At 37.8% G+C, this 217,500-nt stretch overlaps 14 protein-coding genes and 1 long non-coding RNA gene across 19 annotated transcripts in view; 7 read left to right on the top strand and 8 right to left on the bottom strand.

Moving 5' to 3' along the window:
• The window catches only part of wdfy1 (WD repeat and FYVE domain containing 1), a 22,248-nt gene extending 12,712 nt beyond the window's left edge, over positions 1 to 9,536 (bottom strand). Inside the window, exons 1-7 of the mRNA XM_058413682.1 lie at positions 9,224 to 9,536; positions 8,533 to 8,600; positions 7,042 to 7,115; positions 6,859 to 6,913; positions 3,407 to 3,557; positions 3,110 to 3,222; positions 2,691 to 2,817 (exon numbers count right to left, since the gene is read on the bottom strand). Coding sequence (XP_058269665.1) covers positions 2,691 to 2,817; positions 3,110 to 3,222; positions 3,407 to 3,557; positions 6,859 to 6,913; positions 7,042 to 7,115; positions 8,533 to 8,600; positions 9,224 to 9,360 — 725 coding nt within the window. The 5' untranslated portion in view covers positions 9,361 to 9,536. The remainder of the gene's footprint in view (positions 1 to 2,690; positions 2,818 to 3,109; positions 3,223 to 3,406; positions 3,558 to 6,858; positions 6,914 to 7,041; positions 7,116 to 8,532; positions 8,601 to 9,223) is intronic.
• Positions 9,537 to 12,279: 2,743 nt separating this feature from the next.
• sars2 (seryl-tRNA synthetase 2, mitochondrial) lies at positions 12,280 to 22,949 on the top strand. 2 transcript variants are annotated; one of them, XM_058413941.1, is made up of 16 exons: positions 12,280 to 12,702; positions 12,796 to 12,891; positions 13,420 to 13,449; positions 13,735 to 13,875; positions 14,595 to 14,649; positions 14,822 to 14,885; positions 15,216 to 15,321; positions 15,842 to 15,889; positions 16,765 to 16,873; positions 17,055 to 17,100; positions 17,250 to 17,337; positions 17,535 to 17,647; positions 18,278 to 18,371; positions 18,714 to 18,806; positions 19,923 to 19,988; positions 21,853 to 22,945. In XM_058413941.1, exons 1-16 carry the CDS (start codon positions 12,427 to 12,429, stop codon positions 21,988 to 21,990), a joined length of 1,563 nt encoding a protein of 520 aa, XP_058269924.1. In that variant the 5' UTR covers positions 12,280 to 12,426; the 3' UTR covers positions 21,991 to 22,945. The 2 variants fall into 2 exon arrangements, with proteins under 2 accessions (XP_058269924.1, XP_058269926.1); XM_058413943.1 differs by having other exon boundaries at positions 12,380 to 12,649; positions 21,853 to 22,949.
• Positions 22,950 to 36,781: 13,832 nt separating this feature from the next.
• med29 (mediator complex subunit 29) lies at positions 36,782 to 41,254 on the bottom strand. Of its 2 annotated transcripts, XM_058413664.1 has the most exons (5): positions 40,954 to 41,254; positions 40,776 to 40,834; positions 40,334 to 40,366; positions 39,449 to 39,533; positions 36,782 to 39,201 (listed from the first exon to the last, which is right to left on the bottom strand). In XM_058413664.1, the coding sequence occupies exons 1-5, from the start codon at positions 41,113 to 41,115 to the stop codon at positions 38,974 to 38,976; spliced, it is 567 nt and encodes a 188-aa protein (XP_058269647.1). In that variant the 5' UTR covers positions 41,116 to 41,254; the 3' UTR covers positions 36,782 to 38,973. The 2 variants fall into 2 exon arrangements, with proteins under 2 accessions (XP_058269647.1, XP_058269648.1); XM_058413665.1 differs by lacking the exon at positions 40,334 to 40,366 and having other exon boundaries at positions 40,954 to 41,252.
• Positions 41,255 to 42,412: 1,158 nt separating this feature from the next.
• On the top strand, positions 42,413 to 47,139 carry rrp8 (ribosomal RNA processing 8). Its single transcript, XM_058413663.1, has 8 exons — positions 42,413 to 42,582; positions 42,715 to 42,822; positions 43,010 to 43,286; positions 43,362 to 44,136; positions 44,796 to 44,925; positions 45,903 to 46,009; positions 46,298 to 46,394; positions 47,000 to 47,139. Exons 2-8 carry the CDS (start codon positions 42,736 to 42,738, stop codon positions 47,111 to 47,113), a joined length of 1,587 nt encoding a protein of 528 aa, XP_058269646.1. The 5' UTR covers positions 42,413 to 42,582; positions 42,715 to 42,735; the 3' UTR covers positions 47,114 to 47,139.
• Positions 47,140 to 47,280: 141 nt separating this feature from the next.
• LOC131367953 (dynein heavy chain domain-containing protein 1) lies at positions 47,281 to 74,909 on the bottom strand. Its single transcript, XM_058413662.1, has 43 exons — positions 74,854 to 74,909; positions 74,218 to 74,666; positions 73,946 to 74,119; positions 73,252 to 73,455; positions 72,896 to 73,006; positions 72,644 to 72,800; positions 71,212 to 71,463; positions 70,291 to 70,434; positions 70,053 to 70,173; positions 69,631 to 69,863; positions 68,550 to 68,793; positions 68,000 to 68,157; positions 67,793 to 67,912; positions 67,437 to 67,713; positions 67,217 to 67,344; positions 66,937 to 67,135; positions 66,717 to 66,808; positions 66,372 to 66,603; positions 66,118 to 66,243; positions 65,921 to 66,018; positions 62,649 to 65,823; positions 61,370 to 61,463; positions 61,091 to 61,283; positions 59,788 to 60,052; positions 58,130 to 59,687; positions 57,713 to 57,921; positions 57,357 to 57,549; positions 57,140 to 57,242; positions 56,788 to 56,937; positions 56,500 to 56,691; positions 55,956 to 56,387; positions 54,171 to 54,588; positions 53,979 to 54,098; positions 53,693 to 53,869; positions 53,394 to 53,572; positions 52,291 to 53,304; positions 51,312 to 51,489; positions 50,850 to 50,975; positions 49,777 to 49,984; positions 49,600 to 49,691; positions 48,831 to 48,980; positions 48,119 to 48,708; positions 47,281 to 47,852 (listed from the first exon to the last, which is right to left on the bottom strand). Exons 2-43 carry the CDS (start codon positions 74,574 to 74,576, stop codon positions 47,460 to 47,462), a joined length of 13,638 nt encoding a protein of 4,545 aa, XP_058269645.1. The 5' UTR covers positions 74,577 to 74,666; positions 74,854 to 74,909; the 3' UTR covers positions 47,281 to 47,459.
• A 1,282-nt stretch (positions 74,910 to 76,191) lies between these two features.
• LOC131367742 (PE-PGRS family protein PE_PGRS3-like) lies at positions 76,192 to 79,570 on the top strand. The gene is made up of 2 exons (XM_058413217.1): positions 76,192 to 76,263; positions 79,037 to 79,570. The coding sequence occupies exons 1-2, from the start codon at positions 76,192 to 76,194 to the stop codon at positions 79,568 to 79,570; spliced, it is 606 nt and encodes a 201-aa protein (XP_058269200.1).
• A 4,059-nt stretch (positions 79,571 to 83,629) lies between these two features.
• On the bottom strand, positions 83,630 to 93,106 carry si:ch211-149e23.4 (uncharacterized). The gene is made up of 13 exons (XM_058412943.1): positions 92,870 to 93,106; positions 91,077 to 91,391; positions 89,898 to 90,206; positions 89,085 to 89,366; positions 88,840 to 88,990; positions 88,435 to 88,604; positions 87,395 to 87,694; positions 86,820 to 87,107; positions 86,005 to 86,167; positions 85,602 to 85,762; positions 85,362 to 85,437; positions 84,924 to 84,957; positions 83,630 to 84,833 (listed from the first exon to the last, which is right to left on the bottom strand). The coding sequence occupies exons 1-13, from the start codon at positions 92,934 to 92,936 to the stop codon at positions 84,699 to 84,701; spliced, it is 2,451 nt and encodes an 816-aa protein (XP_058268926.1). The 5' UTR covers positions 92,937 to 93,106; the 3' UTR covers positions 83,630 to 84,698.
• Positions 93,107 to 106,356: 13,250 nt separating this feature from the next.
• Positions 106,357 to 128,046, bottom strand: nectin3a (nectin cell adhesion molecule 3a). The gene is made up of 6 exons (XM_058413007.1): positions 127,913 to 128,046; positions 115,428 to 115,775; positions 112,909 to 113,208; positions 111,870 to 111,987; positions 111,577 to 111,728; positions 106,357 to 110,541 (listed from the first exon to the last, which is right to left on the bottom strand). Exons 1-6 carry the CDS (start codon positions 128,001 to 128,003, stop codon positions 109,982 to 109,984), a joined length of 1,569 nt encoding a protein of 522 aa, XP_058268990.1. The 5' UTR covers positions 128,004 to 128,046; the 3' UTR covers positions 106,357 to 109,981.
• Positions 128,047 to 134,097: 6,051 nt separating this feature from the next.
• Positions 134,098 to 136,317, bottom strand: diabloa (diablo, IAP-binding mitochondrial protein a). Of its 2 annotated transcripts, none has more exons than XM_058414189.1 (6): positions 136,182 to 136,317; positions 135,712 to 135,841; positions 135,406 to 135,531; positions 135,083 to 135,193; positions 134,810 to 134,906; positions 134,098 to 134,719 (listed from the first exon to the last, which is right to left on the bottom strand). In XM_058414189.1, the coding sequence occupies exons 1-6, from the start codon at positions 136,307 to 136,309 to the stop codon at positions 134,514 to 134,516; spliced, it is 798 nt and encodes a 265-aa protein (XP_058270172.1). In that variant the 5' UTR covers positions 136,310 to 136,317; the 3' UTR covers positions 134,098 to 134,513. The 2 variants fall into 2 exon arrangements, with proteins under 2 accessions (XP_058270172.1, XP_058270173.1); XM_058414190.1 differs by having other exon boundaries at positions 135,406 to 135,528.
• Positions 136,318 to 136,457: 140 nt separating this feature from the next.
• LOC131368210 (uncharacterized) lies at positions 136,458 to 141,287 on the top strand. Its single transcript, XR_009207016.1, has 3 exons — positions 136,458 to 136,680; positions 137,335 to 137,407; positions 139,597 to 141,287. It is a non-coding gene; the product is annotated as an uncharacterized LOC131368210 (long non-coding RNA).
• Positions 141,288 to 143,571: 2,284 nt separating this feature from the next.
• LOC131367741 (odorant receptor 131-2-like) lies at positions 143,572 to 144,818 on the bottom strand. The gene has a single exon (XM_058413216.1). The coding sequence runs from the start codon at positions 144,547 to 144,549 to the stop codon at positions 143,572 to 143,574; it is 978 nt and encodes a 325-aa protein (XP_058269199.1). The 5' UTR covers positions 144,550 to 144,818.
• An 8,112-nt stretch (positions 144,819 to 152,930) lies between these two features.
• On the top strand, positions 152,931 to 156,723 carry or95a1 (odorant receptor, family 95, subfamily A, member 1). The gene is made up of 2 exons (XM_058414188.1): positions 152,931 to 155,654; positions 155,759 to 156,723. Exons 1-2 carry the CDS (start codon positions 155,560 to 155,562, stop codon positions 156,720 to 156,722), a joined length of 1,059 nt encoding a protein of 352 aa, XP_058270171.1. The 5' UTR covers positions 152,931 to 155,559; the 3' UTR covers position 156,723.
• Positions 156,724 to 161,970: 5,247 nt separating this feature from the next.
• On the top strand, positions 161,971 to 172,623 carry p4ha3 (prolyl 4-hydroxylase, alpha polypeptide III). The gene is made up of 13 exons (XM_058414186.1): positions 161,971 to 162,150; positions 162,421 to 162,575; positions 163,326 to 163,549; positions 165,854 to 165,997; positions 166,118 to 166,169; positions 166,387 to 166,550; positions 167,197 to 167,373; positions 169,559 to 169,623; positions 169,902 to 170,061; positions 170,190 to 170,252; positions 170,451 to 170,519; positions 170,750 to 170,846; positions 171,486 to 172,623. The coding sequence occupies exons 1-13, from the start codon at positions 161,972 to 161,974 to the stop codon at positions 171,554 to 171,556; spliced, it is 1,620 nt and encodes a 539-aa protein (XP_058270169.1). The 5' UTR covers position 161,971; the 3' UTR covers positions 171,557 to 172,623.
• A 1,549-nt stretch (positions 172,624 to 174,172) lies between these two features.
• On the top strand, positions 174,173 to 196,148 carry c2cd3 (C2 domain containing 3 centriole elongation regulator). Of its 2 annotated transcripts, none has more exons than XM_058414414.1 (33): positions 174,173 to 174,343; positions 175,020 to 175,289; positions 175,775 to 175,932; positions 176,574 to 176,776; positions 176,881 to 177,032; positions 177,146 to 177,275; positions 178,324 to 178,452; positions 178,935 to 179,082; positions 179,364 to 179,434; positions 179,587 to 179,790; positions 179,886 to 179,995; positions 180,091 to 180,209; positions 180,302 to 180,433; positions 180,768 to 181,238; positions 181,339 to 181,490; positions 181,726 to 181,969; positions 182,406 to 182,589; positions 182,804 to 182,987; positions 184,082 to 184,254; positions 185,660 to 185,795; positions 185,979 to 186,232; positions 186,504 to 186,584; positions 186,673 to 187,296; positions 190,032 to 190,361; positions 190,539 to 190,674; positions 191,044 to 191,108; positions 191,216 to 191,421; positions 191,640 to 191,770; positions 192,657 to 192,794; positions 192,916 to 193,100; positions 193,188 to 193,926; positions 194,420 to 194,528; positions 195,909 to 196,148. In XM_058414414.1, exons 1-33 carry the CDS (start codon positions 174,292 to 174,294, stop codon positions 196,032 to 196,034), a joined length of 6,546 nt encoding a protein of 2,181 aa, XP_058270397.1. In that variant the 5' UTR covers positions 174,173 to 174,291; the 3' UTR covers positions 196,035 to 196,148. The 2 variants fall into 2 exon arrangements, with proteins under 2 accessions (XP_058270397.1, XP_058270396.1); XM_058414413.1 differs by having other exon boundaries at positions 186,673 to 187,317.
• Positions 196,149 to 209,152: 13,004 nt separating this feature from the next.
• ywhag2 (3-monooxygenase/tryptophan 5-monooxygenase activation protein, gamma polypeptide 2) overlaps positions 209,153 to 217,500 on the bottom strand; it is a 16,955-nt gene continuing 8,607 nt past the window's right edge. Inside the window, exon 2 of the mRNA XM_058414491.1 lies at positions 209,153 to 211,269. Within this exon, the coding sequence (XP_058270474.1) occupies positions 210,613 to 211,269 (657 nt within the window). The 3' untranslated portion in view covers positions 209,153 to 210,612. The remainder of the gene's footprint in view (positions 211,270 to 217,500) is intronic.

Here is a 217,500-nt window from a genome sequence, read left to right as displayed (position 1 = left end):
GACTGTGGATCTCCTCAATCAATTTGGGGCAAGGCACAAATCAGTGCAAGGATATAAAACAATCTGCAAGGCTTTGAGTGTTCCCAGGACAACTGTGGGCTCAATAATTCTGAATTGGAAGTAGCTTAGTACAACAAAACTGCATATAGGAAAGACAGGCCATGGTCAGAAGGTGGAAGAAAGAACAGTCACTATAAAAGAGCACCAAAATTCCTAAGCAGAGTTAACCCGCAGACCTTTGGAGAGTTGGAAGACAGAAGCCACTGTTGAGTAAATAACAATCGATTCAAAATTCAAATTCCCAATGCAATAAAGTGTGAAACAAGTAAAGGTGTCTTGACATTTTTGGATCCACTGTTAGTGTGAGACACAATGCTAGTTTGTAGTGTACTGTTCCTGTGGTTCTTTAGTTGTAGACCTACAGTCTTAAAAAGGACAAGCTCCATCAATTATTTTCATCTTTTAAAATAGCAATGCAGGGTTTTAAATACCGTAGTATTTTTATTACCCCCAAATTAGAACACAAAATGAACACAAAATTAGATCTAAAACTATTTAAAAACCTCCTATTTGGTACATTTTGTATCTGGTGAACATGGGAACAGTGATTTTCAAGCACAACATCTTTTTCTAATTTTGGTTTTATGTGGCAAAGAAGATGCCTGTGGGGATTACTTTGGTCATCAACTCAGGTACGTTCCTTCAAAATATGGATATCTCAGGGTTCTACATTACTTCCAGTTGAGAAACTTGCCTACGATATATATCAAAAGCCTAATGATTTTCGGTTGATATGGGCACCCCTCTGGGTTTATGTTAAAAACCTCTCCCGATGCTCTACTCTTCATACATGTGATATTGCTCTTTGCCATGTGTTTTTCACTTCTTTTTTTTGTCTATTCAGTTTTAATGGCTGCTGTTCATTTACCTCTGTTAAGGCTGTATCTGTTTGTCTTTGGACAATGAAAAAAACAATTTTATAAAATAAACTACACACTTTTTTAAAACTTAAAGTTTTACTAATAGTTTACTAAAAATAATTCTTTAAGCTGTTACTGTCACTGCAGTAGAAGTAGACCACTGTGCTAGACACGATGGGTAAATAGAGAAAGTTTTTATAGGGAAACCAAAGGCACTCTTCTGTCTCCATGCAGTCATGCTGAAGGTTTCTACCATGCTTAAATACACTATATTGTCAAACGTTTTGGGACACCCCTCCAAAATGAGTGAATTCAGGTGCTCCAGTCACTTCCATGGCCACAAGTGTATAAAATCCAGCACCTAAGCATGCAGACTGCTTCTACAAACATCTGTGAAAGGATGGGTCACTCTCAGTGCTCAGTGAATTCAAGCATGGTACCGTGATAGGTGTCCACATGTGCAATAAGTCCATTTGTGAAATTTCCTCACTACTAAATATTCCACCGTCAACTGTTAGTGGTATTATAACAAAGTGGAAGCAATTGGGAACAGCAGCAACTCAGCCATGAAGTGATAGGCCACGTAAAATCACAGAGTGGAGTCAGCGCATGCTGAGGTGCACAGTGCACAGAAGTCGCCAAGTTTCTGCAGAGTCAATAGCTACAGACCTCCAAAATTCGTGTGGCCTTCAGATTAGCTCAAGAACAGTGCATAGAGAGCCTCATGGAATGGGTTCTCATGGCTGAGCAGCTGCATCCGAACCTTACATCACCAAGTGCAATGCAAAGCGTTGACTGCAGTGGTGTAAAGCACGCCGCTACTGGACTCTAGAGCAGTGGAGACGCATGTTCTCTGGAGTGACCAATCACACTTCTCTGTCTGGCAATACAATAGACAAGTCTGGATTTGGTGGCCAGAAGAACGGTACTTGCCCGACTGTTTTTCAGGGGTTGGACTCGGCCCCTTAGTTCCAATGAAAGGAACTCTTAATGCTTCAGCATACTAAGACACTGGACAATTTCATGCTCACAACTTTGTGGCAACAGTTTGGGGATGACCCCTTCCTGTTCCAACATGACTGCACACCAGTGCAGGTCCATAAAGCAAGGTCCATAAAGACATGGATGAGTGAGTTTGGTTTGGAGGAACTTGACTGGCCTGACCTCAACCCCATAGGTTGAATTAGAGTGGAGACTGCGAGCCAGGCTTTCAACATCAGTGCCTGACCTCACAAATGTGTTTCTAGTGGAACTCCATATTAAAACCTACAGATTAGGAATGGGATGTAATGTGGGGTAGATGTCCCAAAACTTTTGGCAGTATAGTGTATTTGATACATTGGATGTGAGATATTAGAAAATACGTACACTTAAAGTTGTGTACACTTTTTAAATGAGTTCATTTAAATGTGTCTTAACTGAATGAGACATTTCAAAATACAAAGCCTGTTTTCACAGTTATCACAATATTTCTAATATTAAAAAAAATAAAACAGAAGAAAATAAAAATATAGTAAAATAAATGGAAAAAATGAAAACAAAATATAATAGAACATTGAGAGTTCTGAGTTATGACTTCATTTGTAAATTAAGACACCTAGGTTGAATGTAATGGAAATCCATCCAAAAGGGGCCAGAAAAGGTCAACAAAATTTTAAAAATTGGTCTGAAAGAGTTAATAAAATAAAGCAAAATAAAATAAAATTCAATAATAGGGTTAGCCGGACCATTTAAGACAGCAGTGTAGTGAGTTTGTGTGCATGTACTCACTGATGTCCCTGTAGTAGTAGCGTGCGTCCCTTTCTCCCACCGATATCCCACATGATTATACTGTGATCTGATGCACCAGAGAACAGCCATCTTTTCACTGGGTCCCACCACAGAGCTCCTATGCTTCCTAAAAACAATTTTTTTGGATCTGTTCAGACCTCATATTTACTACATGAGCTTCTGATGATCCAGTCACAAGTGAACAACTGACAGTGTTTCCCACACCTAGACTTTACTTGGGTCGGCCATACAGGTACATTAATGACCAGCAAAGTGTATCTGCCACCCATTTTTGCATTTTTTTTTGTTTATTTTTGTATTAATTCAAGAGAACTACATAATTGACTGATTAACTAGTTCTACCCCTCACTGTACTGTTGCACCTGCTACGTATATACATATGTTAACATGCACTTTACCTTCATGTCCTTTTAAAGTAGTTATGGTGGAATATGTCTGTCTTTCCAATTTTAGCAAGGTGATTTGTCCTGAATAGTCACCAACAAATGCATGCTGGGTATCATCATCATACCTAGGCATGCAGTCAAGGAAGCTCACAGGAGAATTTACATACAAGGCAAATAGAGATCACATGCGCACACACACAGAAAAGATGACATCTCAGATTTAGATACACAAAGGAAGCAAGAGATAAAAGATATTCATGATCTCTTGAGGATCAAAGATATCATGTTAATGCACTGGCTGAAGGATACTGAAGACATGAGGCCCACGAGCTGAAGTAGTGGCATCCGAGCATGGAGCTGCTCTGGGTGCACATCCAGCTGACACTCTTGTCATAACCTGTACTCACAACCCACTGACTCAGCAAGGAGAACACTATGTCTGACACGCGACCCTGATGAGCTGAAACACAATGGAAAACAAGAATACATCATAATGGAATTGAAAAGCTTTTGTTTAAAGACATTTTTGTTTAAAGAGCTTACTTTAAATTCTCTAAAATCTGAAAATCTTTACAGTTAATACTAGCACAGTCTTAATTGTAAGTTTAAAAAGGTTTAGCATCCAAATAAACCTGCCATTAATAAAGAACTCATTAAGAGTCCCAGTTAGGATCTGAGAGCAAACAGTTAATAAATTCCACAAAGACTTAGAAGCTTTTCAAAATCATTTAGTTTGATCAGTGCCAGTAATACTGGCTGCATTTACACTTGGCATTAAAATGCGATCACTGTAATCTGATCAAGCAGATCAGCTCAATAGCCAATCAGGACATGGTGGTTTCTTTTAAAAACCATTTCAGTCATGGAAGATTTTACAAATCTTAAGTAAGTAAGAAGGATGAAGATGTTTCAAATATTACTAAAGTAGATAGCTGGCATAATGAAAACAGTAAAAAGAAACCTATGGGTCCAGGATCGTTGCCAGCTGAGGTGGGAAAAAAGCATGTACTTTACAGAGAATGGTTCTGCAAATTTTGGGTGCGGAAGCAAACTTTTCATTATATTTGCGATCTACTCTGCCCTCGAATGCATCACAAAACCACACGTGCAGTGATTCCCATGGAGAAACGGGTTGCTCTGTATTGGTGGTATATGGCTGGTGTGTGTTGATATGTGAGGCAGTATGTGAAAATCTACTGGATGTTGCTGTGATGAATATTGGAGTCCGGATCAAAAATGTAATTAATATCATTTGCAATATACTTTAAGGTAAAAAATACTTTTACCAAAATGACATGGAAATATTTTTACATACAATTATATTACTTTATAGCTTATCTTGGCTGGCTGGCTACAAAGATCATGTTGGTTAAGGAGCCAGTTAAAGCCAGAGGAGAACAAGGTTAGATTTGAGCAGACAGGAATGCAATGTTAACTCAAATAAGCACTTTTCCCAACTGACAAGCAGATGAGGACCTGAGAATGTACAACACACCAAACATTGAGTTGGATGGGCTATAACAGTAGAATACCACATCAGGTTCTATTCCTTTCAGATTGGAAACAAGGGTACTGTGGGCACAGGCTCACTGAATCTGGACAATACACCTACCAGTCCAATGTGATTTAGCAACATTTTAAGAAAAAAGAAAAAACACTTAAAACAACCTGGTTGCATACGTGTGCATACCCTTTTATAATGGAGCAGGCAAAGTAATTATCATACTCCTGTCTAGCAGCAGTTTTGACAGTCTGGTGGAAATTTCACCAAATCGCAAACACTCCTCTTGCACCATCTAAATACACCCCCATATGGAATAACCCAGACCTACAGTTAATAAGAAGCCGCTTAACTTACACACATGGGCATCACACAACTTCAAGACATCTTTCATAGTAATAAGCTGGCTTAATTTTCATACTTGTTCCAGAAATACGGCTAAAATCATCTGTCCAACCAAAAATCAACACTCAGACCATTAATCTAGACCTTCCACCTTTAATCTCAGAGTTCATTAATATATTGTCCTCAAAAAAATGACTCTCCAAAATACACAGAATAATATTAAAGTCAGACAACACATTAAGTTTGCCCACATGCTAAAAGCTAAATAGGGCTAAAATCAGACCAATCTATTGTTCCTGATGCCGATTTCTGAACACAAATCTGCAAAAATATCTATTCAATGAACAAAAATGCCAACTTGCAACTCACATAGTATATGGTACTTCACAGATTTCACCTAACTGGACAGAAATTGTTAAAAATGGGATTCACTTCAGAAACACATTCACATTGCACTCAAAATAACCCAGACACATATGTTCATGCCCTTTGGTATTGAACGCCAATTAAAACTTTCTGGGAAAATGTCATTGATTCACTATTCATCATTCTGAGATGTCACATCCCAATTTCTCCATTGCTTTGTTTACTAGCCGATATATCCATATTCAATTTATACAATATAAACAGTCAGTTACTCCTTTTGGCGCTAGCTATCACCAAAAAACTATCCTCATGAACTGGAAATCAAGAAATTCCATACATATTGCATCCTGGTCCCCAGTAGGCTGTAACATTCAGGTCCATATCTGGTGTATTGGAATTGAAATATAACTGGGTGGATGTGAGGTGGGACTAGGGACTAGTGACTTGTGGGACATGCCTCGTTGTTTTAATTAATTTAATATTAACTTAAATACATACACATCTATCAAAATGCTTAACTATATGAGTAGGTTTAAAAGAAACAAAACAAAAATCCACATACATAGGGCAAGTGTGCCATGTGGGTGGGCTGGACCTGGGCTGCTCTACACTTGCTCTCACTTTTTAATGCATCACAAACTAGTTGAGACATATACACATCTACATATTAAAAAACAAAAGCAAATAAATAAATAACAAAATAATAAATAAGACATGTAAGGTAAGCCTGGCATGTAGGTAGTGGCCATGGGTGGTTGGTGTTTTGGGAGATGGGGGGTGGTTTTAGGCTCTGTTGCCCTGCAGCATCTTTCCCTGACTCTCCCGTTGTGGCATGACACGCTTGGAGGATTAAGTTACGGTATGTTGTAGCCATGGATGGATCAGAGGCAACCCTAATAAATATTAAATATTTATAAATTTTTAATTTAATACTATGATTAATAATATTATTATTAGTACTAGCCCTCTATCTCTTTCCCAATGTTAATGTAATGCTTATTATTATTGTTATATGTTTATACATTATCTGTTAGATACTATTTGATTTGTATGCTTCCTCCCCCACCCTTAGATACAGTTACACATACACACACACATACATATAAAGGAGCTATCAGAATGAACTTGTAATGTTGGCTATGGTTTGTTTTTTGAAGGGACTCTCTATTTGGCACATGTAAATATTGTCTCACTCATTCAGATGCACTTTCATGCTGCAAATCTCCCATTCTACCACATTAACAACTCTTGGTCAAGATCATGAAACCACTTTTAGATGACTTATTTTGTGGCCTTTTGCTTTCACTGCCACTGCCATGCTGGAAGAAGCAAATAAAAGATGGCCAAATTATGGCCATGAAGGGATGCACAGTCACCATCAAAACTCAAATAAACTGTGGTATGCAAGCAATAAATGATTAGGATTAATGGGCTTGAAGTGTGCCAAGATAACTTTCCCCACACGATTAGTATACTACAAAAAACTACTTCCAAGTCATTTGGTATAAGAGCATCTGCTAAGTGCTTTAGATGTTAATGTAAATGTTACCTGGATAGGTTTTCACATGGTTCATCTTGTTGAAGTCTTCAGAAATAAGAAATTCCTGCATGCCAAAAATGTATAGTCAGATTACAGAACTGAAAAGACAATATATACACAATAAACACTACATCACAAAGGATAATATCCCTATCTCAAGTGACCAGTAAAAGGGACCAAAGACTAATTTACCACAATAGATCCATTGTCCTGTCCTACGAAAATCCGCCTGCTTTCTTGGTGGTATGCCACGCATGAACATGGAGCTGGGGGGAGGCAATAGACGCAAATGGACATGAGATGTGGAAAATATTAATAGAAGTCTGATACTAATACAAGTGCTTCATCCTGTTGCATATTATTTTGAATTGTTAAGCAGACAGAAACGGTGTCCTAAGCAGCCGACTAAATCTTTAGTCAAGCAAGAAAAAACAAAAAGCAGAGAGCCATAAAATGAGGCATTTAAAATACAGTTTAATGAGGCATCACAGGTCCTGACCAGGAGCAAGTGAAGGGAAAGCCTTGAATAAATATTGATTGTTTTTATTTATATGACTGCTTTTATTAAACATTCTGTAGCTTTGTAAACACAATGCATATAATGACTCTGTTAGTGTCATGAATACAGTCACAGTCTTTCATTTCCAGATATTTATAACTAGAGGTGTTAAACATCTATTAAACAGCACCTGTTGTTATAACCCAGCCATTTTTCAAAAATATTGTCAAAACTGTGTTTCTTGTTACCATGGTGTGATTAACTGAATGATTGATTGAGTAAACAATTAATAGCGCTACTCTTGAAAATTCACTGTTTGTTTCAACTGTTAAGACCGCATTTGTTGTTAAAAAAAGACAAACTAACAAGAAGACCAAACAGCTGACTGTGAGAAAAGCAAGCCATTTTGAAGCTGATAATGAATGAAAACTGTTCATTGACAACCACTGGGCATAGCTAATACAACCATTTGGAAATGTCCTGAACAAGAAAGAAACCACTGGTGCACTAATATACCAGATAAAAAAATAGGTAAATCAAGGAAAACAATAGGAGATGATTATAGAAACACTATGAGAGCTGTAAGGGAAAATTCCCAAAATAAAAAAGTCAGTGACAGCACCAGTAACCTCCCCAAGGCAAGGTTGAAGGTATCACAATCCACCAATCAAATAAACCATACAACAAGACACAAACAACTCATCAGTGGTAAAAATCATGATAGTGCAGGAAGAAAGGATCTACTCATGATCCAGAACATACAAGCTCATTGGTCAAGCCCAGCAAAGTTAGTGCCATGGCTTGGGCTTGCATGGCTACTTCTGGATCTTCACTAATCTTTATTAACGATGTAACTCATGAACATGGCAGTAGAATGAATTCAGAAGTCTATCGAAACACTCTGTTTGTGAATTTGCAGAGAAATGCATCCAATCTAATTGGGAAGAACTTCATCATGCTGTCAGACAATGAAACACACTGTCAACACAAAAAAAGAATAAAATACCCAAAATATAAAATTATATAGTCTTCAGTATATAGCAAAAAACAATAGACTTGGCCTTGCATTTGCAAATTATTCCTTGGAAATGCTTACAGACCTGCTTGGAAGAATGCTTTAAATCATGGTTTCATTTCATACCAAGGGGAGTATAAGAAAATATTCATGAATGCTATGAACTCACAGGACACAGTATGGTAAATGCTGGGCCAGTACTGTCCACTGTCTCTCTTCAGCCATACTCGAATAGACCTGAAACAAAAAAAAAAAAAGGGGGGGGGTTCAAAACCACAAAGCATTAATGACACAAAAAGGAAGATAAAAATTGAAAACACTTAAATAGTGTTTGCAAATTAATAGTGCTTAATTACTGAGGAAGTGATGTTGCAAGTTTAGTTGAGCAACACTGCGCTGTTAACTATGACAAGAGTTTGCTCCTAAGCTTGTAAATGTAATGACCAAGAGTTTGTTGTGTGGCAATTTAATCTTCTATGTCCCTTTTTGCCCCTGAACTCCAGGGCTTACAATGCAAGTATAATTTCAAATGACTACATGAAATGTTTAAAGCAGACTCAGTTTACATAATTTTATTCTTCCAAATCAGTAGTGTCTGAACACGACGAATTGTAAAGAAGCTAACAGTAAATAAACTTATTTGCTGTAACATTTACTAATGTTTAGTTCGATTAAATAAACTACTACTACTACTACTACTACTAATAATTGTTATCATTATTATAATTAGTTGTAGTATTTCAGCACCGCTTTAAAGAACACGAATGTAACTAGAACCGCGGTTAAGCAACTAGCTTGCTAGCTTCACTGGCTAATCGACTGACACCACTAATGTTAGAGGAGCTGCAGCCCGATTCTACCTGTCCTCGCTGACCGTGATGACTCCGTCCTCCTTCGGTATTAAAATCGCGGCAGTCACTGAATCTTGGTGCCCTTCGATTTTGTTCAAGAGTATAGGCCTGGAGCTCTGTGGCCTTGAATGAATCTCGGCCGCCATAGCTGTTTTCTTTTTAGATTTCCTCTCCCCAAGTAGCCAGGTCTCGCGTCAGCTGATGGCTAAAAATACTGCTTAAAAAGTACCGTAAATCCCAGAAGCATGTTTATTCTCCGCGTGACAAATTCTGCTCAGCTAGTCAGTAGTGATCATCTGAAGCACAATTACTGAACAAAACAGTACCAATTAAAAATGTATTAATTTCTAGCCATAAACTAGTCATTGAGTGTTAAACGATAGCCTAACTTATTATCTGCGTCTATAACATTTCAACCTTCACTAAACTCCTTCTTCATTGATGATTGGGTTACTGGCCTGGTAGATATGTGAAGAGAACTACTCCCCAAATCCTTTATTATCGTCTAATAATTCCTATTCTAGAAATATTCCCTAATTCTGAGAAATTATATACACATTATTCAGTATTGTGAATACTGAATACAGTATTGTCTTACCTCCAGTTTACTCCAGTTTGAATGGCTGTCCAATATCAAAAACTCCCAAAACCCCATTAAGGCAAATCAATACTTTATTGTTGAATACCAAACCTGTTATGAATTTACCCAGATGATGATGGTTTAGGAATGTCTTCTTCTATCAGTACTTGGAGAGACCCGACACACACACACACACACACACACACACACACACAAACAAAGTCGAATCTGCGAAAACAAGAATTTAACATTTAACAGTAGACAAATACAACTTCTTTGAAGTTCACACATTATGAATTTACAAAGCATACAATAATGGTATTTTTGAATGAGAGGACTATTATAATCTAACAAGAACTTTAAATATGTACCTAAAATATATCTTTTGAACTTCACCAGAATCCCCACCTCTGATAGGACATTCTGGTATGTTTAATTCAGAAATGTATTCTACTGCAGTGGTCCTCTACATGAGCTCCTAATTTGGATTGTGGTTATCACTGATACCTGTCCTAATACCTATAGAGAAATGAACTCTGAATAACAGGTCAGGTAGATTTTTTATGGATATGGCATTTAATCCAGTCTATCTTACAAAAATATTGTGACTGTCATATCTGTATGCATATATACATCACAGTATAGTATGCATACTTAGCTTTACATGTGTCCAATAAATTTAAAACTAATAATAATAATAATTGAAAAAGGTTAATGTAACTGCTTTATGTTAGTCATGGTAGATCAGAAGGGGCTACATCTAAAACTAATGGCAGGATGTGACTGCCATTAAATATGCCATTTAATACCACTGTATAAATAGAGATGATAATAGTGGATAGAGGCCAGTAATTAATGAAAAAAACACTTCAGTAGTAGTTATGTAACACAATGTGTGTACAGTTTGTTAGCTAGTGTTATACTAGTGCTATGGTGGAAAAGATAGCTGGCAGATTACTTTTAACCCTGTAGACTTGATAAGACTGCTTCGAATATAAAATGTATTAAAGAAAATGAAATGTCAGCCAGCTCGCACACTTCTTATAGTTTAATTTAATTTTTAAAAATGGACAATCCTGTTCAAAGAATGTAAAAATCTCCTGAAGACTTCTGCTTACATAAACCCATTTACACACAGTGAAGACAATTAGATGCCATAAAATGTGTACCACCACATCAAACTTTAAATAAAAGAATACATGAATAGATAGACAGATTAAACACATTCATTTATTTATTTGTAATATAAACACCATAAAGATTTAGCACAATATTGTATTGGGGAAAAACAATTCTAACAGTGTGAAAAAAGTTCTAAGAACATAGGATATAATGATAGGCCGCTCTCACGGAAATATTCTTAAATATTTTATTCCTATAGTGAGTAATAAATACCACTTCTGTCTTTCAGGCTGTGCCATGATCGTTTAATGCGATGCAAAATAACGTGCACTTCTGTTCGTCAGTCATTAACCTGATGGTTCATTTAGTGCACCCAACTGTCTATGCAACTTTAATGGAGATTTGCGAGCGTCTCTACACGCCAGTGAACTATGTTGTGAACGCACTTCCGCATTGCTCTGATAGTTTACATAGCCACGTGTGTTTTGTTTTGGTTCACGTCCTGTCTCCACCCTCGTCTTGTCATTGGGTGTTACCCTCACGTGCCTGTATTGGTTTTGTATTGTTTACCGTTCCTAATAAAATGCTGGTCTTGTTCCTAATAAACTGCTTATAGTGTTTTTATTAAACTGCCTAGCTGCACTTGTATCCTCTCCTCCTCCGCCTTCCTTATGTTACAGTGCTGTTATGTGTCCCACAAGGTCACATTATAATATTTGATTTTGTCACATGTATGTAAAAACATCATACTCAAATTTACTTTATCCTATTAGGAAAATTACAATGACAATTACACACATAACAAACATAACATTCTTGGTGTTAGAAACACACTCATTACTCATTATGTTCCATGTTAAATGATAACAGAATAACAATGATCGGACAGTTACAGGCATGTTAGATATAAGGTAGGGCATTAAAATCGCATAAGTTTTCCAAACCATAGTGTTAAGCACCATTGCAGAATTGTTGTGCGTTCGTTGTGAAGTTCCTTCGGTTGTGCAGGAGCACGTGTTACCGCTAAGCGCCTAATAGCCGCGCCTCTAGTATTTACGCGCGGCCGAGCTTTTAGGAAGAGAAACTGAAGTAAATTAATATAAATCATAAATTTAATGTCTTTTCTCCATCATCATGTAATCTGGTTTCTCCAACTTCCTAATATTTTGTTTTATCCCATAACCTTAAAACAGCACACGGACACAACCCTTTAAATGCGGTATAATTCATACAGCTAGCTTTGTGTCATATAGTGCCATAAAAAAGTAGTATGGACGTCTGTGAATTTGATTGCTTTGAAATGTCAACAGGTTTACTGAATTAATTTGAATTTTGTAATCAGTTTTGTACATATTCTCTGAACATTTAGACGAGCTTCTCATAGGTGGGTGCCACACATCAGGTTAGTTTCTGTCTGTGTCGAATACGATGTAGGGAATTAAAGGCTTTTGCACACTATGTAGTGTCCAAAGTCGTTTAGGATTCTGCCATTTTGGAACTGTGCACTAAAATGGCGTCCTCCATAGGAACTGTCACACGATTTCGCTCGCTTGTCTTCTTCACATCAACAGTGAAACAATATGTGTGTAACACACCGGGACGGTTTTTCAGCTCGTGTCCCTCTGGCCGTGTACAGAGCAAGAGTAGCATCTTCGAGCACGTTAAGGAGGGCTACAGTGATAAACCCGAGCTGGACATGCGGAGAATCTGTGAACACACCGATCAAGTCATTAGTGAGTTGGAGAACAGAAAAGGAGATTTAGGGGCATTCGATGTCCGAGCTATTGTAAGGATCAGTTTAATGTCATGTGTGTTTTTTTTTTTTTTTTACAGTGCATTATAACAGAGTTAAACTATAAGCTTTTCTTGTGTCTATTAGATATCAGCGTGGAAGCAGCTGCAGGAGGTGCAGAAAGAGATAAACGAGTTGGAGGAACAGAAGAAAATTATCAGTGACAAAGTCCGGGCTCTTGTGGTCAGTTTTCGTAGCTTTTTGCCATTCTGTATTTTATTTTTAAACGAACATAATCCTGAAAACCTGCAGTGTGACCTTTCAGTTATTGTGCCCCACATCAGATCATGACTTTGCTTTTGCTGATATGTACATGCTAGTACAGAGAAACACAACAATTAGTGAAGAGTTGAACATTACTTGTTTTATGATCACACAGGCATGCACTGTATTATTGTTCAAATGAAAATGACAGGCATTGAGTTTATAGGCTCAATAGATTCCAGTTTGTTTTGCTTATAATCCTGCATAATGTTCAGCATTGTGTGCCAAAATGTGAAATGGCCATTTTATAAGACTTAATACAGTCTGGCCAATGCTTTTTTTTTTTTTTTTTTTTTTTTTTACCTTTCTGTAAAGTTTATTGAAGGTTCATCTCTTGTTCTTGACTCGCATATATGCAGTAGGAAAAAAAGGCAAATTAAGCCATGCAGATCATATCGAGTGTCCGTCTACATGTGGAATTTGATGAAATCTTTTTTTTTGTTACAGGAGCAGCATGATAAAAAAGTCCTGTCCGGTGTAAGTTTATAAGTGTCTTTGACGCCATATGCATCATTAACTGTAATATGATATCTGACCTTTCAGTCAGAGCTGTCTTTTTTATTTTAATTAATATAATGAAATAGCTAATATTATTAGGTGTTTTAAACACAACATAAACATATAGAAGGTGCATAGTAAATGTTCCAGGATCATTTATGAACCAGTTTATATTATATTTGGGCCTCTTAGTGATTTTAATGCTTAAGGAGAGAGGAGAGGGAGTTTGTTTGATTTACTGTTTCTCTGTTTTATTCCTTCCAGCATATGGCATACAAGTCTTTGAGAGAAGAAGGCCGAAAGATCAGAGTGAGGTTGAGTCAGCTGTATTCACGACAGAGTGATGTAGAGGAAGAGTATTATTGTCTAGCTCTGAGGCTTCCCAACCGAACGCACCAAGATGTAGTAAGGGGTTCAGTTCCTCTGATGACTAAAAGAGTTAAAATTGTATGATATTGAGTGCACAGTATGTACTTATGACTGCACATATTCACATTAAATGACATTGTTGCTCCATACAAGTATAAATATTACAACAACACTGGCAGGGAAACTGTGCACATTTGTTTAAGAAACTTATTGGTTTTTAGTAGTGTCTTCAAACAAGATTAAAAATTTTAGGTATGCTTATTCCAAAGTCAAGTGTGTCAGAACAAATCAGTGATTTAGACCATTAGTACATTCAGTAATTGTTTTAATATATTCATACTGCATATGTGTGTCAGCACATTGACGTTTGTTTGTGTTACTTTTGTTGTACCCCTGTGTCATTCATTTTAGTTGAAGAACTAGCAGAAGTGCAAAGGAACAGAAATATTAGCATTTTTATTCGCCAAACTCAGTGAACTATGTACATCAGGATAAAGGATGAAATAGTAGAGTCATAACTTAAATGCAGTTGTTTGAATGCAAGTCTGGGTAACCTTTCAAATAATAGCATACAACATTCATCTTTTTAGTTAGAACAATATTTGAAGAACTAATGTTTAAATTAAACTAAATTTATTATAACTGCAACTCCTTAAAATTCTAAAATAAAACTTTTTATTAAGAAGATACCAACTATTTATACAGTGATTTTTTTTTTCAAATCTTTTTAATAAGTTCATCTTTTTTTCCCCCAGCCCATTGGAGATGAGAGCCAGGCGAAGGTGGTTGAAATGGTTGGACATAAAGCTGGTATATAAATCAACAGCAATTTTATATATCCTATATTAAGCAGGTTCATTTGAGTGTGCCTGCCTTCATATGAGAGGATAATTAGTGTTTTTATTGACCACCTCACTTGCCTTTTAAAGCTTTATTTTTTGTTACAAATAAGTCTTATGCTATGGCATTTTATTTACCATAGAGTTTGAATTCAAAGCGAAAGGCCACCTTGAAATTGGTGAAAATCTGGATATCATAAGACAACGGTAATGGTAACTTTAACCATCTCTCTTTATCCATCTTTGTGATCCTACAGCAGCAGCATAAAAAATTATGCATATACAGTTCAAGATCTTCAGTTAGAGACAACACTACTTTCTAAGAATTATTTTTTCTTAATGTTTCTCTATACATTTACTGAGATACTATATATTATATGAGATGACATCATGATTAGAAAGTTTTTCTACGTAGAAAATAACACATGTATCACTATCACGTGTGCCTATTGCCTTTATACTTGCTAGTATGAACACGGTTAATTCTGGTTAGGCTTTTTCATCTTTCCTTCTTTACTGTGTTTTTCCCTCTTTCAGACGTCTTGCACATGTGTCGGGTCACAGGTCGTACTATCTGAGGGGAGCAGGAGCCCAGCTTCAGATTGCATTACAGAACTTTGCTCTCAACCTCCTTCAGAAAAGGGTCAGTGTGGCCTAGGATAAGGTGTATGCTTAGACTGTTAAGAAAATTAGCCCTTCCAAACCTGAAATTTAGTTCATAGGTTTATGCAAACATTTACACACAACTTCACTAAAACATTCAAGGCCCATATGGGTACAAAGTGCATGTTAACACAAAATGTATTTTATATATATGGTAATTTATACACTCACTGTGCACTTTGAGCTGCTGGCACTTTATTGGCTGATTGGATAATTACATGAAGGAGTGGGTGTACAACTGTTTCCAATAAAGTGCTTGGTGTAAATGTATACATGTACAAAGGAATTTGGCAATTTCTTTGGCATTCATGTTAGGTCTCTCCTTTTTTACCTTGTGTGCCACCCTCACCAAAGACTGGTATAGATTGTATAGTTTCTTTTAATTGCTATTTACATGTCTAGTATGCAGAACCAGCTGTGTAGTATGTAGAATCAGCACAAGTAGTATTTTTGCTTTATTTATGCTGAACCTTAGGAGAAATACTTTGTGTATCTTTCAGGGGTTTATCCCAATGGTTGTTCCAGACATGCTGAAAGGAGTCGTGTTTGTAAGTAGTTCATCATCTCTTTCATAAGTACCAGAGCAATTGATTATTTTTTCTATTTTAATTCTATTTTTATTTATTTTTAAATGTTGACACAGTTTGTACTGTCTTTCAATTCTCTTTACAAGACATTTTTTAAAATTTGAACCTGTACCCTCCACTAAAGAAGTTAAGTGCAAAATAATAATTTTATTTGCCTCTAAACAATTTTACATTATCATTCAATATTACTCAATCAATATTACTATTATATTACATTACCAGATCTACTTTTAAGTTTATGGCTCTGGGTTGTTGACCAGAAGGTCATGGTTCAATCCCTAGCACTACCAAGCTGTCACTGTTGGGCCCTTGAGCAAGGCCCTTAACCCTCTCTTTTCCAGAGATGCTGTATCATGGCTGGCCCTGTCCTCTCACCCCAACTTCCTAACAAGCTGGGATATGTGAGGAAAATCATTTGCCAGTAATGTATATGAGAGAAATAAATAAAGACTGCTTCTTCTACTTCTTCTACAGCTCAAAGTGAAGATGATCAACAGTGAAAAATGTTGACCACCTAGACATAGGTGGCTTTCTTGTTCAAAAGGATTATGAAAAAGCACTACATTTACTGTTGACTGTGTGTTACTGCAGAATCACTTAAAATTCTATTAAAAATGTGGCATACAGATTTTCACAAATCTGCCAGAAAGCAGCTACCAACTGCAAAGCTGATGGTATGATCTGCTATTATTGGTGAAATAAGAAATTTTTCTGTCTTTTTTACATGATGATTGCGCAAGCTTAGAACTGACGCACACAATAACTGATGATTCACATTCATCTGTACTTTGCTACTACAAGGCTCAGTGACCCTTTTGGTGCATGTCTCTACTCAGGAAGGTTGTGGGATGCAGCCTTACGCTCACAGTTCCCAGGTTTACTCTCTAGACCCGAGTCGCTTCCCCAACCTTAACCTTGCTGGGACAGGGGAAGTCGGAGTTGCAGGTAAAAAACTGAAAAGTATTTTGTTTAGAAATATTGCATAGATAATCATTTTTATCTTGTGAAATCTGTAGACCTCTGTAGACTTCTGAACTCCATTTTCAGTCCTACTTGAAAGAACAACGATATGAAGTTTTTTTTTTTAAAAAGACAGTAATTTATGGTTTCCTGATACATGTTTAAGGTTACTTTATGGACCATGCTGTGAATTTGAAAGACCTGCCAGTAAGGTAAGTTTTTCCTCTGTCCTGATACCCTGCTATTCATATATTCATAACATGGTACTGTAAAATGCTGTTCAGAATGTGTTGAATGATACATATTTGGTTTAAAATAGTTTTCTTTGCATGTGTTATTGTGTTTATTTATTATTTTAAAGGACGGTGTGTTGTAGCACATGTTACAGAGCAGAAACTGATACAGGAAGAGAAGCCTGGGGACTATACAGGGTTCATCACTTTAATAAGGTAAAATAGGGTTGAGTGACAGTAATTATATTTAAAAATGTACTGAACAGAAATGAGGAAACCATGTTCATTACATAGCTGCTTAATGGATGTTTGCTTATGTTGATATACATGCTATTTTTTGTTTCTTCTTACATTGCTGATGTATGTTCATGAAAAACTAGAAAACAGTCGGTTCATTTTATTTCATCTTTCAGGTGGAGATGTTTGGTGTAACAGCAGATGAAACTGGTCAGGAGAGTTCTCAGCTGTTAGATGAATTTGTTTTGTTGCAGAAGGAGATTTTCTCTTCACTCAACCTCCATTTCAGGTTCTAAAGTAATTTAGTATGTATAGGCAAATTCATGTTGCAACAATTATTCATAAAGATTTCTTTTGATTCATTTTGTCATTTCTTTCACTCTAGTTAATGTTTATCAGAATCCTGGATTACTAAAAATATAGTATTTTATCTTTACTATTATTTCGAAAACTTTTTTTCACGATCGTGTCATAACTGAAGTTGTCTGAGATCACATAGCAGTATAAAATAATAGTCGTGATTTCAAGATAATGCCACAGTAAATATATACAACTCAAGGCCTTTCTAGTATTTCATAGGTAAGAGATCATACACAGAATGTGTCTGTTCAAAGCAGGGCTATGTGTATGATGGTGGCAAAACATTTTGTATTGGTAAACTACATTTATAAAGAACAAACAAACCAGGACAAAATTAAAGAAAATTGTATTGATCTGGGAGTTTGAGTTTCGGTATTCAAATAATATAAAACTTGCATTGCTGTCGTATTGTCTAATGTCTACAATTTCTAAAAAGCAAGCTATGAACAGATACTGTCGTACTGAAAACTGTCATATTTTGGAGTTATTTAGAAGTTATTTCTTAATTTCATTATTTTTTAATGTGTTTTATATAAAAGTTTTTTTTATTTGTTCAAAGAGTTTTGGATATGCCCACTCAGGAGCTCGGGGCACCAGCCTTCAGGAAGTATGACATTGAAGCGTGGATGCCAGGCCGTGAAAGTTACGGTGAGGTAAGACGATACTAACACTCCGAACTGATCCTACAAATTCATCTCTGGATCTCATTTGAATTTGCATTTCAAAAGATTACCTTTAGTTATTCAAAAATGATAAACAAATCTAATTCAGCGTCTTATCCAAAAATTACAAATTAGAGTATACACATAAAATAAAAGAACATGTAGACCAAGTCACTGCATGTCTACGGATGATATTTACACTTATTTATGGTCATTATTTATATACTTATTTATGTGCATTTGGAACATGGTAGGGCAAAAATGTCTTATTTTGTCTTAATGTTTTCTAAGATTATGAATTGTTTCAATCTTTGTTTCTTACCTCTTCATTAGATCTCCAGTGCATCAAACTGCACTGACTACCAGAGCCGGCGTCTGAACATTCTGTATGAGAGAAGTGATGGCAGTTTTAAGTATGCTCACACAGTGAGTGATCTCTATTACTGTCCCTGCTAAGAATGTAACTAAAGGCAAAAAGTAATGTATTTTTGTGCTGCCACTGTGTTATTGAAAATGCTTACAGTATATTTATAGTGTTGTTAGAAAGATAACAGTCCCCTCGCAAAGAATTGAAACAGCAAGGTCAATTCTTTTGTATACAGTGTACAGATTCGTTTTTATTTTTCAAGCGATCACAAATTTTGGAACATTGACGGCAGTTCTTCTTGTTACACAAGTGCTCCCTTTGATAGTTTGATCGTGTAACAATTAATAGTTCAAGCCCTGAGTTTTGTTTTTGAATATTTCATTTGTTGTTAAAAAAAGATAAATCTATATGAAGAGCAAAGATTGTAGGAAGAGCAAGATATTCTTCAGGGTCATTGCACAAGCAATTGCCATAGCCAGTAGAAAAAACCTGGGGCCACCATTACATGAACCACACGTCGAAAGGGTCAGCCAAGGAAAACAGCAGGTGATGACAGAAACATTGATAGCTATAGTAAGAGCTGTGAAATAAAGACAAAACAGCAGGACTTCACAAAGAAATAGAGATGAGCTGAGATTTGGGGACCAAAGTGATGGAAAAGACAGTGTGGAGAAAGGACGAATCTGCTCATGATTCAAAACACACAAGCTCTTTGCTCAAGTTTGGTTGAGGTAGTGTGACATCATCTTTATTGATAATGTAATTCATGATGGTAGCAGCTGAATGAATTCTAAAGTTTACAAAGACATTCTGCCAAGCTATAGAGAAATGCCAATCAGTGCAAGCAAGGCAAATGCACCCAAATGTTTAGTGTTTAATTAGCTTTAGGACTTTCTGTTCGTATTCTAAAAATTGGGTGCTCTGCCAGCAAGTTCTGTTGCTTAACATATCAAGCTGTAGATATCAGGAAATTAAAGTTGAAGTTCTGATCTATATTCTTTTTTTTTCTTAAACCCAAATGTCTTCAAAAGAAGTGGACTTGTAAACGCCCAATACCTTTGGAGGGAATTGTATTATTTTTTAGAAAGGTGCCTTGTTGAAATAGAAGGAAATGCATAAAGTGCCGTAGAGAATCCCCAGAATAATAACCAGCAAAATGTATGTTTTGATTCTAGGTGAATGCTACAGCGTGTGCTATTCCACGCACTATTATTGCAATTTTGGAAACGCATCAAACAAAGGTGAGGATGTTGATATGATTTAATATATACACTATTCACAAAAAGTTAAGGATATTTGGCTTTTGGGTGAAATTTATGGAAAATGTAAAAGGTTCACGCTACAGTGATATTATATCATGAAAGTAGGGCATTTAAGTAGAAGCATGCAATGGTGATTTCCTCATCTCAAACAATTTATTGAAACAAAAGCCAACAACAGTGGAGGGTATACCACAACAAAAAATCTCAATGTCTCAATAATTTGTCATGTGCCCTTGACCATCAATTACAGCTTGACAACGACGTCTCATGCTGTTCACAAGTCGATTTATTGTCTGCTGAGGCATGGCATTCCACTCTTCCTGAAGGTTGGCCCTCAGGTCATTGAGGTTCTGGGGTGCAGGGTTACGAGCCTCTACACGGCGACTCGGCTGATCCCATAGGTTTTCTATGGGATTCAGGTCTGGAGAAAGTGCAGGTCACTCCATTTGAGGTACCCCGGCCTCCAGCAGCCGTTCCCTAATGATGCGACCTCGATGACCTGGAGCATTGTCGTCCATGAAGATGAAATTAGGCCTGTGTTGTTCATGCAGGGGCACAATGACTGGACTAATGATGTTATTCAGGTAGGATTGGCTTGTCACTGTACCATTCACAAGATGTAGGGCAGTTCTGTATTGAGTTAGACACACCTGCCCAGACTGTAACACCACCACAACAGTGGCTGATGCATAGCACTCTCCTTGACGTCTCCAACATCGTTGGCGGCCATCATTTCTGCTCAATGTGAATCGACTTTCATCAGAGAACAGCACTGAGGCCCACTGGTCCCTCGTCCAGTGTAAATGCTCCCTGGCCTGGTGGTGTGGTCAGGTACCCTTGCAGGTCGTCTAGCACGCAGACCGCGCTGATGTAAACGGTTTCGAATGGTCTGACGTGACACTTGGGTGCCTCTCACCTCCCTTAAATGTGCCTGGAGTTGAGTGGCATTCATCATCCGGTTCTGCAGGGCACTGTTCACAATGAAGCGGTCATCAATGTGGGATGTGGCCAAAGGACGTCCACTTCTATGCCTTTCTGTGACTCTTCCAGTCTCTCTGTATCTCTGTCCCAACCTGCTGATGACACTCTGTGACACTCTAAGCTCAGTGGCCACTTCCCTCTGAGAACATCCTGTTTGAAGCCTCACAATGGTGAGGTACTGTTGATCAGTGGTTAGGTGTGGTCTTGGTCTCATGATGTCAAAATGTGAACAGCATGATGAAGAGGACTGTTTAAATACCAATTCTAACTGAACCAGAAAATTTATTGGTGGATTCATGGATCAAACACCAGTTGTGAATTTTGCCATTAAGCACCTTGTTAGAGAACAGCAATTTATCCAAAAAGTACTGAAACACTGAACAGTTGGACATGTGCATTCAAAAGTGTAGAGAAGGTCAAATTAAGTTCACCTGTAAAGGTTATAGTGCATTTTAGGTGCATCCTGAAATTTCACCCGAAAGCTGAATATCCTTTTTGTGAGTAGTGTATATATACACACAAGCAAAGTGAGGTGAGGGCCTTTTTTTCCTTCTTCTTCCCTTTTGGTTCATTGCTTAGTCACATTTAATCACAATAAAATAATGATGATACTATCTTTGGGTGAATTAATGTGGTTATTACCAGGCATTAACTTGAATATATATAATGTATAAAATAAATATTTATTAAAAATATGAAACTTTGCTTATAAAATCATAATTATTTCATTAATTCACATCTGGAAAACTGTTAAGCTGGTTATAGTTAAGTACAAAGATTCAATTGAGATTTTCTTCTTCTACTTATTATTATTATTATTATTATTATTATTATTATTATTATCATCTGTTTTCTGTTTTAGGAAGGAACTGTACGTGTTCCAGAAGTTTTGCAGCCTTACCTTGGCTTAGAGGTGATTGAAAAGCCTTCATACACTCCCCTGAAGTACATCGGACCAAATCAGCCAAACCGTACACCTCATTCAATTGTTAAAAGCTAATTTTACAGTATTGTGTGTGTACACAGTTTCTTCTATATTTTTCAAAAATCTACAGTTGGGGAATTTTGATCCAGGAAGTGACCGCTTCATTTTTTTTAAATACCAGATTTTACAGTTTAACCAGAAAAGAGCTGATCTGGGTCAATTGTGCCCTGAGTCTGCTGGAGCCCTGTTTGTTTATGATTCAGATAATGTGCTGTTTGTTTGTCTCCAGTTTCCACTTTTTAGTTTCTGCTGACTATAACATGCTTTTGCAGGCCTTTTACATGTGTGAAAAACATGAAGACTGTTGCATTGCAGTTCTTTTTGTTTGTATTGGGGACTCCTATTTCTATTCCTACTCCTATTTGACCTATTAGGCATGTGATATTGTAAACTGAGCATTCCACCATGTCCAGTGTAAGGAGTAGGTGAACTGTCAATCGCAAAAACGTTATTAAACAGCACATGATGTTGACACATAGCTGACATTATTTTCTGTTAATCTGCATAGTGTTGAGCATGATGGTACCAGTCAAAAAGAAAATAGAGTTCCATCACAGTGAAGAGTCAGAGTGCTGCTGAGTGGGTGATGCTTATTTCAGTCAGTTTTACTTTGGCGTAATGGACTAAAAAAGTCACCAAAACTACAACTACAACCCCTTCCCAAACTACAAAAACCACAATGCAGTGCACTTCAACAATAACTCTTTACTCTAATAACCAATGCATTCTCCAATGTTTTTCTGGAGTTCCTATGCAAAGTATGTAATGGTTGGCTGGTTTTCGTAGTACAATGGGAAATAATTGTACAATAAATGTCAATATACAACAAATGTTGCATACTGTGTCAGTGTAATATTGTATATAAGTGATAATATCTTTGTCACACAAGCCAAGTGTCTTTATTTCACATGAACCTCAGATCATTACTGACACTTAAGCATTTTTTTTCCCTCCCAAAATAGGAATGTTTACTCCTACCTGTACATTTGTCATATTTCCAGTACTTCTATTGTGAAAATATTCCAGAAAATACCATTGTTCCACATATTAAATGCTATTTACTAAGTGATACAGAATGATGATCATATTACAGCCAGTCACTTGACAAGAAAGCTGAACTTCTTTATTTCAAGAGTGACAAAAAGAGGCTAGGAATGACCGTTTATAGCTTCTATAACATAAGCAATAACTTGTCTTGGTGATCTCATTATGTTAAATTTAGTATTAAAAGTTATTGTAATGACAGTTGCTGTTGTTTAAGTGGAGTACCACACTGTGATGCACTGTTGTAGGAAATTACAGCACTGCATGTGTGCAATGGGTCTGTTTACACAGGACGCACTAAAAATGCAGGTAATATATCTATCTAGCACTCTAGGTGCTTCACTGTTAATTTAATAAATCTCTCTCATAAATCTAATGAAAATTAAGTCTCAAATAGAAATATAAAATTAACAATTAATTAATTAATTATATTATTATTATTATTATTATTATTATTATTATTATTATATTAATATTGTAATTAATAATAATCACCTTTTCTGAAGGTTTAATTCTGAATAGTTTGACTTCTTGTTATGAAAAACATTTGTTGTTTACAGTTTCCCTGTAGAATTCCACTCCCCTCAGCTAAATGCACACACAGTTCTGCTACATCATGCTGTCTATATTTGTGATTTCTGCCCCACAGATATTCTTTAATCACTGATGAGCTTTTTAATGCTTAAAAGAGTGTTACTGCTGAAACATCTTTCTGAAGAGAGGGAAAGGGAACATAGCATTATCTCTAGAGCATTTTCTGAAGCAGCGATCCAAAGTACTACTGTTGCAGAACGAGCAGAATATAAAATATTAAGGACACAGTCATTGATCTTCATGATCTCTATAACCGAGGCATGGATGTTGGTGAGAGATAAGCTGATTTGAGCATTTCAGAAACTGCTGATATTCTGGGACAATCAACAACATAAAAAATCCTGTGTGTGAAGAGTCTGCAAGCTGAAACATTGTCGATGACAGATCAGAGGAGAATAGCTTGACTGGTTTGAGCTGACAGGAAGTAGTAACTTAAATGCCCTTTAAGGAGCAGAAAATCATGTCAGAATGCAAAGCACATCAAACCTTAAAGTGGATGATTTACATCAGCAGAAGGAACCACTCCTGTCAGCCAAGAACACAATCTACCTAATACCCCCATCTCTCTAACTTTCTTTCTCTCAGTCTCTATCAAGCTACACATGCTACTCCTCATCAGATCAGTGATACTGACGCCTTCTGCTCCCTGGACCTTCTTGTTCCTTCCAGAAGCCCTAGTTCTGTTTGAGGTTCTCATCACTTCTAAATCACTTGCTGATGCTGAGGATGGTCCCACATGGGAAGCCTTAAGATACATGAGATTACTGTGGATGGTACCACATAGGGACCAGTGAACAAAAGTGTTGTCCATCAGTGAACAGTAACTTCAACAACATAGACTTCATGTTAAAACTAGAATGAATTTCCAGGTTACTTGTTGGTTACTGGTTACTTCCTGGTTCCTGGTTACTTAAGTTACACTTTGACCATATAGTACAGTTATAAAAGGGAAATTATTTATAATTTTATTATGTGTTTTCACCTAGTTGAGGATGGTGTCATGGACTGCTGGACAGTTCCATGCCAGAATACCAGAGGGCAGTCTGGCAGGGTTTCTTTATGTTCCCATGTGCTCCTGTTTATGTTGTGTTTGCACATGTGCTTGCCCCACCTGATCCTTCCTCCCTTTTCCTGCCTCTGCACACCTGTTCCTTATGTTTCAATTATTACCTTCCCCATTTATACCTGCTGTCTTGTGTTTTTGTTTTGCTGAGTCCTTGTCTTTTGTTGCCTGGTTTTGCCTCCTGGTTCTGCAGTTTGTTTGTTTGTTTGTTTTTTTTGTACTTGGTCACCTAGTTTTCTCTTGTGTTCTCAGGTGTTTATAGTTTTGTTATTTTATTAATAAATCCCATGTTTTTCATCTTGTCCCTACATTTGGGTCTGGATTTTGTACCTATGGAGGCACCCACTCCTGACAGATGGTTCCTCTAAAGATTTCTTCCTAATATTGTCTCAGAGAGTTTTTCTTTGCCACCATCATCTCTGGCTTGCTCATTAAAGATAGATTTAAAAATTTAAAATGTATATCCTGACTTTATATATTTCTGTAAAGCAACTTTGTGACAATGTCCACTGTTAAATGTACTATACAAATACTGAATTGACGATAAGAGGATTGCATTAAAGGATGTAAATTGAGATTGAGTTACTATGTCCATCCTGGCAACTTGAATCATTCTAACCACTCTTTCAACAAAGCATTTCCACCCACAGAATGGTTTCTCACTCGATGTGTCTTGATTTTTGCACCAACTCTAAAGACTATTGTGTGTGAAATCCCAAGAGATCAGCTGTTTATGAAATAATAAGACTAGCCTTCATTCTGAAAATTTATTTGAAAATTATCCGAAGCTCTTATAATGTATCAGCATGATATTTTTATTTATTGCACTACAGCAACATGATTGGCTGATTGGACAACTGCCCACCACTTCATCACAGAACTCCAAAACATTTTAGCCAGTCAAACAGAGGTCAGTGATGGTAAGTCTAGAGGTCAATGGAAAATGAGAATGTAGCTGAGGTTAAGGTGACTTGTGCCAGCCCCACCTCCATCCTGATATATTTTATAGCTTCTGGTGAAAATATAAAAGTATGATGAAAACAATGAAATACTATGTGAAACAGACAAGAATTCTCAGTTTGTGTGCTCTGCTTAGGGCTTTATTGCTAAAGAAAAAGTATAAAATAATCTGCCTTCTAAGAAAAGCCTTCAGTGACTCCCAAAGAAAGGAAGGAGAAGTAGATTCATTCTGAAGAAAGATAAACTCATTGATAGAATTTGAGATGAATTCACAAAATTTGTTATCTACCAACAAAGGGAGTTAAATCTCCAAGGGGGTGTAGATCTCTATATGTGGACAGTTGAATATCCAAAAATAACTGCATGAGCCAATATCAAAATATATGAACAATCAACAGATTATTCAAGTATGAGAAACAGAGGAGTTCAAGCTATTATTTATGAAAAAAAACACCTAATTTATTCTTGACTATGACTGATGGAGAAAAATCATTTTTTTTATTAAGATTTTTTTATTAGAGGGGTTACAAACTCTCAAGGATCAACAGTAAGAAAAAGCTTTTTAACATAGTTGACTGAGACATTGTGAACTAGACCGGTCCAGCACTGGGTCAAATACACAATCTAAAATAACTATGACTCAACTGTCTGAAGCACATTATTCCAGAAGTTTTGGCCTTTGTCTCTGTGTTCTTTGGGAAACTTCAGTCTTGCCCTCATATTTTTTAGACAGCAAATGTTTCCTTACTTCAACAATTAAGAGAAAACCAAGCTAAATGTCTGAGGTGTGAATAAGACAAGCCTCCTTCAAAATGTTCTGGAACAAACTTCTAATCATTTGCACCTGATATGATTCACCTGTAAATCATTTTATCCATTTTAAGTACAAATAAATGTTGGCATGTCCTTACTTTTTCCTCACAAGAAATTTTTTAAAATTACATTTTACAGATCATTTAAAAAAAGACTTTTCTTTGGTTTTATTTGTTTAGTTATATTACTTGAATCTTTCAATATTGTTAAGATGAAGATCAAATACATATATGTTTAGCTATGTGAAAAAAAAACAGGCTTTCATGTGGTGTCCTAATTTTTTCACATGACTATATATAAGATTGCCCACACCATGTATATTCTATCTATCTATCTATCTATCTATCTATCTATCTATCTATCTATCTATCTATCTATCTATCTATCTATCTATCTAACTTAGACAAGAATGAAGAAATTTTGCCTTTAAAAACCTGGCAGAAATTTAGTTTGGTTTATGCAAACATTTACACACAACTTCACTAAAACATTCAAGGCCCATATGGGTACAAAGTGCATGTTAACACAAAATGTATTTTATATATATGGTAATTTATACACTCACTGTGCACTTTGAGCTGCTGGCACTTTATTGGCTGATTGGATAATTACATGAAGGAGTGGGTGTACAACTGTTTCCAATAAAGTGCTTGGTGTAAATGTATACATGTACAAAGGAATTTGGCAATTTCTTTGGCATTCATGTTAGGTCTCTCCTTTTTTACCTTGTGTGCCACCCTCACCAAAGACTGGTATAGATTGTATAGTTTCTTTCAAGGTAAATATATGCCACAACTATTACTGCGAAACAAAACTTTAACAGATTGCTTTCACTTCTCCAACATTTACATACATACTGGACAAAAGCATTACCCAATGTTCAGCTTTTTACATAGTTTTTAGCCACTTCTGCAGAAACAAAGTCTTGTTCCACTCCTTTATAGCTGATCCGGAAATGAACCGGGAAAAAAGACCATAACAAGGCTACACAGCCTCCTGACTATGCTGAAGGTCACCAAACCCATCTGATAACAGTCGATTATCTCTTGAACACCATAGAGCATCTGCACAGTCACTGTTGTAATGGAACCTGGTAATAATGGAATGTGGTTGCTCATCACTATCCTTATGCTATTGCATCACCTCACACTTATTTTCCAGAAAGGCAAACTTAGCTGTCCTTGCCTTGGCTTGTTCTTCAGCTCCACAATATCATTGGTACAAACTGAGAGTGATTTTTACTCACTGTACAACTCAGCATACAAATCAGCTTCGTCCTTTACTAATTGTATTTTCACTGATTGTAGGTCATCTTCTAATTGTGGTCAAATCACCTCCCAATGCTGGATGGAGTTCAGTTTTAAAAAACTCTGCAGTGTCCTGTCTTGCAGCAACTCAATATTCAGGGACTCCTCATCAAAGACCTGCCATACTTTGTTCACTGAGGTGGACCAGTGGAGTGTTGATGAAGCGCTCAACTCCCGGGGTGCTATCTGTGAAGCAGGCCACAGCTGTTATGTGAATTGCTGTAGCATGGGTTTTGGGGCATTTACTGGCCACAAAAGAACAAATAACAAATGGCAAATTAGCTGAAAATAGTGGTCCAAACTGCACTAAAGATAACAATTAAAACATGAAATCTGTGGGAGTCTCTAATCATAACTATTACTCCATTGGTTGCTTAAGGACCTGAGTGATGTACAAGACTAATAAAATGGAATAATTGAATCCCAGCTTATCACAGAACTCCAGGTCTTAACTAGCCAGTCAGACAGAGACAAGACATAGTTAAGTCTAGAGGTGACTGGAAGCTAAAAATCTAGCTGAGGGTGAGGTGACTTGAGCCAGCTCCCTCTCCATCCTCATCATACACTGATCAGGTATAACATTGTGAGCAGTGACAGCTGAAGTGAATAAGACTGATGATCTCCTCATCATGGCACTTGTTAGTGGGTGGGATATATTAGGCAGCAAGTGAACGTTTTGTCCTCAAATTTGACGTGTTAGAAGCAGGAAAAATGGACAAGTGTAAGGATTTGAGTGAGTTTGACCAAAAGGGCCTAATTGTGATGGCTAGACCACTGGATCAGAGCATCTCCAAAACTGCAGCTCCTGGTCTGTGTATGGGGCTGCATAGCCACAGACCAGTCAGGGTGACCATGCTGACCCCTGTGCGGCAACAATGGGCATGTGAGCAATAGAACTGGAACACAGAGTTGGAGGTGTTGACTTGGCCTCCAAATTCCACAGATCTCAATCCAATCGAGCATCTGTGGGATGTGCTGGACAAAGAAGTCTGATCCATGGAGGCCCCACCTCACAACTTACAGGACTTAAATATATAGATAATGCTAGTGATGGTGGTAAGAATCCTGTGGATACCTGTGCAAATCACGCAGAGACTTTGAAGTCATAAAGTGACTTTATATATTGGTCAGTTACCTGTATGTGTTCAATATTGTACTCTATTCAGAAGCAATAAGACTGTTATTACCCAGAAACATAGATAGCTATTGGCTGTTTCAGCTTTAGTAAGGTTGCAATTTAATAGTAGACAAATGTATAAACAGTTACAAAGTTTATAATAAGAAACATGTGTTCCCAGTCCATTGTACTTGAATTTATGTTTTTGTATGGATAGAGTTGTTGACACATTTTATTTGATAGTGGCAGATATGGAGATGTTTCATGATGCCATTGAACAGATAGCAGTACCCAATTTTCAGTGCAGTGGAAAAATGTAGTAATATATCTCACGGTCCTTAGTAGTCATGATTTAGTGGGCAGCTTGAGCACTCACTGAGAGGCCAGGTTTAGCGTGTGGGCATAGCATGTAAGAATTTACCCAGTTCAGCATGTTGGATGAGTTATCAGCAACTAAAACTAAATCTTTCTTAGTGATCTGCCGTTCCTCTGCTACATTCTTTAACAGCTCAGCCATATGTGCACACGTGTGGCTCTTGTGTAGAGAACATGACTCTAGCTGCCACTTAGTGATGATAAAATGCAGTTATGTTGACAAGATTTTATGGCAACAGATGTTCACGCATTTCTTCAATTATTTTTGGATGGGGATCTTGAAGTAAAATATTTTAAAGTTGGGACATTGTATCTCGGCTCCAAAGTCCAAAAGGATAGTGTGAAAGGATGGATAGCTTTGACATTACTCAGGATGAGTACTGTCTTCAAGTATGACTATCAAAATGGCAACTGGAACCTAAGAGTCTCAGATATGTCAGTGTCTTAAACGTGAAAAGCAGAGTAAAGAATAAAGAGATTTTTCTGTGAATCATTTTCTGCATCTATCCAGTACCTTAAAATGATCACCTGCTCAGAAGGCATAGCAAAGTCAGGTGGCTAAAGAAGATCAACAGCTTTGGCTAAAAATCTGTGTTCATCTGAAGAAACAAATTCATATACATCAGGGATGGCTTGAGGATGAGTAAATGAGAGAATTTAGTTTTTTGGGTGAACTATCCCTTTAGGAATATCAATAAACTGACTTTAAAGGGATACTCAACCTATGATTAAATAAATTCTCTCATCATTCTCACCCTCATGCTTTCTAAGATAATGTTCATTTTAACACAAATGGTGATTTTTTAGAGAAGTCTATATAATATATAACTAGCCCATTTGATGAATCAATGTTGTCTGAAGCATAACAATAGGAACATATGAAAAACTATAATATTTTTTAAACTGCTTCCTCATGTATCATACATGCATTTGTTTGGTGTAACATGAGCACATTTTAAATTTTTGTGAAATGTGTACCATCGCTTCTCGCACCAGTTTCACAACAGGCTTGCATCATGCTTCACAACATTCTGATGTTTAATGTAAACAAATGCATGTATAATGGTTGGTCAAAGTGATAGTATCATAGTTTTAAAAAGGTTCAAATATTTCACACACTTTCTTTGCTTCAGGAGACATGGATTTATCAACTGGGGTCATATGGATTACTGTTGTGTTTGTTTTGCATGGTTTTTGAAGCGTCCACTCATCCAATTATTTTATATAACAATTGCAGTATAATCTATTCAGAAACTGAAATCATCAAGGAGGATAGAAGACCAAAAATACAAGTGTTCCCTCTGAGGTAACATCTTCGGTCTATCAAAAATAGAGATTAATTAATTAACTTTTTTAAATATACAATAAAGTTATTGACAAATAATAAAATTCAGTCAGCTTTAGAATATTGGAGAGGAATCAAGCTAACCCAAAATTTTGCATGGACTTCCTCAAATTGTATGTAAATATGTAATTCAAAATAATTCAGGTACAAGATATAAAATTGTATATGCAGTGTTTTAAGTGTTTAACCTGTTGCAAGAGTCTTTGGCCATTCCCTTTATTGGGTTTTAAGATCTCCATGACACATGGAATGTGGAGTTCCAGAGACTAAGAAAGCCTGCTGTAGATTTTTCTTACTGCAAACAAAGAAATACATAATACAAAACATGCAAGGGACAACAAAGCTCAAGCCAAATACTGTGACAATGGCACTTACTTACAAGGTACTATACATAGTGTGTTTGTCCTATCAGTCAAATAATGTATAAGCCCCTAAAAGTTTTCACATATCAGCAAACTGGGGTCAGAGCACAGCCATGATACAATGCCTCTGGAGCAGAGAGCGTTGAGGGCCTTGCTCAGGGGCCCAACAGCAGTAGCTTGGCAGTGCTGGGGCTCAAACCCTCGACCTTCCAATCAGTGACCCAGAGCCTTAACTGCTTCAGCCACCACTTCCCTCTACAGCCTGCAATCTAATTAACAACATGCAGGAAACAGCATGGTCACTTATCCATGTACTTGGACATTAACACACAAATGCACAAATCCTCTTTGTTGTGGTTCATATGCTGCCCCTCTGTCTTACTTTCCTATCTCAAACTGTGACTTTTTGCACTGGTCCACTGATGTCCACTTAATGTTTCCACATGCACTGACTGTAGCATTGATAACACTATGTACAATTTTTTTTTACTTTTTTCTTGTTCCTGGGAAATAATTGTTATTTCCCCATTCTTTGTAACCCAAATAAAGAGAAAAAAAACCCATTTGAAAGTTTGGGTTAGTTTTGGGCAGTTTTTTTTAGTAAAATGGGCTAATTTTGAGGTTTCTCTTAAAAGCTCAAACCCAAACTTCAAGGGGCTTAATGGCTATTTTTTAAATCATTTTCCATCAAGAATAATTGGGACATGTCATTCACTACCCAGGAACAAAAATTGTGTTACATAGTGTAATTTAATTGTTTGCACTGGTTCACTTTTTATACGTTATAATACTGCACTATTACTTACACAGTGTACTTACACATTTATCTATTATTTCTACACAGTTCAAAGAAAAATTCTTACATTTTTCTTTATATTTTTATGTTTATATTTTTTAATGTTGTGCACCAATACACCAAGGCAATTCCTTGCACATGTAAAACCCACAGTACTTGGCAATAAAGCTGATTCTGGATCTCCTCCACAATTTCCTTCTGTGAGAGTGATCCTGTCAGTCTGGTCCATCATTTTCTGTCCCAAAGTTAAATCAGATTACTTTTTTTCAGATTAAGTTTTTTTTGCTAGCCTCAAAGGTTTCTTAAGATTTTAGAGGATGATTCAACTTTCTGGGCTTTTTTGTTACCATTAAATGACACTTATGGCAAATGAATTTTGGACAATTGCAACATGAATGCATTGAATGACTTAAATGTGTGGACACATTATTTGTGTAGGTATGGTAGATGATCTTCTAGGGCAAAAAATGTTTTAGTCTAATATTTGAGTAAACCATCACCAAGAAAGCCCAGCAGCGCCTCTACTTCCTGAGGAGGCTGAGGCTGAATCTGTCTCCCCTCTATCACAGACATTTACACTACACGCTGCATCCGCAAAGCCAACAGCATTGTGGATGACCCCACACACCCCACACACACTCTTACACACCCCACACACCCATCACACACACTCTTCACCCTCCTGCCATCTGGAAAGAGGTATCGGAGCATTCTGGCCCTCACAACCAGACTGTGTAACAGTTCCTTTCCTCAAGCCATCAGGCTCCTCAACACCCAGGACTGAATTGTAATGTAAAAAACTCTCTCTCTCTCTCTCTCTCCTGTGTGGACACACACACACAAACTTATATTGTTCACTATTTATTGCACTACCTCAAACCCTGTTATTATTTCATTACGCTGCTATGTTTATATTTATGTTTATGCCTATTTCTATTTGCACTACCTCAACCGCTGCTACTCTGTACATCATTTCTTTTTATTCCATTTCATTTTTTACATTTCACTACATGTTCTTTTTCGGCACTAAGTGTCTTGTTTTTGTGTTGTCTTTTTGTACCTACTGTTTTTGCAGTGTATTGTCTTTGCACTGTTTGCACCTAGTTGCACGCTTTGCACTTTGCACTATGTGGCTAGGACAAAAACATTGGTCTTAGCTCTGTTTTTTCTTTATGTTGTATGTTTCTGTAGCACCAGGGTTCTGGAGAAACATTGTTTCATTTCACTATGTACTGAGTCAGCTATGTGGTTGAAATGACAATAAAGCTTCTTGAATCTTGAAATTTGAAATGGCCTCTTTTGACAATAATAACACTGCTAAACATGCCCACTGCATATTTATTCCCACTTCATTTAACATGCAAGAAGAAATAACAGCTCAACATTAAAAAGGTATTAGCACAGGTAACTCAAAACTGACATTTAATCAAGTTAGAAAGTTTTAGACTTCATTAAGGTCTCTAATTAAAAACTAATTGAGATTTCAAGCAAAGTCTTCTTAATTTAACATTAAGCAGTGATGGGTAGTAAGTGACCTTCATCACAATTTTAAATTGAGTTAGGGAATAGGTCCCATAAACTCACTCATTTTGTTTTGTCATAAACTTTATAGTGAGAAAATCATATAACTTACTAATTGATGCTAAACTGAAATTTAAACGAACTTATGTGTCAAATTAAGAACTATCCCTAATTTATTCAAATAAATGAAGTAAATGCTTTATGTACAAGATGAATTTAAAACTTCAGATCAACTTAAAAGATTTCATTTTTATAAATTAAATTTCAGAAATAATATACAGTAAAAATGTGTCTGAAGATTCTCAGTCCAGGTGTGGTTATCTGGAAGTTGAGTCATGTCAGTTGGACTTATTTCTAGTTAGATTAAAATGTTTCACTACCCATCCTAGCAGCTTCTTCAGAATGAGGGAAGTTGGCAGGATTCTACAAATTTGTATCCTCAAGGATCCTCCTGTCCCTGGATAGCCTCGTTAAGGGAACAAGGAGAAGGTGATAGGTGTAAGGTGTAAGGTGAAGGTGATCAGGATGTAGCGACCCCAGAGAAGGAGAGTCGGGAGAGAGTGTATTGAAGTATTAGGAGTAATGATCAGAGAATGAGAGAGTGGTCCTTAAGTGTGGCTTCCCTGGTGGACCTGTGAAGATTAGATTAGATTCAACTTTATTGTCACTGCACATGTGGGTACAAGGCAACGAAATACAGTTAGCATCTAACCAGAAGTGCATTTCGCAGTGCAAATAATTAGCATATATAATAAGTATATAACAATAAATAATTTGCATATATAAGCAATATACAAAAATATGTAAATAATTTGCATATATAACAGTATACAGAGGGAGGTAAATGAGCAAATGATTGTAGTGGTGCAATAAAGAAGGTATTGTATACCATAATTAAATATGTAAACAGTATACAGAGGAGTTATGTACAATGAGTGCAATGATTTAGATGTCTTGACCTTGAAAAATAGGAAACAATACACTGTCTCCCTACTCATCTTCTCGCATGTCCTGATCCCATCCCACCCTGTTCCACGCCATTTTCATATAATAAAAGAACTAAAAGTGAATGTAATTTTAGAAATAAAATGTGTATTTATCTGATACATTTTTATTCAATACCACAATAAACCACACAAATTGACCACTTTCATCTGTTCCACTTAGTATTTCATTGTTTTCAAGCCATTTCTGTATTTCCTTGCTTTTTGTCCATCAGTAGATACATATCAGGATGGAGAGGGGGCTGGCTCAAGTCATCTTACCCTCACAGGTAGACTTAGCTATGGCTGGTCTCTGTTTGATTAACTACAATGAATTGGAGTTGTGGGATTAGATTGGATTTCATCACTCTGGTCCTTGTGATGTCATTTTGCTACTATTAGTCTATACTGCGCTCAGAGTCTCTGCATCTGTGTACAGAAATCTAAATATACAGTAGCTTTCTGATTAGCATTTAGAGCAGATCTGCTCCTACAGTCAGGAATATATTATCTTCATATCATAATATAATAATGAAGGGCTTCTTCTGACATTCACCTGGTCACACATTATTTAGCTTTAGATGTTGAATATTTTATTCTTTACTTAGATTTATTTTAAAATTAGACATGGATTATTGTTTGTGTTAAAAAAAAACTATTATGCCCCCTAGTTTTTCACAAAGGAGAGCACACAAATGTGGTGTCATTTTGCTAATGAGTCTAGACTTGTCTATAATAAATCTACATTTGAGAGTAGCCAAACATGCATTAATTCTATAGAGCACAATAAAATGTACATATTACATTTTAAAAATAAAAAAAGAGAGAAAATAGGGCAAATGAATAAACAAGCATATAGATAGATATAAATATCAACATTTATATGGAAGTGTTTTCCTTTAAACAAAATAAGATTACATGCAGACCCATCAAATATAAATTTTGCTTTTGCATACTGTAAGAAAAATAAAACGATGAGGGCGTCGAAGATCTTAATGTAGAAGTTTATTGCAGCATCACAGTGACAAAATACATGAAGTACTTTGGGTTCATCGGAGTCAAAAAGAACGCAGGACAAATCTTGCTCAAACCTTTTATACAGTGTTTTCCGTGTGTAATTTAAATGAGTTTCACTTTAAATGTAAATTAGTGTAAGAACTGAGTATTCCCCAAATGGCTGGATGATAATGTCGTCTAGCCGGATGTCCTTCAATGGTCATCACGGCCACGTCCACCTTGGCTAGGTATTGTTCTAAGTGTTATCACCCAAATGGTCGAGCAATATTAAATGGTAATCACGGTCACGTGTCAGCCGGGGTTTGATTGTGCTTCCGACACAAGCAGGGGCGTCGCTAGGGCTATTCATTCGGGGCTCGAGCCCCGGATGATTTTAATCTAGCCCCGAATGTTTTATCCCGAATTTTGCCCCCGGAGTGTAGAGGAATTAATGAAATGTTGATTATTTTAGTTGAGCACTGTTGCCGTTTACTGTACACGATTTTGAGTGACATCTCACTCCCCACACACACCAAAATACCGCGAGTGTGCGCGCTGGAATATGCGCTAGAACCGCTCTACACCTATCGGTCTGCGCAGCGCCGCTTTCACACCACGTGACTAAAATACTTTACAGCCATTGAACGGGAGAGCAATAAAAATGTCAGAACACACCATTTTAGTATTCAGATGATAGTCCCACTTTTAATTTTTAATGTTAACACAGTTGATAAAAGTAGGCTAACAAATGTATGTCACAAAGGAGGCCCACTGTCTCTGATTCTGAAAACCCCTGATATATAGGACCCTTTGGAATATTATTCCATACCCAAGATGTACAAAAGCCTTAAATTCTATAAGTATAAAGATAGATCTAAAGAAAATATAAACTGTTAAAGCACTAAGACTTTACAGTCTGAACTTCATGACTTTCTATTATTCCACTAATGCAGTATTTAAGTTAAAATAGTGTTCGCTCTCATCTCGCAGCACCTGCAGCAGACTCCCGCAAACATCCGTCCACCCATCACGCGTGTTGCTCGCCCACGGTGCTCCACGAACTGATAACCCTTCCGGCATTACTCACAACGTTACACCTTCACACAGCCACAGACCACCACGCTGTATACAGAGCACTCCTTACTGGAAACGCTGGCGCATCTCTCCTCCCCTCCTCTCCTCCTCCTCCTCCTCCCCTCCTCCTCCGCCTCCTCCCCCTCCCTCCCCTCCCCTCTCCTCCTCCTCCGCCTCTCCTCCTCCCCCCCCCCTCCCCTCCCCTCCCCTCCCCTCTCCTCCTCCTCCGCCTCTCCTCCTCCTCCCCTCCCCCCCCCCCCCCTCCCCTCCACACAGCATTGGTGTCATTCTGCTTGTCTGTGTTCACTACATGAGTTTCCAATTCAAGCAATATTATATTAAACTGAAATGGTAACTACACTAACTACAGTCTACATATTAGCCAGTGTGCTGCGACATGTAGTTCTACATCAAACTGTGGCTTCTTTGGGAACTTTTTCTTTGACAGACCAAAAATAAACACCATGTGAACATATTTTATTGGAAATGTTAGTTCCCAATATTCATTCATTGTTTTAGAACTCTTGTGTAAAAGTAATATCCCACCCCCAATTGTGTTGTTGTATTGAATATCATGGCTGGGATTACCAGCAACCTTATGACTACAGTATCATTGCTTAAATAGACACCTGACTATCACAGCCCTATGTGCTTGTCCAGTGTCCCATTCCAAATCTATGGGCATTAATATGGATTTACACCAGATGTTGGAGCACTGCTGTAGGAATGTCTGCCACAAAATTCTCTTAAATTGTTCAGTGGGGTTAAGGTCAGGGCTTGACACTTGATTTGCACACCTATTTCACAACATCCTTTATGCAGCTTGCTTTATGCACAGGAACATTGGCATGCTGGAACAGGTTTGGGCCTCATAGTTCTAATGAAGGGAAACCTTGCTGCTACAGCCAATAAAGGTATAATATATACAATTGGGTGCTTCCAGCTTTGTAGCAACATTTTGGGGAAGAATCACATATGGGTATGATGGTCAGGTGTCCACTTACTTCAATAACAGCCACCCCTATTTTACAAACCACCAGCTGCCAGTGCCTTCTGAGTATTTGTAGACACAAGGCCAAATAAATTGAGCTGTAAACCACATTCTTGCAGCATTTTCCTTGATAGCAACATGTATCAGTCATTACATTAACAAAAGGAAACATATTTGCACCTTATAATGCACCGGTTCACTTATCCCCTAATTGCATACATCTCATATATATATATATATATATATATATATATATATATATATATATACATACTACTCACAAAAAGTTAAGGATATTTGGGTTTTGGGTGAAATTTATGGAAAATGTAAAAAGTTCACACTACAGTGATATTATATCATGAAAGTAGGGCATTTAAGTAGAAGCATGCAATGGTGATTTCCTCATCTCAAACAAGTTATTGAAACAAAAGCCAACAACAGTGGAGGGTATACCACAACAAAAAATCTCAATGTCTCAATAATTTGTCATGTGCCCTTGACCATCAATTACAGCTTGACAACGACGTCTCATGCTGTTCACGAGTCGATTTATTGTCTGCTGAGGCATGGCATTCCTGATGCCTGTGCCTGGTGGTGTGGTCAGGTACCCTTGCAGGTTTCGAATGGTCTGACGTGACACTTAGGTGCCTCTCACCCCCTTAAATGTGCCTGGAGTTGAGTGGCATTCATTCATCCGGTTCTGCAGGGCACTGTTCACAATGAAGCGGTCATCAACGTGGGATGTGGCCACTTCTATGCCTTTCTGTGACTCTTCCAGTCTCTCTGTATCTCTGTCCCAACCTGCTGATGACACTCTGTGACACTCTAAGCTCAGTGGCCACTTCCCTCTGAGAACATCCTGTTTGAAGCCTCACAATGGTGAGGTTCTGTTGATCAATTGTTAGGTGTGGTCTTGATGTGAAAATGTGAACAGCATGATGAAGAGGACTGTTTAAATACCAATTCTAACTGAACCAGAAAATTTATTGGTGGATTCATGGATCAAACACCAGTTGTGAATTTTGCCATTAAGCACCTTGTTAGAGAACAGCAAGTTCTGCAAAAAGTACTGAAACACTGAACAGTTGGACATGTGCATTCAAAAGTGTAGAGAAGGTCAAATTAAGTTCACCTGTAAAGGTTATAGTGCATTTTAGGTGCATCCTGAAATTTCACCCGAAAGCTGAATATCCTTAACTTTTTGTGAGTAGTGTATATGTGTGTGTGTGTATACAGTATACAATAATAATATACAACATCCTTAAACATAATAAGCATAAAAATTAAATAAGCATACATTTCACTTTGACTATTAATTACTGTAACTGTTGTTCAGAGTATGAATGACCAGGGTGAATATATTGCTGTCAATTCAGTGTTCATTTTAATCTTATTTTTATACCTGTTAGGATATGTATTATAAATTCCACAATTTCTAAGCCCAGAAATACAAACAAAAGCCAGGGTATTGATCAATGCACAGAGCATCACCATTTAATAAAGCAATCAACAAGTATGTGCATTTTTAATATCAAACTGTATACTTCTGTAAACCAAAATTGTATTTTGTGTTATTATTATTTACAAACCCCATCTAAAAACATTGTCCTTCTCAGGACAATCTGACAACGTGAAAATTCACAGCACATGAGCACTGTTAAAGGATGCCTTGCTGCTGACTCTTTCCTGCTATTTTCTTGGAGCATTCCAGCAAAGCATTATGGATGTCTTTAGCACAAGATATCTGAGATTTGATCATACTGAGATACTGAGAGTAAGACAGGGACTCTGTTTGCACTGTGTCAGGTTTGGTTGCTGTAGGCACCAGGTTTGGAGAGTGTTTGGCACTGTCAATGCTCTGAGAGAGGCACTCATGAGCCAGGCGCTAAAAGACACAAAGGATAAGTCTGCTGAACTTCAGTGTACAATGAGAACACTCATTTCTTTTGCATTTTTACAATAATCTACTTTTATATTTGACATTCTGACAGTTTCTCACTGTAGACTGATCGTGATCGTTAATATACTTTACATTGCATGAAATTCTTATGAATGCAGTTTTGAGAATAATACTTTAAAACAGCTGTTTTATAAAGAAGACTCTATATTATAAACTCATTTATATTGCTTACCAAACAGAGTTCCAGTTGATCACAGAGGGCGTAAAACTCTTCTAAACTCTTGTCAAATCGCTGAACCGTGGAATCATTACTCTTTCTAAAATGGAAAAGAGGCGATAACTAAATAACTAATATAAGGCACACAGCTTGGCTTTAATACAGATGTGTTACATTAATGCAGAAAAGGGAGAAAATTAAGGCATGTATGAGAAACAGTAGCATTTTAATATTACGATGGAAATGGGTTTAAAAGAAAACAATCTTAACTGATCATTTCTTTATCATCTGATTACTCCCACACTGCCAAAGCAGTGGTAACTGTGTAAAAACGTCTCCACCTTTTAGAAGTCTTATAAAATTCGGGGGGAAAAAATGATGCTTACTGTATTCTAATGCATACTAAGTGCATACAGGGAGAGAAAACAAAGCTGCACAGGCAGTAACCTGGTCTCAGGATCGAACCAGGGAACTTGGGGGTCTGAGGTGTCAATGCGCGCCCCCCATGACACCGTGACACCACCTTATGTCACATTGTTAGCAGATAACATAATAAAGCTAGATTTATTTTAACTTTTCATAGTGGCAATTTATTATGTGATATTTATCAGCCTTGGCTGGGGTTAAATCTAGAAATCAGAAGCTACAGAAGAAACATTTTAAATAACTAAGGATGGGTGAGGAAACTCTAATGCAAAGTGAAGCCCGCCTTCTGTGGCTGAGAAAAACTTCATAAGAGCAAGCAATGACAGAAAGACGAAATATGATGAGCTGGGTTTCACTTGTGCCATAAGAAGTTAACAGACTGTCACAAATGATGAGTTGAAGAAATGAACATCAACACAACAACCACTGATGGACTTTTAAGACTTCACAAACTCACTGTCCTCAACCACTTACCTTGGAGAGAGTGGCTTTTCTGCCCTCACTGCACTAAAATGAAGTACAGACAGACTTCATGTTCAGAACAGCTTTTCAATAAAACCTGGAGACATCAACCTCCAACCTCTTTATTCATCACTATGTTCACACCCTGACCGCAAATTCCTGACATTTATATTTGTCAATAATGAAGACAATATTTTTCATTTTTCAACTTTAAATGGGTACAAATACAAGGGGGTGCAAAGGGATCTGAAAACTTTGGGAAGTAGTTCATGACTGAAAAAAATCTGAACCGACCTAGACTGAACTAGACCGACATAAACATTACCCAGTTATCTGAATTATATCCCAAAGACGTCCAGCAGGTGTGGACTAGAACATGCAGTACTCCACTTCGGGAACAATATGTATTAAATGTACATTGTTTATATTAAAGTTAAAACCGATTCATACTTACATTCCGTTATCAATTGCAGTATTGTGTGAAAAATTTTGCGAAGCGATTGCCATTACATTCTGAAACAAAGGTTCAAAGGGAAATCAGTCGAAAGAGATTAATGTGCTTTTATACAAATCTCTGTTTTAAAAGAAAAGTGCTCTAACGAATGTAGTTTAGATAACAAACAAAAGCAGACCTGTAAACTCTCTTTTAATTGCGGAATCAGCATTTTAAACCTGTGAACTGGGTCGAAATCCTGCTGCTGGTTGAGCTGCTGCTGCTGCTGCTGCTGTGGAGGAGGAGGAGGCTGCTGAAGGACCGCCTGGGGGTTTGCTGCAGGAGGCTGTGGTTGAGACATTACTGTAAAGAAAAACACTTCAGTCTTCACAGATATTCACTTTACAGATCTTTTCATCGTCTTTTCCTCTCGTTATTGTTGTTGGTCTTCTTCCTCTTCCTCTTCCTCTTCTTCTTCGAGTTAGGCCCGCTGGTACACCATTACTCAGTAGTACTCCCTACTGGACGATTGTACAATGACGTGTAATTTAACAGGACTTGAACATAAACCTAATATTTTAGGTCATCTCTACATTTTCATTTTAGTCATTTAACCTCTACACATTAATGTCCCATGTTACTAGCCTTCTACATCACTCTGGTCCTTGTCATGTCGCTTTGATTTGATTAGTATTTACTCTAATCAGAATCTCTACATCTATAGAAATAGCTTTCTGATTAGTATTTGGAGAATATCTGCTCTTACTATCAGGAACACATTATACACTCTTCATATCATGGTGTCATAAAGAAGGGCTTCCTTCTGTAGCTTTAGGTGCTGACTATCTTATTGTTTACTTAGATGTAGCTTAGCTTCAAAGTAGCTATGAAGTATTGTTTGTGTTAAAAACTATTATGCCCCCTCTCTCTCTTTTTTTTTACTGAGTAAAGCACACAAATTAACATCGTCCATCTGTTCCACTTACTATTTCATTCTTTTCAAACTATTTCTCCCTTTTTTTAAACAAATCGCTTATTTTGTCATTCACTTGGTCAAACATTATGTAGCTTTAATGTGATATCTATATAGCTTTTTATATATACAATACTTATTAATTCATGTACTTATTGTACATGTATACAATAATTTTATGAACAATTTTATAATTTAATAAACAATTTTATGCATCTTTATGTTCTTTATATTATTTTATATATATATATATATATATATATATATATATATATATATATATATATATATATATATATATATAATTTTATAAATAATATTGTTATTTTATATATATATATATAAATATATATATATATATATATATATATATATATATATATATATATATATATATATATATAAAATAACATAAAGAACATAAAGATGCATAAAATAACATAAAGAACGGGGAGAATTCCAGTTAACACAAGATAATTGGCTGTTCTAACTGATTCTACTCCTGACATGTAATACTCCTCCTAGTACTTATAAAGAAGATATAAATAAATAATGTCGTTAAGTCTTAAAGCATAATGCGCATGCGTGGACCAAATCCGGCAGGGGACGGATCGGGTAAAAACAGTAGCACACTAGTTCTCTAAATGGTGCACAGCTCTGAAGCTGGAGAAAATAACCCCTGACCCGGATATATACAGTCTCCACGTGTTGTGTCTGTGAAAGCAGGTTGAATGTTGGAGTCTTAGCGACTGACATGGTTGCTATTATGAGTGAATAATTAACAGGAATATTTTATTTTATTCTGTTTAAAGATCAGCTCATTATACCCAAGATTTTCACTGCCAGTAAATTTAGGTAAGACAGTAGGTGATTATGTGTCTAGCTGTAGCATGTACCGCAGTCAGTAGCTATGTTGGCTATCTACAAAAGTGCAGTGTTGGATTAATGTTATTCTCGGAGTCGCTGAATTATTGTATTTGTGTCCAGGGTGCTGGTGTTATCACTAACATGTTTGCAGAGGAAGAATGGACCGATAGCGTGGCCGTTAATGACCAGGTCCACTCTGTAGTGAAGGCTGAGCCTCTTTCGGGGAAGGTAGTTTTCTCGCATGTTAAACATTACAAGTGTTTTATTCCTATTTCTATTGTGCCACAAAATTTTGTAGCTGAAGCTCTTTAGACCTTGTCCATAAAGTTTTTGCTTGACTGTGGTGTGTCTTACCATTATTGTCTCTTAATAAACATATCTATAATTATTTGTCTTTATTTCACCCGCTAAATAGCACAAGTCCATCAGCAGGCATTGTCTGAAGCGAACTCTCCAGACCTTAGGTTCAGCCCCAGACTGGGAGTTTATAAAACCATCTGTTGGTAGTGATGAGGACACTGAAGAAGTGCCTGTACACCTTTCAAAGAAAAAGAAGCAAAGGTGCAAAAAACAGAAGAAAACCTCTGGTGCAGGAATTGAAGGAGACATGGGCAAGGAAACAGATGTACTGCAGAAACCTGCGAAGAAGCAACAAGTGAAGCCTAAAATGGACACGGCCAACACCGAAAGAAGTAGAATCCCAGCAGATTAGACATTGTCCATTTTGTCTTGTTATCTTTTAATTACAATTATCTCATATTTTGCAGATTCTAAAAATTTGCACAAAGCAGTAGAAGATTCTGATGATAAAAGATTGAGCCGGCAACAGTGGAAGAATAAAATGAAGAACAGGAAACGGTGCAAGAATAAATTCCTTCTCAATTCAGCTGCAGTCGCAGATCTTAAATTGGAGGAAGATGTGAGGGAGGCACAGGTCTTCACAACGACAGAGAAAATGCAGGAGGAGGAGGATGATGATGATGATGATTCGTCACTTTGGAGAATGGCATCAGTGGAGAAGAATGATAATGCATCCTTGAATACGAACACACACAAAAAAGCCCAGGCTGTTACAAAAAAAGTAAAGAAAGACACCCATCAATTAACGCCTTCAAAACCAGTTAGTGATGGGTTGAAAACAAATGCACATAATCAGTCTGAAAAACAAAGACCTATTAAAGTGGATAAAAAGTCTTGGCTCCAGGCTAATAAATTGCGCAGTTTGCTAAACGTCCATTCCACTGAAAGTGATGAGAAACTAAGTGATCCAAATCTCGAACAGGAAAAAGAACTGTTGGAAAAAGACGATGAAGGTCAAATGGACCGCTCCAGTGCTTTAAGGTCCCGGATGGAGAAGCGGTTAGAATCGGCCCGATTCCGCTACATTAATGAGCTGCTTTACACGACAACAAGTGGTGAGGCCAAACGTATGTTTAAGCAGGACCCTGATGCCATCAGGATTTATCATAGAGGCTACACTGAACAAGTGAAGCACTGGCCTGCAAATCCAGTGGATTCCATCATTTCTTATATTCGGCAAAGGTGAGAGAATTGCAGTTGTTCTCTGGGGCAATTGAAACATGGTCTTTGACTTTTTTTTCTTTCCTTTTTCTTAGTGGTGAAAATCACAACCCACCAATAACACAGTTCTAATGTTTTTAGTTATTAGCTCATTTGATTGGTCACTTGAATGATTTTCACTTTACATTCATTCAAAAGAGGCTTTGAAATGCCTTACCTTTATGGCATTTGGCAGATGCCCTGATCCAGAGCAACTTTATCTATTTTGTACTACTGAGCAGTTAAGGGTCTTGCTCAGGGACCCAACAGTGCCAGCTTGGTGGTCCTGGGATTTTAACTAGCAACCTTCTGATCAGCAGTCCGACACCTTAACCACTGAGATGTCCAACATCTTATCCATTCAGATGTCAGTTTGAATCTAATGACACATTTTTCCGTTTTGGGGGAAGTTCAAGGAAGTTTTTGAGTTTATAGAATTTTGTTAATGTGTGTCCTGATAATGCTTATTTTACTATATTATTTTTCTTAATTGTGAAACACTGGTTAACACTGTTGTGTATATATACAGTTGTACTCTTGGAGAATGTTTGCATTGTGTTACTACTTTTAACCCATAACACTTGTGCCTACTGAACAAAGTGCTTAAACACCTGATAATCCTTTTTGTTTGTAATTGTCAGATCGTCATCTTTGGTGATAGCAGACTTTGGATGTGGAGACTGTAAGATTGCACAGAGTGTGAAGAACAAAGTGCACTGCTTTGATTTGGCTCCTGTTTGTGACCTCGTCACTGCCTGTGATATGGCTAATGTAAGTTTTTCAATCAGACACTATTATGTCACATCAGGCTTTCAGATGCTGACTTTCCTTTGTCACTGTCATCTATTTAACATTATATTGGCATTATAACAGTCACTGGCTTATAGGATGTATTCAAAAACATAAAGCAATGGATTTACCACCACTTTATAAAAACCTTTCTAGTAGTTAAAGGGTTGCATAGATTAGTTCAATGATGCATTCACTTGTAATATTTATCCAAGTAATTAAAGTTTAGTATTTGACAATAATATATAGTCTGGGCATAGCAATCATTTGTGATTTATGTAATGCATCAGTTTGTAAGGTGTAGGATTAAATGTCTGCGTATTGTTGATGAATTAAATGAATGTGGCTACCTCACTTTCCTGGTAGCCTTTCAGTAAATTTACTTGAAGAACTAAATCATCCTTAGATTTGAACCAGTACGTAGTAAAACGTGTCATTTATTAAAATAAAAATATCTTTTGTGAATCTATTTTGGAGAAGAAACTCCCTAATCTCTGCAGCCATTGTATTTGGAATATGTCCTTGTCAGGTTTGAATATTATGGCTGATTGTTGTATACAGTGCTGTGCAGTCTGGAATTTAAATTATAATTCTATGTAAAAGACAAATCATTTTAAGACATTTTCATTCTGAAATTTTACTGTTAATCTAAGGGAGACAAAGAACCGGTCTCAGCATGGTCATAATGGGCTTAATTGTTTTCAGAGATCAACGATCAAACTATTTAGAGCTATAAATCTCAGAAAGCCATATATTAGACTTTGTAGACAATGTGACAGGACTTGGCTGCCAACTTTGCATAAGTGTATTGTGCTGTCTCATATTATGCAGAAAAGGTATTCCTCTATCACTACCTAATTCAGTGTTTTGTTCATTGTGGTATTTGATTGAATTGGGTTCCAGAGGATGTTATAATTTATCTGATCACGTGCTTATGTTTATTCTTTCTATCTGTACAGGTGCCACTTGGTGACTCCACAGTGGATATTGCAGTCTTTTGTCTCTCACTTATGGGGACCAACCTTGCAGACTTTTTGGCTGAGGCAAACAGAGTTCTGGTGATGGGGTAATTTGTGCTTTGATGCCTTTTACAGTTAAAAAACTTCCCTGGCTTCCATTTCTGTAGTTATTAATGCTGACACTGGCACATTATTCAGAATCACCCAGAAACAACTACAAATATAAAATGAGATGTGATGAGATGTACCTTTATTAATCCACTGTGGGGGAGATGTAAGAAAGTTTTGGTTTGAATCAGGTCATCAAGTGCGGGTGCCTCTATGTACTTTGTAGTGCTTTCCCTGGAACAAAGTAACTTTATTAATTAATTTTATTAATTTTTTATTTGTTATAGAGGCGTCCTCAAAATTGCAGAAGTCGCCAGCAGGTTTGATAATCTACGCCAGTTCATTGGAGCCTTATCTAATCTGGGCTTTAAGGTAGTCAGTAAGGTAAGATGAAGATAAACATGCACATTCCAAAACATGTATATATTAATGGCAGTGAAATATACAGTATGTCCAAACAGTTAGTTACATAATGGTGATGCTTTTTGTGGAGGTTTTATAAATATACATTCCATTTAAAATGCTAATGTTTAATAAACAGCAGACTAGACAATATATTTTCCTTTAATGCACACAGGATTTAGGAATGGCCAAGTTCTGGATTACTAATTTAGTCCAACATAGCTAATTTAGTTTTAATTAAATAGGAACTAAATCCCAACTTTTTAATTTTTAAAAATATCTTTAAAAAAAACTAACATTTTGTAAGCTAGTAAAAGCAATACATCTAATTTAAAGACTCACATAACGATAAAAACATACAAAGAAATGTATAAAAAATACAATAAACTGTTATAAACTGAGCTCAATGACTTACTGAGTATGAAGAGTTTAAGTATTTGTATATCTACAACCAATGCTGTCTAAACATCTGAAATTGCCCTGTTTGTACACTTGTATGTAAAAAAGATGTTACTTTTTTTTTTTTTTTTAATAAATCTTTATTTGTATCTTTGCGAAATATATCATATGTTATTTTCTGTATCTAGGACACTGACAACAGCCACTTCTACTCCTTTGAGTTTCTGAAGACACACAATGTTCCAAAAGATGTAAAGAAAATAAGGCTTGAACTCAAGCCTTGTTTGTACAAGAAACGGTAGATGCGTTGATAACAACATTGCAAGGAGGTAAAACCAAAAGGCAGGAGTAACAGTGTGTAGCACATTGTGCTAACGTTTAAAATCAAGACTACAAATTGTATGTGTAACATTACCCCTGAATTAGTGAGTTTTATAAATTTTTATCATTTGTATGCATTTACTGTATCATTTTTAAGTTATATAAATATAACTAGTTAGATAAATGTAACTGCAAAGTTTAACTACTCTAATTTCATATTTAATTATCTTTAAATGTGATTCAAAAAATCATTAAACCTTTTGATTTAAAAAAATACTCAGTTGTTGTGAAGTCTTTTACATGCATGTCAGTATTTATAATCGTTACCTAAATGTTTTTTTCTTGGAGTGCACTGACTAATCTAACTCGTCTAATCTTACAGAGTACTGGATCTAATTTTGTCATAAGTGGAACATAAGTGACAATGTTGTCCACTGAGAGGCTCCAGTCTTCATCTTTACTCTGACTGTCCAGATATAGAGGACAGTTGTAGAAAGGCATTGTGTAGGAATTAGAAGGTGAACTGTGAGATAAATAGCTGATATTGAAGTTCTTTACTTGAGCTCTGACCCCGAGAAGAGGAAAAGGACAAGGCTTAGGTGATCGAGTGTCCTGCACAGCTCCAAGTTGCATATCCCACCATGCTCCATGTAGCTCCAATCCGGATAGACAGATCCCATTTGAGAGCTTAAATGCTGGAGATGCTGCAGCACCTAGGACCTGAAGATGTAGACAAGCTTTATGGTGGATGTAATGCTCAGTTTGACCTATTTATACTAAAAGAAAGCACGGTTATCCATAACAATTCTTTTGCACATATTTTCCAAATTCTATTTTAGAAAAGTGAGCAGATGATCTAGTCATGTGACACAAGTGTTCATTGTAAAATTGTGAGGACTTATGAAAAACTTGTGACAAAATATCTATTTTTATAACTAGTGCTCAAAACTGGTCTTGATTAGTACTATTTTAAGATCTTAATATACCTGAAAATGCAGTGTAACTTGGCTGATATCACACTGTTTGATGTGGACAGTCTCTCTGATCAAAGCAGCCAGAAAGCCTCGGGGGTTTGCAAAGGCAGATAAACAATAGACAGGAGGGGAACCACTGCATTCTTCCATCTGATACATTTGAAGCAGGTTTGCTCGAGTCTCCAACTCTGAAATAATAGATGATGTGATGTTTGTAGAAGCAGAAACGTCTTGCAGTGATGACACAGTGTCTGTAAGATTCTCCCATTCTGTCTGGAGGAAAGCATGCATGGGGCTCAGTGAGACTTTTCCCTCACCCACACCTCCTCTCTTCTTTGTCCATTCAAAATTGGTCTGTAAATTCTGCAATCTTTCTTGAGCCATTTTGTAGTCTGCAAGCTCTGGAAGATGCTTGAACATGCCATCATAATTTCTGACAGCTGCAAAACTATCTTCAGACTGAAGAAGTAGGATTCTGAGTGTCTGACTTCTTATATTCACTATATCATTTGTCATCTCTGAACTGAATCCTAGAAGCAGGGTATCATTGTTATTTAGTGTGGTTTCAATGCAGTGCTGTACAGCTTTCAGAATATCCTCATCTGAAAATGAAGAAAGAGAAAGTAAGTTAAGGGTTCAATGTCGTTGTCTCGGACGCAAATTAGGTTATTTCCATTTTTGCAGGATGTTATAAAATAGTTTCTGCTTTAAGGTGATTACATACCAAAATGTCCTTTCATGCTGATCATTTCTGAAAGAATGTGAGGACCGCTACCCGATGTAGATGGTAGGGGTTGTAGACAAACTCTGCACACTGCTTCCACAGCCTCCAAATCGGCTGAATCTGACACGTGACCACCATATATCAAGTATGCTGTAGACAAATTAGCATTGTCAACCAAGGTAGGATATTTATACAGATGAGTAACAAATGAAAGAAAAACCTGAAGGGTCTTAATATATTTGGCCACACTGTCAGAAAAAAGGGTACGGCGGAGGTATAATTTTGTTCGTAGGGGGGTACCTTTTAAGGTACACAGTAGGTCCTTAGGGTACAGTTATGTTCCCAAAACGAATTATTATATCGGTACAGCTAGGGGTACAAAATTGTACCCTTCAGGGTACCACCCCAATGACGGCCACTGGTACCTTAAAAGGTAGAGTTTTGTACCTTTCTTTCTGAGAGTGAAGACTAAAATCTCACATATGTATTCATCTGGTTTGAGATCTAGTGACTGACACATACGATTTACATCATTTTCATAGCCATCAAAATACTCATTGATCTCTTATTGTCTGTGGATGAGAATATTCTCGTCCTAAAAGAGATCTTTCCCATCAAAATGGAAATGTTTCATCACAAGATAAAGGCAATTAGTCAGAATAATTTTGTGTAGAAAAATCCACTGTATTTTTCCATAAGAATTTGTTGATCAACTGTAACCGTATTGAATCACTAATTTAAATAGTTTGTGAAGTAAAAGCAGTAATACCAGCGACATATTCCAGTGCTTCAACAGGGTCATGGCACAGTTTTGCAAGGTGGGCATGTGCATCAGTCAGAGCAAGAAAGTCCTCATAAGACCTAGGGGGAAGCACAGAACTAAATTTTCACCAAGCCTATTTTTTGTCATACATTTATTGACATTTTATAGCATTATGAACTTCACCATTTATAAAAGCTCCCATGTCCCAGATGCTTCACTTTTTGTCTCTGCATTAAAACAGAATGAAGGACAGCAGCTCGAAGGAGAGGATCCACCTTATTCATAGCAGGATGTACTGTGGAGGTAACTTGTCTAAAAGAGGAGCACAGCTCATCCTTCAGGTCCCAATGAGAGTCAAACACCAAATGCATGGCACACATCCTAATGAAAGCTGTAGTGGAAGTCAATGTATAAACAGAACAACAAAATTTGGTCACTTGCTGCCACTGACCGTTTGATTAAAATGCAACATCTGGATCTAGGTAATTGTGGTCTAATTTCACTTAGAATAAAGTGGGTTGGAAAATCAGTTTAGTAAATAAATAACACATTGACACAATCGTCTTGGGTGTGTTCCTTTATTTATTTATTTACCTGTCCACACTTTTCCTTTAATTTAATGTGGTAAAAATTTAGAAAGTGATTAAATAGAGCATCAGATCATCAGTCTGCACACAATAATGCAAATCAAACACCCAAATCTCTCATTTAGATCATCATGCAGACCTGTGGTGATGTTAGGTGGGAAGGCTATCAATAGCTCAACAATTAAACTATTAGGGTTGATTATGTACCTAAGTCTCATTGATATTAAAATAATCTTTAAAAAGTTGTTCTGGATAACAATATTTGTTAAATGCTGTAAAGGTAAATAATATTGGGACAAATAATTACACACATTCCCTCAAATACACACAATATGGCTATGGACACATGATCATAACACCTATTTGTGTTTCTTCTCTAAATTGTTGCCACAAAGTCAGAAGCACTCAATTGTATTGGATGTCTTTGTTGAAATATTTGTGCCATTGTTTTTCTGCGTTCTTTCTGTTTTTGGAGCGTGACCGTTCTACCTTTTCAACCCTTTTAATGATATCAGGTTGAACATTTCCATTCGTGCTAAGAAATTAAAAATAAAAAATTTAGAGGTGTATTTAATCCATACAGAGTCTGTGATTTCTTAAATTATGTAATCATAACATACTACAAAGAACAAGAAGGCATTCAATGGAAAGTAATCAAATATACCACACCTGGAATAGAAAGTGGAGCATTGCCTTTTGTTATAAGCCACAGTCGAAAGTGAGGATGTACTTGATTTCCTGCACCTTCTCCAATTTGATTAAGCCCCATATCTGCCTCCATATTCGTCAAGTGCCCTCAGGTTTACAAAAGGAAAATAGTAAGGCATAAGTTTAAGAACACTGAAGTAAAATCTGCTGTTGGCACCACACAGGTTTTTGTTTCAGGTCAAAAACAATAAAAGGTCATGAATGTTTATCATAAACTACAGTTCTCAAGCTTCTTTTAATCCAACAAAATCCAGTCCAACTACTTGAATAGTTTATGTGCTGAATCTAACTTGTAATATGTCAGGTTAAGTAGAATTAATTTTAACCATTTTTAAGCAGAGAAAAAAATGTTAGATTAACCTTTTTTTAATTTACAGCATCTTCAAAGCTGTAACCCTCTTCAAAGCTAAGAATTGCATTTACCTTTTCCTGTGCAGGATAGTAACTGTCTTAGCTGAGTAATTACTTTGGGATCCCAATGATCAAGCAGGTGACAGTTATTCAAAACCAGCCAAAAGCCGGTCTGAACAGCTGTAATAAGTGATGAGAGAAGATAATCTCTTTGGCATTTAGACCCAAATGAAAGTACAACCACCTTCACCTATTGAGAATCATGACAAAGTTATCAAACATCACACAGTCTCAAAACAAACATTTTCCATGAAATTTAGAAGGTTAAATGCAGTTAAGGAATTACAAAAATAGGTGTACATACAGGGGGTGGACAAAATAACAGAAGCCTGTAAAAATACAGTATCTTAATATCATGGACCTAATAATGAGAAGGCTACCATAAATGGTTTGGCATGGTTCTGGAGATCTATTTCACAGTCTGTGCTCCAGCACTTCCCATAAACATACAAAGATGATTCAATCTGCCAATTAAGAAAGCATTTGCATTCACTAGGACATTCTTCAAAACAGTGCAGAATAATGTTAGCAAAATAGATCTTTCTTTAATATAGAAACATCCTTAGAAAAGAATGTTTCCAACCAATGGTGTACTTTCTCCTGTAAAATGCCTCATGATACATGAGATGGCTACACAGATCATTTTGGATTGCCTGCTATAATTAACAGTTGGCCTCAGATATTGTGTTTTGTCCTGTGGCTTCCTACAAATATAAAATCTAAATGTAGGTAAATTCCACACAAGAAAACTGGGGAAAGCTGTTCAACAGATCAGATTACATTTGCCGCATTGCTTAGTGGTTTAGGGTTTTGTGTTCTTATAAAGGTCATAAAGGTGCTCATTTAAATTTCTGCTTATTTTTTTGGCTGTATTTTAATATATACTGAGATGACTTTACAGAGGTCTGTTTTAGTCAATGAGAAATCATGGTGTTATGGTGTTTCTGTTATCTTTTCACTCCTTGTATTATAATAAATTTAAACATCTCACCCCTTTCATCTCTGCTTGGTGCAAAGCTGAGTGTTTAATCCAGTGCAGAGGATGGATACCTCCTGACCCATTTTCTATTTGACTTGGCATAGTTACAATTACAGGACCTTTATTTCTGGACAAAAGACTTGAGAGTGCCTCTGGAGAACTGGTATGAGGACCACCTGCTACAGCTGATTGTATATTCTGTCCTTGGTGACAAGCAGCGAGATCATCCATCACTGCTGCAAGCCATTGTGGGCAGAATGTCTTCCAAAGAATAGCACGCTGCAATGTTGTCAGCTGGGAATGTGACTGGCAAGGAGCAGGTCCGACCACTGTGGCTGAAGGAAAGTGAAAATACTCTTGCCATTGTCTGGAGGAATTCCTCAAAGAGGAGATCAAGCCATGGAAGGGTGAGATTTTTTCTAGGAGACCTAAAACAGCTTTTGTATGGGTTGGTATCCAGCTTGGAAGCACAGCAGCAGATTGTTCAGGTGATGAAGCATATTCTCCTGATTCTATGTTACTGAGTCCTCTGAGAAAGACCACACGTTCAATCTCAGAGCTACCCTCAGTGTGCATGAAGAAGGCAACAGAAAAAAACAACCTCAGTAATTCAGCATGGTTCTGGAATAAATAGGGTCTATAGTGAGCAAATAAGTGGGACACTATCCTCTGTGAAATCTCTGACATGACAACACTCTTCTCCATCTCTGCACTGCATGGAACATCTAGCCAACCCTTTTGGGCTAAAGTTTCCCGCAAAGCAATCAAGAAGTTGCACAGGGGAAAAAAGTAAAAGGGATAGAGGCGCCCAACATCCTGGAGTGCCCTATAAAGGGCTGTTGCCAGTGCTGATATGCAGTGAAATTCATTCATTACTGCCTTGTGACCATCCATTTTATTGGCCAGTTCTTCAATCTCTGCTTGATGTCTCAGTGTGGATCTCTTACACTGTTGCACATATGGAAGGAACTCAGGATCCTGCAGTAGTGGCGTGGAAGACTGCAGGATGTAATCTACCAAAGAGACCTAAAATATTGGACAAGCACATAATAAATAACCAGAATTCTACATTTGACCATTCTTAAACTTAAAATTATTACTCTTTATTACTTTACCTCTTCTACATGAAGTTTATCCTGAAGCACTTGTTTATTTTGCTGCAACTGGCAATGCTTCAACCAAAGTTCTGAACACTTAGACTGTATTAAGTCACTCAAAATAATACCCTGGACTTCTGATGTGCTTAGAGATAGGTCTATAACTTTCACCTTTGCCAGTATTAAGGGATGAATCTCTAACAGAAAAAAAGGCAGAAAACGAAAGTAGAAGTTAATGACACAATTACGTAAACACTGTTTCAATGCAGTTTTGTTTTGTTAAAATCATTTCATTTAAAAATGCAACAATTTCCTACCTTCCAACAGAACTTTTGCTGGAAGAGAGGTGCTAAGGAACAGACAAAATTCCGGGTGCAGGGCTTTGACTGGATGGAATGCATCAAAAATGTGATTTCCACCTGGCCGATCTAATATACTGAGGAACTCTTCCCTTGGCACAGCATGCTCAATTTCAGTAACCAAAACTTTCAGACCTGTTTAAGTGCAGCAATATTGTTAGTTGTATCATATTTTAGTGTAAATTGGTGCTAAATCAAACTATTCTGAATGGACTGAAAAGCAGGTAATGGATAAACTGCCAACCTTTTTTTGCACCATGACTGATTTTGTGAATAAATTCTGGGTCATGTGCAGAAACAATGAGCTCAAACTCTTCATCTTTTTCAGATCGTCCAGCATTTATTGGGAACTGGTCTGAATGTTCTAAAAAGTGAAATCACAACTTAATATGTAACAAAAAAAACCAAACAAATAAATAAATAAAGAGCTACTCACCTATCAGCCCTGTAAGGAAACTCTGTTCTTTATGTTGCTGTGTGTCTGTAAGCAAACCCCATTTGTGAGCCCACAGGGCTCTATGTCCCCACAACAACAGTTTTAAGACATGATTGGGAAGTACTGCTTGAATGAGATGTTGATCCCTCCCAAGAGCTTGTGTCAGAGCCCTGTGAAGCTCCGTGGCCACAGGAATGTTTGCAAACTGGACATTCTCAGTAGAAAGAAACTGTGCTTCATCAAACAAAGATGTTCTTACATCCTCTGGACTAATGGTAATCTTGCCTGTGAGACACATTTTGTGCCACTTTTTTAGCAGATCCAGTCGAATATCAGGCCCAAACGGACCCAAATAGGTTATTACAGCAGCTAGTAACAATGCATCACCTGGAATGGTGTGCTCATTCATTTCAGTTTCCTACAGAAATCAAACAGATTAATATATTGAGTAATTGACTTATAATACTGTTCAACATTATTGGAATTTAGCTGTTCCAATATTTCCTATGTTCTGTTGAAGGCCAAATTTGTTGTTTTGTTATGCACCGACATTTAGCTCTAAAGATAAAAGTCAAAAGATAAAAAAATAAGACAAAAGACCAGAATTTCCTCATATTTAGATCTATGTTTTTAACAACTTACAACATGGCACACTGGGTGGCAGGCTCCACAATCTTTAGCTAATTAAGAGCAAAAATATTTAGAACAATTAATTTGCATAAATAAGACTTAATATTTGGTTGCAATAATTGCATCAATTCGGCATCCCACTGAGATCACCAAGCTGTTACATTTTTATTTTCTGTTGCTTTTCCAGGCTTGTTGAAGCTTCTCACAGTTGTTGTTTCTTCAGGAGATGAAATCCATGTTCTATTGGATTAAGGTGCTATGTTGTGTTTGTGTGTTTTGGGTCATTGTCTTGCTGCATGATGTTCCTCCCAATTACACCGGACATCATCAGTAAAGAATAGTGGGCAAGTTCCAGGAGCATGCATGCAAGCCTACGTCAGGACACTACCTCTAACATGCTTTACAGAGCATGTGTGTTTTGGATCACGTGCAGATCCTTTCTTTCTCCACACTCTGCAAATTCCAATCTGGCCTTTTGATTCTTACCACTGATTGGTTTGTATATTGTGTTAGTGCCTCAATAAGTCTTCTTTGAATGGTGGATTGTGATACCCTCACCCCTGCCCTGTAGAAGTTGCTGGTGATGTCACTAACTGTTGATGTCCTTGACTGCTGATGCTTTTTCTTGGCTGACCTGTTCAGTGTCTCTTACACAGTACACGCAGTGGTTTTTTTCTTTTTCAGAATATTCCAAATTGTTGTGTTGGCTACACCCAATACTCTATAATTCTACCCAATAATTCTAAGCTTCAAAATGACTTATATATGTTCTTATATATGTTGGTTTATCCTTTTAAGCAACAAATGCAATCTTCTTGTGAAACCCAGGGCTCAAACTAACACTAATTATTCAGAGCAAGTCTTTAAGAGTCGATCAGTCAATTAAACAGGGCATACCTGGGCTTACCAAGGCAGAACTAGGAACACATGTTCTAAAATTTCTGATCACTTAAAAATGGGTGGGTTCAAACAAAAGATGCCAAGTTCTAAAATGTTTAATACATCTTCATATAAATATCAAGAAATAAAAACTGATTTATCATTTATAAAAACTGATTTATTAACCAAAAATAATTGGCCTCACTTTCCTAGTGGAATGTATTTTATAAATGACATAAAAAAAAAACACAAGTGAGGTTTACTAAATTTACTTACCTTTTTAGCCATGTTCCATTTCTTAATGTAATCGCTTATTTGTTTAATAGTGACAGCAGCCTCTTTCTCCTCGATTTCTAACTTATGGAGCTGGGCTGAAAGCTCCTTTAAATTGTTTCTGACAAACTGGTATTGCTTCTCAACAACATCTAGTCTGTCTTGTGCAGCATCTTCCTGCAGCCGTGCAACCTGCAGCCGTGCACGGATTTCAGCCATGCAATGGTTTAAATGGATCTTGTGAGCTTCCTTTGGAGCCAAACAGTGTTTAACACAGGCATACTGGTACACAGCACGCACCCAGCTGCACAAAGATTCACAAGCCTGGCTCACACCACAGACTAAGCCTGTCTGGAAGTGTGGTGCTTGTACAATTTGTCCCAAATCTGCAAACAACTCATTGCTTAACTTTGAGTGGTCAAAAAATTGTAGTTCCTGATGAAGCAAGAAGGTACAAGAGAAATTAGTTTTTTAAAAATGAAAATTAAGTATTTTTTCTGGACACTTTACTAGTAAATAACTAATAACAATGTAAGCAATTTACAACCTGTAAGAAATTAGGCTGCCCCAATAATTGCTTGCCACTCTCCCAGTTGCATGGGCAATTGAACAACCTGCATATAGCATTCATTAATATGACCACTCCATCGGGAGGATGTCTGTAGTGTCTGACTTCATCCAGGTCAGACTGGTTTAAAGAAAGCATAGCCTTAAGGGCTGCCTCATACAGTGGTGTCACCTAAAAGAAATGCAAGTTAGTAGCCCTCAAAAAATAGCAAATAAACACAAGCAAACAACTGGAAAAGATTCCATAGATAAAAAATGCTAGCCTAACCTCTTTGAGGGCATCTTGAGCTTGCTGTTCAGCTAGATCTAACTGTTCTTGTAGATAAGTGAGACAGTTCTCTTCCAATAAACAGTGCTGATGAGTCTGTTCACAGACTGCACGCTCAGTGTCAATAGCCATCTGCAACTGGCTTAGCTCCTGCAACAAAAATTACAGTTGTACTCCCCAGGTTTATCTGTACAAGCCAACAGTAATATCAGTTACAACATCAATAAAGGGTAAATGCCCTTACACTCAACAGATTTCGGACGTAGGTATTCTAATACCTATAAGTATTTCATCATATTCAGTATAATTCATTTTATTTAAAAATTATATCAAATAATAGAGATGGTATTACCTTTTGTGCCTCCTGAAATTTAACTTTAAGCCTGAAAGCTTCCTGTCTGTAATCCTGGGCTGTGTCAGTCAGATCCTTCAAATGGCCCAGAACTTTTGTCAGCCTATGGGGTAAGACAGAGAAGAAAGTATGCCTATTTCATATTTCAAAGATGTTAGTTATGTTTCAGAAAATTACATGATGGAGAAATATTTGTATACAAATCATCAGTGCTCACCTGTTGGCATGTGATCTAACTTGTTCATTAAGGTGGTCACAAAGTTGACTGAAGTATTCTATCAGCTCAATATACGTCTGTGGGCTGAATGGCTGGTTAGAAACCGTATTGAGGAATATTGAGGCATATTTTGTAGCAGACTGGTGTATTGCAGCCATTGCTTGAGCAATACTGGTCACAGTGGTTTTGTCATCTAAAGACAATATATAAATACAAAAACTTTTATTGGCATTGTACAAATTGACTCAGCGGGCAGTTCCATAAAGCTACAAAAGTAGCAAAACCCAAATTTATAGGCACTAATAATATTTAGAAAGTACACTTGACTAAAGTTTTTTCCACTCTAAATCACTTACCTACACTGTCCTTTAGATGAACAGAGGCAATTTCAACTAAAGTCTCAGTGCTCCAAGGATGGTATACTTCTACACAACAGCAGAGGGTTAAAGCCTTAGTAATTTGACGTGCAGTTACAGATGACTGTTCAGTTTCTGTTTCATAAGTGTGCTGGCTGAGAGGCAGTAGCAAAAACACATGAATATGTTTTTGTTTACTCCTGAAATACCTGCATCATATAACATATATGTTAATGTGTTAATATATGTTACATGTAACATATATGATAAAAAATAAAGAAACTGGAGCTGTGAAAATGTCTGAAGATTAAATTCTCAATAATAATACTAATTGGTAATAATACATGATAAATTGTCACAGTTCTTTTAAAGCAGCATGATCAATTTTTACAACCATATATTCAATATAGCATTTACCTTTTATTGACCTGGCCAGTCTTTTGATCTGATGACTTCTTGACCACAGCACTGATATATGGTCTCACTTCCTTCAGTTCTCCATCTACATGATGCCAGGTTTCCATGATCAACAGTAGGTCATCCCTAACGGCCTGACTAGTATTCTCATGAACCATAAAAATGACATGTTCCCCGTGCTGGTCAATCTGATGGTAAGCTTCTTTTACCAGCTCCTTCAGTTTGACCTCATTTCCACAATGAACTTCAATTAGGTGGTATCCTGTCAAATCAGCTGCTAGGCGTAATGTTGTCTTTCTCCCTGTTTTCTTAGCAGCTCCAAACAGAACCCCATGTCCATTGGGTATGAGCAAGGCACGCAGGATATGTATAAGCTGTCGTACTCTTTGGTGGTACACAGCAAATTTAGCATATCTGCAGTAAGTTTCTGTTGCTTCTTTGCTTTTTACAATGTTATTCAGCTGTTCTATTAACACATCTAAGTCTCTCTCCTGATACAAGATGTTGTGGTTTAACTGCTTCTGTACTCTAAATATGTGGAGTCTACTGAATTCTGGGCTGAAGACCATGTCATGGATAGAAGAACTAATCTCATGCAGTAGCTGCTGAAGCCATATAGAGACAGTGTGAGGTTTTACACATGCTGCAGTAGATCTAGGGCTGCTCAGCTCCTCAGAGAACTTTGATTCAGTCAGTTGCAACTGATCCTTAGTCATTACAAGGATCTTGGGAGATGTAGTAGAAACGTTTGTGGATATAATACACTCAACATTCTCTTGCTGCATAGTCATATGTTTATGCTGGTTTATATCAGCTATAGTGGTGCTTTTTAAGTGACATCCATGGTCAGGCAATTCTCCAAAGATTTGGGATTCAAGTACCAACTTACTACCAAAATTCTTTTCAGATGCTTGTACAATGAATGAAGCCAGTTTTTGGCTTTCTTCATCTGAGGACAGACGATCACCAAAGGTGCGCAAACACTCATGAATCCACAGATGGGCAATACTGAGTATGTTCCTTGCAGGAACCAGGAAATCTGAATTGAAGGCTAGCATGGAAGGTGATGACAGATTTTTAAAATTGAGGGTAGGCTTTCTTTGGTGGAAGTAATGGCCTGAGGTCCTGGGATCAAAGAGGAACATACCTTGAAATACTTTTTGGAGATCATACAATGATAAAACAATGTGGGGAGAATGAACAGAAGAGGATGAATGTTCATACGCAACAAGATACACATCAAAGGTTGCAGCAACAATACAGCGTGCCATATCTGCAATTCTTGGCATGGATGGGAAGTTTCTCAGCCACTGCTGTAATTGTGACGAATGGATAGAATAAAGAGTATCTGCAGTCATTTCAGGAAGTACCAAGATAGTAAACAGTCTAGAGAGCCGTGCGGAAATCTGACTGTAGCCACTTTTGTGTGTTCCATGAGTCCTGTAAGCGCCCAGATAGCTAACTGCTCCAGAGCTAAACAGCTTAAAGTGATAGCCAGTCTGCACTCCGTCTCTTGATATGCACTGCCTCAAGGTTTCCAAAGTTGCTGATGTTTTACCTTTTGTATATTCGGTCAAAGAGAAGAAACATTAATCTACATAGCAGCAAAAGGTCAGATGAAAAACTGGAAATAGAGAATAATTTTAAAATGTATTTACCAAAAGCAGGTTCATGTAAGTCATCAATGAAAAGAATCAAGCCCTGATCCAATGATCCCAGTGATGTGTTCCGGTTCCTAATCCTCTCGAGTATATTGCGTAAATCAGCAGAGCGTAGACGTGGGCTTACTGATACATGCAGACTCTGTCTTTCTTGTAATAAATTCTTGCACAGTATTGTTTTGCCTGACCCTGCTTCTCCTACTAGCAATGCTGGATAATGAGCTTCTAACAGACGGTCCAGGAGATATGCATAATTTTTATACTGTTTTGAAAGAGATTTGAATTCTATTAATATTTAATAAACATGTTTTAAATAAACATTTAAAAATAGATGAACATCTAGTAACATGGATTTAATTTAACGTCAAATAATATTCACAGGGATATACCAAGTGGCCTATGATTAATTCCTCTATTTCTTTATTTCTTATTATTTTAGAGTCAGTCTAAATGAAAAAGATGCTGGGAATAGAAATAATCAGGCAACAGTTTTTACTTGACTGTGGTGTGTCTTACAAAAAATAAGAAGATATAGTAAGCATTAAATCCCCACCAGCTTGTTAAACACCTTTAGTAAAAACCAGTGGTGGACCGTCAGGGCCAGCAATGTCTTTTTGAGAAAAGTAACCGCAATATAATTGACTATTCCTTGTGAGGTGTGAAATACTGTAGACTAATTTCTTTTTTCCTTTGTTATTTAACGGTTGATTAGTATCTATTGCCGTGGCGTCCAGGGGCGGTTTCATCAGGTTTGACTAAAAGGGTAGGATGGTAAACTTATTGCAGTGTTCCACTGTATTGCATAGATGTGTATAACATTTGAGTACTGAACAAGCCAAATACGAGTCTTCCTGATCACACACACACACACACACTTGTCCTCTGATCCTCGCTCTGCGACACCGCAGTCTGTGGATTGAAGAACGTGCTGAAAGACGGGGAGGAGCTGAATTCTGCCGCCGTTTTCATATGAAATTTAAAAGCGACTGAGGAGATCACCAATTTTGTGTACGGTTTATGGAGAATCGCAGAATTTTAGGGGGGCGGAGTAGAAAATGGCCTAGCGACACCTATGGTGGCATCATAATGATGATATAGAGGTGGATTAATTCAGGAAGGACACCAGTGAAGGCCTAGGTGTGAAATGCACGGCCCGCCACTGGTAAAAACAGAATAACAGGTTTTTGGGGATTTTTTTTTTGTGATGGTTTACATCACCCTCATTGTCTGAAGTGGAGGAAGTGAATGACCCTTAGGCAAATAAAAGAATAAGGATGCAATATGATATAAATAGACAAACCTGGGGCACAGATGTGCAGGAATGTTGTGGGCCCCTGTTCTTGGTGAAACTATTAATGCAAGTAGCACCTTCCAGCATTTCATCACTAAGGTAAAAGAAATGCTCAAATACTGTGCCTTTAACTGGTACTTCAATTTTGTAGCGGCATTTAAACAAAGCTTCCCTTGCAAAGATATCAAACTGTGTCCAGTGTCTAAAATGAAGAGAGTAACAAAGCTTTTAAAGCAGAACAAATAGCTGCCAATATTTTTGATAAATAAAAGATCATTTTGAACATACCTTGGATGCAGCTGCCCACCAAAACCCCAAATATACGCAATCACGAAGAGGTTTCTTGCATGCAGCTCAGTAGAGGGTAGCTTGAGGGTATTGTCTAGCAGGGGAAACAAATTAACAATTAACAATTTAAACAAAAAACCCAAAAAAACAATTAACACAATTAAGCAGGCAAATGGGAAGATTTAAAATTGGGGTATGGCATCTGATTACTTTTATTTATTTTTATTTTTTGCACCCTTGACAGCCCCTGGCAGCTATGCAATTAACAACCTACCACTGTCAGAATTTCAATATACAGTCCCCTCTGAAAATACTGGGATGGCATGGCCAGTTCCTATTACTTTTGTTGCACACTGAAGACATTTGGGTTTTAGATCAAGAGATGGATATGAAATGATAAACCAGAATTAGAGCTTTCATGGCACAGTTTGTTTAAACACAACTATTTTTCATGTGATAAAATGTTTTTTTTTAAACATTGAGTTCTTTAAGAAAGCCTTTAGGCTACTTGAATAACAGCTTCTTTAGAAACTCACCAGTCTGTTGTTGATTTAAGAAATTAAGGCTATTCATTCATGTGGAAAATTCCCAAGAAACTGAAGAGATCTTATGGCCCTATTAAATTGTACAGGAAAAGTCATATATGTGACTAGTCAGTAAACAAAATGCTAGAACCTTTGAGGTGTTTAGATTGCAGAGAATATTTGTAAGGTGAAGAACAAATGAAGATGCTGGAGAAGTGATTTATGATCATATTTTTTATTTAGTTTAACCACTTTGTGAACTATTTGGGTAGGTAGCTCAATGTATGAAAGCATATTTCTTTTGTATTTCTTTTCTATTTCCTAAATTCTCATTGTTAAATATTATTTTATTCATTATTAATGCAAAATGCAGTCAGAAAGTCATACAGACTATTATAATTAAAAAGCAAATAGGATCCCATTTGGAGTAGCAGCAGCATTTAGTGCTACTCAGTTTTATAACAGATTATAACAATTTTTTAAAGTTTTGTCAGTTTATAAAGTATATAAAATGCTACAGAACTAGTTAGGTATTAGTGTGATGTATCCTGATATTCATTTGTTGCTGTATTGTAACTGAATCACAATCAGTCTGCTAGTAGAATCTCTAATTTCTACTTTTTTTCTGTGTTATATGTTCATCTTACACATGAATATGGCTGTCCACAGTGAGCTTCATAAAAATCAAAATCTGGCCTTTTGCTGCTCTACTTCAGCTAATTCAAAGATACAGAAAGATACTGAAAAATATTTACCTCTTTTTTGTTTAGATGTTTTTAAGGCATTCCTTTTTCCAGAATCACCCAGAAGAGCACGGAGTATTTTAATAAATGACATTACTTCTTGCAAACCATTAATGATTCCAGGACATGATTTACTGGCTTCACATCCTTCATTGGTCAGTACAGAGTTTAAACCTTTATGCCTGAGGAAAATTATAGTGCTAGAAAAAAGATCTTCAGCCAGACACCTCAACATTTTCAGAGTGCTCTGATTCAAAACCTGATCTCTGTACAGGGCATCCATTTCAGTCTTCCACACATTCTTCCACACACTGATACCAGAAATGCATACCAGGCCGCACCGTGCCAATGCAGATGGAGTGGCTTCTGCAAGGCTTGTGGTTTCAACTATAATTTTAATTCCCTCTTGTGATGGATGAATTTTCGTGCCAGATGAAAGGCAAAGAAAGGGACTTTCAGGGTTGCCAAGGGTACTCAAAGTGTCAAACCACTTGGAGCAGGTCAAGGGTTCACCATCCAATACTAGCCATTTAACTTTCTGAACTCCATGTTTTTGCTTAAATTGGGGTGAAGACTGAACAGAAAACCCATACCGTTCTGTGTCTCGTAACACTTTAGTGAAGGCACCATCCCTCCAGGAACCTGTTTGTTCACAGCATGCACCAAAAAGCTCCTCATGTGACAAAGCATTAGGAAATAATTCCATTGTGTGAACTGAACACCAACATGAATGTGATAAATGTTTGGTATCTGCAACATTTTCCTGCATAGATGCTTCTGCAAGTTGCCGAAGTGCCCTTGCAAGAGCTCTATATAAAGTTGTTTTTCCACTACCCGCTGGCCCAGAAATCACAACTGTCTTAAAAAACTTGAGTGCTTGATGCAGGGTCAAAGCATTGTTAAGTATTTCTGAGTCAGCACATAATGCTGTTTGTTGCAACTCCTCTGTTATAGCATTTCTAAGCGCATTTCTCTCACTCTCTTCAATAATGTATTGAAAATTTGGACAGTATTTTGCTGCTGGGAAGATTTCTTCAAAAACTGTGCAGAACTGAAAGGCTCTATTATGATCAGAGATGGCTGATAATAACACAGACATTATTCCTTTGATTAATGCTTGCTCTTCTCTTACAGCATTTGACAGGGAAGGTTTACTTTTGAGCTTATGAGAGGGTAAATGATAGGCCTGTAACATATTTTCAGATGCTTTGAAGCTTACATCAGTTGTTCTATCCTCATGAATTTCTTCAAATGTTCTGGACAGGTATATTCCAGAAGCATCTATGACTTTTCTGAGAAATACAAGCCAGGAACATTGATCTTTACAGACATATTCTGGAAGGCACAATAAATCCTTACCCAGGTTTAGGAGAGAAACTAAACGTCGGCTAATATTAGTTGCTTCGGAAAATCCCAAAGAAATCAGCAAAACCTCTGCAATAATGCTAAAGTCAGGTTGCATCAATGAAACAGGTCTTGTGGTAATGCGCAGGTTTTCTGGTATTTCAGCTGAGTACCCATTTGATGAAATCATGATGCAGCCATAGCTTGGTTTAGCCAGAATATTTTTTTCTTCAGATAGAATCTGGCATTTGATTTCAATCATCTTTTTGTTGTGCTTTCGGACAAAATTCCTTACAGTGCTATTTGGAATGATCTTATGATTATGATCTTGAAGCTCGTTCTCTTGTCCATTTTCCAGAACTATTGACAGACATTGATGGATGTCTGTCAAACACTGCCCAAGAATGGATAAAATACCTTGTTCCAATGAATCTACAGAACTAAGCACTAGCCATGCACCACATTGAAGAGCACCAAGCAGCATTTGACAAACAACTGGAAAACTTGTGTTTGAACAACACCTCAGCATGATAACTTGTTGTCCTAATACCCATCCCAGTTGAAGTGCAATCCTTTGTTTGCCAGACATAAGTGGTCCACTAATGAAGGCACATTTGTAACTAGTGAGGGCAAGCAGAATGCCCAACTGTGCTCGCTCTGTTGAAGTGGTGTTCACCATCATCCAGCTTTCTGGCCCTATATATTCGTTACCGTAAGCTAGCTGTGTCCCCAAGACATCAACATGAATAGATTCTTCATTGGTGCATGGGTTATCCTCGCCAGTATTGCTCCAGTCATCAACAGTGACACTACGGCGATACTTTATAAGCCTCTGCCATTCAAAAGAAGATTCCAGACTGCTTTCTATGTCAACAAGCCCAGCGATCTGTTGAGAATGCTTCATAATCAATAGAATTATGGCACGAAGGGCTGTCACTCTGTGCTGTGTTGCCAAGGTGCTATTATAGGAATCTGCAGAGATATCTTGTACAGCTTTGCAAAGACTCTGCAGTTTTGCTGTGTTTTGTGCTTTAATACTTATCCACTTGTTTTGAGCTGAAACTTTACAGATGTCACTGTACCACTGAAGTTCTTCTGCAACCAAAATGCATTGCAGAGGATATTCAGATATTAGTTTAATAAACAATGATGTAATGACATTTCGAGTTGATCCTTCATCCTTTCCTGATGGGTTGAAAATGCAAGCTAGGTCTGGTGTAGGGATATTATCATCAACTTGTTTATTCTGTTCAGGAGTGTTTTCTTCAGGTTCAGGACCCTGTCGTGTGGCAATGCATTTCAAAATCAGCTGTTTCACTGTTTGATGTAATTCTTTTTCCAAATGATCAAGACATACCACAGGGTTTAAATTAAATCTAAGTGGACAGGCAAAGGGTACATGTTCCTTTTGCATTCCATATACACCAAATATCCACAGCTGAGTGCTGGGTATATCTGGTTCACTGTTTTGGTTTGTCATGTCATTTTTACTTTTGTGGTCAACTTCAATCCACTGTACTCCTCTGAAGCATTTGCGCACAAATGGTAAAAGGGAAGATGGTGTCAGATGCAGCGAAAGAAGTTCAATCACCTCCTCATCGCCGAGAAAACACAGTCTGGGGAACTCATGGCGTTGTGAGTCTAGAAGATACAATAACTGACTGCAAATTTCCTCCATTGCTGTGAGCCCTTTAATGAGGATATTGCGCAAATGTTGTCCATGAAAGTCACAGTCTGTCTCTCTAGTCTTCTTCAGTCTAACAAAGTTCAGCACATGGGGGTCACTTGAAACAGCCTGAATCAGTTCATGAAACATCCTATCCACTGGGGAAAACTTCTCTATCTGCAATACAGCAATCAATGGTATGTAATGCCGTAAACACAGTCACATCTGTCAAATATCATATTAATCATATTAATATAATAATACAGAAACTTACCAGCTCTATGTTTTTTGAACTCATAGACATTTCATTGAAAATTCTGCTAAGGATTATCCACTTTTGCTGATATCTTTGACAAAAATCTAGAAGTTCCTCTATTATTTAAAAATAAACAAACAAACAAATAAATAAATAAATACAAACCTATCAGCAGGTTAAAGATCTACTATTGATGTAGCTTTTTCAATACATACCAAGTTCCTGCAGGAGCTGGAGCCAAATTTCTACCTCCCTTTTCAAATCGCAGATATGAGGAGACATAAGCATGCTGGACAGAGTCATAACACTGTCCTCAACCTGGGCCACCAGAGTTTCTAGGTCTAACCAGAGAGACAGTTATACTCTATGGAATGCAGGTTTGAACAGATTATATGCAAAACTGCTCAATGAAAAAAGGCCTTACAGCAATACATTTATAGTATATATAGAGATCCTTTTAATTATGTACCCATTATGATAAATGTTTCTCTGCCAAAGGAATTCTGTTGTGAATCATTTTGGGTTGGATCAATGTCAGCAGAAGGCTTTATCTGTTGTGTTACTACATGTGGATGTGGATTCTTCTTCTGACAGACATTGAGAATAAACTTTGTAAGTCTGAATACTGTTCCTTCCCAGCTCTGCTGAAGCCTCTGGAATGATTGCTCCATGTTTGCTTCAGTTTTGGCTTCACTGCAGATCTAGACAGTGGTTATCAATTTAACACATATTAATTATAAAACAATTTGACTATTTGTATCATGGTATCATATTTTTAGATTTAGATCATTTAGATGCAGGAGTGTTATCAGACCTTGCTAATTTTATTTTGATGCTCCCACAGTTCTCTGGACATAAGATCACCTATGGTTAGGTTCTGTCCTCGGTCAGCTAGCAGGTCTACTTCTGTTTTGAGAAGGATATTAATTATGAATGTAAAAAATTTAACATCAACTGTTAAATTACTTCAACATATGATCATGGTCTATAACAGTTATTTCTGACCATTATTGTGTGAAATATTTTTGTCTTACCTTCAAATATGTTTGCCCAGTGTTTGTGCTTCATTGTAGGGCTGCTTAGTTTGGCTATTAGCGAGAACTGCTGGCTGAACGTCTCAAAAACTCGTAAAGTTTCTTGCAGCACTTCATCAGAAGGGGGGATGGCTTTTGCTACAGAATTTACCCTCTGAAGCCATTCATTTACCTTGCCCTGGGCTTCAGATACTACAAACTGCCAAGGGACAATTAAAATGCTACTTATCAGATTAAGTTCAAGGAAAGCTGATACAGTGACATAGACAGGATTACACACCTGGCTAAACAGAACGGGTGTCCATTCCTGAATCTGTGCAGTGGATACGTCCATTAGTTCCCAGAGCTCTTTCCATGCTTCCATATTCTGCTTGGAAGTCATTACAAATGAGAGGTCTAATGGCTGGCCTAAAACGAGGTATTGATACATGATTGGAATTTAATATATTCAAACCCACTGCAGAAACATAATGGTCAAAATATTAGGCCAAACCTTCTACCTCTCAGGCTTTGGTTGGTCTCACTCAGCTCATACAGTTGTGCAGCTATCATATGGTGCTGTCTATATTTTAACCTAAATTTAGGAATTATTTGGCAAGAATTCTGATTTAGGTCCAGATATGGGCCACTGGTGGCACTGTATACCAGATCTTCTAGTTGTTTAGTCAGGGAAGAAAATATGTTGTCCAGAGTGTTAATCATGCATGGAATTTGCTGCATGACTCTTTCTGTTGCTGACCTCAGCAGAGGAACAAACTGATTTGACAGGGCAAATGTCTACAACAATAAAAAAAGTGTTTTAAATAGAATTATGCAATTTCAATGTATTCAAAAACTCTGAGATCAGGTCCCCTACCTCCCCAATCAAAGTAACTTCCTCAGGAGTCATGTTTCTAAAATTCCGCAGAATAGTTTCTTGAAGGGAGCACAGGTTTTCTAGCTTTTGATCCATATCAGTTTCCTTGTAGCTTTTTACCTGCACATAAAAGCAAATTCTCTGTAGATTCCAGTAGAATAACAGGCATCACTTACAACTTAAAATAAAAAACACTTAAATAAATACCATGCTAACATAATTTGCAAACTCTTTTAGGTCAGTAGGTTCAAGCTTAAGGCATGCCATAAATTTCTTCAGATCATTTATCAAGTATTTGGCACACAACTGCAGTTCCTCAGACAGGAGGTTTAAAATATCCTTTTCCACGATCTTCAGTAAGGGCTCTGTTGGAGAAAATTAAATAGCAAATCACTAAAACAAAATCTTTCTCCAGGAATATACTAACCTGAAGAAATGATAGATACAGTCAGGTGACAAATTGAAGGAAAAACATCAAAGTGTTTTAGTATAGTGTTTAGCAACAAGCCAACAGAACAACTTTGATTCTAACACACCAGTCCTAAATTTCTCATACATGCATGAATGGGCTTAGATTGAGCGACTGTGAAAGCCATAGAATACTAGCTACACAAGTTTGAGGTTGACTGAGTCTTAGCACTTCTTTACATGCCACAGATCATATCTGGAAACATATGTCCTCTTTTTTTCTTTATTGATTTTTCCCCTTTAATTTGTCACATATCTGTATGTGGTATGCATACAGTAACAAACACACCTAGCATCTCTTGAATATGTGAACAGTTAATAGTGATGAGCTTATTGGATGTTGTAAAAGCAGCAGGAACATGGTGTACTTGATTGATCCAGGATTGTATCATCTGGATGTGTTCCTGATATTTAGGAGCAGGCCATTCTCTCATATTTTCTAGTAAAGCTGGGCTCCACTGACTGGCAAACAAATAAGCATCTACCAACCAGGCATGCCTTTCACACAGTTGCTGGATCTCTTGGAGGGCTTCCTAGATTAAAGGGGGAAAACAGTCCCAGTGTAATCAAAAACATACAGGAAGTAGAAAGATAGAAACATACTTTGAAAAGAGACTAGACAAAAAAGGGTATGTACATACTATTTATGTTAACAGCATTTGGCAGTTCAGTGGATATCACCTATGATCCCCCTTACCAGCACATATTCTGATAATGCTTAATCTGAGGTGTATTGTTTTATCTGAGGTGAACTTTCATGTCCTGTTCAGATCAAAAAGGCCTATTATTTAAATGTTTAAAGTAACCTGACTCAACTACTCTTTTGAGTATTTTAACAATCATTTTTAAGATGAATTTTACAAAACATAGTAATATTATGATGATATCAAAGTAATTTTATGTTAAAACCTTTAATTATAAAACAAAAGTTTATAATAGTGGATGTTTATGCAATTTCCTTCTATTTCCTCCCCCTGTCATGAGGAGAAACCCCTCCTGTGTGTGAGAACAGCCTTTGGGGCTTAAGTTTAATCAACATTATTGAACAATTAGAACAATCAAATTGATCACCATGCTAGCCAAACTAGATTCAATTTACCTATAGAGCTTTCAATCTTTTAGCTAGTATTATTCCTGAACCTATTCCAGTTGAGGCATCTATCATCCATATCACTATTTAAACGACTAAACACACCAGAAACAGGTGACAAACTAGATACAAGTGAAAACAACTCCTGAAAAAGTGTATATGGCTGAGCCAGAAAACAGGGACCTAACAGGTTGCATCCCATAACCTATTGACAAATATGGGCATTTTCATGGTAGCCACATGCAGTTTAATTTAAACAAACAAGAACTGGTTGCATTACCTGTATAATTCTGACTTGCTGTTTTTCAACCTCCTGTGCCCCAGCATGGTGGTGCAGATGCCATTTTAGCTTTTTTGTGGACAGAGGATAGAACTGTCTTTGCAGTCTCTGACCCTGAAGACTAAAAGAGCTCAGTTTGGGAAGTACCATTGTTGTATTTGATGCAATACAAGACTCCTGTTTGGAGGGAAAACTGCCCGTACTTGTGAGTGCAGATCCACTCTGTTTACATGCTGAAAATAACACATCATAAAATAAATATTTTCTGACAGTAAATCTGATGATTGAGATTATTAACTACTTTCAGTGGAATTCCAGAATCACTGTTTAATTGACAACAAAATGAATGGTTATTTCCAAGTACCATTCTTTATGTGAAATTGTGTGAGATGGACAGTGCAAGAATTAAGAATTCCTCTCACCTCTCCTGACAGGAGCGTTTGTGTTATTTGTAATTCCAGGGCTTGTTTTAGACTGTTGAAAAGAGAAACTAGCAGTCAAAGGATCTTTAGAATCCAGTGAATTATTGCTGGCATCAACAACCTACAGGTAAATGTATGAAACAATATTTATTAGCAGTTTAAAGAGCTGGGATTTACATGAAATCAAACCAGGAGCTGTCACTGACCTTGAAATATACAAGGACAATTTTTTTCTCACCTGTAGAGTAGAATCCACTACAGACTGCAGTGCTTCCAGCAGCAGCTCCTGAAACAGGTGCATAGGTGGAACCAGAACAAGCTGACCGTCTACTCCAAATGTCAGCTCTGCCTCGAAAAGACTGCCCTGATTATTCTGTTCCCTCTGTAAAGAGAGAAAAAAGCCATGAACATTCTCTTTAATATGCAAAACACTCCCGTATTTATTTATTTACACATATTTAAAGTATGTTAAAATCTAACCAAAAAACTGCATCATCATCATCATCATCATTATTTATTTTTTTTGCATATGTATTGTCAATGTTTAATTGTCTTCAGTCAGTCAATGCAAGTCTGGAGGCAGGAACAAATATGATTATTTAAATGCAGCCACCAGTGAAAATAAAGAAAAGGACAAACCTTTTGTTAAATATATAGTATAAGTGGTCTAGCACTGCTTTTTAGAATATGAACATAAATCAGAAGCCATCTAGATTCTTTATAGGATTATCAAAAGTCATATGCCTACTGTTGGAAAGAAATTTGTGCTTTTATATTGGGTAATCTCAGTCATAGATTAGGCTTGCTTAGTTCAATATTATTGCAAAGGTACAGTAATATGATCATGTCTGTTAAAAGTTAATTTAATCTAAAGTAATTGATCTAAAATATGCCTGACACTCTCTTTAATTCTCCTCAAACTAGCAATGCACTGTGTAGAAACTGACTGATGAGTATGATTTTGGCTTGCTGCAAAATAAACATATCAAAAATAAGAAATATAAAAAATAATCTTCAGTGACATGAGATCTGTTCCACTGTCTTTCATGAATGCTGTTATCATTGACCAAGGCATATGACATAACAGTCATGTACCTCCAGCTAATATGTAATGTATGCGTGTAACATTTAACAAGTCATGAGCAGAACAAAGTTTTACCTTCAAAAACGTGTTGAGGTAGAGCATGAGCTCACTGTGAGTGACAGAAACAAGGTTTTGTACAATCATGCAGTCCATAAGAGCTTTAAAGTTTCCCAGCCTTTGAAGGACTTGACCAGTCTGGTTCAGCTTTTTGTGAAAGCTTCTGTTCAAGGACTGCTGTAGATGAAAAGGCTTGCTACAATGGCTCAGATGGAATTCTTTCAGTTGTTGCTGTATTTCCTGGTAGGTTTTGTAGCAGGTTTCCTGTACCTAAACAGAAAGCCATTCAGTGTCTATAGACAAACTTGTTATTTTATATAGCTAAAGCTAACATTATACTAACATTATTCTGTCTGTCGCATCAGAAACCAATTTATGGAGATTAGAATGGAGCGGTTTGTGGGATGTGAAATAAATGTTTTAAATTCCTAACTTGATTTGTTCACACAAACAAAGCATGGGGTGATTTCCAAAGAAATATTTATGACATAAAATGTTTTGGAAGGAAGTGCTGATCTGCCAAGTTAAAATTAAATACAACCGTGCTTCAGATGTAAAAATAAAATAATCAAATTGAGGAAATGTTAAAAGTGGATTTTGTACATATAGTAACTTACTAAAAATCTTAAAAATTCATTCACTCAATTCTTCTATCTTTAGAGAATTCACTCCAGTGAATGCTCCATCGCAAAGCATCATGCACACACACATTCATATTTAACATATATTGTGTTATTGTGTGGGTTTTTGTATTTCTTCCTAGTACAAATAACATGGGAAAATACGTAGAAATGCACAGGGTGTCCCTACAAAATCGACAAAAGACAAGAGGAAACCATATTAGGGAACATTAAAGTGCTTCTACAATATCTGACTGGTCAAGTACAGGTCATGGCTCACTCCCTGCATGTGATCCCAATCTCTCCTATTCTTCACATGTCTGGGCTATAGAGTAGGTGCAAGATGGAAGCCTATTCTCGAGAAAAAAATTAAGCCCTAAGGAGAGCTGTGCACTGGAGATCTCCATCATAATTTACTACATCTGGAATATTTTTGCATGGAAGAGTGGAATAAAATTGACAAATCACGATTTGGTAAACTTTTGCCCAAAAAGACTGAGTGCTGTATTACCAGTGAAAGGTGATTTGACAGAATATTAGTTTAAGGTTATGCACACTTACGCAAACAGGTTAGTGTAAGTTTCTTTTTCTTTTTTTTCCCTAAAATATTTCTATTTTACTTGAATTTTGTCAGTTATCACATTAACTGTAGAAAACATCTCATATCTGATCAATCTAACAGCTGGAAGTGTAATTTTGACAAATTTTAACAAATCTTACAAAATGCTCTATTAAATAGTTTCATTACTTTATTCATTAATCATACCACCAATTAAAGGCATGAGTTCTGTTAATTAGTAGATATCTATTAGAATTAAATTTCAAATTACCGTGGTCAGAATCAGAGAGCAGGGATAGAAAAAATTCTCTAGGAATCTTTGAGATTGCTGATTGCTTTTCAACAGTGTGGTCTGGAATTCTGTAAGTGTGTATGCGTGAGACTCATCCTGAGGTAGCCAGTGCACACCCTTAATCTTTTCAGTGAGTCTAAAAAAAGAAACAAGGCAAAATATGTCAAACAAATTGCACAGTTTTCATGCAATGAGAGATGAGGAGAGATAAAATGACAAAAGATTAAACACCTGGTCAAATGAAATAAAGCTTCCCTGAACTGGGGAACAGCTATCAGTAACTGAGCCTGAAGGTGCTTACACTTGCGTTGAAATGAGACTTGACACACGTTTCTGTGCCATCTGAAAACAAACAAACAAACAAACAAACAAACAAACAAACAACAAACAAACAACAAACAGATAACTAGTTTAGGTTAATTAAACAGAATTTTTAACACAATGACTTATAATCAAAATTGTAAACATCTGAAAAAACAAAAATTTGTCGATGTTATATCATATAAAATATAATGTTTAACTGATTTGCATGAATGACGCTGAAGAACAGAATGTAGAAAAAGCTTTAAATGACAGTGATTATTCACCTGGTGAAGGTTTTATGTAGTAGATAGTCTCTGAAAAATGGTATATCCCTCAGAGCATTCCATAGTACAGCTTCACGATACCACTCTGCTAGATTCAAGAGCCCAACACTACAGCCATCCTTCACATGGATCACTGAGGTGGGTGAGAAGATGTAGTGATCTGGGCCTGCTTTGCTGCATGGGACTACGTGCAGATCATAGGGTCTGGAAAAAAAAAAAGCTCAATTTTCCACCCTGATTTTTATCCAAACTGATTTACAGGCAGAATTTAAGCTCAAGGCTTAGCTGCTGAGGCTCTCATGCAATTTCCAAACTTGCTGAAACTTACTCCCTTCTAGCTTAAAGCTCTGATCATCCACTTCCCTAGCAGAACAAACTTAATAAACTATTGAAATTTAGTATAGATTCTGACTAAAGTCATCTGCAATTCTTAAATAATTTCTGATTCTATATGCATATTGATTCCTTAATACATTTTAACATTTCTGTTAAGAATCTGTCAAATTGTTTATAGTTCTGACTATTCTGGCATTCCTTTCATCATCATACATGTAACAGCTGACTTAATCTTCACAAGCTCTACAATCATCACATAGACTGACATTTGTCTGTGATGTGAAAAAGGATACATATATAAACAGCAGATATACAGTATTAACAGATTTTCTTTAAAAAGAAAAAGAATACTACCTACCGACCATCTTCAGAAACTTTGAGATGGTAAAACTGTAGCCCCCCCAGGTGTTTTTTGTGTGTAAAGATCTCAAACACCTCAATGCCGGTAAGAGGCCTGCACTTGGCCTTAGTCTCTTTCCCAGTCTTTTTCCCATCCATTGAGCCTTGTTTTGAGAGATCCTCGTCTAGAGAGCTTAAAAAAGTTTCCTGATAATGTTGGCCACACAACACATAAAATCAAGAAACCAAAAGTTGTTCACAATGTGATGATGCATATTTTCCATGACTTACTCTGATTTAACTTTCTGTGGGTGTTTAATTACTTTAAGAGGAATATCAGCAGTGAGAGCAGATGATATCAGACCGGGTCCCTCTGTCCATACAGAATCTGCCAGTGTTATTTCTGGACCCACTGTTGCTACCAACTGAGGAAGCTCAACAACAGATATGTCATGCAGCTTTGATACCTGAGGCCTTGTGAGAGGGCGATCAGTTGGTGGTTCAGCCCTAAATGTTGGCGAGCGGGATGTCAGCAGAGGTAAAGCAGGAAGAGATCCTGGATTATGGGCTGAGGCTCTGTCATGGCTGTTTCCCCTGGGATCTGTAAGCTTAATTGTGTCTCTAGAAATATGTCTTTTAGGTGCAGACATGGCTGCAGCATGCAAGTAACAGACAAAAATGCTTATTGACAATTTGAATTGTTCCCAACTTCCATGTTCATTTTCTTAACGAGCAGAAACCTGGTAAAGAAGGGGAAAGGAAACACTTAAATATTATATATACTACTTAAGAAACATGCAGATCTATCTGCATCCAAAACTGGCTTTAGAAATATATAAGTATAGAATAAGTTAATAATAATAATAATAATAATAATAATAATAATAATAATAATATGTTAGTTGTGTTTAATTTTGTTAAAGTTACCTGTAAGCTTGCAGCCGGCGCTATCTCTGTTGTGTTGATGTGTCGCTATGTGAGTCCGTTTCCCTTAGAAACAAAACCCTGTGCTGGAGGAATGACCTTCTGTTTCGTGGCAGTTTGTTTACTGTTTTTAGTTAGCAAAAAAGAAAACAAGTTGTTTATTGGCGTGCTTGATCTGAATGCTAAACAAAAGGGAAACCATTTTTTCCCAAATTTCTGGAGAAAATTAAATAAAAATTAAAAGATTTTAGTTTACTAAGAGGCCGTGATATTGGAAACGTTCAGCAGATGGCGCGCTGACTATACAAATACAAATGAACTGCAAACGCCTTTTGACTCTCTCTCTCTCAGACACACACACACACACACACACAGTCATACATAGTCTGTACAGTCATACATAGCGACTCTATAATAACCATAACAGTCTACTGCAAACACAACAACTCTATTAGAAGTGTTCCAACACCTTGCAGGGCAATTTCTACATCTTACATCATTTTTCGATAAACAGTGCGGTTTTGAGTTATTCCGCTAATGGCACAGCCATTTACCAACGATTACAGTGTTTAATTTATTTATAAGGGTTTATAGTTAGATTTAATGTTGTGGAACGCCAAAAAAAAGTTAGTTCCTGTTCTCACCTCCGTAATACCTGCTACAAACAGCCCCCCGCTCTCTCTCTCTCTCTCTCTCTCACACACACACACACACACACACACACTAAACGCATCCTGTCATTTTATCAAAAAAAGGGAGAAAAAAGAAATCGTTCAGATTTCAGAGTACTTAGAACCGAGACTCCTTCCATAAATGTTTAATGCATGTTTCTTAACAAAACATTTCACCACATTAGTTCTTATAAGATCTACTTCAAATTTTTAGTTTTAATACTAACTATTATTGTTCCTGTTACAGCTGTGCATTCATGCGAAAATAATCTACTTCTTCTAATCAGATTCGAGAATTGAACTGGGCTGTGGTATAATCACATTTAAATCACAAATCTTGTTTCACATTACTTAGATTCAGAGAGGTTCTTGCGAAAGTTCTCAGCAAGGGTGCTTCTTGACATAACCAAAGACTGATTGCTCTGAGATTGCTGGTGCCAGTTTAATTGTAAAAGGTATCTTGTACGTTTCAGAGTAAGTTTGCTTATAGACCTTAATCCAATCTTTATACACTCTCCTCGGGAAGTATTGGAATGGCAAATTATTTGTTTTTGTTCTACACTGAATACATCTGGGTTTGAGATTAAAATATGAACATGACATGATAGATCAGAATTTTTATTATATCATATCTAATATTTAGATATGTATTTACATGTGTAAATAAAACATGGTACCTTCCTGCTTGAACCAACCCATTTTGACACCTGGACAGGTGTTTCTTGTTGCCCAGATGGATCAGGTGTCCATCAGGGCTCTGTACTCAGTCCACTGCTGTTGACTCACAGACTTCAACAACAATGATGAGTCAGCATACAGGGAGGAAGTGGAGCAGCTTGCCGAATGGTGTAGAAGCAACAATCTTTTTCTCAATGTTGACAAAAGACAAAGAGACGACTAAGACAAAAGAGATCAAGTGGACCAGTCAAAACCTCGAAGTTTCATGGTGTGCAGAGAACAGAGAGAGATCCTCTCATGGACTCTCAACACCGCTTTCTTAGCAGAGAAGGCCCAACAGTGACTTGATTTCCTATGGAGGCTAAAGAGAGATAACCTCTCTCTGCCATCCTCACGGTCTTCTGTAGAGGGAGAAAAGAGAACATCCTGACCAGCTGTTTCTCACCTCAGAAGACAACACAGCTTAATTGTGATTGGTTGGGTCACCTTTCCGCCAGTCAAGAAAAAAACCCTTGAAAAAGCACTAGCCATAAAAAGTATTGTGTGTTGTACAGCATGGAACAAAAGGACCCTTTGATACTCATTCAAATTATGAGTATGAGTACACCATTCAACTTATTTCCCCTTTCAAATCAACATGTGCACTAGAGCCCTTTTCGACACATTTTCTTATACAATACTACCAGAAGCAAACAACTATCCATTAAAAGTGTTCAGTGCTTCTAATAGAAAGGGCTCCAGTGAGAGTGGTGTCTCTGTGCTTGTGTTGCTTTACCTTAGCACAGCTTTTGAGAGCATAGATCACTCTCTGAGACAGTCTAGAAATGTGTTTGGAGTTATCATTATTAGTTTGTAGATAAATGTTGTAATGTAAATCATGACTCCTATATACACTACACACGAAAAGTTAAGGATATTTGGCTTTTGGGTGAAATTTATGGAAAATGTAAAAAGTTCACACTACAGTGATATTATATCATGAAAGTAGGGCATTTAAGTAGAAGCATGCAATGGTGATTTCCTCATCTCAAACAATTTATTGAAACAAAAGCCAACAACAGTGGAGGGTATACCACAACAAAAAATCTCAATGTCTCAATAATTTGTCATGTGCCCTTGACCATCAATTACAGCTTGACAACGACGTCTCATGATGTTCACAAGTCGATTTATTGTCTGCTGAGGCATGGCATTCCACTCTTCTTGAAGGGCGGCCCTCAGGTCATTGAGGTTCTGGGGTGCAGGGTTACGAACCTCTACACGGCGACTCGGCTGATCCCAGAGGTTTTCTATGGGATTCAGGTCTGGAGAAAGTGCAGGCCACTCCATTTGAGGTACCCCGGCCTCCAGCAGCCGTTCCCTAATGATGCGACCTCGATGACCTGGAGCATTGTCGTCCATGAAGATGAAATTAGGCCTGTGTTGTTCATGCAGGGGCACAATGACTGGACTAATGATGTTATTCAGGTAGTACTGGTTTGTCACTGTACCATTCACAAGATGTAGGGCAGTTCTGTATTGAGTAGACACACCTGCCCAGACTGTAACACCACCACAACAGTGGCTGATGCATAGCGCTCTCCTTGACGTCTCCAACATCGTTGGCGGCCAACATTTCTGCTCAATGTGAATCGACTTTCATCAGAGAACAGCACTGAGGCCCACTGGTCCCTCGTCCAGTGTAAATGCTCCCTGGCCTGGTGGTGTGGTCAGGTACCCTTGCAGGTCGTCTAGCACGCGGACCACGCTGATGTAAACGGTTTCGAATGGTCTGATGTGACACTTGGGTTCCTCTCACCTCCCTTAAATGTGCCTGGAGTTGAGTGGCATTCATCATCCGGTTCTGCAGGGCACTGTTCACAATGAAGCGGTCATCAATGTGGGATGTGGTCAAAGGACGTCCACTTCTATGCCTTTCTGTGACTCTTCCAGTCTCTCTGTATCTCTGTCCCAACCTGCTGATGACATTCTGTGACACTCTAAGCTCAGTGGCCACTTCCCTCTGAGAACATCCTGTTTGAAGCCTCACAATGGTGAGGTACTGTTGATCAGTTGTTAGGTGTGGTCTTGGTCTCATGATGTGAAAATGTGAACAGCATGATGAAGAGGACTGTTTAAATACCAATTCTAACTGAACCAGAAAATTTATTGGTGGATTCATGGATCAAACACCAGTTGTGAATTTTGCCGTTAAGCACCTTGTTAGAGAACAGCAATTTATCCAAAAAGTACTGAAACACTGAACAGTTGGACATGTGCATTCAAAAGTGTAGAGAAGGTCAAATTAAGTTCACCTGTAAAGGTTATAGTGCATTTTAGGTGCATCCTGAAATTTCACCCGAAATAATATCCTGAACTTTTTGTGAGTAGTGTATATATAAAGGTAAAGTCTGATGTTTTGAAATGCATGGTTTTAATCCCACTGCTCCTTTCTCTGTATATGCTACCTCAGTGTACAATTATTCATAACCAGGGCATCAGCTTGGTTATCTGCTATATATGTCAATACATGCTATGTTGATGACACTGTCACTTATGTTGGATGACAGATGACAGACACCAGCTAATAAAGGAAGGATCGTAGTCACTGGATATTAAGTAACTTATTGCTACTTAAGACTGACATCTTGAAGCACAGCCTTAGTCTTAGGAACACAGACAGCTAAAAATAAGCCTGCTGATTATTTTGTGATTTTGGAAGGCTTTTCTTTTACACCATGTAAACCAGTGTTACGTTCTGTGGTTGTTTATTTCTATAATGTTATTGTTGGACACTGTGTGCTTTTTCTCTCTCTCTCTTTCTGTGTTTTTCTGTGTGTTGCCTGCTGCTCAACTAGGTGTGGAGGAGAGGGAGGTGCGGAGGAGAGGGAGGTGCGGATGAGGGGGAGGTGCGGAGGAGGGGGAGGTGCGGAGGAGAGGGAGGTGCGGATGAGGGGGAGGTGCGGAGGAGAGGGAGGTGCGGAGGAGGGGGAGGTGCGGAGGAGAGGGAGGTGCGGAGGAGGGGGAGGTGCGGAGGAGAGGGAGGTGCGGATGAGGAGGAGGTGCGGATGAGGGGGAGGTGCGGAGGAGAGGGAGGTGCGGAGGAGAGGGAGGTGCGGATGAGGGGGAGGTGCGGAGGAGAGGGAGGTGCGGAGGAGGGGGGGGTGCGGATGAGGGGGAGGTGCGGAGGAGAGGGAGGTGCGGAGGAGGGGGAGGTGTGGAGCAGAGGGAGGTGCGGAGGAAGGGGAGGTGCGGAGCGGAGGGAGGTGCGGAGGGGAGGGAGGTGTGGCGTAGAGGGTGGTGTGGAGGAGGGGGAGGTGCTGAGCAGAGGGAGGTGTGGAGGAGAGGGAGGTGTGGAGGAGAGGGAGGTGTGGAGGAGGGGGAGGTGCTGAGTTTTTTGTGTTGTCTTTCTTGTATTTATTGTCTTTTGTCTTGTCTATGCTCTGTTTGCACCCAGCTGCACACTGTGCACTTTACGTGGCTAAGACAAACTTCTGTCCTAGCTCTGTGGTGTTGTTTTTTTGTGTTGAACTCTTGTTGTTGTATGTTTATGTAGCACCAGGTCCTGGAGAAACGTTGTTTCATTTCACTCTGTACTGCGTCAGCTATATGTGGTTGAAATGACAATAAAGCTTCTTGAATCCTGAATCTTGAATCTATTCTTAAAGATCAGCACTAATACACTTCTTCTCCATTCCTCAGGCATCTTCTCACTCTCTAAAACTCTGTTAAACAGACTAGTTAAAAATTCCACTGCTGCCTCTCCTAGACACTTCCAGACCGGGATGTTGTCAGGACCAAGTGTCTTTCCACTTTTCATCCTCTTCAAAGCCTTCCTGACTTCATCCTTTCTAATCTTATCTACTTTCTGTTCCACAGAGTTCACCCCTTCTACACTTTCTCTCTCTCTCTGTCGCACTCTCTCTCTCGATATATATATATAGTGTCTAGTCTAGTGTACCACTCGTCATATGCCTTCTGCTTGGCCTTAGACACCTCCCTCTTCACTCTGCGCTGTAACTCCTTGTATTCCTGTCTATTCTCTTCAGTCCTGTCCATGTCCCACTTCTTCTTGGCTAACCTCTTCCTCTGAATACTATCCTGAACTTCCTCATTCCACCACCAAGTCTCCTTATCTTCCTTCCTCCTTCCAGATGACACACCCAGCACCTTTCTTCCTGTCTCCCTGATCACTTCTGCTGTAGTTTCCCAGTCATCTGGCAGCACTACCTGACCACCCAGAGCCTGCCTCAACTTCTGTCTAAATGCCTCACAACATTCCTCCTTTTTCAGCTTCCACCACTTGGTTTTCTCCATCTCTATCTTTGACCTCTTCTTCTTACAGACCATCAAAGTCATCCTACACACCACCATCCTATGCTGTCTGACTACACTCTCTCCCACTACCACTTTACAGTCACTAATCTCTTTCAGATTGCCTCTTCTACATAGGATGTAGTCTACCTGTGTGCTCCTACCTCCACTCTTGTAAGTCACTCTATGCTCCTCCCTCTTCTGAAAATAAGTGTTAACCACAGCCATGTCCATCCTCATAGCAAGGTACCATCTGTCCTTCATCACCTACATCACCTCCTCATCACCTGTGTTCCCCCTCACCAACATGTCCATTAAAATCTGCTCCTATCACCACTCTCTCACCCATGGGAATAGTCTCTATCACCTCATCTAATTCACTCCAGAATCTCTCTTTCTCCTCTAACTCCTACTCCAACAACCTACCTGTGGGCCATAACCACTAACAGCATTCAACATCACCCCTTCAACCTCCAGAACATTCCTCACAAACTCCTACTTCAGGACCACAACTACCCTATTTCTCTTACTATCCACACCATAATAACCATAATAGCTTGAAACCTGGTCTCATGTTCACACAGTATATCCACCTTCCTTCTCTCATCATATCAGCCAGCTCTCTACCTTTCCCTGTCATAGTACCAACATTGACAGTTCCTATTTTCAGTCATACACCCTTACCTTTCCTCTTCTCTCTGTCTACACACTTTCCTCCCTCCTCTACTACTTTGACCAACAGTAACCCAATTTCCACCGGCGCCCTGTAGGTCAATGGCGCAAACAGCGGTCATTGTTAACCCGGGCCTCTACCGATCCGATATGAAATTCAGATTACTGATGATTCGCATGATTAAATTTGGCAATGTTTTATGCCGGATGCCCTTCCTGATGCAACCCTCCGTATTTATCCAGGCTTGGGACTAGCACAGAAGTAACTGGACTGTGACCCCCATGGGTAGATTAGGCACAGTACATACTACTTATGCTCAGAAATGGTTATGTACTTAACACGCATCTTAATTTATGATGGAGACTGAAGTTAACAAGAACATTAACCTCAATGTCCGTTGTCATCTACTCACCCTCGTGTTCTAGCATGACTTGTTCAAGACAATCTTGGACAATGAAAGAATATTGACAACTGATAGCCTGTCAGTATTCACTTTTATTTTTTGGAGAAATTAATCTAAAGTGAATGATTTCTGTCTGCCAGTTCTTAATATTCTACCTTAAACAAGGAATGAGTTGGTTTACTTTTTGTCTCAGTTTCAGTCAGAGATGATGGCAGCAGTGGCTTGCGGAATGTGTTTGAAAGAATTGAAGTAGTGCTGGCTGCTCAAGGCCTTCAAGCAGGCGCTTCAGTAATGAAAGTGCTCTCTGGCGTTGCTTCCAGTAACAGGTGAAACAAACTGGTGATGACAGACTCTCAAGCACAACAGCTACATGCAACATTCAACTGTCATGTATTCAAAGGTTTGCTCATCAAATCATTATTTTTAACACAATCTGGTGCTTTGTATAAAAATGGTGACCTTTAACCATTTATTAAAGGTGCATACAGTAGTTCTTTGTATTGAGTCTAACATGGCAGTTGTTTTGGATTTGCCAAAATGACTGCCATTATGTATTAAGCATCATGTTAAAACAATAGCTCAGTTGCTGCTGCTATTACAGAAAGCAGCTGTTTGCTGTTTTTTGTTCCAAATTGCTATTACGTTTTTAGGTAAATTTGCAATGAGAGTGGGGGAAAACTGGAACTTTTAACCAGACAAAATGGGTAAGACAATTATTTATTGAGTCTCTCATTTCACAGGACTCTTCCAGTCTGATGCCGGAGCATTGTGGGATGCATAGTATGTGTGCTGCAATGGCATGAAACTTCTAGCCAGTGTCTTATATGTAGAGAAGAGTGCACCAGTGTCTATGAAGTCACAGGACTTTCTGATGCATTGTTCATTCTGAAAGACATTATTACATTATTTGACAAAACTCTGACCAAATGTGTTTCTCTGCTTTTTCTGTTATTTATGGTTCATGTTTATGTTTTGTGTTGAGATCCAGCACTGTTCATGGTATTGTTATTATATAGAAATATCTGGGTGCAGTTCAGTAAAGTGGTGTTCCACACATGCTCTTTGTCTCCCTGAAGAAAAGGGATCTCTTGCAATCACAATGTCTGGTTATTGAAGAACCTAGTTCTGCCTCATAAAGGTCAGCTGCCTCATTGGCATGTGGCAATAGTTCCTCAGAAACTTTCCTCAGACATCCACCCTCTGCCAGAACATTCAGATTGACAGTTCTTAATCAATGTTATTTAAAATTAACATGTGTTCTTTCAGTATATATATATTCAGTTAATTTGGTTTGTGGACTATGTGTAAACACTGTGAAATAGATTTTTCAATGCAGTACAAAAAATTATTCATAAACTTATAACCACAACTGTGCCTCTTTTAATAAGCACCTGCAGCTGAAATTTTCTTCACAATTTGCCTATATTATGCAAAGAGTAGAGACCACAGAGCAGTTGATAATAAACCGGTGTAGACACCCCACTGTAGCCTATTTATTACAAACACACACACGCATAACATTGTGTTTCATGGTATGGTTGTTGGATGGTCCTCAAAAGTCGGCCCACTCTGCCCTCACCCGCTCTTATCCCATTGCTGGTATGCTGTCATGAGCTTTCTGCCAAATGTTGGCCCTGTCTACTGGGACACGAAAAAGAATGTTTAAAGTAAAATAAGTCCGCTGCCACAGTCTGCTGCAGTACCGAAATTAGCTTCCAAAACAATGAAATATTGTCTTTACCCTTATGGCATTATTTATTGCCAGTTCTAAGTGGGAGTCCTCTTCTACATGTCCTATTCTTACAATGTTGTGCGGTGGTTTGTATCATATTAGAAATCATTTGTGCAAAATGCTCAAGAGTGGATTTTTCCCCAGGAAGTCTGCTAATTAGGCTTAGCTTCACTTCCAGGTTAGGTTAGTTGTTATAATGGAAATACTGTGCACTTCAGGACTTTCATCATGTTTGGTATGATGAGATTTTGATTACTTTTGATTAAACGAATACAGAAAAATGAACAAACAAGCCATTTTCTCTTTTTTGTGTGTGTTCAGAAACAATAGTGACGTTTTATTTTTTTTTTCTTTCAATATTAAATACAAAAAATGAATAAGGCATCGTAATTGGATGTTTGTTTTTCAATTTAGAATCAAAAATCGAATGAATGCAATGTACACAGACCTCCCCGAGCGTCCCCACCCCCCACACACACAATTTCAAAAGGAGCATTAAATGTGTTAGACACTGCCATTGGTGGTTAACCATTGTATATAGACCACACTTACATGAATAGCTAGCATTCTACCTGCTGGAGAGCTTTCTGGATTGCTCAAAGCAAATTTAACTGGTATAAATGGAATGTAGATGCAAAGTGTGCTGAATTTTTGACTTGAATACTGCAGGAGGAGATTATCTAAATATACTGCAAAAATAAAGAATGAGAAGGAAATGTATGTTAAAGTCAGCTTAATATGTGTTAGGAGCTTGTTTTCAGTAGGACAGTTTTATTTTGTTTGAGGGGGGCACGGTGGCTAGTATGTTTGCCTCACGCCTTCAGGGTTGGGGGTTTGATTCCCGCCTTTGCCATATGTTTGTGGAGTTTGCACATTCCCCCTGTACCTTGGGGGTTTCCTCCCCCAGTCCAACGACATGAACTGTAGGCTGATTGACATCTCTGAATTGTCTGTAGTGTCTGAATGGGTGGTGTATAATTGTGCCCTTCCACTAACTGTCATCCTGTTCAGGGTGTACCCTGTCTTGTGCTCCGAGGCTCCTGGGATAGGCTCCAGGTTCCCCACACACCCAGCAGGATAAGATGTAAAGAATAGATGAGTGGATGTTTTTGTTTGAATGATGCATATATGCATGACTAATGGTGGAGGGCTACCTTAATGACAGCACTATAGACTTTTAATGAGTTATTTTATATCACACATGACAAAATATGATCATTGTAAAATATAAGATGACAGTACAATACAAATAAAGTTCTAAATGACATAATTGTAATGATAAATCCTATTTAAAGCTTAGTTTTATGTTCATCCATATACAGTACCATTACCCCAAAATAGCATGCTGCTATTTAAAATCTACTCATGTTTCAGACTACAGAATACTCAAACCTCTCCTCACACTGTACTTTTCACATCAATCACTATGGAGTAGTGCACAAGCTCTGCATACTCCTGCCCTCTGGCCTTCTTGAGTTCTGGTGAGCGTGGGTCCTGCATCAGGGCAGCCAGAGATTCACGCTTCTTCCAGTCCTTTATGCACAACACATTTGTACTCATTAGTTGAAACTGTTATTGAAATTAAGCAACTGTAAATATCATTAAAAATGTTATTATACATACCTGCGATGAAGAGTGACTTTCTTCACTTTTTTTGCTAAACAGACAGAAAAAAGTCACTGTGAGAGCAGGTAACAAGACTTGTTATGATGTGATATGTTATGCCAGAATTTGACAGCTGTAATAGAGACTAGAAAGCCAGTGCATGGAAATCATCAAACATCATATGGTGCTTCGTTTAGCATTTCACCATACCTTATTTTGAATTCACATATACCTATTGTCAAAGAATGAATCTGTTTTTGCTGAACAAATAGTGTAGTCGTGGTTAATGTGGCATGTCTATATAACCACTATGTATCCTGTTTATGAAAAGCATGTCACGCAGGTCTAGGTGTACTACCTTGTTTCCTGTTATGCCTACATACCTACGTCTGAAAGATCGATAAAAAAAACTGCTGCTGTTCACCTATGTAGGTTGGAAAATGAGCAGCAACTCACCAGAATATGCAGAGTGTGACCATCAATATGAGGGTGATTGCAACAGCAGAGGACAAGCTGATCAGGATAAGTATCACTATGCATCAGAAAAAGAAAGCAAATTAAAAATGAGCAAAAATGAATCATTAAATATTCAAGACATTGAATAGGTCAGGTGAGTATAACCAGGCCCAGCATATAGACATTGTTATGGTTTATATGGCAGTATTGCCATCATAGGAAAAAGCAGTAAATACTCACTGCTCTGCATTTCCTGGCTGGTTACTTCCACCAGAATAGTGATTGTGGCATTGTGATTGTACCAGGATGCTCTGCATGTGTACAAACCAGCATCCCTCTCTGACACTTGCTGAGCAAAAACCAGGGCCATACCAACAGTGTGTGCAGAAAGTCCATTGGATCTAATGTGAGCCAAGAAGAAACATCAAACTTAAAAGGACAACCAGAGATATGCAACAGCTGTAGTATAGATGATAGATTGATATAGTCTTGATTGTTTTATTGACTAAGGAACATTTTGGCGACATACAGTTAGATAACTATCATAAAAGACTAGGGACAAATTATATTTCTCAAGTTGAAGCTCTTGAAATGCTGCACTGTAATGAGTACATGAACATTTTGTCACCCTGACTGATCATACCTGAAGCATTTGATATCACATGCTGATGCATTTCCATTAACTCTAAAAAGTATCCTCTGATTGGAAACATGTTCCTTTAATGCCACTCTGTATACATCAGCACGTTTCCCATGGCTCCCATGCAGTGGGATAGTTTTGTTCAAAACCACGATAGACGAGATAACTGCAAAATAAACACTAGATCAGAAAAGTGTATTTTTCAAATGATCGCTTATTTGAAAGTGCTCATTTTTACATTATAGCACAAAACTATACTTGGAATAATTTTAAGCATATTAAGAGGATTTGGAGGATAAATTGCACCAAATAATAATAATAATTATAATAACTATGACCAAAAGTATGAGGACCCCACAACAATTTTTGGTTCATCCCTAATAAAAGCTGGAAAACAAAATTGTCAAGAATGTCTTTGTATACTGTAGTATTAGTGAGGTCCACAGAGAGAGGGCTTACTAAGGCTGGTATGGACATACTTGAAGGTCCTGCACAGAGCTTTGACCTCAACCCGACTGAACACTACTGGGATGAATTGGAACTCAGATTGCATAACTGGCATCTCACCTGACATCAATTGACCTCACTAATGCTCTTGGGAATACAGGTGAACAAATCCCCATTACAATGTTCCAAAATCTAGAGTAAAGCCTTCTCATAAGAGTTACTACTGTTATAGCAGGAAATGGTTCTCCATGGTTTTGTAAAGTGATGTTCAGTACTCAAGTGTCCACATAACTTTGGCCATATATAGTATGTCTACTGAACAAGGCATTATATCAATAATAAAATATGCAATTTCAAAATTATATACTTACAGAAATTTGGGACATGTATGGTTCCTCTTTTGACTTCCCCGTACATATTATGGATCACACATGTCAAGAACTTTCCCTCATTTTGGCACAGTTCAAATTTATAAATGCTTGTAACTAGCACTTTACTGCCCTCTTTTGTGGCATTTACAGTTAAAGGTGTGGCTGTATTGGTATCAGAAATGACCCAGGAGATGTTGGGTATGGACCCATCACTTTCGTATTCACACACAGCAGCCCAGTGTGTGGTGTCTTTCTGTAAAGCAACTCTCACATAACTTCTGGGTGGTCCTAATGGAAAACAGATGAGAGTTTTTAATGAATGCAGTGCCAGTGATAGCTCAACAGGTGTTGTGAGTTCAGATCCCAAAATTTTAACTATAACCTGCTGTCAACTGTGGCCCCATTGGGGATAAAAATAAATGAATTAATAAATAATTTAAAAAAAGGTTAATTTATTTTAGACAGTAAACTGTCTTTAGGAACCTTACTGTAAATATTATTAAGCAACAATGGTTGCAGTGATTGCTGTAATAGTTTAGTATAATAGCAGGTCAGTACAATAGTGTAAAACATACCTATTAAAGGGATATGAATGCTCTTTTGTACCGGTTTCTCTAACCCGCCATGGTGCACCATACAAATTACGGTGCATCCTGCATAAGAATAAATCGAGAGCCGTGCCATGTTCCATACCACACTGTGCTCCTGCTGACTTCCAGACACAATATTTCCAGGCTCAAAGGCACTTCTGCAGTCTCTTGTGTCCCAAGTAATATTGGCACCAGGAGACACGTTGTCTGCCATGCATTTCACTTCTATATACTGAAGCCCATTCACCCAAGTTGTGTTGGTGAGGAGTGTCACATGGATGGGAGCTGTGAAGAATTAAACCCAATGTATTGAGTAATGCAGTAGTAAAGGTTCACATACTAGCAGCAGTTGCGAATTGTAAACATTTTGATCTGGTTAATTGCTGTTTGAAAAACCACAGACAAGAAGAACAATTTGCTTAACCACACCATCTATAGTTAGCTCTTGAGGCAAGCAACCAAAAAGCATTAAAAAACTTTTAAGCAAATGTGATCAATTAGACGAAGCACTGTTCCCTTTATTGTTGTTTCCCTCAGGTCTTGTTGAAGATCTAATGACACATTCATAGTGGGATTGGCAGCAGAAGCTGAACAATGAAACAATGAAAATAAATGCTGCGTCTTTCGTTTCTAATGCTCATACTTACATTTGGGGTAAAAGTAAGTTGTTAGAAAAAATACATAAGCGGTTATAGGTAAATCATACTCTTTATGCAGAGTGTGTGAGCTACACTCCACCCTAGAAAAGCTGCTGTGTCTGATACATTAAATTCTATTTTCAGATAAAAAAGCTTGTTGTTAGCATCGTTTAGCAAATTATTTTATACTGAAGAAGAGCTTCTGCCAAATGATTTACCACTATACAGTATATTTTAACTGAATTCGGCTTTATACCATCTGCATGTTGGAATGGCACAGTCATGTGGCTGACAAGGACACTGTCTTGCCTTCATTGTCATGTCTATTGCATTTTTTTGTACAATGGAATTATGAAATTTTGAGAAATTATAAATACTGCCTTATACCTGGTACTTGGACTCTAGGCTTCACTTCTATTTCAAACTGTAAAGAGGCTGTATGTCTGTAGTAGGAGGCTTGGCACTGGTATTGGCCTGCATGAATTGCCCCAACAGGACCTTTTATCATGAGATCACTGACAACCACATTCACATCCTTTGACAGAGGTTTACCATCCCTGAGAAGCAGAGTAACAAACATATTATCTCATGTTTCATCTCATCATCTTGTGTTTCTCAAGTGAGCATCACCTTGTTTTTCTCAAATATAAAATTATCAGTAGTCTGTACATTGATCCGCCATCTATCTAATCCATCACATCACTGTGCAATGTTTCTGCCATACTCTCAGTAAATGTCTGTACACATGGCTAAAACAATAAATCAGCATTCATAGGTATTAATCATTCTCACTTTGAGCAATTAATTGTATATCTTGGAACATTTCCCAACACTTCCATCCTGAATCTGATGTCACTGTCCTCCTCTTCTAATATGAACAAATCAGAAGTGTTGAAATGGTTCACATTAATACTGCTGTTTGTCAGATGAAGAGAGTTGAGATCTAGAAAATGAGAATAAATTTACATGCACGTTTCTTTACTGAATGAGTGTGACAGGATGTTTTACTCAATGTAGATAATCATACTGATACTTACAGTATGTTGGCAGTGTAACAGTTCTCTCAAAGGCAGAAAGATGCTGGTAACCAAAAATGCAGGTGACATTTTTACCCTCATGTCCATCTAATGGGAAACAGTGAGAACTAGAAACTGACTCAAATGTTGTGAGATTAGCAGAGCATGATGTGTCTGCAGATTCAGGTTGGATCCAGGTGATTGATGGATGAGGCCTCCCTCCTTTTGCTGTGCAGAGGACCTCAAAGAAGGCTTTTCCTTCTTTTTCGATCAGGGCCACTTCCATAGTTACATTTGGGGAAACTTCACAGGGAAAATGGGAAAAGTAAAAAGGGTCATTTGAAACATCTCACGAAACCCACAGAGTATAAAATGGTATAAAATTGTCAGTCTGAAAATTAAATAATCAGTGTTATCAGTTACGAAGTGAAAACTATTATTAATCTGCAAACATTTATGCATGTGATTTATGTAGAGCTGAGCAGCAGTTTGAGAGGAAGTGGAACAGCTGAGGTGAGTATTTATACTACACAGGAAACACATGCCATGCAGAAAGAGATCATCTGAAATATAATCAAATTAAGGTAAGAGACATGAGACAGACACACACTTACATACATTATACACACACTTTGAAAGAGCAAGAGACAAAGAAATAGAGAAAACTACACAAATGCACACATCTATCATTTTAATTCATATATTATCTGTAAATTGCATTTTATTACTCATATCACATATACATGTGGGATTAATAAGACATGTTTTCAAGCTGAAAGTGTAAATAGAAGTCTGACTATTACATAGTGAAGTGAAATTCTAATAATAACTTACCAAATGTTGGTAACTGTATAACAGTTGTGCTAGGTTCAGCCAAAGCTGGGTGCTGAATCACACAGGCAACACGACTCTCATTATTCATATGGATGGGGAAACGTAGCATGCTGAGAGTACTGAATGTGCCATTTGGAAATTCGGACATTGTGTTGTGGATGGAGAAAATGGCCTCACTAGGTGGTGACCCACGGATATCCCAGTGGAGACTTGCATTGGGCTTGGCACCGGAAGCTGAACAGAAGATGCTTTGGTAATGAGTTCCATTCAGAACTTCTTCCTCTGCATGGGTGCTCACACTGGGCCGAGCTTAAGAGGAAAAACACTGTATATCAGGCACATCAGATTGAGGAAGCTCAGGTTCTGTGTTAGGAGCTTGAATTGAAATCCCAAGACTGCATTACTGATTGGACTGTGAACAAAATACCTTTTACCTTTAATTAAATAAATAAATAAATAAATAAATAAATAAATAAATAAATAAATAAATAAATAAATAAATAAGACAACAGTTTAGTTTTAGTGGGCATCTGACCATCAGTCCCCTGTTATAATAACCTCCAGTAGATTTTAAAATGTGGCACTGGGGATTTGCCTATTCAGCCACAAGAGCATTAGAGAGTTGGGTGAGGAGGCCTGGGGATCAGTTGGATTTTCAATTGATCCCAAAGGTGATCAGTGGGGTTGAGGTGCAGGCCACTCAAAAGCTCTTTTACTACTTACTTTGCACAAGTCTTTATGGGCCTCATTTTGTCTGCACTCAGTTATCCGATTAGCCAATCATGTGGCATAAAATCATGCAGATGCAGATCAAGACCTTCAGTTAATGTTCTCTCACATCATTCTATGTAAATTCTAGAGATCATCATTTATGTCACATAAACATTTGATCAAGATAAACATGATAAACATGCTTATGTTTCATAGCACATATCATAACTCATGTCCTTTTACACCCAGATGCCACCCATCACATTTCAGGTAAACATGCTGGGAGAAGAATTATTCATAAGACTTATAATCAACAATTATCACAGTATTCAGATCATCTGTAATCCTGGGTCCAGATGGCTATGGAATCTTCTGAATTTGAAAACATGATCAATTGCACTAGGTGAAAGCCTGCAACATACATTACTTTGTCTTATCTAACACACAGCTTGGTACACATATACATACCTAGGATTTTAAGGAACAGTCTATCCATTATTTCGTCTTCATCTGCGCTGAACACACATGAGTACTCTCCCTCTAGGTCTAAGCTGTTTAAATTCACTTTCACAGTAAGATTGGTTTTTGATGCTGGACTGGAGAAGCTGTCTTTGTTTGTGAATGGTTTGCCACTTTTGAATCCTGCCACCATCTTTGCTCTTTGTTTTCTTAAATCCAGGTGCTTCCAGGAGGAATCAGTGATATCTTGTGTGCCAGAGTACAAACACTGCAGGTGCACATCCTCTCCTAACACTCCTGTTACAGCATGGTCTATAATGATGGCTATTGAAAGGATGAGAAAATCACACATCTATGAGAATGGTCACATGAGTGCATGGCACATACACAAGGCCTGCATGATGTTGGAGCACTATGGCACTTTCTGTGTTTATTTCCAGAATGAACACACATACATCTCACATGTATACTCACACACCATTCTCTCAGGACAATTAAGATAAGTGTCTAGCTGGAGATTACAGAGATTTTAAGAGATGCTTAAACAGCATTTAAACATCAAGTGATACAATTCATGAAATTTTTTTTATTGTTTGTGAAGTCTTATAAGTTCATAGACCTTTTTCATTTCTAAAATCACTAGTCATTCTATGCTACTACTTTTCTGTTTTAGGCATTTGTTAGGGAAACCACCATTATATCTAAGTGACACATAAGATCTCTCTTACTGAATCAGTGAACAATATGTTCACAGCATGGAGTCATGTGACATTGAGGTATAAAATCATGATGGTGTGGTTTGCAGCTGAGGCATTCATACACATTGCAGCAAACCACAGATTTTTACCTGTCCCGCTGAGGATGGCAGCTTAGCATGGGCACGCTTATGACTTATTCACCTTACTAACAAAATTCAATTCAGATGAAATGAACTAAAGTGCAACAATGAAGTTGAAATTTCCCAATTAGGTCAACAAAGGTCAGCAGGTTATTTATATACTGCCAATACTAATACTAATTAAAAGATCCACCATTTTCCATGTTTGAATAGAATAAATCAAGGACAGGGAGGAAAAGCTACTAACAATCAGTGCAATAAACTGTCACAGGATAGTCTTGAGGATAATTGCTTCACATGATTAAGTTTCACATTAATAAATATAATGCTGTCATTACACAAAGAGACATAAACCAGTCACAGTTACTATCAAAACCCCCAACACTGATTATGTTGTAGCACCAGTAAACACTAAAGTTATCAGAAGGTGCAATTTGTTTTCAGTGGTTCAGTTTTAAACATCTCAGATTAGGTAGAAGTCCTGACAACCTTGAGTGAAGGTGTCATGTAATGCAAAGATAAGGGAACTACAGAAACCGGTATAAATACCAGAATAAATAGGAAAAGCCTCCTGAAAGTGAAAATTGCTCTGATTTAAAAATGAGTACTAAATAGTAAATTACACCTAATCTTCAGTTGATTAAATTAAATTAAATTGAAACTTAAATTACCTTAGATATAACTAGGTATTATTATTATTATTATTATTATTATTATTATTATTATTATTATTATTATTATTATTATTATTATTATTATTATTATTAGTAGTAGTAGTAGTAGTAGTAGTAGTAGTATTATAAGATGCACTAATAAAAAATGATTAATTACACTCATGGTTTGATTGTAAAAGTTAATCTAGATCTGACAGTAAAATCCTGAAACACTTAGCTCAAACTTTAACAATACACTAAAAAGAACTCATTAGATAAAGTATGTCTTAAAAAAAGCTATTTTGACTTACCTTGATTTTCCAAGCTCTGGGTGAAATTAAGGAGAAGTCCAAATGCCACAAATATTGGCAAAAACATGTTCAAGATCTTTAATGAGATAAATGTGTTGCAAGATGCTTCATGAAGTAGGTATGAAGTGTCTGTGAGAGGAGGTCAGAGTCAACTATTAGAAATTGTGTGTGTGTGTGAGTGTGTGTGTGTGTGTTTTAGTAACCCCAAACCCCAAGGCAGTCCCACATAGCTTGTACTGTCTAACCATCTGCTTTTTTTTTTAAACCTCCTTTTACTCATTTATTGCACAATTCACATATAAGGTATATCAGATATAATATCACAAAAATTGTTCAGGAACCTGAAGTCATTCATAATAATGATATTTTTATTCCTTATCATAAAGTGAGCATCAGCAGAAAGTGCACAGTGGAGTTAGCTAAGCTTACATTGCTCTGAATTCCACACCATGACATTTACTTAATGCATCTTAATCAGTAAGTGCTGAGTCATTGGATGATAGAGCTTAAGTTTGAGGTTTACAACGACATCCTGATACAGTCAATGAAAAACGAGAAAAGGGTTTCCGTCTACGAGACTTCTGAGGGTTCTCAGTTTCTCACTTTAAGTAATCAAGGTGTCCGAATGTGCTGTGAGAAATATGATTCAGCAGTGACAATGTAACTGATTTAACGAACAATGTTAAAAGTTTCCTAAATGATTATATTTGTGAGTTAAATGTTTTTGTCAGATTTGAAAGCCATAGCACTAAGGAACATACATCTGTGTCACTTAAAAGCACAAATGTAACAATAGACATATAGACACATATACATGTATTCATCATTGTTAATTACACTCCCACAGGTATGCAGAACCCCCCCCACACACACACACATTCACACGTGCACACAGACAGACACACAAACACACACATTCACACATGCGCACACACACACAGACACACGCATGCACACACATTCACACATGAGCACAGACACATTCACACACACACACAGACACACACATTCACATGCATGCACACACACATTCACACTCATGCACACACACATTCACACGCATGCACACACACATGCGCACACACACACACATGCACACACACATTCACACACATGCACACACATTCACACGCATGTACACACACATTCACACGTGCGCACAGACACACTCATGCACACACACATTCACACGCATGCACACACACATTCACACATGCGCACACACACACACATGCACACACACATTCACACACACACACACACACGAAACCCACAGTCTGTCAGTTGCTAAAGTAAACAGGAAGATCATGAGCCAGGGTCTAACCTCAGGCTTGTTCCTGTTGTGCCAAATCTGATATCCTTATTATGGTGGCCAAGAAGTGCAAAATAAAATAACAAATTGTTCTAACACAATAACAAATCTGAAAACAAAATAAATCCAAAAACAGAATAACAAGTCCAAAAACAAAATGAATCCAGAAACAAAATGAATCCAAAAACAAAATGAATCCAAAAACAAAATAACAAATCAGAGAACAGTGTAAATAATCTACAAACACAAGGATGAATCAGACAAACTGGAAAAGTTCGGTATAGTGTGTGAACGGAATTCTTCCCTCTGATTGGATGAGACATCTGTCACTCAGGATCTACAGGATGTAGAAAATTGGTATGTTTGGAAGACCAAACTATTCCAGATTAAAAGATGTAAGGAGCGCTATAAGAGCAGAGCTGTGTTCATACACACACCAATCCACTTTCACTTTAACATGCAGGAGACCATGTGTAGGCCTGAACTTCAGGGTGAAATGATGCTGAGATTTCTTCATTCTGTACAACATATTACAATCTCACATTAAGCAGAGAACAAACCCAGGTCATCTGTGTTCAAGACTGGATCTCAACCCACTGTTCTATCATAGAACATAATAATAATAATAATAATAATAATAATAATAATAATAATAATAATAATAATCTGACTCACTATGAGACTGGCATAGAAATAGTTTCATTCACTCTTCGTAAGTGAGATCTCTTTAAATCTTTACATAAATGCTCATGTAATCATTTATATTTGTTTCAGAGGTGATGAAGTTGGATGCAAAAGGCAAAGGTCAGGTAAACTGTATACAGACTAGACTAGGACAAATACTAGAGCAAAGTATCAAACAGAGCCACAACTGGAAATGCACAGATTTGATCAAAGACTAAAATCATCAGTAGAACAGACTAGGAGCAAGACTTCACAAAGAGAGTCATCATTTTAAAGGCGTTATATTTAAATATATTCATATATATTTCTTTACAGGTAACTGGATACCAGTCCTGTGAACTTGATGACAAAGTTTTCAGTGTGACTAGTCAATGTCTAACTTACAGTCATCTTATTTTATTAGTGAAAACATGGTACACATGATTTAAGACAACTCTGTGTTGCTCACAAAATAGTAGACAAGCCCAAACCCACAGACATTATGAGGTGACAAGTATATAACTGATGGACTATTTGCAGGTATTCAAGGTAGAGTCTAAGCCAAGGAATTGACATATCATTCTCTCCAGAAAAGAAGCACTCAGGAGTCTGCTGTCATCTCAACCAGGAGTTCAGATTAACAAAAGATCTGCATCACAATGTTTTATTCATTGACATACCATATATTATTCAAGAATGGCTGTGACTAGGTAAAAAATGTTGCCATGGTGCCATGGATCCACGAAGTGAGCACAGACACATTGTGGCACAGAAGAAATTTCCCAATACCACTCAGAATGACCATGCACACGCACTGATGAGTGTAACAGACACACAGTAGTACATAGCAAGTGGGGGACAACAGCTCTGTCACAAGAAAAAACCAATGGACAAAAGAATTAGAACAGCAAAATATTAAGTGAGAAAATAAATGTCATTCAAATAAACTCCTTTACATTTTTCATGCAAACACATTTGCTCATGCAGAAACATCAAACCACAGAAAGTGTAAATGTAAATTGCAGTTTAATACTGCCATCTATGGACAAGAGGAATTCACTGGCAATAGCAGCATTTAATGGTTAGAAGAAACTGTAAACACTGCAGGGTGGCTGCTGGCAAACTCAAAGAATAACCACAATCAGCACAATCTGTAATTATGCAAAAGAAATTCTGCTTACAGAACATTGCACTACGCTGCTGCAAAATGTCCAGTCAAGTCATTTACATTATTGATTTACAGCTAATAACTCTAAATTTAGCTGTAATGGTCAGAGAGGGCATACTGTGCAAGTGAAATTCACACATTCTGGAAAATCACTAAAAGTATTTAGAGCTGAAAATACCAGCAACACTAAAGAGATATTTTTGTCAAGAATTAACACACAACCCACAAAACAGCCTCAGATAAGGCCTTTGCCTTCTAAATGTATTAATGAGCACAAGAATTATGTAATCATTTACACAATTGTGAACCCATTCGCTTTACCATTACCATTTTTTCTCTTAGTAGAGCACAGGTCTCCCACAATGCTTCTCTATCACACTGTATTATGCAAACATCAGATGTTTATCAGCTCCTTTGTCATTATTTATATAACAATTATTATATGAATCATTTATATATGAAAAAGTCTTTCACTTAATGCTCAGAGTGTTCCTGCATGACCTGACACAAGGAAAAAGAGCACCATACTCTCATTCATTATTCATCATTCATTCATTCATTCATTCATTCAATTCATTCAATTCATTCATTCAATTCATTCATGCATTCATTCATTCATTCATTCAATTCAATTCAATTCAATTCAATTCAATTCATTCATTCATTCATTCATTCATTCATTCATTCAATTCATTCATTCAATTCATTTCATTTCAATTCATTTCATTTCATTTCATTTCAATTCATTCATTCATTCATTCATTCATTCATTCATTCATTCAATTCAATTCAATTCAATTCATTCATTCATTCATTCATTCATTCATTCATTCATTCAATTCATTCATGCATTCATGCATTCATGCATTCATTCATTCAATTCAATTCAATTCAATTCAATTCAATTCATTCATTCATTCATTCATTCATTCATTCATTCAATTCATTCATTCAATTCATTCATGCATTCATGCATGCATTCATTCATTCATTCAATTCATTCATTCATTCATTCATTCATTCATTCATTCATTCATTCATTCATTCATTCATTCAATTCATTCATTCATTCATTCATTCATTCATTCATTCATTTTTTGTCTGAAAACTTTATCCTATCTGGATTGCTGTGGAGCCTGCACTTATCCCAGAAATGCTGTCCACAATGCAGAAAAACAGGTATGAGATGCCATGTATAAATACATTCACACACTCATTCACAGGATTAAACTGGTCACCTTGTGCACTTCTGTGGAAATGTTAACCCTGACATTCAAACCTTGTTTGAAGGACCATATTTTGAGTAAAAAAATGGCTTAACTGAAGCCAGACATGAGGGTATTATTTCATTCTTCTGTGCTTCTCGTTTCTCTACAAGCAGACAGAATAAAAGTGTGCCTTGGATCCCCAGGGCCACAGGGATACATATTCACAATCAGGTCAGCAGTCAGTGGTGATTTTAATAAACTTGTCAAGCATCCAGACAGACCAAAAGATCCAGACCGGATTGAATGATTTAATTTTATCAAAAATGTGTAGGACCCTACAAATCACTGTAATATAGAAGCAGTGTCATGCTGATCAACTGTTCATTTATGTTCTTTATTCACTAATGGGATGTAAATGTTTTGTCCAAGAAAATGAATGATACAGGATACAAATAAAAGACTAGTGAAGTCTATCACTTATTGTCAAATCATTACAGTGTGATGGATTAACCATTTACATTTGCAGACCACAGTTTGTATAATGTTATGTGAATCATGTCTACTGTATTTCAGCCAAATATGGTGCACTTATAGATACCTTAATACCCAAAAGCATCTGGTTAAATTAATAATTTGCAACAGTAGTGTCATGCACTGTGTGCTTTACCCTCAGAAACTTTGTCATGCTTAAACAAGAAACACACTACACTGTCTAACATGATTATGATTTTTCCCCAGACTTTTCATGCAGGACTAAGGTTATAATGCATCATGATAGGTTATTTTCTGTTCTTGTCTCCAAAACTACCCAATGTTTAGCCTCTGAATTATGTATTGGCAGAAAGAGGAAATGTCTAAAAAATGGTGCTCATAGGCTCAGTGGCACCTCTAGTACTAGAACTGGGTCTAGAACTGGATCATCCTTCCTTCAGACCAATGAGATTAACAGACTCTTACTCCTAAATATCAGTGCAGGCAGTACAGACAAATTCTAGTGCAGCATGAACCTTGTAATGGGACTTTTTGCTGTCTGCTGTTAATAGCTTTAAAAGAATGGCTGTTCTCCTTCAGCAGGCTCATAAGCAATACATTAGCTTTGGCACCAGCACTAGTGAACCTCAGCTTCTTCTGAGCCATTGTGCAATGCTTTAACAATAGTAAAGGATTTCAATATGCCATGAATAAGAATGCTACAAATAAATGATGCTTTATAGATGCCACAGGGAATCTTAATCAAATGAACATGGTTTTCAGTCTGTCTTGACAAAAGGGTAAGGACATGATTGTTTAGAATAGGACGTAGTTTTCCTTCACTAAAAAAAAACTAAAAAGGAGAGAACTACTTTTGGCAAGAAAAAAAAATCCTTATTCAAAAAGTGAGCAACTGAATACACACACCTCTTCCTGCCTGGACTGTGACAGTATAAATGAAGAGTTCAGTATTATTAAGTACTATAACCACTTACTTTACTTCATTCAGAGTACATTTCAATTTAATCAATTAACACAGTGATACCTGAACTTTGATATTAGAATGGTATTTGAAAGAACCAAACAATTAAGTCACCACATTGCATTAGTCCAACTCATTTTAGCTTAGCTTTTTTAAGTCTTTATATTATCCACCTGTTCATGAGTATCAACACAAAAACAGGTGAGAAAAACACACCACAGTTATTGTCACAACATTGCTGCCATTGGAAAGACAATACTGCTCACAGGTGGTGGGGCCACATGCAGAAAAAATCAGCATAACTCAGTGTGGATCCCTGACACACCACACACTTCAATCATCTGTGTCATTTGAGCTCAAGAGAGATGATGTCTCATGGCAGCAAAATACCAAATGTGGCAATATTTTGAACATTCTGGGGTGTGAGCAAAAGCCTAACAATATACTGTATTTGGAGTGTATCAAACTAACTAGGAATGTTTATGAAGTCTGTAAATTGCGCTTAACCATCATGTTCAGGGATCTCAAATAATATAATGTCATATATATATATATATATATATATATATATATATATATATATATATATATATATATATATATATATATATATATATATATATATATATATATATATAATTTTCCAGGTGTACCGTGATGGGGATTAGGGTATGTGACCATTCCAGGGACAGGGTTTTGGTGAGGCTCTTGATTAGTCCAGGATGGTTTCAGGTAATCTGACCACCTCAGCTGTTGGAGAGTCTGGTAGTGGTAGCAAGAATGTTTAGGTACTTTCTGTGGAACAGCAGGGTGAGAGGGATCAGAGGGGTCATCCAGAGTGCTGGTGGTCTTGTGGATGCAGCACTTGTGGTAGGAGGTGTTACTGGTGTGTACAAAGACGCTGATGATCTCTTCATCTGTTCTTACAATCCAACTAGTTCACTAGTTTAGTGTTGTACTCACCAGACAATAAATTAAATTTCATCCTCACTTGTATAAACCACATTTCCCTATACAGTTTACACTCAGATGCTAACTAGAGTTGAAAATGATGATGAGTTTAATGATGTGCATATATATATATATATAAAATAAAATAAGGATAAAATAGTTTAATAATTTAATTTAATAATTTATTCTTTAATAATTTATTTTTATTTATATTCATTTATTTATTTATTTTGACTCCTTTCTCTGTTTATCTTCTTTTGTAAAGGTGCTTTGAGACAATGTCCATTGTAAAAGGGGCTATACAAATAAATTGAATTGAAATTGAATTGAATATTCAAGTTAACACCATCAACACCATTTGACTTCACTGAATACACCTTTTAGATCTGAATTTCTGTAAATCCTCTTTGTGAGTATGTCTGTTGTTAAAAATGCTGTATAAATATGTTTTGTGTATTTGGCTTTGTTAAGTCTTAGCCAGATCTCTGGTACAGTCTGCTGGTACAGGTATTGTCTCTGGTACAGTTTTTGAAACCCTTTCAAAGGGAACACCAGAATCTAAAGCAAGAACATTAGAAGAGGCAAAGGGAGAATATTTCCAGTCCAGTGTGATGCCAGCAACCCTGCTTCTTCATTCTTAAAGATGCCTCTCCTTTCAAGTCCAAGACTGTAAATGGAGCCTTTCCTCTCCAGCCTGAGGCCAGTGATGCAGCCTCTCCTCCTGAGTTTTGAGAGGATGTCAGCTTGGCTTCATAATTTTCTGTCTATGCAAAGGATGTCATCATTAATACATCTCCTGATTCCAGTCTAATGTCAGTCTTTACCCAACCTTCAAAGAGGATGTTCTTCAAGGCCTGAAAAGGGTTCAGAACCCCCTTTTGACTGTTGCCACACATCATAATGTTTTAAGGGGAAAGGGGCAAACTCTAATGTTTTGTTCTAAATTTACCCTAATTTTCTTGTATCCATATTACATATAACCATTGTTTTGGTCGTGTCTTTGCCCCTCTTTCAACACTGGTCTTTTAAATATTGTGCATACAGTACCTCTTCTGAGTTTAGCCTTTAAATATAAATTAAAAAGAATATGTGTTATTCTACTCTTGTTGTCCTTTGTCTCATTGCAATGTCTTGTCAACTGTAATGATTCATTTCTGAACATTGTATCCCTGTTTATATATCTTCAAGTTCAGAGTTTCATATCTTGATCCTCACTTGTTCTACTATATATATTATTTGCTATACCTCACATAATCCTGCCTGCTTGTTGACCTATGCTATGGATTAGGTCTATGATGCATGTTACAACTGCAAGCAGGAATGGCAGTCACCTACAATTATCTTGTAGGCAATTAACTTGGCAAAAAAAAAGTAAGGTTTAAAATTTTTACGTGAATGTCTACAGAAATGTAATATTGCAAGGCTGCTTTAGCTCTAATATTTTTATACTGTGTGTATTATTACTGTTAATTTACAAATACATGTAAGAGTCTGAACTTTTAGGCTTTTATTTTGAAGCAGGTTTGCATGTAAGTATTGATGTGAACCTGGACAACAGTAAGTCCAATTATAGTCATGATTCACTGCACCAGCTCTCTGCTCTCTGTGAGTGTGCATTCTGGTGATTTATGAGGAGCTTTCTAATACCCACTTCCTGTTGTTTCTGCCTTATTCACCAACTCCACTACAGTGCTTATACTACATTCGAGGTGAAGATCCAACTAGTAATGGGGAATTACTAGTTGGATCTTCACCTTTACAACTGGTAAAAACCACCCAAATTGGCCCCTCACCTACAGTACCAGTTCCTTCCCTGTTTATAAAGTGATGATTAAACAATATGGCTGTACACAGTGTAAAGCACCCATTCTCTAACACTGACCATAATGGTAGTTTGAGAGAAGGTCATAACATAAACATTAAAGTTCTCATTGAGATCTCTCTCTCTCTCTCTCTCTCTCTCTCTCTCTCTCTCTCTCTCTCGCTCTTTCTCTCTCTCTCTCTCTCTCTCTCTCCTTCTTTGAGCATTTAATTATGGCGCTCATGGAGCTCAAGCACTTCCTCAGTTCTGCTGTGTCAGCCCTGGCCTTTGATGTGTGCTCCCTGTTGTTCAGCTTATGTTCATTACCTAACAATTGTTTTGATCTTCTACCTCTTTTTTGTCTCATAATAGAACATGAGACCAGAAGGAGCTTACCGTGTGGCATTTTTCTTTTAAATTGAAGCAACTGAAACTAAATAGGAGTTCTGATCTAGGGCCAGAGAAAACATGAACTAAACTCATGTGTCTCCAAACCGAGAATATGAGAGTGCATGCCTGCAGCAGAGTTGCGACTGCTTAGCAAGATACATACATATGGATAAAATAGTAACTTTAATTGAAACTGTATATATTTTTTCCTTCTCTGTTTTTATACTTCTGTAAAGCTGCTTTGAGACTATGTCCAATTGTTAAAAGCGCTATACAAATAAACTGAATTGAATTGACATACACCAGCCAACGTGTTCGGTGTAAGTAATGGGTCTGTAATCAATTAAGCCTCAAATGGGAGTTGCGTCCACAAAACACAATTGCTGATGGGTTCAGTAAGACAAAAAAGCATTCGACAGGCAACAAATTAGCTCTAACAGTAAGCCCAAAAATATCTTTTGCACCTTGGTACATAAATATATTTAGTCTGAGGCTGCATAAGCAGGTGAGTGACAAATTAGGCAAACTGTAATTTCAGCTATGAGTTACATGTGCACTGGACATCACAGTCACCAGAGTAGTGAGAGTAAGACAGGGGATGCTGTAAAAAGAAATCACATTAATTTCAGGTTTATTGGTATAATACAGTTCTTTCTCTTTTGATTGAAAAACTTTTCACGTACCTGTGTTTTTCTCCTTATAACGTGTACACACAAAATAAAAAGTTTTGCGTATTACAAGGCTCTGTTCTAAGGCCTTGTTTCTTATATATTCCCCCTCTGGGTACAATTATTCATACACATTGCATTAGCTTCCACTGCAACACTGACAACACACAGCTGTGCGATTCTGCCAGATGACAGTTTAATAAAGTTGATGAATGTGTAAATGATATTAGACAAAGGACTAATGTGTAAAGGGCCCTTGATGGCTGTTCAGTTGCATTATTCATACTTAATCAAGCTTGAGTTAGTCCAGAATACAGCAGCCTCCTTAAGAGTCCTTAATAGAGCCATGTAATTTTGGAAATTAATGCTCAATTATTTGAACCCTACATTGTCTAAACTTACTCTCAATAAAAATACTGCACTAATTATAAAATACTACTAATGACCTGAATGGTCTCAAGCAAAAGCTTAAACAACATAGAGCACCACTATAGAATAGTTTGACGAGGGCAGTGGTAACTTAGTGGATGTGGTAGGGCCGTTCGTTCAATCGTTAAGCTACTAATCAAAGGTTATAAGTTCAAATCCTTGGACCACCAAGCTGCCACTGATGAGCCCTTGAGCATGGCCCTTAACCCTTAAGGGTTCAGCTGTAGAAATGAGATAAATGTAAGGTTGCTCGGATAAGGATGTAAAATGATGAGTACTCAGACACAGCTTCATTCTTTAAGTCTAAGTTGAAAACCAGGCATTGCTGAACTTTTTTCACAATGTGATCATACTAGACATTTATTATCATTTCAACACATTTAAAATTATTTGACATTTATAGTGTAATAATCAAAATTCCAATCCCTGCAATTACCTAGAAGAGGATAAGTCTCTTTTGACATCATTAGGGAACTAGATCCAAATTCCTGGAAAAATTGATTTGTGACATTGCCTCCTGCGTAAAGTGTTATCCAGATAAAATTGTACTTAGTTAAATTTTACTGAAACATTGATAAGGGTACTCAGATTAACAGGTATATATTGATAGTGATCATTTTCTCATTTAACCTATAAATGGCAAAATCATTCAAGAACTCCCTGAGCCGTGTGTCCTGACAGCAGGGGAAGTGGGTGTGATCTGTCAATATAAAGAAGAAAAGCAGAGTCAGTTGGTGTGTATAGTAGACCAGTGCTGATGAAACAGATTTGTATTTAGTGCTTAGGATGTAGAGTTTCTCTCTCTCTCTCTCTCTCTCTCTCTCTCAATGACAGAAGAGGTACTGATTAGTACAAAATTTAGAGTCACATGGGGTGACTAACATGTAGACACAGGTATGATAAGTGACCTCACAAATTGTGTTTGGTTTATAGTCTTTTGGTTGTTACTGAATTGACCTGTTACTTTGAGGTGACTGGTAACCCTTGTTGCGTATAGTTGCTTATGCTAGTTGTTTAGAATCTGCCTTCTCATCTATTATCCCTAATGATCTGCTAGCTTTAGGGAATGCCATTTTTTTCACATTGTAAAACACATCCTAAATATATTATATACTCCCTTCACCTTTAAAATTCTAGAACTGGTCATCTTACTGTATGTTGAAAGCCAGTGGCGGGCCGTGCATTTCACACCTAGGCCTTCACTGGTTTCCTTCCTGAATTAATCCACCTCTATATCATCATTATGACGCCACCATGGGCGTCGCTAGGCCATTTTCTACTCCGCCCCCCTAAAATTCTGCAATTCTCCATAAACTGTACACAAATTGGTGATCTCCTCAGTCCCCTTTAAATTTCATATTAAAACGCCAGCAGACTTCGGGTCTTCCATCTTTCAGCGCGTTCTTCAATCCGCAGACTGCAGCGTCACAGAGCGAGGATCAGAGGACAAGTGTGTGCGTGTGTGTGTGATCAGGAAGACTCATATTTGGCTTATTTGGCGTATTTGTGCAATACAGCGGAATAATGCAATAAGTTTACCATCCTACCCTGTTAGTCAAACCTTTATTTTATTTCATTTATTTATTTATTTTTTACAATTATACCCTCATTGCCCCCCTTAAATGAAAATTCTAGAACCGCCCCTGGACGCCACGGCAATAGACACTAATCAACTGTTAAATAACAAAGTAAAAAAGAAATTAGTCTACAGTATTTCACACCTCACAAGGAATAGTTGATTTTATTGCGGTTACTTTTCTCAAAAAAGACATTCTTGATGCCGTATGCAGCAAACTGCATCCGAAATGAGACAGTGAATATAGAAACAATGTATATGGGTGGGTCGCTGCCTCTGACTACTCCAATTATCCAATCAAAGGACGTAATTGTATGCCTGCTAAATGGCCCCAGTGACGCCAACTCCAAATCTGATTGGTTAATGGAACAGTTTCATTGCCACTTATTTTAAGCTACAGACGCCTGCATAGATTCTGAAGACCTTAAGGCAGATTTCTTTCACTCTGGCAACACATGATGTCATCCACTGTCTGAAATATGATTGGATAAATACTCATCATAAATATACACTACTGGAAGCAGCACAACCAAGAGAAAAGCTATGAAATGTAGAGAATAGACTACTGGGAATAATTTAATACACATTCATGGAAAAATATATTAAATACATTAACATGCAAGTCAGTGATTCAGATCACTGCGTTTAGGCCAGCAGAGAAGGCCTTGCTGGCCCTGACGGCCCACCACTGTTGAAAACTCTTTTGTTCTGCTGGAGATGCTGGTTTTACTTTAAAGAGACATTTAGTTCATATCATGGGTTATAAACTGTTTTATGCCTTATCACTGTGTGTGTCCTCAAATATTGTAAATGAAAATGTAAAGCTGTAATTATTTCCACCTTATGTTGGTGTCTGCTTTATGCCATACTGCTTTTCATAGGTTTGGAGCTTAAGTGTAACGTTGAGATGCCAGGCAGCTCCTCTGTTGAAGGGGTTTGGGGGTCTGGGTCACCAGGATATACTGTCATTGTATACAGACCATTTTTTGTACATTTTGGACCCTGATATTTGCTATTTGCTCAGTGCTAGCTGTGCTTCAAAATTACAATGAAAAAAAAATCTGTCTATAAGCTGAAGTTACTTTAAAAACAAACTTGTGTCAATGAACACAGAATGTGGGGCATATCAGCCATTGAAGCCTTCTTTACAGTACTTTAAATACTTAGGTATTCATGTGACCAAAATTTTGGATGATCATTTAAAAATTCTCTTCCCTTTTTTCTTCTTTAGCTAAAGACACTGGGCATGTCTTACTCTTTCTCCAGTCAGTATATTAAACTGGATCAAGATGAACATGCTTAATATGATCAGCTCTTTAAGTATATACTTGTATGCATCTAAAAGCTGTTCTTCTGTAGCCTTGTTATCTTTAATGGCCTGGTTTGTTAATGGACTTAGAAACTTGTCCAAAGATACAAAAACAAACTCTGAAAACTTCCACCATGGCTGCATATAGAAAGTAGAAACCTCTCACTCAATAGGGGCCTGAGCAATGGAAGAAGTGGAACCCCTGCACCCACACTTTTATTAGCAGGGGAGAAAACATGCAGTTTTCCTCTCTCTTCATTTGAATAATAATTTAAAAAAATGAGTTTTGATGCTTTAAGTACATCAGTATAGGTTTACCTAAGCCTTATGGTTCATCTAATTTTTTACCAACATCCCCAAAACAAAACATATTCTTTTTAATTTTTAAGAGTTCTAAAGTTTAAATATGAATGTGGCCCATTTTGACAGGTTTGTTATAGATCTAAAATGTATATTAAACATACACATCACTGATTTTTTCTCTTTATTTATATATTAGAAATGATATTCTAAACAAATTATAATATTTGATTAAATAAAACATTAGAAAAATCAATAATTCAAGACATGCAAGTTTAAGTTACAGTTCATCTGTTTCCAATTTTAGACATGACATTTTGAACATAATGTACTTCCTCTTCTGTATCCTGTGTGTTCTGTATGGCACACTGTTACAAACCAAACAACATTTAAAGATGATGGAGTCAGTTTACCTCCTGTAGATCAATTCCATAAATAATTTGAAACATAAATGATGACAGTTTCTTCCATCATATATTGCAAGTTTCCTCTCAAGTCATCTCTGTTTTATTACCATAATGACCAGTAGGACAATCAGATACAGAGGATGATAACACATCAGTGGAAAATTCCAGCTTTGTGTTACAAACATTAGTTGTGTCAGTTTGTTTGTTGGACATATTCAAGAATACATACCTGTCTTTTTTTTTTTTTTTACATAACTGTTCATTTGGGATATTAACCTACTTTGACCTTACAGTAAAATATCAATTCACAAAATAAAAAAATAAAATAATTAAAAACAAAAACATCAAGCACTCGTGTTGTCTGAGGATGTAGACTGAGACTTTATAGAAAAATAGTATCTATCCCAATGACACATAAATCCCTGCAAAGATATTTACATACAATAATATTTTTTACAACTGGCCGATTCGTACTTCACAGTACTACTGTACAAAATATCCAGTTATACGTCAATGTTCACCAGTTGCACAGACCCTCCAAACACAAACATATTCTAAACACCTTGCTATCATTTGCGCCTTAATTCATGATCATTCAGGCACTAATTCATTCATTTATTCAATCATTCAACTTCAGTAACCATTATATCCAGGTAGAGGTGACAGCGGGCCCAGAGCTTAAAATTTCAACAAGAAATGACATAAATATGTCTACATTTTACAAAATCAAGTCAAGCTCATGAAAGCAAATCTAATACTATTGAACGATATTGAATGCTTTTTAAAATGAGACCTCCATTAAGCAGAATTAATTTTATACAGAACTAGTCAAAAGATCCTCCTTAAAATGAAACATCCTCCTGTTAAAACAGCTGTTCCTAACCACTAAGTAAAGCATGTGCAAGCTGAAGTAGATGGAAGCTGATTAGAGAGGAAATGTGGGGAAACGTTAATTAAAAGGCTTAACCTTAGATGTAAAGTTTGTCTTTGGGAATCAGCCTGAGCAGCAGATGTGCTGTGTTAGAACTGGTGCTTAGCAAATCAATGGAGGGGACAGCACTGGTTGAGGAGCTTAAAAACAAATCAGAATCTAACTGAGTGGCAAGTTGCCTTTAGTTCCAATATTGCTATTCTTAGCCTTTTTCATCTGCATCTACTCGAGTCCCAGGACTGACCTAGTGTTTTATTGCTGTTGATGGTAAGACCTAATAAGCAATAGCTTCTACAGTATTAACATTCTTCTACTTGCCTATGTTTCCTCTGAACTAGTGGAGATGTTTGTCTTTATTTCCTTGCCATGTACCAAAAATAGTCATCACCTTCTGACACTGACCCCACATTTGTCCTCTTTCCCATTTTCATGTATACACATGTGGTGAACACCTTGGATAATGGTATTTCTAGTGTGTGACTTGCTATTCTTGCTATATTTGAGTGTGTGAAACAGACACAGATTATTGGGCTGAATTCCATAGTTTAGTTAAATCATTACCTTTTTGAACTTCTTAATGCACTTCTTTATTTCAGGGGTGGAGGGCAGGCTTTTTATCTGACATAATCAAATCATTAACAAGCACTTACCAAGCCTTGCCCTTAGTGCAGTGTAATACTGATGTGTGGAGCTGTCTGAATACTAACAAGTGAGTTGAAGCCTTTCTATTCCTACTATTCTTCCTCTAACTCTGCACAGTCCCAGCTGGGAGATAAACAAACAGTAGACACTGCTATGGAAGAAATGGTAAGCTCCTTTGCTGCATGAATGTAGAGAGAAGGAGTTAGCAATTGGCCAAATGCAAGAGCTATTAGCAACAATACAACAGTGTAATGAAGTGCAGAAGAGAAAAGCTTCATATAGCTGCCTCACAGTGGCAACAGTGGTTAGGAAAAACTCCCTGAGGCAACATGAGGAAGAAAACTTAAGAACCAGACTCAAAAGGAGACCCATACTCTGGGTGACACTGAACAATGCAGTTATAAACAAGTTCTCTTTAATAACTGTATACTATGTCGACAAAAATTGCAAGTGTATATCCAGAAGCTTTTGAGTTATTTCTGAATTTATTATCATTTTATAACGTCATTATTTCAAACCATTTAGGGTTTTGACTTCAGTGCAAACTGCTCTTAGCAATTGCAGTCCTCAGGGTGCAATTTAGCTGCAGTTTCTCTAATGATGCCACCCTGGTGTAGGAGAGCCTATGATGTGAGTGTTCTTATGATTAGAACATAATGGATAAGTACAACACAGTGATACAGTGAATGTGCTGCAGACTGAAATTAATGAAGCGAATTATACACTTGCACAGCTTATTGAATGCCTAACCCATTTTATTGAATAATGGGAACGACTGGGGTATCCCACCATGTTTCTGAAGTAAATAAGTATACTGAAACGGCGGCCAGAGAAAAAAGCAAATATTCTGGTTGCAGTGACAGATACAGAAACACATTTTGAAAATTTTGATATGAACACGCCTGATAGAGACACCAGAGGACTTGTAGTTGTGGCTAATGAAGACCTGCATGTTAATCAGTGCAGCATGCAGCCGAATATGAAGGAGCTGACAGGCTGGTCTGCAAACTGTGAGGCTATGAGGTTATGGAAAATGTGATTTATATCTCTTACATGGCGGCACTGTTTCTAATAACAATTGGCCATGAGTACAGAAATCTTACAGGCAGTATGCAGTAGATCACCAGTGTTTTTCATGCAGATGAAAAAACAAGTTAGCGCCTAGCCAGGCAAAAAAAACAAAACAAAACTACCTGGACAGAGCACCAATACTCTGGAGGCACTAAATTAACATCTCCTCAGCTGGACAGTTTGAGGCACCAGGCTTCTTTAGACCAATTGTTTACCATCACTAGACTTTGTTACCTTCCATTTCATTACCTAAAATTGGAAGTAGTGAGGAATTCAGAATCATCCACTGATTATTAAAAATGAATACATGAGTAGTTAAAAGAAAGAAAATAGATGTGTACTTTAACAAGAGTGCCGCAGATTTTCACTGTGCTGTTTTTCATTATCGTTACAGTCCAGGGGAATTAAAAAATATTTGCATCCAACTCATGCAATTTTTTTCCGAACAATAAGAACAATGAAAAAATGATACAGACCTACAACATATAGACAGTACAATGTAATTCCTCTCGATTGCATTTGTTATGCAAAACATACCAAAGGAACTAAAACTGAACCAGAGATTTTAAGAGTGCACATAAATGAGGAGGAAATAGATCCCACGTTTTCATTGCTCCAGGATACTCTTTGATCTCTCATGGGATTAAAAAAGCACAAAACACAGACATTTGCTGTGCCAGACCAACCTCTTAACGGAATAATCAAGGTAATTGCTATAAAACAATACAGCCTTTAATTTGCCTGATATACACATTAGAATCTTTCCTTTAGTTTAAGAGTTTGGTAATACTGTATTTTGTACAGTCTCATCTTTTATTAACCATCACACATATTTACACATACCATTCTCTACGAGAGATCACAGACCCGTCCTTGTGAGACACATAGTCGCAGTCTGTGGCAAGATCATACCTCTTCTCCTGTGGATAAGGGGTCATATTGTTCCCAACTGTGTTAATGTTAGAGTTGTCAGGGCAATAACTGTCCCAGTGGCCTTTGTTTTTTCTGAAACTGTTGTTGATTGGTGAATCTCTATCACCATCAGGTTCCTGTTTCAGGTCTTGGCTGCTGTTAGCTGAGTCATCTCTAAAGGTTTCATGAAGCTCAAGGGACTCTTTTTGTATGTACGAGGGCCCAATATACTGCTTGGTGTAGTAATCCCCTCGGAATGTGCGCTGCTGACGTATGTACCACAGCAAAGCAATGGCCAGCAGAAGAATCAGTACCAGCGTGCCTCCTATGGCACCACCCACCACAGTGCCCATTGTGCCATCGTGCAGTGATGCCAGTGTTGGTGAGGTGAAGCGGGCACGGAAGTGGGTGGGCAATGAGCTGTACAGGCCAGGAATGACTCCACTGGTAGTGGTGGGAAGAGAAGGTGTAGATGGGGGCTCTGGTGGAAGAGTAGATGAAAATGAGTGTGTTGTGCTCCAGAGAGTAGACAGAAGATAGAGAGAGAGAAACATAACAAAGAACAAGCTGCAAAATGCTGTACACTGAACCAGGAACAACTCTGAATGCAGTGGCACAGCATTAAATCCAGAGCACTGTTGCCTGGACAGTCATAGCACTTTGCAATACAGGCAACGGCGCTTTGAATCTGATGCCATGGCATTCGTTCAACTTCAACTGACTGAGTTTAGGCTGAACTTTTCAAAGTGCAACTGATAAAGGTGTGCCATCAGGTGTGACATGGCAAGGATGTGTGTTTTCCCACATGCCTCTACTGAGCCCCATCAAATCCAGAACAACCCTACTTTTAGATTTTTTTTTATTAATGGCGGATTTAGAAATATCCAGAACGGACTTGCTCTGTAAATGATCTAAGTTTTCAAATGCATCTTGATTACACTGAGTTTGCAAAATATACTGCAGAAAAATCCAAGAGGCATGGAGAAAAGTTAATTTTTGGGTGAAAATAAGTTGTTACTCATGTAACAACTGATTTTTTCAACAACCAGTATGAAACATTACACAGATTACAATAGCAATGCCTTTTTATACAGAACTTTGTCCAAGAATGAATCCCATTGTGATGAACAAAATGAAAACATGTATATTATCTTATGAACAGAAAAAAAAGAAAAAAAACAAGCAAAATTCCATCCCCAGGTTCAGGGCTTGCAGCTGTCAACAACGATGTCCTACCGCTAATCTAGACCGGCTTGTTATATTTTTATATTAATTGAAATACCATTAAACTATAATTTGAACAGGAGGGAAGCAATTGCAGAAATAAAAACAGATTTCACCTTGCTGTGACCTGTTTTGTTCAATTACAAAATAAGAAAATAAAACCTTCTACAAGTTCCTTTAGCAGTTCATTTTGATCCAATTCTGCTGACCTCTTACATTACATCAAATCAAGTTAAATAAAAAAAACATTACGTTAAATTTGTTAAGTATAGAAAATCTAATTTCAGCTCACCATGTATCCAGATGTGTACTTCCTGCGAATGCAGTCCAACTTCGTTCTGGACCTCACATCTATAAGTTCCAGAATCATTTCTCTGAAGAGGACGAGTGAAGATCAAACTGCTGTTTGTCATCTTTACCCCTGCAGGCAACTGCATGTTGAGCCTGATAAAACAAGTCCCGATTTTATACTCTTGACAAGAAAAAAGTCACTCAGATAATAAATATTCAGAAGGATTGGAAAGACCTTATTGTGTTCTATCAACCCATGATGTGGAGACACTTTAAAACTCATGGTGATGGTACCTGGTCCAGAAGTAGTGATGAGGAGGAGGATTGGCATTTGCTCTGCAGTCCAACTTTGCATTTTTTTGGCCCACATACCAAACATCATTCTGGCCTACAACCATGACATCTGGAGCAACTGAAAGTAATAAGGTCAAAAAAGGGGCCCCATTACCTATTAAGAAAAACACTTCAGGACATTTATACTCTGATAAATTAAATAGTTTGATGCAGTACTATAAATGGTTCTTTAGTTTGCCCCTCTAAAACAGTTTCCTGTTCAGACAAGCAATGAAGAATGCCCTTAGGAAGCTACAATCCTTAAGCCCACTGAAGAACGCTAAAAGTGTACTTCGGTACAGAGCAGCCCAAACTCACACTGCTAACGGAATCTGTAATGTAAACATCATAGACATCCTGATCCTACTAAGGCTGATATGGCAAAATAAATGAAAAAAATTGGACAACACCGTGAACTCTCAACTAAACGCAAATTCCCATTGACTTATTAATCTGAATGATTTCAGTCAAAAACCTGAATGGTTCTGTTGTAGGTTTTGAAAGGCATAAAACTCCCTAGCATGTACACCAGACTACCTTTTCCACATACAAAACCTACAGTCTTAATCTTCAGGCTCCAACAGAGATTTGTGCTCTGTGGAAGGCCTTCTGAGGGAAATTCTCCCTGTGCCTATTACTAGTCTACTATAAGATAAATACACACTTAAACATAAACATAAAGCCTAATTTAAACCACCCTTTCCCTTAGCACCACATGTTCATGTTAATGCAGTTTTGTGTTTTATTCTCAAACATTCTTTAGCCCACATCACAACACAGAAAAATCTTTTTCACAGGATCTAGCCTCAAATACATGGACTTTTTTACAGGATTATATAAAGAATACTGTGAATCCACTTCATGTCTGTATAGTCATGTCCCTAATAGTCATGAAACACACATAAATACAGTTGATACTGAGGAATACCATTCAAACTATTGATGCCTGGTGACTAACTAGTGAAACCTCACAAGATTAATCAATGAGCAACCAACTTACACTGTACGTTAAGCACATAGGGGATGCGCAAATCCATAGCCAGGGCAGGGTGACGGACCACACAGGTGAGGGCGTGGTTAAGAGCATGACTGCTGGGTGCCCAGATGTAGTCCACCTGAGTTGAGGTGGTGCCATCAGGTTCATCCTGTATGATTTGCTCTGAGCGTCCATAAAGCTCCGCCTCCCAGAACACATCAGCCGGAGGCCGGGCCTTTTCAGCCATGCAGGTTGCCACCACACCCTCCTCATTACCATCCACCAGAGGATCAGGACCAGCCAACACATATACTTTAGGCTCAACTGAGAGAGAGAGATAGAGAGATAGATATACAGAGAGATAGATTTAAAATAAAAAGTAGTGGATTATACCAATTGTTTTTATGGTAGGGGTTAAAAACAGAGATGAGACTTCTTTTTGTCCATTTTTGTCCAATTCGCTGATCATTTGCTAATTCTCTCTGACTAGCTAGCTCTTTTCTACCACACCACATCAACCAACCAGACACAATGAAGGCTAGCAAACAGCGAGACAAAAGAAGGCAAATTTTCAAACTGCTGCTCGTGCTTTACAGGGCAGCTGAACTCATTTGTAAAAAAAATTGCTGTCCACCCTCTTCTGCAAACATGGATCACAGATTGACATTTTTTTTTTGCTCTAACTGCAATGGGAGAAATTAATGCCATCCCTCACACCCAGAGAGCCTTTTGACAATAAGCTGAATATTTTCTGTTATGACACTCAGGGGCCATGTGAACTTTTAAAGACCAAGAAGAATCTAATGAAGAATAAAAAATAACTTTTAATTCATACTTAATTCACCATGAAAAGAACGTTTCCCATCTGAAAGGGAATTCATTCAAGATAAATTACAGGTTGCAGTTAGAGTGCTAGTCCTAGCCCACAAAACTAAAACTGTGAACACACAAATACATTTTTATCCATTAAGAATTCTGCATTAATACTTTCTCAGTTTGCATCTCAAACAGCTGTGCCTCTTTCTCTTGTGGTCTGGTATTGTTCAGAGGTCTATCTTAAGTTCCACATGCATCACCTGAACTGGAAGATAACGAAATAGATAAAAGATTTTTACTCTGCTTGCTCCATGTCTCGACCCTGGAGCTCCTCTTAAAACAAATAAGAGCAGAGAAAACTCATAGTCCTGGCCGGATAAAAAATAAAGGACTGAATAAAACTATAATGAAAGTAGAACAAAAATGGAATAAAAAACAGATTATATGTATCTGAGGAGATTTTAAACAAACTGCTGACATTTTTCAAAAAAGCTGTGAAAACTGCCAGGGAAAATGACCTTGCCAATATTTTACTGAGAAGCAGACCTAAAAAGCGTTTCCATACAATTCACTGAATCCCAACATAATAAATAATCTAGGATCATGGGCATACTATTTTAAACCTCAGGTCAAGAACTTGGGAGTGATTTTTGATGCTTACTTTAGATTGAATTATCCAAGGTAGCGGTATTGCTAAACTGTAACTAGTAATTTTTCTTATTTCAAATTTTCTTAAGTTAAACCTGTCTAGTCTCAGGTATAATCTAGTCCACTATAATCCATGTAGTCATCTAGTCTGCTATAATTCCTTGCTTGGGGTTCTAAATGCTGTTTAGGACATTTTTTTCTGTACCATTAATACAGATTATAGGGCACTGGTGGCTCAGTGGTAGGTTTCTTGCCTACCATGCGGAAGGCCCGGGGTTCGAGTCCCAGCCAGTGCCCCCACCCCAGCCACTGGATGCAGTGCCGGTCCCAAGCCCGGATAAAAAAAAAAAAAAAAAGTAGATAAAGTAGAATGAGATCATGGAAACTGAACTAATTCTTGTGAGAGCATTTGGGAGGATAGGCATTGTGTATTCTGGCACTTAAATAATATTTGGCAATAAACAGTGTTTAAACACTTGAGAATTCCATACATCTAATGAAGCCCCTCTGATAGAGTTTCATAATGTGAGTGTATTACTAATAGCTCCACTACAAAACTCACAAATGCATCAGTATTAAATGGTATTCAACAGAGTGTTTTTGGGATTCCAAACAACCACCCTCTCTCTTTAATACAGTACATTAGCCATTCATTAAAGGGGCTTTGGGTCTCATTAATGGCTTGTTCCATTGTATATTCACTCTCTCAGGATAATTATTATGCTTTGTCCATGTGACTTAACTGTGGAGGACAGAGGTGGATTCTATCAGTGGGGTTCTGGGTTAAATCCAGGCTGTGCTGTATAGCCCCATAACACATACATAGTGAGTCAAATATGAGGTGTTGCTTGCAAAGAGTTGCCATTTAAATGAATCAGAGGGTCAGACATTACAAAAGTGTGTAAAAACTATATTCATATTTTCTGTTTGCTTCCTCATATAATTCTGGGGCTTTTTCCTCTCCCCTGCCTCATCTGTTGTGTATCTACTTACAGACTCTTGTAATGTCGCTTTGTGTCAATGTTCACTGTTAAAAGTGCTATGCAAATCAAATGGAGTCGAACTGCAAATTAACATACCTATGATGTCAACAACTGTAGAAGCCTGCGAGTTACCCAGTGGAAAGGTGACCACCTTGCAAATATAGGAGCCAATATCTGCAAAGCCTACTCCCTCCAACATGATAGAGGCATCCTCTACTGATGGGTTGAGAAAGTGTACACGATTTATGTACTCCTCAGATATAGAGATGCCAAACTGTGGATTGTATACTGCCACTGTGACAGAGCCCATGGGCAAGCTGCGTTCCCAGGAGCTTTGTGTCAGGCTGAGGTTGGCACCCACATCCACCCTGCAGCTTAGCGTGGCATTCTTGCCAAGCACAACTTGAACATGCTCTGGAACCACAACCTCGTTGCTACAAACACCTGCAGTGAGACACAAAATAAGTGGTCCATGAAAATAAACTTAAAATCACTTAGAATCAAATTCCAGCTAGCAAAAGTCATGTGCACTGCAAGTACAAAAAACATACAACCTTCTCTTAAAGTATTGGAATGGCAAGGCTGATTCTTTGTTTTTTTTCTGTATACTGAATGCATCTGGGTTTGAGATCATAAGATGAAGATGAGACGACAGATCACAATTTCAGTTTAAAATTTGCTGATATCTAGATGTGTTAAACAACTTAGGACAAGGCATTATTTATTTCAACCCACACATTTTTCAAGCGATCAAAAATACTGGAACACATGACTGTAGCAGCAGAGACATGGGTGAATGTCAGCTGTGGAAGAAAAAGAGGTGCATGAATGCATGATTATTCTCACCTGTGTCTTATTATTGCAAGTCTACTTATTTGTCTCTCTCTGTGCTTTCACAGATGCCCATAACCAATGAATGGGAGACAGAGTGTGATACCACATGGCAGGGTTTGTGAGGCACGTGTGCACACACACACACACACACACACACAAAGAGACACACAAAGAGACACCTAGGAACAGGAGCTTGAAGCTCATGAAGTGAAAGCTGGCATGGACCGTTTTCTGTTTTTGTCCTGTTTTGTAGAGTTTTTTAAAGTGCGCTGAAAGGGCAAACTAAATAAACTAAAATTCCTCCTGCCTCCTGAGTCTTCCTCCACACCCTCACACCCCGGGTTCCACAGTGACTGACAGTTATTTCTTCTTGCCCTGTTGAGCCCTGTTAGATTGACTGTTTAAACAAATAGTAGCTCTGAATAATAGCTCTTGGTTTGAGCCCTGAGCTGCTGTGAAGGCTGCATTTATATCACCAACAGCCTCCACATTGCAGGAGTGAAGGTACCGCAATCCACCATCTGAAGAAGACTTCCAGAGTAGAAATATATAGGCAGTAACACTAGATACAAACCACTCATCAGCGGTAAGAATTGGAAGGCCAGTTTGGAATTTACAAAACAAAAAAGAAAGGAGCCAAGATGAACCTTTACCAAAGTGATGGAAATGCCAAAGTGTGGAGAATGAAAGGACCTGCTCATGATCCAAACCAAAACTGACTGGTCAAGGTTGTTGACAGTAGTGTCACTCTGAATTCTGTGTAGGATGCCATTTTCCAGAATTGATGTGTGTCCTCTGGAGTTCCCTCCTGGACTCCACAACTAATTCGTTAGCCTACCACCAACGTGACAAAAGTCCAGAAACCAGCTGCATAGTAAGAAGTACAGGCCCAGCTCCCTTACCAAACAAGCTGCGCTGGACTATGGTGATGAAGGCTGCAATTACAAGGTCAATCTTACATAGTTGCCCCTTCTCATTTTGAGAGGAGATGATGTTATTTGTGGGTTTGGTGATTGAAACTGGAACTGGAGTGGGGTTAGCATGCTTGGTAAGAGAGAAGCAGATAAGGTATTTGAGGTTTCTCTTGAAGAACTTAATCATCAAAAGATCAGGGCCACTGGAATGGTCAGCTCAATTGGACAAGATTGCTTTGGCAAGAAACAATTGCGGATTTCTTGAAGCATCTAGGGATAATTGACTGTGGAAGGACAGGTTGAAAATAGTGATGTGCATCAAGGCTGGTTTTAGTCTAGTTTTCTAGTTGGTCTGCACAGGTTTTCAGGGAATTCAGGTAACCATGAAGTGGTCAGCACACACTGTGGACTTTGTAGTCCATAATGGTCTATTGATCCGGACACACTATTTAGTGTTATGTTCCTGGAGCTGAGATTCCATTCTGTTCATGTAGCTCCATTAAACATTTTTCACGGTGTGCCTCTGCTGGATAAGAGGCAGCAGTTATAGCATGCAGCATCTTTGTGGATGGACTTATCATACCCAAGAGGATGGTTAGGATCTTTCCCATCCAGAAATCATAGGCTGTTATCAACTGTCGGCATAGCAATAAAACACTACACCACTGCTATGAACTTGCTGAACTTTCAGGAACTAGAAAGAAACTAGTTCTTATTGGCAGTACAGGCAGGGATTGAATGTGAGACAACACCTATTCCACCTTTGGATGTACCGGACTATTATGTTCTGCCCATACAGAAAATGTAGAAAAACTCCACAGGGTGAAAGGACTGGTCTGGTACTGGGAGGCAGCTGTAGTTGCACCCAAGCTTTGTAACTACTCTTAGATTACAAATTTGTTTAAATCTAAGTTACGAATATATCTCTTTTCTTTAGTTTAGTATCAATATTTATTCCCTGTGTTGTATGTTATGCAAAGCTTTGAGGCTGACGCTAAAGTTTCCACTTTAGCACAGAGAATCCACTATTTTGGTATAGTCTTCTATGCGAACTGAAAGCAGGACACTGACTAGGCACACAAGATACACTATATTGCCAAAAGTATTCGCTCACCTGCCTTGACTCGCATATGAACTTGAACATCCCATTCCTAATCCATAGGGTTCAATATGACGTCGGTCCATCCTTTGCAGCTATAACAGCTTCAACTCTTCTGGGAAGGCTGTCCACAAGGTTTAGGAGTGTGTTTATGGGAATTTTTGACCATTCTTCCAGAAGCACATTTGTGAGGTCACACACTGATGTTGGACGAGAAGGCCTGGCTCTCAGTATCCGCTCTAATTCATCCCAAAGGTGTTCTATCGGGTTGAGGTCAGGACTCTGTGCAGGCCAGTCAAGTTCATCCACACCAGACTCTGTCATCCATGTCTTTATGGATCTTGCTTTGTGCACTGGTGCACAGTCATGTTGGAAGAGGAAGGGGCCAGCTCCAAACTGTTCCCACAAAGTTGGGAGCATGGAATTGTCCAAAATGTCTTGGTATGCTGAAGCATTCAGAGTTCCTTTCACTGGAACTAAGGGGCCAAGCCCAGCTCCTGAAAAATAACCCCACCCCATAATCCCCCCTCCACCAAACTTTACACTTGGCACAATGCAGTCAGACAAGTACCGTTCTCCTGGCAACCGCCAAACCCAGACTCGTCCATCAGATTGCCAGATGGAGAAGCGCGATTCGTCACTCCAGAGAACGCGTCTCCACTGCTCTAGAGTCCAGTGGCGGCGTGCTTTACACCACTGCATCCGACGCTTTGCATTGCACTTGGTGATGTATGGCTTGGATGCAGCTGCTCGGCCATGGAAACCCATTCCATGAAGCTCTCTGCGCACTGTTCTTGAGCTAATCTGAAGGCCACATGAAGTTTGGAGGTCTGTAGCGATTGACTCTGCAGAAAGTTGGCGACCTCTTCGCACTATGCGCCTCAGCATCCGCTGACCCCGCTCCGTCAGTTTACGTGGCCTACCACTTCGTGGCTGAGTTGCTGTTGTTCCCAAACACTTCCATGTTCTTATAATACAGCTGACAGTTGACTGTGGAATATTTAGGAGTGAGGAAATTTCACGACTGGATTTGTTGCACAGGTGGCATCCTATCACAGTTCCACGCTGGAATTCACTGAGCTCCTGAGAGCGACCCATTCTTTCACAAATGTTTGTAAAAATACTCTGCATGCCTAGGTGCTTGATTTTATACACCTGTGGCCATGGAAGTGATTGGAACACCTGATTCTGATTATTTGGATGGGTGAGCGAATACTTTTGGCAATATAGTGTATATTCAAAATATATACGAAATATTCTATGATAATCAAATATTTTAGCATTTTTCAGTGACACTAGGTCTGGGGTCAGATCTATGTATATGTTCATGAGAGAGGTCTGAGGGAGACAGCCAGACAAACCTTTTGGAACTGATGTCACAAAAACAAATATGTATTCATACATATATTATTATTGTGCATAATGAATATTGTAGTATATGGATAAAGATCATGCCCCATGCATTAAATTATTTGCTCAAACAAATAATCCATATTTGCACTGAATAACTGCTCAGTTTAGTCTTGCTGACATGCATCAAGTTTGGACCAATAAGGTATAAGATAAGACTTGTAATGAGCGTTTCTGCTTTCCTCAGCTGTAATTAAGCCCCATGCGGGAAGCATTCCCTCTGCATGGCAGCAGACAGGCAAGCTTGTATCACACAATCCTAATGAGCACCACACAAACACTCGCCCTTCTGCTTCACTATGGGACATGCTGACTGTCCTCATTGATCTCAGCCTGAGCACCTTGCCCTATAAAAACTTCTGGAATTAAATTAATCCTTTGCAGCTGTTAGATAGTTGTAGCTTTTCCTTTAAAAAAAGGTTTAATCACTGTCTGCTCTACATTTATTACAGAGTTCCATGGTTACACATGTTAGCAAGAATAGAAAGTTAGAAATCTGGACTGAATAATTGAATAAATGTTAAGGGTAAATACAGGTGGGGGGTGAGAGCAGACATAAAAAAATCAATCATAAAAAAGATAGGTCTAGATCAGGAAAAGACCATAAAAGTGGAAAGTTAAGCAAGACATCAGTCATGAGAAGTGTTTTAAGATTACGTTTCCTCAAACACTATAATAAACAACAGCACAATGCAATCTGAAACACAAGTCTCGTGCAAGAAATAATTCTAACTTCAAAAAAGTGAAAAGACTGAAGTAGAACTATAGAGGAAAAATTAAAGTTGAAATATGGAGGAAAAATGATTAGAGTTGATAAAGAGTTGTGTAAAATGTACTTTGGGCCCAAAATTGTTCAGTCCAAATATATTTCTCCTTTCAGTGAGTCTTTAACACTCACACTGCGAATTTAGGAGGCATTTTCTTTTCATTAAAAAAAGACATTTATAATTTATAAAAATATCATATTCACAAAAAATAAATTGGTTACACATGTAGAATATAATTAAATCCATAGGCAAGTGGCTGACAATCTGAAACTCTCTCTCTCTCTCTCTCTCTCTTTATGCTCCCCTAACCACTCTGTAATTGCAAAGAAAAACACACAGAAGGGCGTGTGTTAGGAAGACAGTATTTCTCTTCATGCTCTGCTCAGGATAAAAACAGAAAAATGCACCTTATTGGTTTCACTGGAACACATTGTTTTCAGTGAGAAGTAAAGAGAAGCAAACATATGCTATTTAACTGGATTTATTTTATAGCAGGGTCCCGATAAACAATAGGATAGTAACTGAATGAGAAAAACAAAACCAGAAAAATGTAACTAACCAAACAACTGATCAATCCAAACTTTATTTTTATTTTATTAAGTGATACTGTAAGGTTGGTTTTTTAAATACCAGAACTACCAAAGAGTTAAACTCTATTTTTGAATTGCTTTTAGATTTTCAGGATTAATATGTCTGGCAATTGTAGAAATGTAGAATAATAAAAGTTAGAAAAACAATCGTTTATGGGTGCCCTGTAAAGTATGGAGCTATTTTCAAAGCCGAACCAGTTCATTTGACTTCAGTCGCCTGTGGCAAAATATGTCCTAACAATTTCTACAATATTTTTAACTTAAAGGTAAAGCATATAATGAAAATGTCATGTTCTCCTTTTATTGTCAATTTCCTTTCTGATGAATCTGTATTATGTCTTCATACAACACAAAAACTGGATTTGAGTATTAGACTTGGGCACTGTCTTTCTGCTGCCATCTCTTAAATCTTAAGAAGAATTCATTCCATGTGCTGTCAGCTCATCTTGGGTGTCTAAAGGGTAGGAGCAGCTGTCACCTGTCTTCTATCCAACACATACTGTGAAGAGAGTAACCTCTAACCTCTTCACTGTCATACACACTTGATAAATATTATGTGAATGTCTGTTCTTCACTGAGGACAAAGATTAATAGCAGAAGCGTGATGGCGCTGGTGCAGACTCTCATGCAAAAACAACTGATAAAATCTACAAATGCCATGCCAAACTGCCTGGCGTGCTTGGGCAGTTTGTACAGCCAAAGATGCCAAGCGTTGTTCCCTGCCATTTTTGCAGCATGACATACCTGGTTCCAATCCCCAAAGCCTGCTCTCTAAGGTGTTTTCTGTCTGCTGGATAACGTAAGTGAGACTAGAACACAGTTGGAACCTTCTTTCCACAGTGCAGGACAGATGGCTTCTGCCTTGGATATCTAAATGAACACCAGAAAGGCAAACTGCCACTCATATATCATTTGCTTTAACCACAGAGAGCAACAGATCCGAAATAGAATGCCCTTTAGATTCATGAACACCCTTGAAAAACAAACAAGCAAAGCATTTCACTCTGCATCAAAGCAACATGCAATTACCATTCATCTCCAACAGTCTCATGTTTTAGTCTCAGAATTTTAGAAGTGTGGAAATAGGTGACACGCACAATCGGTCTTAAACATGCAAGAAAATCGTCTCTGAATCTGAAAAGAGAAAACGAGATTGGTTTTGTCTGCCTTACAGTATCTGTGGAAGGTAATGTGAAGTAAAACAGAACATCAGTGCACAGAAAGACTACACTAAGAGGACAGTAAGAAAGTTAAGAAAAATGAATGAAAATTATGAAAAACAAATTAAAAAAGATCAATGTATATCACGATTACGACTGAATAATGATGTGCAAATGTACACAGACTATATTGTGTATTGTCTGACTGAATGCTTGATCAAGACTCAGTTCAGAGAAATTCCCATCTTGTAATTCCTATATAATTAGGTTCTTGGGTTGGATTAGTGATTATTAAATGAATAAAAATGACCACAGATGTAAACTGTCTTTCTTCTAGGCCTACATTCTTTTGTGATTACGTTTGCTGGGATAATAAAAAAAAATCATCTTGCTGCACGATCTTCATGTCTGCATGCTTTAAGTTTTTAGCTTGGCTAGATTGTGTGTCATTAATCCTTTAAATTGGTGAATGGTTTCAGTGGTGTATTCACTCACCAATCACATTAAAAGAGGACCTGCACATGCATGCAATTATCCAGTTAGCCAATCATGTGGCAAAACTTGATTGCTAGATTTCTGGGATTTTCACACCTAGTAGTTTACAGAGTTTGAGGCAGATGGACTACACAAGGTACAACAGGAAGACTCAGGTTCCACTCCTGTCAGCCATAAACAGTCTTCAGAATCACAGAAATATTGCTCAAACCAGTATATACTGAAAATATACTGATTAGAATAGAATAGCAGGGACAGAAAGCCTATTAAAAATATTTGAACACAATAATATAATACATAACATATTGACAATTAAATGAAAATGAGATCAGGTCTGTTTCATTCCATATGACTGACCCTTTTACTCACAGTGAGTGACCAGCAGCAGGTAGTGTTGCTGTAGCAAGTGATGCTGCGGCAGTATTTATTTTAGCACATACTGCATAGTGAAGATCAATGCCGTTGCAGATAATGTGACCATCATATTCTAGTCCTGTGGTAAGTATATAGTAAGCAATGCATTAATAGTTATTCAAGTAAACACCAACTCATGTCATTTTATTTTGTAGTGATTTTACAAATCACTACTACAGTTCTTGGATTTTTAAGAAATTAGGAGTATTTCAAGGCTAATATTGCTCACATTCTAACACTGGACATAAAATGTAGTTCGCAATGATGTGGTTTCAGCCTAGAGTACACATCATGTAAACATGTAAAAGTGCTGGTATGCAGATTATTCCATTTAAATGACATAAAATCATTTTCTGACATGCTTCAGTTAAATCTGGATGTACATATCATGGTCTTGATGAGGTCCCTGACCTGCTCCACGTGCCTGAAGCCTCCTCAACTTTCCCTTCCCCTCTGTACATATTTACACCAATCATAAAGGCCATTTTTAATTGAAAATATTAATGTAAAAGCTATCGAATTGGTGTACAAGGAGTAGGAGTAGGCTTGGGATAGTGCTTACAGATTCCAACTAACTTTCAGCTTCAGATAATAATTTGTTTGATTTACTTACAGTCCCAAATTCAAAAGCAACCAGATTTTGAGAAACTGTAAGTTTGCCAACAAAGACAAAACCAAGAATACAAAGAGTCATTCAAACCATGAGGTAAGGAAATGCTATAGTTTTGTCAACATGACACCCTAAGGAATTCTCCTGATTAACAGTGCCAGATTACTTTCCCATCACACCCACCTTTTCAATGTCCCTATTCCTCAGAATGGCAGATTAGTGTGCTATTTTACTGACACACTAAATCATCCTCCTTGAGGGCTTTGCTAATTGAATATGCTTCTTTACATGCCACAGTTATACAGTACGTAATATCACAGATTGAACACATAGACCTGCCAGGAGAAGACATAGCTGACGCTTCTACCAAAGCTTGCATTTTTATACTCTCCACATTAACTCCCTAAGGCCTAAACCTTCATACTTTAGGCCTGAGTGGGTGGAACATTAGACTAACAGACCTTTCCAACTATTTTCCCCTAAAGCAACTTAATTTGGGAAAACAGTTGAGGAATAAAAGACCCTGTGACCCAGTTTAAACCTTTTTGTGCATTTGATCAGTATTGACAAGTATTGTATGCTGAAAAGGTTTTTTTATCCACATTTACACACGTCTCTCCAACAGTCTCTCTAGTATTGCAGGTAATATGCATTACATCTCATTCTGAAACAGCAATTGTTTTCGATAGCTGCCTCGTTGAAAATAGTGATTTTTGTATTTGGTATTTAATTCCCTTAAATCTGAAACAGAAGATGGCTTAAACAGGTTTACATTGTGAGTTTTTTTATTTAGAGCACACAGGTTTATCCCACTTCCATTTCTTAACTATCATGTTATGCTATAATGTCAATATTCATACCCCTCACATACGCAGGGAGCAGCCGAAAGATCAACAACAACATTTAAGATTGTAAAACATGAATTACACCTAAGAAGAACATAATGTTGCCTTAGAATGAAAAGGAGTCAAATACAAATACACTTAACTGATGGCATTTTAACAAATTATGATTATTTAATTATTTTAGAAAATGTGCACAAAGGAAAATGTGCAAGGAAGCCTAAAGTCAAAAAAGTCAAAAGAGAGCTCAGAGTCCTACAAGTTCTTTGTCCCTGTTTTTGTGACTCTCTCACATCATGAGCTATTCCCACAATATGGTGTTGGTTGGGAACCTAAATCACCAGAGTGGTAAGAGACTAAAGAAAGTTCACAAAGATTAGCCTCATAGTGAGTGACTTTCCCACTGTGGCACTGGTGTGATGAAGCAGACCTGGGAAATTCACTGAGGCACACTGATAGCGGAGTGGAGCTTAGTGGAGCCAAACAGAGAGCATGTGGTGTTGTGACTAGTGAGCACATAAAACATACTGCAATGAATGCAATGTGTACAGAAGCTTCCAAGCATGCGTGTATTTCCATTCTGCACACAGACAGTGACACACAGTTTTGCTTTGCTATCACATTCAAGAAACCGACTTTGATCTCATCCGAAGTAAACTTTTCAAAATGTTAAAGATGAAAATGACCACAATAAACTTCAATTTTAGATAAATCAGTTAAATTCTGACATCACAATTAAACATATTTATTTTAATTTTAATACAACACACAAACCTACAACATACAAGCATAAACACATGAGCACAGCAATTCAGTTATGGGACATGGCATTTACACTAACAGTCCGTTTTAATAGGACCACCTGCCAGTGGAGGACCGTGTGTTTCACACCTAGGCCTTCACTGGTGTCCTTCCTAAATTAATCCACCTCTATACCATCATTATGGCGCCATGGCAATATATACTAATCAACCGTTAAATAGCAAAGTAAAAAAGAAATTAGTCTACAGTATTTCACAGCTCACAAGGAATAGTCCATTTTTATTACGATTACTTTTCTCAAAAAAAGACATTCTTGATGCCGTATGCAGCAAACTGCAATCTCCGGAGGACGCAGCATCCGAAATGAGACACAGCAAAATATAGAAACAGTGTATATGGGCGGGTCGCTGCCTCTGACTACTCCAATTATCCAATCAAAGGACGGGAAATTGCTGACGTAATCGTATGCCTGCTAGATGGCCCCAGTGACGCCAACTCGAAATCTGATTGTTTAATGGGTTAATGGAACAGTTTCATTGCCACTTATTTTAAGCTACGGGTGCCTGCACTATTGATTCTGAAGACTTTAAGCAGATTTCTTTCACTCTGGCAACACATGATGTCATCCACTGTCTGAAATATGATTGGATAAATACTCTTATCATAAATATACACTACTGGAAGCAGCGCAACCAAGAGAAAAGCTATGAAATGTAGAGAATAGACTACTGGGAATAATTTAATACACATTCATGGAAAAATACATTAAATACATTAACATGCAAGTCAGTGATTCAGATCATTGCTGTTTAGGCCAGCAGAGAAGGCCTTGCTGGCCCTGACAGCCCACCACTGCCACCTGCACATTTATGCATTTATCCAATCATGTAGCAGCAGCATAATGCATAAAATCATGCAGATACAGGTCAAGAGCCTCATCGTCTCTGCTCACCAGAAATGTAGAGAGAGTTTATTTGAGGTACTTTAAACTTCCAAAATCAATATCAATAAGATTAGATTCCCCCCCATTCTAATAGTTGATGTGGACTTGCTGCTGGCCTGTATCTGCAATATTTTATGCACTGCACTGCTGCTACATGATTGGCTGATTAGATAATTGCATGAATGTGTAAGTTGTACAGAGGTTCCTAATCAAGAGCTTAGTCTGCCTACTTGTCATCTAAAAACCATGCTTTGAGTCTTGTCCTCAATATGATCTTATCAATAACAGACAAGACTTAGGCCTACAAAAGATTAAGGACATCATCATAATCTATAGGTGAACATTTATTTACTGACTTCATTTTCAAGGCTGACAATAACAGTCATCCTGTATATAAAATGAGTCTGGATTTTTCTGGTATGTATCAATATTTATAGGTCAGTACAGGTTTCTAGTAGCATGAATTGGTATGGTTTGTCTTGTGCAGGATTGTTCACACACACACACACTCAGGACAATCAGCAGATGATTCAATAGAAGGACTGAATTCATGTAGTGTATCTCTACCTGTCTGCAAACTAAGGAAAAATGCTCATTGCAGATTAATTGGGTGATTCCTGATACCAAATCTTTTGCTATGCTACAGTGCAAAGATTATATTAAGAGCATTAAGGGAGGTTCTAGCTTGGCAGCAGCACCACACTGTGGATCAGTCGCATTATTTTAGCCAGTGTGAGTGAAAAAAAAGGTGGCCTTGGACACATTTGGGCTGTTTACACTTGCATCCAGTACTGTTAGTCTTGTGCAGGAGTTTTCACCTCTCAGTCATATAGACCTATTGTTCTACAGTTTATTGAGTGGCTCTTCACTAACTGGACCAGCTATGTTACGCATTGGCCTGAGCTCTTTCTGACCACTTCTAAAACACCTTCGGTATAATCACAATGAAGTTGCTTTTAAGTGAATATGAAAGATATGAATGAAAATATTTTTAATGAGACTGAAGCACCCTTTCAAAAATGGTGTGCATGTATTTATCAACTTAATGTAATAGAAATGTTTAGTGTATTCATTTATTATTTTTAACTATATTAATCATCATTATTGTTCTGACTTTTTTCTAAAAATTGTATAAAATCCATTGGTGAAATGTACCTGTAAATTGTTTCAAGGTAACTCAGTCGAAATTAATAAAATAAAATAACATAAAATAAAATAAAATAAAATAAAATAAAATAAAATAAAATAAAATACAGTTAGCCAGAAGGCTCTTGACAGGGAAAAAAGACAGTGAAAAATACTGTAGTGTTTACACTGACTTGTACACAGATTTATACCTGAGTGTTTTTACAAGACACATAAATTAATGACTTCACAATCTACAAAAAGTAAAGTTACACACAGAATCAGATCATTACCCACTCACTCGCTTTACTCCAGCTGCTGTCTTTCTCCTGGTTTTGTCAAAGACAACAATACTGCAATCTGGCTAACCGTAATGATGTTATCTGTGATAGTGATGTTAATCACTACAGTATAATCTATAGCGCACACACACACACACACACACACACGTGTGTGTTAAGCAGCGCGATGCAGTTCGCTCCTGGACCATCAGCTGCTGTGCTACATGCTGCAGTTACACACCGCACTGTCTCTGTCCACACACACAACTTCAAACTTGCTACAGTCGTGTACCATAACTAAAGCGATCAAATATAATAATACAAAAATAACCCACCTATGAAGATGAATAAAAGAAGAGGACGAATAAGGGACAGTTCCAATGATACTGAGATATTCCCCGCCATAAAGCCTAGTCCTCTTGCCATGATTTCTGACTCCGCTAAGCTTACCGTACGAACACACCGCCTGGCTGACCATAGCGCTGGAGAGCTCAGAATGGGCGTGGTTATTTCGACACAAGTAGGCGGAGAAGTGTGACCTCTGAACACGTGGAATCAAGTTCCTCGCCCTGGTTATAACAACAGTCCAGATCCTCCTGCGACATCACACAAACGTTTGCAGTAACATAATGCATCTAATCATTGGGCACCTAGCCAAAAGAGGAATGCTGGGACAAACATATGAAAAACAAATCGGTCGATTCTGTGAAAATAGTGTATAGTATTAAAGATAATAGGCCTAGGTGTTCTCAATCTCCACTCCTTCCACTGACCCCTTATGACTGCAGGACAGATTCATTTTAATAAACACAAACTTTTCTAATGTTAGACACATGAGCTTGTTCTGATATTTCATGCTGTTGAAATGCGCTGAAAGTTTTGAGCCCTGTCCCGAATAAATGATGATACTCCTTGTTAAAAGCGCGATATAAATAAAAACTCAATTTAATTCAGCTGATATGGAATAGTTTTTTTTTGCAACTATGTTCGTATCCAAAGCATTTAAGCTAACTTTACCTGTCTACATGCTACAGATAGATAAATGTCTAAAACTGCAACACTGCACAATAAACACTTCCTGTTTTTGAATAGTTTGCTATTTGACTTTCTTACCTGTGTCTGTGTCTAAATTATACCATTTCATTTTCATCAGTAATTTTTCTGTTGTATTTTTCCATCACAGTTTTTTGAAGAATACTTTTGTTTCCTGTCTAAAGACATCTACATCAAATCTTTTTAAAACAATATTTAGCTCTTCATCTAGGGTACAGTACATTATGAACACTAATTATGGCAAACATTCAACTTTGTTTGATTGTAGCATTAGAAGATTGTTGCATTAAAGGTGTGGATCTGAATGCTAGATAGAGTTAGTAAGAGGAAGATCAGTGTACTTTCTGTAGGGGAAAGTCTGGCTTGTTTGCTTAGGGTTAGGGTTAGGGTTAATCCAAGGGCCAGGGTGCCAAACATAGCAGGTAATCTTAGGTTTCCTTGCATCTCCAGCAATAGTAGTATATAAATGCATCTCCTTGCAAGTCCAGAGGAAATGAGTGAGTACAACACAAAGTTGGATGGTCACTTTGTGGCCTGTAGAAATGTCATCTGTGAGAGAGTTTAATCAGCAATAGCAAGATATGAGAGAGACGGCTGACAGCTTCCATATAGCACTGCAATGCTGAGTACTGTGGACATGGTGCATGATGACAGATTTGTTGTGGGTTTGAGAGATAAACACTTATACAGGGCAATTACAAATGGACTCTAAACTGCTGCTAGTGAAAGCAGTTATAGGAGCTCAACAAAAAAAAGTTGTCATAACATCTTTTGTGATATTTGGTTAGCTGAAAATGAAGCTTCAGCTCTTCCCACTGATAGAGTACCACTGTGTACCTGACATCTGTACAAGCCTTAAAGGGATTTTACCTGGATTAATGAGGGTGTAAATCTTTTCACTCTCACAGCGGCAAAGAGCACTGTGTGAAAACTAGAATGAAGAGAATGAGAAACTAAGTGATCAATACCATGAACTGCAACTGTGTTCCTATTCCAATGCACTTTTTGATGTCCAGCTCAATACACTTTATAAAACACAAGAGTGGAGGCAATAGTCTCTGCTGTCTCACCCTTTAAGTCAAAAAATGAGAACATAACTTTTATCAGTGACACGCTGGAAAAACGGATTTGAAGCCTTTGAATCATCTCCCACTTAAGGTCAAATCCAGTCCTTTAATGCAGTTTCTCTTTCCCACTCTTTGTTAGATTTTTAATATTTCCCACACTTCGCCCCTGGCATGGCTAATTCAGATTCAAATTACAAAAAAGCTAGCTAGCTAAGTTTAACAGCAAAAAAAAACGTGTTTTGAGTTATATAGCATTATATTAGACAGCTTTGTGTTGTGTACAGAGGATGGGGAATGGTTTAGGGAAGGGGGTTGTGGATGGAGTAGAAAGAAGACAGAGAAATAGGAAGAAGCCCAAATAAGCGACTGCAGTAAAAAAAAAAACAAAAAAAAACGCAGCCTGTGACTGGCAACGTTTACAGGTGACTTAAAAAAAAAAAGTTGCTTATGGACTTTGGGAGCTGTGCTCAGAGATACAAATAATGCACAGCTTGCAGCAATGTCCAGCAAAAGAAGCATTGTGTAATCAGTTCAGATAAAAGACACATTATTCAAGAGTATGCAAAACAAAGAAATTGAATGAGCCCAGCAAAGTAGCCTTCCTGACAGCTGAAGAAAACACCAGTTTGTGGATGACAAATATAAATGTAGACAGCCATATATACATATTCACAGCTACTTTCAGTAAGAACAATAAACTATGGAGCCCTGTGGAGGCATTTGACAGCATTAAAGAAGACCTGACCATACCTACAGGGCTGGCACTGTATGACCTTAATGCTGAAACACTCATCTCCCGTGACTTGTCCTCATTCAGGATGGGCACCGTATTCTTCACGTGACAGATAGGATGCCCTCAGCAGCACCGAACAGTGATACGCCCAAATAGAAAAGGAGGCACTCACCTCAACGTGGGCCTGGAAGAGGTTTGCAGAGTCTTTCACACTGAGACTGACCATAAGCCTTTGATCTCTATGCTGGGCTCAAAGAGCAAAAAGCTAATGATTTTCACCTTCACTATCTCCCATGTGGCCGGCAAAGACATAGCAACTGCAGATGGTCTGTCCAGAGCTTCCGTCAGCAACGTGGTAGAAGGGCAGCAAGAGGAAGAAATCAACCTGTATATTGAGTCTGGCAGGACAAACCTACCAGCTACTGAAAAGAGGATGATAGAGATATTGAAAGAGAATTGAAATTTTGAAAGAGAATTTCAGCTTTACCTGCCATTCTCAGGTGAGCTCACAATTCACAATGGTCTGATGCTGTATGGCAGTTGAATTGTGATTCCAGCATCACTCAGAGCAAACACACATTCCAAGCTGCACAAGGGCAACCTGGACATGAATAAAGGGAGAAAGCTAAGCAGTCAATGTAGTGGCTGGTGGATTCTGGACTGTTTTCGCTCGTTCAACGGACCAAAGTTTATTTCGTACTTTTTCAGAACATTTGCTCAGGATCTGAGCTTCAGACATGTGACAGCAGGCCCTACTTTTCACAGAGCTATAGAAAGGCTGAGCAAGCTTTGAGAACAATAAAGTGTCTTCTCAAAAAATCCACAGATCCTTACTTTGTTCTCATGGCCTACTGAGCTGCTCTTTTAGTGAATGGATGCAGTCCCACGGAACTCCCCATGGGTGGAGAATCAGAGCAACTATTCCTGTCATTCCATCCCAGCTTAACCCAAGAGGTGCAGTCATGAAGAACACCAAGTGCATATCATGTCACACTTGCTACCTGAAAATCAAGTATGTGTATGTCCAGGTGGTGCTCTAAAAACTTTGAATGTTGTTAGAATTGGGGACGTTTTGTGGAGAACAATGTGATAAATGAAGTTTTGAAGGCAATGCTGGCCTGTTAGGGTGGGACAGTATCCATCCCACTTGGGAAAAGGCTGCTCTCATGTCTTGCAGCATAACTCAGTTTCAGACCAGACCCAATTAATGCATGACATTCCAGAGCCAAGGCCAGGGAGCCATGCTGCTACCTGACCGTCTGCTAGGAGGAATAAACCTCCTGAGCTAACTGAAAATCTCTTTGCGCTGCTAAATGACCTGTACACCCTAATAGAAAATTTAAAAAAAACCACTAGATTCTTATTTAATGCTATAGCAAATTTAATTAGGAGCACAGAACAGTGCTACACCCTAATTGAGAAGGAGGCCCTCTCTGAATGTGGGTTTGCAGACTGTATCATTAGGAAAAGCTTTCACATGTATTAGTCTCAGTGCTGGGCTCAAAGAACCTGGATGAACTCCCACCACAAATACACTGACTACGCATGAGAGTAATAAGGTTCTAATTCACTCTCATGTGCCCAGTGAAAACATAGCAACTGTTGATGTTATGTCCATAGATCCTGACAGCAACATAGTAGAAGGGCAGTAAGAGAGGGAAATCAACCTGTACAGTACCTTGATTCTGTCATGAGAAGCACTCACTGAACCACTGAAAAGAGGCTCAAAGAAATCCAAAAACACCAGGATGACTACACCATTCTCCAGCAGCTGCAAAAGGTCAGGTCAAACAAGTTATACTCTATTGAAAGAGTATTAAATATTAACTGGGAATGAAATCACCACATTGTGCACTGTAGATAACAATATTAGTATCAGATCATTGTTTTAAAATCCTTTTCAAAATCATGAACTTGCCTCTCTTTTATTTCCAAGATCCTATGAGGTTGTAGCACAGCAGTTATGCTTAAACCCACGTAGGAATAACATTCATGAAAGGTATCAGGCAGAAATTAGGCCTCAACATTGCACAGAGACAGCATTGGTTAAAGTGGTAAATGGCCTACCACTGGCCTTTGATCAGGGTTGTGTCTCCTTGCTGGTGTTGCTTGACCTTAGTGCAGCTTTTGACAACAATGGTCTCCTTTATAGACTAGAAAATGTTGTTCCACTGTTATGCTGATGACACACAGCTATATGTTTCAGTACAGCCAGTTGAAAGGCACCAACATGTAGCTATGTGATTATTGGCTCCAGTCTTTCATTAGACGCTCATGTAGATAATATTACTAGGAAAGTGAGTGTTTTTTCATCTAAGAAATTTTGATAAGATAAGAAATATATAATATATAATTATTATTGTAGATTATTGTAAATGCCTTACTGTCTGGATGTTCCAGGAGGTGCATACGCAAGCTCCAGTTAGTCCAAACTAGAACCAGAAGATATGAACACATGATTCCTATCCTATCCATGCTGCCCCGGCTCCCGGTCAGATTTCATAATGATTATAAAACATTGTGACAGCCTAACCAATTAAAAGATGCAGGCTATTTGTTTGTACCTCATGTAGTAAAGGCTACAACAGGGGGCAGAGCTTTTTGTTACAAAGCCCCATTGTTGCGGAACAGCTTTCTAATGCAAATAATACCACAGGAATAAATCAATTATTATTTGATTATTTAATTATTACTTGGCCACACCAAATACAATCCATAAATAGCTAAAATACTAACTTTTATAGCTGAAAAAAAAAACAGCTGAAAAATCACTTACAAAATATTTATTCATGTAAATTGATTCTTCATGAATAAAGTGGACTGATGTAAAGAATGATAAACAAATAGAATCCCTTCTTCACTTTAAACACCAGTGCACTGCAATCATGACATCAGCTGATGTCTCTTCACTGTGAAAAGTTAAGTTTTCTGTATCTATAGTCAACTGTTGGGGTAGGGGATTAATTTACCAGAATTAAATGGTCGAGATGAGGGTATCCATCAAAGCCGCTAGGTGGCGCCTCAGGCACGTACTGTGCTGTCCCAAGCGCTCCGTGTGTGACATAAATGTAGGCCTATTTGATAACGCAGCGTTATCAGTCTTTGTATAGTCCATAATTTTATCTTAATGGATATCATACTGATGACTCAATTGGTGTTTTTTACGGCATTTTGATGATTTTTCCTTCAACTTATACTGTAAGTGGTGCTTTCATTTTAACTGTCATGTCAGTTGCAGTTTTTCTCCATTTAAGCCAAAATTATTGTTATGAATAAAAGAAATACACTTTTTTATGCTAATCCATCTATGTTCAGTGGCTATTTTTATGAACTACACGTTTCAGTCCCCCCCCCCACCAAAAAACAAAACAAAAAAAAACAGTATGATGCCTGTCACAGAACCAAAGGGATGGGCTCTCACCACACAAAAGGTGGAAAAAGATTTGACTTGATTTATCTTAGTTTCATATTTTGGACGGCAGTCCATCTCGTTACCAACTTCTTTTGTTCTTGCATTATGTTATCCATAAAAGTATGCTCTGTATTCTAAATATAAATGATTAAAAACTCAGTAATACATACATATGGCCTGAGCAACTTCCCCCTCAGCAGATGGCACTAGATGTACATTCACGCCAATATCACATTGATAACACAACTCAAGACATTCATAGAAAAATAATATTTTATTTACATTAAAATAAACAGTAGTACATTCATTTTTGCAATGATCTCAAAATAGTGTGTACACCCATCATCTGGACAAATGTATTGTTTACATGGCAGAAATGTGCAGAATTTGTGATTTTTAGTTTATATGACATGCATTTCTTTTTCATATACTGAAAGGAAAACATGCTGTGAAGATGTGTTTATTAATGGGCAGTGCAAGTTATGGGTCTTGCAGAACAATATAAGTCTAAGTTCAATACCTCGAAATTATATTCTATAAATTTTACATAGTAATGTTATTGAAAAATCTAATTCACTGTTTCTCATCCATACAACATTTTTACAGCTGAAAGGCTCAGGCAGGACCCTATGCTGGACAATAATTTACAGTCAGTTCTTCCTGAAAAATTCTCAGTCTTCACGTAGGTAGGCCTCAGGAATATCCTCCAAATCCTGCAAGTTGATACTTGACGCATATTCAGCCATTCTCTGGATCTCTTCAGCTTTCATTTCAGCCAGACTCTTCTGTGCAGCCATTTGGAGTTTCCTCATCTCTTCTACCTTAGACTGTGCTGCCTGCATGCTGCTTTTTAAAGCATTGGATGCATGTTCCGCTCCTGAAAAACAGCATAATCAGTTGACTTAAACCATCAGCAGACAAGGTCCTCCCTAGTCCCCCATATGAATAGCAGCTCATAAACACATGCCTGAATTGTAGGCGGCCTCGGCTGACAGCTCGCAGATGTTGATAGCATTCACCCAGTTTGACTCAAAACGTTTACATTCGTCTAGCCTGTCTCCAACCTGAATACAGAAAAAACAGTGTTTGGTATAGTTTATAACGCAAGTTTTTAGAATCTGAGCATCAGTAAAGTTTAAATGTCAGTGCAAAGTACATTCCATTCCATTATGCTTAATTCCAAAGACTTCTCTAGGTATTTTTAAAATTTGAATTCACTAAAACATTAATGAAAAATTACCTCCACTCGCTGGCCAATGATCACTTGCCAAATGCTGTCTTCCTCAGCAGGAGTGAGTTTTCCAATTGAGGCCAAATAACGCTTTTGAAGAGCGATGAGGGTGTGCAATGCCTGAGAACAGGAACAGATAGTGTTACTCACTGCATAGTAGTCTGGTGTTCTATAATATATATATATATATATATATATATATATATATATATATATATATATATATATATATTTATTCAAACAGCTCAAACATTGTCCTCAATATGAACAAAACACATTACTACAGAAAAGGTCAGGTATGAAAGAAGACCACTGAAGACACAAGCACATACCTTTGTATATAGCGTGAGGGCATCTACAAGAGCCATGGTGGTTTGGGAAAGGTAGGTATTAGCACTGTCTGTGACCAAGCTGGATGCCCGTCGAATCAGAGACTCATGTGACAGATTTTCTGCCTGCTGTAATAAAACAACAAAGTGTATTGTACTTAAAGTCTTAGAAACTTGTGTCCTTTATGAATTCATCCATCACATCACATCTGAATTCCATGATCAAACAGTTTTCCAAAGTGTACTACAACAGCCCAGAAAGAATGCATTGTAAAATACACACATTGTATGCTTAAAGTGACAATGTACCTGAATGAAGGGAACAGTACAGAGTCCACTGCCCACGCTGAAGGACACAGCATGTTTCTGCATCACTTCTGGGAGGCGTAGAAGCCCCTGTACTGGTTTTCTGTGGATGAAGATCCCACCAGCTGTGGCTCTATAGGTAAAAGAGTTGTTTAAATCTCATGTTCAAACCTCATTTATTGAAAAGGCTACGAGAGCACAAATTAGAGTATTTCAATTCATTTCATTTCAATTCAATTCAATTCAATTTGCACGCCAGCAGCAGTCACCTTGGCTGCAGTCTAAACTTGTCATACTGCACGTAGTGTAGTACATATTAGGTCGGGAACAAACGGCGTGCAGTATATATATAGATATATATATATATATATAGTTCAGGACATAGACAGAACAAAACCTTCATTTATGATATTTAGTGTTTCTATGTTCTAACAAAATCGCAACATTAATCAAATACATCGTTATATACACACCTCAACAAATGTAAACACGCTGCAGCTTGACGGAAGGCGCCCATGTTGGTCAGCGTGAGCAGGAAGTCGGTCCGCCTCTGAAAGAGTCCTCTCGACACACACACTCCGCAGTGACCAAAAGCTTGCATTTTCTTAATTTTACAGATTAATCCGCAACGTTTTGCTTTTTGTCTTGTGTATTATCGTATCTTATGCGTGTGATACAAATCGATATGAATTCCACCTATTATGAAAATAAAATAAAACGTATCCTAAGTAGAGGTAGTGAGGTCTCTCTCTGTTCTCAGGTGAATCTGATGGAGACAGACTCGCTCCTTTTATACGGCGTGACCCGAGCACTTTATTGACCAGTGTACTGAAGTCCTATCAAAAAATAAAGTTCAAGGAGAGACTTTCAGTGACGCACAGGACTTGTACCGCGTCAGCAGAAACGCTGACCAGCAGGGTAAACACACAGGGCCAAAGGCTGATCAACAAGGGGCCAGAAAAACAGCAGCAGGTTAGAACAACTCTGAACAAAAGACAACAACTCTACGTGCAAATTCATGGGGTTATGAGAAAGATAGGAACAAGGTTTACAGGTGGCTTTGAACATTAAAATATATATCTTTACAAATGATGAAATTAGGTTAATTTCATGTTTTGTGTGAAAATTAACATTTATTACTTATATTAAACTGTTTATTATTTTTCTTTTAAAAAACATCTACACACTTTAGTCTGAAAACATGAAGTCTTTGCAAATTAGCTTGTCATATTCATTCCATTTTAATTTTATTTGTATAGCATGTAATGAGCATTGTCACAACGCAGCTTTACAAGAATATAAAAATTCAGAATAAAAATTACAGTAGTTAAAATTTAAATTAATATCTATCTTTAATGAGCAAGCCAAAGGCAATTATGGTAAGGAAAAACTCCGAGACAACATCGGAACATCCCACAAAATACTCTATGCCCATGAGCCCTCCAGATCAAGCAAACATGTTTTCAGCCATGACATAAACACTGAGACTGTGTCCGAGTCCTGAACACTAACTGGAGGGCTGTTTCATTACTGTGGGACTTTGTAAGAGAAAGCTCTGCCCTCTGCTGTAGCCTTTACTACATAAGGCAGAGATACGAGTGATGTGTTCATATCTTCTGGTTCTAGGACAAACTGGCGCTTGCTTATGCACCTACTGGAACATCCAGACAGTCAGGAATTAGAGTCATCCAATCTAGAGGTAACAAAAGCATGACCTAGTTTTTCTGCATCCTGTAGAGAGTAAATTTATTTCTTATCTTAGCAGAAAGAAGGCTGTCCTAGTAATATTATATAAATGGTCTTCAAATGACAGACTGGAGTCAATAATGACACCAAGTTTTATTTTACTGCTGCACATGATAAAACAGAAAGGCCATCCAGGGGGCCTATATAATCAGAAAGCCTACTTCTGCCTGCATGTGATCCTAGAAGTTCTTCTGTATTGTCAGACACACATTCTTTAACTTTATTAAGTTGGTGCCTCGCATCTGCCCTTGCTGAAACATATAACTGTGTTTTATCAGCATAACACTGGAATCTAATATCATGTTTATGGATAATTGTACACAGAGGTAGCACATATAAAGAGAAAAGCAGTGGGCCAAAAATCCAAATTATGCATAGAATTACCATTTACAAACTGATAACAATCTTCAGATAAAACTTTAGCCAGGACATTTACAGTATTTGGCACTCACAATTCTTCAGAGTGACTTAAATTTATCTCACATATATAACTCAGTATGTGAGGGTAAAGGGCCTTGCACTAGGGCCTGATAGTAGCAGTGCTGGGATTTGAACTCACAACCTTCCAGTCAGTAGTCTAATGTCTTAACCACTGTCCCAGGAGAGGACTGGTGCATTACCTGAACCAGAAAAAATAAAACTTAACAATAGATGTGAATTTAGCGACATATAGTGATCTCTATGAGAATCTGTATAGGTTCAGGGGTCATTCACATTGAAGAATGAGCCAAGTAAACAAGTACTACTCTATACTCTGTTGAATTTTGTTAATAGCAGAATGAAACTCCTACAGCTGCTATTGCTTCTGCAGCACCTATAGAGTGAAGGACAGTGTTGCTTAGAATGCTTAGCTTCCTGTTTATATGTACATGATGAAGTGTACATTACACTCTGATATATACAATCACTGTATTAGGAACACAATACTAGGGCCCCAGTTTACTCTCAGAACAGCCACAGAGGGAGGAATTCCATATTATATATCCAGATATTGTGTGGATTGCATCTCCTAATTGCTGCAGATTTGTCAGCTGCACATTCATGTTGTGAATCTCTGATGTTATAGCCTTGTCAATTTTCCTCTGACCGCTCACGTTAATCAGATGTGCCTGCCTGCAAAACTGCTGCTCACTGGAGGCTCTTTGTTTTTTCAGCATTCTGTGTAAACACTAAAGACTGCATCATGACACGTTCCACTGGGATCACATTTTTTCCCTATTCTAAAGTTTGAACATTAAGTGAAACTCTTGACCTGTATCTGCTTCATTTTCTTTTTACATTGCACTGCTGCCTGACTTGATTGACTGATCATGAATAATTGCATAAATGTATAGGTGTGCAGCTGTTCCTAATATAGTGGCCAGTGAGTGTATGTTTTGAAAATATGACTGTCGGTTGAATCACAACACGGGGGTGAGTACGTGCTCTGTACATTGGTGTTGTCATCAGTGAAAATGGATGAGGAGTGAGCTTTTATTATCTTTGGAAACAACCCTTGTTTTCCCACACAAAACAAATATGGTTGTGTAATAAAGTAGAGCCTCAGAGTTTGATTAATAATTAAAGACTCTGTAAGTATTTAACAGCCCCAAATTCTTTAACCATTCTGTTCAGACTGCTGTTGTGTTCAGTATAGTACACAAAGTTTCAAATGAAACAGAACAAACTGGACAAAAGTCCTTTATCAGCTATGTAAGCAGAATGCTTCTGATTCTTTAGAAGCACTCTGATTTTTTTAGTACAACTTTTATGGTAAGCAGATGTTTACATTTCCAAACATTACTTTTCATCAAAAACAAATTAATAGAAAAAAATGATTGTATTTTAATAAACAACCCACATACAGTATACTTTAAATTATGCATCTAAAGCACTTAAAATATATAGAAGATGGTGTTCATAGAGAGTCTGTGCCATTATCGGGAATCATATGAATTATCTTATAGCACCAGATTAAAACAACTGATACAAATGGTTATATAAAGCAATAATAAACAATGATTATATGCTTACACAATAATATTGTAACCTTTAAAATAGCTCTTCATTAGTTTTCAAACAGAATTAGTCCTGCACCACAATCTACAGTGCCAGAGAACAAGACTGCAGGCATTTTAGCTGACTTTCAAACTCTATTTATAGCCTCCAGATACTGTGCATCCAAGATCCAAGAAAAAAACCAAAAAAATATTCCAAGCCTTGTTCCAGGCTCTGTTACAAGCCCTGTTCTACAGTAAGGGTCAATGTGGCGACTTCCCTCACCATGTTGCAAGCCAAGCTCCCTGCAGAGGCTGATGTGGCAGCCTCCAAAACCAAGCTGCATGCAGAGGGAGAAGTATGGTCTTCCAGATCATGGCAGGCCCTGTGTCTTTTGTTTTGATTCTCCGCTCCTGTCTTGTTGCTGGAATAAGGACACATTGCTCCCCGAACGTGTCCTTATTGTATTCATCATATTCACTTGTTTTCACATTTGTTCTTAGTTGAGTATTCTGAGTATTCTCTTGAGTATTTTGAAGACATCACATGATGGCCTGTGCATGGCAACAGTGAAATTAAGTGGAAACACAAAATTACTGCAACATGGACATGTGACATAACAAAGTGCTCAGAGTTTTGCTCAGAGCACAAAGAGTAATAGTATTTGCACCCTATCTATCCACTTGCAACCAAAAGTATTGGCACCCTGTCTGTCCACTCGGGGATGAGTTTTGTCACGGCAAAATGTACATATCTAGTTATTTATTGCTCCTCTAATGTACCCTTATTTTATTCACCATATTCACCTGTTTCCAGGTTTGTTCTTATTTCTATTTATGTCTCTTGTGTGCCATGTCCTCAATGTGAATATCAGTGTTGTTTACTCGCTGTACTAAGCTATGTTTCATGTTTCCTATTCTCAATTCTTGTATAGCCATAGCCATTCTTTGTTTTATTTTTAGTTTTCATGTTTATTTTTTACCTCAGGTTCTGTTCTATGTATTTTGTGTTCTCACCCTAGCCGATGATAATCTGTTTGCTGATCACTTGACCTTCTACGTTTGTGCTTATTAATGCCGGCTCCATCCGTCCACCTCTGTATTTCAAACACCACCATATTACACCATAAAACCTCAAAAAAATCTTCTCAGGATAAAGAAGCAACAAGAGGGATTAAACAAATATCTGTTTAGCTACATGTTTTTACTGTTTTGTCACTGAAAACGCCTAGCTACAACATTTTCAGCATTTACTGGACAGACAGAGCAATGTACATTTATCTCATTGATACAACTGAGCAATTTAAGCTTAAGGGCCTTAAAAAACCTGGTGGTCCTAGGCTTCAAACTTCCAACGTTCCAATCAGTAGTCCAATGTCTTAAGCGCTGAGCTAGTACTTCCCCACTAGAAGAGGATGCCTTTCTATTATGGCACAGATGTAACAGTCCATCCAAATCCTTGAAGCCTATGTTACTCTGAGAATCATGAGATGGCCCCTTATGGAGAGCCTAAAGATTACTGCACTTGGTATCACATAGATACACTACAGATGGCTGTGGATGGTTTCACATGGACAGCTGAAATATTAGACTTAGTGAAATAGTTTATGTGTCTCATTCATGATTTAGTGGATTTCTGTACTTTGACACTGTAAGCTTAAAGCTAAAAACTATAATGGAATAAAAATGTCTGATGCTTATACTGAAGATGCTTTCAATAGCACTGTTTAACTTATTAGTATATAGCTGTGAATTAGTAATGTTTCATAATCTGGTGTCACCCAGAAGAGTATGGGTTCCCTTTTTTGTCTGGTTCCTTTTTCCTCATGTTGCTGAGTTTTTCCTTACCACCTTCACCTCTGGCTTTCTGATTAGAGATCTAAATTTAAATCTGTATCTGATTTTTGTAAAATCTCCATTTTTTCCATAATTTCCATTTAAAATTGCTATGTAAATTCAATTAAATTTAAGTGAACAGAAGCTATTTGCCTGATGCTTAACTAAGACAAACACACATTTACTTCAAATAGCCCTTTTAAACAAACATTATTAAATGTTCATTAACTAATAGGACAGTTAGGGTCCTGAGATTGTTTGCAGTTTTGCTACTCTGCAAAAAAACATCTATACCTATATGAATTCACATATTTGTATTAAATAGCATTTTGTAATAATTAATTGTAAGTATGTACAGTATAGTGAGTTTATTACAGTTACAGTACATATGTCGGTTAAAATAACATTTCTGATTGTGGAAGGTGTTCTTCAGCAGAGGTCAGCAAGAGATTTTTTCAGAATCATTTTATGGAAACATTTATTCATGGAAAATATGTCCCATCAGCTGCTTATTAACTATACGATTGTATATAAGTAAATAAATTAGGGAAATTTAGTATAATAAATGTTGGAGAAACCAAGAGCATCTGTCGCTCATATATCATTCATGCATTCATTCTGTGGCTTTATCCTGGTAAGAGTCATGGTTGATCTGGAGCCTCTTCCAGAAACACTGGACATGAAGCATTAGCACACCATAAATGGGTCACTAGTCCATGACAGGGCATCCTGTGCATGCATTGACTCTTACAGGCAATTTAGAGCAGTCAGTCTGGGAGGTGGGAGGAAGCCCAAGCAGCCATGTCAAGAGCCCGTTAAACACCCACAGACAGGAACCCAGGATTAGACCATCTGCTACACTAATCCAGTGTCACTCCAGTATTATCTACCTAGGACCAAATCTCACAATACAGTGTGTCATGGTAATGGAAATGACTTAATATGTAATATGATGCAATGTTTCACACATAGATTTCTTGCATGACATGGTTATGGTGCAGTTTGCAGTATTTCATACTATTTTTCATTCCATTTTTTTTAAACAACATGTTTTGTCGTACAAACTGCTTCTGATGTCGTTTTCTCTTATAGTGCTGCATGATTAACAATGTAGATTATCAAGGCATGATTAGTTCATTAAGGTCTGCGGACACATGCTTATCAGCCATTGATTTGGGTACTAGTTTCAGGATTCTTGGTGAACAGTGGTGCAAGAATTCAAGACATCTAGCGAAATCAGGTACTGATATGAAGAGATAGGATCACGAATGGTGATTTAATGAATCGTAAAATTCAGCTAGCTGCATGGACAAAAAACACATGCATGCTCTTTGAGGGAAAGAAAATCAGCTTTCTTTCTTTAGGATCCTGGAGAGCAGTTTAGAAAAGCGCTGAAGATAGGGCCTTTAGAGTGAGATTATATACTATATTTATCTAATCACTTGCACTAAGCCCCCATGGAAGACATCAGACATCCTTTCTAAGGCATTGTATATAATAAGTACAGCTACTTCTAGTTAAAAACTAGGCCTGTTAATTTACTGTAAATGCGAGGTGTTAATAAAAGAACGCGTGGTGCTTTAACAGTGCTTCACTAGGAAAAGTCTTCCTTGCCAATGACACAAAATAAAGGCATGTCTAATTGTCTTAGTATTTGTAAACAAAGCACTAGGCTAAGTACCATAATCTTCAACTGGACCTTTGGTAATCACTGGTATAATACAGTCAATATTGTCTCATAGAACATAACAAAATTTAGGTTTATAGCCGTTGTAGTATATCAGCATAAAAAGAAAGTTTATGTTGTGCTGCCACATGATATAGCAGTAGGATATACTAAAAGGCAGTATGGACCATAGAACATCCTGTAGCACTTTACAAGTAACAATCGCACAACAAAAGCACATGGTCTATTAGTACAACCCCAAACATCCTATCCAGATAATTAGTTTCTGTGTTAAATTAGAGAATGGAGATAATTATCATGACCATAAGGTGGACAGGTCCTGAACTATGGTTTTGTCACTCAAGCAGTGTTCAAGCAGATCCACATTTTGAACTAAAAAAAAAGATTTTCTCAATTGACATGATTGTTAAAAAAAACCCAGATTGATCGCATATATCCATGTTTCATGATTACAACTTGGACGCAGCCTTGGATTGGATGAATTCCTTTTTAATCTGTAAAATAAACTCACCTTTCTCTGTGTAAAATCAGATGATTACATATGTACAAAGCAAATGGCTTTATAACTATGTATATAACTATGTAACAGAATCCTTAGGAATGCTAATAACCTTTGCCTTATTGCTTATTATTTTGCTTTGCGACTGGGACTCTGCTTTCACATGAAATATGATTTTGTCTACATTTGATGTAGCAATGTAATGTATGATAAAATTTTTCGTCCCTTAGCCCATATACAAGTGGACTGACTCCCTTAGCGATGACAGTGAACATTATGAAGTTGAAAAAGCGAACTGACAAATAGATCTGAATATCTAGCTCCATGATTAATGCTTCAATATAGGGACAAATAATTTCAGTTGTACACAGTGTAAGCTGAAGCATATGCAATAAGACGGTGCGCAGACCTTTGGCTGCTGACTTCTTGTCCACAGAAGCTGCCCGGGCAGAGATCATAATCATTACATAGCAAAATAGCTCAACAAGTAAAACTATTATAAAATTAATAATATATAAAGCACCCCTCATTAAGCGGTGCCAGTTTTCTGGTATCATAATTTCATAATGACAGAAGGTGAACTGAGACAGATATTCTTTTGAGGCAGTTGTGACAAGGATGAACATATCCACAAATGACTTAAGGGAGCCTATGATCCAAATGATAAAAATAGCTGTAAGGGTCCTGCTGACAGTAGAGATAGCACTATGTCTCAGTGGCATGCAGATGGCCACATAACGTTCCACACACATTGCAGTGATAGTTAGTGGTGTGCATGTTGTAAGTGTCTCCATGAGCATACAGAATGGAATACAGAATGCTACAGGCATCAGCACATAGGTGTATGAGAGAATTACTACAATATCTGTCAGCGTAAGAAAAATTAAGTCCACAAATAAGGTGTGGGCGAACAATATATAGCGTGTTTCAGTCCTGAAGGCTTGTTTTCTGGAGAAGGTTAGAAGCATCAGGATGTTGATGTAGATGAGTGGCCATATAAAGATTTGGGTTATGGCCATTGATAAATTCAATCCTGCTGATGTTGACTGGACAAGTTGCAAATGTTGACTGCTGTTACACTTATCTTCTGTACACATATCTAGGGAAAAACAAATTTCAACATTATTACAACTGTGACATAACAATTAGACAAATGATAAAATAGTACAAACAAAAATACAAATAATTATTAATAACAGCATTAGGATGGAGAAGTACATATGATCATTTTTAAATGTATTACCTGCAGTTGCAATGGAGTCTTCTAGAATAATAGAGACTCTTGACGAAAATATATATTATTTACCAGACTAATTTAAATATCTAATTACTGATATCATCAACATGTAAGAATAGCTAAATAGAAGGCGGGGCAGGCAACTGTGATGCATTTACATAAGATAGAATAAATGCTCTGAATGCTCTTAGGAGTTTTTCCCTTTTCAGAAATGTTTAAACCTTGTGATTATTGGTTATAATAGAAAATTACTCTAATTCTTCAAACCACAAGGATCATATGTAGATTAAAAACTGTGTGTAAATCCTATATCTGTCTGAAATGCACAAACAGATCATTCACTCATTCATTCAAGTTCTGTAAAATGATTTTTTGTTCCACTTCACCTGAATTGCCAGTGAAAGCAATATATCATAGTGAACTGCCTCACATATAAGTAAATGAGATTTATAGTGTCGGTCACTTTCTCAAACAATGTATAAATATACACTTACTGGCCACTTTTTTAGGAACACTTGTGTTCCTGTTCATTCATGCAGTTGGTCAATGTGCAAACTGGGCTCATGTATATAAGTATCTGGATTTAAAGCATACTGTGGCATTAAAAAATCTCCTTCACTAATTTCAAGTCAAGTCAAAAAGCTTTAATTGTCATTTCAACCATATATAGCTGATGCAGTAAATGAGACAGCAGTCCTCTATGACCATGGTGCTACATAAAGACACAGAGCTACATAAGACAAGCAAGAACTAAGGGCTAAAAAGGAAAAATTAACCTGTTCACATGATGTACACGTGTACAACCTTGTGCAAACAGTGCAAGACAAAAGACAATGCGAGATAGGAGACATGGGTGGATGTTTTGTTTTGTAAACATATGTAGACGTACGACAGCAGCAGTTTATATCAGCATTAAAATGTGATGTACAAAAAAAATGCATACTGAGTGCAGAGATGTATAGTTGAATATAAGTCTGTGTGTGTGTGTGTGTGTGTGTGTGTGTGTGTTTGAGTCAGTATAGTCTCTGGGTATTGAGGAGTCTGATTATTTGAGGGAAGAAACAGTTACACAGTGTGTGTGTGAAGGCCATAGTGTGAAAGGATTTACTCTCACACTATGACAAAGGTACTCTATATATCATTAGATTCTATAATATACAGTATATGTATAACTATTTTTTAGCTTTCATAAGACTAATATTACCTGCAATGTCTGGCACCCTGACTACAGGTATACAACTAACAAGCTGGTTCAGGCTATTTCAAGGACTAAGATATGCTACTGTCTAATATGACTAGGCCACCACTGTCTGAAAGCTCACAGCTCTTTTCCATGCTTTAGCTTATTAGTCTGTAATTGAACATCTTGTTGAATGACCAGAAAATGTAAACCTGTGGTAAGCCTCAAAAACAGGAAGACCAGACTTGACCTGTATAAAATGTATAGTGCTGGTTTATCTGCTCAGATCCAGCCAAATGCTTCAAAACTCACTGAACCTGATTAAATTATATTTTAATGCATTTGCACTCTGAAACATTTAACCAGTGTTGGGTCAGTTACTCAAAAAAAAAAAACATTACATATGACGTCTTTCAAAATGTAATGGTGATTACTTTCCTTATTACTCCCTGGAAAATCTCATTTTCCATGACTTTACTCCCTAAAACTCCTACTAATCTGTACCAACTAGAAAGTACAATGCTTTATGTATGAAAAAGAGAAGTAGTAGTTATAACAGTAAATGATGATGATTTAACTGAATTGACATTTTCCCTGCATCTGCTCTAAACAAAACCAGATTTAGCATTAAGATTAATAGAAAGATAGAAACGTATAGTCCTCAAATACCTGCCTTGAAATAATAAGCTTACATATTATTTCCATTATTTTTCTCACTTTTTTAAGCATATTGTCCAGCAAGGAAAATAGATAATAGTGAATGGAGGTTTTTTTTTGTTGGACGATATTTATACAAGTACTTAGACTTTTTTCAGTCTAAGGCCAGTACAATTCTACCTGGGGAAACAAAAAAATCTTACGTTTTTTGTCACCATGACGATGACTCTCATATAGATAAAGGTAGCATTTCAACACAGTACAAGATATAGGGAATGTTATCAATTAAAGGTAATTAGTTTACTGGAACACAGTACAGGTTTTCTGTAGTCAATGATGAGTTATTTTGTCTTTTTGGTGTTAAGGGCTCGGTTGTTCTTCACCCATCATCCTGAGCAAGTTTCTCACCTGTAGGCAGCGTCATCATTTTTTATATTCATCAGTCTGATGACTGTTTTGTTGTCTACAAACTTGATGATGCTGTTGGAGCTGTGAAGTGATGAGGGCTGAGTGCATAACCTTGTAGAACACTAGTACTTAGGGTCAAGGTGGAAGATGAGTACCCCCTAATTTGATGGTCCATGGGCACTCGGTCAGGAAGTCTATTATCCAGTTAGAGATGGAACATTTAGTTGCAGATGGACGTATTTTTGCGGATAATTGTGTTGAATGCTGAACTATAATAACAACATCCTTACATGGGCAATCATATATCGATTTTATTTAATCTGTGAAAGATAGAGGCCTTTGCCCTGCCATTCCATTTATACCAGCTGCCCCTGACTAAAGCAAACATAAAGCAATGCCCTTGTGATCTCTGTTATAATGACCCAACGAGGTCCATGCCAATTTTCTTTCAAATATATATATTTTTAGACAGTTACTGACATTATCAGATCCCATCCAGACATTATCCAATAACTTATTTCTAAGTGAAATTCCTGTGATGCAGTCAACATCATCAAAAACTACTTAATATTTATATTAAGGTATACCAATAGTTTTACATGCATTTTTAAATAATGTTTTAAATGCATTTAATCAATTACAATATCAAAATCAGTATTCATCTTAAAACCACAAAGATTAAAAAACTAAATGGTCTGGGGACCAATATTACATCAGTGTGTTTACAGATTTGGTCATTAGATATGTGAGGATGTCTCCCTGTGGCCTAATCTGAGCCAAAAGTCATTAACTGAACATTTGTTTTCATATTACTTCAGTTAAATTGCCAGGAGATGCAGATGCTGATGAAGTGGGACTCATGTCCCTCAGCTACATTTTCCATTTCGCCTGTATTAATGAATATGTTTAATAATTTAGGACCTGCTTGTCTTTCTCAACCCATAATTAGACACATAGGATTTAAAAGATTGTTGATCTGTAATTAACTAGGGGCTATGATGCTATGAAGTTCTACCTTTAGGGCCTAAGAATGTGAAAATGTTAAATATCAGCTTCCTTATATAAGTAGATTTGATTACATTGAAGCTATTCTAGCTTCAGTGTCCAGCTCTAAGTTCAATGCACTTCAGCAAACTGATTATTGCATGCAGCCTAGCTTGCTATTCACATTAGTGACGCATGTCTGAAAGTGAATGAGGATAAAGTTTCTTTTTTGTTTGCCATGCAAAACAAATAACTGTACCCCAAAAGTTTCAGTTAATAATTAAAAACCATCGTTCAAGCAACTTCAGAATCAGACAACAATGTTCATAAGTGGTCCATTAATTCTCCCATATTCCTATAACAGTGTTCCTGTATTTAAAATGCACTTCAGTGTGTACAAAACAAAATTGAATTTATTCAATACAAAAGATACTGCTGCTTTGAAACTAACCTACTGATCAAAATGAGGAAGCATGAGGCTCAAACATGCAGAGAAAAATAACAACCAAGGGGAAAATGTGAACACAGTGACTTGGACTGTGAAGTGGTTGGAGCCAGATGGACTGTTTTGAATATTTCAGAAACTGCTGAGGAGCATGGGCAGATTATTTTCAAACTGACAGGAAGGATATGGCAACAGAATGTGAAGAAAAGTATCTCAGAACCAGTGGTGGACCGTCAGGGGCTGCTGGCCTAAACGCAGTGATCTGAATCACTGACTTGCATTTTAATATATTTAATATATTTTTCCATGAATGTGTATTAAATTATTTCCAGTAGTCTATTCTCTACATTTCATAGCTTTTCTCTTGGTTGCGCTGCTTCCAGTAGTGTATATTTATGATAAGAGTATTTATCTAATCATATTTCAGACAGTGGATGACATCATGTGTTGCCAGAGTGAAAGAAATCTGCCTTAAGGCCTTCAGAATCAATAGTGTAGGCGCCCGGAGCTTAAAATAAGTGGCAATGAAATTTTCATTACATTTCATGATCAGATTTCGAGTTGGCGTCACTGGGGCCATCTAGCAGGCATACGATTATTTCCCGTCCATTGATTGGATAATTGGAGTAGTCAGAGGCAGCGACCCACCATTTTTTAAAAAAAAAAGTAACCATAATAAAATTGACTATTCCTTGTGAGGTGTGAAATACTGTAGACTAATTTCTTTTTTCCTTTGTTATTTAACGGTTGATTAGTATCTATATCTATAGTCCAGGGGCGATTCTAGAATTTTCATCAGGTTTGACTAACAGGGTATGATGGTAAATGTATTGCAGCATTCCACTGTATTGCATAGATGTGTATAACATTTGAGTACTGAACAAGCCAAATACGAGTCTTCCTGATCACACTTACACTGCGACACCGCAGTCTGTGGATTGAAGAACGTGCTGAAAGACAGGGAGGAGCCGAATTCTGCCGCCGTTTTCATATGAAATTTAAGGGGCACTGAGGAGATCACCAATTTGTGTACAGTTTATGGAGAATCACAGAATTTTAGGGGGGCTGAGTAAAAAATGGCCTAGCGACACCTATGGTGGCATCATAATGATGGTATAGAGGTGGATTAATTCAGGAAGGACAGCAGTGAAGGCCTAGGTGTGAAATGCACGGCCCGCCACTGGTAAAAACACACAGAACACATAAAACCTTGAGGGTTTCAACACAGGTTCTTGTTCCTGTTAGCCAAGGAATACAATATTTTATTGCCTAAGTCTACTGTGGCCTCTCAAATTTTTCTTTCTTGAGTGTTACCAGTGGTTTGCATCTTGAGGTACACTTGCTGTACTTACATTCATGAAGGCATCTCTTGATTGTAGACTTGACCAATTCTTGACTTGTCTAGATGTTGTGAAGGAGTTTGTCATGTTGTAAACGGTTAGTTAGAGCTCATTTGAGTCATGTCAAGTGTTTGAAGAGCCTGAAGTGGTGTGGTATAGACTAACTTAAACAACCTTAACTTAAACAACTTAAAATTCCTTTAGGAGTGGTGGTGGTTCAAGTGGTTAAGGCTCTGGGTAAAGATTGGGGGTTCAAGCTGTAGCAACACCAAGTTGCCACTGTTGGGCCCTTGAGTAAGGCCCTTAACCCTCTCTGCTCCAGGGGTGCTGTATCATGACTGACCCTGCACTCTGACCCCAACCTCCAAGGATGGGAAATGCGAAAAAAGAATTTCACTATTTCTATTTCTAACCTGTTATCCGTAATAAAATAAATTTGTATTGTAAAACCAGCAAATTTAATTTGTTTACAAAACTGTAGAACACTGAAGAGTGAGCTATGTTACAGTATCTGATTTAATCCTAAGCCTGTGTAGTGCAAACTTTTAATAAGAGACAGCTGTATCTACTGTCTCTTTTGAAAACAGCACATACATTAACACCTAGCCAGAGCTATCCTTCTTGGTTCTTGGTGAATCTGAACAATGCGCCGGATTTGAATGCTTTAACAGTGAAATTTTTCCATTTGTCTGATTATGAAAATATGTGGGCTGTATTTGTGTAAATGCAAGGACAAAGAGGGATAATTCTTTCTGTTTTTTTGTGTGTGTTTTTCAGATTCCATCAAAATCAAACCAAATTGATCAAAAAGCAGAACACTGTGTGATGATTAGGTACATTGCAGGTAACAAGTACTAGTTTGTCAGAAGATGATCATTTCAATTACAGGTAAGCTTCTTTATGACCAAATTGGGGGCAACCTAAGGTAAGAAGGCACAGTCCACAGATATCCAGTTAGGTGTGATTTTATCAAATCCTATGGCCACAAAGAATTAGTTCCCCAGGAGTTCTTGGTTGTACAATTCCTTGTGACTATAAAATGTTGTAGAAAGGACATTATTTATTTACATTTACATTATTTAGTGTCCAGTGTCACCTAAATGAGGGTGAGATTCCCTTCTGAGCCTGGTTCCTCTCAAGGTTTCTTCCTCAGATCATCTCAGGGAGTTTTTCTTTTCACTGTCACCTCAGGCTTCTCATTAATGATAAAATAGTAACGTAACTTTAAATGTAATAATTTTTGTTGTATGTTTCTATACTTCTGTAAAGCTGCTTTGAGACAAGTCCATTGTTAAAAGCGCTATACAAATAAATTGAACTGAATTGAATTTTCCAGTAAGAGTCTGCTGGACATGTGGGTTTTAATCTCAGTTCAAACATCTTGGTTTCATCTATAACTCCCACTCCCAGACTGGCAGGCAATAAAACATAATGGGTTGCATAATCTTTAGTTAACTATTTATTATCGATTATAATAAGTAATTTCAAGCGGATGGAAATTGGAACTTGTAAATTTTATGGATTATCCTAATATTTTAATAAACTAAAGTAGTGTTTAAAAAAGTGAATAAGAATGAATAAGAATTGCTCATTCTGAAGAAGGTTAAGGTTGAGGAAATCAATGAGAATAGTAATAAGATTAGGAAGAAAAAAGGCAGTTAACTTTACAAAACATTAACCAATTTTACTACTCTAAATGTCCCGGATGGAGTGTACCAGTTAGCATGAGATAAGAATATTTTGAGATACAAATTATTGATCAACAATTACATTTTCAAGAAACTCAGCTACTTACATACATGATATTTGCAAAGTTTGGACCCAGTAACCAAAGCTTAAAAAATATCTGCTGGTCAAAACACGTTGTCTCATTTCACTGTGTACTGTGTCAGCTATATGTGGCTGAAATGACAATAAAAGCTTCTTGACTTGACTACTGCTTCTGTATTATAACAGAATCAGCCTTATGGTTCTTTTGGTAAAAAAAAAAAACCCTTTACAGACTCATCTCTATCAAGGGCATGGGTTATTGACAAATGCCAAAATCACAAAATTTATTTTCTTTCATGAAGCAGTCTATAACAGTAGGGGGGTAAGAATGTACAAAAAATAATTTTTACTGTAATAAGACAAACAATGGTTTCTTCTTTTGTCATAAATATACACTATATTGCCAAAAGTATTCGCTCACCTGCCTTGACTCGCATATGAACTTAAGTGACATCCCATTCCTAATCCATAGGGTTCAATATGACGTCGGTCCACCCTTTGCAGCTATAACAGCTTCAACTCTTCTGGGAAGGCTGTCCACAAGGTTTAGGAGTGTGTTAATGGGAATTTTTGACCATTCTTCCAGAAGCACATTTGTGAGGTCACACACTGATGTTGGACGAGAAGGCCTGGCTCTCAGTCTCCGCTCTAATTCATCCCAAAGGTGTTCTATCGGGTTGAGGTCAGGACTCTGTGCAGGCCAGTCAAGTTCATCCACACCAGACTCTGTCATCCATGTCTTTATGGACCTTGCTTTGTGCACTGGTGCACAGTCATGTTGGAAGAGGAAGGGGCCAGCTCCAAACTGTTCCCACAAAGTTGGGAGCATGGAATTGTCCAAAATGTCTTGGTATGCTGAAGCATTCAGAGTTCCTTTCACTGGAACTAAGGGGCCAAGCCCAGCTCCTGAAAAACAACCCCACACCATAATCCCCCCTCCACCAAACTTTACACTTGGCACAATGCAGTCAGACAAGTACCGTTCTCCTGGCAACCGCCAAACCCAGACTCGTCCATCAGATTGCCAGATGGAGAAGCGCGATTCGTCACTCCAGAGAATGCGTCTCCACTGCTCTAGAGTCCAGTGGCGGCGTGCTTTACACCACTGCATCCGACGCTTTGCATTACACTTGGTGATGTATGGCTTGGATGCAGCTGCTCGGCCATGGAAACCCATTCCATGAAGCTCTCTGCGCACTGTTCTTGAGCTAATCTGAAGGCCACATGAAGTTTGGAGGTCTGTAGCGATTGACTCTGCAGAAAGTTGGCGACCTCTTCGCACTATGCGCCTCAGCATCCGCTGACCCCGCTCCGTCAGTTTACGTGGCCTACCACTTCATGGCTGAGTTGCTGTCGTTCCCAAACACTTCCACGTTCTTATAATACAGCTGACAGTTGACTGTGGAATATTTAGGAGCGAGGAAATTTCACGACTGGATTTGTTGCACAGGTGGCATCCTATCACAGTTCCACGCTGGAATTCACTGAGCTCCTGAGAGCGACCCATTCTTTCACAAATGTTTGTAAAAACAGTCTGCATGCCTAGGTGCTTGATTTTATACACCTGTGGCCATGGAAGTGATTAGAACACCTGATTCTGATTATTTGGATGGGTGAGCAAATACTTTTGGCAATATAGTGTATCTTCATCAGCTTAGGTCTCTCCACATTTTTATTTTTGTGGTTTTCTGTCACTGTTACATGTCACTTCAGGGCCAGTCACTAACAAGGCCAGAACATTGCTTTGAGTTACACCAGAACTGGCTTAGTTTGGGGACTTTGCTCCTCGCTTTGTTGTTGCCTTAAGGTTCAGTTGAACCTTTGACCAACATTTGTTGATCTCTGAGAGTTAATTCTGGGTTTTTTTCTGAATGATGCATCACTATGTGTGGTCCCCCAATTGTTATATTTACATACAATCTTTGTACAGATGCCTGTGGTACCTTCAGCTGTCAAGAATTTGCTCCTTTAAGGTGGAACTGTAAATAATTTCTAACTGAGAAAGAAAGGCTATGAAGGCTAAAAGAGCATTTGATCCCACTGTAGGCACCTTCACAGTCATGTGTGCACTCCCAATTAACTCTGAATTATGGCAATTGACCGAAACAGATCCTTCTAAATGTCATTACATCAATTTCTGAGTTTAAAGAGATGTTGGTGTATGTAAACTTTTGACTTATCTTTTTCGTGTAGTGAATTAGAGCTAAAATAAATCTGTTACATTCTTTGTTTGAAAATGACCTCTGACGTTAACTCAGGTGAAAAAGCTGAGATTGAATATCTTTTGTCTAAGCATATATAACTTTTACCCTTAGCTTTATATATTTTTTGGGCCGTACGGTGGTATAGTGGTAAGCATTACTATGCAGTATGAGTTGTACACCTTTTCCTCTTATCTCTGTGGTTTCATTTGGGTTCTCCAGTTTCCTCCCACATCCGGTTGCTTTCTACTCTATAGGAATGAGGCCTAGGAGTGCAAATATGTGAGTGCATGGTGCCCTGTGAGTCTCACCTCATGTGTCATCTCACCCAGTATTCCCAGAACTGGCTTCAGATCCTTTTATATATCATTTTAAAGCATTTAGCAGACAGAAGTGCTTTTGTAGTATAAAATCATTTCCCACCCCATTACTATGACCAGAATGAATCAAGTACTCTTTTTAATCATTCTTACAATAATGATAGTAATAACCCTAGAAACCCCAGACATGAACATAGTGATTTTTCTGTGGATAAACATTACATCAGCATGTTTACCAAATAACGACATGATCAAGTAATTAGAGTTGTGGGGTTTTCTCCCTGTGGCATAATCAGACCCAAAACCTATTTGTACTTTTCTTTCTTTTTTGGTTCAGTTTAATTACCAAAGGAAGCAGGGAGGGAATTAGGTCTCTTATGACCAAGAGGCCATGGCTACATTTATACATCAATAGCTTTCCCAAATAACATGTAATAAAATATTACTAAAGAATGTGTTTAATAATTCAGAATCTGCTTGTTTTTCACAACACATAATTAGCCACATGGGATTTAAGAACAATGTTGAGTAACAAACAAGTGCTGCATGCTCTGTCTGAAATTTATTCTGTCTAATGATGTATATTTATTGAATATTAACTGGATTATGTGGGTACATCCATCACCAGGGTCAATGCACTGCAACAAAATGAACTTGCTATGCACAACAGTGACATATGTCAGTGTTTTATAATTAAATCAACCATGATGACAAATAAATGAGAGATAGAGAGCAAATAGCATTTAACCAACATCCAGAGGCATCTATTAAATAAATAAAAAAATCAATCAAAACAAACAAAACTCCACAGATATTTCAGTATCACAAAACACCCATGATTAAATTACAGAAAAAAATTACTAAATAACAGGCACATAAGTTTAACTTGGCCTCTATTCCATCCTGTGGGGAACTAATTTTCCTTTTCCGGAATTAATGTCACTCAGACATGCGTGCACTGGGAAGCCAATAGCTGCAAACTACATCATTTTTAGCAATAAATTGTCAGTTTCAGTGATGGTGTGTTCCAGTTTTTACATTATTTAATATCAGAACCCTTGAAGAAAAAGGTTTTGTTATTACAAATGCACTCTAGCTAAATATCGGTTTATTTCACACTACAGGATTCATAATTATTTATAATGTTCATTCAACACATTCAAACACTGTGTAAAAATACACTTTTACACTAATGGGATTGTAATTATCTTAATAACCAACTTTCATTACACATGGTAGAGAAAAAATTAAACATGTTTTATACACAAACACTGTAAATCTAAAATATTGTGGGGATTGAAAATGCTGTTAAATTGCAAAAGCAGTTTTCTAGTGACAAAGTAAAGCAAACCCCTAAGGAACGGTCCTCTTCCTCACATGACGAAGATGAAATGTATAAAACTTGTCTCTCCTTCTCAAAATATCCTTTAATTGCTCTGCCATCGGAGACTGCGGTAAGTATTTAATAATCTTAAAATAATCCCGATTTCATGTTTTTATATTTCAACTTTCAGTATTTTCCAGCTGTATTCATGCCATGAACTGATGATAATGATTCCACTCTGATGTATTTTCTTTCTTTAACTAGACAAGCAACAAAGAAACTCATGCTGTTTGTTTTGTGTTATTCCAGATCTAATGCACCACATTCAAAACAACAGTATGTTTGTCAAGTACTTTTATATGTTTTAGCACACAATGTTTATTCACCTAATTCCAAAATCAACTGCATTGCCACCTTTTTTATTTTATTTTGCATTTTAGGCTGTGCAGAGTTGTTGACATTATGCAAAATCTGACCGAATTCCCAGACAATGGCACATCCAACAACAGCACATCCATCATCCTAAAGGTGTGTGTGGTGATCCCGCTGTTCTGTGTCTTTCTCTACTGCATCCTGCTGATGCTGCATACATTTGCCTCACACCGGCAATTCTTCGACAGCTCACGCTACATCCTGTTTGCTTACATGCTGGTTAATGACACACTGCAGCTACTCACTTCTGTGCTGCTCTTTCTATTTGTCATGGGCAATGTGAAGTTTGCCATCATCTACTGTGCACCACTGCTCTTTGTCTCTGTTGCCACCTTTCAGAATGGCCCATTAATCCTAGCTGCCATGTCACTAGAGCGCTATGTGGCGATCTTCTACCCGCTGAGCCGACCCATCTCCTGGAGGCCGGAAAGAATCTGGGTGATTGCGTTAAGCTTGTGGATCATCAGCTGTATCCCTCCTACAGTGGATTTCATCCTGATGCGCCCCAGTGTGGGCTGGGATGTGTTTACCACCCCGCTGGCCTGCAAAACCACAGTTCTTAATAGCTTGCCCATCCAGACTCTCTTCAAAGTGGCCGTGAATGCAATTTTCTTTGCTGCAGTGGCCGCCATCATTTTTTTCACTTACATTCGGATCCTTCTGGAGACCCGAAAGATGCGTCAGGACCGGGCCTCTGTAACCAAAGCCCTACACACCGTGGTGTTGCATGGATTCCAGCTGCTTCTGAGTATGATGGTCTTCACATTCCCTATTACTGAAAACTTGATTGTGCTGAACGTCAGATGGATGCAGGAACATATTCAATTTTTCAACTACTTCTGCTTTGTGTTGCTGCCACGCTTTCTCAGCCCACTCATTTATGGCCTCAGAGATGAGAGCCTGAGAATCTACATGAAAAAAGCCATGCCTTGCTGCAGGGCTCGCATTGGGCCACATAAAATTTCCAAATGAGCATTAAACACAGGGGAAAGTAACCAAGAAGTACTGTAATTGTCATTTTCATTACATTAGGCCGGTTTCTATGTCGTTGAAAGATATTAAAAGCCAATTTGAAGTCTTCCATGACACAACATAACCAACATGTGTAATAATAATTGATAAGAACTGGAGTATGGTTTAGTTTAAATCTAACTGTGTATAGTTGGAAAAATGCCAGAATTCAGATGTTAAATACGTGAAGTTGTTGCCATCATCTAACAAATTATTAATGCGGCCCTCAAGAACACAGTAATAATTTCTTAAGAAATTTGTATATGGCCACATGTGTGAAGGGTTTTATCTCATTAAAGACATTTATGCAACAGCTTAGAAATGATTTAAAGTAACAAGCATGGAATTAAAAAACTGTATATAAAGTGCATTACACATAAATAACTGCTTTTCATTAATGACCTATCAATGTTTAAAACATATCAAAATGTCCCTCACAGTTGTCATGTCTTTTTCTATAGAAAAACAATGAGCAGGGATTCACCTGGTAGAACAGACTGCAGCACACCTTGCAATATAATTTGCTTAGCTAGAATGTATTTAACTGTTCATAAGTAATGCATATACATACAAATGTTATGATCTTATACTATTCACATTTGTAATGTAATGTAATTACTGCCCAATCCTCATTTCTCTCTATCTGGGTACAGGGTTGAGGATACAGAAGTCCTCATTCCCTTAGGCCTGACAAGATGGGCTGTTTCCATTATTAAAATGTTTTTCATTACTATGCAGCATTAACATTACTCTTGACTGAAATATCCAGCACTAGGATTGCAGATTTAGCCTCAAAGAGTTCATTTATACACTTCAGGTCCTGCACAGAGTGAATAGCTCCAGAAAGACAGGCAAATTTATGCCCCATTGCATACTAGTAATTCGGCCACAACACCCAACTAACTGATCACATGCATGTTTGCTGTCACTGTATAGGTACAACTTCTGAAAAATAAAGACCAAAAGTCATATAAAGCCAGGTACTGCAAATAATAGGACTCAGGAAAGGAGGTAAAAGTGACAATAGCATGCCACTCTGTACATGTTAGAAAGACACATAAAAGGTATTAAATTATTTAATATACCGCTCTGAGTGTAAAAATGAGAAAACCCCTTCATCTGTCAGTTGCACTGAATCAACTGGTCTTATAATCTACAATTGTCCAGTTTTGTTGAGACTGTAGAATGTAGATGCCTGTTTTTGCCCACAGAGCTGCCACTCCACATCATTCAGTAACCTATAGAGGCTCAGATCACCAGTTTCTGAAAAACTCGGACGAGCCCATCTGGCACCAACAACTATAATATAGTTGTGAGTGAAAGTCATTGTTTTGATCTTTGATGTGAACATTAACCGAAGCTCTTGACCTGTAACTGCATGACTTGTTGCAGTGGATTGCACCACATGTTTGATTGATTGAATAACTGAATGTAGTATTACAACCTGAAACTGAACTGGACTTATTTAAGATTATGTCATGGATATGCAACCCAAAACCCAGGTGGAAAATCAACTATCAAATAGTTTGCAAAATTATGTACAAATAAAAAATGGAAAAGTTGTGAAGCATTCACCCAAATTGCTGTCAAATCCCTGGCATTGTTCTTTTGGGAAAAGACATGATTACAGTCATTTTCTGGGCCTTTGTTTCTGTACCATATTTAATAGCTCTTTTTTCAAACCTTTAAGTTCTAAACTTTAAGGTAAATTCTTCTGGTTATTTTAATTTACACATGAATTTGGTTTCTTTTAGCAACATGTCTTCAAGCTTCATCCCTAACCCTCAGTACATATTTTTATTTTGCATTTCATATTTTAATATCTCACACAAACACTTCTTTGTTAGCACAACTTAATAAAATGCTAAATTGAGGTCATGAGCTCTGAGTATGTGGATTTTAAATGTTTATTTACGAGTGTTATTTATTTAAAAAAAAACTTGCATGTAATTTTGATGGAAGGTGAGTTACTGTGCTTTGCAAAGCATTAGCCTTTTTTATCGCATATAATATCAGAGTAGTAATGCATGTATTAGAATTCCAGATGTTGTAGAACATGTCATGCTATGAGCCTATAATAGAAAAACAGTCTGGGGCTAAATACTGCTTGAAGATAAAAATAAAGGACAAAAGAAAATAATAAAAGAATAAAGGTATGAAAATGAAAGCTTAATCAAGAAAATGGTAAAGTTTAATCAATCTATCAGAAAGGTTGTAATATTGCTGTGTTAAAGCCCTGAGGATAAGAGAAGTAACCCCAAAACATTACATTTGTCATCTGGTATTTTTCTAATAGTTAACTTTGCAACTGTAGAACCTCTGCACACAAATGCCATGTGGTACCAATTCTTGGTAATGACATCAGTTTAACAACTAAAACTGTGCTGCTAGACATGTGTGGGGAGTCCTGACATTAAGAGGCCTTACATGTTGCATTTTATATAGATATGTTTTTACATTTACCTCAAACACTACACAACAAAATATGGTCAATTTTTATTTTTTTATATACAATATTGTTCAGTAACTCTGTAATACACTGCACTGCACTTAGAAATGATTAAACTTCATTTAAACTTAAACTTATTACTTCTTAGTTGTTAGAAAGAATAGGATATGTGTTAATGAAGAACTACTGATTTATTTCTGCTTAGTGTCTAGGTAGTTATCTTAGTTGATGGACAGGAATATAAAGTGTTACCTTAGTTGTTAGTTGTCAGTCATTTGTTAATTGTTATTTAATGGGTAGCTGCTCGTGAAAATGAATTTTTATATTCTCACGTGAAGTTATTTGCAAAGCAAATATTGTTTATGTATACGGTCCGAAGTCCAAATTTAAATGAAAAAAGTGCCTCCTGGTGGTCCAGCAGCAGGATCCCATGCTCTCTCATTGCCACAGCCTGGATAAAATAAGAGGGTTGCGTCAGGAACGGTATCTGGCATAAAACCTGTGCCAAATCAAAACATATGGACCAAATGATCCACTGTGGCGACCATGAACACGAGCAGTTGAAAGAACAACAACAATAAATTTAAATGAAAAGATTTTTTTTTTTTTACATTTTACAATTTCCTGCTTGTTTTCCTGGAGTTACACACACTATATGGCCAAAGGTTTGTGAGAACCTAATAATTATACCCATATGTGCCTTTTAAACATACCATTCTGCATACAGTCCCTCTCTACTACTGTAATAGCCCCACAGTTCAGGAGTTTGGCTGTATGGATTTTCAGGCACTGATGTTGGGTGAGGAGGCCTGGGGTTTAAGTTTCAGTTCATCTTAGCAGTATTCAATGGGGTTGAGGTCAGGGCTTTGTGCAGGACACTCAATTTTATTCCCCACTAATTACAGCACACCATGTCTTGGTGGACCTTCGTGGCATTTTTTATACTGGAATGGTTTTGGCCATCTTAGATTCAGTGAAAGGAAATTGTAATCATACAACATGCATTTTGTAATGTTGTGTGCTTCCAACTTTGTGGCCACAGTTTGGAAAAGAACCATATATAGGTGTGATGTTCAGGTGTCCACAAATGTTTGGCCAAATTGTGTTTATAAGTTACATTTACAGTGGGGTCACATGTTGTGATTGTACTCTGTTAGGACACATGAGGGCTGTCACATCAAGTGATCCCTGTACTAAGGATAAAGAATGGTTTTTGGCTGAAAAAAGTTTTTTGATTTGGTTAATGTTTCTATATTTTCTTCTGTAATCGTTCTGGAGATCACATATTATGACATCAGTGTTCAGAAAGTGCTCGTACAAAGATATTGAAACACTGGTTACTGACACAATATTATAATTGTCATTTACAATGTTTACAGCCTAATACTCCATTAATAATCTGACTGATAGATCGATTTAAATGAAACACATTCAGTTAAACACTTCACTTTAATGATGGTCCTATCAGACTGTAAAACAGGACAGCAGTGCACACTTTAAGACAAAAACATATTAGTAACATATTAGTGATTTTAACAGCAAATATGTTAGACACATCGAGTATATTAGGAATCCACTTATCTGGGGATTATCTTTGCATGTAAACGTATAGATATCTGTGTTTCAGTGTGAGCCTTTTACTTGAACTCTTCTTTTTAGTTGTTGGATATTTGGTCAATTACTTCAATCATCTTAATTCACATTAATGCTTTATTCATCATCTCTCAAAGACATCTTTCTTAATCCTGCTTATGTTTCTGGTTTCATCAAGGCAAGAAAAGTATCTCAATATATAGTGGGCTTGTGACAGGCTGTGCTTGTAAAATGTTGTGTTGTGTTTTTAAATGTACAAATCAGTCCATTATTCTGTCAGCTGTGATGGATGCCTGAAGAGGAATGAATAAATAAAAATGTGAAGTTTAAATAATTTCCTATAGGGGGAAGTGTCTTACAGCACTGATGGGTTTAGGTCATATATTACACTCAAAGATCTAAATAAACATTTTCCCAAATAGCAAAAAGCTGTATAGTGAGTTGCACATGTCCGAATCAGAACCAGAATCACATTTACTATACATAAGTATTGGTCTTTATTTATGACATTAGAATACAGACTATAAAAATAATATTAATAAGGTAAGTATTATAAGGTTATGAAATGAGAGGCATGATATAAAGAAACTAAGGCTATAAATATATAAGATAAATATGATGTTATATTGATTATTTGTTGGTTTTATTATTTCTTTCATTATATTTTTTCTTATCTCATGGAAAAATAATGTGGTTGCATTGCAGTAGACATTTCTCTGCAATATAATGGCATGTAAATGTAACAGAAGAATATAACCTTCATCACTCAGATTATGTTTATAATGTATATAAGGTAAATTGTTTTGAATAGCTAGCTAATGTAATTAGAAATGAATGATATTAGAAATAGTTGAAATAGAAATATTAGAAATAGTTGAATTAGAAATAGTGAATTAGAAATAGTTGACATTGCAGAGAAGATCAGTAGATCCCAAACACAGCATTCTTTAGCGTATCGCACCAAGTATGTTTGGGGGCCTCTGAAAACGACGACGAGCTGTGAAGCAGTTTGGCTCAGCATACTTTCTGCGAGAGATTCTTTAAGGAGAACGCATGAGGGCTGAGGTTGAGCAAGTCACTGGAAAGTGTGTGTGTGTGTGTGAGTGGGTTTGTGTGTGTGTGTGTGTACTCAGGTTTCGCTTGTTATGAAGGAAGCACACTCTCTGAAATGTGGTGTTTCCAGTTGCTTTCACTATGGTTCGTCCTGCACATGTGCCATCGTTCACTCGGGGAGGTTTACACCTCAATGATGAGCATAAAGCAAAACATTTTATCAGAAAGACAACTCATTGATCATTTGAGACGATACCTTGATCGGGAAACTCAAAGACTTGAAGATATTAAACGGTGAGTGAACAAGTTTATTCTTGATAGACACTTAGAGTGAGGCCTGACTCAGTGTCAGTAGAAGTTGTCATTATTTGGAATTAATTAATTGAATTATGATCATTTAATTAGAGGGCAAATTTTACAATTATATTAAATCTGAAAAATGGGGCAATGATTCCATTTTACACATGATTTTAAGTGATGGGAACACTCTGTGTGTTTCTCTCAAGTGTTTATTTTTGATAAATTGAAATATTACAAGGCCAGCATATATCTCAAACATTTCAGGTTCTACACGAAGGTTTCTGCATTTCACACGGGGACACACAATGATTCATCAGTGTCCATGGATAATCCTTTGGCAGCATTTACACTCATCAAGAGATTACAGTCTGAATGGTTGAACATAATCTACAGCAACAAAGGCGAAGAAAATGCCCAAGGTAGTTTGTATGAGATTAATAACAACATAAATTAATAACTAAATGAATATTGTATAATTATATATGTAATATTATATAAGAGGCTGTCACACTTGATTTTTACTGTTGACCAGAAGGCTGAAGCTTCTTTCTCAATTCTGTTTCTTATTCGAAATTGCTGTTCCACCTTAAATTTCATACCACCTTAAATGACTGCAGAAAAATTTGCGCATTATTATTATTATTATTATTATTATTATTATTAATAATAATAATTGTTCTTTAAAATATCTTTTTGCAATTTACACACGCAATGTCTTGTACTTATGCATTGTAAAAAAAAAAAAGCAGCTAATAACAAACAATCTATTAATCTAAATAAAAAGAAGAACTCAAAGGTCATTAGTAATTTAATGAAATCTAAAATACATGGAATTGGGAATGAGGACATTATACACTTTTGTTGAACAGCTGATAAATTTCCTTCTTCACCTACCCCTATGGACAAGCCACCAATTGCCAACAGATGTCTCTTTTCGATTCTAGCAGTGCATTCATAAAATACCCAGAAGATTTTTATCACATGTATTAGCAATATAAACAATATTTAAGAAAAGAGACCCCAAAAAACTTTTATGCAAACAGTGACAGTTACATAACACTAGGTAACACTTTTTAGTTTTTAGTTTCTTTAGTATCATTTAAAACAGTGACACTATGGTGATAATGATCATGAACAGTGCCTCATCATTTATCCCTCTGGTATTTTAGCACTGAAGGGTTCTTATAAGAGGATAGAAGGTACTTTGCCAAAGCAAGAAGACCTCCAAGGGGCAGCACAGGGGCTGTTGAGACTCCAGGACGTGTATTCTCTTCAAGTGGACGGAATGGTGAAAGGTCATTTCCAGCGGATCAGAAATGGAAGCATAGTTGATATTTACAAGCCATCTGTAGGCATCTCTCTCTCTGGGGATGACTGCTTTCTTGTTGGAAAGGTAGGCTACCTGGAAAGTACAGCAGCTGCTTTGGATTCCTTTTCTGTTGCTGTTTGTCATTGGTGTTGTATACGGCCATTATTTGGACGTCTGTGTATACATCATTTGATACATTAAATCGAGTACATTTTATTGGCATCTCATTCATATGTGGACAAAGTGGGAGCCTCCAGCTATGGCGCAACAAATAAGACAATACTTAGCCAATGTACACAAGACTGGATGAAGTAACAGCAAGTGCAGCAAAAGTCAGTATAGGTAATTATACAGTATACACTAATTACCACTAACAGGAGCATAATTATCCTCAAGGTAGACAACATAATGATGAAGGAAAGTTGATTAAACTGCATGTTTTGTTACAGTACCTGAATATACCAGGGTTATCTGAAAATACAGGTACGCAATACAGCATCTGAACACACATCTCTGATTGGAAACTTTGAAATTTTGTGAAATAACAGGCTGGTGCTGGTGATGTTGATGAAAATGAGGTTTTGTCATATGTTTTATACTAGAAGGATAACAAACTTACAGAATATAGTGTGGGGTTTTCACAACATATACATAAGAAACATTGCCAGCTGCTGAAGCATGACTCTTATCCCATAAATGTGATGCGATTTTTTCTACCATTAATTCCTGAAAGAGTCGACAAAAAATATAGGGTAACACGTTCTAATATTGTAGTCACAAATCTATGTGACTTGTGACTATCTAATTGCACTGAATATCTACTTAAAGTAATCTTTTCTCATTCCATTTTAGCAAACATGCCAGGAGTTGTGCCCAAATGTAGCTGTGGATCATCAGTGTTGATTTTATTGGTCGCAAATAAAAACAAACAAATTTTGGGAGGCTGTCACACTAGACTGCTATCTTTAGAATTTTTAGAGCATAATAAAAACTATTATGCTCTAATATTTGGCAAATTTTTGTTTTTGCAAGTTTTGTCAAATTTGCTCTCATGGTCATTGTCACAATTTGTGATGCGAACTCACTACCCACTTATTTTTCTCATCCTTTTTGTGGGAGAGAAAGATTCCACTTTAGTGAACACTTATTTCAAATTATGCACACTGTGTGGATGTCATACGATGGGGTCATTGACGAATTAAATTGCAGCTTAGAATTGACAACAACAGTTTATGGGTAAGATCCAAAATACAAAAACCAGGAATCAAGGGGAGATCAAAAACCAGAACCTCTAACACGTAACCTGAAGGCCTGCTAAGTCAGATAATCATATACTTTGAGATTATAGTCAGTGGCTGCCATGTTTTAGGCTGTGGTGTGTTTTTGTGTTTTTTGAGTTCTATGTGGATTCTGAGTTCTCAGAAGCTCCAGTTTATTTTTTAAACTAGCCCAATATGGCATTAACTGTGGTGACCATGTTATTAAGTGTCCTGTCCACTGTTCCATTCCTACTGAAAATGTATACAGAGCAAGCACAGGGCAGCATGATTCCTAGCCCAATGGACCTTATTAGCGCTTGTTTTGACCACTGCATACAATTATAACTCTTCTGAGCTAGGTGGGGAACTATTATTCTTGCCCAACAGGAGTGGTTTCAATGTATATATAAGAGGACATGATGGCATTTACTTCTATTGTTTGGTTTCGAAGATGTTTTTTGGTGGTCAATATGGGAGTGACCATCTTTTTAGTCCACATAAGCTTTCCTTGCTTTAAATATGATAAAATATATATTATTATATCAAACGAGACACCACAAGAGCACAATGCAGGTGAATAACATTTCACAATGCAAAACACTTCCAAAAGCTACACTTTCTGCATTTTTAATGCCCCACACTGCCCCACAACTCTATGGTCAAGTGTCAGTGCAATTATGGACTAGTTATAGACATGCTGCTATATTAGATAAAGGGCACTATTTGGACAGATTGGGGTGAAAAAAACTTGCTGGGTCATAATGAACCATACCTTTGGATGGTCCATACTGAACAGCAGCAATAAAAGAGGATTCGACCCCAATAGTCATAAAGAAAACTAAACTGATAAACAGTCACTTTCTTGTGACATCTTCAAAGTGCAAAAGTACTGGCTTTGAGGCCCGTGAAACCATGGGCCCCTGGGCATGGGCCCAGTAGACATGTTCAAGAGTCCATGCTTGATTAAAGAAACCACTTAAACACCATAGACTAAGCTTTTAGTTTACTGCTTTTTTTCTGGTTAGGGTTGCATTGAATCGAGAAATGTGTATAGTTGTTCTAAATAATAGTTTGTTTATTTGTTTGTTTGCTTATTTGTGTTCACTTAACCCATAGTTCCCTTTTCCAGGTGGCCTACCATGGGAAGGATTACTATCACTCTGTACAATGGCTTGAGGAGGCAGTGCGGCTTTTTCGAGGCATTAACAGGAGCCCAGAAAACGAGGGCACTTTGGAAGATGCCCTAGATTACTTAGCTTTCTCTCACTTCAAGGTACACAGTCCTTGGATTGGTTGTGGCTAAAGTTTTTGGTTCAGTAAAGTAGTGTGTGTTAAAACACTGTTCATGGGTTTGGAGGTTCACTTTATTAACCTTTTGTTTCAATGGCTTCAGACAGGAAACATCTCCTCTGCACTCAGTCTGTCCTTGGAGCTGCTACATCATGGTAAACTCCTTCTGTTTAAACTGTAAACTAATAGAATGTCATGTGTGATGGTAAGATTTAACACAGTTTACAGAACAGCTGTTTTCTGTATCATACAACAAAGAAGGGGAGCCTTCTCAAAGACTTCAGACCTGATTTTACAAGCAAAGTTCACTACTCAGTTCAGTGTCCTGTTATTATCTGTATTTACTTTTACAAATTTCATTTTCTCTTATAGATCCATCAAACACAAGGGTTCTGCTAAATGTGCAGAAGTATGAAAAACTTCTGGTTAAAAGTCCTGCCATTCCAAGCCTAGGGTCTGGATTAAAGAGACCCAGTACCACCTATCTGAGAACAAGAGACACTTATGAAACCCTTTGCCAAAGCCAGGGATCTCAGGTAAGATTACAGCGTGTTATAAGCTAATTAATGGTTTGTTCCAGTGCATTCATTCTACCTAGGTATTGTATTTCAGTGAAAATGAATGGATGGAGTTAGGTTTAAGACCTAGATTTGTTTGTTTTTGCATGAAAAATAAACATTAACCATAAATTAATAAACAAATAGTAAAATATTGATTCTCATCAAATTTTCGAAAGGATTCAACTTAAGCAAAAACAATCTATACTCACGAGTTCAGTTCATAGGGCCATCTATATCTATGAAAGTCACTTGTAATTTTTCCCATATGTCTTTCCTTTGTGAAGAAAGTGGTCCAATATATCTGCTCTGTCAGGAAGGCAGCCAAAAGACTTGGAGAGATGTTGACTGAAAACTCTCTTTACTTTTGCAGCTGTATAAATTCCACAGTTATATTGAGTTTATTTAATCACTTGTAATTTTAACATTTTTACTGTTTTTTGTATTTCAGGATTTTCTGTTATAATATGTTTTGTTATAGTACATGAAGCATAGCTGCTGCCCAAGCTTCTCAGCTCTGCTTACTCTGAATATGCTAAAACATGAAGAAACAAAGACGTTACCAGTCAGTAAGGTTTTTGAAGTAATACAGTAAATAAAGCTCAGATGGGTTCTTTGCTTGCAGCCAAAACATTATGAAAACCCAAGACTTTTTTGTGACCATTACACCAACGGAAATCCTGGCCTGCTCCTGCAACCCATGAAACGTGAGCTGGTGAGCCTGCAGCCTTATGTTGTCCTGTTTCATGACTTTATCACAGGAGCAGAGGCCCAATGCATCAGGGAGTCTGCAATGCCAGCAGTGAGTGTTTTACAAATAAATCTTTAAAAAGCTGCAGATTTTTCATATATATCCTAGTGGCATGATATTGTTTTATATATAAGCCTTTGCTATTATGCTCTCTCTCTCTCTCTGTGTGTGTGTGTGTGTGTGTGTGTGTGTGCAAATGTACACATGCAAATGTACAACTGATCCAATGTTGACACAGAACTACTGTGTATAAAAAAAAATAGACCATAATAATTAGCTTGATTATTAAATCTATATTCTACATAAGAAATCTTAACCTTTAACTGAAAACTCAACCCCAACTGAAAATAATAATGATTCACACTTGGACAATGTGACCCAAAACGTGGTTCCAAATCAACTGCTGTTCATTTCTTCCTATTATGAATCACATATGTGGAAAGATGCATAAAGGCAAAAATATTTGGTTTCCTTAAAAGAGCCATCATTACTGCCTTTAGTATTATTATGCTGTCATCTGAATAAGCAGTTCTGAATTGATTTCAAGCACATCTGATGAATCAGTCATGTGGGAAGGACAGCTATGCCAAGAATACCATCAGTGATTCCACTTCTGCTTAGTGTTGGTAGATTGAACAGCCACTTGGGTTTTTCCATCATCACACTTCAGAGGATAAAATCCCCACTTCCTTGCCAGCAGTAAATCTGTAACATATTGTTCCATCTGCTGATAATACCGCATAACCGAACTCTAAAAGATCCTTTATTCTTATACTGTAAGTGCAGCTCATAAACATTTAGTAACCTTAACAAGCACACTGCTAGTTATGTATTGAACTGGTTTTGTGAACTGTTTTATACTTCTTCTAGCATGATGTCAGGATATCATGCGTGGATGCTTGCTCAGGATGAAGTACTTGCAAATAATTTGAGGTTGGCCTCTAGGAGGTGTTGTCACATGAAACACACATGAATTTACTGAATGAGACAGTGAAGAAAACCACATGATTTCCATGTTTCACTATAAGAATAATAAATAATAAATAGCATACGCTTAATGTTGGTTTGATAAACGCTGGAGAAAAAAAAAGACATTTATATTAATTATAATCCTACTGAATTGTCACTGAAAACATTGAAGTGTTTTAACTCATACGAATAGATTATTAGATTATTATCAGTGGGCCTAAAACAGAACCTTGTGGAACACCAAATATTGAATTTAGTATGAACAGAGAAGTCCATTTTCATCTACAAGATACTGACAATAAATCAAATGAGACCTCAGACAAGGGAGTGGTTCTTTAACTCCAGCAGGATTTTTTAATCCATATCTAGAATAATATGATAAATGTTATCAAAGGCTGCACTAAGGTCAAGCAACAAAAACAAGGAGACACAACCCTGATTGGAGGCCAGTAGTAGGTCATTTACCACTTTAACTAGGACTACTGCAGAACTGTGATGAGGCCTAAATCCTGAAAGATCACACTACTGTTACTGTTCTACTGTTCTACTGTTCTACTCTCTTCAAAAATATATGGCCTTAACCTGCTGTTCTTGAGATTTTTTAGGATCTTGGAGATAAAGGTCAGGTTTGATAGGGTTTTTAACAAGGGTTTTGAAACTTCTAGATGAAAGTGTTTAGGTTCCATATCCAGCAAGGAAAGAATTGATTAGGGAATGGATTGGGTACACATTATTGTGAAAGTTAATTAGTAAAATTAGTTGTTTGGAGAGAGGTAAAGGATTCTAATTGCTAAAATGATGTGGTTAAATTATTGTCTACATGGTCAGTTATAAAATTCTCTGAATTCAAGTTATATTCTGAAATATTTTGCCTATTGTTTTTTTATTGTTGAAAACATTTCAGCGCTGTGCGTATATTCTCTGTTGAATTTGTTCCTAGTTAGCTGTGCTACTGCATTTAATAATAAACTAGGATAATGTATAGGTTATCCAGCAAAAAGTGAAAATAAACTGTTTAGGGAGTTATGTTGTTATGGACATTTAAACACGGAAGTCACTACTTTAGTAGAAACACCTGCTCGTTTATTCAATTATCCAATTATCTGGGACTGTAACCATGACATGGTTGTAGGTGCCAGATTAGCTGGGTTGAGTATTTCATGAACTGCTGATCAGCAGAATGGAATGAAAAACAAAATGAATATATATTTTAAAAATTAAGAAATTGGGAATATGTATGTATTATACTTGTTCTTGTTTCCAATAGCTAAGGAGATCAGTAGTGGCATCAGCTGAGAACCAGTCCACCGCTGACTATCGCATCAGCAAGAGGTAATGAATGTGGATTTTATGGCCTACATCAATGCTGCCACACTCATTTTTCTTTGGAGCGACAGTGTCCCTGTGACAACAGGACATACTTTATATTCACAGCATAGCAGGCTTGTGACACATAAAAATATTCACATTTTACTCCACTGTATGTTACAAGTAACTATTCTAAATATACACATACTTTAAAAACAACTATATCTATGCACTTCAAAGTTTTGTTAAACGTTGAACCATTGAGTGATTTTATGGGTTGTGAGCTTTTATTATTCTTCCAGCGCATGGTTGAAAAGCTCAGCACATCCCACTGTTAGCAAGGTGGACCGTCGTATCAGTTTGCTAACAGGCCTGAATGTGCAACATCCCTATGCAGAACATCTGCAAGTGGTCAACTACGGTATTGGGGGACACTACGAACCTCATTTTGATCATGCCACAGTACGTAAGGTTTTTATTTTTGATAATAGAATCTCATCATCTATTTTATGTAGCTAATTATATAACTCTATAAAAAGAGAAACTGGCTGAGAACCTTTTTTGTCTTTTTCTTTTCATTACACTGACAGTCAGAATCCAGCCCCTTGTACAGACTGAACTCTGGAAATCGCATTGCTACCTTTATGATATATGTAAGTAAAACACTTTTCTCCTAGAAGAGCCTTTTTCAACAGTTCTTGTGTGTATGCCGTAGCACTACTGGACCTCATCTAAGTATGTTCCTTTAATATTCCTATGATTCACCCTCACAATACTAGTGAGGGTATAATCTATACAAAATGAGGTGTGTGTTTGTTATGAGTGAATGAATTTATCGAGATGCACTACAGCTCAGCTCCGTGGAAGCAGGAGGATTCACTGCCTTCATCTACGCCAACTTCAGCATTCCTGTAATCGAGGTACATCACCCATTATCTCACAGACATAGATTCACATTCAGAATAAGGCACATTATTATACAATTCAACTGGGTATATAGCACTGATATGTAACCATTACCCAGGAAGTGTTTTGAGATGTATTAGCTACCCTTTAACCTGCAACTAAGATTCATTTTTATGTTATTGTTTCAAAGGTTTTCAAATAATTATAGGAGTAATAAATGCTAGATGTTTTTTTTATTCTCTAGAATAGTGCTCTGTTCTGGTGGAACCTCCACAGAAATGGCCAAGGGAATGGAGATACACTGCATGCAGGTTGTCCAGTCCTGGCTGGAGATAAATGGGGTAAGGAAAATGTATTGATGTGTCACTTAAATAGCAATTTTGAACAAGTAATATATATGCCCCTACATTTACACGCTTGGTTATATATTTGGTTATTCCTGGATGAAAGAGACACAGCTATGTTTTATCAGTAGGATATAAGACGTGTGTCAACCTCAAGGCCCATGTAAACTTACATATTAAGCTCGAGTGGGCTCAAATCTTTTAGTCCTCCAGTCGCCTACAGTACCTATCTCATATTCATCTATCATATATCATATATATCAAGCAATCTATTAAAGCAAAATCTATACTACAGGGTATTGGTGTTAATCAAGAGCAGAGATAATACATAATAAATTGCATTAGCATTAGTTTATGGATTTCTTTAATTCCAATTCCAAGGTGCAGAGTCTGCTAAAATATCATCATGTCAGTTATGAAAGTTTACAAGTTGATTTATCTAGAACTTAACTTATTACTTCACTGATGTATAATAGAAGTTATTTGACTGGTAAAGCAAGCAAAGCTATGAACAAATGAATAATGCATACAGCATGTCTGACACTGAACATATAATTCTACCTATACATTTTAATGCATAAACTTTAAAGGTAAGATAATGATAATGATAATGTTTAACCCAAATCTTTCTCTCAGTGGCCAATAAATGGGTGCATGAGTACGGACAGGAGTTTCGTCGGCCTTGCAGTCCCAACCTTTATGAGTGACTTGGACTATCAGGAGCATGAGCCTCTTTACGTGGGTAAGGACGAAAGAAGAGGACAGGCCAGACTTCTGCAGGGGAGCATGGAAACTGGCAGAGGAGATGTGGAAATCCGGGGAGAGTTGGCTGAGCTGGACTGAACTCCAGACTGTGCTGTTTAGGCATTTTCCGGCATCTATTAATTTTAGGAGGAATTTTTATGTACCTAATTTATCAGTACAGTATATAGTACAATGTTAAGCATGAACATAGTAACTTATAGACTTAAATAAAACACTTCTTGCTAGGAGATTGTTGGATAGTGCTTTATATATGTACTTCTGTAGTCTGCTAGGAGTTATTTATTTATTTATATTTTTAATATTGTGATGGTTCTGGGTAAAATTCCATCCATCCAATATATGAGAGCTTGACCAGCAGTTTTGCCCTCCACTGAGAGCTATAGGCTTTATGAGCTATCCCTGTCACAACAATCACACATTACTACTTATGTGATAGGGAGATTTGACAGTGCTGAAGTAGAGTTACCAGACATGCACACACACACACACTTCTCTGAGAGGCCTCTGCTTTAGGAATGCTGTGTGAACCATGCTGTATTTGGCAAGTTTATAGTAGAGATTATTCACTATTCATCATGATTTACAGGCCCAGATACATTCTCCATGTGTGTCTCCAAAGCAGAATAAAGTGGACATTGAGTGGAAAGTATTGAGAACCCCTCAGTTTTTTTTTTGCTCACTTACATTGTGTTCTATAATTACATTTAAATGATTTAAATTACTTTTTGTAAAAAAAACAAAACAATAAGCTGTAATGATAATGCAAAAAATAGTTTGTCAAATGTTTTGTATTAAAATCAAAAATGAATTCAGAATTATTTTTGTGAAGCCACTTTAGTAATTACAGTAATCACAGCTTTGAATCTATAAAAGCTTTGCACACCTGGATGTTGGCAGTTTCTCCCATTCTTTCTGGAAGATCCTCTGAAGCTTAGATTGGATGGAGAACATCTGTGTACTGACAGTTCTCTCTGCAGAGGTTTCGAGGCTGGACCATCCACGGACATTCAGAGATTTGCCTTGAAGCCGCCTCAGCGTTCTCTCGGCTATATGCTTTGGACTGTTGTTGTGCTGAAAAGTGAACATTCAGCCCAGTCTGAGGTTGTGTGCATGTTACACATTTCTTACATCATTCACTTTATTCTAATTAAAGTTGTCATTTGTTATAATATTTCTGATATGATTATCTGCAGGGAGGTTCTTCTATTTTTTCTGAAGCCATTTAGAAGTAGCTTGGTGTTTTGGATAGGAACGAAAGATTAATGATCGCTACTTCTTCATAGTCTTATGGTGTTAGTTACCTAATTTTGTGAAAGTAAATTGCAGTTTTACAAAGCAATACTAACCGCCCATCTTAAATCTAGTTTTATGAAAGTAATGTATGCAATGAGGTTCATAGTAACAACACAACTGGATGGAGTGACAAGGAGGACAGAGAAAAAAATCAGCAAAAGCACCCACACACACACACAGAGAGAGAGAGAGAGAGAGAGAGATAGAGAGAAATAGATAGAGAGTGAGAGAGAGATAGAGATAGAGAGAAAGAGATAGAGAGAAAGAGTTAGAGAAAGAGTTAGAGAGAGGGATGGAAGGAGAGGGTAAGTACTGAGCGTGTTTCCATCACTAAATGATGTAGTAATTTATTACATTTTTGTGCCATTATTGTGGAGAATGTCTGAATGTTAAAGGAATCGTTTAAAAGGCAGTCTGTAAATTTGCAGGACATTAAATAATCACTAGCCATGTTTTACAATGTACTGCAGTCACTATAGCATTTTTCTGTGCATCTGTGCGTCTTCATTGCGTCTGTGCATTGTGTTTGTCTATGAGGAGAACTGTTTTTAAATACATAAATCCAATAAGAAACCCAACATCCAAAACCAGGCTGGAAAAATAAAAACACAATATAATTCACTAACATGTAGAAGCAAATGTAACAGAAATAACTTGAAGTAAACATTTCCTGTAGGAGTTATCAGTCTCTCACTTCACTTTAGTTCTTCTTTGGTCCAGTTCACTGAGGTCTGGACTGTGACTTGGTCATTCTAATACCATGATTTTTTATTTTTGTTTTATCCAGTTCAATTTGCTAGTGCGGCTTGTGGAAGTCATCCTGTTGCATGACCCAATGCCCAGTTGGCCCAGTTTAAGCTGTTGGACAGAATAAAGAATTTCAAATAGTGTGGAGATGATCTTAAAACTCTTCCAAGTTTGATGAACAGCAACAGTTGCTTTTCCTGCGTTTTGGCTGACGTCCGTTCTTCTTGTCCAGATGTAGATGCATAGCTGAGTGCTCCAGAACACTAACTTTCTAACTAACTAAACGTTCTGCTTTTATAGATGGAGTCACACTTCTTGAAAACAATTATTCTTGTCATTATAACGCACGGTTGCTAATTGCTTTCTTAATGATGTGAAACTAGGAAGAGTTGTATTTATTTATCCCCCCACCCCCCTGATTTCTGAACGTTGACCAGGTCTGTTTTGGTACAGTGTTTATTCGCGCGGCTCCCTCTAGGTGGCGGTAATGATCGAGTCGATATCGTTGCACCAAGGTCAGTAGAAGAAGTTGAAGGCGGTAGTTGTGATTGGTAATGTCGTTGCCGAGTTGCATTTATGTAAACAAAAGTTGTCAAAAGAATGAAAACCTGAAATGTAAAGATTACAGCTTGAAAAGATGAAGAACAAAAGGGCAAAATCTACCAAGGTTGGAGGTAAAATAAAGAAAGGTAGGTTAGATCTGATTATCCGGTGTGACAGAGGGATAAAGCCGTTTGTTGATCGTTAATCCCTTCTCCATCCAGATCCCTGAACCGAATCCCAAATGAACACAGAATCCGGATCTAAATACACTTTATTCTGGTTTCTCAAACACTGCACTGAATTATCGGGCTAATAACCGCCTGTGATCGGACTTTAGCTCGTTATCAGCTGGCCATAATGACCCTGATGAATCACCAGCTGCTTAATGCGGAGAGAAAGGAAATACGTTTTAAATTAGCCTTAATAAAGAAAATAACACAGCAGGGTGAATAACAAGCCTATAAAACATGCATGCAATTCATTTAGGCAAGTAATAAGAAAGATGGAAAATAACTGACCAGCTGGACAGTGATCTAGTCTGACCAGCTTCTATTTGCTGTAGAAGGATAAATAATAGTGCAGTAGGTATGTGATGTGTAGAAAGAATGATTTTTAAAAGTAATCGGACAATAGAGCAAAATGGTTATCAAACATTTACAACAAACAGTGCTTCAAAAAGCTACTAAATGAGTAACTGCACCACAAATCAGAGTAAAATCTGTGCTCCGAATATAACCTAATATATCTGAATATAACACCATCTGCAGCTCTATTGCTTTATTTTCTCCAGAATTACAGTTTTTGTTTTTTTTTCTTTACCAGTTGTCAGTGATGTGTCCCCTTCCACGAGTATTCCTCCTCTTGTAGAGGGTCATGTGCGATGTTTCCTAAGAGTCACATTAAGCAGAGTGCTGTGGACTGTAGCCAGGCCTCCACCTCGCACCCTGGTCAGATTACGCTGGTGGGGCGAGACGACCGGCGGCACCGTCTTCTGTCCCAGAGATGGATCTCTAGATAGAGAGAAAGATGTGAAATCCACTGCCAGATTTCCAGTGCGATGTGGCCCAAAGCAGTTTACTTCATATTTAACAGGTAATGTCATGATTTAAGATTTGTAAAAGACCGATCATGGTAAGATTAAATATTACTCTTATATTAGGGCTCATATCATATCATGATATCATGACACAGGTTACTTTCTCTGGCAGTAGTGTGTGTTAAGTTAGTATCTTTAAAATTTGTTCCACAAATACAGTCACAGATAGCTAATAAAGCATTTTATGTTGTGATGACGTGTAAAAATAAGGAGTAAAAATATTTTTCTTTAATTAAGAAACTGTGGTGGGACAGACAAACTCTCTGACATGTTTTACTGCTTTTGTGTTTTTTGCTGTTATCCTGTTAGAAAATCTTAATATTTAAATTCTACACATTTCTTTATGATATTCCGTTGGTTCCATTTTTCCTAGCCCTAGTTCATACTGTACTTATAGTGTGCCTATAGTTATTTTTTGCTTCTTATAATTTAGTTCACTGTTTTCTTATACATCCTCTTGTATGTCTTATGTTCTTCACAGATATGGGCTCACTGGTGCTGGATGTTCTTACAAAGCCTGATCACTTACCCATCGCACGGGTTCAAATACCTGGGATTGCTAAATTGTCCCTTTCTCATTCTATTAATGGATCTTTTACACTTGTGTCACCAGTGTCTGAAAAGCTTGGCGAGCTACAGGTGGGTAATATATCAGATCCTATTTCAGATGATCAGATGATCTGACCCAAAGTATGTGGACACTAACCATTACATCCATAAACGTATGTTGTACATCCCACTCCAAAACCACGGACCAAAAGTCTTTTTTTATGTTGTTATAATTTGATCCACTCTTCTGGAAAAGATTTCTACTAGATTTTGGAACATGTCTGTGGTTAATCTGTGCTTATAATTTGCGGTCAGGGCTCAATGAAGGTCTGTCAATTTCTTCCACATCAGCCACGGCAAACCATGTCTTCATGGATGTCACTGCGCAGGGACAGATTTAGCAGACTCCCACCTAGTTCAGTTTAAGTGAAAGCCTACAAACATTCTAGACAGTTGGGTGCTTCCAACTTTGTTGCAGTATTGTGGGGAAGGCTCGCATATTGTTGTCATGGCCAGCTATACACATACTTCTGGCCATATAGCCTATTATTCTTATTATTATTATTATTATTATTATTATTATTATTATTATTATTATTATTATTATTATCCTTTACTTTGCGGTGCAAGTAATATTACCTAGTATCTTTTTTGCACAAATATGCAGATTATAATGTCTGTTTTCTAAGCTTAAAAATGTAAAATGTTTTTCTTTTGTTTTCCCGCAATAGGCCACACTTGCTTTAGAGCCACTGACAGAAACTTACGACAGCAGCAGCTCAGTACCAACTGTAGACTTGAGTATTGACACAGCACTTTCTGCTCCAAGACTCATCTCTGACCAAAACATGCTGCTGCCATCTTCATCACAGTTTGGTCCAAAAATCAGTGGAAATGAGTCAGATCCTGGAGGCAGTTCCAGGGAGACCCCAATGTGTGTTTTACTTGTTTATCATATCCATTTTTTTTCATTTTAAGTAAATACATAATCTTGCCTTCCTTGAATGAAATACTCTTTATGTTTTTTTTTTTTATTAGAGGAAAGGACCACTTGTACTTTCAAGACAGGGGAAAACCACATTCTGTTAGATCCAGTGCTGAAGTTGGAGCTTCAGTAAATAGAAATTTACAGGAGAAAAATGATGAACCCGATGCCCACATTCCCTCAGCATCAGTGGACCTGCTTTCTGGTAGGGTTCCAAAGCAAGATATTTTGTTCATTAGAATATTTTGTATTTGGCTGAAAAGTGTTTTTTTTTTTTTTTTTTTTAAGCATAATAACCTCTGTCTTGTTCCCTCCTAGTTCTTCTTGAGCGTGGTAGCAAGCTTAGAAATGCCATGGTGGTGTCTGCATTGCAGTCTGATATCAACTCTGACATGGGTCTAAAGGACACTCCCCTCCACCTACAGACAGATAACACTGGAGCTTTACTGTATGCCTGCATGACTTCTTTAAAAATGTTAAAATTGTTATGTACTGCCTTTCAGAATTATTGGCACTTTTCAGGAAAACACAAGAATTAAGTAAATAAAGCAGTAACTAACATTTTGAGCTCACAAAATAAAAAATCCGAAAATTTTAACAGGTTTCAAAATTAACGGCAGCTAATATTTTGTGATACCTACCTTCGAGAGGAACACTGAGTCTTATTTTGTAATGTCTAACAAGGCTAGGGTCCTCCATGTAGTATAGTATTAATTTTTTAAACCATTTCTTTGTTGATTTGGGAGTATAGGTCATAGTCTTGTTCTTCGTCTTGTCTTGTTCTGAACAAACATGCTGATGGTGTGCATGACCAAGACATTTGGTTAATGTTGGTCTCATTCTGAGCACAATGCAGGATTGCAATTCTGTTGAGGCTTAGTAAAATGCAGGCTCTGTAAATATTGTGAGTAACACTCATGCAGGGCTTCCAAACTGCTTGTTGCTATGAAAGTGGAATTAAAGTTCTAATAATTATAATGCTGTAAACTTTGAGCTCTTTATTCCTCCTGCACTTTATTCCTCTGCTTGGACCGTGTGCTCATGGGCTTAATTCTTGGAAATATTGCCAACTCTTTTGGGCATTTTAGAGTTTTTGTTGTTTCTTATTGTGCTTAATGATATTTTGATCACCTGAAAGGCCAAGCATCAGCTGAAAGGTCTTTGGATAAAGGAAATTTTACTTTTAATCTTGGAAGCATATATTTGTACCAGTGCTGACACAGAGCAGACTAAATATAGTTTCCATTTGCTTAGAATATTTATTAGCAGTGTTAATATTCTGGTACATATTAATGTCTGTATTTTAATGTATTATTAATATTAATATCAATAGTGTTTTTCAATAGTTTGCATTTAAATTATTGTATGGAATTTTTATTTTCTACAGTAATTATTGCTTTTTTGACAGAATGGTGCCAGGAATTCTGGACTGCAGTCAGCCTGTGGCTACTTTCTGCCAAATTAATATTTTTGGGTTTTTTTCCTTCCTACTCAAGGCCCTCGGTTCCATCGTCAGTGCAGGTGATGCAGGATCTTCTCCACTCAGACATTCAGCACTCAGCTCAGGACCCTGAACTCCTCATCCGTGGTACGCATGACACAACTGTGGAGCAGCTTCTGGGGAGGTAATGAACATGGCATCTTTATTCTATTTCAGGAATATCTGTTTTTTTTTTGGAGTGATTATTTAGAATTAATATATCAATCAATCAATCAATCAATCAATCAATCAATCAATCAATCAAATCTTCTTTACAGACTCAAGGTCAAATATTTAAAAAAGCAGAAAAGAAAACACAAAACACACACAAGAGAACAAAACAAAAAAACAAACAAACAAAAAAAAACCATTTAAATCAATGCATTAAAAAAATACAATAATATATATTAATATATTAATATAATTAATATAATTAATTAATATATATTAATATATAGTGATACATAGGTAGTTGATTGATAAATACTGGAATACTGGTATAATTTGTTATGATTGCTTGAAGATGGCTGCATTTTTACAGTTTAGATAAATGTTTGTGGTAAAATTTGGTCTTGTTCTGTGTTCACTGTACAAACACTGAGTGCGGTGTAAATTCTTTGTTTTCAGTGTTAATGGATCCGTGCTTGCCTTATGGGATGGAGAAGGTTCTCTTCCAGACACTCTCTCCGGCTGCAGCAGCGTACTTATGGACAGTGAACTCAGTGATCCCCAATATGACCAGAGTCTACTGGAGAACCTGTTCTACAAGGCTTCAGTAAGTTCTGTGTGAACAGTGTAGCTCATTGGTTAAGGCATTGAAACTAGTGACCTTAATGATGTGAGTTAAAAACCCAAGCTGCCTTGACACATGCGTCTAAACCTCAACTGCTCAGCTGCATCCTGTCTGAACTACTCGATGAAAGCATCAGCCAAATAAACATAATGAGATGAATGTAAATGATATGCTTCATCGTAGTTTTATAGAAATGCTGTCATAATATCTGCATGTTAAGCGCTCTATTTTATTTCAGTACTGCTCTGTTGGTTTGGTTTCAGATGACTGATGGCTGTTTAGATGCAGGAGATGATGAGCATGAGCCGCAAAAGAGCTTGGAAGAAAATAACAGGTAAACATTTTGATGAGGATTTCTTCACAACATCAGTTAGCCAACTAGCAAACTGCTCTGTGGTTAACAAAGCTTTTTTTTAATAATCAGAGGAATTTCACTTAAGTCATTACTAATTGCAGCTTGTTTCTATTTCCTGTACATATTTAAAGGCTAGATTTGGGTGTCATGCCACTTAGGGGACACAAGAATTCCTTCCATGGGCTGAGTGTGGATAGGATTTCACTTCTGGGAAGCATCAGTTTAGCTAGAGTTACAGTTATTCAGTTATCAGTCCCCACAGACAATACCTCTAATATACCAAGGAAGCAATCAGGAAAAGGAAGACCACCTCTACCTCTCACTACTAGGAAATGGTATGATCCAATTTTTAAATCTTATATAGTGTACAGTGCTACAAATGCTTACATTTATTTACACAAACTAATATTTCATTATATCCTGTTTCTAGCTCATATTTTGTTGAATATCACTTTCCCTTACCATCTGCTATTAATGCTGCTGGGAAATCAGTTCCTGAAGAGGTCACACGTGTTGTCTCCAATAAAGTTGTGGGTGGAGGTGAGTGGGTTTTTTTCCAGGAGTTTTTACCAGAGTTAAGTAAAAGTAATAAAATGGTATGAAGAATTAATCATTTCGGTTCTTTTTTTCCTCAGTGGTGAAATTTCAGCATCGGAGTGTCTTTCCAGTGCGCTTGAGTGGACCCACTATCAAACAATGGTGGGACGCAGACCTTAACTTTACAATCTACTTGAGAAGGAGTCATCAAAAGAAAGTAAATATGACTGTCATTGTCTAGTGCTTGTAGAATGCATTAGGTCATTTGGTCAAATATTAGTCCCACTTTAATCCCTCTTTCTACTTTAGCCTGTTCCAATAGGGACGGCTGTATTCCCCGTACGCACTTTGCTTCAGAGCGATCGGCTGAGTATCACCACATCACTTCCTGTCCAAAGACTTGAGAGCGATTACACAAATCAGGACATTGGGCCTCTGAAGGTAACAAACCCTTTAACTATTATGACTTTTGGAGGAACTTTGTAGGATCTGTTCCCAGTTTTGTAAGATTGTAGTCCAGTGTTGTAAATCATTTTTTTTACTGATGTTTATATCTGTGATAATTTACAGTCAAAGTCTGCTCAGCTTTGCACAATCAGTCCAGCTCATTTCAACTGCTGCTGTAGATCTCTTTAGCTAGGATGTTAAACTGTTTACACTTTATGAAGTCATGTATGCAGAACCCATCTATGGTTCAAAAGGGATGATATCACACTGTATGTGTGTGTGTCTGAATTAATAATATAACAATGTTGTCATTTTTGTGCCCCTGAAGGTCTCATTTGAACTAGCTGCAAGCAAGAAGGAGTTCACTTCCAAAAGCAGGTCAGGGAACATGGCAGCATGTGCAGGCACATCTCCATTGAACACAGACATCTCTCTTGGACAACCGGATGATGGAGACACTACTGATTTTCCACATGTTAGTAACAGTGCTCAGAAGACAGACAGAAGAGAGACACCTCCAATAGCAGTTCGTTCATCCCCGAACATCATAATGCCTGAGGCCAGGTCTGTTTCACCACAGGGAGCCCAAAACGTTCCTCGTAAATCTGCTCAACTCACAGAGGAGGAAGACAGAGATATTTTGTTCCACACGCTGCTCATGGTGCCAGATGGAAAAGATTTCCATTGTGCACCTTTGCAGCCCAATGTCTATTTAAACTGTAAGCTCTTTGGATCTGAAGAGACGATTCGGTCTATGGTCAGTTGGGGTCAGACACACCCAACATTCAGCTTGATTCAAGTGAGATGGAGTCTGTATTTAAAAAGAAAAAAAGTTTTCAAATGTAGATGGTGCATCTACATTGTGTGTGTTTGTGGGTGTGTGTGTGTTTGTTCTGCAGGTGGCACCGGTACCTCTCACTTCCAAACTATTGGAGAGGATGAGGAATAATGTGATGATCATAGAGGTCTGGCTCAGAGCTAGTTCTGCACATAATGATAAACTCCTCGGACTGGTCAAACTACCTCTACACCAGTTTTATATGTCATTCAGGTTGGCCTTAAATTTATTATGGCAGCTAACTCAAAAGATTGCTCCAGCAGATGCACCTTGTCTGTATCATATTGCACACAGCTACAATAAATTCATATATGTAACAATATAACACTAAAAGATATGCTGCCTTATTCTTCATGCAGTTATTTGCTCTTAATATGTCATTGCTTTGGATTGGCAAATTAAAACCCACCCCCTCCGTAAAACTCTGTCGCTACTTTTTTGCCAACAGAGACCCCAAAATTTGCCAGATGCTTCTGCAGGCACAGTATCCAGTGGTGGCAGTAGACAGCTATATGCCTGTAGTGGACATTTTCAGTGGTGGAACACGCGGGAGTCTGAGGGTGTTTTTAGCCATGGGCACGTCCCAGCAGATCACCGCTCTGCAGCGCCTGAGAGACGAGGAACTGACCTCCGTGTCTCAGCTGCCCAGACCAGTCCACTTACTAGATCACCGACCCATGGAAGATGTAAAGGTCCGTTTTCTTTAAATGTTTAAAAGCTTGTATGTCACAGTGTAATCCTGAATGGTCACAGCATGAGAAATTTAGGGATTTTCCTCTAGGTATCACCCTGATACAGATCGTGATAGGCATACACTATAGGCATGGGGTGTTTTATTAAAAACCTCCTGAATGAAGCTCCCTTGTAAAAGTGGTTTAGAAGTAGGAGAGTTAGCGAAGGTTTACCAGAAATTCTGTAAAGAATTAAAAATGTGAAATGGTTGTTTGTTTACATTATATTTGCTGTAGTTTGCCTGAGCCTCACTTAAGCATTGCAGTGTACAAACTGTCACTGACATCTGTACACATGACAGATAAACTTCACAGACCTCATAGCCGTACATCAGGGACCAATGGGGTTTGTAGACTTTACTACACCAATGATTTTTTCATTTCTTTCTTTGTGCAGGCAAACACTCCTTCCTCTGCCCGGGCTATGCATGAGCATGTGTTTCTGGTACGGATTGAGAGAGTAAAGGGGTTAACTCCACTGCAGTCCACTATCTGGGGAGAAGCAGATTGTTATATCCAGTACTCATTCCCCAGTCAGGAGGAGGCGTGGCTGGACATCGATCCACATATTGTGGAAAGCTGTAAGCATCTGTAACTTATCAACAGCAATGAACGATTCAACCAAGCATTTTAATGTGCTCTAATCATGAATGCCAGCTTGTAGAGGTTTTTTTTATTGTCTTTTATCAAAGAGCATTTTTTTTTTCATTTTAAAGAATTCATCTCTGTACCCAGATTAAAAAAGGGAATTCAAATTTATTTTGCAATTTTATTTTTTTATTTTTTCTTACTCAGATGTAAGTCTGAAGTCATTTCGTACTGCTACTACACTCTGCATGCCTGATCCTGTTTTTGGCCACTGTGAGACACATGAGCTAGTGACCCCTCCTGGAGTTCCAGTGCAGAGGCTGTTGCTCAGCTCTCTGGCCAGTCAGGGTTTCAGCAATGGAGGAGGAATCCAGTTTGAAGTCTGGTGCAGGTAAAGAGCCTTATATATCAATGTAGAGAGTGTAGTTTGCAAAAGAAATGCACTGTTTAAGTGCAAGAATGATAAGCTTATGGATTCACTGGGTAACGTTCCATAGCCTTTTTTTCAAACAAGACAAAGACTGACCAAGAAGAGAAAATATTTGTATTTAGCATGACAAAAAAAAGAGGGGACTTATAAATTGCAGTTTGGTTGTTATTAAGTTCTGCCCTAATTTCACATTACAGATGTTGACATATAGTCCACAAGACACATTAATAACTGGATTTACTCAAATGAAGCAGTTCAGAGCTTATATCTCCTCAAGTCTTAACACTGTGTGCTGTTACCCTGAGGATCAGCGACTGTTTTTATGTTGAGAGAATTCTCCACGAGTCCTTGTTAGTCCTGAGCAGTTAAACTTACACACATTTCTTCTGTCAAAATCCTTCAGGTCCTACACATTCTTTGCTTTTCCAGCAATTTCTAAATATTTTACTCCTTTCCAGCGGTGACTATATGAATTTGAGATCCATCTTTTCACGCTGAAGACAACTGTGACTTGAGGGGATGTAAACTTTTGAAGTAGATCATTTGTGTAAATTCATTTATTATTTTTAGTCTTTATTTTGACTTTATGTGAACATCTTATTCAGGTCAGAACTAAATAAAAAAACAAACCGCTATTTATAAGACATTTTGCAGATTCAGCAAGGGAGATGTAAACTTATGACCTCAACTGTAAATAAAAATAAATATAGAGAATTTAAATCACCACTGCAGTCACAGTACGCCCTGTAAAAGTATGAGCCAGTATTTAAGACTCTTCCACCTCCTGATAGTTTATTCTTGATATATTCTGTTTTGTTGATTTTCACAAAGGGTGACAATTCTGGAGAGCACTGTATTATAGTGGAAATGCATGTTTATTATCATCTGACAGTCATTAAAGGTACTCTAAATGTACTCTACTACACCAGGTGCAGTTGTGGCTGTGGCAGTTACAACAAGTGTCTAGTTGTATTCACACAATTACTCTCACCAGATTCTTTTGATAAATGATCTCTGTTTATTAAACAAACACTGTTTGTGTGAAACATCTGCAGGTATTATTACCCAAACGTGCGTGAGCAGCTGGTAGCCGGAGGACTGCTGCCCATGGCCAAGCTGTGTGCCATGGTGACGATGCAGAGGCAAGGTGAAAAGGAAGCACAGCTCTTCTGCCTCCCACTTGTGCCAAAGTCTGACAAGCCAGCTGATGTCCAGACACAGCCCTCAGGTACACTTCAACAGCACATTCATTATTATGCAGTCCTGTGCAGATATTTCTGTAGCCTGTTCAAAATTGTGGGCTTTAAGATCTCTAAAGTCAGACTAACCTTATACATGTGAACATTATTACAATCATTGAAATCAGTAGATTTGTTAAAGTATTAAAACTGACATGTCAGTAATTTTGTCATTGTTTTATCTTGCCTAGAATCTGGAGTTCTTGATTGTCAGATGCATTAACTGCTTGTGATGCATTATTAATTATTCAGTTTGTTAACTTGCAGTGATAGAACTGCTCCTTCATTTGTCTGTAGAAAACATATTGTGCCATATAAACAATATATATATTTTTTTTATATAAATAATAGAAGTGACTTTATATCTGTGACTTTCATTATAATAGCTCATTCAATCAGCCCTTGAGATCGTACAATTTGGAGAAGAAAAAAAGAGAGAATAGAGAAAATTTTCTTAGTATTATTGTTTTTATTTCTTACCAATTTCCAATGTAGGGTTTTCATTTACATTAAGTTACAAAGTTTGAATCACCTAATAGAAAATACTTGAATTATGTTTTTAAAGTTTAAACCTTGCATTAAAGTATAAATACTATTTTTACATTTCTTGTTCTTGTTATTCTTCTTCTTCTTATTATTATTTATTATAGTGGAACCTCTGCATATGAATGTCCCTCCCTTATGAATTTTCACGTTACGAATTGAAATTTTGCAAAAAGAAATTGCATGGTCATATGAAGCATTTTTGGAATACGAACAAACCCAATGCTGGCTAAGTTGCGCGTACATCCGGGAGCTGTTCAGAACTTGTTAGATCAGTGGGAAGCTGACCGAAGCAAGTTTACAAATTTTACAATTTTTCTTCTTGTCAGTGAAAGCTGTTTGGAAAGAGTCAACCCACGATACCAACATTGCCTTCGGCATGCGTTCAAAAGCTAGGTGATTTTTCAGGAGTTTTTTTGTTGACAGATTGGTGGTGTGGGCGGTCTGTTCTATTTTTAGCCCAAGCTTGGTGGCACAACTTCCTGTGAGGAGCCTTGACATGGAATGCTTGGCTTGGGTCAGTTCTATGTAAGCAGCCATACAGTTTACATACGCTTCATATTGGGAATATCGGTCATATTTTTGGGCGGCTGGAACGGATTATCTGCATTTACATTATTTCTTATGGGAAAATTCACTTCACAATACCAATGTTCGCCTTAAGAACTCGCCTCCAGAATGAATAAAATTCGTATGCTGAAGTTCTCTTGCATTATTCGGGTTTGTTCTTTTTTTAAGTCTATGTGAGATAAAACTTAAGCATAAACGTATGTATATTTTTATCAATCACCACACTAATGACTTGTGTTGGTACATTTATAAGCTTATAATGTCAGTTGCACTTGCTCTTAGGTCTACTTGAAGTGAGTGTTCAGTACAAGGCCCGGCCGGTGAGGAGAAATAGTTTAAAGGAAGGCATTGTTCCCTCCCGCATGGTGACTGTGGTCATGCAGGTGCACAGGGCCACTGGCCTGCAGGCCGCAGCACGGTGAGTTATTTGTCTCCCTGAGTTTACTCTCTCTCTCAACAAAACATATAAATTACAATAGAGCTTAAAGTTAATGGCAGATGGTGAGGATGAGTTATCATGATTGTTTTAATTTATCTATCCTATGTTTTTTCTTTTAGCCTTGTATTCCCCATAGTTTATAATATTTGTCTCTCCACACAGGGCCATGGGATTGCAGTACTACTCGGAGGTGGGAGTTAACTCGTTCGTCACGCTGCAGCTCTCATTTCTGCCAGAGAAAGAGCTCCGGAGGACTCGTATAGCAGCCAGGAGTTTCTGCCCGGAATTTGAGCACCACACTGAGTTTTGCTGTCAGCTGCTTGTGCAGAGGGACAGTGGAGAGAGTGTGAGTCTAGCTGAGGTGCTGCAGGAATCTGTGGCCATTTTCACAGTTTATAACCGAGATGGACACAAAGGTGAGCAATCTGAGGACAGCAACAGCTACTATGGGTTAATCATATCACAGCTGATCCAGATGTCATGTTAAGGATCATTATAATATAACAATGTTACTTTACCACTTCTGTGTCTATAACACTGTGAAAGCCACAGTGTGTAATTCTAAGCATCTTAATAATTGTAAATTCTTCTAAGAAATAGGAATCTTCTGTTACCTGCAATGAAAACATTGACAAGACTGACCACCTTATGAATATCTTTGATTTTTAAACAAATGTTCTCATTTAGCAATGAATGCATCAGGGTCTGCAGATAGCGTTCTGGGATCAGTGAAAATTCGACTAGCTGAACTCCTTCATAAAAGAACAGGTGAGAAGTGTATGAAGTAAGTAAATTTTTAGACATTAACAATAACAGTAGTAAAACCTGGTGGTTTTATTTATTTATTTATTTTTAGGTATTTCTGGTTGGTATGGTCTCTCCCTCCCTCCAAGTGTGCCTTTACATCACGACCTAACCTCAGTCGGAGGACTCGAGCTCTCTATAAACTTCAGCCACCGAACAGACCGGGAGCGTGTCCTCAGTTCGGCACGGATGCTAGGGTGGGAAATCGAGAGAGACAGTGAAGAAGATTGGGATGATGAAGAGAACGGAGACACTCCTTCAAAAAGAATGTGCACAATGACATTTTCTATTCTTTTGCCCAGAGTCTGGCTTCCTGTGCCTTGTCTGCTGCTCCCAGGTCACACAGAACTCCAGAGATCTACTTATTGTTACTATAGATACAAACTGTATAATCAGGAGGCTTTCTGTTCTGAGCTGAGGCATCCAGCTCTGGAAGATGGTAAAGAGGATGAAGGCATGGCTACAGTGGCATTCACAGGCACCCAGGTTGTAGAGCTCAGAGTGGGCCAGCCACTTCTCTGGTACCTGAGGGAGGAGAAACTAGAAGTGCAGCTGTGGGTATCCTTCAGTAAGGAGAAGCGGATGCGGCCTCACAAGTTGGATCGCCTGGTGGGGTCTGCTTTTGTGGATCTTTCAACCCTTGCAAAAACTTCAGAGCACAAGCAGACAATAAGCGGTACAGTAAGATTTTTATTAGGTACATCAAACTTTTTCCTTTCATTTTATCAAGTGCACCTAGCATAGAGGTTAATTTTAAATATGTTAAATATATTCATTTTAAAGCAATACTCTTACAACCCTTCCCAGTACACTAAATACAGTGAGGGAAAAAATTATTTGATCCCCTGCTGATTTTGTACGTTTGCCCACTGACAAAGAAATGATCAGTCTGTAATTTTAATGGTCGGTGTATTTGAACAGTGAGAGACAGAATAACAACAAAAAAATCCAGAAAAACACATTTCAAAAAAGTTATACATTGGTTTGCATTTTAATGAGTGAAATAAGTATTTGATCCCCTATCAATCAGAAAGATTTCTGGCTCCCAGGTGTCTTTTATACAGGTAAGGAGCTGAGATTACAGTAGGAGCACTCTCGGGGAGTGCTCTTAATCTCAGCTCATTAACTGTATGTAAGACACCGTCCACAGAAGGAAGCAATCAATCAGATCCCAAACTCTCCATCTTGGCCAAGACCAAAGAGCTGTCCATGGATGTCAGGGACAAGACACAAGGCTGGAATGAGCTACAAGACCATCTCCAAGCAGCTTGGTGAGAAGGTGACAACAGTTGGTGCGATTATTCCCAAATGGAAGAAACACAAAAGGACTGTCAATCTTCCTCGGTCTGGGGCTCCATGCAAGATCTCACCTCATGGAGTTTCAATGATCATGAGAACGGCGAGGAATCAGCCCAGAATTACACTGGAGGATTTTGTCAGTGATCTCAAGGCAGCTGGGACCACAGTCACCAAGAAAACAATTGGTAACACACTACGCCGTGGAAGACTGAAATCCAGTAGCGCCCGCAAGGTCCCCCTGCTAAAGAAAGCACGTGTACAGGCTCATCTGAAGTTTGCCAGTGAACATCTGAATGATTCAGAGGAGAACTGGGTGAAAGTGTTGTGGTCAAATGAGACCAAAATCCAGCTCTTTGGCATCAACTCAACTCGCCGTGTTTGGAGGAGGAGGAATGCTGCCTATGACCCCAAGAAGACCATCCCCACCGTCAAACATGGAGGTGGAAACATTATGCTTTGGGGGTGTTTTTCTGCTAAGGGGACAGGACAACCGCACCGCATCAAAGGGACGATGGATGGAGCCATGTACCGCCAAATCTTGAGTGAGAACCTCCTTCCCTCAGCCAGGGCATTGAAAATGGGTCGTGGATGCAAAGAGGAGTGGGCCCAAATTCCGTGAGATGTGAGATGTGTGTAAACCTGGTGGCCAACTATAAGAAATGTCTGACGTCTGTGATTGCCAACCAGGGTTTGCCACCAAGTACTAAGTCATGTTTTGCAAAGGGGTCAAATACTTATTTCACTCAATAAAATGCAAATCAATGTAGAACTTTTTTGAAATGTGTTTTTCTGGATTTTTTTTGTTGCTATTCTGTCTCTCACTGTTCAGATAAACCTACCATTAAAATTACAGACTGATCATTTCTTTGTCAGTGGGCAAACGTACAAAATCAGCAGGGGATCAAATAATTTTTTCCCTCACTGTATGTATGTGTAGGGATGTGGTAGCTTAGTAGTTAAGGTTTTGTCCTAATGATCAGAGGGCTGTGAGTTTGAATCCCAGCTCCACCAAGCTGCCACTGCTGGGCCCCTGAGCAAGAATCCTCAATTACTCAGTTGTATAAAATGAGATAAAAAATGTAAGTTGCTCTAGATAAGGGCTGCTAAATTCTCAGTGTAAATAAAGAAGTCTCTGTGGTCTAACCAGAGAGGCCACAATAGGACAAAGCACACAGTCTTCCTAGCTGGAATGGAAAGTTTTTCTTAATCACTTTGGTGCATTTTAACAATTCTAAACTCTAAGTAAAATTGTCACAACTGCAAAATGTAGTAACTAGCCCAGATCATTTAAGCTATGCTTCAAACCCTCAAAATGTTTAGATGTTTTTTACACCACGACAGTCAACTACTATTTTGTTGACACTAACTGCTTACTATACAACACAAGAATGTCAGTTTTTGTCTAGATGAATGCTATTGTTTATCACACTGAGCTTTTTAGACACAGATTTCAAAAGCAGGTAAAAGTTTACTGGAAAAGTCGATTCTGTAGTACACAGAAACAGAATATTCATTCGTTTGTATGTGTATTTGTGTATTTGTACTATACACTACATTTGTTTTTGTAGTAATGTGGAAAAAGAAAATTCACATGTCCATTTTTACACATTTCTTATATGTAAAGTCATATACACTGAACAGAAAATTGCCACAAGATCATTTGCTGATTTAGAAATGACCAGAAACATTCCATGTCATATATTTAAGGAATATACATGTGACATTTTCATATTTGAAGGGATCATTTTGGATTTTTCAAAAGACTGTAAGGTCTTTTGGCATTAAGCAGTGATGGCAAGATGAAACTGTCTGAATCAGTTACGCTTTCCTCACAAATTCTACACCTTGTATAGTTTTATAATTGTGACACTTCATTTTCTGTGGTTTATGTGAAACAAGTGCATAAGGTATCACTGCTGAAGTTAGCCTTGTGCCTGGCTATACATATTACAGACTCATTATTCAAATGCATTCAGTTATTTAGATTATTTAGTTTATTTATAGAAATAGAATTCAGTTTTAGCCCATCTGTATATAGAAAACTTACTGTATTTTTATTTACAGATCGGTGACAAATTAAAAGGGGAAAAATTATTTCTGATGTCTCTCTAGGGGTGTATCCTCTGTTTAAGCCTTCTGCTGCTGATCTGGGTGGAGCCGCTCTGAGAGTCCACATCACTGTGACCGCAGCGTCTGTTCCACACACACCCCTGGTTCAACCACTCACAGAGGTGGAGGTGCAGCTGAGCAGTTCAGGAGAGGAAGAGGAGGATAAAGGACCATCACCTACACAGTCTCCCACTCCAGACAGTCCGTCCAGACAGTGTTGTGCATCTAACAGACAAAAAACTAAATCAGGGCTAAGCTCAAGTGTGATCACTAGTGAGAACACCTTCACTGCAACTGTCAGTGTAGAACGAGCCATGCACCTTAGTTTGAAAGGTAAGATTATGCTGCAGAAATAAAGATGTCTTACACAACGTAACCGATCATTTGCAAACATGATCTTGTTTTTGGAAAATTACTCAGAACCGTGTTCAGTAAAGAAAGTAATGGAATTGTCAAGAGAGTGACTGCCACATTCAAATGAAATATATGGTGTTGGTTTTTTTATCACAGGTTGCCCCTTAGCTGAGCAGAAAAACAGCCTCCCCAGCTGCTGGGTGTCTTATGTTACAGCTGATGAACCTGCTACAGTGAGCACAGCAGTACAGGGTAGTGAGTGTCCCGTGTGGGATCATCAACAGGAATGCAGGTGAACTACATTCTCTCTCATGTCCAAGCATACACACACAAACATGTACACACAAACATGTACACGCACAAATATATACACACACAAACATGTACACACAAACATGTACACACACAAATATATACACACACAAACATGTACACGCACAAATATATACACACACAAACGTGCACACACACAAACATGTACACACACAAATATATACACACACAAACATGTACACACAAACATGTACACACAAACGTGCATACACACAAACATGTACACACACACAAACATGTACACACAAACATGTACACACACAAACATGTACACACAATGAAGTCAACTACCTATATCATGTATGTCTAATCCACTTATTATTCTCAGGCTTTCAAAAGAGCTACTTTTAGATCCACAGCAGTCTCTGGTGTTCAAAGTCTGGCACAAAGGAGGTACAGTGTGTCTATATGTAGTCTCATTTACATTCTGTTTTTATTTGCTTTCAGATTGAGTAACTTCACAGTTATGGTTCATTTTCCTCTGTTTTCCTTCTGAACAGAAATAGAGCGTGTGATAGGCTTCGCCTCAGTGGACCTGTCCCCGCTTCTGTCTGGCTTTCAGTCTGTGTGTGGCTGGTACAACATTACAGACTTAAGCGGGCAATGCCAGGGTCAGATCAAAGTGTCTGTGTCTCCTCTAAAAGGTGTGCAGGAGCTCCGTGCCCAGAGACAGACCATGCATGAGAACACTGCCACAGAATCCAGCGTACGTTTGCTCCATACTCCATTTACTTTTTTGCGTATCCTCAGTGTTCTGATATCCTCAGACTGGATTTAAACACACAGCCTTCTGATTACTAAAATACTAAATATTAAATCAGTGTACCCACAGGTTACGCACAAGTAAAACTAAGAGGTATTTGTATTGTAAGGGTATTTGTTGCTTTTGGTGGATATCGAGAAATGTTCCTGTCCCTGTTTCAGCCTCTGTTCAGTGCCATGCCACTGTGTTATCAGACCACCGCTGTGTACAGCAGCTTCCCCAGTCACATTAGCCGCTTCTCTGAGCAGAGGATCAGCACTCCTGAACAGACAGAACGACTGCTTTTCACAAGGTAGGAACCTTAAAATCTTTAAGTTAAGCTGTGTTTTATAAGATTGCTTATATAAGATTACTCTGACTGCTATATGAATAAAATGTCATTAATAAAGTAATAGTAGCTGTTGAACTGTTCGTAACATTTCTTGGTATGACATTAGATCATGTTTCTGTTCATCAGGTACATTTTGTAATCTGTAAAAGTGTTTCTAGTCATCTAATCATTCTTTCTTGATGCATATGACCATACAGTGGATATTGGTAGTGATGCAACAACATTTCATTTCAAGGCTTCATTTTTATTTCATTTCTCTTTACAGGTTTACATTTTATTTTTTGCACTGGCTACTTAAGGGTCTTCTGGCTTAGAGAATTCATCTATTTTCATTTTGAAGGGCATCTTAAGACTTTTATTAAGGTTTTTCCAGCAGTGAAATATCTTACCCAGTCAGAACAGAGCTGTTTCTTTAAAGGCAACTCACAAGAGTGACTCTTAAATAGTTAGACTGACAGATTACTGAAGTCTGAAGACACCTGTGATGCTACATATTTTAAATAATTTATTATTACTTTTGTCAGTTTCAAGTCATTTTAGTGACCATTGTGGGTTTCTCGTTCTTTAATAGAAGGGTGCCAACAATTTTGCAAAAATTACAAATGGCTGCTTTAAGGGGATAGTTAATAAAAAATATCCATAAATGACTGATAGTTGCACAAATGCTTGCTCTAGATTGGGTCTACTGTTAGCCAGATCAGATCTTGTAATCATTTTCTATTTTAAATAATATAAGATAATTTAATCATATTTATTTTAATTTAATTATTTAAAAAAACATTTTTTATTTGTGCTGATGGGATACATTAGCACTGCTGTGTTGATCTTATTATCATTGTTTTTTTAGGTCTAGCCAGGCTGATCATCATGATGAACACATGGACAAGGTTCGCCAGTTCCATAAGAATCTGCAGGAGAAGGAGAGTGTCATGCTGAGTAACTGTGCTGGAGATCCCTCTAGTTCAGCGCTCTTCTCAGCCCTCAGGTATCAATTATCTTTCTGTTACAAATTAAGGTATAATTTGTGACAATGATTTTTCTGGGGTTATGTTTGTGCATAAGAAGACACAAAACTCTTATTACAGTATGGTATTACGGTCTTTCAGGAAAAACCTCAGTGAGCTGGATGATATCCGAAAGTACTTTAGCCGCAAGTTGTCTACGCCTGTGTTCTCTGTACTGGGTCAAAACTCTGTGGACAAGGAACCACACAGGGGTTCAGAACCAGATACTCAACAATTACTGCTCAAGTCCAACCAACTGGTGGGAGAAGTTAATGAAATCATTAAAAGTAAGTCCTACATCAAAGCTGCTGTTTTCCCTTCATACAGTCTGATAAAACGATACATAATGAAAATATATATTCATGCTTTTACAGATATAAGTGAACATCAAACCAAAAAATCATCCTCAAACACACCTACCACCCAAGCTGAATCTGAAGTGTGTGTTTTTTCAAGCGTGGGACGTTCAGAGAACCGTGAAATAGAGAATTTTTATAATAAAGCCCCAGAAGCAAAAATAGAGGACATCTCACCACTCATGTCTGTTACTTCAGAAGAACCTGATCCTAGGGATGAGGAACTCCACCACAGTGTTCTCTCCTCTGAGGATGAGAATAAAGAGGAGGATGAGGTGGAGGAAAATGATTACGAAGAGTTTGAAGAGACGTTGATAGAACCTCAACCTCTCAACGAGGTTACTTCAGCCACGGACAGGACAAGTCCCTGGACTACCGTGCTGTCTGATCCTGAACTTGGCTCTTTAGAGAGTCTTGAGGCAACAGAGCAGCCTGTAGACCTCATACACCAAAACGGGAGAGAAACTTCAATGTCTCCACCAGTTACTATCTCTGAACTACAGAGAAGTGCTAGTGATTCAGATCTTTCTGCTGAGACAGAATCGTCTGAGAATACAGGAGATGTTTGTGTGGAACATGGAGATGATGAGGTGGTTTTTAACAATGATTCCAAGCAAGACACCGTTCAGATAACAGAACATGAACAACATGACCGCACATCAGATACAGAAGATTCAGACTCACTGTTATCTTCTAACTCTGGATCTAGCACAAAGGCAAACAGTGAAAGTGAAAAGGTTGAAAGTAACGTGAAACTGTATCCTTTTGACCTCCAGTATTGTCTGTGAAATGTATTCATCCAGGACAGTGATAGCAGGTCAAGCTGACCGTATGTGCTTTAAACTCATTAAGATGTTCTACATCCATTTAACTGTGTGTATGTCTGACTCATATTAATGATACTGAACTTGTTAGTATAACCCTAGTCCTAGGTTGAGGAGATATTAATGGCTGGTGATGTGATACAGTATGAAACTTCTAGGGTACATTTACATTTGTTACTGGTCACATCTTCAGCAGTGGGACCTTAATGGGCTAAAGTAAATACATGCTTCTATATAAAATGCACTTTTACCAAATAAGTAAACAAATAACAAAGCTGAAGTCTGCCAGTTTTACTTAATGCAGATCTCCAGCAAAACTTGATAAAGTTTTAGAGTATAAAATGGTTGTCTAATCCCATAAGGCAGAGTCCCACTGCGTGGTCATTTGGCTTTTGTTCGGTTTTACCTTAACCCTCGTTCTTATAGCTGTGATGCTGTAGAGATTCCAAACTTCTTTCTTCCATCTCATCACTTGGAGGCGTCTATGAGAGCTCTACGTTTGGCTCCTGTTTTTCCCTCAGCCGCTGCTGATCCTGTAAGTGTTGCTGCTATTTGTCTTTTCTTCAGCACACTATGGCAAATCCGATGCATATCTTCAAATGATGTCTTGACAGGAAGGTGTTTTACATTGCTGGAATTATGTCATATATACAAGGTGGCCCAAGCTATCACATCTCTCCCAAATGATCACTTAATGTTTTTTTTTAACAGAGATGGTGTCTTGTTAAATAGTAATTATTTATAGTAGTATTATAGTAATTAAACCACAGTTTTGTAAAAGTTTCCTGACAATTATAGCAGTTTCTTCCTTCACCAGCCTCTCATTTTCTGTTGGAGTTATTTATACAAAAAATTTGACAAAAACTTTGCTTGTCAAGATGCAGAGAAACCATAACAAAAATCACTGTGTACTACTACGTACAAACACAGAAATTCAAAACTTAATTTATGTATTTTGTAATTTATTGTTTAGTTATTATTGTTATCGCCATCATCAGCTGATTATGGTTATTATTGCAATTTAAGCTCCATTTGCAGTAGAATTGTGAAATCTTGGATGGTGGATATTTTCTGACAGATTCACTATATTGCCAGAAGTTTTGGGACACCCCTCGAAATCACTGAATTCAGGTGTTGTCAGGGTTTGGGCTTGGCCCCTTAGTTCCAGTGAAAGGAACTCTTAATGCTTCAGCTTCATACCAAGACATTTTGGACAATTTCATGCTCTTTGTGGGAACAGTTTGGGGATGACCCCTTCCTGTTCCAACATGACTGCACACCAGTGACCAAAGCAAGGTCCATAAAGACATGGATGAGCGAGTTTGGTGTGGAGGAACTTGACTGTCCTGCACAGTGTCCTGACCTCAACCCCATAGAACACCTTTGGGATGAATTAGAGCGGAGACTGTGAGCCAGACCTTCTCATCCGCTGTGTTTAGCAGGCTTTGGCAAGAGCATGACCAAGGCTTCTCTGCTTTGGAGAGCTCTTTCCACAAGTGATTTCCACTTGTGTTCTAAGTGGTTGTTTAAGGAATTTCCCCCTGGGATTAATAAAGTTCTTTGAATCTTGAATTCTTTGAATCCAACATCAGTGCCTGACCTCACAAATACACTTCTAGAGGAATGGTCAAAAATTCCCATAAACACACTCCTAAACCTTGTGGAAAGTCTTCCCAGAAGAGTTGAAGCTGTTATAGCTGTAAAGGGCGGAACAACTCCATATTACATTCATGTGCATGTAAAGCAGACGTCCCAAAACTTTTGGCAACATAGTGTATATTAGAATATTTCTAAGTGTTATGCGTATTTTATGATTTTGTGCCATTGTTATATATTTCTGTTTACATTTTTCTAACTTAGAATTTTATGATGTAAAAACCTTTTGTAAATCTATTTGTAAAATAATCTGTTTTAGGCTTCTTCAAAATCTGAGTTTACGTATCGAGTGACTCGGCCAAGACCCAGCGTTCCTCCATCATCAGCGAAGAGAGAAGAAACAAAACGAATCGCAAAAATCTTTGCTTCACATTTTACACAATGAAATTTTGTCGATTTTTTGTTTTTTTTCTTCTACTAATATCTTTCTGTATAATAATTGTATGATTTTATTTATATACTATTTTAATTATGTGAATGAGATCAAATAATGTGATGAATAAAAATATATATTTTGATTTGTTGTTCTTTTTATTTAATAAAAAGAAAAAAAATAAAGGTGTATGTTTTTTTAAGAATTACACATGCAAATAAAATAATTCATGTTTTAATGTTGGTCTTATTCCAGGTATAAATGATGCAAGATTTTAGTTCAGTTTCCACTATGGCAGTCTGTAGCAGTCAGCAGTGTAGCAAAGAGCCCAAGGGTGCTAAGCATTTGGCTGACAGATGAGAAAATTGGCCAATTTGAGTTGCTGGGAACAATGACAGTCACTGACAGCAATGTAACTGAAGTCTTATACAAGAGCAAACAGACTAACAATGTCTCCACTCTCCCCCTTTCTGTGTGTCTGTATCTGCTCTAATTAGTATTTGGAGTTGAACCCCTGGCTGAACTTCACCTGCATGGGGTGAGGCCACTGGCATTAAATATCATTTGGGAAAGGAATTTGCTCAATAAAAATGAATTATGTCCATGTAATAGCCACCAGAGATGAGGAGTTTGTACCAGCAACAAAGGCCAGAGAATTTCTGAGCCTGATTACTAAATTTGTAACTCACCAGGGGGATAAATACCTGACTATAGTTGGAGAATGTGATCAACTATTTCTTAGTGGAAATTATCTGACAAGGAATGAAACATAAAATAAAATTACTGAAACATTTAATAGTATTATGTATTCTGGAGTCATAAGATGAAAAGGTAAACAACAACAAAAATGTTTTTATCAATAGACATTGTCACACAGAAGCTTTACAGAGCTCCGGATAAGACTGTAGACTTCTTCTTACAGCAGTCTGAAGCAATAGCAACAAAGAGTGAAAAAAATCCCTTGAGAGGAATTAAAAAGGAACCTATTCTCCTCTCCGGGATATTGCATACTAAATATATATCTTCACGACTCATTTTAATTCTACACACACTTTAAATGATAATATAGCTCTGAAGAGATACAGCTTCATTCTGCATGGTCTCTAGTCTTGTTGTAATGTAACTGGCCTTCAGACTGAGGCCATGTTTTCTTAAATTCTTGTGAATGCCCTGCATTATTTTTGTGCATTAAAGGCATCCACAGATCAGCTCCTGTGTAGTGGTTGAGACGAGGTAGGTACGGTGGTTTAACAGAATAGCCTGTTAAAGGAAGTATGGAACAAGGGAGTATGATAGATGGAGAGACACTATAGAACATATTCATTACACCAGATGATGTCTGGTCACTTGAAAGAAGGTCCTCCTTTCTCCGGTTTCTGATTGTTTGCATGTGGACGTCCTGCAGTTTCTCCAACTGGACCAGGTGAGCATGGTAGAACTTCTGAATGCTTTGAAAAGACTCCACAAAATCTACCAGCAACATTTTACCCTCCATAAACTTCTGCCCAAGACTCTAAAGGGGAAGAAACAAAAGTTTGACCCTTTCTTTTTACATTTACATTTACTCACATATATAAAATATTAAACACATACCTCAGATTCATCTTTAAGATGAGCAAGCTTTTCTTTTAGAAGCTGATGAGTTGCCTTAAGACTCAGCTGTCCATTCAATTTGTCTATATGTTTTAAAATTAAGAGCAAAATTATAATATAGATAATAATTCTGCAAATCTGGGACTGCCTTCACAAAACAGCACGCTAGCTTGGAAAACTTAGCGCTTACCCAACTCCTTCTGTTTGTGTCTTATTGAGGTGATAAGCTGGCTGAGAAGCTGGTACCTTTCTGCTAGTAGCATTTTCTTATATTTCAGATACGGCTGATAGGATAGATTTTGTTCTGCAAGCTTGCGGTTTAAAGTGAACAAAACCTCTTTCTGTCTCTGAAGCTCCTGGAACTGAATGTGAAAACACAGAATAAAGGAACAAACTGGCAGATTTAATGTTATTCAGTCACATGTAGATGAAGCTCAGGTACATTAGATTGAATAAATAATGCTTATAATTAATTATAAGTGCACATTGCAGGGCAAATACAATTAAACAACAACAAAAAAAATTTATTATATGAAAATTAAATAAATTCAGCAGGCCCTGGGTAATGCAGTTTAATTACTATACTATATAGAGTAGCTCATAGAGGAGCTAATTTTACAGCTATTTATTATTGTTAGGGCTTGTTTTTTTTATCTTTGTATTGTATTATTTTAAAGACTACCTTTGGGTCATTCCTGGCGGTGAACTGCAGAGTCTCATCATCTCCCAGCAGATCCCACAGCTGCCTCTGTTTTAAATACTTGAGGCACTCAGTATGAATTCTGGAGTCCCATCTATGGTGCATTTGTGTCCTGATGTTTAATATACTACAGCAAACTAAAAAGGCAAAAGCTTTCTGAAGCTCACCTCGCAAGCCTGATAGACATATGCGTGATGTCTGCCCCCAGTTTCAGCCTAGCTGAGGTTTTGGGTTTCCACACAGATAAGCAACCAGTTATATATTTTCTATTTCTAAAGGAAACTGGGGAACATCTCTTTCCTGTGGAAGATGTCGTTTTGTTCGCAGTAATATAATGGATAAAATCAATAATTAATAATGTCAATAATAACTAACACTAGATGTAAAGGTTTTTTTGATTATTATAACTACATTGATATCTCATCATCCTCTCACTTCAGTTCTGCAAATTCTACAGACTTACTAATTCACCAGTTAGAATTTTACACAGTTTATCCAGTAAAGTGATTGGCATTGTAAATGCTTATAAAAGACAAAAAGAAGTAGTGGTGTAAGCAGGGTGATGAGATTACAGCGGCATCTAGTGTTCAAAAATAGATCTTTCTTTTTTCTTGTTTTAAATATTGAAAGCTCTTCAGATGTACTGCATTTTAAGCAGCTGTTGCTAGACTCATTAAACATTTCATTAGGAACACCTAATTATTACTGGCTCTTTATGCTCATGAGGTGGACTCATCTTGACATGAACACATGTAAACATAGTGGCAGATTCATCAGCTATTACATCTTGCTGTGAATCTTAAATTAAACCGAAAGGTGCTCTGTTGGATTGGATCTGATGATGGAGTTTGAGATGATTTCTTCTTGTGTTCCAAATAGCCAATATAGGAAGGATAAACTTGGCCATAAAGGGCTGTGCCTGGTCAGTAGCACTACTCAAACATGCTTTGACATTTAAACATTTAAGCATTAAGGCATCCACTGAGTGGCTAGAAATCTTCAGCCATCCAGTTTTGGCAAGTCTGTGCCCACGGTAGCCTCAGATTCTTTTTTCTTCGCTGACAAATGTGTGTGTTCTTCAGCTGTAACTGCCAATTTGCTTTGAGATATTAAACGTGTCATTGATATGATTTTATGGTATCTTTCATGTCGGCTCAAAAAAAAACAACTATTCACATTTTTCTGCAATCTGTAATGTTTTTTTCTGGTCTCTTTACATGTGACCCAATAGGTTTTCCAAGAATAGAGGGCCACTGTCACATCATGACATTGTTGAAGGTCTCACCATACTTTCATGTGCCATGAAGGATATCCAGGTTTTAGATCCTGTCCAGGAACAATTCAATAATAAAACACCACAATTAAATGAAGAGGTGTGAGTCAGAATGGGGCATGTGGGTCACACGGTGATGGTTGTATTGTTCACTGCAGTATTTTGGATGTGTTTGAGTGGGTTTGTGTGTTGTTTGAGTGGCCAGTGTAATAATTAAATAACTCACAATATTACTAGAAAGTGCCAGATTTATGTCAAAAATCCATTCTTTTGTTTGGTTGTTGTCCTCCTTGTTGTAATATACATCTACGTACACCAGTGCTTTCATGCCAAGGATTCAACACTAAATTTGTCTCCATTCTCTAATTTCTTCCACAACTTATAACAGTTCAAAATCACTAAGAGAACAATCTGCATTTCTTACTGAATTTTTATAAAGGCTGAAAAGGTTAAAAAATATATGACATACAACTCCTACTACCAGTTCCTTTCCATATATATTTTATGTTCATATGAAGAGTTGCATTTGTGTCTTGTCGTTCCTCAGTGTAGGATGAGCATGGCCGTGCTCATCCTACACGCAGGCGTAGCAACAGTTGCTATGCAACAAGGTGATGGCATTGTTGCTTAGCGTCTTGTGGAATTCTCCCCAGAGTGATGTACTTTTCACTGAAATCCACGTTCTTTTGTATTGTGTGGCGTTTATTCTCAGTCACATTCTCCTGTATTCTCCTGTAATTGTGTAATTACACAGTTCACAGTCACACAAGCCTTCCTTAGCTCACTGTATACCCCATCTTTTGTTACTGTGGAGTAATATGGATACACAAACATACTGTCACATATAAAGTTTGCATATAATTCCATGGTAAATAATTTACTGTATTTATACTTTAGTAAATGCAAAAAGTTTATAATAGGCAATACTTTTCTGATTTTAGAAAATACCACATTTCTGAATAAAGATAAAACCTGCTCAGGAAACACTGAAATTATTGTTCAGCAAAGAAAGACATAAAAGAGAAATAAATAGTTAATAATAACTTAATAATAAAATAATAAGGTCAATAATAAAACAATGAGCAGAAGAAGGAATGTTGAAAATCCTTTATTTAGTTTTTTTTTTTTTTAAATAACTGCTTAAATTGTACATAATCTCTGAATTTTCTTCACTTAGCCAATAGAGGGCAGCACGTAAAAATGATGTGATCTGGACTTTTTAGAATATTTCCTCAGATCCAATTCTCTGTGCAATCTATTTGAAATAGTAGAGAAAATATAGACCATGGTTTAGTTTACATTCATTAATAATTTATGCATACACCTTTAACAATCCTCTAAAAATCATTATGATTCAGATTTGGTCTAAAGCCATGTTGATATCCTGTTAATGAAATATGATGCAGTCATTAAGATGGTGTCATGTCAGCTTATTCAAGGTTCCAAGGTCTCTTCTACAGTAGAGGCCCAAGTCCACTTTGGTGACACTGTCATGGTGTGAACCTATGGTGCAAACATGTAATTAGGTCCTGAGCACACTTACAGTCTCACAGTGCTGGTGTAAATATGCCTGTGGGGCTATACAGGGTCTGGTTTCTAATTCCAAAGGACCACGATGTATCCTTTGCCATTTTTAACATATGACTTTTTAGCATTGCGTTAGTTACTTGATAAACCTGTCAGGTAATTGAGAGACTGAGAGGATGCAAATGAAGATAAATCAGTCGTAATGAAGAGAAGGCAAAAAATTCCAAAACATCAGCCAATATCAAGATCACAAACAGGCACTGCTCAGGCAATCTGCAAACATAATAGGGCATTAGTCAAAACAGAGGAATCTAGAAAATTAGGAACAGAGCCCCTCCCAAAGGGCTCAATCTGGGAGTACTGACCTTTCTGGGCTTCCCCTACGGCCGAGGGCCGGGACATTCTTGGTGGTTAGCATGAAATTCTTGGCTGAGGTTAGGTTTGAGGATGTCATGAGCTGGTATCCAAGATTGCTCCTCTGGGCCATAAACCTCCCATTCAATGAGATACTCAAGTCTCCCATTACATGGTGTGAGTTCAGGATAGTCTTTGCAAGATCTATTGGTTGGCCTTCGATGTTGAGGTGGAGGAGTAGTAGCCATCTGGTGTATGGTGAGGGGATCTGTTAAACTGGTTTGAGGTGGGATACATGGAATGAGAGAACTATGTGCCGATCAAGCTAGTAGTTCATTTCATTAACCTGTTTGCAGATTTGTAGGGACTGAAACACCTGAGGCAAGTGTCTTGTTTGCATGTGGTTGTGAGGTCCCTGGTCACCAACCATACCCTGTCAGTAGGCTGATATTGCAGGTTTGGTCCCCTGTGTTGGTTGCCATGACTCTTGTGTGTTAGGTGGGTGCTCCGACACTTGTTAACTGTGTGAGAATAATCTGCTGCCAGAGAGTCTGCATTCCATAGGAACACTGGGGGTTGGTAGCTGAGTACACACTAGTTTTTTGACTTTGTAGACAAATCAGTGTTTTAAATCTGCTGCTAGCCGCTAACAGAAGCCAGTGGGGTGAGTGCAGCAATGGGTTGGTGTGGGAGAACTTAGGAAGGTTCAAAAACAGTTATACAGCTGCAATTTGGATCATTAGAGGTAGAATGGGGCTAAGAAGTAGACCTGATGAGTATGAGGAGCATTAGTCTGGTCTCAAAATAACAAGGGACTGAACAATCACCTGAGTGGCTTCTGTGGATAGAAATGGACGAATCCTTCTGATAATGTTAAGGACAAATCAGATTAGCAATGTGGGTTTCATCAGGATGTCTTACTCTCTTGAATGCAGTGGGTACATGATCAGATGTTATAGAGTCATTTATGATTATGATATGACAAAAATGAAGGCTTCTTCTTCTAAGACAGTGTCTTTGGAAGTGATCACATAATAGTGACTAGAAGATTAGAGTTTATTTAAAAAATCTTTAATCGGACACTGTGGTGGGCTCATATTACCAATAACAGAATAACATGGATGTGATTTTGTCCATTCTTTCCCGGTCCTTCGAGCTGGATACACCATGCACTATAAGAAAGTAGGATCATCAAGACCATGAAGGTCCATCGAGAATATCCTGAGCAAGCTGCATCACTGCATGGTTTGGGAATTGCACCATCTCGGACCACAAGCCCCTACAGCAGATATTGAGGACAGCTGAGAAGATCATCCGAGTCCCTCTTCCCTCCATTACAGAACTTTATACCACACACTGCATCCGCAAAGCCAACAGCATTGGGGATGACCCCACACACCCCTCACACACACTCTTCACCTTCTGCTATCTGGAAATAGGCACAGAAGCATTCAAGCTCTCACAACCAGGCTGTGTAACAGATTTTTCCCTCAAGCCATTAGACTGCTTAACACTAAAGGACTAGACTGACACACACACACACACACACTCACACACATACACACACACTCAGCAATACATTTTTGCACAGTCTGCAATTTTTGCACATTACATGTTTACATTTTAAATGCTGCTACAAACTCTAAACTGTTTTCTGTGCATCAAGATGCAGACTATACTTCCATCTAATTGGCTGTCCCCAAGCAAGATCATTGTTTTTGTATGCCATTACAAGCTGAATCCTCTAATATTCCAGCAGATGACAGAGAAGAAGACTCATTAAGTGGTGGACAGCAAGTCTAGGAGGTTGTAGTCAAATGCAGCCACCAATGGAGGATTAGAGACATTACCTGCCATATGAGAACAATGAGCTGCTTTAAGAAAAAGGTGACATGTTAAATGTTTAACAAACAAAGTCAGAAAGGGATGACCTGAAAGGGGCTAACAGGCATTGGTGATTTAACTTCCAAATCTTGGGCCATCTTAAGCTGAAAGAAGCATTGCTCATTGATTCGAATGACGGGTCTGAGAGGATGATTATTGTGTATGATACTGGCCAACCGCTTGGATAACATTAAAGCTGTAAATACTAGAGGACCTGAGATTATATACCGTTAGACAAGAGTTACATGTTGTGCATGGGGAATGCTAAACAACTAGGGTTTGCTAAGCACAAACAGCCAGTGCAAAACCAATACCATCATCTCAAGGGCCTCCCTTTATCCCGCATTCATACTGTTCAGTCTGTTCGCGTAATAGGTTTAGATTACCCTTATCTGATCCTCATCTACCCTTATGGACACTCAAGCAGGTCCATTTGGGATCCCATGGTGGGCCATCTGCAGTTAAAATCCATCTTAGATGGATATTGTATGGTCCCACAAAGCACTTAATCCCTCTCCTCAGTGTGCAGCAATCTCCACTCAAAATAACCCATGCCTTTGATTCCAATTTTAAGACCAAGATGAGGTGAGGTGAATTGAATCAGGCATCAGAACATTCCCCCAAATAAAAGCACCTAGACATCTGCTGCTTTGAGACAATGTTCAATGTGAAAGCCGCTATACAAAATAAATTGAATTGAAATTGAATCTGATGACCCACTTCTGAAAAGATGTGGAGAATGAGATACCAGATCTGTGACACATAATTCTTTGACAATGCTAATGTAGCCCCCATAAACATATAACCTTTATCCACAAAACAGTACATGTCTTCTGTGATGCATCTGAGCTGGCTTATGGGTCTATAGCCTACATGAAAACAGAAGACCAGCAGGTAGTGAAGTGTCTTTCGTCACTACCAGATCCAGAATAGGACCTTGAAATCAGCAGTTCAATCCATGTCTAGAATTATGTGCTGCACTTAGGCTTAAAATCATCCAAATTCTCCCCAGCAGTCGCTTTGTGTTATGGTCAGAATCCACCAATGTTCTGATGGCCAAGAAAGGTGCAACCAATACCCCTTGATGGAGATGAGCTTTGGAAAACTACCACCTTCTGCATGTTGCATTCCACATCTGCATGTTGTGTCTTTAAGTTTTTGAAGACCAGTGAAGTCTTAATCAGTAGACTAGTTGATGTGGGGTATAAAACTTATACATGTCCAGTGTCAGGAGTCATCAGACTACCCACATTACTGGACTGGTTACTGTACAGGTCTATACAGAGGCCTTTTGTTATTGGGCAGGTTTCTAACATCTGGGAGTTGGTGTATAATAGGGCATCCTCTCAGCACAGGATACACCTCTCTTGGACATGTGTTAGGTATACAGTATATTGCATGTATTCCAGCACATGCATGGCCCATGCTGCTCTGGACCAATCAGTACTCACCAGTAATGCAGCAGACTGTGTATTTGAGTTGAGTGAATACACAGTCCTAGAACACCAGCAGAGGGAAGGCTGTGTAGCTCTTCATTTGCATTTTCATGATTTTATGTATTGGGCTCTCTGAGGAAGAGGTTTTCTGGAGTCTAGTTCTTCTCAAGGTTTCTTCCTCTTACCATCTAAGGGAGTTTTCAACTTGAACCTTTTTTCTAATATTAATCCTGGACTTTTTGTATTATATTTCTTATGTTCTATAAAGCTGCTTTGAGACAATGTCCATTTTTAAAAGCGCTATACAAATAAAGTTGAATTGAATTGAATTTGATATACAATACTATGCTTAAAAGTCTTTTGGCATAAAGACTTTTAGGCATAGACGTTTAATCATGTAAATACTAAAATTAATGCTTTTTCCATGAAAAAACAAAAACAGGGCAGTAAACAGTCTAATAAACTTAAAGTCAATATTTCAGTGTGAGGAGCCACTGCTTTCCAAAATGCATCAGTAGTCTCAGGTAGAGTTTGTGCAGTTTTATAAGAAAACTAGCTGGCAAGGTTTACTGACCATCTGCCTCAGTTTTTCTGGAGGCACCTGCAGACCAAATTTTTTTGCTTGTTTGTTTGTTTTTCTGTATGAAAAATGTATATTATCTAATCCATTGCTTTATTTACTGACATACAAACATTGTTCTGTAGCATTTTTTTTATTGTTATTGAAAAAGTAATGCAGAAATCAGAAAATCTAAGTTACCTTTTCTAATCTTGTCATCTTAAAAAGTATGGCTTGCATTTCAAGGATATAGCCTCATCGTGAGTAGAGTTCTGTTCCCATTACATGGAGTTTTTTTTCCCTGCTGATGTGCATTACTGCATGTAAATAGCATTGCAGTAAAGCATATAATAAAATTCTGCCAAAAATCAATGCATGTATGTTCACACTGGGAAACTATCTGTAGTGTAGCACTAATGAGATGTATATGTGTATGTAGTACAATATTAACCATATACTAAATGTTGTACTATATTCACACACAAAAAATTTAAAAATTAATTAAAAATAAGTTTGAAGTTACGGCTTCTGAATCTACATGAGAGTAGTGCAGCCAACAGAGGGTGCTGTGGCTTATATTTTGCATCAGTCCAAAGTCAATAAAGAGTAAAACGTAATATATTGCTATAAAAAAACAGTATATATAATAGTGCTCATGATGTTCATGTGAAGGCTGTTTAACACTCTTCAATATTATATGAGGAATCATATTATTGGAACTTCATTTTTCATTTTCATTATTGCATTTCATTTAGTCCAAATCCAGTGGACTAATTCACAGTTAGAATTCAGATGCAATCATACTGAATCATAGTAGCCCTCTTTTGCATAGTACATGATTTGATACACAATTTAAGTCTCTAATGCATATATTTAATTTCCTCTCTTTCAGAAACACTCACTATAGAGAATGCGCACCTCAGAGTTGACCTGGCCTCCAAATTCTCCAGATCTTAGTCTAGTCGAGCATCTGTCCAAAGCATGGACGAGACACAAATCAGGACTCAAAGGATCTGCAGAGGTCTTGTGGAGTCCAGGCCTCGCTGGAACTGTTTTGGTAGCACAAGTTGGACCTTACTTAGTATCAAGCAGGTGGCTGATTATTGTAAACAGTTCATCAGTTTTTGCACATTTGATTGTTATACACATCATTTAAAATGGGCTAAAACACGTTTTGCCATTAGTCTATATGCAGTAATGACACAGTCCATAATGACAAGGTGAAAATATTTTTTTAATTTGCAAATGCATTCAAAATCAAAATATGAAATAGGTTCTTTATAGAAGTATCTTTGACAGCAATTACTGTAGTCTGTACAAACTTTGCAGACCTGGATTTAGACAGTTTATTCCATTCTTCTTGGCAGACTGGATGGTAATCATCCGTGAACTGTTATGTTCAGGTCTCTCCACAAATATTCTATGTGGTTTACTATTCCAATTAGTAAAATTCAGAGACTCTGAAGCCATTGTCTTGGAGTCACTGTTGTGCTAATAGGTGAATTTTCTCTCCAATCTGAGGTTGTGTGCAGTTTTATTCCATGACATCTCTATATTTGACAGCTACCATCTTTCCCTTATTTCTGACCAGTCTCTGACCAAACCTGTTGCTGAGAAGCATAAAATGATGCCGCTACCACTGTGCTTCACTGTAGTGATGATATTAACCTGCTGCATTATTGGGGGGTGGGGTTTTGGGGGATTCTATTTCCGTGAACCCTCCAGATCTTCTTTTTGACCCAAGAAAAAACATTTACAAAAGGCTTGAGGTATGTTTTTAGTCTAGACTTAAACAGTGATACTGTGTCTGAGTCCTGAACACTAATTGGAAGTGCAGGACTGCAGGGATTTGGGGACAACAGTTCTGCCCCCTGCTGTAGCCCATGTCAGGTAGCAACAAATTTCCTGCACCTTTTGATCAAAGAAGGCAATGCAGATAATAAAAAAAACAAACATTTGCACAGGTACTGCAGTGCAAGAGCATTCAGTAAATGCAGAATTTGACTGGGAGCCAATGAAGTGTGGATAAGAAAGGGAGCACAGTGCTGCTCTTGGGAACATCTCAGAAAGCACCTCACACACATTTTGAAACTTGAGGCTGAGGGCCAAGGGAGCAAATGAACACAGTAGGTTTCAGTCATGTCAGCCAAGAATAGGAATAAGAGACTATAGTGGCTACAGGATCAGCAAAACTGCACAGGTGAAAATTGGAAAAATGTCACCTGGGTTCCAATTTTCGACTGCCCTGTGCACACTTGAGCCTCAGACTGCATCTCAGCAAATTGGCCTGTGAAAAAGTACTAAGGAGAGGTGAGCTTTAGCTTTCTGTAAACTCCTGATTCGAGATAACGAGGAAGCAAGAGTGTGGGCTTGATTGAGTTGAAAGCTTTATTACATCTCACATAATATTCTGTAAGCGTGTTTTACCGATAAAAGGCCTCCTTTATTATGCAGCCGTTATTTGCAGTAAGTGTCATGTATTTCTCGATTATGTACAGATTTACATGTCTAACGTTGACATTGAGGAGCGGAGAAGAGTGGGCCTGGATTTTAATGTTCTCTCTCTCATTTTATTAGCCAGCAGGTTGTTCTAGGTTTCTACACAGTGGCAATGGGAAATACTTCTCCAGCCCTGGCAACAGGCTATCTATTGGTTGACCTGGAAGCTCAGATGGTCTGCTATTGGCTGGCAGTTCAGGCTAATTTAAAGAGAGAGATTCATCCCTGCACAGCCGGGTGTGTTCCTGCATGAGGCTGCAGCTCAGTGCTCCACACTGTTTGGCAAATGATTCTTCTCTGATTTGAAATAATTACTAGATTATTGTGGAAATGTGGTACAGAATTTCACAGTCTACAGTGAACAGTGATTTCTTGTGAATGATAGGGGAATAATCAGCATTTAGTAATACTGTACATACCAATAAGGCCATACATTCATTCTACTAATACTATGTTTTAATACTAGCTAGATGATTGTATCTATTGACTCTGGCATGAGATGACAGCTCCATAGTGTGTGACTGTTCGCCCTGTAGCAGTCAGCTATTGTTATTGGTTCTGTTGTAAAAAACTGTTCAAAGTGTTCAAAGACGCTGCCATTGCTATGGGTAGAGTAGAGGAGCTCTTTTTCTAATTGGTACCATTATATTTATACAGTTTTAATTATGACCAGGACCAAGATGAGAATAAGATGAAATAGGATTTGGCATCGTGAGCCAAATGTCAAACAGGTTTGACATTTAGGTTTAGTTTTTCCAAGTATGATACATTCTCTTCAATTAGTCACATGCTCATTATTGGTGCAGAGGTGGCTCAAGTGGTTAAGGCTCTGGGTTGTTGATCAGAGGTTTGGGGTTCAAACCCCAGCACCCCAAAGCTCCACTGTTGGGCAACTGAGCAAGGCCCTTAACCTTCTCTGCTCCAGGGACGCTGTATCATAGCTGCCCCTGCACTCTGACCCCAACTTCCTCAGCTGGGATATGTGAAGAAAAGAATTCCACTGTGCTGTAATGTATGTGTGGAGGTAATAAAGGCTTCTCAGGTACACGCTGCCTTTGGTCTTTTGATATATCCAACCATAAGCATATGAGAAGAAATGCGATGTTTAGGCTAAATGATAAAGTTCTGCTTTAGTGTATAATACAAAACACACACACACAAGTCTTAAAAACATGCATAAGATGTTTGTATCATGCAACTGTTTAGTTTATCTAAATTGTTGCATAATGCAGTCTATATGATTTTATTTAAACCTGCTTCAGAGCAATGTCCCTCACTACACATGACCAACATCGAGGCAATGCATCTATGACCACTGTTTTCTTTATTTATTTTCATGTCTCATTATTTTGGCTCTTGTGCAACTGCTACATAATTATTCACATTCAAAATAAGTGTCACCCAGGAGACAGCTAAAAGTTAAAAAAGGAAACAAAAATAAATATGAATGAAAAAAAGAAAGAAAAAAATGAATACTGCCAAATACAATTAATGGTCCATGTTCTGATTGTGACACAGAAACACTGATTCTGATACTCCACTGTAGCTCAAACCATACATGTTGCATTGTGCATAACATGACGAAAAAGCACTCGTAAATCGCCGAGAGCAGGAACGTTGTTAAACAATGTCATGATAGAGTTTACTGGAGGAAAAACACGTGCACAGTTAAGTGATCAATAGTGTTTTTCAAATTTCAGTCTAGCTAAAGAAATAAAACATTTCATGTCACAACAGCAATGCCCATAACAGATCAATTTATTCATAACAATCACAATTTTTAAATTAGCAAATCAAAAAGATAAATAAGAAGTAATCAATATGAAGCATGTTTTACTTCTCAATCATAGGAATACAGAACATCCAAGGTATAAGTTAATAAAGTCAAGCTATTGTATAAATACATCACCAGCATGCACAATATTGAATCATTGATAGTATCATCATTATCTTACACTGACAAAACAGTATAGTTGGCAAGTGCAAAAATAAATTAAACACAGAAGTAAACCACAAACTTTGAAGCTGCAATATTTTTCTTATTTTCTTCTTTTTTTTTTTTTTAAAGTCTCTGCCTCATATCACGTGAACTTTTAAAATAGTCTTTGGTTCCAGTAACACCAGAATACGATGGTCATGATATTTTGTTTTTAATACTTTATATTTGATTATTTTTGCGATCAAACCATGAGACTAATCTGATAAATATACCTTTTGTTTTTTACTGCAGCTACTGAACTCACAAATTTTGCCTTAATCTGTTCATTTGTTCATCTTTTTTGAGACTAATACTGGAACCATTAAGGCTATTTTGCAGACATAAAATTCAAGTGTTTTTTTTGTTTGTTTGTTTGTTTTTTAGCTCGCCCTCTTTTTCTAATGCTTTTCTACTACCCAGAAACATAAATTAGCAGCATCTCTTTATCTCTTTGAACTACATCAGTCCATATGCCAGTGCGTGGCTGCAATTCCAAACCATCAACCACCTCTTCCTGGCTGATTGACTGACATTTTCAGTGGTTTGGCAACGTCATAGAGAACTGAGACAAAGGAGGCTCGTTCAGCTATTATAGATTTCTGTTTATCCTCAAACTAAGACTTCAGCCCCCACCCCTTTTTAACTGCCCTCAATATTTTTTTTCTTTTTGAATTCATGGAAAAATAAAGAACTGCCGCTGCAGAGGAAACCATGGCGAAAGCTGCTTGCCAAAGTCCACCAGCTGTATTTCTTAAATCATTTTTCTGCACAGAGAAAGATCTACCACTTAGTTGTTGCCCTCGCCGCCCTCGTCGTCCTGCTGATCGCTCGTCCACAGTGTCAAGTTGTCTCGCAGCAGCTGCATGATGAGCGTGGAGTCTTTGTAGGAGTCCTCGTTGAGGGTGTCAAGCTCGGCGATGGCGTCATCAAATGCTGTCTTGGCCAGGTGACATGCCTGCTCTGGTGCGTTCTGGATCTCATAGTAGAAAACCGAGTAGTTGAGTGCCAGGCCCAGGCGGATGGGGTGTGTGGGCTGCATGTGTTCCTTGCTGATCTCATGGGCCTCGTTGTATGCTTTTTCGGAAGACTCCACCACTGTGGATCGCTTCTCGCCTGTGGCCACCTCTGCCAGGTAGCGGTAGTAGTCGCCCTTCATCTTCAGGTAGAACACCTTGCTTTCATGCTGTGCATCGCTGCAGTTCTTGATCAGATAGTTGTCGAGCAGACCGAGCACATCTTGGCACACAGCCTCCAGCTCCTTCTCAATCTTCTCGCGGTAGGCTCGCACCATCTCAATCTTCTTTTCATTGCCATCAGCTGAGGTCTTCTGCTCAATGCTAGAGATCACCCTCCAGGAGGAGCGGCGAGCACCTACCACATTCTTGTAGGCCACAGAAAGGAGGTTTCTCTCTTCATTAGACAAGGCCTCGTTCAGCTCTGTTACCTACAAACACAAAAAAATATCATGAAAGGTGAATAAAATAATCTGGGAAATGCAAATTCTGCTACTTCTTCTTGTTCAATCCCTGCTACAGCATACATGATAAAGCCTGTGTTGTCCCTCACGTCTTCATTTTCTGCATGTATTTAATTCCATGTTGCTCTGGTGGAATTGATACTGTGAGTGTGAGGAAAGCAGCTTTGCAAACGCTAAGCTTATTTCACAGAACAACCAAAATCTGGGGGTTGTTTTTTTTTAATCTTCAGTAAACACTTTATCCTGGTCAGGGTTGCAGCGAATCTGGAGCCTGTCCCAGGACCACATGTTGTCCCATAATAAAATTTAGCACTGAAATTAAGTTTTAAATGAATTAATGACAGTTATGAGAGTCACAGGAAGTGTGAATTTAAAGGCTTGACCTGCACCATAAATAAAGATTATGGTCCTGTTTCTGCTTGGATGGTAGGATTCATTTTTGATCTTTGGCACTGGATGTTGATGCAGAACAGAACTACAGAACATTCTACAGAACACTCAGACTCAGACTACATTCTACTACAGAACATTCTACAGAACACTCAGACATATACCTTCTAGGTTCTTCAAGTCAAACAAAAAGCAAAAACTACAAAAGTTTAATAATGACTTAGCATGACTTAGCATGCCACAAGTATGCATGTTTTGCAAAAATAACTAAATAAATTAAGAATTAACCCAAATCCATCAGGTCGGATACGGAATGAAACTGGACTTAAAGTTCTCCACTGTTTCCTGTAGATTTACAGCCTACCACCACTTCCTGGCCTCTACAATTATACAGAACTTTATGAGGCCTGATTTTAGGTGTTCTCTCACTTGTGCCAAACTGACAACCAGTGACAAGCCCAAAGACACATTTTGACAGCATGGAAATGAAATACGCTCACGTCTAATGGCACATATATGCTTCCATCCAATACAAAAGTCACTCTTCAAGCCGGACAGTCCACCCACATCCACTGCGTTGGGAGTCTCCTCCTCAAACAACCTAATCACAGTGCAGTGTTGAGTTATAATCAAGGCTGTATAACTGTATTTGCCATAGATAGTAGCATCATTCCTTTTAAATCAAGCTTCTTTTCAATATCAAAACTATACCAAACTACACTGTTTCCTGTTTCATATTCAAACTATGGATGAAACCAAAAAAATGACATGATATAAGCTCAGATAGTCAGACAATTAAATAAGTTAGGCTCATAAGGCTCATTGGGTAGTAACTGTGAGCTGTAGACTCTTTTCTCTTTTTCGTTTGTGTTTAGGGACTTAACATGTTATTTAACAGCTAACTACTATTTCTTTATACTACTGTTTTTAATATTAGGTGAATTAGGTTACCCATTCAGATTAAATTGCAATAGGGAATAAGCTAGAAACAAGTTATACAAAACGTCTGCTTAATTTGAGCACAAAATAAAAATGTTTAAATAAATGTCCTCTATCTGCAATCCTTAGTCTTGCTCAGATGATAGCAAAAATGACAATGGACAAAATGTACACTATCACATATCACTCCTTGTTGTTTGCTTACAAGGGGATCCTTGTTAGTCCTCCCTACAGTTCTTGAAGACTATAAAACCTTGAGGTTTCCTTCTATCTTTTTGAACAATATTGAGCCCTTTTTACTTAATAAAATATATTAATAATGGTATATTTCTTTTACTGAAAGTCAGTAATGATCAGAATGCAATTTAAGACCATGCTTTTGCTGTGACAAATGATATTTAATGAAATCTTCTAAGACTGAATTCAAACCAATGTTACTTAACTTGAAATAACATATATATACACTATATTGCCAAAAGTATTCGTTCACCTGCCTTGACTCGCTTGAACTTAAGTGACATCCCATTCCTAATCCATAGGGTTCAATATGACGTCGGTCCACCCTTTGCAGCTATAACAGCTTCAACTCTTCTGGGAAGGCTGTCCACAAGGTTTAGGAGTGTGTTTATGGGAATTTTTGACCATTCTTCCAGAAGCGCATTTGTGAGGTCACACACTGATGTTGGACGAGAAGGTCTGGCTCTCAGTCTCCGCTCTAATTCATCCCAAAGGTGTTCTATCGGGTTGAGGTCAGGACTCTGTGCAGGCCAGTCAAGTTCCTCCACACCAGACTCTGTCATCCATGTCTTTATGGACCTTGCTTTGTGCACTGGTGCACAGTCATGTTGGAAGAGGAAGGGGCCAGCTCCAAACTGTTCCCACAAAGTTGGGAGCATGGAATTGTCCAAAATGTCTTGGTATGCTGAAGCATTCAGAGTTCCTTTCACTGGAACTAAGGGGCCAAGCCCAGCTCCTGAAAAACAACCCCACACCATAATCCCCCCTCCACCAAACTTTACACTTGGCACAATGCAGTCAGACAAGTACCGTTCTCCTGGCAACCGCCAAACCCAGACTCGTCCATCAGATTGCCAGATGGAGAGGCGCGATTCGTCACTCCAGAGAACGCGTCTCCACTGCTCTAGAGTCCAGTGGCGGCGTGCTTTACACCACTGCATCCGACGCTTTGCATTGCACTTGGTGATGTATGGCTTGGATGCAGCTGCTCGGCCACGGAAACCCATTCCATGAAGCTCTCTGCGCACTGTTCTTGAGCTAATCTGAAGGCCACAAGAAGTTTGGAGGTCTGTAGCGATTGACTCTGCAGAAAGTTGGCGATCTCTTCGCACTATGCGCCTCAGCATCCGCTGACCCCGCCCCGTCAGTTTACGTGGCCTACCACTTCGTGGCTGAGTTGCTGTCGTTCCCAAACACTTCCACGTTCTTATAATACAGCTGACAGTTGACTGTGGAATATTTAGGAGCGAGGAAATTTCACGACTGGATTTGTTGCACAGGTGGCATCCTATCACAGTTCCACGCTGGAATTCACTGAGCTCCTGAGAGCGACCCATTCTTTCACAAATGTTTGTAAAAACAGTCTGCATGCCTAGGTGCTTGATTTTATACACCTGTGGCCATGGAAGTGATTGGAACACCTGATTCTGATTATTTGGATGGGTGAGCGAATACTTTTGGCAATATAGTGTATATATATATATATATATATATATATATATATATATATATATATATATATATAAAATGAAGAATGAAGTATATATATTTATATACATTTGTATAAAGGATGCCCAAAAAATTACTATTTAAATATGAGGCAGGTAGCACCGAGCCATAAATCTGTGGTTGCATAACAGTTATAATCACACTGGGCTCCCTGGATGTGACTGCACAGGCGTAGAGATGAGCAAGAGCTAATGCAGTTTCCAGTTTCCATGGCAATCATCTACTTTAGGTACATCTGAGAATCTCTATCTGCTGCTTTGTGAATCTGCAGCAAACTACTACTGACATTGAGGAGCTAAATTGATGAGTGTGTGTGAGTGTGTGAGTGAGACAGACAGGCAGACAGACAGACAGGCAGACAGACAGACAGACAGACAGACAGAATGTTCTGATGAAAAGTCCTGCACAGCTGCACTGTAAGTTAAGATGACTAGTACATGCTGGGTCACCTGTCACACTGGCCTTTTCCCTGACCTTTCTCTAAACCCTCTCAGGAGCACTGTATTCTATTTCCACTACTGATTTTAAATTGCAATGCCACACACAAACATTGTTAATTCTATAAGATTGTTACTTGGTCTGCATCTCAGTTTGCCTCTGCAAAACTCAATTTGAGATACTGTTAATAAACCAGGCCATAAAACCAACAGAGATGTGCATGGTGCTTCTGTGGCTCCTCTGCCTCATGTCATGTTTTAATCCATATGCATGAGACTCCAATCATTTCCGTGAAACTAGGATCAGTACATTGTCAGTACATGAATCAGTATTTGAATTCGGTGGCATTAAAATATGCAGGATACAGTGAGCAGGGAATAGAAAAGAGATGTATTGGGAGAAGACATGTATTGGGACAAGAATCAGAGATGCAGTGTTTTAGAAAGCATTAAGCATAAAAGCTTCTTCACCCAATGCATTTTCAGGTCTATAATTGTTGTGGTTGTCTCTTGGGCTATAAGTACTGTGTTAATGCACATACAGTAGTCAATTGTGGGTTCTTGTTTGGCTAAAAGAGCTTTTATCCTTGGATCTGACGCCATTTTACAATTAAGCAGTTTTTAGACATCCCTCAATATGCACCCAAGGAATAATAGATGTTTGTGATGCACAGTGAGCTATCTTTATTCGTACTGATGTTAAGATGAATTTATTTACCAATGTTCCAGATCATCAGACAATACTGGAGTCATATGTAGTGTTGATTAATTAAAAAAATATATTATTGGAAAATTTTTCCCTCCAAATTATAAAAAACTGTTGGTCCTATCCAATGTGCATTGATCTGTGTCTGATTATGTAAGAACACCATTAATGGAGAGTGTGTATTGACTGGCCTGCTCTTTTACATACTACTGTCTACAAGTACTGATAATGTGCCTGGAGATCATTCCTTGAGTAAACTGATAAATTCCCTGATATGCAGACAGAGCTTAATGAGAGAAATGTCAATCCAAATGTCACAACCCATGACCAAACCTACCCTCTACCCTATTCAGAGCACTGCAACTGTACCTGAGGCCTGTCGCTAATATATAATTTTTATTAATATAAATGCTGAGCATTACAGGGTGTAAACTGACATCTGAATCATTTTAAGAGCCGACCTAGCATCAGAAAACACGTTTTTAATAGAAGCAAGTGGCAGCACCAGCAAAGAAATAAATTATTCAGATTAGTCAGATAGTGGAATAATTATGTCCAGCACTATTACTACTGTGAATCTGAAATTACTAAGAACAATTAGTCAATCAATCAATCAATCAATCAATCAATCAGTCAGTCAGTTAATCAATAAACTTACTGCACAAGCATGTCTTGCAAGGTTCATAGAAATTCAGTCTTTTATATAAGTTAGTGCTTATTGGTGTATTTTACAGTAGTGGATGCAGTTTAAATGTAAACATAATACACAGTTTCCAGATAAATTGTTTATGTAATCAGAGTGCTTCTGAGGTTGTAGGAGGTTAAACTACTACCCTACAAATGTGTAGCGCACACATTTAATTCAGCCGTAAAGTGTTGCTGAAGCCAGTTCAACTTGTACATGTTTATCTTAGCAGCATTTGATTAAAAAGCACAAGAGGGCTGTCATCTTAAAACCAAGCTACACACCCTTTGTACCAATTCCTCTTTAAGTACGTTATGGCTTCTTGTAGTTTTTAACATTTTTCCTCTTTAATAGTTAATAATAGTGTATCAAGCTTCAGGCTCCCTGGTTCAATCCTGGCTGCCTTCTATCTCCTGAAAACATGCTAATAGGTGGATATGTTAAGAAAATGCCTCTAGGTGTGAATGTGTGTGTTCATTTGTGTGTGTACAATGCCTTGCAATGTGCATTCTCCATGTATCCATGTTGTATTCCTGTCTCACACCCTGTATTGCAGATCCACCCTATGCCTGACCAGATAAAACAGGTTACTGAAAGTAAGTGAGTGAGTGAGTGAAAGGGTGAGTGACACAGTGAGTGAGTGAGGGGGCAAGTGAGGGGGCAAGTAAGTGAGTGAGTGAGTGAGGGGGTGAGTGAGTGAGTGAGTGAGAGGGTGAGTGAGTGAGTGAGAGAGTGAGTGAGTGAGAGGGTGAGTGAGAGGGTGAGTGAGTGAGTGAGTGAGTGGGTGAGTGAGTGAGTGAGTGAGTGAGTGAGTGAGTGAGTGAGTGAAAGGGTGAGTGACACAGTGAGTGAGTGAGGGGGCAAGTGAGGGGGCAAGTGAGTGAGTGAGTGAGGGGGTGAGTGAGTGAGTGAGGGGGCAAGTGAGTGAGTGAGTGGGTGAGTGAGTGAGTGAGTGAGTGAGTGAGGGGGTGAGTGAGTGAGTGAGTGAGGGGGCGAGTGAGTGAGTGAGTAAGTGAGTGAGTGAGTGAGAGGGTGAGTGAGTGAGGGGGCAAGTGAGGGGCGAGAGAGTGAGGGGTGAGTGAGTGAGTGAGTGAGTGAGAGGGTGAGTGAGTAAGTGAGTGAGGGGGTGAGTGAGTGAGGGGGCAAGTGAGGGGTGAGTGAGTGAGGGGGTGAGTGAATGAGTGAGTGTGTGTGTGAATGAGTGAGTGAGTGAGAAGGTGAGTGAGTGAGAGGGTGAGTGAGTGAGTGAGAGGGTGAGTGAGTGAGAGGGTGAGTGAGTGAGAGGGTGAGTGAGT

This window comes from Hemibagrus wyckioides, linkage group LG17 (assembly GCF_019097595.1).
Source record: "Hemibagrus wyckioides isolate EC202008001 linkage group LG17, SWU_Hwy_1.0, whole genome shotgun sequence".
NCBI classification, from domain to species: domain Eukaryota; kingdom Metazoa; phylum Chordata; class Actinopteri; order Siluriformes; family Bagridae; genus Hemibagrus; species Hemibagrus wyckioides.
The sequence above is the reverse complement of the archived record's forward strand: the minus strand, read 5'-3'. Positions and strand labels throughout refer to the sequence as shown.

What these genes read in the sequence shown, in the direction of transcription:
- sars2 (XM_058413941.1), top strand. Translation starts at nt 12,427, where the DNA reads ATGGCGTCCTCCATAGGAACTGTCACACGATTTCGCTCGCTTGTCTTC. An exon ending in TGCTGAAAGGAGTCGTGTTT is followed by an intron (nt 15,890 to 16,764) that starts GTAAGTAGTTCA and finishes GTCTCTACTCAG; the next exon opens with GAAGGTTGTGGGATGCAGCC. An exon ending in TGGAAACGCATCAAACAAAG is followed by an intron (nt 19,989 to 21,852) that starts GTGAGGATGTTG and finishes TTTCTGTTTTAG; the next exon opens with GAAGGAACTGTACGTGTTCC.
- med29 (XM_058413664.1), bottom strand. Translation starts at nt 41,115, where the DNA reads ATGTCTCAACCACAGCCTCCTGCAGCAAACCCCCAGGCGGTCCTTCAG. An exon ending in GAAAAGCCACTCTCTCCAAG is followed by an intron (nt 39,534 to 40,333) that starts GTAAGTGGTTGA and finishes TTTCCATTTTAG; the next exon opens with AAAGAGTAATGATTCCACGG. An exon ending in ATCAACTGGAACTCTGTTTG is followed by an intron (nt 39,202 to 39,448) that starts GTAAGCAATATA and finishes TGTGTCTTTTAG; the next exon opens with CGCCTGGCTCATGAGTGCCT.
- rrp8 (XM_058413663.1), top strand. Translation starts at nt 42,736, where the DNA reads ATGTTTGCAGAGGAAGAATGGACCGATAGCGTGGCCGTTAATGACCAG. An exon ending in CTGAGCCTCTTTCGGGGAAG is followed by an intron (nt 42,823 to 43,009) that starts GTAGTTTTCTCG and finishes CCCGCTAAATAG; the next exon opens with CACAAGTCCATCAGCAGGCA. An exon ending in ATTTCTTATATTCGGCAAAG is followed by an intron (nt 44,137 to 44,795) that starts GTGAGAGAATTG and finishes TGTAATTGTCAG; the next exon opens with ATCGTCATCTTTGGTGATAG.
- LOC131367953 (XM_058413662.1), bottom strand. Translation starts at nt 74,576, where the DNA reads ATGTCTGCACCTAAAAGACATATTTCTAGAGACACAATTAAGCTTACA. An exon ending in TTGCAAATTATGTTAGCATG is followed by an intron (nt 67,913 to 67,999) that starts GTATTTATTTAA and finishes TTTTATGTGCAG; the next exon opens with GTAAAAAGCTACAAGGAAAC. An exon ending in TTTCCTTACAGGGCTGATAG is followed by an intron (nt 54,099 to 54,170) that starts GTGAGTAGCTCT and finishes TTCACTTTTTAG; the next exon opens with AACATTCAGACCAGTTCCCA.
- LOC131367742 (XM_058413217.1), top strand. Translation starts at nt 76,192, where the DNA reads ATGGTACCTTCCTGCTTGAACCAACCCATTTTGACACCTGGACAGGTG. An exon ending in TTGTTGCCCAGATGGATCAG is followed by an intron (nt 76,264 to 79,036) that starts GTGTCCATCAGG and finishes CTGCTCAACTAG; the next exon opens with GTGTGGAGGAGAGGGAGGTG.
- si:ch211-149e23.4 (XM_058412943.1), bottom strand. Translation starts at nt 92,936, where the DNA reads ATGTTTTTGCCAATATTTGTGGCATTTGGACTTCTCCTTAATTTCACC. An exon ending in ACTGTTCCTTAAAATCCTAG is followed by an intron (nt 90,207 to 91,076) that starts GTATGTATATGT and finishes TTTCCTCTTAAG; the next exon opens with CTCGGCCCAGTGTGAGCACC. An exon ending in TGTTACACTGCCAACATACT is followed by an intron (nt 88,991 to 89,084) that starts GTAAGTATCAGT and finishes CTCATTTTCTAG; the next exon opens with ATCTCAACTCTCTTCATCTG.
- nectin3a (XM_058413007.1), bottom strand. Translation starts at nt 128,003, where the DNA reads ATGGCAAGAGGACTAGGCTTTATGGCGGGGAATATCTCAGTATCATTG. An exon ending in TCTTTTATTCATCTTCATAG is followed by an intron (nt 115,776 to 127,912) that starts GTGGGTTATTTT and finishes GTCTCACTGCAG; the next exon opens with GTGTTTGTAGCAACGAGGTT. An exon ending in TACAGTTGTTGACATCATAG is followed by an intron (nt 113,209 to 115,427) that starts GTATGTTAATTT and finishes TCTCTCTCTCAG; the next exon opens with TTGAGCCTAAAGTATATGTG.
- diabloa (XM_058414189.1), bottom strand. Translation starts at nt 136,309, where the DNA reads ATGCAAGCTTTTGGTCACTGCGGAGTGTGTGTGTCGAGAGGACTCTTT. An exon ending in GCGTGTTTACATTTGTTGAG is followed by an intron (nt 135,842 to 136,181) that starts GTGTGTATATAA and finishes TTTTACCTATAG; the next exon opens with AGCCACAGCTGGTGGGATCT. An exon ending in CGAGGCCGCCTACAATTCAG is followed by an intron (nt 134,720 to 134,809) that starts GCATGTGTTTAT and finishes GCTGTTTTTCAG; the next exon opens with GAGCGGAACATGCATCCAAT.
- LOC131367741 (XM_058413216.1), bottom strand. Translation starts at nt 144,549, where the DNA reads ATGTGTACAGAAGATAAGTGTAACAGCAGTCAACATTTGCAACTTGTC.
- or95a1 (XM_058414188.1), top strand. Translation starts at nt 155,560, where the DNA reads ATGTATTTTCTTTCTTTAACTAGACAAGCAACAAAGAAACTCATGCTG. An exon ending in GCACCACATTCAAAACAACA is followed by an intron (nt 155,655 to 155,758) that starts GTATGTTTGTCA and finishes TTTGCATTTTAG; the next exon opens with GCTGTGCAGAGTTGTTGACA.
- p4ha3 (XM_058414186.1), top strand. Translation starts at nt 161,972, where the DNA reads ATGTGGTGTTTCCAGTTGCTTTCACTATGGTTCGTCCTGCACATGTGC. An exon ending in ACTGCTTTCTTGTTGGAAAG is followed by an intron (nt 163,550 to 165,853) that starts GTAGGCTACCTG and finishes TCCCTTTTCCAG; the next exon opens with GTGGCCTACCATGGGAAGGA. An exon ending in GGGAGTCTGCAATGCCAGCA is followed by an intron (nt 167,374 to 169,558) that starts GTGAGTGTTTTA and finishes TGTTTCCAATAG; the next exon opens with CTAAGGAGATCAGTAGTGGC.
- c2cd3 (XM_058414413.1), top strand. Translation starts at nt 174,292, where the DNA reads ATGAAGAACAAAAGGGCAAAATCTACCAAGGTTGGAGGTAAAATAAAG. An exon ending in GACCCATGGAAGATGTAAAG is followed by an intron (nt 181,970 to 182,405) that starts GTCCGTTTTCTT and finishes TTCTTTGTGCAG; the next exon opens with GCAAACACTCCTTCCTCTGC. An exon ending in TACAGTAAGATTTTTATTAG is followed by an intron (nt 187,318 to 190,031) that starts GTACATCAAACT and finishes ATGTCTCTCTAG; the next exon opens with GGGTGTATCCTCTGTTTAAG.